At 33.6% G+C, this 288358-nt stretch overlaps 1 protein-coding gene across 2 annotated transcripts; it reads right to left on the reverse strand.

Annotated features, from left to right (window-relative positions):
* Window positions 1–18796: 18796 nt before the first annotated feature.
* On the reverse strand, window positions 18797–183780 carry LOC118196543 (importin subunit alpha-3-like). Of its 2 annotated transcripts, XM_035368004.2 has the most exons (14): window positions 183547–183780; window positions 135223–135434; window positions 127509–127604; window positions 124117–124202; window positions 123926–124012; window positions 112691–112905; window positions 107328–107390; window positions 98658–98726; window positions 98392–98520; window positions 78023–78076; window positions 64601–64705; window positions 56998–57232; window positions 45090–45181; window positions 18797–35667 (listed from the first exon to the last, which is right to left on the reverse strand). In XM_035368004.2, exons 1-14 carry the CDS (start codon window positions 183610–183612, stop codon window positions 35569–35571), a joined length of 1608 nt encoding a protein of 535 aa, XP_035223895.1. In that variant the 5' UTR covers window positions 183613–183780; the 3' UTR covers window positions 18797–35568. The 2 variants fall into 2 exon arrangements, with proteins under 2 accessions (XP_035223895.1, XP_035223896.1); XM_035368005.2 differs by lacking the exon at window positions 78023–78076 and having other exon boundaries at window positions 183547–183778.
* Between the last annotated feature and the right edge of the window lie 104578 nt (window positions 183781–288358).

Consider the following 288358-nt stretch of genomic DNA (forward strand, 5'->3'; position numbering starts at 1 on the left):
TTTAAAAGATTTTTAATCAGCTTTAATTTTTTTTAAATCTTGGCGTCCTAATACTGTATAAATTCATCTCGTAAAATTAGTCTTATATAACCAATATTTTTACTTCAGACTTTACTTTTAAAACTTACATTATTGTAATTACGTAAAACTGAAATTAAATATGCAAGTACAGTAGAAGTCCATTAGTCTGGCATCGCTCCGGAAAATTGTAAAAATTTTGGTTTTCTACAAAAGTGTGTCTTTAAAGCAAATAAAACCGCTCGAGAGCTATTCGGAAGTTTTCGGGGTAGTTCGAGATCATCCGGAAGCGCTAGGTATTGTTCGGAAACAATTAGCGGCCGGCTAGCCTCAGCTGTCACAACAAATTCAGGTGCAGTGCAGCTCCGTTAATCAATCACGAAGCGCCTTCGCCATTTTTTTGTGCGTTGTTGTTTTGTGTCCTTTCACATCGCAGTAAACGTAACTTTTGAAACTGTTTATAAAAAAAGTGATTTTCTTTCTAACTGTACAGTGACCATGTTTTCAAAACCTAAGCCTTCGAGTTCAAAAGAAGAGAAACGAAAACACGTAACACTGTCTCTCAATCAGAAACTAGAAATCATCAAACGGCTAGAAAAAGGCGAGAATAGAAATGTTTTAATGAATGAATTTAATATTGGCTCATCAAATATTTATGACATTAAAAAACAAAAAGATGAACTAATGAAGTTTGCTTCTCAATCGGTAACAACTGAAAAATTGGCTTCTAGACAAACATTAAAAAAACCAAAACTGGAACAGCTAGATAGTGTATTGTTCAAATGGTTTAGTGCAGTACGTTCTGAAGGAAAGCCGGTAACAGAGCCAATGATTGTTGAAAAGGCAAAGAAATTCGGCCAAGATTAAGAGTTGCTGAAAGTGAATGTAATTATTCTGATGGTTGGCTCAGAAACTTTAAGTTTCGGCATGGAATTCGAAGACTTGATGTAACTGGAGAAAACCAAAACCTTTCAGCAAACCAAAACTCTGCAGAAAAATACAAAGACGAGTTTGAGAAAATCGTGGCTGATAATGATTTAACACCTGAACAGATTTACAATGCTGATGAAACAGGGCTATTGTGGCGATGTTTACCAACATCTACACTAGCTGGGGGAGAAGAAAAAGCAGCCAAGGGCTTTCAAAAAAACAAAGACAGATTAACCGTTTTGCTATGTGCTAATGCGTCTGGAAACCACCGAGTGACCCCTTTTGTGATAGGTAAATCTGCAAAACCCAGGGCTTTTAAGAATGTTACACACTTGCCTGTCCAATACGATGCTCAATCAAATGCGTGGATAACTGCCGCCCTCTTTAAAGACTGGTTTTTTCACCACTTTGTGCCTGAGGTCAAGGAATCCTTCAAAAGCCTTGGTCTACCAGAAGATACTAAAGTCATCCTTCTTTTAGACAATTGCAAAGCCCATCCGCCAGTAGATGAGTTAGTTTCTGGAAATATTGTTGCTACTCTGCTCCCACCTAACATAACATCTTTGATTCAACCCATGGACCAAGCGGTTATTCAAAATTTTAAATGCTTTTATAGAAGGTCTTTTATTCAAGGCCTGTTAAATGCCGACTGTGACGTGACTGATTTTCAAAAAAAAGTTTACAGTAAAAGATGCTGTCTATGCTATTGCACAGTCTTGGAACCAGGTAAAAAATACAACACTCCAAAAATGCTGGAGAAAACTTTGGCCAGCTGCAAACCCTGCATCTGACCTAACTCTACAGACTGATGAGGAAGAAAACCATCAAGACGCTCTGACCAAAGTTTTGGATGTCGTTAGAAGTACTGACAATCCCTTGAAAAACCTGCCTGAAGATGAGGTAGAGGAGTGGCTTTTAATCGACGAGAATGAGCCTGTTGGACAAGAACTAACCGATGAGGACATTATCAACATTGTAGTAAACCCTCAGCCTACTCAAAATTTTGAAGAAAATGACTCATATGCCGAAACGGAAGAAAAGGAAAAAATCAGCTGGGCAGAAGCTGCAGAATCACTAAATAAGTTTATCTCTTTTGCCGAGGCTAGTACTAGCTACAGTGCTTCAGAAATTATTGATTTCCATATCATTAGAAATGAATTTTATACTAAACTCCAAAAGTCAAGAAAACAAAAAGACATTCGTGACTTTTTTAAATCTAAGTGAAATATGTTTTACAGTACGTGTACATACATTATATGAAATGTAAAATAAACTTTGTTGTATGTATTTGCATACTGTATTTTTAGTTTAATTATTAACCTAATTGTTCTTATAATTACCGCCCGATAGACCGGAATTTTCGGTAGTCCGGCACCGAGCCGGTCCCGAACGTGCCGGATTATCGGACTTCTACTGTAAATGAAATAAAAATCTTCAAGTACTGTAATTTTTCTCACTGCCACTTAATTCTTTTTGAATAACAGGCGATAAGTTTCCATTCTCTATTTTCAAACTGTTGGAGGACTGCATTAACAGCCCAATCAGATACATTTGTGCACAGTGACAAAGGCAAATCTGAAATGGGATAGCTTAAAACAGCAACATTTGACAAATCCTGTTTACATTTTTCAAAGCTTAATATAGCTTCATCGGTCCATTTAATTTTTCTTCTATCTTTTTTTCTGAGCACCCTTTAGATATTCATGAAGGAGTTCTTGTGTCCTAGCAGCACCTATCAGAAACAGTCGGCAAAAATTAGGCATCCCTAGGGAAGCTCGCAGGTTATGGATTAGCCTCTAGTAATTTATAGTTCAATATTGCTTCGACGTTTTCAGGTAGAGGCCGAGATCCTTCCGGTGTTATAGAATATCTTGAAAATTCCAATTTATCATCACATATGATTGACTTAGAAATGTTGATTCTGAAACCGTATTTCTCTTAATCTATCAAAAATAAGTTAGTTGATGGTTGGTGTTTTTCTTCTGAAGAAGACGCAATTAATATGTCATCTAAATATGGAAAAATAAAGTCCAAACCTTGAAATAGTACTTCCTGTATAAATCTTTGAAAAGTAACTGGTGCATTTCGCAATCAAATATTCATTACATTAAATTCATAAAGACCAAATAGTCTTAATATGACGGTTTTCTATTCAGCCTCCTTCGGTTACAGGAATTTGTAAATATGCTTTAAAAAGTTCAGTTTTGGAAAATATATATTTTTTCCTTTTAAAATACGGTTAAAATCATTAGTTCTAGGAATGGGGTAACTGTCAGGAATAGTGATAGCACTAAATCTGGTACAGTCTCCATAGGAACGAAAGGATACACCCCTTTAAGAGACTATTTAGAGAGGACTAGCTCCCGCAGATGTAGAATGTCTTATTATATTATCTTGAAATAGATACTGAAATTCTTGTTTTACGATCTGTAATATCTCAATGTCTTGTCAGGCATACGCTTGTTGACTTTCAGTTAAAATGTGGCGCTAAACATTATGTTTGACATTTGTTATCAAAAGATTAGATTTTATAATATTCGGATTTTCATGATATTTTATGATCATCATGATATTTTAATTTATTATATATTGTTTCGTACGTACAGGTTCGTAACAGATTCAATGCACACACAATTGATGATAGCTTGATAAAATTTATTTTACCAAAAGAAACAATTCACAGTTCTGGAAATTTCCACAAGAAATGTCGTACAACTCTTCACAGTATAACAGAGTACAACAAGTAGTTACATTTCAAATGACTAAGAACATTAAACACAACGCAATGCAAAGTGCATCTAACGAGCGAAGCTAACTCGAAGATATCTCAGTACTCCGAACTCATGCTGAACTAACAACTGAGAAACTGATGCTCTGTCCGGTCTTATATTATTTTCACCCAGCCTCCGAGATATTTCTAGCATTTTCTGTTTCTCGAAGTTACTGGAAAACATATGAGGGCTGAATACAGTTACAGTTACACAGCATCAATTACAGTTATTCAGTTACAATATCCATTACACGTACACAGGGATCGGATCAAAATATCGCCGAATGGTCGTCAAGTTTCACGATTTTTTGCCATTTCTTGCCAAATTTTGCGACAAAATTTAGTTGCCCTAACCGTTGCCAGCTTGGCGATATCTTGCCAAATTAGCGAGAGAGCCATTTATTGAAAGTTAAATAGATTTGCCTCTATATTCGTATTTTTCCAGCAGAGCATCATTTACTTGAGTTTTTCATGGTACGTTATACAGAAAATAAAACAGTTTAACATATAATTTTACTAAAATTATCTATGTACAGAATTCGTAACATTACCGCCTTCCCGAAGACTGTACGTCCCGGGCACAGCAATCTCTGAACAGGAAGCCATACTTACAAATATGGAAAATTAATGCACTATTAAAACACATGCAACAAATCAAATACTAAAGCAATTAATAAATGCATAAATATATAAATTTAAAAACAAATAGGACCATGCTCTTAACACACTATGTACATTATATACACTATGGGGGTGCTACAGTACTATGGCCATAGTAAGGGGTTAGACTGTCGTAATGAACGACTTAGAATTTGATTACCTACGGATCCAAACTACCACGTCGTTCAGCATGTTTAGGACTGTGTAAGGACCGTCCCAAGGCAACTGTAGTTTAGAATAAAATTATGAAATTTTCCGATGCCGAGTAGTTTGCAGATTTCTTTAGTTCCGGTGGGTGAAATTTCTTTCTTGATCGGAATGCAACTGAAGAGACACTGTCTTTATTATTCCAAAGTGAGCTCCTGTCGGGCTGCCATGCAGTTTTTTACGGATGTTCGGAATACGGTATCTTGAAAGTATCAGCTGCATCGGAATGCCGCAACCACTCCACCTTTCCTGATTTTCGCTTTATCACTTACGTTGGCTACTCTCACCGGGATGATAAACCTCGAGAGGTCGACGAATGCAGAGACTACTAGTACTCCTTTCTGGCTTTTGCAGTTCTTAGGATATTCCATTATGCCGTACCAGAAATTACCGTTTTCAGCCACGGATCCAGGTAGTAAAAATTCTGTTCTTGGTGGTACTAAAATATTATCTTCAGCTATGATTGGTTGGAAATATTCGACTCCTTCATCGTTAATTCCAAACACGCTTATGTCTTCATAGGCAGAATGCAGTTCATTATTTTTAAAAAGTAGTTCAAGGAAAACCTGTATTTCCGAGACCATTCCTCTGTATTTCCATTCCCTTGGCTGTTTCAGTTCTTGAGGTATTCCATGATACCGTACAGAAAATTTCTGTTTTCGGCTATCATTAACCATCATCATTTCGGTTTGGCTATCATCATCCAGGAAGTAAAAATTCTGTTCTTGCTGATACTGTGATATCATCTTTAGCTATTATTTGGTGGACATAATTTAACTCTTTCATCATTAATTCCGAATAGAGTTACGTCCTCAGAGACAGAATGCAACTCGTTATTTTTCAAGTCCAAGGAAAAGTTATATTTCCTTAGAAAGTCCAATCCAAGTACGCAAGGCTTTGTAATATCTGCCACATATACCATGGGATGGTAAGTGGAACTTCCAAACAAAATGTTAACATTTAATTTTCCCTCGATGTTGATCTTCTCGCCGGATACAGTCTGGAGGGTAACGCAGGGCGGCGTCCAGAGGAAATCAGGCCACTTTGTAAAGTAATCAATGACAAGAATGTATTTGTTACCATAAGCAGTTCGTGGCAGGCATCCCAGGATGTTGAAGGTGATTCCTTCAAAAGGCGCTCCTACATCATACAGTTGCAGCTTCCCTCAGCTGCGTTCCTTCAGTCCATTCCGCCCCCCCAAGCATCGCAAGATTGTAATAACATCTGTATGTCAGCTCCAGCAGTAGAAGCGCTCTTGAACTCTATGCACAGTCTTCATTATTCCGAACTGCCCTCTAGTCGTACTGCTATATAGTTCTTTAAGGATATTCTGGATCCAGGATCTTCCAAGCATGAGCTGCCATCAGAATGCCTCGCCACCATCTGATCGAACTTACAGTAAAAGATGGCGTTTCAAATATGGAGTGAATACCATAGAGCACCAGACTGTTTTGTTATAGGACTGTAGAATAAAATGTCCTGCCAAGTATGTTTCCTGTCTGAAGATTCCATCATGTCAATTATTGGTTTAATGTCGCTCTTTTGCAACTGGTGTTTCTTGACTTCTTCATCACTCCGTGCGTCTTGATCGGCTCATGTTGAAGCTGTCACTTCTTGTGCAACCAGATAAAGCAGATCGTATTTCGCTTTGACGCTGGAACAGTATTAGCAGCTTTCTGGGCAGGGTTTTCTAGACATAGCTTTGGCGTTTACATGTGATGATCCCTTCTAATGATGTATAGTGGTGTAATATTCTTGGAGTCTCTGTATCAATTGTGCTATTTGTTCTTGAAATTTAAGATCGCAGTCAATAATGCATGATCAGTGCTAAGCAAGAATTTTTTGCTGTAGAGACAATAATAGAAATGCTCTACAAAGAAATGCTATACCCAGCGCCGCTTTCAAGGTGAGCACTTCTTTCCTCTCCTCTTTAGATAGACTCTTGCTCCAGTACGTCACAACACGTTCTTGACTGTTTATTTCTTGGGACAAAACTGCATCTATACTCTCATTACTTGTATCTCTCTTGAAAAAAAAATCTGTTGAGCTGAGGATACACAAGGTCTGTAGCAGATGTTAAAGCCTCCATCAGTTTGTTAAATGCATCCTCACATTCTGTTGCCCACAAAGAACTTTTGCTTGCTCGTTGTCAGCTTGTGAAAGGTTTTCCCAATCCAAGAAAAATCCTTCATAAATCTCCTATAGTAGGTACAAAGACCCAGGAACCTTCTCAGCTAATAGACATTTTTAGAGCGTCTCCAGGCTTTAACTGCTGACACTTTTCCTCGATCTGTACATACACATTCGTCAGAGATGACATGGCCAAGCTCACTTCCTGTCCGAAGAATTAACATTTGGCAGGATTTAACTTTAGATTGGCTTCCTTCAATTTCTGAAGCACTGTCCAAATATTTTTCAAATGTTCTTCAAAAGATTCCTCGATGATGATGATGTCGTCCAGGTGTATCAGACAGGCTTCGTAGGAGACATCTCTTAACACAATCTACATGAGGCGTTCGAATGTGCCGGTGCATTACAGAATCCAAATGGTATCACTTTGTACTACCAAAATGTTTGTCCGGTAGTAAATGTCTTTTCTCGGTAATCAGGGTGTATCTCTACCTGCCGATACACACTCTTTAAATCCAGTGTTGAAAACCACTTGCTTCCAGAAAGTATAACCAGATTGTAGCCAATTGTAAGAAGAAGGTAGCTATTGAGCCGACGGTACTCAATAGAAAATGTAGTTGAGCCGTCTTTCTTTCTGACCAGGATGATGGGAGAGGCCCAAGGACTTGACGGAGGCTCGATAACGTCACTTTCTTGCATATTCTTTAGAAGTTTTATTACCACTTCCCGTTTACCAATCGGTACATGTCTTGAATATTGCTTGTTTCGTGGATGATCTCCGGTGTGAATTTAATGCTGAGCTAAACAGGTTTGACCTAGCAACCCTTCCCGGGATGACAGTCCTAGATACATCACGTCTACTAGTAGTCCTTACTGGCTGTTGCAGTTTTTAGGGTGTTCTATTATGCGGTATCAGAAATTTCTGTTTTCAGTCACGGATCCAGGTAGTAAAAATTCTGTTTTTGCTGGTACTAAAATATTGTCTTGAGCTATGATTTTGTGGACGGATTCAACTGTTTCATCTTTAATTCCAAACAGGTTTATGTCTTCAGAGACAGAATGCATTTCGTTATTGTTAGTCCAAGGAAAAATTATATTTCTTTAGAAAGCTTAATAAGAGTATGTAAGGGTCTGTAATATTTGCTAAGTGTGCCGTGTGATGATAGGCGGCACTTCCAATCTTCATGTTAACGTTTAATTTTCGATCCATGTCGATTTTATCCCTGGAGACAGTCTGGATGGTAACGCAGGGCCGCGTCCAGATGAGTTTACTTATCAACTGGTGAGCCGAATCTTTCCGAATGATGGGAACTTTGGCTCCAGTATGGATGGTTATTTTGGGAGGAGTTCCAATGCTATGTCTCGTGATAAAAAGTCCATTACTGTCGTCAGCCATTGCAGAAAGTTCTTTAAAATGGCGCTTCTCAAGATCTGACAACCTCTGCTCCGCGAGATGGCCACTAACTTGTTTCCTGAGTCCTTTCAGGGAAGCGTCTCGAAATTACCGGAAGGCATATGAAGTCCGGAAACGGCTACAGTTGCATATGAAATCATTTAGAATTATTCAATTACAATAGATATTAAGTTGAAAAAGTGACCGGGCCAAAATGTCGCCAAGTTTGCTACTTTTCTCCAAATTTCGCCACAAATATTAGTCGCTAAAACAGTTGCCAACTTGGCGATATCACGCGAAATAGCCATTTACTTATTGTTAAACAGACTTGTACGTGCATTTAATTTTTCATTACACGTGCATTTAAAATTTTAAAACGTGCATTTAAAATTTTAAAACAGCTTAAGTCAACAATTTTACTAGTCTAGGCTTCATTTGCCACTGATTTGCAATTTTGCCACTGATTCATAAAATATACTAGATTCTTCTCATAAATATGTACTTTTGTGGTGATGGCGATAAGGAGCGCGCCTTGGGCCCTCCGATAAGTGTGGCAACCCTAGAGGAGAAGTTTCTTACGAGTAGCGAGCAGAGCGAAATAGACCGGCTGTCGGGGAGTGTGCGCGAAGTTCCGAAATAAAAGCTTAATTTTTATTGTGCACTATGTCTTATTAATATTTATATTAATGCAGTAAGAACATAATCTGTGATATGGAATGCGAGGATTGGCGGTAACAATATGATAGTGAATCACCATAATGGTAACCCGGACTGTGTTAAATCAGGCCGTATAAACAGTTCTCAAGCACTTTCGGTTTTGACTACAAGCCATCACTCAAGATCTCCAAACCAAAAGTAATGGATTACATCGGTTTTCATCCTCCGAATCACAGATGAGTAGTAATTATAGATCATTTTATAATTCTGTTTTCTACTTATCATTTAATTTCATTTTCTTTAATTACATTTTTGCTTTTATTTTGGCTTAAAAACCTTACACAATGTCTGACGTTCATGCCGTCCAAATTCCAGTTTATAACCGATCAGACCCACCTTTATGGTTTATTATGCGTGAAAGTACCTTTGCTCTTGCCGCCCTCAAACCTATCACAGAATCCATTACTAAATATAATTATGTAGTTGCTCATCTTCCTCCAGATATTGCATCAATTGTACGGGATTTACTTATGAAACCAGACCCTATTGATCCATATACAAACCTCAAAACTGAGTTAATAAATCGTTCAGGAGAATCTTCTCAGCAAGAAATTCGCCAATTATTATCTGGAGAAGAATTAAGTTCTCGAAAACCTCCCGATTTGCTTAGAAATATGAAACTTCGAGCAGAATCTTTAAATGTTCCTGATAACTTAATGTTAGAATTATTCCTTCAACGTTTGCCTTTGACTGTTCAGTCTATTTTGGCAGCGGTTTCCAATTTAACTGTCGTTAAAGCTGCAGAAATTGCCGACAGAATTTTAGAAGTAAATCCAACCCCAGGGACTTGTGCCGTTTCTCGCACAGTCGATCAGTCTTTTGAGGATAAATTATTTAAACAAATAGAAAAAATTAAACAAACGTATTGATCGCATTTCTCTTTCTCGTGGTCGCTCGCCAAATCGCGGAGATCGCAATAAGGAAAGAAGCAATTCCAAAAGGAGAGATTATTCTGTTTGCTGGTATCATAGACGTTTTGGGAAAAAGTGTAGAGAAGACAAATGTACAAAACCTTGTTTATGGCAGGGAAAAGAAACCAGCAAAGAATAGAGGCGACTTATTCTTTGCCTCAAGTTTCACGTCGCCTGTTCGTTCGTGACCGTAGAACAAACCTTTCATTCTTGGTCGATACCGGCTCTGACGTGTCCTTACTTCCAGCAAATAATTCTCAAAAACGGAATTCTTCCCAATAAACACGTTTCGCTGCTAATTTTTCCACTATTCATGTTTATGGTCAAAAAACACTTTCTTTGGATTTCAAATTAAGACGACAGTTTACATGGACTTTTCTTATAGCAAATGTTAGTACACCCATTCTTGGAGCAGATTTTCTCCATTTCTTTGAATTGGTGCCTGATCTCAGAAACAAATGTCTCAAAGATTTAAAAACGCAGTTTAAAACCGTCGGCTGAGTGAAAAATGCAAGCATTTATTCAGTAAAAACTGTATTTAGTGATACACCATATCACAAAATTTTAAAAGAATTTCCTTCAATTACTAGATTACCAGATCCTAACCAACCTGTTAAACACAACACCGTTCATTATATCATAACTAAAGGTCCACCTGTGGTTGTAAAACCTCGTCGGTTAGCTCCAGATCGCTTAAAAATAGCAAAACAAGAATTTCAAACTATGATGCAATTGGGGCATTTGAGACCTTCGAGCAGCAATTATGCATCCCCACTTCCCATGGTTCCGAAAACGGGAAGTCTGGAATGAAGACCTATAGGAGATTATCGAGCATTAAACGTTCAAACAATAAAATACAAATACCCTAGTCCATGCTTAGCCGATTTTACAGCTGCATTGCACGGTGCTAAAATTTTTAGTCATGTTGACCTGATTAAGGCATACCATCAAATACCAATTAACCCAGCCGACATCCACAAAACCGCCATATGCACACCATTCGATTTATTCGAAAGTACCCGTATGCAATTCGGCTTATGCAATGCATCCGAGACTTTTCAACGTTTTACAGATGAAGTCACGCGGGATTTAGAAGGTGTTTACGCCTTCGTCGATGACTTGCTCATAGCCTCTAAAGATTCTGAGGAACATTGCAGGCATTTGAAAGCTTTATTTTCCAAACTTCAGGAATATGGACTTTGCATAAATGTTTCAAAATGCACCTTTGGTCAAACGTCTATTGATTTCTTAGGTTTTCAACTTAGTGAAAACGGAATTGAACCTCTTCCTGACAAAGTCAAATGTATTTTAGATTTTCCTCAACCTACCACTCTCACTCAGCTTCGCCGATTTTTAGGCATGTTTAACTTTTACAGATGTTTCATACCTAAAGCAGCACATATTCTTTCTCCTTTAATAAAATTGTTAGAAGGCTATATTAATAAAAAGAAATCTCGTTCTCGTGTTCAGGATTCATCCCCACAATTAAATTGGAACGAGAATGCTGAACAAGCCTTTATTGCTGCCAAAAATGCCATTGCTCAGGCTACCCTTTTGAGACACCCTATTCCCGGAGCCCAGCTAAGCATCTGGGTAGATGCCTCAGACGTCGCAATAGGCGGCACACTTATGCAGTTGTCTCAACAAACATGGGAACCTATAGCATTTTTCTCTATGAAACTCAATAAAAGTCAACAGAAATGGTCCGCGTACGATAGGGAATTATTTTCAATTTATTCTGCAATTAAGAAATTCCGACACATGTTAGAGGGTAGAAATTTTATAATTTATACGGATCAAAAACCGTTAATATACGCTTTTAAGCAGAACCCTCATAAATGTTCACCTCGACAATTGCGCCATTTAGACTTTATTTCTCAGTACTCTACTGATATTAGGCATGTGCAATGTTCAAAAAAACGTCGTTGCTGACGCTCTTTCAAGAATTGAAATTGATTCCATAACAAAATCTCCATTTTTGGATTTTAAAAAATTTTCGGAAGCTCAACGGCATGATCCGGAGGTACAAGACCTTCTCAAAAACAACATATCATCTTTGAAACTTGAATTTAAACCGTGCCAGTATTCTGATGGTAATATTCTTTGTGACATATCAACGGACATTCCTCGTCCATTTGTTCCGAATTCCTTTCGCAGACTCATCTTTAATCATCTGCATAATCTGTCACATCGAGGAATTGCAGCTACTACGAAGCTTATTTGTTCTCGTTACGTATGGCCCGATATGAAACGTCATATCAAAAATTGGGTGAAATCCTGTGAATCTTGCCAAAAATCGAAAATTACTAGGCATACTAAAGCACCACTGGGCACATTCTCTCTTCCTGATGCACGTTTTCCAGAAATCCATATGGATATCGTTGGACCGTTACCTCCATCAGAAGGCAAGGTGTACTTTTTGACTCTAATAGATAAATTCTCCAGATGGCCTGAAGCCATTCCCATCCCGGATATGAAAACGGAAACCATTTGCAGAGCCATTTTCAACTTTTGGATATCTCGTTTTGGCTCCCCATCGATCATAACAACAGACCAAGGTCCTCAAATGAGATCCGCACTTTTTACAGAATTTACGCGCATTTTAGGTACGAACAGAATCACAACAACAGCCTATCATCCAATGTCCAACGGCATTGTTGAATGATTTCATCGACATTTAAAATCTTCTCTCAAGGCTCACGAGACCAATAACTGGACTGAAACACTACCAGTTGTTATGCTTGGTATTCGGACAGCCGTAAAGGAGAATCTACAGTCATCTTGTGCTGAACTGGTGTACGGCACAAATCTCAAGCTGCCTAGTGATATGATAACGTCATCTAAGATATCTCCGTATGATACTCAATTTATAACGAATCTTCGGCATAGAATGCAACAATCAAATCCAATAGCAACCTCTACACATTGCCAAGAAAAGTGTTACGTAAGTGCTACCTTAAAGTCGTGTACGCATGTATACTTACGTGTCAATCGAGTAAAGCCACCTCTGTGCCAACCATATACAGGTCCGCATAAAGTCCTTTCTAGAACGAACAAAACTTTAATATTAACGGTCTGAAATCTACTGTGTCTATTATAAAGACCGTGTGAAACCAGCCTATTCGCTTTCGGACTCTAATTTGCCTGAACTGAAAACAAATAAAGACTTAAAGACAGTTCAGCAGAATAAATCTGCAAACGAACTCTCTAAGACACAAACTGTCACCAGATCGGGAAGACATGTTCACTTCCCTAAGAAGCTTGCTTCTTACATAACAATTTAAAACCTTTTTTTAAAAAAAATTCATATCCATATTCATATTTTTTTGTTATTTCATGCTTATTATATGTGTTACCTTGTTATTATATTGAACTGCATTTTGATCTTTTCTAATTTTATAATCATGAAAAAAATACCCGACAGTACGGATCCTCTGAGATAATTTCATAACCTGATGTCGTTCCTTTGAATAGCCATCAAAGGAACGGGGGGGGGGGAACTCTGTGGTGATGGTGACAAGAAGCGCGCCTTGCGCCCTCCGATAAGTGTGGCAACTCTAGAGGAGAAGTTTCTTATGAGTAGCGAGCAGAGCGAAACAGACCGGCTGTCGGGAGTGTGCGCGAAGTTCCTATTCGGTGATCGCGCCCTGAAACCACCATTTTCAAATTTTTTTTTCTCCTCTTTTTTCCGAAATTTTTGAGTGAAAATGAATTGATTACTGATCTTTTACATCTAAATAACACAAAATGACTGTAGAATCATATATGTTTTAAGTATTAATACTTCAGATCGGATGCCTTTTAAAATTCGTTTTCGATGAGACAAAATAACTTCCTTTTATTAATATAAACAACTTTAAATTTCAAAAGTTGGTCATCGCACATCATGATTTCTATCATAACCAATAAAAAATTGCAGTAATTAAACTGCATATATAAAAAAAAACTTCTACATGTATGGCATTTGCTATGTGGTTTCATGGCGCGACCACTGCGCCACTAGAACATTGTGTCACAATGCTTACAATCCTCTAGAGGCTCGGTGGTCGCGCCATGAAACCACTGGCGTTTGCTTCTCAATGGCGTTCGCTTGCTTTTCAAATAGGGATGTTTATTTTTACCTGGATATAGATAAAGGGCTTTGAAACCACAGAGTTATTTTATTACTAAACAATACATGCACCTGCCCAGTAAAAAGGTCTTTCTTTTCCAAATACTTTTCTATGACATCAACACACTTGTTCCCCAAGCTAGTATTGTGATTTTATAAATTATTTCCCGTGGTTTAAATTTAATGTAAATATACTTTGCTATAATTAAAAATAGAAATTGCGTAAAAGTTTTATTTAAATTAAAAATATTTCCTGAATATTTTGGGGCGAAATACGAATAAGTATGAATGGGAAACGAACGATCCGTACAAAGCCAAGACCAAGCCCCCGCCATTAACATAAAAAACCACAAATTTCATGTGCCAGATGAAAATAAACTAAATAACGCTGCACATATACCAGTGAAATTTAAATACAGGCAGTGTACATTTTGTAGCACAAGGAAGAAACCTCATAGAACAAGATGTATGTGCGAAACGTGCAATGTGGTCTATGCATGTACCAAAGAAACAAAACATGCTTTGAACAGTGTAACAAAGAATGTTTTTCTTTGAAATAAAAAAAAAAAAAAAAAAAAAAAAACCACTGAGTTCTTCTTTATCCTTATTTTATTGAGTTTTTTAATCCATTTATCCAAATGTCCTTATTATGTAGGTACTTATATTTTCACTGCTATAGAAAAATTATATAAATGGTTTTTTAAAATTTTTTCTGATGATTTACTTTGTAAAATAATGTAAAAAATATATATATAATGCAATTCTTCTATACATTTTTTTAAAAAATCCGTAAATTTCGTCATTTATTGGAAACGCGCGCGGAAAATGTAAGTTTTTTTTCCCTACTACATCAGTAAGTTTCAAAGTCCTAGACGCGCGGTGGTTTCACAGTGCGACCACCACCCACAGAACAATGGGCAAGAGATTTTTTTTAATTCATATATTTTTTGTCTCTAGGATCATAATATTCAATTTCTACAGTTTTTAGTTAAAAAAATTATAAAAATAATATCGCGCGCGTCAAAGGGTTAATGCGTTAAATTTGAAGTTAGTTCCAGCAAATGCAAAACATTATTCTATAATTTTATCTTTGCCCTCAATGCTTAAAAGACTATTGTCACTTATACTAAGAATTAAGGAACCACCAGCCCTCACTGAACAGAGGTTTATCTTTAAACAAAATTAATAAACCAGTCTACGTGAGATGTCATATGCTGATACATTCCCGAGTTCATAAGTCATGGCTCATTATTAGCTACACTAATATTTGATTCTGCAGCCAGAATTCATGCCTCTCTTAATTTTACATTATAATACCCAGCTGATTTTAAAGTTTTAGTACCTCTGTGAATACAATTTGGGCTTTATGCACTCATTTACCACTAATGCTGCATTTATATTTAAACCGAGAATAGCTGGTAAAGCACTTTCCTTCAGTTCGGCCAATTTTGCACCATTTTCTCACCAAGGAGATTTGTAGTCATTTCTTGCACTTTTTCAAACCAACGAAATGTGCTGACAAATTTGTCCATATACTTGAAGGAACAGCTTGATTAGGGCATATCGGTTGTATTGTTCTCATCCTAATTCTAGCGAATCTCAACTTTTGAACACATTAATAAACTTGCCGTACAATTTTCAAATTTCATAGAAAACTTCTTTTGATTCAGTGGTATGAATCTGCTAGGATTATTTCTTTCCACCAACGGTGGAGCAATTTTAATATCAGCCAAATGGCCCCCTAACGGAACTAAATTTGCTTCAAAATTTCCTGCATTGCAGTCTCTCCAGGGCTATGTCTGATGAAGAGTACGTATACTAATGTGTTTCAGTTCTTTTTATAAGTCCAGGGGCAGCATGATAAGCGAATGGTTCAGTGATGGATAAAGTATGCATTGCGGGTAAGAACAAATTTCAGTTTCCCCCACATGTAAAAAGCTAGATTGATAAATGCAACTTTTAATGGGCTTCCACAACATAATGCATTTCGCTGTATGACTTAAAAATTTCTTCGACCACAATACTTATAATGGCTGATCTTGGATGCCGATCCTTAATGGCATCTCTGTTTTCTAGGATGAATATATTCCTGTCTTGAAGGTGATATCTAACAACAAATGTTCACTCCCTATAGCTTACTTGTCCCCACAGTTAGCCAGAATATCATTTAGTGTCACACTAGAGGCAGACGTAATAATTTCTGTGAAGTGCGATTACCGATAAAGGCTTAGGATGAGACAAAATATAAAAGCAATTTTCAATTTATCTTGTCCTTAAAAACTGTTAGAAAATTATTGGGAGAGTTCGGCTTATAGCTAATTCAGTTTTAATTACGTAAGTTCTAGCCGAAGCAGAAAGAGTAATTAATTTAAATTATGACGCTAAACAACAGTGTACATCTAGCAAGCAAGCCAAAACAGTAAAAACAAAGAGGTTACACTTCACCACTTCTTCAACTTAATAACTGCCATTATTTCTGAATATGTCAAAATTGCTATATCTTCACGCCTCAATTGCTTACTGAATTACTATTTTCCACGGTACGGAAATCGGCATAAAATACTGGTACCTCAGCTGATTGTGTGCATGCGCGAACGTAGGTGGTGTGAATAGCCTCTTAGCTATTCGCACCCTAGGTGCGATTAGCCACTGCAGTTATATGGTGGGTGTGGTAAGATCCCACACATGGGGTCGTGCATTATCTTTCTTGCACCGGAAATCAGTTTGATTTTTTCCTTGACCGCAGCGTCAACACGGACTAGAATTTTGCTGTACACCTTACTGTCGAAGGTTTTACCTTTTGGCAGACGCACTGCTCTATTCGATCAGATTAGTGCAGGCCCAAACACGTGACTGAACTTGTACGTCAAGTTTATGCGATGCGTAGTGCAACTAATGGGCATGGCACTAACGTCTAACTCTTTAGCAAGCTCCCAAGTGGTTGAATACCGATCTTCTTCCACAAGTTCTCACAGGCGTGCTCAGTGGCTTAACTAGGGTGGGGCAAAAGGGGACATACGTTCCCGGGCACTGCGTCCAGGGTTGCCAAATTGATGTTGCGATTTTTTAGAATGAAATTGTTTTCATTCTTGGTACATACAAGGGGTGATCAAATGAAAAGGTACGAAACGACGTAAAAATGTAACAGTTAAATATTTGTATATTCCGCCATTGGAGAGCGTAGCGAGACATCTTGGGATGCGATTGGAGTGTCGACTGGGATCGGAGCATGCGCTGGCGCCCGCATGTGCAGGAGAGAGCAGAGGCTCTTATCAAAAGCGGTGTCCAAATGATGCAGCAGTTCATATAAGGAGAGAATGGCGTTCGCGTTGCAAAATCCGACGACTGAGGAGCAGCGAGGTGTTATCCGATTTCTGACAGTGGAAGGTGAGAAACCGGTAGCTGTTCATCGCCGGATGGTGACAGTTTAAGGGGAGAAATGCGTCTCTGACAAGTCTGTCAGAAAATGGAGTGCCCGTTTTCGTGCAGGCCGTGAGAGTGTGGGTGATGACCCGAAACCAGGCTAGGCAATCACTGTCATCAAGAGCGATCTCATCGACAAGGTGGACGACCTAGTGAGAAGTGATCGGCGTGTCACATTGCGAATGTTGGCAGTGAAGGTGGATGTCAGCTATAGAACCGTGTGGACAATTGTTCACGACAGGTTGCGATATCGGAAGGTGTGTGCCGCTTGGGTTCCGAAGCAGCTCACCGACCAGCAAAAGGAAATGCGTATGGGCTAAGTATGGGCTGTTTCGGTATCAGGAAGACCCCACTTTCATGGAGCGGATCGTCACAAGTGATGAGACCTGGTGCCATCACTACGAGCCAGAGACAAAGCGGGACAGCATGCAGTGGAAGCATGCGTCGTCACCTCTTCATAAAAAGTTCAAAGCCATGCCGTCAGCAGTCAAGGTGTTGCACACCGTCGTTTTCGACGTTCAAGGTCCGCTACTTGTGGAATTCCTCGAGCACATAAAAACTATTAACTCCGATGTGTACTGTGAGACACTTCGACGCCTACGCAGATCCATCAAAAACAAAAGACTTGGGCTGCTCACAGAGGGTGTGGTTCTGCTCCATAACGCACGTCTACACGTCTCCACAGTCACACACATGGAACTGGCCAAGTTCAAGTGGGAGACGTTGGACCATCCGCCCTACAGCCCTGACATGTCACCCTGCAATTTCCATGTGTTTGGTCCACTGAAGAAACACCTGAAAGGAAAGCGCTTCAACTCGGACGACGTACTCAAGGACGCTGTGAAGGACTGGGTCTCAACACGGCCACAGGAATTCTGGGAACAAGGGATCCTGCGGCTTGTTCATCACTGGGATCGTTGTGCTCAGGCCTATGGTGTATATTTTGAATAAAGTCTACATTTGTACATACCGTGTCGTTTCGTACCTTTTCATTTGATCACCCTTCGTAGAAAGGGGTGCTGAAAACCCTAGCTACACCTCTGGGTGTGCCTCATCAACACTAGTTTTGCGGCCAGAGAGCTTTGCTTCTTGAATGTCATAGTACTTGTTTTCGAACTTCTGGTACCAAAGCTTCACAGTGTCACTACATTAGTATATAAAGCCATACACATGATTTGGTGACATTTTGTAGTTGAGTTTTTGAACAGAACTGGAAGTAAATGATGTTTCTAATTTGGTAACATGATAGTTCCATTCTAGATACTTCGTACTTAATGATAACGATATTTTTTTCCACAAATTTCACAAAAGAATGTTCTAAAGCAACTGTCTTTCTTTTAAATGTCCAAAACCTAAAAAATATGATTAAACACGCCAATGCGAACTATTTGAGCACACGAAATTTGCAGTGGCGGGAAACTTTCATTAAAACCCGATATTATACTGACACTTGCTTTGAATTTTCTTAATCTTATTGGGGAGGGGCCTATATGTAACAATTACATAAAAACAGATAAAACAAAGACTATTATATAAAGTTACTTTATTAATGTTGCTTAAAATGCAGGAAGAAGGAAAATGTAACAGAATCATATAGCTCTTACAAGCATGAATACTTTTATCACAGTACAATATAAAGAGGGGAAATGTCCAATTGAGCCCTAATTGACATCAGGCCTTATGAAAGTTTTCTTCTGTAATATTTAAGCAAAATCCACACAGCAAACAATTTTTTTTTAATCAAAAGTAACAAACTAATAAAAATGAGAACAACTCAAAAACATGTTTAACAGGAAAAGTATAAAAGGGGTAAATGAAAACATTTAGGCAATAATTTTAAATCAACAAATGGTTCTTTAAGAATTATCTACTACATTACAACTAAAATTGGCATTATAATGAATTTCATTAATAAAGCATCAATCTTTCGTTATATGGGGGAAAAAATTATTCACTTTCTAATACTTTTAGAAACTGTAATACTGTTATCTAACAGTTATTTACAAATATAAGAATAAATAAAATACCTTATGCTTTTAAAAAAGGCATTTTCAAGTTAGAATTCAAATTACAAGAAATGTGCATGAACTTCTACACAATTTCTTTTTTTTTGTTCACACCAAGAGGAAACTTACTAAATGGTACAGAAGTTAACTCTGGTAATGCTAGATATATCATAAAAAATTACAAAACAGAATATGTAAGTTAGAATTTAAGTTTACTGCTTGTTAACATTTTCATAAAAATGCCTTTACATTTTTATTTACCCTTTTTAAAATTTGTTTAACAAATGACGAAATACTTCAGTGCCCATATTATGCTCCTATGAAACAAACATTCTGCAATGACTCAGTAAGAATTGAGAACAGAAATTTCTTGTTAATATTTGAGGATAATTATTTATCAGAAATCTTATTAAATTTTTTTAAATGCATTGACAGACAATCCTTGTTCATTTTGACATTTCAAAGTACATAAAGGTGCACAAATATTGACAGGTTTTATTCATTTTAAGTGATACAGACAAAGAAATTGATTATTTTGACATTTCTTATGCTTAATAAGATTTTTCAAATGATCAACAAGAATGATTTAATACGAAACAAAACATCAGAGCCATAAAAATTTTATAAAAAGTCAGGAAATATGTGTACATAACTTTCAAAAACAGAATTTTAAAAAAATCCTTCACACTGTCTCAGTTTGTCACATATACAACTAAAATGGTATCAATATTAAATGGAGAGTTTAGCTGTTATGAAAAAAATTATTAAGCATAAACAAATTTTTTAGCACATACAACATATTAAGTTATAAAGAACAAATAAACAAAAACTTAGTTTTGATGATTCAGAAATTAAACACATAGATATGAATATACTGATGAAAAGAAAAATATATATATATATATTCTCCTTTCGTGTCTCTTTTTTGGGCATAGCTTTCGCAAAATCTAAATTTCCTTGGTTTTATTTTTAGCTTACATATTCATATCAATTCACATAATTTTTTATTTTCAACCTTTCTGAATGATACGACTGTTAACTAGATGTTGCATATTTTATGGCTTATATAAGGGAAAAGAAATACAAGATTATCAGATTCCATTTACCAGATGTTCTCTATAAAAATCAAAACTTACGCAAATAGTCCTTGAGTGCTCTGCCACATCCAATCTTTAGAATTACACTTTTTGTTCTATCCACAGTAACTGAGCAAGTTGGCTGCATGAGGTTTTCCTCATATGTAATCTAAATTCATTTTTTTCTTTGAAAATTCCTACCACGAATGCATTCTTCCCTGCAGGTAATTAAGATTCTAAGGGCTGTTATTATTCCATTTAAAACTACATTTACAAATATACATTTATCTGACACTGTTCAAATGTTGATTTTCTTATACAAGCTAAGACACATACCTATGTCTACATCCGTATTTGTTACATGGCATGCCTTTCCTCTATGCAAATTAAATTTGCAAGTCGGTCTCCTTTCCCATTTTTGTCAAGAAATTTATTTCTTAGTTTGAGAAAGTTTCTCTGGACATTTATCACAAGTTTGAAAATTTCAAGATAATTCGACAGTATGTTTTCTGTTTTGCATTTAACTCCTGTTTATACACTAGATTCCATGTGACACAGGCTCCTTTTAGTGTTATCCAATTAGCTTAATACCAAAAGTAATGCAACAATGAGCCTTACAATTGTTAATAACTGACACAGACTTTTATGTTACTGGAGTGAGTTGTCTTCTATACAAATCTGTAATAATTATTTAGCAACTGAGCACAAACATAAAAAAATTGAGTTTGTGACTAAAAAATGCAGTATGTCCTAAATCTACAGACAGCTAGGGGGGTGTACAAGGAAATGAAATCATAGACAAGAGTAATAGGTACAGATAAGCAAAGACGTTAAAGAGGGGACAATTGAAATGAACATAAAATCATGTATTGAAACTATATCGAGTAGTACCTCTTTACACAGCATGCATATCATAATTGAAGCTTATGAATTGCATCTGGCTCTCTAGTCCCTCAATGCTACTTACAATCTCCACTTCGGTAGATTTTGGGTTCACTGGTCTTTTTTTTTTTTTTTTTTGAGGAGGGGGGGGGAATCATTCTTTGCATTGGAGTAGCCATAGAAAATCATTTTCACTAGCACTTTTAATGAGGACAAACATTAAAAAATGAATTTTTGAATTTTTTTTAAAAAAAATTTTTCCGAAAATTTAAGAATGTGGAGCTGGGGCCCTTTTTGCTGCATGCCTTTCAATTTTATTTTTTTAATATAATTCCAACTTATGACAGAAATCATGCTATGACTTTTTTTTAACAATCAATAATTTTAAACAACTTCAAGCCCTGAAACTAACTACCATGGCATTACTAATTTTTGCACAGGTAGTACGCATTATCAGAACAGCAGACTACACAAATACGTAACACACTGCACTGATGATGCATGCACCTGAAATCTCACTGAATGGCACAATAAATATTAGCTTGCACTGATAAAATTAAAGTGTATCTAATAATCTAGCTCCCATTTAATGAATTAATTAAATAATTTAGGGTTAGCTTTTATCCTTAAATGTTTTTCTTAAGTCATTTGCAGAGGAAAACTAAGCTATTAATTTCTTATGCAAAAAGCCACTTAAGTTTATACCTTATTTTAAAGGATTTTACAAATTAACAGCTCTCATAAAGAATACTCACTCCTATTTCAGTTAGTTTAAAAGGGGTATCAGAAACCCCTATACCGACAATGTTAAATTGGCCATTTTCGATGTACCTTTTCTCAAAATCTGCTGGAGATACAAGCTTGAAATTTTTATGTAATTAAAGTACACCTATCTGATTATACTGAAATGAGCTTTTGAAACATTTTGAATTTAGAGTAATTTACAGAATATTTTGTTAGGCATAGTAAAATTTAGCACTTTTCTCACACAAAAAAATTAAAAAAAATTTTTTTTCTTAGTTTGTCACAAGAAGCTCATTTTAATAAATATTAGGAAACCTAATAAATAAGCCATAAAAATTTTAGATACCTGTGAGCAGTAGTTCCTGAGAAAAAGTAACATTGAGGATAAAAAGTCACATTTGGAGAAAAACTCGTTTTTATGTAAAAAAATCCTCATTTATCAAAGCATTCGATGACAAATTAAAACTATATTTTTTACAGTTCTAGTTTTCATAGATTAAAGAATAGTATTTTCAGAAAGATAAAAGTGTAGAGAATTTGAAAGTGCAAAAATCCAAAATGGCCATTTTTTTGAAGATTTTTGGGTTCCAACACCCCTTAAAGAAACATCTTTAGTTCCTTTCCTTTTAATAAATCACTGTATTATTCTTCATTTAGATGAAGTTTTTACATTACCATAATGAATATATTTTTCTCACATTATTTGTTTGAAAATCAAACAATTACAAACTGGGAAAAATATTGAAAAACCAAAGGAAAGGGTTGGCTTAATTGTCTAGAAAAAATTCTCAGTGCATGACATATAAGATTAAAATTTCTCAGATGTACAAATATTTTCCCAAATACAGTGCAATAGCAATACAAATTATTTATTTATAACCATGCTAACTATAAAATGCGATATTATTGGTTAAAAATTACCTAAAGCATCTTTTTCTATTTAAAAATTGTGTTACTGCTTTTAAAATGATTAAAATATCTAGTTTATAGTTGCCAATCTTATAGCATTCTATTAATTTTTTTACTGATACTTTTATAATTTTATGAGGCTTTTCCTGAATTATCTTATTTCCCTCACGTTTCCTTGCCAGGACATAAATGATGTAGAGTGAACGAAGTGTTGTAATGAAAATGTTACAGAGTGTGATTTCGCTATTGTGAGCACGTTAGTTTCTACCAGCTGTTAACCTTAATATTGGCTACGGATTTTTGCCACTAAGTTATTATTTTGCAGGTGTATGTTTCTGAGTCAACCTGTTAGCTCAAATTGAACTGCGTAGTCTCAAACTATTTTTTACCTTTAAACGTAGTGTTACATTATCATTTCAGTTCTTACCAGAACTGGTTGGTGTCTTGTCAGCACATAAGTTTTAAGTCTGTGCCAACTGTTAAATAGTTTGTGTTTAATAAAAGAATTTTTGACTCCCTTCTCTGGTTGTGTTCAGCTACAACAGGGTTCGTACACATTTCTGCACATGGAAATTAAGTACTTTTAAGGACCATTAATGAAAAAAATTAAGAACCTATGAGCAAATGGGAGCTGAATAAATTCAATTAAAAATATTATTCTATGCTTGAATTTCACTTTTGTAATACTATCCTAAAAATAAAATAGATCCCTAAGTAGTATGCATTATTACTAAACATGAATTAATTAATATAATTATTACTAAGTTTGAGAATGAAATAAACTTCATGCAGTTTATCAAGAAGCAATAAATATTTTACACTTATAATAGGTTGGACATATTTGAAAGAAGATAAGTGACATTTAAATTTTACTAATTAGTTAGCTTTATGTTGATTTTTGTATGTCTCATTTTTTCACATATTTGGTCAGTCTAGAGCAGAGGTTCTCAACCGGTGGTACACATACCACTGGTGGTATGCAAGAAATAAACATGTGCTACACAAAGACTACTTTAACTACTTAGACAAAGTAATTTTAACTATTTATTTTAAAAATTAAAACCCCAACATCCTGATTGAGTTTTTTCTCTAACACTTGTAAATTTATGCGATCTGAGCTTTGTTCAAGAGTGGTGCTGGTAACAGTACTTTGCAGTGGTGGTACTAAAGGTTTTCATAGTCCAAAGGGTTGAGAACCACTGGTCTAGAGGTTTAGTAAATAGCAGGTAGATTTTATGTCAAACAGCATAGGTTAAAATGAGAAGTAAGATCATAATCAGCATGATTCATAACAAAAGACTGAATGCTATCACCGCTGCTGCTTGTCCAGAGAAACATGCTGATTCAAACAAACCTGAAAGGCCAGATGTAGGCATGGTTAAGCAAGTGTTGAAAGTTAGTCAGGCTCTGTTTGATGCAGTTAGTGTCATAGCTTTTGTAGAGTTCTAGGGGTTGTAACCCAGTTAATATACTTTCAGGTTCCAATAAGCCATTAAAGCACCAGAGGCAATAAGTTGTTTTGTATTATTTTAAGTCTCCCTAGATGCAAAGAATAAGTTTTACTTGAATTTCTACATCTTTGTGTTTTATCTTGTGACCACAGTGAGTATTAATGAAAGGCAATAACTCGCTTAAATACGCAGAGATAATTTTTAAGGGTAAGCAGTTAGTTATAAATAATTAAATTAGGTAAATAGATAACCTTAGTCATTATGGATTTACATGGCCACTATTAAATTTTATTTTTTAACGATATTTGTTAAAAAAGCCCTATTAAAATCTAATAAAATTTCAGTTTAAAATACATGTAATTTATGACACTGATTCTTAAACGATATTAGAATAATTACACATTAAAAGCTACAAAACATTTATGTTTTGTAACAACAAAACTCAACAAAATATTTATCCGTCATTTTAATTTGAAGCCTTCCCAAACATTTTGGCTAGTTTACATCGATTTCCTTCTCTTTAAGCATCTTTTCTAACAATAATTAGCGATTTGTCTCAATATGCAAACCAGTGCTCTCGCTAGTTTCTGCGTGCTTTATCTCCTTATTTGTCAACCTCTCCACAATGTAGCTATGAGGGTTTACTTGATCTGGTAAAAGTTAAATAGTCCCAAAACCCCAATAGATGTGAAGCAAATTATCGCTATGTCTGAAACTAACTACAATATCATACAAAAGTTTAAATAAGCCTCTTATTTAAAAAGAACTTAGAACAAACATAAAGGCATATTCTGATGCTAACAAAGTCAATTACATCTCATGGTGACATTATTATACAAGAACAGTTAAATTCAAACTAAAAGTGTGGACTAGGGGTCAAAGATTATACAATTTAATTTTAATTTAATCTGGCTCAGTAACTCTATCATATGAGGAAATAGAAATGGAAAATTATAGTAAAGGCTGAAATCATTAATTTACATAATAACTGCATATATCTTTGAAGAATAATTTTCTTTATGTATTCAATTTCTTTCTTCAGCATGTTCCTTTTCATTTTAGAATTTTTGGATTTAATTAAAGATTTATAATTTTCTAAAAAAACACTAAATGCATTTAGAATGTATAGAAAAAGTGACTAATTTAATTTCTTTAGTAATATGAAATTCAGAAGAAATATGAAATATATATGGTTAAGGCCGGTTACAGAGCTGGTGTGGCAGAATTTTTAGAATTTAGTGACACACCAAACAACAAAATCTAGAAATGGCAAAACTTTTAGAATTTAGAGCAGGCATTGGAAGGAGAATTTAGAAAGGATTCTCCCCTGTGTAATTCTAAGTTACAGTGAAAAGTGAAGAATCTTAAGAACTAGTAAGCGAATAATCGCTTGAGTTCATGAGACAGTGAATAAACTTGGATAGGGTTAAAAGACCCTTTATTATTCAAATAAGATTTAACAGAAATCCGTCTTGGGAGTTGTACAATAAGGCTGACACTCGGATTCAAACTTAAGAGACTAAAAATTAAACTAAACTAAACTAAACTAAAAAAGATATAGCTGAAGCTATCAAAAATCTAACAGAGTTGGCCCCTTAACGCTAATTGGTTGTGAAGCTATCAAGGGTCTAAGGTACAGCCGAGCGTAATAATAGCTTATGAGAGAGTAGCCGAAAAAGGCAGACAGGTGCTAGCCAGAATATCTGGTATCTCTCTCACTAAGACAGTAGAACTTCGCAGTTAAATAACGCTCTTCCTCATTACCATTCAGACGTGATTCTGAAACTACGTTCTGGCTGGAAGTGGTAAGTTGAAATTAAGAAGCGATAGGAAAGGGACTCAAAATGTAACTGTTAATAAAATTAATATAATCCTTATAAGGCACTATGCAGTCGAATTTAGGATCCACAGAGATTTTTCATCAGATGGGAAAATGCCTAGTGTATGATGCATTAAGACATATTAGATGGATCTTTTAAATTTAAGTTTTCAATTTCTTTATTAATAAAAAATCCCTTTCTATAATGCCTACCCAAGTGATAAGATTAGAAGCATTTTTGGTATTTTCCATGCTTGTGTCTAGTGAAAAGTAGAGAAAATATAGGGAAGATAAACATGTTAAGAAAAAGATTCTAGTATCAGGAATAAAAACATTCAAATATTATGTCTTCATTGTTCTTCCAGACATTCTCCAAAAAGTAAGAAATTCATCACAAACTTTCTATAAAATATATCCATTACGCACTGATACCATGGAGACATTTTTCATTTTGTCACATATTTCTCGAATCTTCTAGAATCTGGGGTCTATAAATCTTGCCTTCAAATCCTTCTAAACTTTCCAAGCTGCAATGTCAAAAATACTAAAGAAAAATTATCCCAACCAATTCTGTAATAGCAAAAAGCCAGAAATATTTTGAAAAAAAAGAAAGGAGGGAAAAAGTGTAAAATTAATTTTATAGAGAAAACTGATGCATATTCTGTGAATTTTTAATATTTTGAGACAATTACATGGAAAAAATGCTTACTATGAAAAAATTAAAAAGAAGACTTTTTAATTAATTACATAGCTAATTTTGCTTTTGCTAAGAGCTGTTTCGTAAATTATGCTTTATAGCATACAACCTTGTTTATTTTTCAGATTCAAAATATTGTATAATAAAAGTTGCCAAAATGAAACTTTATAATATTACAGCAAAAAATAAAAATGTTTTATTTTAATGTTATTTTTTAAATACAATTCCAATATATTACCATTATTTTAATGAAATTTATCAATGTTATGATATTTAAAAAAAAATCGTCGAAAAATTCTCATATTTCGGAATTAAAAATTTTCTATAGGAACTGACCTTAAAATCGCGAAATTTAAGTTTAATAAAAGAATTCACATCCCCAAAAGCGAAAATTGTTTAAGACTCTTTATTACAAAAAATTAATTTCGAAATGCTTATGTTTCACTTCTTGCTTAGAAACTCGAGTATCCCATCATTTATATTAGAAATAGAAACAAATTATAACCCATGAAACCATTCAAAAGATAACACATACGTCAGTGAATCGCCAAAAATATTCCTCCAAAATGCTAATTCACACTCAAAATGGCAGTCGTAAAAACAGACAGAAATTTCAGATGATTAAAATTAAGGACCTTCTGCTGATTTGGGCTAAAATTAAGGGCTTTTAAGGACCAAAAATCGATTCCAAAAAACTTAAGGTTTTTTAAGGACCGTACGAGCCCTGTACAAGTCTGTGCGAGAATTTGCAAGGATCACACTTTGGATCTAGTCACATTTGATAGCTACAAAAAATAGATCTTAAAACCTTAAAGAATGAAAAACTGGGTCATTTTCACCTGACTGGTTTGCACCTGAAAGCCGCAACCGGGAGGCTTTCATGCAGTGTGATGATGCAATTTCAAGAGACTTTGAGAGAGATTGACTTTTAGTTTCATGTTTTGTCTTACAAGGATTCACTGAACTCTCAATTCTTCTGAAACGAATATATATATATGAATCAGTTCATCAAAAATTAACATTAAGAATCAAATCCATTTTTTAAAAATTATTTTCAGAATCATAACAGGACTTCATTTCCATTTTACTGTAAATGTTTTGTGGAAGTTAGTAGACCATGAGACATTCATTAGTACATATTAGATATTCATTAGTATATATTAATTCGTATTTTACTATTATGATACTTTCAGTCTCTCGCAGAATTTCTTGCATGTGATTTGATTAGATAAACGTAACTACTTTAAACATCACCATTATCAAATTAGAATGCAGGACACATAAAATTTTAAATACATACTCAACTAGTCTACTGAAGAGACTGTCATCATTCTAATCGCTAAATTTGTTTATTCCATCCAGCAATTTAATAGTATCATTTATATTAAATCTTATAAAATGTAAATGATCTACTAGAATTCAGTTTAAGCAAGCACAAAAACATTTAAATAAAATATACATTCTTATATCCAAAAATTTAAATCCTACATAAAATTAGGCAAAGCAACAACCCTGTGTTTAGCTAAGATTTTAATTAGAACTATTGATTTTAATGGCAAACAGGTAGAGATTCCTCTTTATTGCAAGCAAAGAAGGGAACTCTAATGAAGAGGGAGCTTTACCTGTTTGCCCTAAAAATCACAATTTACAATTCATGATTTGGAAAAGTGTTTAAAGCCTGCCAAATTTTTCCACATAGAATTATACTGACAGGGAATCATCAGTAACACTTTTTATGTACCTACACAAATCCATTTAAATTTTAACATGGCCAAGCTCTTTTGCCTAAAAATTACTTTCCACATTCCTGGTAACTTATTGCTGATAGCCCATCAAACTCCCTCTAGTGATTCTCTCCCCCAATACCCTTTCACCTAAATCACTTTTAACTCTCAAACTTTGTCAAGTCATTGCTCCAAGAGCACACCTTCCAGTTCACGACTTCTCTGCATGGTTCTGGAGTTTCAGATTTCTACAAGACCTTTGAATAAAATATTATACATCACCGGTTCTCAAACTGTGATACATGTACAACTGGTGGTACATTACAATATTTTTAGTGATACAAATTTGACGGCAAAAAATTAAATGAATGTAAAATTGTGGCACTTTTAACATTTTGATTTAATCTTTATTATTCAGAAACACATATAACTTTAACATATATATATTTGACTTTTACAGCTCTAACTTTACTGTTGAAATGATGACTTTTCCTATAGCTTTGAACAATTTCCCAATGTTATGATTCCAAGAATTGTAGCGGCACTCCAGTTTGGTATCTTTTGCTTCGCTAGCTAAATGTAGTTCAGACTAGCATTGCATTGTTGTGTTATTAATTAAAAATAAATCTAGGACACAGTTGCATCTTGAACTTGACTTGGGCTTGAAATTAATAAAGATGAAGCCCAGCATATCTAAATTGGTTTCAATAAAACAGGCTCATTCGTCGTATTAATCCTCATCATTAATTAATCTTACAGTGCTACAAAGCAAACATAATACCTCACATTTTTTTGAACTAATGGCAGTGATAATTTGGTATACAGTACATGTTTTTGACATTTAGTTTGTCTATTTGACAGTGGTTTTATATGATTAAATTTCCACCTTTTTTTTAACGTTTAGGATTCGGTTGTATACACTTGTTAATAATACAAGTAGTGCTATAGTTAAATAACACTGTTAAAGTGTGCTATAGCATTTTATATTCTTGGCTTATTTTAATAATTTATTTTACAACACAACTACAAAACTTGGTAAGTACATTTAATCACGTGCCTCAATTAAATGAAAACTAATTTCACAACATTCACAATTTTTTGAAACCTTGCAGTATCTAAATTGTCAGAACGACAAAATGTATATATATATATTTTAAAAGTATCTTGTCAGTGGCTCTGTGACTTGGGTGTCTTTTTTTGCTTTGTACGACTATATTATGTGCTTAATATATGTATTATTACTCACTATTTACCACAATTGTTATATATACTTATTTATATTTTATTGTAAAAGTTTCATTTACGAGTATAATTATATAGTATAAATTTAAAGAGTTTCATTCTTTGATTATTAACTCTCCACTTAGGATGCATTGATTTTTAATGGCAAAATGCTTTCATGGTGGTACATATATTTTTGTTTCATATTTATGTGGTACAAAATTTTAAAAGTTCGAGAAACCCTGTTCTACATAATGATAGTGCATAACTAACAGAATTCTACATCAGATTATGTATTTATGATTACTAATAAAGATGTGTAATAGTCTAAAATTTTAAGTCATTTGGTAACTACCTATTTAAAGCATTTGTACAGCTTTATGAAATTAATTAGGATTACATGATTGCTTATTTAAGTCACTTATTCACAATATATGCATTATATTTTAATGATGAGTACTTTGAAAATAAAAATATTTTATTGAGGCAAAAATTCCAAGATTTTGCAATTTAAGCGATATTTTTAGAATCAAGACACTTTAAACTTCCGTTTCTGATGAGTTTTCTATGATAAATTTGAATAGTTTTCAATTCTGGATAATTTCTAATACAGCTGAATTCATCACAAGTTATGATTTGAATTTAATATATAACCATTATTATTAAAAACCATTAATTCATTATAATGAATTTAATATTAGCTTAAAACGAAAATACTTCACTATCAAAAATGCTGTAGTAACCTACTGGTAACTCCAATTAACTTAGCTTGAAAAGACTACAGTTTTACACAACTTACTTCAGGGATACAGAATGATAATGATTGAAAAGATAAATGCAAATTAGATTTAAGATTTGATTTAAAACTAAATTTTAATTGAAGTATATTTTTTATTGGTCTATCTGCTTTTAACAAAGATTGGGTTTTAATAAATGGCAAGCCCACAAAAACTATAAACTTGGAAGGCCATCTTCATGAAATGTTCTTTATTGACAACTGACTCATCTTCTCATCATATGTGCGAAAAATGATACATCCATTACTATTCTTTTCATCATACATGTAGAGAGATGGAAAATCCTAAACAGTGAGCCTTTTGGTTAACAAGCTAATTTACATGAAAATATACAAAATTTTCCAAAGCAAGGACTTTTTAAAGATATTACTGCTTTAAAATACAGGTTTATGAAAATAAATTTTCAGAATTGTAATTAGTTATTCAGAGTTTTAAACAAAACCACAGTATTCATACAATATTTAAAGAAGGAAAAAAAAAAAAAAAAAAAAAAAAAGGGTCAGTGAGTGACTAAACTGTACTATTCAAAAAATGTTACAGGTGCACTAATCAAATAGTTCATTTCTCTCTCTCTCAACAACAATGTAAAATAATCATTCCCGAAGTGTTACTTTGCACTAATTGCATTTGACATTAAAGATTTGAATGAAAAATAGACAAGTGTCCTGCTACTGCATAAAATTAAGCCTTTTTTTTTAAACATCTAGGAGTTGATTCATGAAGATATTATCACTTACTGAACCATAAGGGGTAGATACTTTTTGTTATCATTTATAACCTAAAATTGCTTATAACATGTAAATACACAAATATCGAAAGATTAAAATAGTGCATACACAATAAATAAAAGTGGGAAACTTTAACTAATAATTACAGATATCAATATAAGCTATAAATGTAAACATAGAGGTAGGCGTTAAAGAATTAAAAAGTGAAAGAATGAAGGAGTAGACACAGAAACTTATAATCAAATTATAATTAACGCATCTGACATCTAGGGCCAAGATCAGGAGCACAGCGGGGAAACTGAGTAAAAGACACTCCTCACTAGGTCACAAAGGGAAAGGAAATGCCATTTTGGATGAAAGGACTACATGACTAAATTTCTTTCCATTAACTTTGTTAACTTTTTCTAGCAATCTCTGTATTCTTCTTAATGACACTTTAACTATTTTACCTTTTTTAATTGGTGTGCTAGAGAAAGAATGGTATCTGTTTTTGACATCTTTAGAAAAAATAGTGTACAGTACTGTATATTCAGGGCTTAAATTCAGACAGAGGCTGGCTGAGTTAATTCTTAGTTCTTATGAAATTGGAATTCCAGCTGCAACCCTAGGATTAATAACTTATTAAATTTTTATTCATTGAATTTCAATAGTTTTTTTTTTTTTTTAACTTTTATTATGACTGCCTTCTATAAGGTTTTGGCACTACTGATTTTAGGAATTCAGCCCAGCATAGAGACCAATAATGGTGAAACAAAATTTTGAATTATTAAATCACATATTTCATCACTTAAAAACCACTTTATGTCATGGCATATTCTTCCAGCTAAAGTATTTTTCTTGCAGCAATAATTTTAATAATAATGAAATATTTATCATAGTATAAAAATAGTTATTACTGTGCACTATAAAATGATATATATAGCAAAATTAAGCTTTGACATCAATTGCTTCTTCAGCAATACACAAATAAATGTACACAATAAAGAATAGTTAATTACAAATGATGACATGCATGAGGGTCAGATAAGACTTGTTGAAGGAGCTTGCTTTTGCCTGGTCATACTGGATGTGAGAATCCATCAAACCTTGAGAGCAATCAGAATTGCACATCTGTCTATGCTCATATTCGCACCTGCCATAGTTGAACAATACATCATGGTATATTAACCTTTTTCTGAACATTTACTGGGATTTAGAATTTAATTCTACCTCATCCTGTTCTTTCTGTATGTATATAATCAAGTGTATTTTGTCCCTTTAATGAATATGAAAGTCTTTCCTTACTAGTCATGGAATAAAGTTAAATTTAAAATTAAATACTTTAAATTATATATTATCAGCATATGTTCTTGAACACATTTTACATCACACACATTAATTCAACTGAGAATGCACTAAATAAACAAATGACCATTAAATTAACATTAAATCTATTAATTTAATGTGTTTTGAATTCATTTAATAGCTTCAGCAAAAATCCCAACTCTGTAATCAGAGTGAACATAAATTTATGCCATAGCCTTCATTTAAGAATTTAAAAACGCTTCTGTTTAATCACAATTCTAACAGAATATATTTTACAAAATTCTTTCACTACACTCACACAATTGTGTACTATCCTATACACAGATAAAGATTCATTTCATGAACTGCAAATTAAATAACTAAACATATTATTCCTACTTAATATGAAGTCATAAGTAATCGAAACACTTAAGGCAAAAAGAAATTCCATGTTTTGATTTCCACACTGCTATTCATGAAAGTCTGAATAAAAATAACAATACATAATTAATGTGTAGTTCCATTTTAATATATAATAATAACTAACACATTGACTTCAATTTAAGAAAATTAATAAATTACATTTAAAATAAGCAATAACAATAAAATAAAATCACAGTGTCAATAGCCTCACGTGATTCCATTTAAATAGTTTGTTTAAATAAAAAGTAATGATTAATTCAGTTTAAGATAATTTATTAAGCATTTAAACAATCAAAGAACCAAACATGATTAACAAAAAATATATCTGAATAAAAACTTTCACAAATTTATTTTAAAGTAAAAGCATACTTTGTTTAAACATGCATAAATAATAAGCTCGTATGTTAACTGGAATGTAAAAATCTAATTCAATTATAAATTCACCGATTTAAAGAGAAAAATGTTAAAATTCACTTCTGAAACCCACCAACCACATGAATTCTCTCCTGAAAATAAGTTTGATTTATTAACACTTTATAGATGCATTAATTTTTTTGTCACTTTAAATCTTTGGGCTATCTAATAAAAGTATATATCAACACATCATATGAGTTAAATGATCAAACACACACACACACACACACAAAAAAGAACCACTCTCTTTCAAGATATACTGCTTACCATACACAGTACAAGCCCTATAGCATAACTTACTTTGTTGCATTACAATAAACTAATATAAAACATATTAAAGAGCAAGTTTGCACTTTCTAGATAACAGCAGTAAGATGAGCTACCTTTATTTCAGTGAAGACTTCAGCATGACATCTTTAATGTGTTTTTATAAGGTATAGAGTTATAGCCGCTGAGATTAAGTTATCTGAATATAGCAAATCACATTAGGGCTATCTGCCTAATAATGAGGGAGCCTCCACGCAGCCAGCTCACTTGCCTGGAATCAAACCAAGGTTAAACATTCCATATGAATGACCTTAACTACTCGGCCACTGGTGGAGTTAAATTACTAACAATAATATTCGTTAACCACTATATGGACCACTGTACTTTTGAAATAAGGAGAGGGAATTAACATTTCTTCTAATATTGCACATTCAGAATATGCTCCTCCATACATTAAATTAGACAGTTAATTTAACACTTGATCAACTAAGAATTTTAACAATATGGATTACAGAAAGTGGTATAAACATTCAGCAATTATTTAGAAAAATTACTGTGTTTGCACTGGTTTTCCCACAGGGATATTAAAATTACTTGCTCAAGCTCTAAAAGTCCTTTCACTGCCTATTTAAGTGCAGTATGATGCTCCAGTAAAAATTACTTATATACATTGCAAATTTGGGCAATTTCTTGGATTTTACTATTGTGTTTAAACAAAGATAAAAGAGATCCTTCATAAATACTTGACATACAAAAATGATGCTATCTCCAATTTTAATCAAATACCTGAGTTCGTTAAGTAAAAATACATAACATTAACTCCAGTCTGGTTTTAATTAATCTATTACAACTTAATACGCAACTATAAATAAAAATAAAATATTAATGTACATAGTCTTACCAACAATTAAGAAATAATTCATTAAGAATGCAATACACAAAAATTTATCAAGTAAAAATCTACTGTTTATCATTTAAATATACTAAAATTGACAAATACTATATATTCTCACATTTAAAGAACTCTTGCAGAAAACAACTTACAGATAATAAAATTCCGGCAGAAACTGTTCTCCATGAATTATACAAACTTATTACAGAAATACATTATTACATTTTTACTGAACACTGGATTGTTGAAGGATTACCTTGATCAGGAATAATAGATTGCTTTAAGATTTACACAGTTAAAAAAAACAGAATTCTTTTTATATTACAGACTTTCAGAAGGCATTATGATACCTGATTGCAGCAAAATATGTGCATATAAATTGTAAATGTTTAAGTAATGCATAAATTCCATTTGAATAACAAATGAAATGAATTTTATTAAAAATATTTGATTCTGATTTACTGATCAAAAGAATCACTACACATGACAAAAGTTTCACAAGAGCATTTTGGCACAGATTTTTTACAAGACATTAAATAAAAACTGAAACCACGAAATTTTTAAAAATAATTAAATGAAAAAGTTATCAACTAAGAAAGTTACCGAAAACATCAATTTTTAACATTTGTTGTGAAAAATTTACCTATAGTAAGAAACCAACACTTTGAGAAAAAATATGACTAATGGATGTTTGTAAGATACAATGAAGATGGAGTTTTACAATGTGGTTCTATCATGATAGTAGGCTTCAAGTTACAGAAAATAGTGCAACAGTAGCATGATGTATAAATATTTCATGTGCATTTTTGTTGTAACTATATAATGCACTTGCCACCATTAATATATTTTATAGTCCTCAATTATAAAACCACAAAACATATGTTTCTCATTTGAATCACTGATGACAGCGATGAAATGCAGCACAACTTTGCTGCATTGCAATATGATTAACAGACATTCGTAATTAAAATTTAAAACCATCAGTTGGTATAGCTGCATTTGGATCAAACTGGTAGCCTTGTTCTGATGACTGAGGCATTAATGTTGGATCTTCGTCCCCCTGCTAAAATGGAATAATACACAAAACAATTAAAATTTCAATATAGCCATAATTTTCTTTTTGAACGTTTACCATATAAAAACTTAAAGACTTACTTAGATAAACTTAAAGCTTTACGCAGATACAAAAATGCATATAATTTATATCATACAAAAAAGAAATAATTCAAAAACTAGATTTTTTTAAGAGAACATTCATTGTTATTTTGCATCACTACACATTTTACACTTGGAAAAGCTCAATGGGAAGGAAAGCTTTTATTTATGACTGTACCTTTAAATATGATAAAAATAATGATTAGAGTATATACTTACCTGTGTGCATAAATTTAGTAATGTACACTGCACAAAGAAAAGGGCGCACAGTTCTATATCTCCCGTTCTACTGGGCTGATTGACGAAATTCAACTTGTGTTTTTCATGTCTCAAAAGCGTTACTTAGGATATGTATTAGATTTACATATAGCAATTGTTTTAATATAGGTACTTTGACACAAAATCTGACTTTTTCTGAAATGACATGCCAATTTTTTTCCACATTTCGATTCTATGACTTAAATTCTGCCAAACTGCCAAGTTTTGTAAAAATCGCATGAGTAGTTTTTAAAAAATTAACTCTTAAAATTTTAGCTCCTAAATGTTAACTGAATTTGGTATATATTTGTCAATCTCTCTCTCTCTCTCTCTTTTTTTTTTAATTAAACTTACTTGATTGCTTCTTCCAAAATTCAAAGTTTAGGTTCATTCCAAATATAATTTGCCTATTTCTATGATTTATTTTTAAAATTTGTATTTTGAAATATTTTTTATAAATTTATTATAAACTTATAAATTTTTTAACAGCACATTAAAGTATATATATTTCCAGGCACACCAGCAAAAAATTAGAGTATTTTATTCAAAATTTTCTAAGCTACACATGAATTTATATATTGGATTGTTTTGAAATTTAGCATCTTTTTTCCGAACGATAATAATGCCAAATGTGGTTTTACTCACTTTGTTAAAATTATTTTAAAGCATAAACAATGACTTTTCCCCAACTCGTCTAAAAAAAAAAAAAAAAAAAAAAAAGGAAAATTGGTTGCTATAAATTAAGTTCGCCAATTGAATTATTCTTGACAAAAACTGGGTAAGGGAAAGCCAATATAAATTGTTGAATTTCTCCATAAATTTCGCACCGAATTTTACAAAATTGAAAATTTAGGCATAATTTGAGTCGTACAATTGATATATGAAATAAATTGGTATGTTATTTCAGAAAAAGTCCGATTTTATGTCAAAATATCTATGCTAGAATGATGTTATATAAACTGGTGTGCAAAACTTAAGCAGCAATGTAAAAATTTAGCAGATAACGATGAAATTGCACAAAAGGAGGTCTGGAGATCAGTACAATGAACACGTAAGTCATTAGAAACGTCATGCGTATGCAAATATCAGGAACGAAACGTCAGAAGTGACGTAAGCGTACACAAAACGCGTGATGTCGGCGAGTGCAGTTCAACAGTAGAATAAAAGGAAGGACGGAGACGTAATTCAGCATATTCGCTGCAAGTGCCAGTAAGTCAGTTCGTGAAATATGGCTAGAAGAAATCACCTGAACGACTTCACACGTGGAAGAATGATCGGAAAGCTGGAGGAGAGGCGTACTGTCTCCAGTGTAGCTGCAGAGTTCGGACTCAACAAGTGTCGTTTCGTGCGCTTGGAAAGTGTTCCAAACCTCAGGCACAGCTGTTAGAAAGGTTGGTGGTGGCCGCCCGAGGACAACAACTGCAGGGGATGACCGATATATCGTCCTGCAGGAGACAGCAGTCAGCAAGCGCCATTGCTCAGCAACTCTGTACAGCAACAGGGTGACAAGTGTCGTGGTTTACTGTGGCCAGACGCCTTCACAAAGGGGGCCTTTTCGCCCGCCGTCCTGAACACTGCCTCCTGTTGAAAGTTGGCCACCGATGCCACCGTTTATAGTGGTACAGAGAGCACAAAAACTGGACAACTGATCAATGGAGTTGTGCCATCTTTAGGGATGAGAGTCGGTTCAGTACCAGAAGCGATTCTCAATGCGTTTTGATTTGGAGAGAGGTCGGGACCCGGTTTTATCCCAGTAACATCAAGGAAAGACACAGCAACGGTGGTCCTGGAGTTGTCTGGGGAGACATTATGCTGAATGGACGAACTGAGCTCCAAGTTTTCGACAGATGGTCTGTAACCGGGGATCGCTATTGTGAGGAGTTACTCCTTCCCCATGTGCGTCTGTTCCGAGGCGCCATTGGCCCAGACTTAATTTTTATGGATGACAATGCACACCCACGTCAGACTCTTGCTGTTGAGGAGTTACTGGAAAGTGAAGATATCACTTGAATGGATTTGCCAGCGTACATCCCATCGAACATGCGTGGGATACTTTAGGGACACGCATTGCAGCCCGCTTACATCCTCCAGAGAACACCCAATAACTCAAACAGATGCTGATTGAGGAATGGGCACTCCTGCAAAAATGCCTCCAACATGAAACCTTACGTTAACGACGAAACCATTTAGAGATGCAAAGTTAAAAATTGGAGAAAGAAGAATCCTACTGCAAGAAATGTTACACCAGCTGGTTCTGAGTATGCGGAGACGGCGTGACGCAACCAATGCAGTGAGGGGAGGGCATATCCCATATTAGAGTACATCTGCTTGTTGTTCTTCTCTTGGATAGACAATCATGAGTCACGATACTATGCGTTCATTAAAGCTTGTTTTTGTTTGATTCCATACCGTATGCATTGTATTCCTTTTTCAGCTCCAATGCTTTCGTCATCGTTTACGTACTTCTGTATTTCATGTCTCTCAGTTGATTTTTCGTGGAGTTATTGCAAAAACCCTGCTGTTGCTTAAGTTTTGCATACCAGTGTATATTCTAAGTTGCACTTTCAAGACATGAAAAACACAATTTGAATTTCATCAATTGGCCCAGTAGAATAGGAGATATAGAACTGTTCCCCCTTTTTTTTTGCGCAGTGTACCATGTATTCATGTAAAACAAAATTAAATATAGTTATTAAATAATTTAACAATGGTTCAAATTTTAAAGTACCATAGTCCAAAAGTGTCACCGAGATGTAGAAGGCATGCATGCTGTGAATTCTGTATCTGACAATACATCCATATTAGAACTGCTGTAACTACTACTTTCCAATTATTTAGAAATACCATCGTCATTAGTATTAGAAAATGACTCATTCGTCATATATGGCCCACTGTACAAAACACACGTGATTGTACAAAACCTAGAGACTCTCCGCCTACTTGTGCGAACTGTGAACTGGATCATGTTGTGAGTTACAGATCCTGCAGTTCCTTTCCAAAAACTAACCCTCAGGGCAAGAAATTATACTCTGAACGAGTTATAACAAACAGTTCCTGCAAGTCAAGTTCCAGAAATAATGAAATCTTGGAAGTGACTCAAAAACTAATTAAGGCAAAAGATGTTATTGCAAAACTTTTGGCAACTCTAAATATGCAACCAGCTAACTTAATTGGAAATACAACCAAAGCCCCAAAATCAGCATGATGAATAATTATCAGCGCAACTCGCACAAGCAGATTAAAATCTTATTATGGAATGCACAAAACTTAACCAAAATGCAAGAATTTCAAGATTTTGTTTGAAGGGAAGATGTGGACTTGTGTTTAGTAACCGAAACTCGTGCAACTCCAAGAAAAAACACCAGCATGGCAAATTTTTGTTCCTTCTACTGAGATAGATGGTGCCACAGAGGCGGCGGTGCAGTCATTTACATGATGCGAACTTACGAGGCATGTTGTTTACTAGCACGGACAATTCTAGAGCATACGAATATATTCAAGTCTAAGTAAAATTACCCAAGCTGGCCAAATTAACTTTTGTTCCACTTACAACCCACTGGATAATCCCTTAACAGAAAACATTCTAAGCAAACTTCTGACCAGCCAAGAACCTTGCATCATAGGACAAGACTGGAACTCCAACCATGTACACTGGGGCTGCCACAACACAAACAAAAACAGTAGAATTATACACAATTATTTGGATAGTCATCCAATATCTCTTTGTTCCGGAGGAAGCCACGTATTACCCTAGCACTCGTGGAAGATGACTCAACATGCTAGACTTCTTTCTCACTATCGTTAACAACCCAATGTCCATGGAGGTAGTCACAGATTGGATCACGTACAGTGATTGCAAGATTAGGAGGTGCCCTCCTGGGCTGCCCACCCTAAAAGAAAGTTGTGGACTGGAATCTTTTCCATAATTTAGCACTCACCACTCCTCTCATCGATGGTTCATTAAAAACAGAATCAGATATTGATGATGCAGTGCTTGACCTCCAATTAACCTGACTTCCAAATTACAGGATTTTCTGCCTAATGCTACCTTAACCACCAATATCAAATACTCAGATGGCACTCTACCCATGTTTACCAGAGAAATCGTTACCCAATGCAACAAGCTACATAAGACGTACAGCAGAGATTGGAATCCTGAAACAAAAACGGAAATCAATAGGCTTACGAGAAAGATCAAAGCTCTTCCCCTGGAAGAGATAATATCACGGACAGACTGCTGAAGAATTTACCTCACTGTGTCATCACCAAGCCTTACTGGAATCTACAATGCTTGTCTCTCATGCTCTTAACCTCACTCACCTTGGAAGCAGGCCAGTATATTCACGATACAAAAGCCAGGGAAGCCTCTTGACAAACCAGCGAGTTATAGACCAATAAGTCTCGTATCAATGATGGGAAATAAAAACAGCACAGCTATCTTTATGCTAGATGTGGATAATGTATATGTCACATGCCTGTCCCAAAATGGTTAAAAGAAATATGATCTTGTTTAGTGACCACACTTATTGAAACAGCATAGTTTTTAAAACTAACTACTTCTGATGAAATATCAGAAGAATTAAAATTATTTGCACATTTACATTAAAAAGCTACTCCTTTATAAATATTTAAATGCAATAAAATTAATTCTTCACAAGTTAGAAACTAAAAATTCTCTCATTTCGACTATGAAAAAAATCATTTTCTGATAAGGTTCTTCTATAAAGTAATTCTTCATATAATCTTGTTGTTCAGAGGCTCATATTCAGAGTAAAAAATCTGGTTTAGGACAACACATTTTATTTAAACAAATAATGTATGAAAAAGTGCACACAGTAAATCATATTGACCACCACACAGCATACTATATCACTATCTCTGTACGCTCGAATGATGATGTGTTGGGAGAAGCGCCCACTGTGCCACTACAATTAACACGCATGCATATAAGAAAAAAAAAGTTTGCTCGCCTCCACCCAACACACCTCTCCTGCGAGCAAAATTTTTTCAATACGAAAATGAAATACAAACAATATATACCACATTACATTAAGAAATTAAAGAAATGATTTTTATTGTATACATTAACTTTTCTTCACTGATACTCTTAGTAAGAAAATCTGCAATCATATTATCAGAATATTCCAATTTAATGACACTGTCTGCTAAGTCCTTCATAAAATGGAAACCTAAGTTCATGTGTCTGGATTTTGTAGATCTGGCACAGTTGACCCACTGGATAGCAGCTTGACTGTGTCTAACACCACTGCACAATTCAAAAATTGCTTACATTTTAATTTTGATAATAAATTTACAGTTCAAATAATATCCTTACAAAAGTACTAAATTAATTGCTTCTGCCCAGAACTTTACCAGAAGCTCACTTTCATATAGTAATAATATCCTAGCTCTTTCCAAAAGTTGCACATTTTTTTCACTCAGTTTGCATATTCAGCCCTCCCATTACTTTCACTAGTATATGGAATTGTTTTTTCATGAAAAATACCAGAATTAGCAAGATAATTTATCTAACTGTTCATTTACAAATTCTAAACCATTCTCTGTTTTCAAACATTTAACTCTTTTATCAGTTAAATTTTCATATTTAGCTTTAAATTTAGAAAATGCATCAAATACTTCATTTTTACTTTTAAGAAAATAAGTAAATTACATTAAAAAAAATCATCCACTAAGATCATAATATTTAGACCCACCAATTATTCAGTTTGAACAGGACCACACAGATCCCAATGAATTAATTCTAAAATTTCTGAACTCTGATTAATGTCAATATTTGGGTGACCTTTTTCTAGTTATTTTATTTACATCACAAGTTTCACACTTAAATTCACCTACATTACTAATATCAATGTATTCTTTCATTTTAAGCATATATTTTGGATTAAATGGCACAATCTATTATGGCAAAGTTCATATTTATTACCAGTACAATCATTAGCAAATGCAATATCCAGAATTATAATATGTTTCTAAATTAACTTCAAGCTTGCCATTATTCTTAAATGCTTTAAAAAGTAATTGATTACACCTACTAAAAACTAATACAGAATTATTCTTCGATTCAATTTTACATCTTTTATCCATTAAGGGCAGTGTGTGAGAGTAAATTATTCCTTAAATCAGGAACAGGAGCTAACATTACTAATAGTTAAATTAACAGAACTAGAATTCTTTGTACTTACAGTTTTTTGCTTTAACAGTACCGATACCCTCTGACAATATTTTTGAATGTTTGCCTCTTAAATCTCCCTTGCCTCTGATGCACTATTCTGAAACTAAAACTACTCTTTTGCCATGTGTTTAGTTGCACCACTATCCACCAACCATAGATTGTCATACTCATAATGTTTTCCATGCGCAAGTTGAAAATATCTTTCTCTTTCACCAGAATTCTAATCATTAGCCGACTCATGCAACTTCATTTCTAAATTTTTTAACTCATTACTGGCATCTATTTTTTTTTATCTTCGGCTCGCCCCACAAATGTTGATTTTTCTCCCAAAGTATTTTTGCGTTCTCTTCTGCAGCAAACTGAAGCACCTGTTGATCCGATAGTGAAACTTTTATATATTGTCACATTTTTCTCCTTACGTTAAGGGTTTATGGATTTGGAGTGAATAACAAATGCACTTGATGAAGTATCAAAACACAATTCATTAGCCAGTATTACTCAGGATAGCTCAAAAATATCGTTTACAGTCATCGAAGAACTACTATAAACACATTGAAACAATCAGACACAGAAGAATTCAGGCTATAATAAAGAAGACAGCTTCACGGCAAAGCACCAGAGTACAGCTCCTAACTCTGCTCGGTCGATCTCAGAACTCTACGTACCCCCCCGAGACTCTCCATGCTACAACTCGCAATGCACTCAACGAAACACTAGAGTAAAACTCCCGACTCTGTTCGGCTGTTCTCGGAGTTCAACAGACTCTATGATAAAACTTGATGATGCACTAACTTGCGATACACTGAGACTTTCTCGATGCACTCGACGACCAACTCGGCACTAGACTATGAAACATTCACTTACTGACTCGCGATCAACTTGCTAGACGATCCACTGATTGACTCTCCGCATACCAGCACAGTTTATATAGTTTTATGCTTGTGTTCCACGAACATTCTGGGCTAAACTAGTAAGAATTCGTTCCAGAAGGTTCTCAATCTGTCTACGGCATAATGTCAATTTTGTTCTCCCAAATGGGGGATTTCTCACCAAACATGGCAACCTTGCCTTCCCTTGCCATTTTCTGGCAACTCTAAACCTGCTTTGCGGGGAAGCTATGTTACTGCGCCTGGACATTTCGTAACAGTATGCTACGGCATCAGCATTTTTCTCATTCCACATTTCTTTCATTTTTCTCGTCTAAGTTTTCTCATTTTATATTTGAAATTACTGAGTCGAGTCTTTTCAATGATAAGGCAGGTTTATTCGATGCCCATATAAAATAGTTGTGCCCAGTTAATTCTGGAACATTCTATTACTCCATCTCTGGCTTTCAGGAAGTCAATTTCGATTTCTATTTTACTTCCAAGTCTTCTTGATATTAGCATGGACCTGCTACCATTTGTTGTTCAGGGATTCATAGACAGAGTAGAGAACCCATCGATTTCGAACAACACACTATTTAAACAAATACTGAATGAAAAAGAGCATAGAGCAAATCATTTTACATCCAAGTCTTCTTGATATAACCATGGACCTGCTACCATATGTTGTTCAGAGGTTCACAGACAGAGTAGAGAATCCATCGATTTAGGACAACACTATTTAAACAAATAATGAATGAAAAAGAGCACATTGATATCACACAGAATATTATCTCACCATCTCCATATGCTCGAATGACAGATTTGTTGGGAAGAAGCAACTGCTGCGCCAACATTATTAATATGCATGCAGGTAAGAAACAAAAGTTCACTCGCCTCCACATAACAAATTTGATTTATTTACCTTCCTTTTTCAGTTCCTTTCATACTCTGTCTATGTTAAAAATTTATTTACCTTAAAAAAAAAAAAAAAAAAAAAAAAAAAAAAACTTTAAATCATTAAATTATTTACCTTTAAATCTTTAAATATTTTCACATTTTTTAAAAATATTTTCACTCAAATTCCATGAAGAAAGAAATATTCCTTCTATTATGTTTGCTCATTTAATTCAGTTTGCAAAACACATAAAGACTATTTTTCTAAGGAAACTTTTGGGGAGGACAATCTAGAGAAAGCCGGTTACTTTACACATAGAAAAAAACCACGAAAACACACATACAGCTAAGCCATTTGCCAGGATTTAATATTAGGTTATACTTTCTGTTAACGGTGTTAATTTGCTTACATAGCAGAGTATTTTTTTTTTGTATGCTCAACTCTTCAGGTTTCAGTTATTTCTTTTTCTCGCGATATTAAATTCCCTGATGAAGTACGTAAAATTTTAATATTCGATGTTATTAAATTAACCCATCATGATTTTTCATTTGGTTCCTTACACACATTTGAATTTTGAATAAGGTAATTAAAAGGAGCTGAAAATTACATAAAATACATTAGTAAAATACTTACATTAAAACACTAAATCATAAACAGTTAAGTTTTTTTGGTTTCAGCTGATTAAGGGAAAGCACACAAATGTTTGAACAAGCGCTTTTTAATGCCTTAAATGTGCTACTTTAAAACAGTGCTTCTTAATATATTTCTGAAATGAAAGTTAGTGATCATAATTGAATTTTTAAATGGATTTCTAAAGTTTCACATCTAATATAGCACCTCTCTTTGCCATTCATCAGAGGCAACTACCTCACCCTTGTCACAGCTTTGCTTTAATGCTATCTATCACAGTAGAAATTTATCCTAATTAGAAGAAATAATACCTTTCCAAAAACCATGTGAATTTTTCTAACATTAAGAAACTGACAAAACAGTATCGCAAAAAAAGGAGGGGGGAATCACACAACGTACCTCAGCCAATAAAAACTTGAAAGTTACGACAGCATTTTACTGCATATGGTAAAAAGAATAAACAGAAAGTGATATATACAAATACTTACATCATCAGAAAAGTACTGATCTATGATCTCATATGCTAATTTATATATATCTTCATTTTCATGATTTTGTAATGCTTCAATTTTATCTAAACCTTTGAAAGAAAGAATTTCTCTATATAGATAGATGGATATACACATGCATACATATGCATTTAGATATACATTACTTATGAAATCATAAATGCACATAATCACAAAAATTGGGTAATTAAAAACATGCAATAAACACAAAAATAAATGTTATATAAAATACATGTTTATTTAAATTCAATATTTTCACTACAATAGAATCAAGGACAAAAAAATATATGCAAAATTAATTAATAATATTGATTCACAGAAATTTTCACAAAACATCTCGTATCTTAAGTTTACAAAAGTAAATTTTCACTTGAGACTACGTTTCTGATGGAGAGATCACAGACACCTAGAACTGCATCATAACTGATACTGCATTTAGCATGTAAGGAAATTAGAAGTACAAAAATAATACTTTAATATTCTCCATGTAACTGATAACAGGAGGAAGTAATTATTAAATGATCATATTCTAACAAACCAAAGCATTCAAAGGAAAGTAACAAATTCATTTCATTAATTTATATTTTGAAGCTAATAAGATGAAATTAATGTAGCAATAAAAATTTTGTTACTTTTTGATTATTTGCACCCTCAACAAAAAGTTGTGAAAAATTATTCATGAGACAAAGCAGTATGCCAGCAAAACAGTTATGTGGCAACCCACGATATCACTAAAAGTATGTATGTGCCAGTGAAGGTATATACCATGTGTGTTTCAATCAATGTGCAATACCAATGACGAACAATTCGCTAAAGTTTTCTGAAGAGAAAACAGATCACCGTGTAAATGTGGAGAACAGCAGTGGGGGGGGGGGAAGGATTTCTAGAAAAAGGTATTTTTATTATGATTATTTCTTGCTTTTTAAATTTTAGTGATTGATTGGAGTTCTAAATGTGCTGCCTTTTTGAAGATGGTTGTTGTCTTTCGTGTTTAGCATGCCGAAAAATTAGTCGCCCCACTTTTTAGTAGCCGCCACTAACGACTTCCCTTTTTTCTAGGTTTGGAGATGTGTGGATAATTATTAAATACCAAAATTTAAAATACGCTTCAAAAAGTGGACAAATACTGTCGCATGCATGTTTTTGCTTACGTCAAAAGGGCGAACTTGGAGTCATTTAATAACAGTTAAATGTGTGCTTCATTTACAACACCCAAAAGTAAAGAATTCAGGAAGAAAGAGGTGGAATAAATTATTTTATAATAAAAAAAACTTATGGGCAGTGTGAAATAACAGATCTTACAGTGTATTACACAGTAACACATACACACACACATAAACAGGACATATCAAATCACTAGACATTAAAAAAGTGTGTAAAAATAAATGAATTACTGTATACGGATCTTTTGAATATGTCCAATAAAGCAGTGCTCAAAATAATGTTCTACCGAAGCAGAGAATTAGCAGTTTGTTTTATCACAGTTTCATATGGAGACACAGATAAAAACATGCATAGCCTAAATGTAAGTGACACAGCCAACAATTCTCATGCAATATTCTGAAGAGTTTGGTTATCTGAGGTTGCAGTGGCAGATTGTTGCTGGCTGAATTCCAAGTAAGTCATGTGGCACCACAGCTACCAAGTAGTGTTCATGAAACTGCAAAAACAGCAGGTCTACTAAATTCATCAGTATTGTAGATCTTGGCATGGTATATTGTATAGCATCTCTACAAGTTTTATGAAATCCCATGTGTATACCAGTGTAGCATAATCCTCACCTGGATCAGAAAATGTTATCTACTGCTTCGATGGATCTAGATATGCCCACTGCATTGATTGGATTAATCATGTTTGTTAAACTTTAGTTTCTGCAACATATTACGCACTTAATAGTATAAGTAACAGTTACAGCATTTTAGAAGGCTTTATTCAATTAAATATGAACACAAAATAGTTTCAACTAAGAAGTCCTCCACAAAGGAATCCTTTATCAAGGCAGATAGCAATCGTGTGCTTTGCCAGATAATCAAACTTAATATCTTACACTGAATGTCATTCACAAGGTAGTCAGACAATAGAGCACTATCTGTTAATGAAATTTTTCAGTTTGTTTATTTTTTTTTTAAAAAAAAGTCTGATTCATGATATAAATTTTGGGGCAAACAATTCAATTTCTAAGAGATTGTAAAAACGTAATGATTTTGACCCAGACTGTAAAAATGCAATAAAAATAAAAGTAATTAAGGATGTATAAAAATTCTACCTTGAATGAAAGAAAATACAAGAATTCTACAGAAATGCCTGTATCAGATCATCAATACATACAACAATAAAAGGGTAAGAATGGAATGCCATGGAATTCATGGTAAGAATAAATGCCATTGCAAACTTAATAGTTATTGAATGGTAGACTTCAGTAACTGCAAAAGCATCTTTTCCAGAATTTCACTTTCTGCACAGTACAACAGAAAGCTAGTTTCTACCATATTAATATTAATGAGTTTCACATTAAAAATGGCATATGTGAGTGATAGCAGTCAAAAGAATGTTTTCAATTCCCGACAAACCACTTCAGTTTCCAATACATAATTTAGATAGGGGAAGGTCATCTAACTGAATTAGTTTCTGGTTCTGGTGATAGTATTCTCGAGTGCTAGTTCTAGAGCTGTGAAAGGAATTAGTGATCAGGGTTTCAAAAATATAATTTTTTCTCCTAAAACATAATGATGAGTTCTAGCAACATAGTGCTTTCACAGAAAACAATATTAGTCGAATTCTGAGTGCCTCTTATGCAGCATTGGTTAATAAAGCTGAATAACTTAACACACAAATCTCATGGACTACCATTTTGTTCAGACGAGGGCTTTGTGATCATAAGAGATATAAGCAAGCTTTTTTGCTAAGAAACCAGACTTTGCTCTGTCCAGAAACTGGTTTAAAGTTTTAACCTACAAGTTCCAACTTTCCCATGGCAACTTTGAATAAGAAGGAACCAACCATAGCAATTCAAACACGAACTAACGTTCAGTCAATGGTTTCAGCAAGTCACCTGCACATTTGTGCAATTTTAGCTTTCCTAATTGATTAATGTTTAAACCGTCTTATACATGTATGAATAGACACAAATAACTTTTATGCCTCAAGCCACAAAGCCCTCATCTAGACAAAGCCTAACTTTAACAGATCAAAAGGAAACCATTGTTATGTTACTTCAAAAGAAAGAAAATAATTTGAATGCCCTAAAAACCTGATGTACTTAGAAAAAAATTGCTCTTCCATGTCTGCTAATGCAGTGGGTGTTTCATTTGAAACACTGAAAGCAACAGCTTGTAAGGATTTATAAATTTATTTTTAACTAATATTTAATTTTAGACAGTATTCTGGCTAGTTGAAGACACATTGTTACTGTGACTTAATAGCGATTTGATTCTGTGGTATTGAGTGCTTCTAGCCATTAGGCTTTTCTCGTCGGTTTTCTACAAATAAAAGGGTCTTGTACACCCTTCTTCTGAATTCTGTTATCATAAGACAAGAAGATAATTAATTCTTCTATAGCCCGTTTAAAGTCCAGAAAAATCCTTCCTAGGAATACTAGACTTTATACACTGACTACCAATAAGTGTTTGGACACCTATGCAAATGACGATATCTGCGGTCCTAAGGTATGTCACGGACTCCAACGGTATATATCGTGTAGGAAACAGCATCGGCTTTAGTCGCATGCATGATGCCTCATAGTTCGGAGCTCTATGATTTCGAGAAAGGTATAATTATCGGGTATCACAAATGTGGCCGATCCTTAAGGGACATATCTAGTGATCTGAAGTACCCAAAATTGACAGTGGCCTATGTGATTAAGAAGTGGAAGGTGAGCGATGATTGTCAGAATGTGCCCCGAGTCGGCAGACCAACGAAACTGGGAGATAGAGACCGACGAGTGCTGTCCAGAGAAATTCGGAAGAACCGCCCCCAACTGATGGCCCTCATATGCGAGGAGTTTCAACAGGCATCCGGGAGTATTGTTTCAATGAATACCATCCATAAGGAAGCACATCTGCTTGGTTTTCATGATCGTGCTGCTGCCCATACGCTATGATCACAAAGTTCAACCGCGCTGCTCGGTTAATGTGGTGCAAAGAACATCCAAATTGGACCGTAGATCAGTGGAAACGGGTTCTTTGGAGTGACAAATCAAGGTTCAGCCTTTACTGTTCGGATGGCAGGGTCTGGGTCTGGCATTTACCTGGAGAACGTCTCCTGCCAGAATGCATTGTGCCAACAGTCAAGTTCGGAGGAGGTGGAATTATGGTCTGGGGTGTTTCTCCTGGTATAGGCTGGGAGCCTTAATCTCCATTCATGGTAGGCTCAACTCCGATGCCTACTGCACTATTTTGGATGACAATGTGCTTCCTACGTTGTGGCAGTTTTACAGGTTGGACCCCTGTTACTTTCAGGACAACAATGCCAGTTGTCATGTTTCGACGTTAACCAAGGCTTGGTATGGTGCCAATGGAGTTCATCGAATGGACTGTCCTGTCCAGAGTCCAGACCTGAACCCTATCGAGAACCTCTGGGACAAGTTGCATTGCCGAATTCAGGGGTGCACTACCCGTTCAAAATTGGTGAAGGAACTTTTATGTCTTCTCCAAGCCAAGGGGAAGAAAATATGACTAGCTGTCATACAAAGACTTGTGGAAAGTATGCCCCGGAGGGTCCACACCGTAATTACCTCTCGTGGAGGCTCTACCAACTATTGATTTTGAATAAAGTTAGTTTTTCTTTTCTATCACAGGTGTTCAAATACTTACTGGTAGTCAGTGTATAAGCTTACAAGCAAACATACATTCATATAGGAGAAGAACTAATTTAATAACGACAAAAATTTGGTGATAGTAGTAGAAGCTAAACTGCTACTACTTAGGCTGCCCCAATAAAAAATAAAGTACAACTGATGGAATAACTATAAACACCAAACCAGCAGAAGACTGCTTTTTGTTTTATAATAAAGCAAAAGAAATTGATGCAAGTATTGGCGAGTTTGAACTCAATTCATGTATATGTGAATGATTTTTCTCACCAGCTAGAGGCAAAGAGATGGCTACTATATATAACAAATAATAATAATAATAATAATAATAATAATAATAAACATATACTACAGCAGCAGTGTAAGTGGAAAATTAAACTATGTATGCATTTCATGAAGCGTCAAGACAAGTGTAGAGTCTCTTGAAACATGCAAAGTTGATCTATATAAAAACCAATTTCAATCTATGGTTGAACTTTGCCTACTACTTTGGAATCAACATGTGGTACTTCCATACATACTGTAATGGCAGTAGAATGTTCAATGACATTTTACTGCCAAATTACTTCAACTGATAAAATAACACAGCATACTAAATAATGTACACTAAAGGCTCGTTTACATTACTGCGTACGAATGCATTGCATCAATTGAAAACACGCCTACGGCATCCGCATAAACGTTTCCACTGCCGCATATCTGTAGATTATTTTCATTTTCCGCCGCTAGGTGTCACTGTAATATTTTGGTGCCAAACAACCAGTTCACAAGTTACGACGCTGAACATCTGAAATTTTCCCGCTCAAGCGAGTATTGTTTGTTTTGGATTTTATATGGATCCAGACGTAAAACGCAGAAAAGTTTTGTTTACTAAATTGCATGTTACGGGAAATATTTATTTCTGCTTATGAACTGTGCTAGCAATTTTTATCTTACTTATCTAAAACCTCTTATTATCTATCTTTTTAACCTTACTTATCTAGAAATTGTTAGCAAAAGTACGCTAGCAATTTTTAGATAAGCAAGGTTATAAAGCATATTATGAACATCACTGATTGCTTAGAAGCTGAAGTAAGTTTTAAAAATTTTTTGCGTTTCTAGAGCTTTAAATATTAATGAAATAATATATATATATTATTAAAACTAAAATATACTGTTACTAAAACAAAAACAAATGAAATAGTTAAACGAATTAAAAAATAGTTGGTACTTTAAAAATACAAAGCAACTGTAAAGAAAGGTTCACAATATTTAAACAAAATTTGCTATGCTTTTATACCGCTGACTTCAGGGTCATAGCTGGATAATTTATTAAAAATCTGGTTTAAAATGAATTATGGGCAGTTATATTTTATGCAAAATCCATAGAATATTATTTTTAATTTAAACATTTTTAATTCATATCTCTTTTTATCGAAGAAGTTATAAAAATAAGCTTTTCTCTTTACATACATATATATATATATATACACACATTAGGTAAAGAAAATGGAAATATTTAATTAATTCCTGCTCTTCTGCTGGAGAGGACTGAACTTAAAAGCAATTATTATAGTAATTATTTGTTAAAAAATGTTTAGGGCATTAATACCGTCTCATGTTAATTGGTAATGAAAGTTTAGAGCGGTAAACATTCAAAAGTGATTCCGGATTATAGATCATCAGTTTAACACATTCGCTGCCACTGACGCGCTGGCGCGTCAGCATGGCGCTACCTCCCATGCCGGTGACGCTCTGGGGCGACAATCGAGTATGATAAGTAAACTGTTTCAGTTTTAGTTCGGATTTGGAGGTTGAACGATGAGGTTTTTGTGGTACGTTAGTGAAGCATTATTTTTATATTTTCAGTGCGTGGTTTTTAAATTTTGTGTTTAAATTTTTTTTGTGCATTTTTAAAAATGGCGGACAGTACAAGTATTGCAGGACCTTCACAGCCTAAGAAAAGGGAAGTAAGTAAAAAACTGACTGATGTCGAAATATTAGAATTACTAGAAAAGGGTGATCTTTCTGATTATGACAGCGTAGATGATGAAGATTACGGTTGGGATTCTACTAGCGAATCGGAAGGAGATAGTGATGTCGCTGTGGATAACTTAGAAATGTTGGATTCTGACACAGAAGATCAACAATTACTGGTAATCCGACAGGTTGACTGGAAAACAGATTCAAGTTGCATGGTAAGTCATACATTTACAAAATCTGAGTCCTTGCTAATACAGCCAACTGAAAGTACTCCTATCGGATATTTTCGCCTTTTCCTCACTGAAGTATTTCTGGAAAAAATAGTCGAAGAAACAAATCGTTACGCATTAGAAATACAAAATAGCGATAAAACGAAAGAAAAGTCACGAATAACGCTTTGAAAAGATTTAAAAGTGGATGAATTTTTAGTTTTTTTGGGAGCATTCTTGCAAATGGGGACAGTAAGAATGAATAGACTTCAGGACTACTGGAAGAAGGACCCATTATTTCATAATGCAGGCATTGCAAATAGCATTAGCCGAAATTGGTTTTTATCAATTTTACGTGCATTACATTTTGCAAAAAATAGTGAACCTGGAGAACCTCAACCTACAGACAGGTTATATAAAATACGCCCTGTTATCGATTTTTTTAACGAAAGAATGTGCGAGATATATTATCCTAATAGAGAACTTTCTTTGGATGAATCTATGGTTCTCTGGCGAGGTAGATTATTGTTTCGCCAATACATAAAGAATAAAAGACATAAGTACGGTATAAAACTTTATATTTTGAGCACATCAAGTGGAATAGTGCAAAAGATTGCCATGTATACTGGTTTATTAGATGACTATGGAGGGCAAAACCATACACAAAAAATTGTTTTGCATTTACTGAATGAAAAATTAAATGTCGGTCACCATGTTTTCATGGACAATTATTATAATAGCTTTGACTTGGCCAAGTTACTGTTAGATAAAAAGACACACTGCACAGGCACATTGAGAACCACTCGAAAAAACACTCCAAAGAATGTTCAAACTACTAAATTGCGAAAAGGCGATACTATTGAAAGGTATTGTCAGGGAGTAATGATCGGAAAATGGAAAGATAAGCGTGAAGTGTCTTATATTTCTACGGAATACAAAAATGAAATGGTTGACATTTTAAATAAACGAAATGAAATAAAGCAGAAGCCTCTGCCAATCATCAAATATAATGCGTTGTAGATCGGCAAGATCAAATGCTGTCATATTATCTCTCGGAGAGAAAATCACTACGCTGGTATAAAAATTGTTCTTTCATACTATTGAAGTAATGCTAATGAATTCACATGCTCTTTATAATAAATATTCCGGAAAAAAAATATCACTTTACGAGTACCGACTGAACGTTGTAAAATCACTTTTGCCATCAACAGACGAACAAAAGCCGACTCCCAAGAATCTCAGACATACTCTTCAGAAAAGAGAACTTGCACCTGGTAAAACCAAAATACAAAGAAAAAGGTGTACATCTTGTTCCTCTCAAGGCAAACGCACGGACACTACGTATGAGTGCCGTGACTGTCCCGACAAGCCAGGATATTGCTGTGAAATATACCATAAGTGATAATATATTTATGCAGTACTGTTCTACACTGACATTTTGTTTGTAATAAGTTTAATTTTTTTTTCATTTTCTATTATGTTGTTTATGTATATTATACAATATTTGTTACATTTTATAATCTTACATTTACATTTATACATATTTATGTTTTACTGTTACATTTTATAATTTTTCATAAATTTCACTTCTCTTTATCCAATTAAACGTTTTATTTCTTTTAAACTGTGACTTTATATAATGTGTCAATAATTTCGCAGAAAAATGATGAGACGCGCCAGACCATCAGTGGCATACAGATAATAAGTTGAACGTGAGGTGCCACTGACGCTCTAGAGCGTCCGAAATTTTTTTACACTAAACACGAAAATAAAAGGTTTTTCTTTTTTTCTGGCTTTACTAATAAAATATTAGGAACGTTTTTAATCATTAAAACACTTTTTTTAAATTCGGCTTCTGAGGATGGATATATAAATTTTGGTGGCAGCGAATGTGTTAAACCTGGTAAGATGGCATGCAGAAATTATAAAATTAAAAATATGAAACCGTAATTTATGAAATAAAGAGCAGTTATGATCTAAAGGGTATCAAAATTTATATATATATATAAAAAAGCTCAATATTTATTTGTTTACTTTATTAAACATTTCTTTCAACGTGCGCATGCATAAAGCATACATTACACATAGGCAAAATTTGAAAATTTCAACCAGAAAACTATTTGATGTGTATTCGTGATATTTATACTTACGAGAAATTTCATTTAAATCATATCAAAGACGGAGTACATCGAGGTGAAATAGAATTACACAAATTTGCTTTTTATGAATAGAGAATGTTTATTAAATTCAAATATATGTGTACAGGGTATGCTTTAAATTCGTGTTATATAATTTTCAAAATTTTTTGCAACGAAAATTTAAATAAATAGATAAAAATATTTTAAATAATATTTTTTAAAATAAACAGATAATATAAATTTTAATAAAACATTATATTTAATACATATAATAATAGAAATAAATTATAAAACATGAATATAGATCAAATTGGAACAAAAAGCTAACAAGGTCGCAGACAGGGTGGAAAAAGCATATGGGATTCGAATTTACGATCCCAAAAGTCAAAACTTCTTACTGCAGCCTTACCATTAAGTTGAAACAAAAAAGCACGAAATGTTTAGCATCACACAGGAATGGTATGCATATTTTGGCTTATATATATCATACATCATTAAGTAAATCAATTCTTAAAACTAAATTTTGTCTTATTTCAGTGTGCTATCGTCTAAAAAGTTATCCAGAGTTTGTTCTTCAGCTTCTAGTACATTTCTTACAAAAAACAATATATTTTAAAGGTTGAGTTCTGATTGAACTTAAACAGGCTGCTAAAAATATATTTCACGTGCTTACAAATATAGCCAAAAAGGTATATTTATAAATATAGAAATACAGATTTAACATAATCTTTAATGAAGTGGAATATTTAAAAGGCTATCAAATTTAATTTATAATTAATGTTTTTAGTTTTTACCTGTTTAGAAAAAAATCTTTTAATGCCATATCTGGTTTGCTATAGCAGTTTGATACAGACATTCATTTTCATTACAGGTAAATCTGTATGCAGAACTAGGAAATAATTGTCAGGAAAAATTTTGCTATTTCATCAACTTGGAACTGCAACTCGTCGGCCAAGCATGTCCCACACGTGCTCTACTGGATTCAAGTCCGGTGAGAACGCTGGCAAGTCCATACAGGTGATATCCTTCAATTGAAGGCATTCGCTTACGATGTTTGCACGGTGAGGACGGGCGTTGTCATCCGTAAACACAAATTGTGCACCCATGGCGCCCCGAAACAAACATACATGTTGTTCCAGAACGACGTCCCGATAGATTTGGCTTGTCATGGTTCCAATTTGAACATGCAGGTCAGTTCTGGAACCCAGAATAATTCCACCCCAAACGAGCACTCCTGCACCACTGTAACGGTGTCGTTCAATGATGTTTTCTTGGTGATAACGGGTACCTGGAGCTCTCCATATGAAAGTCCGGCGAGAATCAGAATGCAAGCTAAAGCTGGAGTCGTCGGAAAACACCACACAAGCCCAATGTTGCGGTGTCCACAATGCATGCTCTCTACTCCAGGCTAACCGCAGGCGACAGTGAGTTGCAGTAAGTGGAACGCATCTGACAGGTCTACGAGCATATAGACCAATCTGCCCTAAGCGTCTGTACACGGTCTGCCTTGAAATTGTCATACCAGTGGCTGAAGAGAGCTGATGAGACAGGTCTGATGCTGTGTTCCGCCTGTTTCTTTTCGCAGTAACTGCTAAATACCGGTCCTCATTCGGGGTTGTAAATCTGGGGCGACCTGTGCTGTAATGTCTACTCACATTACCATCATCTTGGAATCGTTGCCAAAGCCTGGAGATGACACTCTGGGCAATTCCAAGTTCGTCTGATACTTCCAGTTGAGTACGCCCACATTCCAGACGGCCGATAATTCTGCCACGTAAAAAAATCATCCAAATGCGTCCTTTGTGTCATAACTATTCGGTTATTGCACTGAAATTCTTATAAAGCGCCTGTGAACAATTTTACTTCTTTGCCTGTATTCCTTATACATCACTCTCTTACACTCTCGTCATTGTGACGTACCATCGGTGTCATCTGGTTACTTCCTGAAATTTGCATATGATTCTTGAAGATGTGTGTAGTGATTTTACAGGTGATATATTTATTTTAGAGTTAGATTTCCGCGTGACTCCGAATTATTCTTAATTTATGGACATGAGTGTAGACCATGAAAACAAATGTACACAACTTTCAGAAGTTTTTTTTTTACTCATACACTCACAAAAATGCATTTTATGCCTGCAAGTCAACTAAAGCAATTTTTCAGAAAAAATAACAATTCCTTTGTTACAACTCGCTCAAATCTACAATCATGATTATCAGCTTTGAAGACAAATTTTAGCTGCCATATTTTATATACTCAATACCAAAGGTTTAAAAAATTTCATTAATTCACCAACTTCAGGAATTTCTGTTTACTCTTTGGCATTTTTGGTGTTTGACTAGAAAAAAAGATACATATAACTTATATTAAAAAAGAGAGGAAGTGTAATTTTTGTTCATAATTCAGAAAGCAATTTATTACTAGTTTTACAGGGTACTTTGTAATAGTTCATAAAAACATGATTCCATTCTTTTTTATTTTTTTTTTAATTATGACCAGTCTGAATGCATAGAACAAGAGAGATACACGAGCTATATACTTTTCAAATCGCAATGAAAAAAATTCGTTTATGAAAGATTTCTGAATATTACTTTTAAATGTAACAAGAGAAAATGCACAATAATATGTGAAACAATTTTTGAACGCACAGAAATCAAGATGTTGAATTCCCTATAATTACACAATTAAATCTGGGAGGATGTCATTTAACCTGTCAAATCCAAAACTTCAATTCAAAAATAAAAGTATCTTACTAAATTCAACCTACCTCCACATTCTTCAATTTGGCTTGCTATAGAATAAAACTGAGAACCTGCTAATTTTAGAATATTGTTAATACCATCCAAAACGACCTGTACTACTTGAGGATCCCGGACAGTAAGAAGGTTACAAAGGGGTGGAATAACTCTCTGACAGACTAAATAAGCTACTTGTGCTTTAGTACCACTGATGGTTAGATTACTAATAGCCCATGCTGCTTCTTTCTGTGTCTGAAATTCTCCCTAAAAAAGAATTTATCAATTATACCAGGGTTCATAGCCACATTTTAGTTAAAAAAATAAGCACCTATAAGCACTTTTCAAGCACATTTTAAGGAAAAAATAAGCACCTGTCTAATTACATTATACACAACTGCATAACCTTAAAAGAAAAATTAGACTTGTAATTTAAAATATGAGCAATGCAATATTTATTACGAGTATGAGCATTACCTCAACAATGGAAAACAACTTTTTTTTTTAAATTTTACATGACAGTTCAATCTACAGAATTAGTTTACAATGAGTGAAAAAAACTATGCAGAACTAAACTATATTACAAAATTTAATGATGATATTTCAGTTGAAAATATAGAAAATAAATAATAATAAGCCATATTAACTGTATTCGTTTGCCACCTAATAATGAATACAATTTATTTTTCCACTCATATTAATATTTAAATAATTTAACTTAAATCAAAATTCTGAACATTTTCTAAATTTTCATTCCATAACAGTTTTCCCTTAACATATATCCCAAACAAAGTAATTTAAGTAAAAAAGAAGCACATTTCTAAAATCAGAAGACGGGAAATTGCTTCATGCAGTCATCCTTTAACAGTAAAAGCTTAACTAACTCACATACTCGGAAATTCCTGAACATTCCGGATAGTAACTGGAAAAAGAGGAGTGGTGGAGACTGTAGCCGTTCTTTAGATTTAAATTTAGGCTAAATAAATGATTTTGACATTTCGATATGTGCATCATATAAAAACCAACGGAACTGAGAAATATTCTGCTTAGAAAGCACAGTAAAACTCTTTTAAGTGTTCATAAACAAATCTCAGATTGAACATCAAAATTAATTATCAATGCAAAATACTGCAAATGTTATTGTGCAATACGTGCGGCGTAATTCTTCCATATGTGATATTACGCAATCGGAATCAACACCTGCCGGCATTCGGAGAATAAAGAACTAAATAAAGGAAAAGAAAGAGACTTACTAATCTGGGGTGTTCCTGATTCTAATTTTCAACAGACTGTATTAAATTTCCGGAACAGAATCAATCTTCGGTTGGGTTGGGTAGACCGCAAAACTTTTAGTCCTATTCAATCCAGATTGGACAGTGACAAAAAAAAGTCCGCTGCTTCAATATTAGAGATTTTGCAGAGAAACTCCCAACCTCCATACTGTATAATGTATTGGCAAAGAAAATGAAATTATTTTGACTATTCGATTACTTTCCTTTTATTTAAGCCATTCCGAATATTATTCCTTAGAAAGCTAATCTGTGTAAAAACACACCCATTTTTGGAAGTTTATCTATACTTCAGCAGTTACTTCAACTATATTATTATAAATATTCATACATATGCTCATAATATAAGCATAACGATCACAATAAACACGAATATGAACTGACCACGCGGAACGAGAATGCAAATTATTAAAATCTTGATAGAAATTCAAACGTGTGTAATATTTGGGTAGGAGGAAAAGAATACCAAATGTACCGGAATTTTCTACTTTCGCAATTCTTTGGCCAATAGAACAACGTGCACCTGTCTGTACTCTCGCGCGGACCATAGGTTACGTTAATGCAGAGGAAGGGGGGGGAAAGCAATTTCCGGAAGTATGATTCACCATCTGACGTTGCATATAAGGAAGAAAAGTTGTTTATTTAGTTTCGACTTTGGTACGGGGGAAAAATGCGCGTTCATTAAAAACAAAGAATTAAAAAAAAAGCACTAAAAGGAAAAAATAAGCACTAAAAACAAAAAAATAAGGGCTTTAAAGGAAAAGTAAGCACCTATAAGGGCCTTTATATTTTATTTTCAAATATAAGGACTTATAAGCACTTGTAAGGACTGCTACGAACCCTGTATACACTGTTCCACGTTTATAAATATATACACACACACACAGTGTCTACAAAGGTCCTTATTTGGCCTTGTCAACCATTGGCCATAGTTATGCAAATATTCATGTTGTTTAATTTTTTTAATTAAAAAAAAGTTTCATAAAAACTATGAAATCAAATTTTACATGTTGCCCATATATTGGAAGGAAAAAAAGATAAATGTACAATCTATATATATAAAGAAGAAAGCCTGTGTGTTTGTTTGCTAATAACTCAGTCACTACTCTATAACAATATGCAAGTTTTCAAGGACTAAAAATACATTATTAATATTCTAATGACATATTATTCCTTTAGAATTGTGATCTGGTAGCCATAAAAAAAATTCACGGAACTATGATTTTTTTTTCTTCCTTTTATGTTGTTGTTGTTGTCTTGTCAAAGATGTCAGTGCAGAGGAGTCAAATAGGGCCAAAAGTATTCAGAACAGCTGCAGCAACATCAATAATTTTCGAAGAATAGAGGAGTTGGTGGGAGGGAGATATATCAATGCTGAAGAGCTTGGCCAAAATAGCAGGATAGTCGAAGAGATGGTTTGGAGAAAGTTTGATATCAATACAGGCAGGACAGGCTTTTATAATTCCGTTGACCATCAGACGATACCTTCATTCCTTTCAAGTGTTTTCTCCTCAGTCTGGCTATGGTAGTGGAAATGACATGGTTACAATTTAGAGCAGGGATGGGATTCTTGATTGATTGGGAGGTAAGTCTTTGGCTGGCTACAGCATCAGCATCGGTAAGAGTTAAGCTGTTGGAAAGTTGAGAACTATTTCGGGTGTCTTTGGTAAGGCCATCAAACTGCTTATTTCCGTAAATATCAAGATGTGCTGGTATCCACTTTAGTGTGCAGGTTCTTTGGGCTGCAGTAGTTTTGTTCATGAACATGATAATGTCCTGGGTAAGTTGAGTGTTGGCCCTCTGGATGGCTTGGCCACACAGATTTAGAATCGCAGAATAATAAGAGGCTACTGGAGTTCTGGATTGCCTTGGAATGGTAGATATCTAAAGCCTTTTTAAAACCACAAGCTCACAGATGTAATTTGAGACAATTTTAGCTACAAGTATTTTATGGGATTCAGATTCATCATTAGCATGAATGAAATAGCTGTCAACGCCACCCTTGTCGAGATCTGAGTCGCCCTGTAGGGGTTACAGGCTCCCCTGAGTGTTTTTCTTTTATAATTAATGCAAATAATTTTGTTAGCTATGCGCCAATTCTGAAGTATCCATCTCTCTTAACATCATGAACATTTTCCTAAACCGATAATTATTTATAATTATGTAAATTTTGCTCTTCAATTTTTGTATGAACCTTAAATATGAACAACTTCAATATCAAATATCTTGGATAAATTTAGTCATATCGCAGGCATGCTTGCGTTTTATTTTTTATAATGATCACAAAGTTTTTCAATATAAGTACAGATGGATGTATACAAAGTTAGATTTTGTAATTTCCACAAAACTGATTTCTTTAACTTAAATGTGAAAACATGAATATTTGCATCATATAAAAGACTTCTGTTACTGGAAGTATACATCTACCACCACCAGTTGTGAAAATAAAAGCCAGGTAAGAACTTTTGGATGTACAACACACTCACACACACGAAAGCATAACTGCACAACGCTGAAACAGAGAACAATAAAAAAATTTTAACACAATATAATAAAAGTAACCAATTTCAGCTTTAAGCTACACCAATATTCAACTAACTCACTTTCTGAAAAAATGACCTTATTAATTTTTAAAAATCTTCAATGTACATAATACATATATGTGGCGAATAATTTAATTTCTATCTAATTATACTATGATATTTTGCAAAGCATTTTTCATTTTGTAAAGCCTAATGATATTCTTGAAGAATGTGTAGCATTATATGAAATCAATCAATCAACATCTTGTTTTGTAATGTAGCTGTTGTGTTAAAGATAAAATTCACACTCTACTTTAAATTGAGACAAAGATTTTAAACAAAAGTGTCAAAATCCAAACCATATCTATTTACTGGTTGAGGGAAAGCATTCCATGGCTACCGTAGATTAATCAAAATTTGGCAAAAAGTATACAAGAGATTCTGATATGCGCTACATTTTAAGACAATGTGACAAAAGAACTCTTTCATAGAAGATAACAGAAATGATAAAATAATGATTAAATACAATAATCTACAAACTAAACTACCTTCTGAAGAAAAAACATAGAGGAACTTCTGTTGTCACGATTAAGACAAATTTTAGCCCCACAAGAGCACAGATACAAAAAATACTTCTGCCTATCAAATTGAGTATTATGATCAGTAAGGACTCAAAGTTTTAGAACAATTTCACAAAATTTATAATAAAATTCTAGGATGTATTGTTCTAGGATGTATTGGATGTATTCTAGGATGTATTGTGCATTAAGTAGTCTATTACTATTTCTGTAGCAAGTTAGCGGAAACGAAATTTACATATTGCGTACCTTCAGATAGTTTTATGATGATAATGGAATTTGCAAACAGAGAATTGATGGATTCATATTAATAAGAATCAGTTACTTTGATCCTAAAATGAGCTCATGTAGAGTTTCAAAGAATCTGATGCATAACTATTTGTATTAACACGTTGACTGCCACAAGCATTTTACATGGTTTACCCATGGCACCAACATGAATTTTTTATTATGCGATATGCATTATGTTGAAATATTATCTATTGAAATCATTTAATATTTATTTGTTTACTTTATTAAACATTTCTTTCAATGTAAGTTGCTTAAGTTGCTTCGTTTTTTTATGTAATAATACATTCTCTTTAATTCTATAAACAGACATAATTTCTTGTTCAGTTAAAAAGTTCCGCTGTTCAAGTCCGCAAGTAATTGCTGTGTCGAGAATACCGACTAATTTGTCAATCGAAATTTTTTCGTTTTCAATAACCTCTGTCACTTTCTTTGCTATCGGAAGCGAATTACAATGATGAGGCATTTGATTTAAATCATATCAAAGACAGAGTACATCAAGATGAAATACTACATTGAGTAAGCAATTATAAGCCAAATAAAATAAAACATCTGCCCTTAAGATAAGGATAGTGCTGACAGATCAACTTCCAATTCATTGCAGGCCGCCGTGGCGTTAAAGATAAACAAAGTTTAGATAAACAAACGTTAAAGTTTAAATCAGCAAAGGATATGCCTTTATCCATTTTTTGCAGCAATTCCACTTTTTGTTAAATGGACTCAGAAAGATACTTTCGCTTTGTATATCCTTTACATATTAGTAAATATATATCGGAAATTCTATTTGACATAATCGAAAGTTCAAGCTTACTTTTATAAAATTGCTCTAACAGTCTGCAAAAAATAATAATCCGGATCCAATTCGAAGATTAAAGAACAAAGCATAGCTTAGCTTATCCCGTCCGTTATACATTAAACGCGCATTCGTAAACGTATCTTGCGCACGCACACACGCAAATTCGCAGCGGTAAAGGTCTTACGCGCAAGCGTCAACGCAACGCATGCGCAGAAAGTTTTTAGCTTTGAGGTCCGGATTATGGGTGTCCGAATTAACGACTTTTGACTGTAGTAACAATGGAATTATTCAAAAACTTATCAGCATCGATATTTACTCTAAATATGCATTTTTATTGTTGGTCACATCTCTGGTCACCAGTGGCCCCCATGGTGATGTGGCCTTTTCTTTTACATTCAGACAAATTATTCAAACTAAAATCTCATGAAAAAAACTAAAAATAATATTTAAAAATAAATGCTACTTCTTGTTACTTGTTTAATCACAAATCCTACTAACTCAAAATTGAAAATGTGGCTTACTTGCTGAGTTTACAATTTGCATTATTTAAGACAGCCCCCCCCCAAGTTACTGACAGCTTTCCAAAGTTGATCATTCTTTTTTACAATCTTTACTTCTAACACAATATGGATGGCCTCAGAATACTGATTTATTTTGTTACTATTCTTCATGCTATAACCAATAAATTCTCATTTTTACAATGGAGTTTGTGAAATTTTATACCTGCTTGGAAGACTAAAAGCTTGAATTTTAGAAATAATTTTCTAGAATACAGAAGAAATGTTACTTATTCGTCATTTTTCTTTCATTTTCACATCACAGCAGATCAGCACTTACTACTGACACACAGCTGCTACAGGCTTTTAGCACAGTACTGAAGGTATGATCACTCAATCAAATTTTTGTGTCACTGTACAAGTAAGACTCAGCGGAACTTTTTAACTGAACAAGAAATTATGTCTGTTTATAGAATTAAAGAGAATGTATTATTACATAAAAAACGAAGCAACTTAAACAACTTACATTGAAAGAAATGTTTAATAAAGTAAACAAATAAATATATATAGATTTTATATATAGAGTATGCCGATTTTAGAAATGCACTCAATTTTTTTGTCAGATGGTTTTTAACTGACACTATTTGTTAAAATGATCTATTTGGTTGCTTACTAAAAATGTGTGGGAACAATGAAGATTATATGACTAAGTTTATTACTATTTAAGTTAATACTGATTTTTATATTTGTATTTTGTTTTCAAACTTCTGACTTTATACACCACTTAACGGTTTCAAGTAATTATAACTTCGAATCATGCTGCAGTACTTAATAATGCAAGCGAAATATCATCAGAACCTGCATCCTGTCGTCCAGTGTTAAAATAATATATGAATAATTAAAACTCTTTCTGGAAAAGATCCTGTATGAGAAACAAAGAACAGATTGGTAATTTTTAAATTGCTATTGTCTTTGGGTTTAAACTGGACTAAGCAAAATATTGCTGTTTGCTTTTCAGGTAGCACAGCAAAGAAAAATCAAATTCTTTAAAAATACTAATCAAATTTAGCACCAGTATAACTCAGAATATATTTACTGTCATCGAATTTACCGGCACTTATGCCTAGAAGAGAGCAGAACAAAAGGACAAGGAAATGGCTCAACACCACCTTGGGTCAAAAACCGTAGAAATCAAATTCAAGTATAACACTGGCAACAATAAATGTGTGTGATGTATAATTTGCAACAATTACTGTGGCCACAAAAGTTATTAAAGATGAAATTACAGGCATGTTAATACATTCTGTTTTTGTAAATAAACTCGAGCACAATAAACTGTTGTCACAATTTGATTGTTGGCATAAACGAAAAAAAAATTCCTGCACAGAGTCTTTAGCATTATTAAATTAAACTAAATACAAATTTAGTACAGCATAAATTCATAAAATAATAAATATAACAAAGAAAAACTACTATCAATGATAATGAATACTGATATGGATTCATATATTTTAAATGTTATCCGAGTCATTAAGAAGCTAGAAACAAAACAGTCTGCCATTTAAAAACACATAAAATTAACAAATTATGGCTGGCACTTGACATAAATATATATCATTAAAAATTATAGTGACAAATGTGTTAGGTTTAAAAGAAAAGTCTTACTTTACTTAAATGATGAATGATCATAGGAATTAAACCAGCATCAATAACAGCCTGAACTTGCTGCTGGTTACCAGCAGTTATATTAGATAGAAACCAAACAGCTTCCTTAAAAAAAAAAAAAAAAAAAAAAAAAAGCATTAATATACATACAAACTGAAAAAAACTACACATGCAGCAATGTCTACACGCTTGTTGACACCTGTTCTAAACTATTAGTTAACATTAGTGAGCCATCTTGCCTCTGCATACATATCATACATATCTGCTCTGCTGCAATCCGGCACTAATTACATAGCTTGGCATAGTCTGGATTTACTAGCACAATTTTAAATTCTATCATTGGCATGTTTTTCTTACAATCAGATCTTCATATCTGAATCATTCATTTAGTAAAGAAATAAGACATGAAAAATATTTCTTCTACTACATGAAAGATGTAAATATTTTAAATGTTACACATGGATACATCAATTTCATTCACTTTATAATTTGCTTTCACAAATGTATAAATAGCACACTGAAGCCAGATGCTTTTGAACCTGCTAGGTCTGATTTCATTAAATATTTCTGTACTCTGGTCGAACCAGGAAGCTTAAGTTAAAAAACTTCTTTCACATTATAGTCTCTTTTCCTTGGAAGCTAATTAAAATTGTGAAAATGTTAAAAAATATCCAAGTAATTTTCACTACATTAAAACTGTCCAAAATACTTTGACATCTTTTCTTTTACCTATTTAGAATTACTTCAGTAAGAAGAATTTTCACTTGTCAATTGTTTCACTAGTCAAAAACCTCAGTAGTTGTAAAGGTGCATTTCACATTTTTTCAGACACCAGAAAATTTGAACAAAAGTCCTGACACAACTGTCTTTACAAACGAAACAAACAAACACTTTAATAATTAAAAGAATTCAAAAATGCAATTAGATGTTTTAAAAATATTTTTAGGAGCAATGCAGGTAAACAGCTTCATACCTACACAGATAGAATGCTTTCCTATTTAATAAATATGAAAATTAGCTATTCGAACAGTAAGTACCTTTTGAGTTTTGTAAACTGACCCTTTACATAGGCTTGAATGTGGATACCCCTCCAAGAAGATATTGGATTATTATTAGAATTTGAAGAAATTAGCAGATAAAATATTTACCTTACAAATATTTTCAAGAAACTTGATATGAATGCATACAATTCATAGACCATTTTATTATTTATTAACATAAAATGGTAATCGTTAAAAAAGAGGGGGGCAACATATATGCACACTTACACTGCAATGCTTTTTTAACAATTCCACATCTCTACATAGCATTATGAGGAAATAGGTGTTAGTGAATATGATCATTAGTTATATTTGGTACTCATTTCCTCTGCCCAAAGAATCATTAATCTAATAAAATGAACCATTGCAGTCAGATTCATTTGATGTGATTCTCAGTTACTTTACTATCGTATTCAGGTATTATAAGTAATAGAATAACAAACCCAAAATGCTTGTATTTACAATCAGGCGAAAAAACATAATACAAAACTGAACTGCAAAGCACTTAATTTTGTAATGTAACAAAATTTCCTGGCCTGTATTATAAATATGACTGCTGTGCTTTTGCTTTTATGACAACAGCAATGATTAATCACTATATTAGGCTACACCACTTGAAAAAAATCTAGCTATTATATTACTCATAAAACAATTATGTTGCCTCGGCTGTGTCATCAACACATAAATATTTTTACTTAAATTAAAATGTAGTTTATTGCAAGAAAAACAGCCCTTGGCTAATGCTATTGCCAACGCTTTTGGACAAGTAATCCATTAACAGTAGTCTCAGGTATGGCAAAAATTGCATGCAGATTTTAAACTGGGAAGTATGCTTGCACTTCTTACACCCTGTGTAAGGATCAGCTGTATACTCTTTAGACTCTCTCACAGTGTTTCTACTGTAGATACCTTTCTTAAATTGCAATGGCTCATGGAAGAAAAACCATATTAAAAAAAAAAAAAAAAGAGGTTAAAGTGAACATTTAAAAGCTACTGTAAAATCAAATTTGTGAACTAACAAGAATGAGAAGGAAAAAAAAAAAAAAAAAAAAAAAAAAATCTTGGAATTGGCAATGCGGCATAGAGGAAGATTCAGATAATTTTGCCAGTGTGATTAATAAGACTTACATTTAATAATTACAATTAATGCAGAAGCTTTTTAATGAGGTGACTGTCATAAGGTCTCCAAAAGCACTGAATTCTATCACATTTGCTATAAAGGCAACATCAGCAGGCAAAGCCAACCATATGCTGCAGGCCTGCAAACACCTGCAGTCAAACAAATAGTCAAGTTGTATTGGACAGTCAAACAAAAAACAAAGTGTACTTATCTGGACAGAACAAATGGCTTGTTTGGAGACTGACCCGATATGAGACAAATATGAACTTTGAATCAAAATGTCAATTCACTGAAAGTTTAGTAATGGTACTAAGAAGCCTTGACTATAAGTCCGAAGATCTTTAGTACATGAGAAACTGAATGCTGAGAAATATCAACATATGCTTGGAGAACAGAAAAAAATACATATTAGGTGAACAAGTTTTGATTTCAAACTTTGTATCTCATCTTACAAACTGGTTTCAATCTCAAAATGTTCATGTGATGACATAGCCACCACATCTACTTGATCTGAATTCTGTAGAGGAAGGGGGAAAAAAGACTGCAGGAATGATGGCTTAAATGAATATGCTTAAGCTAAGCAACACCTTTCCATAAAAATTTAATAAACTAAATACCGTAATTTCCGGAAGAAACACCGCGGCGTTTACGTTTTTAAAACTTAAATTTTTCAGCGGGTGTGGCGTTTAGGTGCACTAAAAATAAAATATTTCCTATGATGGTCATTGCACATAGTTAGGATGGCCTTGTCATTGTGCATAGACTGGTGCTGTTTCCACACAAAAGACCATTCAGTTGCTTTTTGCAAACGTTATTTTGTTTACATTCTTTCCCTTGAACGGACCTACATGCCTTATTCACCCTAAACGAGATCTCAGAACTATAACATTCTCCCCCCTTTCAAATCAACATTTTCATCAGTTTGAATACCGTAATTTCCAGAAGAAACGCCGCATCAGCGTAAACGCCGCACTCGAGAAAAATGGCGGGAAAAAAATTTAAATTACACAGAAACGCCGCAATAGATTCAATCGCGCGTGACATCGTCGTGGGCCGTATAGATGCAAAAACTCAACCTAAGTCCTGATATAACCAGTTAAGAAAAATGCATGAAATCAAACCATAACTAAAAAATAAATTAAAGGTAAAAAATGTATAGCTTCTGTGCCGTTTAGAGACATTTTCAAAAATTTTCCGCTCCCTAATTAAAAACTATCCAACAAGTACTTGTACTCAAACTGATGGGATCTGTATTTGGCAGAATGCCAAGAAAAATCCATTCATGCTGAAGGGGAAATATGTCAGAGTTCGTTATTGCGAGGCAGGTGGAGTCGTGTCCGCCTTTGAAAAAAATTGCAGAGAAGGCAGGGGTGGGGAGAGGATGGGTCCTGGAAGATTCATCGAATGGCAGAGGAGAGAGACTATTCAAACCGATGAGAATGTTGATTTGAAAGGGGGAAGAATGTTATTGTTCTGAGATCTCGTTTAGGGTGAATAAGGCATGTAGGTCCGTTCAAGGGAAAGAATGTAAACAAAATAACGTTCGCAAAAAGCAACTGAATGGTCTTTTGTGTGGAAACAGCACCAGTCTACGCACAATGAAGGCCATCCTAACTATGTACAATGACCATCATAGGAAATATTTTATTTTTAGTGCACCTAAACGCCACACCCGGTGAAAATTTAAGTTTTAAACACGTAAACGCCGCGGCGTTTCTTACGGAAATTACGGTAGTCTCTCTCCTCTGCCATTTGATGAATCTTCCAGGACCCATCCTCTCCCCACTCCTGCCTTTTCTGCAATTTTTTTCAAAGGAGGACACGACTCCACCTGCCTCGCAATAACAAACTCTGACATATTTCCCTTTCAGCATGAAAGGATTTTTCTTGGCGTTCTGCCAGATACAGATCCCATTAATTTGAGTACAAGTATTTGTTGGATAGTTTTTAAGTAAGAAGGCAGCGGAAAAATTTTTGAAAATGGCACCTAAACGGCAGAGAAGCTATACTGCTGGTTTTAAGCTTAATGTAATTTCACGTGCTGAACAAATTCAAAATCGAGCAGCAGCTCGAGAGTTTGAAGTGGGCGAGAGATGTATTCGACGTTGGAGAACTGAAAAAGAACTTCTTAAAAATATGCTACAACAGAAACGAGCCAAAAGAAGTGGTACTGTAAGGTGGCCGAATCTAGAGGACGACCTTGCAAACTGGATAAAGGAGCAACGAGGAAAGAGAATGGCAATTTCGACTGTAAAAATTCGCTTACAAGCAAAATTTATAGCAAAACAAATGAACATAAATGATTTCAAAGGAGATGTAGCAGATTTATGAAAAAAAAAAAAAAAAAAAAAAAAAAAAAAAAATATTTCTGTGCGTACTAGAACAGTTGGGCAACAATTACCAATGGACTGGCAGGATAAAAAGGCATCTTTTCTAAAGTATGTGACAGATATTATTGACAAAAAAAAAAAAAAAAAAAAAAATAAATTCTTCGGTCACACGTAATAAATATGGATGAAACGCCGTGAGCTTTCGACTCTCCTGCAAACAGAACTGTTGATGAAACTGGTGCAAAAACTGTATCTGTGCTTACGACGGGGCATGAAAAAACCTCATTTACATGTGTGTTAGCTTGTGCCGCAAACAGTAACAAGCTAATGCAATTGATCATTTTTAAACGAAAGACAGTTCTGAAGGGAGATTTTTCTAATGACGTAATTATTTGTGCAAACGAGAATGGCTGGATGTGCGAAACAATCATGCATGAGTGGCTACAAAAAGTTTGGCAGTGTCGTATAGGATCTTTTTCCAACCAAAAGGGTTATTGATAATGGATTCCATGCGTGCTCATTTGCTTGAGTCAGTGAAAACCAGATGTCAAAAATTGTCTACGACTAAAGCAATAATTCCTGGTGGTTTGATATAAATCTTACAACCGTTAGATTTGTCAGGTAATAAATCCTTCAAAGCTGAAATCCGAAAGCGGTGGGAGTGTTGGATGAGTGGAGGATTGCATACGTATACCAAAAGCGGTAAAATGCGTAGAACATCTTATAAAGAAGTTGCAAAGTGGGTAGGAAGTGCGTGGAAAACGGTAAAAAAGACATCGTCAATAATAGCAGGGTTCAAAGAAGCTGAAATTATATTCTTAGATAAAGAGACTGTAAACCAAGAGGATGAATGATCTGGAAGACTTGGACTTAGATCAGGATTTACTAAATCTTTTTAATTCAGATAGTGAAGAATCAGGTTTTGATGGCTTCATAGGATGTATAGTTTGCTGTAATTCCTTTTGTAAGTAAAATTTAAAATTTCCTTTTGTCATCCAAATTTAACATTTCGTTGTTGCAGCATTTTTTATAATATAGTCCGAGTATTACAAATATGGACTTCTTTAGTGGGTAATTATAAGTACAGTCAAAAGTCGTTAATTCGGACTCGTCGGAACTTCGGCGATTCCGGATTATAGATCATCAGTTTAAATCTGGTAAGATGGCATGCAGAAATTACAAAATTAAAAATATGAAACCGAACCGTAATTTATGAAATAAAGAACAATTATGATCTAAAGGGTATCAAAATTTACAAAAAGAAAAAGCTTAATATTTATTTGTTTACTTTATTAAACATTTCCTTCAATGTAAGTTGCTTCGTTTCATGTGATAATACTTTCTCTTTAATTCTATTAAACAGACATAATTTCTTGTTTAGTTACAAAGTTCCGCTGTTCAAGTCCTATAATTGCTGTGTTGAGAATACCGACTAATTTGTCAATCGAAATGTTTTCGTTTTCAATAACCTCTGGGTCACTTTCTTCACTATCGGAAGCGAATTATAATGACGAGGAACTTGATTTAAATCATATCAAAGACGGAGTATATCGAGATGAAATACTACACTTAGTACGGAATTATAAACCAAATAAAATAAAAACATCTGCTTTGAAGATAAGGATAGTGCTGACAGATCAACTTCCAATCCGCAGCGTGAAATTGATAAACAGATTTCGGATTTCAAAACATACTTTCGCTTTGTAGATACAAATTACATATTAGTAAATATATATCGAAAATTATATTTGACATAATCTTTCTAATCTATCATAATCTAATAATGACGTTTCTGCCCCCCCCCTCTGCCGCAGAGCAGCGTGAAATTGATAAACAGATTTCGGATTTCAAAACATACTTTCGCTTTGTAGTAAATATATATCGGAAATTCTATTTGACATAATCGAAAGTTCAAGCTTACTTTTATAAAATTGCTCTAACAGTCTGCAAAAAATAATAAGCCGGATCCAATTCGAAGATTAAGGAACAACGCAATCTGCAACATTAACTGAATTAGATAACTTTAGCTTAGCGTATAACTCCGTTGCACATTAAACGCTCATGCGCACAAACATATTCGCAGCTGTAAGGGTCTTATGCGCTCTCGTAAACGCCTGTGCGCATGCGTGAACGCGACGCATGCGCAGAAAGTTTGTAGCTTTGAGGTCCGGATTATAGATCATTCCGGATTATGGGTGTCCGAATTAACGACTTTTGACTGTATATACGTGAAGGTAAATATATTTTCCACATTTCTTACCTTTAATTTATTTTTGAGTTACGGTTTCATTTCATGCACTTTTCTTAACTGGTATGTCATATATCAGGACTTAGGTTGAGATTTTGCATCTATGCGGCCCACGACGATGTCATGTGCAATATAATCTATTGCGGCATTTCTGTGTAATTTTAATTTTTTTCCCGCCATTTTTCTCGAGTGCGGCGTTTACACTGATGCGGCCTTCCGGAAATTACGGTAATTGATATTAATCATCTGATTAGGGAATTTCAAAGCTGATGAACTGAAATTAAGTACATAACAAATTAGTACAATTAAAAAAAGGGAAAGATTACCGACTTTGTATATTGTATTTCTTTCTATATTGTTTATATACCAGCAGCTATATTTATGTAAAAGTAGTTATCTATGTAAATAAAATACCTAAAGTGTCCAAGAAAATGTGAAATACAACTTTTTAAGCAAGGTCTTTCAACGTGGAACTTTAAATGGTTTCAAGAGCTATTTAGGTTTAAAAAACTGCTTCTATACATTCAAAATGATAATCTCTACAGACAATCCAGAAAAAAATACAAACTATGTGTTATCACAAAAAACCACCAAACTTCCTAACAAAATCTCGCAGCATTTGATATTCTGTTAAGTCTAAAAACAACACTATATTGAGAAGTACAGTAAACAATGTTCACCATTTTTCACAGCCATTTTAAACAGATCTAGCAATTTTTTTTTAAACATTTAAGTAGCTCTAAAGAAGATGAATTATTTGCTACTTTTGTATAGGGCTTCATTTCTAAAATTTGTATTGTTTTACTCAAAACACACTGTCACTGTCTGTTTCAATAATCTACAAAGCACATTTTAAGCAAAGCTATCAAACTGCGTTACACCAGTACTTATACATTTTAGGAATACCACCCACCTCTGCACAACTGCAGTTTATGATGAGCCCCATGAAAAAGCAGCTCTGAAGAAAAAATAAGACACTTCTATTGATTGAATGTAATTATAAAATATGTAATTACCAACAATTAATTCACAATTACACATAACTACAAGGTGCTTCAAAAAATTATTTCTTAGACATTAAAAATGTGAGTTATAACAGCACCTGATATGGAAGTCCACCTTCCATAAATCTTTATACATCAAAGCAATACTCAAATTCCTCAGGTGTTTTTACAGTAATGGAATTCAGTACTGCATTCACCTTGCATAATTTGAGTATTGCTTTGATGTATATAGATCTATGCTTCATTACTGTAAATTTGATTGAATATTGAATTGAATTGAATATTAAATTTTGAATTAATACATACATATTTAATTGAATTTTTGTCATGTGGTATGGGTGACATGTACATCTAATTTTTCTTAAATGAATCGCCAAAGTAAAATACATAAAAGAATCAAGTCTACAGAACTGCGAATCCAACAGGCCCACAAATGTTCATCTTTTGATATAATAACTGTTCTTCAAAGTACAGCATACAGCTCAAATTGAAAGGTGGCTTTAAATATCATTAAAGCTTCCACAAGGAAATATAATAAAATACAGAATCATGATATGCAACAATTTAATCGATGGAAACCTGGAATTCAAGCTAATTTTCTGATGAAGGAAAAAACGTTTTTTAATTAAATTCCAGAAAATTTAGCATGATTTTATGTGATACGAATGTTTACCTTGGTTTCTATATACAAATTTTTTTAAAAAAATCATACTATATTTTTGTTAAGGATGACAATTTACTTTATTAACACCATCTCCTGCATGCATGTTTGAAGACCAAACATAAAATATGAACAGAAATATTTTTGGTTTCAGATAATTCTCTATTTTTTGGTACATACTTCACTTTTAAATTATTGATATAATTACTTCATAAATAGCTTGTCCAGAAATTTTTATACCTCGAGATAAAAACTTCAGTTAATAAAGTTAAAAGTATAATTAGCCTGTTAAGATTCTGCACGATGACTGAACATGCTTACATTGACCACAAACAGGGACAGATATCTAAAATTAGAACTTGCACAGATTTTCCAGCTTGAACATATTAAACAACAGAGCAGCTAAAGAATATAGAAAGTTTCTTTTAATGAACTCAAAATTTTAATCCTAGCAATTTAATTGCTAGAAGTGCTATTAATCCAACTGCATATGCATAGTACTAACACAGGGTTTCATTTTCAGAAAATCAATAGAGTCGATATATTTCAAGCAAAGCATTCAGATGTAAGAATTTATATATTTTTTATTTAACCATTTATTTTATATTAATTATCTTTACTTTCTCCCTGCTATGTTTTCCTGCTAGACTGCAAATTTTTAGTTCACATGTATTCAAATGAGGTAGAGAGATAATATTTAAAGGAAGGTTTTAGATGGTTTAATCACAGCGTGTTCTCCCTGCTCAAGGCCAAGTTACTAGCCGATTCTCTTCCACTGCTTTCTGTGCTGCTACGTCATTAGGCTTCTCGAGCTGGTATTAGGTCTGAGCCAACTTGCTCATTATTCATTCTATGTAGCCTTTGGTTAATTTGTGATTGAAATTAGCTACTATATTTTAAATTTGTTACTCTTTTGAGTTATGCCATAAATGCTGGCTGGTTTTGAATGCCTCCTGTTAGACAGCTGAGTTTTAATAAAAGGGTCTTTTACACTCTGTGTCCAATTATGGGACAACAGAGAATAGCTGCTTGGGATCGGATTTAGTCTCATTTTAGTTTATGCTTCCAAAGAAGGTGAGACTTTACACTGGTGCCTGAACATCCGTAAGAACCATGTCTCTACATTTAGTCTGCCTCCCCCTCAGTCAGAAGTTCCAACGGCACTAGTTAGTCCCATGGAGGGATTTTGATTTATTGTGAATACTAAGCAGGCTGCCATGAAACCTGCAGCAATTTTCAATGGCAAAACTTCAGTAACCAACTTCCTTGAACAGGTAACTTTGTATTTTATATTGTATACACTGCCAGAAGCACAAAAAATTATAACTGCAACTGCCACCCTTAGAGGACAGGCTCTCAGCTGGTATAGATGCATTGTCAAATTTGTTTTGGGTGAGTCAGGGAGAGATACCTACTCATTTGAAGGCTTTAAGACTACACTCATTAACCCCTTCAGGACAGGTGTATAATATATGCATCAGCAGTTAATAATCCTATGAGACGGCATGCCGCTTAACGCAACTCACCTTGGAGACGGTGTGCTGTTGTAGTAGCATGATCTTGCAAGAGAGGCTATTTCGCACCACTAAGCCTGACTTAAATATTTTTAATGAATTTTTTAAGCATTTTTTTATATTTTTTCCTGTAATGGTATCCAACAATAATATATCACAAATAGAGAATATCAAAAGGTTCTGAAAAAATTTTAATTAATTTTTTTGGGGTATGGGGATTAGCACATTTTTATATGAACATCTTCCAATGCATTGGATCAGTTGAATTAGAGATGCCAATGCGGTGTTCTGGTTTTGACCACCTAGATCTCTGTGAATTCATTTTAGGGGTCATGTGAAAGATTTGTATGTGCTTTGTCAAAAACAACTGAAGGGCTTGCAGCAAGAAGCGCCCAGCTCCACTTTGGTAAATTTTGTGTTCATGGGTCTTTTTTGTTTTAAAAAAAAAGTTTGTTGTATTGGAGTAAAAAGTCATTGGAGTAGCCATAAAAAATCATTTTTGCTAGCACGTTTAATGAGGATAAACATTTAGAACATAAATTAAAAAATGAATTTTTGAAATTGTTCTTTTTAATTTTCCGAAAATTTGAAAAATGTAGAGCTGGGCCCCACTTGCTGCAAGCCCTTCAATCCCAGAACTCAAAATGCACATTTCTAATGTGCTTGTGATTCCAGATATGCTTCAGAATGTATGGAATGAAATGGAGGCAGGATTTCAGCCAACTTTCATGATGAATGGGAAAATATGTACGTATAAAAAATGTAGTTAAATCATTGTCAAAAAGACTGAACCATGCTTTTATAGCTAATTGTAATCCAATAAAACATTAGAAATATTTTAAGAAACTTTTTTTAACTAATCGGAACATTCAATCACTCATGACATGACTTTTACTGCTATTTTATCAGAGAAAATGTTAGATTAAGCACACACGCTCCTCTCCTAAAAATAACTCATATTTTATAATTTCTATTTAATACATTAAATGAAGCTAATTTTTGGGAAACTAAAATCATGTGAAGAGAAACGAACAGAATTTTAAATTTTTTTGTAAAAGATAAAGATCCATAAGAGGATTTCATGGAAGATTCGACTCACTGCCGAGTCTTACACGATGGGAGGTACTGAATTTACATTTGATTCTTAAACTGGTATTTCTATTAATTCAATAAATGATGTTGCTTTAAAATATTGCTTTGATTATTTCTTTATTGTACTTCATTTCTAGTACACATGTAACTATAATTGGCATACAATAGATGCCGATCGTGAAAGACTCATACTACACAGCACTGCCATTTCAAACGCATCTTTGAGGTTACTGAATTATTTATAACAATTCTGATGCAAAATATATTACTACTTAATTAAATACATTAATTAAGTAGTAATTTGAAAATTAGAATCTTAATTAGATATTCATGTTTTTTGGTTGATTTCACCTTGTAAGTTTCATACATTTTTATAATGAGAAAATCTTTTATTTGTGCAAGTACTTTAAAAATACGAGGAAATTAATAATTAATGTACCCATTATTATGTGGATAAATACAGTAATGTATTATTCATTGATGTAAAACAAAATTAAATAATTTTAACTGACTGTATTTGCTTTGCTAACTATTTCTAGAAGCTTCTGAAAGCTTCTAGAAATTTAAAGTTTTAAATAATTAAGCTGATAATCAATAGGAGTGAGGGAATAAAAATGCCCACAATTTTTAAATTTCAGTAATTTATTACATTTTATTTATTGCTGGGAAAGATTTTTTTAGTAAAGGTTAAAAATTTGAAACTGGGAGATTCTGCAAGTTACTGAGAGTTGGCAGCTATGGCATACTGAGTGCCACATGAAATACACATTATTTACACAATAAAAATAACTGCAGTATGAGATTTATCTACAATAAGATGATTTTAGTAATTTCCTAAATTTTGTCTGCATTTTTCAAATACTTTTTTTTAATTCATACTGACGAAACAAATATATATCTTCCTGCAAGAACTGTTGTAAAAGAGCACACACTGACCAAAGATAAATATGCTAGTAACTTTAGTAATAAATATAATATACATGAATAAAAACCCATAAATGATGATGCCAGCTGATCTACAAATGCCTATTCAATTTATTTTACATTTTGAGAATTATCATATGGGAAACATTTTAAAAGTTGTTTAAAGTCTAAAATGGCAATGAGTTGCAAAATATTTGTCAACAAATTTACACTTTTTAAAACATTTTAGCCATTATTCAAAACTATTATGCATTCTCCAATGACTAGTTTCATATAGTTTTTTTTTTTTTTCCTTCCTTTCTAAGAAATATTAAGAGTACAAATTTGAAAGACCTTGCTGGTACTGATAAGAACCAATGCAGACAGTAATAAAGCCTTAAATATTGCACCTTAGTAATTACAGAAACAGCTCCAAAACATATTTCAAATATACATTATTAAAATTCCAGTAATTTCCCTCATATTGAAAGCTTATAAGAAAAGTAATTAACTGCCCTTACATAATCCCTCGCTCTTTTATTCTAAAAATTCCAGTAATTTCCCTCATTTTGAAAGCTTATAAGAAAGGTAATTAACTGCCCTTACACAATCCCTCGCTCTTTTATTCTAATGTCAATCCACGGTTGCAACCATGCATTAATTAATTGCGCTGTTTACAACTTAACAATTCCAGATTAGCACCAGAAAGCCATTTGAATAAAATTAAGAATAGCAAAGTTCCAAGACACCTTTAAAAGCAGACTTAAAGCAGACTTTTAGCCTCGTCTTTAATTGCAATTAAAAGCTCAAAATTATGACAGCATGGCACCTAATAATTGCACTAAAATTTAGAGCTGAATGTATCTAGGTTGTTGCAATGACATAATTGTTAAAAAGTGATTTAATCTACAATCAGATCGTCTATTTTTTGCCAAGCACAATTTCAATGAATGGAATCTCATTTAAATGAGAAATATTCATTTAATATGCCACAGTTGCATTATACTTTAAAACAATGGTTCAAGGGTAGCCACAAAATTTCAGTCTGACACCTCATAAAAAATAATTTTAATATGGAGGTTACAGAAAGAAAGCTATGTGCAGCAAGCTAAAATATATTTCAGAACTACTGCTCAAGAGCATGAAATTTCATTTTTATGAAAAGTGGCATTTTTCACTACATATTGTGTAATATCAAATCCATTCTTTCAAAGAGCAGAAATCTCATACCATCTCCAGTATGACTTCCATGAGCATACATAGACTAAGGAAGGAATTTCATAGCAGTTACCATATTTTAAAATACTTTAACACATCATAATAAAAAAACTGTAACAAGTGTAAAAATTAAAACAACAGAACAAAAATTTAAAAGCAGTATTTAAGAATTAAAATGCAGATGACAATGTTAGGAAAGCAGGAAAATTAGGAGAAAAGCTAAAGAAGTCTCGGAAACATACTTTTTTTTTTCCTTTTTTTCTTTTTTTTTAAAATTCCGAAAGATACATACCTTGATGCGTCTCTGCCTGAACCTGTACCTTCTAACATAATATATATAGTTTGCCTGTTGGAGGTTAGGTAAACTATTTTAAATAATGTTTCAAAAATATTCTCAAATTTTCAGATTTTTCCAAAGTACCTGAATGTTGATTAAAAATCGCATTTATTATCATCATTAAAAATTCAACAGTGATGAAAAACTCTCAAATACTTGCTTAGATGTTAAAGAAACTTAGTTGCTTTAACATCCAATGGAGATAGTACAAACAGCGACACTATAAGAAACTTTTCCAAGACACGCGTTTCTGGTAGTACTTTTTTGAATGTGGATGCTTCTAGTGAAAACACTTGCACTCAACAATCAGCTAGGTGCACATTCCTCAAACATTATTTTACAAAGCTGGGAAAAATGTTTTGCCTGCAGCTCTCTCACATAGTCAAATATCTGTACATAAAGGTTCTCGGAAATGTTTCTTTCAAAATGCAGTTGAGGGAAGCTAGTAAGTCTGATAGTGGTTTAAGCAACATTCCATTCTACAATTAATTTTAACTGATACATTTTTAATATGCATCTAAGAAAATTAAATCATCATATTTGCTTAGACGACTATTAAACAAAATGTGATATTGGCTAAAATTAATTTTTTAAATGCTTTTTCTAGATTAATTTTAATTCTGACTAGCTTACAGAATTAGCTTAGATTATCTGAAATTAAGATATTTACAATATCATAAAATAAATTATGAATACTCGAAAAATCATGTAAAAACATTCAATCTAAATACCTTTAAAAGTTTCAGAACCCTTTTATTTTATTTAAATACAAAATAATTAAAAATAATTCTAAATAGATAGCATTTTATATGACTAAAAATAAAATTTTAAATTATTATCCCATAGAATTAATAATTAGTTCAATCTCTCACTTCTACAAAGATCTGAATAACAGAAAAGACAAAAAGCTCATATTCACTGCCATCGTCTCATCCGCCAAAAAACATACCTCTCTGTTACGTACAAAATGCGTAAAATTTTCCACACATAAATGCATGTGCAATCAGTGCTATACTTATCTCTTAATAGTAATACTTTTTGTGTTCAAAGTATTAAAAATAAAACGTTTAAATTTTATCATTCTACACCATTCTTTTGTTTCCTGAAGTATCGGAATTATGAAGTATTTTTCTCATGCTTAGGAAAAAAGTACCAATTCAACATCAGCTGATGATGATACCATGTTTTCTCACTGCAAGTCTTTGGTTGATGCAGAAGAAAATTGTTTGTCACGTATTTCATACAAAAAGCATTTAAACATCAAATATATTTCTTAATTTGTGAAATTCTTTGGGTAATTTGTAATGTTTAGATTTATTATCTTCAGAGTGCGTGTGAATTTTGATGCTTTAATACAGTGATTTTCAAATCATTTAGCACACCTCTGGCTTTCACAACTTCATGAAAAAAAAAATAGAATTAGCAATTACACTGTTAATGCTGAAACCTGGAAATCTAACAATCTGCAAAAAGAAAACTTAAGATATAATTTTACTCAAGCAGTTCAACAGTGTAATGTAATAAACATTACTATATTTAACTGCATATGTAAAATCATATCACATATTCTATTACAGGGCAAAATTACTTTAAAAAAGAAACTACAAAAGTAATTTTGCCCATTAACACACTGAAAAATAAATTAGAGTATTTAAATACAGTTATTTTAACAGTCAAAATTCATATATACACAGATGTTGCTTTTATATGAGAAAAAATAATTATTCATTTTTGAGGGAGGTTGGTGCATGATCACTCTTTTTCAGCAACCATACATATTCTCTGCTATAAGGCAGGAATACATAATTTAAATAGGTAAATGACACTTCTTCCCAAAACTGAAGGGCACTAAAATAAAATTAAAATCCTACCTAATAAAACATAATTGAACACAACTTATATAAATGTGTTACTTAATATAAATCACCAAATCTGCCAACTGATTAATCTCACAATAATGAAATTTAAAAATAATAGAAAACTGATCCTGTTTTGTCACACATTTAAAATATGCATACGGTCACTTCCGACAAAAAAGCAACTCACATCTTGCTTTCATAGAATTTACTCAAATCAACACAAAATCTCAGATATCAGCACCCCAAATAGGCCTTACATGAGATTGCAAGACCTCATCCACATTTCTGTAACCAGTTACAGAGCCTGCATACAAGATACAAAAAGAGCCACACTGAACATGATGGCCCCACCATCCTTAACAGATCCATTTGGAAGATGTAGTGAATGGGACGAACCATTGAATTTCAACAAAGACCAACTTTGAGAAGCCTGCATTCACCAGTAAAATAGCTGATTCAAATTTCCACAGCAGCTTAAAAGTTTGAAATTAACTCTCTAGTATTCGCTTCACGATTACTTTGAGCTGACGATGATAGAATGCAGTTGTTACTCTTGGCTGTTCTTGGTTAGGCTATGATCTAACTGATTCACTGCTTAAAAAGTGATTCTAAGTTCTTGATATGACACTATGAAAAATACTCAAGTCGTGGCCATTTATGATTCCCTCCGCCACTTTTGCCCTTTACATGCCTAATTTGCATATTTCACGAGGTAAAATTAATTAAAAAAATGTATAGAAGTCAAATTTTGCATTTAGTTTCAGGAAATAATATAAATAAATAAAGATGCACAAGCTTTTTAGCATTTTCAGCTTTGATTGCTGGTATAGTCATGCATATATATGCACATCTAAATTATAACAATAGATGTGCCCACATGCTGATTTCAATAGTTTGTGCACAAAATAGGGTAGGAAAGAAAAATGTCACTGCACAAAATGTCATTGCTCCTTAAGCAAGTAAATGGGCCAGATTTGGCTTGTAAAGCGGCACTATTTTCCATTTGCTTTCATACTGCATGGACATTTTTTGCTACAGAATGCAATTATGCCATTGGACTTTATTTGAATTGACTATTCAGAAAACCAGAAATCAAGGGAAATAAAAATTTTGTGATTAGGCTTTTAAACGTTTTAGGTTCGTTTCAGATGTTATGGCATTTATATAAGTCTGATAGCACACATAAATGAGCTTGAATCCCACAGAAGCGCGGTTGCACATGACTAAAATATTTGCAGAACAGGGACATTTAAAACCTTTCAAATGAACAGTGTTCCCAGGAAGCTGGTGATAGGGAAAAAGATGCACGAGACATGCGATATCATAACCCTGGAATGCTCTTGATTAAAACTGTAAGAAATCAGTAGAGAACCTTCATGTGCCTTATGTAGGTCAAACAATTAAATCCTAGAACCTTTGGAACACTGCACTGGAATTTAAATCAATCATAGTTGACTAATTTTTGGTGCTTTTAACACCTTTCATGAAAATCTGGCCCATTTTAGAGGAATTACAGTGGAAAGAAGAAAGAGATAATGACGATTAGCTATGGAAGACTGACAAGAATTCTACTATTTAGGATAAAATTTTACGTCATTTCAGTCAGGATGACGCATTTGAAACCAAACTGATATGAAATATTTTCTCCAAAAAGTAAAATCCAAAATATGGTCTTTGTCAATATGAGAGAAAATATCCTGGAAATTAAACTTCTGAAAAAATACAAGCAAGTTTACAATTAATAGAAGGATGAATAAAAAGATTATCAGGAATGTGTATCACTGGAGAAGTGCTTATTATATACTAGGAAAAAAAAGACTTCTAAAAGCTGTAATAATAACAAAAGGATTAATAACTTCTGTTATTAACAAAAGCTTTCTGAGCAAGAAAAGGCTTGAGAAAGAAAATTAACCCTTTCAGACAATGCATCTTTTTTTAACATATTCCCTCGGGATGGATGGGAGATGAAAGGAATTGTCTCATAGGATAGGGGTTTCGTGTCACTAAGCTTAACTTTAAGAAGGGAAAATAAAAAAAAGTCCAAACTTCATAATTTTTGAACCATTTTAGATTATTACTTAAACTATCATACACAAAAATTAGCGTTTAATAATCTTTTTCCTTATATGAAAACATAAATCGTTTACTTTGAGAAATAAGTTTAAGAAGCGCTATTCAAATTACTCCAAAGTTTTAATTGGCAAAATACATTAATCAGGTTTAAAGTAAATTAATAATAACAAAATAGAAATAAGATTATTTACAAGAAGCAACAAATGTAAGTGAAAGGCAGGCACCGCGTGATTTCAGTCTCTGACAAAATGTCCGCATCAAAATCACTATAAATACCATTGTCTAACTCTTTAGAAAATGAATCATCACTCTCATTCAAGTCACTAACTGGCTCATTTACCATGCGAGTATATCCTTCTGATAAATAATGCTTGCTCGCCATAATAAACTGAAGTCAAGGCTTTCCGAAATAAAAAGGGACACATAAGCAATAAAAGCAATGCAAAGCATAATATCGACAACATATAGTAACCCTAAAAGACACAACAAAGTAACAAAATAAATAAAGGATTCAAAGGGATATCAGAAACACAAATGTTTATATCACGTGGCAAGTTAAAGAGGAGCAGCGATAATCACAAATCTGATACAATGCTCCAGAAATCTTCAAATGGGAGCATAACATGGCTGCAGAGCTTAAAACTCAAGATCAAGGCTGGAAAAGACTACTGTCTATGTCTTTTCAACAGATAAGAAGCATAAAGATCTGATAAATTTAAAATTATGCACTGAAGGCAAATGCATAGTGAAGACATCATACACGAAATACTTTGGAATCACCTTAGATGCAGAACTGTCAAAACCTTTTGAACATGTTTTTGAGCATGTCAAAAACCTGTGCTGCATCACTAAAAGCCTTTGCAGAACAAAGTGGGGAGCTTTAACATACACCTCACTAATAACAGCAATTATGGCATATGCGTCTCCCATTTGGGCTCAAGCTTCCAAGACTGTCTTGGAGAAATTCTAAAATATCTAAGGAAAGAATGCAAAAATCATTACCAGTGCAGTATCTTCAACCAATAATTTTAAACTAATTCAGGAATGTAGCCTCGAAAGCCTCAGAAATAGAACACAGTGTAGAGTAATAAAATTTAGAAACAAGAAGCCATGTACAAGAAAACACTGCTAGGAAAATCTCTGAAAATGGCAGCACTACGCTGAAATGGTCATCTATATGATTTGAAAAAGAGAGATATTCTTGGCCTCGATCACAACAAATATTCCATCTTCCAAGAACCAATATTTCCTGCCAGGTTTCCTATGAACTCTAAATAGAACTAGAGCCATGTGACAAAAAAGAATTGATTGATTTCATTAAAGCAAAAGGGATCAGGACCATTGAATATCTCAAAGGGCATTTTGTACACGCTCATGCAAATGATTCATCTGATGAGACAATCACTAATGGAGGTTAAGAGTATTTCTGACCACCACAGGTATACCACTAATTAACGCAAAAATCGGTTCTAGAGCCATAGTCTCAAATTTTGTTTGTGAGCTTCTGGCAGCAGTGCAGGCACTTAACCTTTTCGCGACGGCGCGCCTTTGTTTACGACACTTATGCGGGACGGAAGGCAGTCACCGTACAGGACGGAGGTTTTGTATCGCTAAGCCTAATTTTATAAAAAAAAAAATCAGTAAAAAAAGTTACGCTTCTAGCATCGTAATTTTTGGTATAATTTTAGATTATTACTTGAGCTCTTACATATGTTAAAATTAGCACCTAATAACTTTTTTTGTTTATTTTACATGAAAATATACTTAAAAAATTTCTTGTAAAATAATTTTTGGAAGCAATATTCAAATTATTCCAAAGTTATAATTGATAAAATCCATCAATAAAGTTTGAAATTAATAAAACAACACAACAAAGACTATTTACAGTAAGAAGTAACAAAATTTAAAATGAAGACTGAGTGTGGTAGAGCTGGAAGCACAGAGAAGTATCACTTTCTAACTCTTTAGAAAATTAATCATTACTATCATTTGCGTTAGTAAATGGCTCACTAACCATACGAGGGTATTCTTCCTCTGATAAATAGCACCTTCCCGCTATAATAGACTGGAGGTGAGGCTTTCCTAAATAAAAAGAGAAGAAACGCAGATATATCTGAAGGCAATGCAAAACGTAAAAGAACTCCGCACAGTAACCCTAAAAGACTGTACATAGTAGAGGAAAAAATAAAATAAAAAAGGGAACTGAATATAAATCAGACACGAGAATGTTTTCATTAGCATGCAGAAATTTAAAAAGCCCACTTCTGTTTATGCTTTCCCCCCCTACCCTCGCAACAGCTGATGAGTAAAATACCAAAGTAAAGCAGAATATATCAAACTCAAGGTCAGGAACTTAAAACTGTGTTAATTTCAAAAGTAATGGACATAGGATGCCATCTAGTGGCCTTCAGAAAAACGTTCCACCATAAAATATGTATACACATCACCCGCCCTCTGAATAAAATCTCTAGTAATATGTTAATGGGATGCCCGGCTGTAAATGATGTTCTAAGGGAATGCGTATATGGGATGCCCGTCCTGAAAGGGTTAAGTGTAGATTGACCCCTAAACAAGCAAGAGGACTCGTCTTTTGTGACTCAAAGGCAATCCTGGATGGAAGCTCTCTGATCACCAAAAAGGATCCTTTTGCTTAAACGTGATTGAAAAGTTGGATAAGGTCTGCGCTGTTCAACAGTTGCCAATGCATGCCAACATCACAGGTAATGAGAATGCAGATAAATTGGCAAAAGAGGCTCCAAATCTCAACAGTAACCTAACTGTCATTATCTCAGATGCAAATGCCATGGCCAAATACAGATTCAAAGACCTTTCAGTTCCAATAAGGCAGCAGCTCATAACATCAATGGAGATCGACTTATGACTAAAACAACAGCCAGATTTGGGCATCAGAGAGGACTGAAATATGACAGAAAGGTTAGGAAAACCTATAGAAACTGTGATAACAGCTCAGACACAGAAATGACAACTGCATAAATTTTTGATTGTCTGGCCATCCTTACTAAAATGTTAAAAATTGGGATTTTAAGAGACCGAACCTCTATGATGACAATACTTTGCAGATTGCGAGGGCTGCCATCTTTGGCCATGGTACAATTTGAACAGGATTTATCATAGATACAACAACAATGCCATGCTGTTTGTTTACATTGCACTTTCCCTCCTCCCCTGCAACAGGTGACATAACAGGCAGAATGTGACCAAACTGAGGGCCAGGATTTTAAAACTATGCCATCTAATGGTCTTTAAAAAATGATGCGAGATGTTCAATGGGAGTGCATATGAAATGCCTCTCCAAAAAGTGTTAAGGGCATAAAAACATGAAAGTGTACAAGTTGCATGTATATATATGTATCTGTGGTTGTGTGTAGTATGGCAGAAGACATGGGAAAATAGGTAGACAAAGATCCAGATACACAGCAATACTAATAAGTATTATCATAATTATAATAATACTAATAAGTATTATCATAATTGTCAAAAAAAGGATTAGATAATCTTGAAATTTCACATTTTAGTACAGCATGTACATTACAAAAAAGTTACATATAAATAAACATTACAACTTAATTCCTGGAAGTGAGAGTTTAAAATTCATTGATAAATCCAAATGAACTGTTTTTTTCTTATATCAATTATTAATGGAATAAATCTGATAACTGAATATCTGGTCAAAAGGTATGAGGTAGTTCTAAATCTGAAGATAAAAGGATAAAACTGTGTGCTGTGGCTAACTGCATTTAAATACTCTTAACTTTATTTTTTACAGTTTGCATAAAACTCTATATAGTTACATAAAATAGTTTCTCTGGTCATATAATATATAATTATTGCAATAAACATTACCCTTTCCTGCCTCTCTGCCCACAAACTAATTAAATTCTGTGTTAAGTGCCCTATAAATTTGGGAATGTTTTAAAAAATCACATAAAATAAACAAATTCATATATCAGATTGTTGTTTGCACCTAAAAGGCATCAAAGAGGAATTAAAATATATGCATATGTTACGGTGAAACACCGAAATCTGGAGAATGTCGACTTTCACCGGTGAATATCAACATTCACATGGTCTCTTGGTGTATGTCCGAAATATTTTCCAAATACTCTTATTTATGACTTACACCAGTCAATGTCGACATTCACCCTGTACTAATGGTGAATGTTGAACATATAACAATATTATATTTTCTTCTCCGTAATGCAGTCGCGAATAAACACACTTGAGACTTGAAATAAGAACTTAAGAACATGAAAACCTAAAACACACCATACATTCAAAATGAGAAAGTTAAAAACTTACTTAATTATACACTACGTTCTAAATGAGAAAATAAAATAACAGTAATAAAAAACTTACTAAATTATGTGATTCAAATCTTATTTATTGCAACAACTTAAACTATTATAGCACTTTATGACCTCTCTTTTCAACTTTCACCAGAGCATATCTGTGATTGTCGACATACACCAGTGAGGGTCCGAATATACAAGAATGTAGTGAAATATTCGATCTTTCTCCGACGTATTTGATGAATGTTGATACTCTCCGGTGAAAGACGACATTCTCCAATTTCGGTCTTTCACGGTAACATATATAAATTAGATTCTAATTTTAATTTCAACAAATGGCCTGGTAAAGCTAATATCACAAAAATAAGTTCATTTCAATTCTTTAACAGAAAACTGTACCTGAAAGGAAATGGTGGCCAGCTACACAATTACATAGACTCCAATCTACAACAAAACTTGTCAGTAGTCAATGCGAGAATGTTACTTTTACAATTTTGAAAATGTTCATACATAACGCATATTATTAACTAACTGTACATTACAATTAACTTAAAATCCGAAAATATAAACAAACTAAATAATTAAAAATTAAATGTAATTAATAATAATACTTCCTGTAAATTATATGGTATTTAATAAGCAATTTCCATTTTATGACTCAAAAAAATATTGTTGAATCTACTGTCATTGAAGAAAATATTTTAAATCACAAATAATCATAGAGGAAATCAGAATCTATAAACCATATATCTTTGAGGATTTGGGGTTCCGATTTCTAAACTGATTGGGGGGATTGATTCTATTTATTTATTAATTACAAATGTGAAAATTTATAATTAGTATGCTTAAGGTTTGAATCAGATAATCTTTTTATAACAGCGTTTTTTATTTCCATGCAAGTTTACTTTTTCAATAAGAATGGCTTTCATACTTAAATTCAGTCGAAATACAGTCACCCACCCCTTTTTTAAAACAATACAAAAAAATTATTTCACAGGCTGTATTTGAATGAGGGGCTTTCTTTGCTATGGCAAAATCCAGAAACACCACACTTAAAAGCTGCTTCAAATTACGCAAAATTGAAATTGAACAGTTGTTTCCAATAAAAATTTGAATTAAATAGTATTTGATAGGACTAATTTTTTAATGCCTTTGAGAAAACATACATTTTTTCAGTAACCTTTAATACTACGTGTAAGTGAGAAGTCTTTGTTGTAAGGATAAAGTGTATAATTTGGAGAAACTTTAGATACTTTAATACATTGAAATTCAGTAGAATATACGTCTAAATTTTTGGATCATTAATTTTAACCTCTTGCTCTGAGGCAGCATAATTCAAGTACTTCAAAAACTTCCAGTGTAATCATAACTTGCAAGAAAAGCATGCAATGTTTTACCACTGTAATATAAATGAACAAAACCAACAAGTAAATAAGCCATGCAGGGTGCCTGAATGGAAATACAACGGTCTGAATAAGCTAAATTATGATTGGTTAGCCTCACATGATATATGATGCCATTAGCACTTTGGCAATCATTGGAGGAATAAGTTGGTTCTGTTTTGCATACAATTTCTCTTCCCTCCCATTAGTAAAGATAAATTTTTTGTTAAGTTTTTAAGGAATTTCTTTAGAAACTGTGTAGAATCTGTAGTAGTTGGAGTCTATGCAATTATTATTACTGTAATACTTGCAAATAAATGTCACATAACCTTCATTCTTCTCATCATATGTTCACAGTATATTAACTGCATCATTTCTAAGTGAAAAAACTGAAATAAAATGCATCTTACAAAAAAAAAAAAAAAAAAAAAAAAAAAAAAGCATTTGTGGTAGGACTCCAGGAATAAACTACAATCTTGATATACCATCTGGTTAATATTACACAATTTTTTAAGTGTGTTCAAATATATGGGACACTGTGTACTGCTACAATAGACCACTGTACCAAAACCAAAGACTTCAGTTACACAGACTAATAAATCATCCAAATTTACCCTCGTCTCTTCACTAAACATATATTTCTCATTTAACACTTTACTTTGCATCCATCATAATTCTAAGAATGTAAACATCAAAAGTGTGTAAAAATCAAATGAGATTTTCAAGTGAAGTACAGTAACCCGATTTACGCAAGTTCAGTTACATTAGCACATTAACTTTCAAACTAAAAGCTACCAATTATAAATAAGTACTCACTGCACTTCTTACATTCAAATAATATCCACATAGATAATTTAGTTATTAGCTTATCATTGTTAGAGTTCATTGTTAATTTACATTTAAAATGGATTTGAAATGCAAAACAATGTGCTAGTAATAAATCTAAAATACAAAAGTCTGCAATTACTTCATAAGATGAATTCAAAATAATTAGTGCACACAAAGAGGGAAAAATTATATCAACAGTTTGGGATATAAATCAACTTATTTCAACAGTGAAGCATAAAGTTTGATGATGAAAGCATGAAAGGTGTGATAAATTTAAGGGCAAAATAATTACCAAGAGGCTATATAATAATATATGTATTTACAAATTTGATCTCTCTAAAATTCAATTTGAATAAAAGTATGGAGAATGCATTGCTTATGTAACTGACGGGTTACTGTACAGAATAATTTCTCAAAAATGCATGAATTATCCATAATGATAATTATACAATAACACATATTTTATTATTACTGTTATTATAATATTAAACTTGCGGGTCATCCATTATGCATCATCATGAAGAACATAAGGGTTTAAAAGACATAATTACTGGACATCAATTAAAGGGACTGATTAAAATTACAGCCAAGTTCGAATCATGGAACATGAAGAAGTCAGTATTTCGCACAGCTGGCAAACAGCAATAATTACTTCAATACATTTCGACACTGACAAAAAGGAGGATGCTAGTTCTTGTTTTCTCAAGTTGACAAAGTTCATCTGGCATTGCAGCAGGTTATGTATGCTGCATCTTTTGTGTTCAGTCACCGACTAGATAAGTGACTGAGATACCATAGTAGTGAGGGGTCTAGGATTTTTTGCCACTACCATTTCACCATGGCTGTCTCGCTGCCGGGATGTTTGCATCGTCAGGGCATATTTTTCTTTACATCACTGTATTACATCTTGCAATATTATTCTCATGTTAAATCTATTTAGTTTAATAATTCTGTTTACCTTTTGTATACTTTATAAAGGTTGCTTGTAATATATATATTTGCTTACAAGCATGAGATATAAAGAAATTATGCATAGTTGGAAAACTATGCATAATTTCTTTATACAACAGAAGTTATATTATCAATTTTAACAGAAGTTATATTATCAATTTTAAAATTGTGTGGGTACAATATTCACGTGATTCATCAAAATTTCTTGAAATTTTAATCGGCTAGTTCAGAGAACACTCATACAAGCAGGAATTCACATTTTTATGAAATCTGAATGGAAAACTGAATTACTTTGGAATCTTGTCAGCAGATTTCGCTTTTAAAATTAATATGTCATGTGTATGAATTTGTATAAAATTGTACACAAAAATATTTTATATCAAATGTTTATTAAATTATTAAACTAAATCAACTTAATATAATACAGTTGTGTAAAGAAAAATGTCTTTCCCAGCAAATAGTCCCATTCCCTAGTACTGGCAAGCCAAGGCAGCAGTATACGAGAATTCTTTAAGTAGCAGCCAGATCCAAGAGATGGTGCTACCAACCTTCTCTCTTTTGCCTTGCAGGGGGGAAAGTGACTGAGATACCATAATACTGGCAGGCCAAGGCAGCAGTAAAAACTGGTAGATAATGCAGAATATGAGAATTCTTTAAGTAGCAGCCAGATTCAAGAGATGGTGTTACCAACTTTCTCCCTCTTAGCAAGGGGGAAAGTTTGAACATTACCCTTATATTATTATGAGGGTACACTTTTAGCTTTTAGAAACTATTTATTTACAATCTTAGAATGTATAATCAGAGAGAACAGCAATACCAGCATAGTTCTATTTTCATATCTGTATCCAAAGTGTTGCCAATTACAAGTTACTAAATATTAAATGTTACATTTACAAATTATTAAATATTACATCTTCCGTTTTTTTTAAAGAGTTCAAAAGTTTTAACAGTCTAAAATCAATCCAAATACTTGGCCGGCTTTCTAATCACTCTCCCACTTCTAGTTCTTAGTTCACCATTCCTTGTTTCTGAGTTAGCAGAGTTTGGTAGTTGATCTTCTAAACTTTGCCCTTGAGAATATCTGGAATCATATTCTTTTACATCTGTTTTCTGTGTATTAACTCCTTGTTCTGTTCCTCTGATATTCTCTTGAACAGCTGAACTGTTTTCTCTAATATCATTCTATTTCTTCTCAATACTGATCCACCTGATCTAAGTATATATGATCCAGGCGTCTTATGCACTTCTTCTACAACTGCTGGTTTCCAGCGATTATCTTGATATACCCGACCACATTCTCCTTTATTTAGCGATGGTAATGATTTTGTATGACGATCATAATATGACTTCTGTTTAGTTCTTTCTTGGTCGATTTTTTTCTTTTACATTTTTCACAACTTGAGGTTTAAGTAATTCTTCAGATGTAGGAAGAATCGTTCTTGTTCTTCTACTCATAAGTCGTTGAGCTGGTGATCCTAGCATCTCATTAGTTGGAGTGTTCCTATGAGCTAACAATGCTAAATAAGGATCAGCATGACCTGCTTGAGCTTTCTTTAACAATTTCTTCGCTGTTTGTACTGAACGCTTTGCTAATCCGTTCGACTGTGGATGGTATGGACTGCTTGTTATATGTTTAAATTGGTATTTCTTTGCAAATTCTTTACTTGCAAACTGAGGTCTATTATCAGATATCACTATCAATGGTATACTGTATCTTGCAAAATGAGATTTCATGTAACTGATCACTGTCTGACTTCGAGTATCCAGTAGTTTGGAGATTTCAAAAAAGTTGGAATAGTAATCTACAATTAATAAATATACATCTTTGTTAATCTCAAATAAATCTGTCGCAACTTTATACCAAGGTAAATTGGGAATTTCATGTGGTATCATAGGCTCTCTTATGTTCTTGTTCTGGTATTCATTACATATAGAACATTTTGAAATTTTGTCTTTTATCTGCTTGTTCATAAGTGGCCAAAACAAAACATCTCTAGCTCTTTTCTTACATTTTTTTCTATACCAAAATGACCCTCATGAATTAAATTTAACATTTCCTTTTGCATAGATAAAGGAATAATACCCTTCCTCTGAAAAATAAGTCATTTTCCATTATCAGCTCATCTCTGTAGTCCCAAAATACTTTGACTTGAGGTTCTACCTGATGTTTCCTTTCTGGCCAGCCTCTCATAACACATTTCTTTAAGCACTGTAGTGTAGCATCACATTCACTTTCTTTTTTCAATTCATAAATTTTGTCATCAGATGCTGGAATCAGTGTACAAATTTCTGTATCTTCATCATTATCTTCTTTTGTTGTATTCAAATATGCTCTACTCAAAGTGTCTGCTATTAATAAGTCTTTTCCCTTTTTGTATCGTACATCTAGATCATATTTTTGTAAATTTAACAGCATTCTTTGCAATTGCTGTGGTGCTTTAAAAAGAGGTTTCTCAGTTATGCTTTCTAATGGTTGGTGATCAGTTTCAACTGTAATACGTTTGCCATATATATATTGATGAAATTTAGAACATCCAAAAGTAATAGCTAAAAGCTCTTTTTCTATCTGAGCATAATTTTTCTGACTTTTTGTTAGAGATCTGGAAGCCTAAGCAATTGGTTGGTTTTCTTGTAGTAAAACAGCACCTAATCCTTCAGAACTTGCATCTACTGAAAGAGTTACATCCTTATTAACATCATAGAATTTTAATACAAGTGCTTTTGCAATCAATTCTTTAAATGTTTCGAGAGCTTTTTGATGCTTTTCAGTCCAGTGTCAGAGAACATTTTTCTCAAGTAACTGTCTTAATGGTGCAGTAATAGTAGTTAAGTTAGGAATAAATTTGGCTAAATAATTAATCATTCCCAAAAATCTTTGTAGCGAAGGCACATCTGTAGGTTCTGGCATTTTAACAATTGCTTTCACTTTAGAAAAATCAGGTTTTATTCCATTTTCACTTAACTCGTGCCCTATATAATTCACACGATTAACTTTTATTTTACATTTAGCCTTACTGAACTTCAAATTATTTTCTCGTGCTCTCTGGAGTACTTTTTAAAGTCGCAGCTTATGTTCCTTTTCATTAGATCCCCATATTAAGATATCATCTATAATACATTCAACGCCTTCTAGAACTTCTATTATTTGGCTTAATTTTCTTTGGCAAATTTCTGGAGCTGAACATATGCCAAAAGGTAATCTTTTAAATTTGTATCTGCCAAAAGGTGTATTGAATGTACACAAACTACTACTTTCTTCATCAAGCTGGATTTGCCAAAAAGCACTATTAGCATCTAAAACAAAAAATATTTTTCCGTTAGGCATTCTAGTGACAACTTCGTCAATGGCTAACATTAGATAATGTTCTCGTTTTATAGCTTTATTTAAATCTCTAGGATCTAAACATATTCTTATTTTGTTCGATTTGACAACTGTGACCATTGAATTTACCCATTCAGTTGGTTCTCTTACTTTCTCAATAACATTTACATTTTCCATTCTTTGTAATTTTTTCTTAACTTTATCATGTATAGCTATGGGTATTTTCCTTGGAGGATGAATGACTGGTGTTACATCTTGTTTTAACTGGATTTTATATTCTCCATTCAAATAACCTAAGGCTTCAAATACATCTTTGTATTCCTCCAGTAAGTCTTCAGTGTAAACAGACATTACTTTCTGAATCAAACCTAGTTGCAAACATGATTTTAATCCTAATATAGAACGTACTTCTTTGTCAATAACTTGGAATTCCACAACATAATTATTTTTTCAATATTGGCAGTTAAGTACTACTTTTCCTAAAGTATCCATTTTATTCCCAGAGAATGTAACTAATCTTTTAATTTCAGACTTCTGTATTGGAAAATTTAGCAATTTCACTTTGCTTTTAGAAATAACATTGCACATTATTTACATTAATGTCAACAGTCCAATTCTCTTCCTTGTTATCTGAATTAAGGTTTAATGTGCCAACATAAAATTCCAAATCTTCCTCAGAGTCTCTCTTTTTTGTATACCTTGACTGCTTCATTTTTTATTATATAGCTTTTACACTGATTCGTGAAATGATTTGCCTTTTTACATTTATGACAGATTTTTCCATACACTGGACACATACGATACTCATGAGATGTTCCACATTTAGAACAAAATTTTGTCTTTTGTTTATCGGTATTGTCCTCTTTGTAGGTATTCTTATTATGTTTACTTAGTTTCTTTTTCACTAAGTTTACAGCAGTTTCCTCATCTTTTATGATTTTTCATTTGATGTGCACTTATTTCAGCAGATCTGCATATATCAAGAGCTTTTTCTAATGTTAATTCTGTTTCATGTAACAATCTTGCTCTCACTACATCATCTTTAATATCACAAACAATTTTATCCTTTATTAAACTATCTGTTAATTGTGCAAACTTGCATGTTCTAGCTTTATTTCAAAGGTCAGTTACGTATTCATCTATGGTTTCTGACGCGGTTTGATTTCTAGTAAAGAATAAATGACTTTCATATGTAATATTTTTCTTAGGAATACAATACTTTCCATTTTAAAAGCAAAATTTTCCTGACACCATATATTATTATGAGGGTACACTTTTAGCTTTTAGAAACTATTTATTTACAATCTTAGAATGTATAATCACAGAGAACTGCAATACCAGCATAGTTCTATTTTCATATCTGTATCCAAAGTGTTGGCAATTACAAGTTACTAAATATTAAATGTTACGATTTACAAATTATTAAATATTACAACCTTGACAGTTCATCTCTTGCAGTCATAGATGAAGCATCAAATTCACCTCACTCCCAGCATTCAACAGTTGCTGGTTTTCCTATGAACTAGCAAGTGTATTACTAATGAGGTTACCAACCTGTAATTACGTTGATTACATCAAGCAACTCACATCTAATATTTTTGTTATGTGTATATACACTTAACTAATATATGTTTTAAAACTAATTAAAATAGTGGATGTAAAATGTTTATATCATCTTCATCCTTGCATTAATACATCAAGATGATATTATAATGTCTCTACTATGGTTAAGCAGTGCTAAACATATATAGTTAAGCATTCCCCTGCTGAAACTTGGCCTGACAAGGTAAGGGAGAGCAACAAGCTTAAAAATTTCAATGACATAGTGGATAGCTATGGAGTGTAGAGACATTAGGATTTTTTGGAAGCAAGAGAGATGAAAAATTAGCAATTGCCTTCGCCGGGAATCGAAACACGGACCTCTGGGATACCGGCCTAGCATGCAGAAACACTACACCCCGAAGGCTTGCGAAGAAAGTGGAAGAAATACATTACATACTCCCCCTTTTAAAGGGTGACTGGGGTTTTCAGGGGACCCAATCGTCAAATCCTGGGTGAGGAGAAATCAACATCCACCACCCCTTTAGTTCGGGTGCCACTGTAGAGACATTAGGTTAATTGGAAAAGCCGGAGAGATGAAAAATTAGCAACCACCTTCGCCAGGAATCGAACCACGGATCTCTGGAATACCGGCCCAGCGTGCAGAATCACTACACCACGAAGGCAGACTAGGAAGGCAGGAGAACTACCTTACAGGAATATGCTCGCAATGTGCATTAAATAGGTGCACAAGTTAAATAAAAAAAAAAAGTCAAAACCAGAACTCTAGGCAACTAATCAGTATAGTAGTGCATACTATAAGGATAATGTCTTATCACAATGCTGCTAGACTTGGATAAACCTTTGTGGCAGGATAACCTCAATCAATATTCATTTGAAAAACTACTATTTTATCCATAAGCTGACATTGAGTGCATCATTGTAGCTGTATTCACCTGTAGCTTAGAGTCAATGGTACAGACTCTTCTTGTATTAGGGGTCTTAACGTTACTATATGATCTGCCACTGCCAAGTGGCACAACGTGCCTGTCACTCATTTGTGCAATCATTTCTGTTGATAAGTCCATTCATTCCACGTCCACCAATTTCATCTAAGATGAACGAGTACTTAGAATACTATTAAAAAGATTACTGGTGCACATTGCACATTATTAGCATGTCCCATCAAGGTCACATGATGGTGTGAACTTTAAATCTATTGGATGCTTCTTTATGATGTTGCATTTTGGATGGATTCATAATATATATATATTATTACACAGAATTTGAGACCTTGTATGAGGAGCAATATAAACATAAAACTGCAATTATTCAGATTCACTTTGAAATACGTGAAATTAAGTCCAAATTCATATGCTCTCACTAATGAAAATAAATATACATAAATGACATTCAATATGGCTACATTTATCCTACTGACAGTAAAACAAAATCAAAATTTACTTATATCTATGATATATACACAAAGTGGCTAAAATATTAGACAAACCTATTTTTTTTAAATAGACCAATATGCCAGTGACTCACAGCGATAAAAAAAAAAAATCAAAATCACTTTCCATAAGGCGTTTCTTGTCTTCAGAAGAAATAGTAACTATTAAAGTTCATGTAAATAGGTAAAAAGGCAAATTTGAATGACTTCACACAAGGCATGACTATGGGTGCAAGACTGCTGCAACATCTTTGAAACAAGTAATGTTTTGGGCTTTTCATATGGTACAGTATCTCGGGTGTTCTGAAAATGCCAGTTGAGCAGCCAAAAACAAAGGGCACTAACAAAAATTTCAGGCTGGAAAATGCTTGTGAAAGTTGGTTGACACAAACCATCCACAGTAATGGAATGGAAGAGAAGGGATTTAATAGCAGAAAAGCATCAAAGATGCCTATGGTATCTTTCATAAACAGGATATTAGTGTTACTGTAGGCCCAAAAGCACTGAAACTCGACCTCTGACAAATGAAAATAAAGTTGCCTGGTCCAATGAACTTCATTTACTGCTCCAGAATGCAAATGATTCAAACTTCTCTTCCCTAATAAAACTTTCCATGCAAAAAAGTTACGAAACTATGGACTGGGGAATATTTATGAAGTGCAGTGGGTACCTCAATATACCAGGAAACAGCTCCGCACAACATATTTTAATATCTTTGCACTAAGTCATTTTCAACAGAATAATGTTCCTGTAACCATGCATGATTGATCTCAAATTAGCTTGATAAACATGCTTTGGAGTTAAGATTACTTCTATAAGCTCAGCCTTATTCAGCATTTTAGGACAAATGGAAATATCAATTCAAAGCTTGGAAATGTCATAATACAATTGGAATGAAATTACAGCTACCATTATATTAGCATGGGGTTATATTCTTTAGGAATGATAAGCATGTGTTGTGTACATGACTAGAAGAATATCATGTAATCAAAGCTAAAGGTGGAGCAATGTGTTATCAGGCAGGATGTCTAATATTTTGGCCTTCCTTATCACTATCATATTACTAACTTAAAAGAATACAATACTAACTTAAATTACATACACACTGCCCAACATAGAAAATGCACCATAAAAGATTGAGTAGAATGTGATGTCAATTGACATGCAGACAGAGCATGCATATGTAAATAAATGATGTTATTTATAGAAATATAAATTTATACAGTGGTGAAATTTACATGGAATCAGCAAGATGTATGACTATCTCTCGCAGCGATCCAAGCTGCAACCCTACGATGTACAGATTCAATTAATTTATGGACAATGCTCTGAGAGATGGAAGCCCATATGCTCTGAACTCTCTTCCAAAGTTCGGAAGGATAATAATGGTTGGGGCAGAGAAGACAAGCAACAACCAATCGCATCCCAAATATGCTCGATCAGCAAAAGGTTAGGGGACATTGCAGGCGAAGGAAGCAATGGAAAATGCTGTAAGGCTTTTGAATAACAAATGACATGTATGCTGTTGCACTGTCCTGCCGCAAAATACCATTTTACAACCTCTGAAGGTAAAGTAGCATGACCAGTTGTAGTACCTTATCAACGCCTCATCATGCCTTCAAAGGTTACTGCTATAATGACTCATGGCACCCCAAACCATTATGCCATGTTTACAAGTGGTGTGGTGTTTAGTAATAGTAATTGGATATGCTCCTTATCCCCAATGTCTTCAGACTCTTAACCAGTTTCTATTATCAAACAATACCAAGACTTGTCATTGAATACAACAAAGTGCCATTCAAATGTCCAAATGTATCGTCGAGGACACCATTGCAGTCTTTTGCATTAATGATTTGATGTTAATGGTAGCATTCGCAAAGGACTGCTTGTGTGCAAGGGGCTTTCACCCCAAAGTCTGGAAACTATTCTCCCAGACACTGAGACATCCAAAGCTCCCAGCATATTTTCCAAAATGACCTAGTAGTCGATTGTGGGGGCCACCACAGCTTCTCTTAATATGTGTCAATCTGTGTGCTCTGTAGTATGATTAGATGAACCTGGTCTTTTGCGACTATTTACATTTCCTTCACTGATCCATCTTGAACAAATTCTACGCACAGTGGACACATATACTTGCATTTTAGCAGCTACACAACAGTAAGAACTACCAGCTGTTTGTAAGCCTACAATTAGACCCCTTGTAAAATTGTCCATTTGATGGAACTGCCTACAGTGTCAGCGACTTTGTTCATAAATCTCTTCTGGAACACTGAATATCTTTTGAATTTTTTCACACTTCTGGAACACTGAACAAATTCTGGATTTCCCAAGCAGCAGAGTAGTGACTGTTGGTTTGTCCGGCATTTCCTTCCTTTCATCTTGCGCTATAATCACGTGACCAACTTGCATCTTACATCATCTGCATGACTTGTTCTGCTATGTACTCCTGAAATTTGGATATTTATGTCATGGAATATTTATGGTGTTGCATTTCCCATGTCAAGTAGTGTATTAAAAAGATGTTCATCTACATGATAAAACTATAAAATTTAAAATATGTAATATAAGCCTATAATAAATATATTTTTCCAGCTAAATAATACTTACTTTATTTATTTTTTCTTTAGAATGGTTAAGCAATGCAGGGAAGTGAGATAATGCATCACAGTTCAAAACTACTTGTGTCTGCTCATCAGTACCAGTGACAATATTCCCAACTGCACGAAGTGCAGCAGTCTAAAAACATCAGAATATTATAAGCAATCAGGGAAAGGAGAAAAGTACAAAAACTTTATTATAACATGAGAAAAACTAAGCGAAAATAAAAAATAAAAAAATAAAATAAAATAAATAAATAAATAAAAACAACAAACCTGAACTTTAACTTCCTTGTGACTTAATAAAGGAACTAGCTGAGGCACAACCAGGGAGTCTATCACCATCTGAATAACAATGACAAAAATAAATATAAAATAATTTTTTTTACACAAAAAAGTTGCTATAATTTTAAAATTACACAAACAAGGAGGGGATTAGAGCTGGAAAGTATGTGGTCAAATTGCAACACAACAGCACTGGCATTGAACACATACTTGTAGCACGTTGTTGTTATGTTCTTAGCCTGCTCATGCACACTGGTAATATCATATAGTAGTGTAAATGAATAAGTTAAAAACCAATGTTGAGATCAAATGTAGGGCAATTAGTAAATTGGAGGCACACTACAAAGAGCTTGATACAATGTTGTGTTCAAGTTCTGGAAACAGTCTGAGAAGCTTGGATTCATATCTGCAATGCCCGAGCCATAACACCCAATGAAAATCAATATTTATCATTTTCAACCAGAGGTCCAAAGACAGCTATGCCACAAAGTTCTCTCATGAGAGCTCTCTTCTACAAATGAAACCTCAGCTTCAGGGATTATTGTGTTAGGCTTCATTGTGGATCATTTTGGTTTGTGTTATCATGGTCTGAGACAGCATCATACTACTCAGTGTGTTTGAAAGATTCTACTCGATTTTTCAGAGGTAGACAAGATCCTAAAAGAGTTCTTTGCATGACTTTCCTGAAACAGTTAGCTCAAAGATTTTTTTTACGGATGAAATTGCTCATCTAATTAAGGCTCAAATAATGGACAAATAATTTAGGTTAAAATAACACACTGAACGAATATTAATTTGGAAGTCAAACAACAAAAATCAACATTATATTTAGAAATTTCAAATATAATGCTGATATTTGTTGTTCGACTTTTAAATTAATGGACAAATATTTCAAATGCGAAGATATTTGGCAGATAGATAAGCAACACAAAACTCCAAATCTAAACACAAATGAACTTTGGAATGCATTTGGAAGTGAGCAATTGCCTACTGCTTCTGACTACCATAAAAAACTAACACTTGTTTTAATTCCTTATTAAATGTAATATTTCATCTCGATGTACTCTGTCTTTGATATGATTTAAATCAAATTCTTCGTCATTATAAATATCACGAATACAAATCAAATAGTTTTCTGGTTGCAATTTTCTAATTTCGGCTATGTGTAATGTATGCTTTACGCATGCGCGCGTTGAAAGAAATGTTTAATAAAGTAAACAAATAAATATTAAGCTTTTTTTTGGGTAAATTTTGATACCCTTTAGATCATAATTGCTCTTTATTTCATAAATTATGGTTTCATATTTTTAATTTTATAATTTCTGCAAGCCATCTTACCAGGTTTAAACCGATGATCTATAATCCAGAATCGCCGAAGTCCCGACGACTCCAGATTAAAGACTTTTGATTGTATGAATTTATCCAATTTTCATGAAAGATTTCGGATTGGTCTTACAGAACATCAGTTAAGGTGAAAATAATAAAATTACTAAATTTAGGCATTAAAACCTTACCAAATCTGTTATACAAATAAATAACGTTCCTGCTTTCACAGTAAATTATGCTTTATAGCTATTCTGCAAGCTGGGCCTAATACACCGTCTGATTCATAGAGGCAAGAATAAAAAGAGACGCCATTCCCCCACTTCGCTTGACACAATGCTGAGCTTTGGACTCCAGAAAGCAGGTATGTTTTCTTTACATCAAGAGAACGTTGGCAGTGGTTTGGTAGTACTTCCACCCATGACAGTTATACACAAATCAAAAGCAGGGACACATATACATAAAAAAGTTCATTGTTGGATGGGTAATAGGAATCTGTATAGTTCAGCGGCATTGAAAGCCGACCCTTGAGTGTGTTTAAAAATAATGCATAGACTCCAACCTTCAGCAAACCTTGTCAGTAGTCAACGCGCGAACGACATTTTTACAACTTTGAAAATGTGCGCGTAGCGTATGTTGTAATTAACCATTCATTAATTTTAAATTAATAATTAATTGTAATCAATTTTATTACATTTAAAATCCATATACATATAAAACTGAATAATTAAAAATATACCTTGTAAATTAAATGCACATTTAATTAGAAATTTTCTTTTAACTCCTCAAGCATTCACTAATAAAAAGTACTTCAAATCACTACTAATCATAGAAAAAATCAAAGCTATAAATCATATCTTTATTCTGGATATGATTTCTACAGGGAAATAAAATTTAAATAACCAAGAATGATACATATAAGTATTAAACAAAATACGCATAATTTATGAATGCAAAGATTTATATGTAGCATGCTTAGCAAGCTTAAGTTCTGATTTTGAGAACTTTTTTTATAACACAGTTCTTCATTTGCCTGCATATTTATTTTTTCAATCAAAACTGCTTCAAGAGTTTTAAGACCTAAATTTGGTCGAAATTCCGTCTGATTTTTTTTTAACAATAGAAAAAATTCTTTCGCAAGCTGCATTTGAATGAGGTATTATTAAGACAGCAAGCATTATAGAAGGCAATACTTTGTATTTAATACACCCATTCATATTTTTTAATTTGGCAATTTCTCCCCATGCTATATCAATACGCAAATCTACAATTTCTTTCAAATCATCTACTTGATACATGGAAAATTCAATTTCTACTTGATTAAGACATTTTTCATCAATAATGGATGGAAAAGTATTCATCAAGTAAAGAACAGATGAAAATGAGACTTCAGTTCTCAAGTTGATGTCAGCAACTTCAGCATGTTTTAGAAATGGATCTCTCAGTGGAAATTTATCAATTATATATGAACATGCAGTTACAAAAAAAGAATTGAAAAATGATTTCACTTCACTTTCATTCAACTTGGCATTTTTTAAATATAGTCTTGTTTCCGCACCAATCATTAAATTTTCATTTTCTTTTTGTTTACTATACTTCTGAAATGGAATAGACGTTAGAGTAACATCTTCATTTTCTTTAGAAATTACTGATGGTTTTACGAATCTAACAAATAAATACATTAAAAGTTCAAAAAGTTCTCAATTTATGTATATAAGGAGCTTGTTGTTGCAAATTAATATTTACTGTTATAAACAAAGGCAAAGTATTTTTCAAAAATAACAAGTACAATTTGGTGGTCGGTGACTGTAAAACTTTTTTAATGTTTTGCAATCTCTTTCCTTCATTCTCACTGTTATCTGGTTTATCTCCAAAAAAATTTATCACAGCATCCCACTGTTCCAAAATCCTTGTTATAGATTCTAAAAGAGACAACCATCTCGTACTGCAATATTTCAAAATTTTATGAGATTTTGCATTCTGTCCCAAAATTTGTTGAGCAACTTTGAAGCTATGCTTCCGTTTTGAACTTTTCTCCAAGTAAAAATATATATCTATTATCAACATTTCAATTTCTGAGCCAATTAATTTTTCAGTAGCTTTTTTTGCAGCTATATGCAAAAGGTGGCACGGACAACCTCGGGTGATTATACTTGGTTGATGCATTTTGATAAATGATGCTACACCTTTAAACTTTCCAATCATATTACTAGCCATTATCTGAAGAAAATGATAAGCAATTTTTCCATTCTAAACCTTTGTTTTTAAAGTTTTCATTTATACAATTAAAAATACCTTCTCCTGTATTATTCGTGCATTCTAAAATAGAAATCAATGAAGTAATTATCACTCCCTTTTCTTTACTGTAGTATGTTATAACCAATGGGTACAGTTTGTTATCATTACTTCCATCAGTACTTAGAGAAAATGATGTACTGCACACTGATTTTATAATATCAGCAACAGTATTTTCTGCAAGCGTTTTCACAATAGCAGCAGTTTTGGTACGACCGCAGCTAAATTTTTTTGCTATGGCAGAATGCGGAAACATTGCTTTGAAAAGCTCTTTGGAATGATCCGAAACAGAAAGCGGTAGATTATGTTCAATTAAAAAACGAACAAAATATCATTCGGCTTTTATAGGATCTGTTTCATCATCTTTTATTAACAAATTTGTTATTTCTTTAGATTTTACGGTGCCAAGTTCTATATGCTTTTGAGAAAACATATGCCGTTTACAGTCATCTTTTCTGCCATGAGCAATTGAGAAGTCTTTGTTGCATACACTGCAGTGTGCGTGATTCACAGAAATTTCGGACGCTTTAATGCATGGAAATTCTGAAGAATATGAATCTTTAAACTTCTGCTTTGATAATTTTGGCTTCTTCGTTCGAGGCAGCATTATGATTAAAAATCTTTCACCTGATTCACAGTTCACAAGACACACGCTAAGCTCTCGCCGTAAACTACACAATGCAGCCGAATGCAGCCTAAACACGCATCAGCGAGGAACCTGGGAGACAGACAATTGGGTGGAACTATTGATAAGTCGTTAACGGTTGGAATTACTGATCTACGATTGGCTAATTCTTCAAAACTAGGAACGCACTCAACACGTGATATATGATAACACGAGTATTCAGCCAATCATCGGATGAATTAGTTGGTTCCGTTTTGCGTACTGGTTCTCCTGCTCGTTTCTGTAAAATCCGTAGTTTCTTCCATACTTTTCGTAGCTCGTAGTTTTTCATGAATTTCCGTAGAAACTACGGAGAATCCGTAGTAGTTGGAGTCTATGATAATGCATGTAATTCTTCATTCAATTTATATTTATACATATTTCTTATGTATAATATACGTATATTACTGATATGTTTATATCACACGAGTAATTCAAATTAAACTGTGCTCTGCTTTGAGATGTCATAGATTTAAGTTTTAATTCTCAGAAGTAATTACTTTTAACGATTTTTCATTTGCTGACAGATTACGACAATTCTTCACTCACTGGCAGAGATGCATATCAAAGCACCAAAATGAGTTTAATTTCAACATATGTTGTCATTTCTATTTACAACCAATATCTCAAAAGTAATTTCACATTGACAAATTTTAGGTATCCAAGTCTTCAAATACAACAAAATTATAAACATTCATACCTTATTTAGGAATTTCTACCAGAGAAATAGCATGAATTTAATTATCAAAATTCCATTCAAATGATACTAATAAAGAGTGGATAATAATAATAACAAATACTATTCATTAAATTAGAATCCATCTTATGAATTATATGGGCTATTCAGTTTCATTAAAAGTAAATTCCTTTCATGGAGAATGTAATTAAAAAACAGAGATAACCAGGAGACAAAACTGTCTAGACTGTTGACTGTTTTTTTAAGGATATTTCATCACATTTTTTTCTTCTTGGACTTCATAAGAGCATTTTCTCAAAAGATTATTTTTTTATTACTTATACAAAGCTTACAGCATTCAATTGACTATTGTCACTATTCTTAAATAAGTGTAAATAATTTTTTCTTTTTTTTTAAAGTAATATTTTTACTGTTCCCCCCCTAAAAAAAAACAGCAGACTTTTGATATTCATTTGATGTTTTAGTAAAAATATTTCATCAAGTTTGTTTGGAAAGAAAATCAGCATTTGAAGCAAACAGCAATACAATATTTCCAGCTTTTTCAATAAATTTATTCTTAAATACAAAAATAAATAACAGGAAGAAAATGATAGTAATAATTTATACAAAAATAATAAACAGAAAGAAAGTAATAATAATAATTTACACAGAAAAAATAAAATTTTTGCAAGTATGCATTTTTTGAAGAATTTTTCATAATAAAATGAAAAATAATGGATGAGATCAATCATATACAGGATCATACACTGTGTGCATGATCCTGAGCTTAATTTTCGCTTTACGAGTTTCATCCACATTTTTCAATTTATTGTGCAAACTCGTTAGAAAATGCATGTCATCATCGCAGATATCTTGAGAGATCAACTCATTATTTCGTTCGCGTACAATTACAACTCATTCGAATAAGATGTGCTCCATATTAAAAAAAAAGTCGCCTTTTATGTAACAGTGAAATCGTCTGCAGAAAGCCACTTCATTTTAGCTTCGCTCTGATTGGTCAGCATTTATCCCAAACTCGTCGTAAAGTTGAAAACTTAGAACCTTACGCCGCGAGCCCTAAACAAGTTTTTGTGATGTAGCACACAGACTGGTTGCCTTGGCAATGGAGCTCGGCTTTAACCACTTATGCCCTTTATGCCCCCGTCTGAATGCAACCTGTGGTGGCTATGTGCTACTAGATGAGATAGCTTACAATGCCACCTAGTGAAAAAAGGCAGAGTTAGCGTCTGTATCTTGAAAACTATACGAGATAGGAACAAAATGTGAATTACAAAGCTGTAGAGCATTATTGATTTAGTATGAAGACACACCTTGCAGACATGAACGAATGTTTTAAATGTGCATTTGTTTGCTCACGATTTCATACGCTGTGAAGTCATGAAACGATCTTAGAAAGAAAAAAACAACTTGTTATCACAAGCTACTTTTATTTTTGATGTTCAAACTTCTCTCTGCCAGTTGAAATGCACATCTGGACCCCCGACAGAACTTCATTTTGCACGTGAGTGAGTGACAAGTTTGCACATGCATCTCTCATATGTCGCTAAAGGTCCTGCAATGTATGTAAAAGGGTTGCATATACCTGTTGTTTGAGGTATCCCCACAGAAAAAAGGTCAAGTGAACTTGAAGGCACCACTTTTCAGACCCACCATACCCGATTATTCATTCTCTGAATTCCTCCATCAGGTACTGGCTTTACATGTGACATCTTGTGTGCAGATGCACCATCATGTTTTTTTAATTACCCATTCTCAACAAAAAGTTCTCAACAAAAACGGGTGTTATATCTTGCAGAAGTTCTAAATATTGTGCGGCCTTTAATGTACCATGATAAAATATTGTCCGACTAGCCCATTATAAATTCTACACCAAACATTAATTAAAAACTATGTTTGATGTCGAATGTCGGCAGAACATGATGGATTTTCCAGTGCCCAGTTATCGTGTTCTGCCTATTCCGCATTTCATTCCACAAAAAGCATGCCTTATCTGTCCAAATTATATCTGGTAAGAATGTTGGCTAGACCTCTATCTGGTTCAGGACGAAGTTCACTTGTAATTCAGTCCTCCTGACTGAATTACAAGTGATACGACTGTGATGCCACTGGGCTTGTTTTCCATCCTAAGAATAATTTTTTCTCCTTTCATTCAAGTTTCATGACGCCACAGTTTCAGAAACTGCGAAGACACAAATGTGCATTTTCAGTGTTCTGTTTTTAGTGTTCATATCCGTAAGGTGTCTTTTCATCAACTGTAGAGAATTGTCATACTAAATTGACAATTCTCTACAACTTTGTAATTTACTTTTTCTTCCTATCTTGTATCGTTTTCAAGATAGGGATACTAACTCCATCGTTTTTCACCAGGTGACATTGTATGCTATCTCATCTAGTAGACCATAGTTACTTTACTATACATAGACACCACTTTTATGACTACAGCTGCAGTCGTTTGGTAGTTAAACGGGTGGTACTGGACTTTAGTGGACACCCTGTATAACAATTTTCACATTTAATTGTAAACATAAATAGAAATTCTGTTGATTAGATACAGGATATTTATAAAACTGTTTATGCAAGATTTTTTTGTACTGGAAAACAATCCATTAAAAGGGTATTGTAAAGCCCAGTCTATGATATATGTACTTAAGGAAGTATTAAAGTAGAATTTTTGGAGTATTTATTGTTGAAATTAAGGGGAAAATAATTTTACTACATATTAAAAGAATTATTCCTTTACATTTTATAACTCAGTTACAAGTTCTAAATATTAAAAATAAAAAAGCACCTTCTTTTTATTAATCTCTTTGAGAAATATTCATAGAAAATACAAGGAAATCAGCAGTAATATTTAACATATTTCACTATTAAAATTAAAGGTACTCTACTTTGACATGAACTGAACAGAACATTAACTATAAAGTGACTCTAGTTTTTCATTTAAAAGATTGCTCAGAAGCTAAAATAAACAAGGTAAATAATGCAATAAACTCTGATTTTAATTTCTATAATTGTTAACCGAATGAAATCGAATTACCTTAAAATTTCTTTTTAATATAACTAACAATAACTTGCAAAAACATTTCATTCAAAGTAAAACTCTTCTGGGAAAAGTACAGCATTTAATTCGGTTCAGAGTGAATTTTTTTTTTTTAAATATTCTTTCATATACTTAGAACTTATATATTGTAGAAAAAGAAAATATACACATTTATACATATATTTACGATGTAACTGCAAAATGTTTATCTCCAATCAGATGATTACAATGATCTGAATGGCAAGTGAGTGAAATCTTTAGTCTCCACAAGGAGTCCACCACTGTTTCAAGCTAGTGCATGGGAAAAACTAGTTCAGGCTTTTCCTCTTACTTCCTACCTCCAAAGTCTGAATAAAACTTATTTTGCATGCTAGTATTCATGACACTTCTCAATTCTGATGAAAATCTAGTTCTTAAAAACTGTTACGTGCACTTTCTATGCTTTGATCCTTGAAATATTCTTAGGATAATTTGATTAATACAACAAATACATTTACACATATATTAGATATAAAACTGTAGAAAGTATATCAAAATTCCATAATTAACTTCTAAACGTTAAAAGAACATTTTATTTTAAAATGTATGCAACATAAAATTTACGAAGAAAAGAGTGGAAGAGATAGGAAAGATTTTAAGTACCTGAATTTGGTCATTCCCACCATCTGTTAAATATGATAAAGCCCACACAGTATCAACTAGAATCTAAAGGGGGTGAAAAATACATTATATTAGTGACTCTCAAATTTCTGAACTAAAACTTCTATAAAATTAGAAAGCTAGGTATATTTTACATGTACAATACTCATGTAAGAGTACATATTCATGATACTTTCTATTCAGTTGTCTCAAATGCAAATTTGTTTCTTCACACTATAAAGAAAGTACTTCTCACTGATATAATAATTAATTAAGCAAATTAATTCCAACTGCTTAGTTAATGAACTTGAATTTTTTGCAAGATCTAAAATATGAACATACTTTTCATGTATTTAAAAAAAAAAAAAAAACTATCCCTTAAATTAACAAGTGCAGTGGAAACTTAATCATTCATACCTGTTTAACTGCCAGTTTCTATTATCTGTCGGCCACTCAAACAGACCCAGGAGGCATTATTAATGAATTAAATAAATAAAAATATATAAAAATATGACATAAGTGAACACAAAAATCATGATTTAAAACACAGCATTTGTGAAAAAGAACATTATTGATTTACAACCATATTTGGAAAAGGTTAAATTACTATTTTAAAAAGTATACAGTTATTTCCAGTGTACATACACTTACAGCCCCCCCAACCAAAAATATCCTTCAAATTTGATTACCCATAAAATTTGGTACCAGTAAAATACACATAATATAGGGATGCGGTTTAATTATGTAGTACATGAAGAAACAAAAGAATTCTCTTATGTTCGACTGTGCAATGCATTTTATTATACTCGGTCACCCTGAAAGTTCTGTGGTTTTTGATGGTATGTACAAATGAACCAGTACAGAAATGAGAAAATTCCATTGAATGACATAAACACCATTTTGTTTTATGACTTCTCCATCTCCCTAGCAGCTAGAAAAATGCCTTTTTTAAGAGATTAGTACATTTATTTATAAAGTTATCGAAGTACTATTCAGCAATCTCCATAGAAGTCAACTTCAGGCCATTCACATATTTCTGAGGTGACTTGATGAAAGTCTAAGGAAGTAAATAGGAAGTGACACAAAACATCCCAACTATACTCAATAAGCATTTAAATCATCGAAAATGTACGGTTAATCATTGTCATGATGGAAGACAATATCCCGAAACTTGCTCAGTTCTGGGCACTTTGCTTTGATTTCTGCTTCTAAAACTGATATTCAAGTGAACAGTATTTTTCTGAATTTACTGCCTGATTTGATAGCAACAATTCACAGTATTCAGCTCTACCATACACAAAGCAATACTTCTTTGTGATGCTACCTCCCTCAAAGTTACGAAAAAGCGATTACTTCGGCTTACACCACAACACTTTTCTGATTTTTCATGAAATTATACTGCAACATATGCTAGAATTAAGCAACATGCACAAAAATGACCATATTTAAACATGTGCTTCAAATGAAGGTCATTTCTTATAACCTGTAGTAAAATAATTAGAAGAAAGTGTGTGTCGATTTGAGAAACTGTAATCTTTCCAGATGACCCAATACATAACTTTCTCCTACTATAATATGTAAAAAGTACATCACCACACTATTTAAAATTAAGCTGAAAATGAAAGAACTCAAAATACTTGACGCATCAATTTGTTACTGTCCAATGGAATAAATTAAGCTCAAAATTTATTGTTAATTGCCTATTTTTGGTGGTAATGGGATGAAAGGAATTTCTATCATTAGTCAATTGTTCTCATCTATTACAACAATGATAAAATAATGCTACTTGTCTAAGGTAAGGGATGTTACCAAGGAGAAAAAGCTGCTCATAAACTCACTCAACACATGGCAAACCAAGAAGATGCTGCTGGAACCATCTTGTTTTCTAGGATTTGAACTTGCATCAAACAACCACTCTTTAGCAGTCTTATCACTTAGCCACTGATGGGCTATTACGATGGAGAAATGTGATAAAATTCTTTAAAATTTTTTTGGAATGTATTATGATCTTTTATTGGTTCGAATCATGCCTCCATTTTTTTTTTCAGACAGCATATTTAAGTTTCCATTTAAAAAAAGCATGTAAATACAATTAGATTTTGGTATTAATAATATTATTTTAACACAGATCTTGAAATAACATTTCTGTTCTATGATCGAGCACAAGAATTACCTTATTTGCCGGCATATAAGAACTTTTTTCTTTGAAAATAGATCTGTAAACCAGGGTGCATCTTTTATGTCGATAGTGCTTCTTATACGTCAATATTCATTTTTGATTACATTACTTTCTGGAAATTTCCTCTGTTCGCAGTTACGTGATTTTTTCTTGTTTCCTTGCTTAATAAGGAAGTATTACAGATACATAAAAGTAAGCAAGTATTACAGATGCATAAAGTTCAGTGAATGTGTTGCCATCGACAATCACAGCTGTGTTCGTTTAAACTTTCTAAATTTTGCGAATGACTTTTAAGCGTGTGAAATTTCTACTGTTCAGTTTTCTTACATTTGCTGGCAAGTTATGGCTCAAAAACAACATTGGCATTGCTATAATATAGCATACAAGTTACATGTGATTGCATATGCTAAAGAACGTGGAAATGGGCAGCAGAGAGGCATTTCGGGCCACACCCAACGGAGAAAGTGATAAGAACTTGGCTGATCCAGGATGAGGATCTAAAAAAAGCAACTCACAGTAAACTTATCCTATGAAGTGGAACTGCAAACTTGAGTGAGAGTTGAATACTTGAATTTTAGACCACAGAAAAGAGGGACTTTCAGCCTCTACAAAAATGATTATTCATCAAGCGAAAGCTATAGTGACTGATACAGAGATTGCCAATTTTAATGGATCAGCATCATGGTGTTTAAGATTCATGAAAGAAAACCAGCTAGTATGAGGACTAAAATAGAAATATTGCAGAAGATATCAGGCAAATATGAACAAAAAATTATTGAATTTCATCAATTCATCCTTGATGAACAAAAAGCAGAAAAATTTTCAACACGCACAAACAGGAAACATGGATGAGGTTCCTCCGTCTTTTGATGTGCTCTCGAACAAAACTGTAATTTCCAAAGGTACAAAAAGTGTTACTGTTAAAACTTCAGGTCATGAAAAAAATCAGTGCACAGTTGTTTTATCCTGCTGAGCTGAAGGGACAAAATTGCCCTCACTACTGATTTTTAAAAGGAAAACACTCCCAAAGAAAAATTACCTAAAGGAGTGTTTATACATGTTCACGCAAAAGGCTGGATAGATGGAGGAGGAATAAAGTTACAGATAGATAAAATTTGGTTAAGGTGCCCTGGCAGACTGCTGGAGAAACCTGCCCTACTAGTGTGGGATCAGTTTCGATCTTGCAGATATTAAAAATAAACTCAAAGAATTGAAAACTCAGTTAGCTGCAATTCCAGAAGGCCTAACTAGTCAGCTTCAACCTTTAGATGCCTGCATTAATAAACCATTTATGAAGAATAAGTGGAACAGCTGGATGCAGTCTTCAAATTTTGAGGTTACACCATCAAGATGAAGGAAGAGGCCTAGAGCATTTTGCAAGTTTGTGAATGGGTCAAAACTTCATGGGATACTGTGAAAACAGAGAGAGTGGTTAAATTATTTAAGAAGTGTTGCATTATTAATGCACTGGATGGTACAGAGGGCAATTTGTTGTATGAGAACTCAGATGCTGATTTAGAAGACAAGTGACAATTGATTTAGCTAGGGAGATGAGTGTCTCAGTTTTGATGAAGATTAAAAGTGTTCTTTCCCAGATAGATTGGGTATTTGCAGAAAGAATTACTTTGCATTTGTATTACTCGATATTTAAAATACTGCAAATTCATTATAATGATCAGTAAATAAAGTTTTATACTTCAAAATGTCTATAAGAAAGGGGGTGTGTCTTATATGCCGGCAAATAAGATATATCTGAAAATAAATTTCGTTTAGTCATCCTTCTTTTCCCTTTTAAAATTTCTTTACTTCAAAAAAATATTTTTACTATGCAGGAAAATGTAACAAGCATGTCTAATCATAGACCCATGACTAAATATTTCTCTTTATACCAGTTAAATTTTACTTTTATATTAAAGCTATTAACTCTAAAATTCTTCATGTTTGTAAAACTAAAATTTTAGCCTTAGCATCGCAGAAAGATTTATGAAAAAAAAAAAAAAAAAAACCGCTAAGTAAAATGCTTATATATTTACTATAATCTATTCATGATATATTTACTATACTCTATCTTATGAATTCTTGAACAATACATCATTTGAAAAGGTAATATTTTATAATCAATATATGAAGATGTAAATTTGAAGCATATTAAAAAGTTCGACTTTTATAAACAAAAAAAGCAAATTATGTGTCATATATAAAGTTCTAAGATTAGTTATCAGTCTAAAAAAGAGAAATGCCTTTGCATGCAGTTCTCTATTTGAAATTCTCTTGCATTCAAATTATAAGTCAATTACTCAATCACAGAAGACCCAAATTGGGAATGAACTTTTACTGTTGCTGCTTCAGCAATTCACACACTTGCCAGACACCTGAGGAGCCAAAACCTGTTTTGCAGCATTATAGTGTTGGACAGTGACAAATGACAGATGCTCATGAAGAAAAAGCTTACAGGAAAAAGATAAATAAACTGAACTTCACAAAATTTGTATTTGGTGATCACATTTTCTAGCACGGTATTTTCTTTCAAACTGTGCTACACTTTTAATTCTGAAACCTTCTGGAGTCTGACTGTTTTTGCAGTCACATTTCATTAGTTCTCAGTAACATCAGGTGAAACTTAATATACTGAACATCAGAAGAACAATCAAGTAAAATTAAAAAAGGGGGGATTTCTCAAAGCTGCCTTATTTCATAAACTGGAAAAATTTTAGCCCAATGAAGTTACCATCATACCAATACAAGATATTGAGACAAGAGAAATTTCTTGAGAAACTGATAAGGCAAACAATTTCATGCAGAAAAGTGTAGCTATAATGGCTTAATCTACTCTTTGAGCTTATTTTTGAGTGAGATATTGACTGAAAATTGGGAATCAAATAATTTGCAATAATCAAGTTTATTTAAAAAATTTCGATCATCAGGATATTTTTAAACAGCTTTAAATGAAACTTTCCCCTCAAGTATTGAAAATAATGTCAACACTTTTCATTACAATGGGAAAATAATTCTTAGGATTACTTTTCCCAAAAATTCCTCATTCAAATACTGATCCTTTTCATATTAAAAACTGGATATTAAAAGAAATGTTTATAAAATATTTGAATAAATAACACATAAAATGATTCAAGAAAAGCACTGCAGTCAAAATTTAATCAGAATACCAGAAACAAAAATTAATTCTTACATTTACGTCAGTATGATGTATCAACATACAAAGAGCTGGGAGCAATTCTTTTATAGTTTCAACTGGAGGAGGTGGATCTTTACTTCGACAAAGATTCACAATAACCCAGGTAACGTTTCTTAAAAATGGTAAAGGAATTTCTGGTTTGATAAATGATAGTAGCGGTTGAACAACTCCTAACCTTATTACATAGTCTCTAAAATCCGGACCATCACCTGAAAGAAAAATTACCCAGCATTCAGTTATGAAATTAAATGCTAAAATGACTTAATATGAAATCAGCTTATGGGATTAAAAAATTCTTATTGAACTACCCTTCTCACAGAAACATCTAATCATTTACATTGGTTTTCACTAAGATGTTAATGTGTCCCCTTGACGTGAGGACAGAGAGGTGCCCGTTTATGCTGGGCAGGAGAACACATCTGCTGAACCAGTTAACAATAGGTGTCTGTTCTCTTTACAGACGAGTCCAACTTCACATTTGAGAGTGTTTCAGGTTGTCAGCTGACCTGAATGCACCAGATACACCCAATCCCAAATTGTAGAAAGACAGTTAGAGGTAGTGGAATAATGGTTTGGTCTGGGATCTCTCTCACTGGTCACACTGACCTGCATGTATTCCATGGAGCAACTTTGATGAGTGTGAGATATCGAGGAGATGCTTGATAATATGTCTGCCCTTATGCTGCTGCTACTGGTGGTGAATTTCTTCTGATGGACGACAATGTGCGACTGCACCGAGCTTGGGTTGCTGAAGAATATCTTGAGGATCACAGTATACAGCAGATGGAATGGTGAGCTCAATCCCCATAGCTGAATCCAACAGAGCATCTTTGGGACTACCTTGGGAGACAGGTTGCAGCTTTAAGTCCTTCTCCAAGGTTGTTAGATGAGCTTGAACAAGAATTGCTCTATGTCTCATCATTGTTTCTCATTTCACTGACAGACAACTTAATTGACAGCATGAAATGTTGCTGCTGCCAACATATTGCAGCTAAGGTTGGTTACATTCCTTATTAGAACCTATTTTTTGTAATGTTACCACCACATTTTCCCCCAGATAACTGCGACATACTGTTTCTCCAAGACGATTTCTCTGCGAAGAGTGCAATTTTTTGTTGTAATTCATGTTTGTGTTGAACATTAGAAACATTCTGTAACACATTCATTACAGAACTGTTTAATGAACATGTCCTGTAAATTTCTTGTTTCTGTTGCTTCATTCTCAAATTAAGACTAAAAAACATGTTCATTACCTTTTGGGGGGTAGTGTACTTAGCTGTAAGAATTTGGTTATGTCACGTAATGAAAATCCTGCTCATGACATTGCAGTTGAGAGTACAGCGGCTACACCTGTGTTGCATGTTTTGGTCAAATTATTGCCTTCTTGGAAAACAAAACCTGCCTTATGGTTTGCAGATTGGAATCTCAGTTTCCCAATTCCAATATAATTTTGGATTTAACAAAATTTAACCATGGTGTTGCTGCTGTAGACTCTGGTATACTAAATTCGGTTGGTGATATCATTTTAAAACCTCCTGCTACTGGAAAATACAATGCCCTAAAACAGATTGATTTCAGTGCATTCCGAGAGGAAAGCTTCGAAAATTTGTACTCTAGTTCGCAAGGTTTAGACCTAGCGAAACGTCCAAAATTCATTCTCTGTTGCAATGTCTTGAGCTTGGTGACCAGCACCACTTTCAGTTATTACGCACACTTTGGCACTCAGTTATATGCACACTTTGGCAGGTGATATCCTAGGTGAACATTTGCTATTGTCTTTGTGGCTTGCAAGGCGTCCTAATTGTACACTCTATTTTAGTTGCTCTTGTTGAAGCTTTTTTCATTAAATTGGCTACAGTTGCTAATAAGATTAATGAGCTTGCATCTCATTCTTATGTGAATATGGCTATTGTGACCCGAGTCAAGTGAATCTGTTATTGCTGGTTTGAAACTCCAGGTAGCAGAGCTGACTAAACAAGTTAGTGGTTTAACCTTTAACTTCGGACGGAATTCTCGCAGTCTTAAGCATAATTTTTGGATTTGTACTAGCGCAACATGTCACGTGAGCTTATTAACCATTATAGAGTTAAGAAACGAGCTTTGCTTATCATGTAAATTTTGGGCAAGGAAATGTCAATCTCCGTATTCCTTTTGCGAAATTAGCAACCACTACATGAATCGTATACTCTTGGCTGATCCCTCTTCAAAAATATAATATTTAACTGATACTAGAACAGATGTGTTGGTATTACCAAAAAAAATATGCTCCGTGTTCTAGGCCTTCTCATGATTTGGTTTTATTTGCCTTCAATACAATTGCCAAGGCATACTATCAAATTCCTGTTAAGCCACAGAATGTGCCCAAAACAGCTGTGACCAACCCATTTGGATTATTTGAGCTTCTTAAAATGCCATTTGGTTTACGAAATGCAGGTCAAAGATTTATTCATCAGGTACCTTCTGGTTTAGATATTTGTATTCCCTACTTTGATGATCCATTTATGGCTTCAGCAGATGAAAATGAGCATGAAAACCACATTCGCTTAATTTTTGAAAGACTGATGAAATCTTGGTTAAAACTAAATCCTGCTAAATGTGTTTTTGGAAAGTCATTGGAATTATTTCTTGGTTGTTTAATAGCCTCTTCTGGTATTCGGCCCATTCCTGAAAAACTGCAATAATTTCTAACTTCCCTATACCTGTAACAATGTCCGAACTAAAGAGATTTTTGGCAATGCTGAATTTATTTTTTCGATTTTTGCCTAAGCCAGCCAACTACCCAAGCACAGATTCATTCACTTTTTTTTAGATAGTGGAAACAATTACGGCCTTTGAAAAATGCACAACTGATGTAGATAATAAGCAACACCAGGTTACCATGCCACTGGTTAGCGGTTGCCATTAATGGTTGATGCCTCATATGTGGCTATTGGAGCTGTTTTGCACTAACTATATGATAGACATCTTCAACCACTAGCTTTTTTTCTTCGAAAAATAACTCCAGCTGAAACTAAGTACAGCACATAAGATAGAGAATTACTTGTTATCTATTGCACTGTAAAGCATTTTCAACATAATCTTGAAGAGCAAGATTTTACAATGTACACAGATAGCTGTCCTCTAATATTTTTATTTAGAAAAAAAATTCAGATTTTACATCCCCTAGGCAGATGAGACACGAATTACATTGCCCAACTCAGTACTGATACAGAATACATTCCTCGACCAGAAAATACCATGCAATCAGTGAGCTGGATATAACAAGCTTTGCACAGATTTCCGAGTCTCAATAGAATGATTCCAAACTGAGTCAATTACTGTCTACAGAAAGTAGCTCGCTAAAACTTCAAAAGATGAAGCTTTCCTCAGATTTAAACACATACTGCGATGTTAGTGACGACAAGATCCTCCTTTTGTTCCCAATCAATTGTGAAAGGTAGTGTTTGTCTCCATGGACGTTCACATCCAGGTATACGATCAACAAAAAGACTCATTCTCTCTCATTTTGTGTGACCTTCTGTGTCAAGGGATTGTGTTGCTTGGATTATGATGCTTGCATCGTCTGCCAGAGGTCCAAAGTCATACAGCATGCTCATAGCTCGTTGCAGTCCTTCACTATACGAAGTTAACATTTTGAACATGTGCATTATGATATAATCGGTCCCGTACCACCAAAATAATATTCACTGCATGCAGTTTACCAAATGCATCATCTGCGGTTATGTTACAAATGGTAGTCAATATAAAATTGTTAATCTCGCCAGCAATTAACTAAGTTTGTCTGAATCGTTATCTGAGCATTAGAATTTTAATGTGTATATAAAACATGCATTAAAATCTTATACACCTACAGCAGGTAAGAAAACTGGAGCAAAACTGAAAGTTTCAAAATACATAGCTCAGGAAAAAACAAGAAAAATAAATAATGAGAAATTTGTAAGAACTGCTTTTAGGTAAACAGAAATTTTAAATGCTATACAGTTTCCTATCTTTTTAAATAAAAATAAAGCTCCCAAGTACCACATTTTGTGCTTTCATTTGGGGGTGAGAATTTTGGGAGTCAGAATTTGACCACAATCAGGACAGAATTCAATGTCTGCAAGCGTGCCCGCATGTGTGTCTATATTGGGAGCAGGATTTCTAAAGTGAAAATGACAGCTAACACAATTTATTTTGTGGTTTTTAACACAAAAACAAACTTTTTTTTTTTTTAACAAAAAGCAATGTTAGTGGTGACAAGATCCTCCTTTTGTTCCTAATCAATTGTGAAAGGTAGTGTTTGTCTCCATGGACATTCTCATCCAAGTATACTTTCAACAAAAAGACTCATTCTCTCTCGTTTTGTGTGACCTTCTGTGTCAAGGGATTGTGTTGCTTGGACTTGTGCTTGCATCGTCTGCCAAAAGTCCATGCAATCAGTGAGTCATACAGCATGCTCATAGCAGTCTTTCACTGTACGAAGTTAACATTTTCAACATATGCATTTTCAAATGCATATGTTGAAAAGGCATATCCAAATGCATTTTCAACATATGCATTTGGATATAATCAGACCCACTCCAGATTGTGGAAGAAACAAAAAGTTTATTATAATATCATTATAAGCAAGAGGTGTGGCTCTTTCAATTGCTAAGACAACTAAGGACGAAAGCCTTTTTTCTCCCATTGTACTTCGAAGATGAGTTTTCAATCTTCTGTGACATGAAAAGTATCGTTCATAGCTAAGCTGAAGTCACTGGCACAGTCAAAAAAAAAAAAAAAAATAATGTTATTAGAGAAAATGTATTTTGTAGATGTTTCTCCCTAAAAAATTCAAACTGTTTTTAAAACTGCAATTTTTCATGTTTTCAGACTTTATGATTGAATAAAACATCCATAGCCCACACAGCAGACCTTTCAGCAAGTTATGGAAATTACATATAGTTGAAACATTCTGCTCATCTTGGTGTACAGGCAGACAACACAGAATTAATGGCAATCGAAAGATATAGGTCATTCTCTTTCAATCTTGTTAGATACCGAATGTATAATTTCAATTATAATTGTAATTCTGTAATATGATTTAGCATCATCGCGTGATTTTTTTTCACCGCCACACAATTTGCTCAGAATTTTATTTCGCCTCTTTAGTTTTGGTCCAGGATAAGAATTTTTTTCACAAAATTCAATCACATAACTCTACACTTTATTAAAAAAACACATCACTGCAGAAAGAATCAACAGTTTCAATAGCAGCTTCAGAAAAAATTTTTACATCATCAAAACTAAGATCAGACGAATGAAGGTGCTTTGAAAGACTACAGCACTGTTCAAGAACTTTGCATAAAACAAAATGAATAAAAATTCAAATGATGTCATACATTCCCACCATTAAGAGCACCACTTCCAGATATTTCTTCAAGGTTCAAAATAACAGCTTCAAAATTATCAAACAGAGCCTTCACAGCTTCCACTCTGTCACTCCATCTAGTATCACTTAGTGATTTTAAAGCTGACGAGCCTCCATAGAACATATTTGTGGAAAGGTGTATTTTTTAAAAAAATGACACTTTTTGATGACGCTTCTATGAAAGTGTGCAGTGCGGTAAGCTGCTTAAATGCATTTCTCACTGCAAGAATAGACGGATATGCACTAACTAAACACAAACTTAAGATATGTGAAGAATAATGAACCAAAATTGCCACTGGATTTTCCTGCAGTATTCGTGCGGCTAACATCACTGAAACTGTCCAGCTACACTGTCGTCTCATATTGGCCGTACTGTCATAACATTGGGCTAGTAAATCTCAAAGTTTTAGCCCAAACGAAGAGATTACTTCTTTCAGCAAATTATACAAGGATTCTCCATCAAGCCTGTAAAATCCAGCAGCAAAAGATTTGCGTATTTCCAAGTTGTTATCTATGTAACAGAAAACTACAGCCGCTTGCTCATGATTGGAAATGTCTTAAGTTTCATCAACCATTACAAAAAAATAGCACAACTCTTTATTTTATTTTTAATATAGTTACAGATTTGCAATTTGCATAACTTAAGAATACCATTTTGATGATCTTTGTGTACAGAAGAATAGGATTTCTCTTTATTTAAAAAATTTTTCAATTAATAGGCAGTCTTTAGCTCTCAAATCCATTCCAAAAAAACTGTCTAAATTAAACTTATTTTTTCATCGTGTCCCCTCGAAGCAATTCCTTGACGTGCACAAAAAGCTACAGTTTCACAGACTTTTTTTTTAAATATTTGCGGTTTTTATTAATTTCTTTTGAATACTGCTAATCAAGCTTGGCACAGATGGAACACGATGATAAACTATCAGTAAAATTTAACAAACTTTCTGAGTTTTTATGAGAGCCGCAGGACTCGTGAGATTTAAATTTTTGAACTGCCTTCGACCAATTACTAAATCCGTTAATGCAAATTCAGTATATCTTTTATTAAGATCTGAAAATGCTCTGCACCAAAAACAAAACACTTTATTTGCTGAAGGACTATATTCTAACCATCTGTATGCATTATACCCCTCTTTTCTAAACTTGCAATTTATTTTATTGAGTGGGAAAACATAACGTTTAGGTTGATAAGGACTTACATTTCCTTTGACACTCTGAGGACCATTAGCAGGGTCTCTTTCATAAATTACAGGCAAAATTATAGAACTTGCTTGAGAATCTTGGGATGACACAATTTTAAATCCATTATCATCCATCCTCTCTTGAGAGAATTCCTTGTGGATTTAACACATTAGCAAAGGCACATTCACATTTTCTACTATATTAGGGGATTTCGCGAAAAAACTAATTGTCAAACTACGCTTTTCACAGCTGATGACTGATGAAGTTGACGGGGGTGAAAAACTTTTTAACATGAATGGATCATTGCAGCCACGTTACAATAGGCAGCAGCTTTTCTTAGCAATGGGGAAAGGAAATCGTTCCCAGCCAATAGGCCTTAAGAGCCGATTCGTGACCCTTCTGTACTAGTAGCTTTGTGACGTCGAGCACTGTTTTGTCACTTCTAATAATGAAAGAAAACTTCTCTTCACGATGCAATCGTCAGACACGATGTACATTCCTGGACTGATCAAGAAAAGCCTAATTAGCCAGAAAGAATAGCTATTGTGGCTGATGGAAAGGTGCCAGTGGAATCCTCCCTAGGCCGTTGTGGTGTTCTAGCAAATACGTCATATTCAGTCGTTACACTATTGAAAAGGATGGCTGAATGCTTTTGACATTTCTTATTCAAATATACAACCGTCCTTTCAAAATGGAAATGGAAAATTAGGAGAAGTTGAAATGTCAAAATCATTTTTTCATCACTCATTTCAAATCAACCCTTTCTTCATTTTAATCACCCCCACATGCACCCCAGAAAGCTCCCACTATAAAACTGCTTATGTGCAAAGTAGAAAATCACCAAGACAAAGTATTATTAACAAGAAAGAAATGTTTCAGAAGGGAATAAGTATTATTAAATAATTTTTTCATATTATCGATTAACAACTTATTCTACACAATATACACTTTAAGGATACTAGATTGCTCTGTTTAAATGAAAATGTAACAAATTTCCTTAAAGTATTCTTTTTAATAATATCAGATTCTTTTTCCAAACAACTTAAAATACTCAAATATATACTAAGCATTAACTAACATAATTTTTTTATTAAATGCTATAAGTTAATATATTTCTAATAAAAAATTTAACATAATTTTTCATGCTAACTCCCTGCATTTATTAAACATATTCTATTTCAGTTTAAAATGATTGGAAAAAATGCTAATTTGCTGCATTTAATAAAGGTATACTATTTGTTACTTCTTGTTACATAATTTTGAAGGTGGTGGTGTGGTGTATTTAAATATGGCAAAGCACACTAGGGCTATCTGCCTAAGGGGCGCGGAGGACTTTTATGGGAAATTGGCTTGTATACACGTTACACATGGGGAAAACCACGAAAACGACCATGCAGCCAGCCCGTTCGTGGGATTTGAACCTTGGACCGAACTACTAGTGTTCAGCGACTTTACCGCTCAGCCACTGCATAATTTGAAGGAAAAGGTTACACGGCGCTGTTGCTCGCATAGTTGTGAGAGAATAAAGTTTGCTTATGTTGAAGGCGGCGGCCTAAGAATACGCTCCGTCTATAGTGAATTAAAATATTGTTAAAAATGTTAGTGTCAAAACTACTGAACCACCATTCACTTGATTTAGAAATGTAAATTATTATACTTCTGTTAAAGCTTTCAGAACAAATTTTAATCGTAATTACTTGAGTATTTCACTTCAAATCATCAACCTGAAAAGTTAAAATAAATACAAAGATATTACAGTTCGACAGCATCAAATGCATGCTTAACTGGCATTCTGCAAAAACATGATTGCCCAAAAGGAGTGTTAATTATGTACTGTTGGGTGAGACAGTCACGAGAGGTTTTACAAGGAATTTCTCCTGTCTTCTCGGCATGCCTTCATGGTGTAATGCTCTGCACACTAGGGGCGTATTCGAGAGATCTGTGGTTCAAGTCCTGGAAAGGCCACTGCTCATTTTTCATTTCTCCTGCTTTCAAAAATATCTAATGTCTCTACAGGTTGCCCTTCTCTGGAAAGAGAGAATTTACTATCGAAGCAGGGAGAGTCCCTCTGATATGAAGTGATCCTGTCATCAGTTGTCTTTTGCACCTTTATTTTATAGTCTCAGAAATAAATCCAAAGATTCACACTGATGTGCTAAACTGTAGAAACCAAAAATGTTGAAATTTGTTTTATTATTACATGAATTCTAAGTGAACAAACAGTGCGTATTTCAATGCCTACTTTTAAGAATAAAGCAACTATGCTTTTTAGTAGAAATATTCCTTCAGTTGCAAAATAAACAATTACAGTCAACAGGTATCTACACCATTTGAACAGGGTCTTCCATGAACATAAATGATTCAATGTGACCATTCGGCAATACAATACAAAGTCTTTAATCCGGACTCGTCGGGACTTCGGCGATTTTGGATTAGAGGTTTTTCCGGATTATAGATCATCAATTTAAATCTGGTAAGCTGGCATGCAGAAATTATAAAATTAAAAATATGAAACCGTAATTTATGAAATAAAGAGCAATTATAACCTAAAGGGTATCAAAAGTTACAAAAAAAAAAAAAAAAAAAGCTTAATATTTATTTGTTTACTTTATTAAACATTTCTTTCAAAGTAAGTCGTTTAAGTTGCTTCGTTTTATGTGCTAATACTTTCTCTTTAATTCTATAAACAGACATAATTTCTTGTTCAGTTACAAAGTTCCGCTGTTCAAGTCCTGTAATTGCTGTGCCGAGAATTTCGACTAACTTGTCAATTGAAATGTTTTCATTTTCACTAACCTCTCTGTCCCTTTCTTCATGCCTTTATCCATTTTCTGCAGCAATTCCACTTTTTATTTGATGGACATCGAAACATGCTTTTGCTTTGTAGATCCTTTGGCAGCTCAATCTGAAACTCTTTTTGACAAAATCAAAAATTCAAGCTTACTTTTTATAAAATTGCTCTAACAGTCTGCAAAAAATAACAAGCCAGATCCAATTAGAAGGTTAAGGAACAACACAATCTGCAACATTAACTGAAATAGATAATTAGATAATTTTAGCCTAGCTTCTACTGTCCGTTATACATTTAACGTGCATGCGTCAAAGCATATGCACATGGGTAAAGGTATTATGCGCATGCGTAAACGCTATGCATGTGCAGAAAGGTTGTAGCTTTCAGGTTTGGATTATAGATCATTCCGGATTATGGACTTTGTACTGTACTGTGATCTTTATGCCAGAATTATTTCCATTCTTTTTCTATAAAATAAATTTGTTTCCCCACCATTTCAACTATGTATAATAATGCATACAGATTTTAACTAAAAAAAACAAAAAGAAAATTATACATTACGATTATTAATGTTTAATTAATAAAAGTTATAAATAAGATTTTTTCAGTGTATATTAATGCACATAAATTTTAGTTCTGAGATAAAGACATAATAATAATTAAAATAATTATTATAAAATAATAGTTATTTATAAAATTTTCATAAAATTATGCACATATATAATAAAATGAAGCTTTGTAAACACTCATGTTTTTACCAGTATATATATATTTATGAATAGAGAATGTTTTTTAAATTCAAATATATATATTGTTACGAAATGTACAGGCGCGGTGAGATGGCTTCCCCGCAATGTAGTTTTAAGGTTGTCATAAAATGGCAAGGAAGTGCAGGGTTGCCACATTTGGAGAGAAATTGCCCATTTGGTGACAAAATTGGCAATATACCAAGGATGGTTGGAGAACCTTTTGGAATCAATTCTTACCGGTTTAGCCCAGAATGTTCCTGAACACAAGCCGAAAGCTATATAAACCTTGCTGGTCCGCAGTCAGTTAGTGAGTGCATCTCAGAGAGTGTGCCTCGTCTAGCGAGCCATGCGGAATCGATTCAGTTAACAGCTGGGCAACGAGTGCCAAGTGGGTCGTCGAGTGCATCACGAGTTGTAGCATGGAGAGCCTCGAGAATACGTGGAGTTCAGAGAATGATTAAGCAGAGTCGGGTGCTTTGCAGGAAGCTGTCTCCACAGTGATAGCCTGAAGGCTGTGTCGCTGATCGTGTCAGCGTGTTTATGGTAGTTCATCGACGAATGTAAAACGTGTTTTGGAGCTGTCCTGACAATACTAGTTAATAAAGTGTGTTTCGATACTTCATCAAGTAGTATTGTCATTATTCACTTCAAATCTTTACGAACCCTGTACGAACGTGAAGGAAGAAAATAACGTAACAATATATATATATAAATGCATAAACATAATATAATCAAACAATTAATTACAAATGATAATCCGCACATTATTTTAGATTACTTTAAAAAAGTTCTGCCCTCTTAAATCTGTGCTCTACGAATAGTTAAAGTAAAAAGAGAAAAAAATCAGAACAAAAAAAATCCCTACATGATTCATATTCCATTCACCCTATCCAATAAATTGGCACATGCATGTTTTGTGCATAAAGTTGCAGGCAGCATGGTTGAACTACACCAAATGCTCAAAATTAACATGTATAAAAATAGAAAAGATTATAAAAGGATTACAAGTGTAATTTATTTATATGCTTATCAAGTATAAATTTTAGTAGTCAGAATTGATATGCAAAAATATACATTTTCAAACACTGCAAATAAAAACAAACTTGCTTATGACTTACCAATTATGTTACCTAAAGCCCAAACTGCCTGTTCACATACATTTTGATGAGGTGATTTAAGTAATTCCAGAAATAAAGGGACTGCACCTAAAAAATTCATAAAAATGTGAGAGAATAAAATAGTTTCTGTAATTAAAATATTCAGACTTTAAATATTTTATGCATAATTTCAGCTAGCATTAAAAAAATACCTGTATTTACAACTGCTGTCGTTTGCACTGAAGTTCCCGATGCAATATTTGTCAGTGCCCAGGCTGCTTCAAACTGGAGAGAGGGGCTATGAAAGAAAGAAATTTCCATGGAAATTTAACACTTTTATGAAAGCAGTTTCTAACTTTAAGTAATAAAAAAATTTTCTTATATAATTCTTATGAAGAAAATCAGACATATCAAGAGTTAATTTAAGACCTCTTCATGAGATCTTTTTCCGTAATAAGTTAGCTCTTCCATAATAAATTTGAACATTTTTTTAAAGTTTAGAAACTAATAAATACATGCACTTTTGCATGCCCATTTAACCTTTTAACTGTCATGCACGAGATCAGCACTGGCCTTCGAAAATGTCACACTAGAGTATTACTCGGGGTAATTTTCTTTTGAGTGCATCGTATTGTTATACCCGAATATACAATGGATGGACAAAAATATGGAAACACCTTGTGAAATGCATGTTTGAAAAGAAAGTGATTTTAATGAAATATGTAGGTGGCACTGGCATTTTTGACTACTGACGTCACCTATACAACTTCGTAAATGTGCTAAACAGTTCAGTTGTTGTCGGAGTACTGTTATGTGAGGTTGTCATTGCATTATGTCAGAGTTAACAAACTTCGAAAGTGGGCAAATTGTTGGAGCACGTATGGTAGGTGCTTCCGTAAGCAAGGTAGCCGAGGTGTTTAGTGTTTCAAGAGGTACTGTATCGAAGATTTATTCCGCATATTTGAAAAGCGGAAAAGCATCATCTGCTAAATCACAGCGCGGACGAAAGTGTGTCCTGAGTGATCGTGACAGACTATCATTAAGGGCAATTGTGACGAAAAATAAGAAGACCACAGCTGCAAAAGTTACTGCTGAAATGAATGTTGTGTTACTGAACCCTGTGAGTACCAAAACAATTAGAAGGGAGCTTCATAAACAGGGAATTGCTGGCCGTGCTGCAATTGAGAAGCCACTCATCAGTGATGCTAATGCCCGTAACAGGAAAAGGTGGTGTTTAAGTCATAAAGCCTGGACTATAGAGCAGTGGAAGCGAGTAATATGGTCTGACGAGTCTTCTTTCACATTGTTTCCCACTTCTGGTCGAGTTTACGTCTGAAGAACGCCATGTCAAGCCTATAATACAGACTGCTTGTTGCCAAGAGTGAAACATGGCGGGGGTTCTGTTATGGTTTGGGCAGCCATATCGTGGTTCTCTGCTAGCCCCAAGATAACTGTGTCAGGGCACGACTGCCAAGACTTATGTGAAAATTTTGGCTGATCAAGTTCATCCCATAGTACAAACTTTGTTCCCCGATGGTGATGGTGTCTTCCAAGACGACAAAGCCCCTGTTCACACAGCTCACATTGTCCAGGACTGGTTTTCTGAGCACGAGGATGAGTTGTCCCATCTCTCCTGGTCACCACACCTGAATATTATCGAACCTTTGTGGTCTACATTGGAACAGAAAGTGCGTTCTCATTATCCACCGCCAACATCTTTATCTGAACTTGCCACCGTTTTGCAGGAAGAATGGTATAATATTCCCTTGGCAAACATACAGGAACTGTATTTATCCATTTCGAGAAGACTGCAAGCTGTTTTGGATGCCAATGGGTTTCCTACACCATATTAAGCAAAGAAACATGTTTTTTTAAAGGTGTTTCCATATTTTTGTCCAACCCCTGTATACCGGGAGACATTTATTTCAGTTTCATCGGTTTGTCAAACCCGACTGTATCTCGGGAAAAGTTAATGTGCGCTCAATTCAATAGATGACAGCACTTTACTGAAGATTTCAAAGGTTATAAGTTCTTTGGTTCAAAGTGCACGGGATCTTTTTGTTGTAAAATGGTGTCCAGTTCTTTGAAACATTATATAGATGATTTAGATTCTTCAACCGAAGATGAAGATTCACACTTTTGCATTTTCTTATCCTGATAATCTTGAGACATTTTAATTTCTAATTCAAATTTTTCTTTGCTTAATATTTTTTAGCATTATTATTCAACTCAATGAGTTAATCATTTTTAACTCTCAGTTTTTTTTAGAAGTTTACCTAAAAATTCGGAAATCAACAGAACTTCAGTTACATAATTTTCAATTTTTTTCTTAAACAGTTCAGTTATTAAAGATGGTATTGCTATTTTTTCCAACACAAACTAATCTACTCATTATTACGAGCAAGCAGATAAAATAATTTAAATAAAAAGTAACTTACCAAGTTCTGATGAAACAGAAACAGGAAGTGCAAATGCATATCCAATAACTGCTTATGAAGTTGTAATACAAGCGAATAACATGAAATGTGTCAAGTGTGAAATGTGTGTCAGGCATCATTTTCAGAAACTTAACACAAGTCTAAGGTAAGAAGCTAAGCATTGAATCAAAAGTACAACTTCCCAGCCTGATGCACAATGTACAAATTCTATAGTAATTCTAATGAAACTGAGAGCATGTAATTTCTACATCTAAATGATTCAGTGGTAAATGATTCAGATCTAAATGATTCAGTGCTAAAATTAACCCTTGATCTAGTTTTTAAATAAAGCCACATCAAAATATCACAAATGAATTAATCTAGTCAAGCTACATCAAAACACAAATCAAGAGCAATTTTTTTTTTTTTTTTTTACTCTAACACCACTCAGTAGCAGAGAAAAATATAAATTACCTAGTCAGGCAGAAAACTAGGTTTTGTTCTTTGTTTTAATTTACATAAAAATGATAAATGGTCTAAATATAAACTGAAAAATTAATTAAAAAGATCAATATAGTTCTTGATCATCTGTAACCTCTTAAAATATCAAAAAAAAAAAATATTCATGAAGTAAAGCAGCATGTCACTAAAATAGCTATGCAGCATTTCACATCACCAAAAGTATTTATGTACCAACCCACAGAAGTTCCAAAGTATGCTATCTATGCATGTAAACATAAGCATACTACATGTCAGTAAATCGCAAGATATTGTATGCATGTAGCACATTTGTTTTGTCACTGTGCAATGCCAAAGTTATATGAATACCAAGTTTATGCAATTTTCTTTTTTTTTTCTCAGTGAAAACAGATTGTTTTATACATAGGGAGAAACACAATGAAAAAAGGTATATGGTTAACTACTGATGTTTCTTACTTTTTAAATTTTATTGACTTCTCTCATAAGAAATTCTTATTGTACCAACATTCTGAACATGCCTGCTGCCTTTCAGGCATTAATTTAAGAAAATATTATTAGGCACCGAGTTTATGACTTTAGCAAAGATGCAGAAAGTACTAAAATTAAATAATTTTAAAATACATTTAAATAACAAATGAGTTTAGTGTGTTTCTATGTGTGTGCATTATTAAAAGAAATTATCTTTTTTGTGAAAGCATTTTACTTACTTATCATGCCGACTTAAGCAATGAACAAGTATGGGCAAAATCCCGGAATTTATTAAATCATCAATTGGAGGGTTGCGGTCACTAGAGAGTAATTTTCTGCAATACAAAATTTAAATATTAAAAAATTAATTTTATATACAGACACAATTCAGTTCAATTTTTAGGAAACAAAATCCCAATAGTGACGGAAGAAGTTAATGTAGTAATAACAATATACATTTATATTTTACATCAGGAAATCTTTCAGAAAACACAGAATGAAAAAAGAAAACATTTTTCAAACCGTGCAATTCTAAAAATATGTAGGTAAATAAATCAATTTTATTTCTATGCACATTAAATATTTAGAATGAAAGTTTTCTGAAACGCTTATAATAGTAATAAACCAGTAGAATGCCTTTACTCCACACACACTGAGACCAACGGTTATATGGTTCAGTGATTTTTGCAAACTCAGCATGTCTTGCCGAGTTTGCTTTGCACTTTCCTTTTTTTTAAATTTTTACACTACACTTGGATTATGTGCACACAAACAGCTAAAAAAACAACAAAACATTGATAACATTGATTGATAACACAACAACAAAAAGTATGACTCAAACATACGACCAACGACTTCAACAAGAAAAACTGAACTAAAAATTATTAAATGAAAAGCAAAAATTTAAAGCTTAAATTAAGATATTTAAAAAATGTTAGCTTATGCAACTCTGTTAAAAGCTTCTTCATTTGAGTGTCATCTTTTATGTTGAGTAGTTTTCTTAACCTTTTAAAGTTTTGCCTGGGAAACAGCTTTCATGAAGATATCTGCTAACTGTTCTTCATATTTCATGTGCAAGGTGTCCATAATTAAACTTGAAATTTGTGAGCAGATTGTAGCAAAAACTATGCAGCAGAACTACATGAAAAACTAGGTAATGGCAGAATGAAATGATGGGAATTTTATCAAGGGGGAAAGAACAATGAATTTCAAAAAACACCACTAGATGGCATTGTGCAATGTAAACTATTGGCATATGGAAATGTCGTAACCACAGTAATCTTGTAAGAGCACAACAACACTATAAAGTTGCAAGAGGTGAACCGCAATCATACCCATTTCCTATGACGTCTATGAAGATGACGTTGACTCTGCAGGAACATGCTTTACTGGTGAAATTGTTTTAGCAAAACGGAGACTCTGCTACCGAAGCTTTGCGGAAATTTCGGTCTTTGGGAAGCAGTTTCAAAAAGGTCCACTAACTAGTCTAAGAACTAACAAACATGATTAGGAAATTAACAGCAACAGAAACATTGGGGATTCAGGACAGGAAGGGGACAAAAGTGTGTTGTAGCACAGGTAGTGGAGGATGTAAAGACGCAACTGTAGGAAGACAGATCGCAAACCATCGGCAGCCACTAGTTTTCGGCATATTGCAGCATCTGTTGACCAACCTTGTTCCATGGTTCCTAAAATTCTTCAAAAGGTATTATGCTATTATCCCTATAAATTGTCGATAGTGCAGCAGCTCTTACCATCTGATCTGGATAGTCGGCAAACTTTTGCATTGCGGTTTCTTCTGCGAGCTGAGCTCCAGGATGAATGGACATGGAACATTTTGTGGACCGACAAGACCAACTTTCATATGGAAGGTGCGGTTAACATGCACAATTGGCATATTTATGCTGCTACAAGCCCACATCAATTCCTACAAATTCCATTACACTCTTCGCATGTAATGGTTTGGTGCAGCTTTACTGCAACCTTCATTGTGGGTCCTTATTTTTTCGAAGAGCACAGCATCGCAGAACCTATGACAAGAACTGTCACCGGTCAACAATATGGTTCATTATTAGAGCAATCCATTATTCCAGGTGTTCAGGCAAGGCTATGTGATACAACCACAGTTTTTATGCAGAATGGTGCCCCTCTACACATCACCTGTTGTGCGAAACAAGTACTCCGCCGCCATTCTGGTGACGACAGAATCATCAGCTGGCAATTTCCTACAGCTTGGCCTCCTACATTCCCCAATTTGAATCCTTGCAACTTTTGGCCATGGGGATACCTCAAGGCTATACCATGATACTACCACATCTCTGTCCGACCTTAAAGAAAGCATGGAACGCCATGTGCGTAACATTCCCCAGTTCATGCTGCTTTCAAAAGTCGAACATGTGATTTCACCCTTCCAGATAGTAGCAGACAATGGTGGACATCATATCGAGATGTTTTGTAAGCTTTTGGAGATTATTTATATGTTCTCAATAAAGCCATGATATGCCACCTAGGGATGGTTTTCGAAATTCATTGTTTTTCCCCTCTTTAAAATTCTCATCATTTCATTCTGCCATTATCAAATTTTCATGCAATTCCGCTGCATAGTTTTTGTTATAGACTGCTCTCAAATTTCAAATTTAATTATGGGCACCCTGTACTTTATAATGACAGATTTATCTTCATATTTTTCATGAGTAAAATGGTAATGCACATCAGCACAGATTTTTGATCAACTTAACAAGACAAAGTTAACAATACCGTCTTTACACATATCATTTTCATGCAAATCTTGCAGAAAATGACACAACCACAATACTTCCATCACTGCAATGAAGCTGCAACATATTCAGCCTCAGTGGTAGAAATAGAAGCAGTTGATGGATTACTGGACTATTGCTATGTTTAAACACATAACTGACATAAACATATGGTTAAACATATAACTGAAAGTTGATTTTCTTATGTCCACATCATAAGCAAAATCAGCATCTGAGTATCCAACAAGATGGCAAGTAGCATTAGCTATTGGAAAATATGGTACAGTGCTGTAGCTTCAAGTACTTGAAAATGCATTTTACACCATTCCAATGCCAGGACTGACTTTGAAAGCTACTAACTTTACCTACAGCAAAAGCTACATTTGAGCATGTAGGTAAGTAACATTAATGATCCAGCAGCTTTCCTGAAGGGTGGAAATAAAAATTACTCTTGTTTCTGGTAATGTATTAGATTCGAATGACAGGATTGTACAAAGATCTGCAAGTACAATGTTAAGACTTGCACCTAAGTGAAATCATTTCAGAATACACTTTATATAGCTTTCTGATCGTATGAAAATCAAAGCCTCTGCTTTATAATCAATTTGCATTCCAATAAAATATCCTGCTTCAAAAAATATTGCTCCCAATTTCTTCCTCAAGTCACCCACAATTTCAATTATTAACTCCCATTCTTCACAAAACAATAAAGCACCAGGGATATATAAAATTAAAAATACTTTCTTATGCTCAAAGATACCACTGAAGACAAATGATTCAGGAGTGCTTCACTTGAAAACAAAGCTAGTTACTAGTTAAGAATTCAGAAAATGTCTTGTTCCTGTACCTAGATGCTTATTTCAGTCCATACTGAGTTCTTGATCTGGCACACCAAATTTTTTTTATTGTTTAAGCCTGGATAATGTTCCATGAATATTGTTCCTTCAAAATCACCTTACAGAAATACAGCTTTTATAAGTCATTTTACACAGCTTTCAATTTTTTCTGTGCAGCTATAGCTGTACTGATGTTGGCAGAAAGGTTTCATTGAAGTCCACCCCCTCCACTTGAGAAAATCCTTTAGTACAGCCTTGCTTTGTATCTGTCAATCTTTCCATTAGAAAGAATTTGAATATTCATGTCACTTGTCTCTGGTGGACGGACAAGATCCCATGTCTTATTTTTATCGAGAGAATTAAACTTTCCATTTACGGCTTCATTTGAATTGTTTGCATGAAGGAGTTCACTGCCTCTTTATATCTCAGGTGTCACACAATCTCCTGCATTAACTTCATAACGAGCAGAGAGTTTGAGTGTTCTTCGGATGATGGTTATAATACACTGGTTATCATAAATTAAAGAAAAATCACAAAAATCACGATTACTGAAAAAGTTACATGTAGGATTTTATGAAACTTACCCACAATATACAACACATAGTAAGATATCAAATAACATAAAAAGAAATTACCAGACAAATATGGTAGTATAGAAATTAGCACATGTATAAAATGAACAAATCGAAGGTGTCAGTTTGCTATAGGAGAAGTACCTTCAATATGGAATATGATCGCCACTAGAAGCAATACAGCACATACAGCGATGTGTGATGCTTTCAATTATGCTTTTTCAGTATGCGTCAATGCGATGCATGCGCAGAAAGTTTGTAGCTTTGAGGTCCGGATTATAGATCATTTCGGATTATGGGTGTCCAAATTAACGACTTTTGACTGTATTTGAATTTTGTGAATCAGCTTAATAAAACGGGAGATATAGAACTGTCCCCTTTTTTGTGCAGTGTACATACACTTAAAAACTTAAGGTTTTCTGGAGGACCCCCCGCCAACAGAGTGGGCATTTAGGTTAGTGACTGATTAAGTTTGCACTTGTTGACCCAATCAAGTAGGTAGTCAGCGCAGTAGCTCGAGATTGCATTTTACGTAAATTGCAAAATTTTCTTGTTAACCCTTTGTGGCGCACTATACGTTAACGTCGGAACTTCAACAAAAAAGTTGTATGCAGTCTATTAGGAGTATACAGGTAAAATTTTGTAAAAATTTCACTTACCGTTTTAATTCTGTGAGTGTTCCATGAGGTGGAACACGCGCCGCAAGAGCTTTTAAAAGAGCGACTAAGCGAGCATTGCAGTGAAGCACGAAAATGAGTAGAAGCGTTTGTATAAGAATGAAAAAATTCTGTATTATGGCTGTATACATGGTTTTCTGGATATACACAATATTCTTAAATATATATGGATAAATGAGATAAATAGCTATATACACAAGTCCTATATACAAAAATATTTACAAAGTTTCCTATTTCTTAGCTTCGTGAAATTGTATAAAAGTCACACCTTTTTGATGGAAGCACAAACCAACTATGATTAAAATAATTAACTACGATTAATATTAACAATAAAGAAAAATAAGCCTATAATATATACATACACGAAAAATATCTACACAATTATTGAAAATAAACGGCAATGAGACAAAAAAGCGACAGCAAAAAATTCACGCAGGTCTAATTTTTTTTTTTTTTTTTTTCCAAATTTAGAAAGACAACAGTTCCTAATCGAGAAAGTAAAGCAATTCTGCAGAAGCCGGAAAAACAATTACGAAAAGCTCCCAATCTGTCTCTTAGAACTAAAAAAAAGCAAAAATGGATATGTGATCCACAACCTGAACAACATGTTCAGTGTCAATGTTACTATAACCCATGAAGACATCTGATACAGTGTTTTAGGTGTCGGGAGTGGGGATACTCTCAGCGCCTATGCACTAATCAAGAAAGATTCCGTAAGTGCGGGAAAGAGCATAGAAGCAATGTTTGTCCTTTGAAAAAGGAAGAAAAGCCAATCTGTATATTCTGCATAGAAAATCATGTCTGCAGCTATCGAGGATGTGCACAGTATAGAAAAAAGTTCGAGAAGCCAGCCCAACAGAAACTAAAAGAATTTGTGAAAAAGATGAAGATACAACTCACAAATGCAGCAAACGAAGAAGTAAAGAAAGCTCCCAAGTCTCTATTCAGTGAGAAAGTAAAAAGAAAAATAGCCACCATTCCGAACGAAGTAAATGAAGCCATGTCTTGGCTAAAAGATGAGAAGATTAAAGATTTCATAAGCAACATTATTGAGCCCATTGAGAAAATTAGAAGTGCAAAAACCACAGCAGAAAAACTATCAGTAGGATTTAGAGCCACAATGGATCTAATGAAAGTTGCAGAGGAGAAGGATTAATTCTGCTATTCCCAAAATTAACTGATGAAATTTAAGGATTCTTATCTCATTTTTTCAAGATTTCTCATTTTCCTTCACAGGGTTCCTGTTTTCGAGCAGTATGTCTCTTGGGGTACTCTTGGAAAGGTGACCTCCCACGTCACTGGCTCCGACGATTCAGCGTTAACTATTGAAAGCACAGTAAGCTTCTACTGATAGAGATGTTTTTCAAGCTCAACCTCATGGCTTTGCCGCCTCAAAAACTTTTTTGCCTTCGATATGTCGTGCTCATGCATCTTTTAGCTAAATTAAAAAAATTAACATGATTGCCTACGGGCAAAAGAATTACTCGCTAATACTCTTAGTAGTAGTAACAAGAAGTGAAATCGATGATTCCAGATTACAGGAACCTTCCCCGGGGTAGCCCAAACCTCTCCTCTCAACATGCCTGATTGTCTCACCAACTGTAAAACCTGAGTATCTGATACTCATTCAACATATTAGTCTCATTTTAGGAACCATCTTGGTTTGTCATTTTTAACAGTCATGCTTTTATGAAGATATTACTCGATCATTAGAGGATACTTTCACTGCTGCATCATATAAATTGCTGTCTTCTTTTACTCTCTGCCTTGTCCCATTTCACAAAATTCAGTTTGGATTTTTTTGTAAAATTTGATAAAAAAATACATTTACTGTGTGTGTATTTTGAACATATGCATGCATTCTTATGCTTGAAAAGGCTTCTGCAAAGAATTTACAGGTCGCATTTTGCACTGCACAAAACTGAACTTCAACGCTGTAATTTCCACAGCACTGTAACAAATACTCTTTTCACAATGTACATTGTTGAATAAAGACAAACAATGGCTACTACCAAATTCCTTTATGCGTACTTTCTGAAGAAGGTCCTTCCTCTACATTTTGGGGGGATTCATAGTACTCTATTTTCCTTACATATGTGTCAATATTTTTATTAATCATAATAAATTAATTCTATTTATGTAAATTGTAGCACCATATATGCTCCCCAAAACTCAGACAAATGTTTAAAAACTTTTACCCTATCTGAAAAATTGTAGTCATTGAGTGGCACACTGTATAAAACTAAATTCTCACTTATGTTTGCAACTTTTTATTATAAAAATCATTTACATTTTATAGTTATATTAATACTTACGATCTGTTCTACTCGCATATTAAATTGCATTCAGCATTATCCAAAATCTTGAGGCAAATCTGGACCTCATTGAATGGCACATTGTATAAAACTAAATTCTCACTTATGTTTGCAACTTTTTATTATAAAAATCATTTACATTTTATAGTTATATTAATACTTACGATCTGTTCTACTCGCATATTAAATTGCATTCAGCATTATCCAAAATCTTGAGGCAAATCTGGACCTCATTGAATGGCACATTGTATAAAACTAAATTCTCACTTATGTTTGCAACTTTTTATTATAAAAATCATTTACATTTTATAGTTATATTAATACTTACGATTTGTTCTACTCGCATATTAAATTGCATTCAGCATTATCCAAAATCTTGAGGCAAATCTATGGACCTCACTACACTGTTTGAAAATCACAAATGTAAGAATACTATGTAATGTAAATGTAAGAAATACAGAATTAGGAATGGAGGAAGTATCAAGATGCTTCACCCACTGTTAGCAGTAATTTTGACAAAATGGTAATTGTTTACTATATACAGATATATTCCTTAATTCTGAAGGGGGAAAAGCTTCAGCGTGTAGATACTACACACACTAAGAACAAGAGCCAACAACTGAATTTTCAGTGAGCATCAAGATGCATTGAACAAAATAAGACAAAAATAGATTATGCAGTTTATCTAAACCCATAATTTCAACAGAAAAATTTGAAATTTAACCATAATACATGAAGCAAATAAAAATAAGACATGCTTAAAAAATAAATTCAGAATGCTAATGGAGTAATTTTACCTAGCACCTTGAACAGCAGATAGCTGAACTTCTGGCTCGCTGCTATTTGCATTTGTAACTATAAGTTCTAAACTAGTATGGCTCATAGATCTGTCAACATCATCTTCATCTGTAGCTTCTGCTTGTGGTACGTTGCGTCGTTTAAGTAAAGATTCATCTCTTTTATTTTTCCTTAATTCAAACGTAACTTCATTACGCCGCCTTCTCATTTCCTAAAATTACAATAAAAAGAATTAAAATTTGGACCTACAATTATATGCAAATAACAGACACATAAAATAACTCAAAAAAAATTTCAGCTTATAAAATGAAAATTCGCATTCCAAAATCATCCATTTAGAGTGCTTCAAAAAACACAAACATGCAGAAAAACGGGAAGGAGTAAAATAACAGTTTATTTCCTACAACAGGGATCAGCAGTGCAGCATCTGCAGGCAAAAAGTGCATGTGAAGCAATTTTAATGTACAACTGCTCAAACATCTAATTTCTACATACAAACACTTGTAAATGTGTATCTTTGCCATTTTAAAAACTGTACAATTAAACTTCTGACAAAAACTGAATCTTAATGATATCTAGATTACTACATGACTAGAGGAATCAATTTTTGACTACCAGAAATATTCTATTCCTTATACGGTGAACTATTCTCTACTCCATTATCCTGAATAAAACTCTGACCAATCATGCCATGATGTCAAATATCCATACTCTCTTGTTCATCATGTCCTGAACTTGTATTTTGAGTTGGAAGCACAGTACCATTCTTCTTTTCAAATTAAAAGATAATGAAAAAGTAGAGACAACATTGCTTTTGCAATGGTTGGTAGTAAGAAAATAATTTCATTTCAGCTGATTGTTGCGAGTCAACAACTTATTTCCGTAGCACAACAGTAGTCTGCAGTTTTCTTGCTTGGCTAACAACATTTTTCCATAAATGTTTTCATAATAATGAAACACATTATTAGAACATTACAACTTTTGTAATCTACATAAATTAACTCTATTTTGGTACACTTATGTAGTTGTTTTTATTTAATACTTAATTTTTTTTATTATTGTAGCTGCCAAAAAATATACAGCCTAAAGACATTTCACTGCTACTACAATGCTCACCAATCGATTAGTATGATGTCCATGGAACTCATGCATTTCTGAAATATGCCCTGCTAGTAAAAAAAGGCTTATGACCCTTGTCCTATTCAATGCATTTTAATATTAGAAAACTATATTGCAAAGTCTAAAAACTTTTGGGCTATTATATCCCACCACATGTTAGTCACTAAGCATTTATTTTTTACTGTAGTAGTATGAAATGGATTTAAAATGTTTAAAAAAAAGGATAAATTTTAGAAAATGTCAAAGATTACACTTTATAAGCACTAATGTTCTTCTACTACAAGTTCTCATTATCCAATAAGTCTCCTTTCATTGCAACACATTAATGCAGTCTCTTCATTCCACCTCTTTGAAATTTTGCTTTAAGATGAAATTTATAAACCTGGATGCATTTAAATGTTCTTAAAGTTTCGACATGATAAAAAATTCAGAACTTTGATAAGCGATATTTATCCTCCTCCTCTCTGAATTAGCAGTGTTTAAGGGAAGGAAATGTCATTACTTATTTCTGGGAATTCATTTGCATGAGAATTACAGAATATATTCCTCCTTAGCTAACATTTCCTGCATTTTTTCAGTGTAATAAAAGAGCATCTAATTTTAAATAACAATAAAAATTTCCCTGTAAATTATAAATCATTAATAGTGAGGGAAATAAGTAGAAGATGAGTAACTATATGATTAAAGGAATGGGTGAATGACAAAGTTGAGCCACAAAGCAACAGGTCTTCAGCTGTAAAGTCGCACACTTACCCTCAGGTCTCTAAGAGTCTACATCAGGGGCTCTTAACCAGTGGTATGCAAAGAGGCAAAGTACTTTTATAACTATTAAATTCAAAAATTAAAACCACAACATCCTGATTGAATTTTTTCTCTAACACTCGTAAATTTATGCAATCTGAGCTTTGTTCACGAGTGGTGGTGATAGTAGTACTTTGTAGTGGTGGTATTAAAGGTTTTCAATTTTTGTTTAGATGGTATGCGTTAGTCAAAGGGTTGAGAACCGCTGGTCTAGATGGTAGTTTGTTCAACCGCTGGTCTAAATGGTAGTTCAACTTGTTTTGCCATAAGCATGTAGAGTCATTAGGTTAATTGGAAGCAGAAAAGATGAAAAATATGCAACCGCCTTTGCCGAGAATCAAACCACGGAACTCTGGAATACTGGTCCAGCGTGCTACCGTTACACCATGAAGGCACGCTAGGGAAGTGGGAGAAATACCTTATATACTCCCCTTTTTAAAGGGCAACTAGGGTTTTAGGGGACCTAGTCGCCAAATCCTGGGAGCGGAGAATCATCATCCACAACCCTTTTAGTTCGGGCGCCACTTGTAGAGAAATTAGGTATATTTTTGGATGGAGGAAAGATGAAAAATAACAACCGCATTCGCCGGGAATCGAACCACGGACCTCTGGAATACAGGCCCAGCATGCAGAACCACTACACCACGAAGGACGCTAGGGAAGTGGGAGAAATACCTTATAAGCAACCCTTTCAGCATTGCTGTAAGTTCATTACCCCTTTCCAAAATTTAAAAAGAAAAAATACATTTACCTTTATTTAGATTTATATTACCCCTGAAGATATGAGGATTCCTAACAGGAGGGAAAAACCCCTAGGTTGTCTAAAAGGTTGATTGGTTCAGGCCTGGGGAATAAGTTGTTCAATCCATTTCAGCGGTATCTTCTATTTCGAAGTATTCTCACAACACAGATGAATATCACCACCCATTAGCAAAGAGTCTGGGCCATGAGGTTTACATGGGGCTCTAGAAACCTTGTCCACAAAATCTGCAGCCAGTTACAGATCTTGCATTAAAGATATGCAGCTTAGTGTGGTCATTTTTAATAACTCCATACTAAGGACATCACAATGAGCTACTTTCATTGGAAAGAGAATTTTTCATGAACAAGGGAAGGCAAGCTACATTATAACAATATATTATGTTAATTTAACTAACTATTTTATGTTTTGGATATTTAATGTCACTTCTACCTTCTGGTTTCTCACCAGAATGTAAATTAACTTGCATACATTTAAGCTGAGGTTTTTAAATTATGAGACAGCATGTTCTGCCTTTTGAGGCCACATTACCAAGTTGTTGCTAGCTTAGATAAGATTTGTGGTCTTCAGCTTTGCATTATATTTGGCAATATTAGGAATATCTACACTGGTTAGGTTTGTAAAGCAGCTTCGTGTTAAAATTATTTGTGTAGCTGTTATTAGTTTATTTGAATTTAATTTTTACATTTGATTGTTATTTTAAGTTAAATCACAATGAGTGCTGGCTGAGTTGGAAGCACCAGGTGTGCCTTCTGTTCTGCTTTAGTTTTCATAAAACTCTTTTACACCCTTTTCAAGTCTCAGTTGTTATTTTAGTTTTGGCGATAATTCACTGTCAGTTTATTTAAATTTTGGTTGCAATTTATGATACCTAAAAGGACTAAACTTTATAACATATTCCTCTCTCCTGATCACAGCACGTCTAGAATGACCACTCATGGTATAACTAAACTCGCCAGTAAACAGTATGTGGTCCTGATTCCCTTAGCCCAAAAAAAACATGACAATGGCAAAAATGTTTTGACTCAAATGTCCAACTTTGTTCAATATCTGATTCATTTTTACTTCAAAAGCAGAGAGAGATTAATGAGACTATTTACCTGTAAAGTTTAACATAATTATCAAATAATTTGTACATCTTAATCATGAATAACATTCAATACTTTGTACCATAAATTAAATGTTGCGTAGCTTAGAACTGCACCAATTTTTTCCTTATCACATCATTACAAACATAACTGGGTTGCTAGACTCACATATCAAATAAAGTGCAAAACAAATGATTAGATAATACCAAAATGGAAATCCTAAACTTAATGAGTAGCAAGAACTATCTTAAACAGGTTCCACTGAAAGATGAAGTGACTGAGACACAAACCACAGGTTTCCTTGCATTAAGTCTAACCTCACGAAGTCTTTGAACAGCAGTAAATGGCTGATTCGAGTTCTTGTGAAAGGCTGAAGAACTAACATCAGTTTCCTTACAATCATTTCCCAGGTTTGTCGAGCCAAAAATGACAGGATGTGGTTCACAACTTAACCCTGGATGGGCACCCCGTACATGGATTCCCCACAAACATCTCTCACAGCCGGGTGTCTCACCCATGTATCACTAGAGAACAAGTGTAAGTGGCGGGTTATGCATATGTGCATTTTAAGTTGAAACATTTTTTTAAAGACCATTAGATGGCAACCTTGAAATGAATATAGTTTTAGGATTCTTAGATTCAGTTTGATCACATTCTGCATAACGTTGGTGTCAGCTGTTGCAGGGAAGGAACGAAACCATAATGTAAACACAGCTTTTCAACTTGCACATGATATAAATATTCACATTTCTGACATCCTTTCAAATCCAACTTTTATTCTTTTTTCACTACTATGTAGTGTCTTTTAAGGTTACTTAGAGGGGCTCTGTTACACTTTGCATTGCTTGTATCTCTTACACATCACGTACCTCCGTTTTATTTCGGAGAGGCTGTGTTCAGCTTATTATATAAGATGGATATACTCACATGGTAAATAAGCCAATCAGTGAAATGGATGAGAGTGATGGAAGCATTTTCTAAGGAGTTCAACAACAATATTTCTAGTGATTCTGATATGGGTATTTTGTCAGAGACTGAGCTCACCAAATGCCTGCCTTCCAGTTCTAGTGAAAGATTTTGTTACTTCTTCTTGTAAACAGCCTTTGTATTTTTCATTAATTTTTAAGTTTTTAATGTACTTTCTCAATTAAAACTTTGGAATAATTTGAATAGCGCTCTCAAAAATTATTTCACAAAGTAAGCATTTTTTTAATATATATACATGTTCAGATTAAGGAAAGAGATTATTAAATGCTAATTTCAACATTAGTAATAATCTAAAATAAAACTAAAAATTATGATGTTAAAATTTAAACCATTTTTTGGTGTGGGTTATTTCTCTTAAGTTAGGCACAGTGATGCAAACCCCCTGCCCTGGGGAAAGATTCCTTTCGACTTCCATCCATCCAGAGGGAATGTCTTAAACAAAGGCACACCATCTCAAAAGGATTAAAAATGGTTTTAAGTTCTTGATATGACACTTTGATAGATACTCAGATCTTTTGGCAACAACCATTATACTACTTTTGATGGGGCAACCTTTCCAATTCATGGGAAAGGCACTGTTAATATGAAATTTGGGGATGAAATTATTTTGTTTAAGGATGTTTTATATTCACCTGAACCAAGACGAAATTTAATATCTGGACCTAAGCTAGATATCAATGGAGCAAGATTTTATGATAAAAATGGGCAAATTGAAATTACTGATGATGAAAACGAAACTATTTTTAAGGCTAAGTTGATAAGAGGTAATTATCATGTATTCCTGAAAATAATGAAAAAGGGGGGCAAATCTGTGAAATTTGAAGCATCCATAGTTCAACATAACAATAGTGAATTATGGCATGGTCGGTTTGGTCATATAAATTATAGTGCTATTGTCAGGACTAGTAAAGAGACATTCAGTTCCAGATCTTCCTGTTTCAAAGCACTTACCTAATCCTTTTTGCGAACATTGCCAAATCAATAAGCAAAGACGAAGTTCCTACAGACCTTTAGAAGGTATTCAAAGTGAAGAAACTGCTTGAAAGGGTTTTTTCTGACGTATGGGGACCTATTAACATTCCAGGTAGGAATAGTGAACGTTATTTTGTTTCCTTTATTGACGAATTATTCTCGTTATGTGGTAGTGTACCCCATTGTAGAGAAAAATCACGTATTTGAAGTCTTTGAAAGGCATATAGCACGTGCTGAAAGATCTCTGAACCTTAAATTGAAATATTTTAAAACTGACAATGTACGAGAATATGACAATGAACAATTCAGGAGATACTGTAATAAAAGTGGAGTACGGCATGAATTTACAGATACATATACTCCAGAACAAAATGGAGTTTGTGAGAGATTTAATCAGACAGCTTTCAACAATGTACCTGCTATTTTACATGATAGTGGTACAAGTCCTGAATCAGTCAGATACAGTAATGTATTTTACATATTCATTTAACAGAATTTGTCATAAAGGTAAAGATAAAACCCCATTCGAATCGTATACTAAGCGGAAACCATCAGTGCGTCCCCTTAAGGCATTCGGAACAGTTGCCTATGTGGGAATTCCAAAAGCTAAAAGAAACTCTAAGATTGATCCAAAGGCAACGAAGGTCCGATTAATAGGACACAGTGTAAAAACAAAAGAGTACAAAATTTGGTTGGAAAATGAACAAAAAGTAGTAGAAACCCTAAATGCTACTTTTAAAGAATCAGTTGGAATGCAGAGAAGTTGCAGTGGAGCTGCACTGAGCACCCTTCCTGATTTGGAATCTGAAGAGAGGGTCGAGTTCCAATATATTGATACGCTAGTTGGCTACTTCCCTGAAACAGAGGAAAGAATTGATACCAGTGTATCCACTTCTGTACCTAGCACTGAAAATCTACATTGAGACAGGTAACTTGGCTTCGTAAACCTGTTCCAACTCGTACAGATGTGTACTATTTTGAGAAGAAGGCTAATCAAAGACTACAATCACCAAACGATGTGGAAAAGTATTGCAATGAGAATAATATTTAACATGAATCCAACTTTGTTGGATTTCAAGGGAAACAATACTTATAGTGGTGAAATCAACCCAACCAGCACTCCTTCAACGTCATATACCCAAGACAGCTGACTAGAGGTTTCAATTCCGAGCACTTATAATCAAGCAATGAAATCCACAGAAAAGGATAAATGGATAGAGGCGATGGAAGAGGAAATGGCCAACATAAGGTATGGCATCTTGTTCCCCTTCCTGGAGACAAGACTCCACAAGGTTGCAAGTGGATCTTCAACATTAAACATGACGAATTTGGAAACATTGTTCGTTTTAAAACCCGTTTGATGGCTCAGGGTCATTGGCAAATTAAATACGATACCTATGATGAAACCTACTTGCCTGTAGTCAACTTTTCAGTAATAAGGCTCTTTTTCTCTCTCCTAGTTGCACACCATGAATGGGCAACATACAGTGCGACGCAAAAAGTGCTTATCTCTATGCTCCTTTATCTGAGGAAATTTACATGTCCCAACCTCAGGGTTTTGTAGAGCAAGATAAAGAAACTTTTGTGTGTCGTTTAGATAGGGCCTTGTATGGTCTGCATCAGAGGGGGCGATTATGGTACTACGAGTTAGAACACTATGTAACCTAGGGTTTACCAAGTTTGATTAGTGTAATTGTGTCTATAGATTTAAAGATTTTGTCATTCTGTTGGTTTATGTTGATGACATTGTTGTGTTCGGAAAAGTGAAGTTCAGGCTAAAAGAATATTAAAAGTTCTAAGTTCACATTTTGATTTGAAAGTTTTGGGTAAAACAAGAAAACTCTTAGGTGTAGAATTTGAACACGAGAACAATAGTGTCCTAATTCATCATCATTTATATATAGAAGACATAGTTAACTGGTTCAAGTTTTTAAAATACAAATTACCTCCCTCCAATAGTTAAAGGTGTGAAATACTCAGAGTCCCAGTACACAGGCAGAAATGACTGAGATGATGAATTATCCTTATAGAAATGTTTTAGGATGCCTCTCGTTTCTTTGCAATCGTACTCGTTTGGTTATAGCCTATGCTGTTAATTTATTTTCTCAGTTTCAAAGCAATCCTGGTAAATTTCACTGGGAAGGATTACTTAAACTTTTAGGATACGTTTCAAATACCAGACACTACAAACTTAAACTGATGCAAGGAACTGAAGCTCAATATATATTCAGACTCGGACTTTATGGTGTCTATTGGCAGACAAATAGCTTTTTTGGGAGAATCATGTGTATCTTGGCGTACATTTAAAGAAAGGGGAGTGAGTTTGTCTACTATGGAGGTTGAATTTATTTCCATGACTAAATCAGCTAAAGAATTGGTTTGGTTTAAAAACATTTTGGATGAATGCATGCAGTTATGTTTCAAAACCTGTATTTTTTGCAGATAATATGGCTGCTATAAGTTTTACAAAATCACCCATTGAAAACTCAAGGACAAAACATATAGATAACATAAAGCTATTCTTTATTTGTGATCAACTGAGTAGAAAAATTTTTTATCTAAAATATGTTCCAAGCAAAGATAATCTGGCTGATCCCATGACAAAACCGCTGACTAAACATAACTTAAGATTTTGTGGAGCAATTTTCTTATAAAATTTCTTTTTGTATTTAACTTTAAATTAAGAGTTTTGTTTAGATGTTTCAATTTTTGACTCTTTTGGATTCTACCATTCCAAAAAAAATATAGATATAATATGTTGTAAGTCATATTATGATGAGTATTAGATAATGTAAAATTGTATAGTAAAATGTGATTGACCAGGGCCCTGGGTAAATGTATTGTACGTATGATCATACATGTCTTTGTATTATGATGGACTTTTGTATTATGGTAGAGCTTTGAAAAATGAGATAAGATGTGCACATCGTCCCCAAAATTTCTTGAAAAAAAAATTGAATTGAATGGACTTGTGTATTGTTACATTTATATTTATTTAGAATTTTATAAAAATACCGGCATTCAGTTTTTTGTTGTTGTTGTTGTTTCAGGTGATGATGCGGGGGGGGGGGGGGTGGCTTTTGTTGAAAGTATGACTTATTGTAACCCCTTTTCTGCATCATCTCTCCTCCTTGAAATAATTCTAACTTTTACATGAGGTTTACTTTTTATTTTAAAGGGCTATAGCAATTATTTCTACTTCGTTTTACACTGCCACTGTTTGTATTAAGAATGGACTGTTCCAGCCTAATTAAGATGCAAAAACAAAACTCGAAGTTACGTAATCTGGAAAGCCGAGTTGTGCTGACAGCTGATTGGTTGCCATGAGATGATGTTATGTCTACTTCATGCATAAATATCTCGCATCTCTCTGGCTTAGCCCTCCTTGTTCCTGTTTCCATTGCTCCTGGTGTGCTGTTCCAGCTTTCATTCGGAGATGTTCTTGCGATGTGTGTCATCAGCGTTAAGTGCAGTGGTTCCGTGCCATGTTGGTTTTTTTCAAGGTTAAGCGACATTAAATCGCAAGTTGTGGTCCCGGTGAGCAACTGCAGTGAGCGGCATCCTGTTTCCATGGATAAGCGGTGATAAATCTCAAGTTGTGGTTCCCGGTGAGCAACTGCCGTGGGCGGCATCCTGTCCCAAGATTAAGCGGCAATAAATCTCAAATTGTGGTTTACAGTGAGCAAATGCTGAAGGCAGCATCATCAACACAAGTGCGTTTTCAAGTCTAGCAGCGATGTTTTTCCAAGCTGCGTTCTCCTATGAGCAACTGCAGATAGTAATATTTACCAATTCAAGTACATTCAAGGTTTAATTTTTCAGGTGCCTTCTTGGCCAAAAGCATAGACCTATTTAGTTAAGTGATTCAAATTAATCATGTAGTTTTGTTTCGTAATATGTTTTTCACGTATCGAAGGCCAGTATTCATAGAACAGGTAATACATTTATTGCTTCATTAATAGTGTATTCTCTAAAGGAAAAACCCTTGGGGTTTAATGAATGGTTAACTAAGTGTGATTTTTGACAATGATTATGTTACACTCTTAACTTTAAGTTTCTGGTATTGATCAAATTTATTTTTTGTATTTTTATATATATATATTGCTAGTAAATTGGTTAAGTTTAAAACTTTTGTCATCTATGTCTGCACATTACACAATCTTAGGGTGTTTCTATTGCGATAATTATTTCTGCTAAATGTTTTCTATAACTTTAAACTTTGCTTTTGCATCATACTTAAACAACACTACACACCCAAATTCTGAGGTGCATCCATTGTGCAATATGCAGTTTTTAGTCACTTAATTTACATTTCTCATATGCTAGCCTATATGCGGAAAGTCCAGCTTGAATTTAATTGTAGATTAATTAATAAAATAATTATGCCATTAACCACAGGCTGAAAACTTTAACAATTTAATATTTTCTCAGATTATTCTTCGATTTTAAAGAGCAGAGTGCATTTTGTTTTCTTTTTATATTAACAGTTATTTTTAACATGCATCATACTAGAAAATGCTATTGATATTTGAGGCAAAACATTTGCATGTCTGAGTATTCTCATGTTATTAATGTCTTCATGTATTTAAAAATACAGGGATAGGTATCTAAATGATGACGAAATGGAAATTACACTTGAAACAAAATTGTGAAGCATTTCGAGGAACAATCATAGTTTACAGGAAGAAACTTAAACTTTTATCACATACAATATTTGTTGCCGGAACAAAACGTTTGCTGGAAGAGTTCTGAGAAACACCCTCTGGCGAAATAGGGTTACCATCTTCACTTAATAAACAGGCTGAAAGCCAAACAAGAATCAGTTATCGCTCAGAAAGTGACGTTTCCTTTCAAGTGACATTCGCTTCTTTGTGTTGTTTCGTATCGCTCACACTCTTTTCATTTTAAACTTTATTCTTAGTAATAGAAAGGTGATTGCTATCAAGTTAATCACTTTGATCTCCACTCTGGCACTTCAAGTAACAGATAAACACACTTTTGGTTATAGTAATCAATTACATCAGTAATAGCTAAATTCTGTATACACTAAAAATAGTTTAAAACGTGTGCTGGATAAGTGTATTTATCAGACATTACTTATGTGTATTTTCTGTTGTCTGCATTCCAATGAAAATTTGATGGCTCGCTGGAAAATGTGTGACCTGGTAACCACCTTCTGACCTTGACTAACTTTATGGCTCATAATTACTGTTCTGTCTATTCAAACAAACAAACACACACACAACTCTTTATGACAAAAGTCTATATGGCTGATATTTACATCCTCACAGCCAGCAGATACTATTCAGCAAAATGAAGATCAAATAAAGCATATGAATACATGAGCAATCAAACATGTGCGAGTTGTTTACTGTCCCATAGAACACTCGGTAATACACCTAAAACACATTAATTATTCCAACTCTAGAAATTAGGTGGTGCACATCATGAGTTTGTTTTATGTGACTACGGCACAGACTCGAGAGATCCCTTTGTAGAAGATTTTTTAAAACTGGCTCCTATAACAGTTACAAATGGGGAAAACCAAGGAAACATCATGTAGCCAGCCCGTTCGCGGCATTCTAACCTGAGACAGAACTACCAGTGTTCAATGACACTTCGGCCACTAGTAGGCCCATGCACTTAACAGGAAAGTACAATTCATTATGTAAACAGACTGAAGGTGATAATCAGTTGTGCACTGTTTTAAGTAATCAAATGTTATAAATGCACAGCTGTTACATTTCTTATTATTTATTAGTCATGTTTTCATTACGTAGATCATACATATGATATTATTATGAATTAACCCAATAACAAAATGTGTCCACTCTTTAGTACTCAAATACTCATAAATTATTTTTCAACTGATTATTACATACCCATAATAATTTGCAAAGAACTGATGACTATAGTTGCTGCCAATTACATGATCGTTATCTGAATTAAAAGTAACTTCAAATAAACTTCTTGGCTATATTCATTTTTGTATTCATTCATACATACATATATATATACATCTAATAAGTCATATATTTACATACAGATAGAGAAATGCGATGGTTTAGAAATTGTTAATATATATTTATTAGTATTAATGTAATGAAAAAGATTTATATTAATGAATGTATATACAAATGTTTTTCATCATTCATAATAATAAATCCATAAATTTCCAATGTTTCAATATGTAGCATTTACAATAAAAGTAGTTTCTAATGTATTTATAATTCAAAAAGTATTTCATTAATAACATGAAAATAATAGACAAATTTAATGAGTATTCTCATTATTACATAAGGTATGCTTTTCTTTTTTTATGCATCTTTTATGCTGTTTAAAAGGTGTCACTGATTACACAATTAACAATTTAAAAGATAAGTAATTAGGAGAAAAGCCGCACATATACAAACGGATTTAAAAAAATTATTCAACTTAAATTTAAGAAATAAAATTCTATTACATAACAGTGATAATACACGATCAGCCCGAAATACGACAAATTTGGCGAACTTTTGGCGATGAACAATTTGTAAACAAATCCGAACAGCAAGAACGTCGTAAAATACTGTCAACTCTGAAATTTCCACGATTATATATTTAATGAATATATAAACATTTTAAAAATGACTCAGGCAGTTGTATTACAACAAAACAGCAATAATTAAATCGGCCTCTATTTCCACCGTCCATGACTTCACAGTGAGAGCCATCACCATATTGAAAGTTACCAGTCATCCTTCAGAAGCAGAACTTTCTTCTGATTGGTTGAACATTCGAGGAACACATCTCCAGCCGGAACATTTTCGGACAAGTTTTAAAATGTTGCTCATAGCCAGGACATGTTCCTCCTAGCTAGACGAAATATTTCTCGGAAGATTCCCACTTAAAGCAGTGCTACTAGAATCTCGTTTCTCAGAATTGTCCCGGGTAAGCGCGCGCATCCCTAGAAGTTATAGCCTCTTTAGTGGAATACAAATACCCATTTAAATGGGAGAGATTCTACAGAAGGGAATTTTTCTCTCTCTTCCCCCCCCAAATACTTTAATTGTAAGATGCACACATGCATACAAACCATGTAATGCCAACGCAAATTTTATGCATATTTATATCTATCATCATTTCATAAAAATTATGGGTCTACAATTATAATGCAGCAACAGCCAAAAAATAACTTTTACTTTTTCGTTCTTTTGATATATTTTTTAAATGTTTCAGCAAGGTATTTATCACAAATGGATTATACCTAAGGGGAAAAAAAAAAAAAAAAAAAAACAGTAATTAATGAAAGAAAAACCAAAATAAAATGCCACATTGTTTTATTACTACACTATTTAGTTTGCTATATGTTGTAATTATTCATTTTATGATAACTATAATAGAAAAGTAAGGGAAATAATAATGATTTTCATGCATGGCAACATATTAAAATACAACTTGTAAGTCCTAATTTTACCACATCAAAATTATATTAGAGCAGGTTTCATGTATTTGTAACTCATTAAAATCATGTGCATATTTATATTCTATAAAACAATGTATTAAAAAAGTTTACGTGATATTTGATAAAGTTTCATAGAGCTGTACCTCATAAAATAATAAGCCCAGTTTATATAAAATAATGCCTGAAAAGTCTACATTACTTCATAAAATATAGTTGGAATACTTTACCTTCTCAGATTCCATGAAAGGAGAATATTATATTAAAATATATATATATATATGTACTTTGTGTCACTCTGTATTCTGATACTGTAAGTAAAAAACACTGCCTTTTCCATTTATTTTCTATATGATTCAATGAACTTCAAAATAACTATTCCTACTTTTTTTTTTAATTTACAACGTAATTTTTAAGTTACTCCTGATCATACTTTCTTTCAGTAAATAAACATTTGCAGAAAATGATATCTGAACCATGAGTAAACTTTCATGTGGCCTTTTTAGAACTCAGCTTGACATTCCTTTTTCAGAATAAATCTTTCTTTGTAAAAGAAACCAATTATCATTCAATATTTATTAACTATTACTAAGTGAAAAATCTCAGAAGAACATTTATATATAGAATCCTATTTAATGTTTTAAGTACTTTTGTGAAAATTTCACAGGCAGACATTCAAGCTTAATTATATAGCAAGTACAGCTACAATAAAATTATGATAGAAGAAAAATTAATTGGTAATGCTTCACCTATGTATTTGCATTAATTTTTAAGGCTATGGAAATATTTCTTTCCCCTGGATAAACTAAAATTGACAAAAAATGGAAATGACCTTAGTACCTCACAGCTACCTTTACTTCTATTCTCTATTTCCTTTCTTGTTAATGTAACAGTTTAATTTTATATATGTATGTGTTTAACATGCTGACCGGCTGCACGAATATTTATTGTTCATGTGACGACGCTTTAATTTGGTCCGTTTCGTGGTCCGTACATAAAAACGTAAGAAAGTTTTACGAGAAAGTAATAACAACAAAAAAGAAAAAACATTTTTTAAATTTGTATGAAGAATCCACGAGGAAGACGAGAAAACAATGCAAAGAATGCTTTAAACACTTAGCAAGCCTTATGGCCCGTCTACACGAAGCGATTTTCTCAGCCAACTTTCTTGTAGAGGAACAATTTTATGGATCTGCACATGCGCCAAAAATCGGTCACATTCTCTGCTGCAATTTCAGAAATGGTGTTCACTGCTCACTAGCGTACGATAAAATCAGAGTCTCTAGCCAATAAGATTGCTATCACTGATCATGTGCTTTTCTCCTCATTTGGAATAATAAACATGGCTGTATTTCGTTAAAGCGAAAATAAAATTTTTCAACTAATAGATTATTATAGAAAACATATTGTGGGACACGAGAAATGTAAATTTTAAAAATAAAAAATTAAAGGATTCTCTAATTTTGGCAATCTTTGTCTTCCCCATTATTTTATATACTCAAATATTTTCGATTTAGGGTGAAAATTATTTTAACTCCCACAAGAAAAGTTCCAAAAACTAATAATGATGCCAATTCATGGGTACTAGATGAAAATATTCTGAAACTACCTGAAACTGTGGTCGCACTTATTGAAAAAATTCAGAAAGCAATATCTCTAGTTGAGAAATCACGGGCCGGATTTAAAGTAGTGCAGACTCGTTGATTTCGCCAATAATGGGAGTTAATCATGTGATGAAGTACATAGCTTTTCCGACACCTCCTACACGAGCGATCGTAGCCTAGTGGTAAAGAGCAGGATTTCTCCATACATTGAGTTCGTGGGTTCGATCGCCTTCCTTAATTTTGCACTTTCTGCGCCTGCAAGGACTTTTTAACTCTTTCCGGCACGCTACTCCTTAAAGTTGGAATGTTACAAAAAAAAAAAAAAAAAAAAAATTGTAAGCAGTCTATTTAGGCCTAGGAGAGTATGCAGGTATAATTTTACAATGATTGCATCAACCGTTTCCATTTTGTGGGTATGTCCGAAGCAAACACACCGAGCCGCACGAGCTGCGATAGGTTAGCATTGCTGTGAAGCACATATTAAATTAAAATACTTTGTCTATGATTTAAAAACAGCAGAATCTGATCTCTGTAGCAGATTTACCATAACTCAAGGTGCACCCGGGGGAGGCCTACTACTCTACACCCCCCAAAAAAAACCAGGAAAAAAAAAGGAAAGAAAAATCTTGATTACAATGGGCTTTTTTAATATAGTCTACAGATAAAATACGGCTAAATATATATACAGTTAGCTACATTTACATTATGTACATTGTATTTTTTCCCCCTTGTGGTACTTTTCGGAGCATGTAGTACCACCTTTCTGGAAAAAGCATAACCCCACATTACAAGTTTTGCACATGTACCGCGACAAGTGGGGTTTTTGTTTAGTACTACATTAAGTGCGTCTTCTTCTGTTTGCCTTTACTGGCATGTGTTCCACATTTGAATGCCGTTTCGCCTCAGAAACACGCACTTTATAATGGGAAGCATCTTGGGGTCTTGAGGAGATCTGTCGCTTCAAAGAGGTTTTGAATTTCCCCATTGCACAGAGAGAATAGATCAATGCTAAATGGAATTTTTTAGCAGTATCTATTTCTCAGTCTGTTATCAATTTGTGCAGTATGCAGCTGTTTATCTCAACTGCATGCAAGAAATGAAACAAAATGCAGTGCCACCACTTCTTACTTTTTCTAACTCGTAGAGTGATTTTAGTTTGTCAAATTTATCTACAAACCCCATATTTTTGTTGTAGGTGGAGATGGCTTTTGGACAATTTATTTTGTTTTTGTGTCATCCTTTTCTTTCATCTCAACTTCAACAGGATCAACTGCATCTGGATGAGATGTTAGAATGGACACACGTCGCTTGTTCTTCCACTTATGGCAAATTAGGCCGTCATTACTTACGGCCCAATCAAACTCTCCTCTTTTCAGATTTTTATCTTTGGCAAGCAGCGTCCAGGGCAAATTTCTTCTGTTTAGTATTACAGTGCCGGAGGAATAAATATTTTTGGTTTCTAAGAACCGAAAGAGCTCGTATGACGTGAAAAAATTGTCCATGAATATGCAATGTTTTTTTCCATGGAGACATTCCGTCAATCTTTTCACATTTTCTCCAAGGTTCCTCTCTCTGCGGCGTCTTTTTCCCCTGAATATATTTCAAATTGGGATGCATAGCCATTTTCATTGCACCGCATCCACACTTTATAACCGCATTTAATAGGTTTCTTGGGCATGTAATGCTTCATGGAACTCCTGCCTTTGAATTTAATCATCGAATCATCAATTGATTGATTTTCACTTGGATAAGCCCATTCATAAAACTCTCAGACAGGAAGTTAAGAAATGGGCGCACTTTGTACAGCCTATCAAAATTTTCCTCTCCTCTCTTGGGCTCAAAAACATTATTATCGAGATGTAAATTGCCTAGTATCCAAGAAAATCTTCTTTAGGACATGTGAGTACTAATAAATTCGTCACAAAGCACTTCCTCATTCGCCCAATAGTCATGGTAACTAGGTATTTTCTTTATTGCCATCAGAAGATTTATACCTAAAAATATATACAGTTCCTCTACAGTGAAGGGAGAAAAAGCCTTTCCACTCTGAGTAGCATATAAATTACTTAAAAAAATTATATGCTCCATAAGAATATCTCTAAACAGTGTTTGAAATACTGCTATGACGTTTTCTCCGTTTAATCCCAAAGTTCATCGCTTGGCCTGCTTTGGGATGTAAAATCAGGAAGAGTCTTTTTCAAACTCCATATCGGGATTTGGGGTCGCGTAGATGGGCCTGGTTGTGAAGGATCGTCCATCTCTTCATCATAATCATCATCAGGGACATCTGCATCCTCAGTCTGTTCAGGAATGTATCTTCTGTATCACTGCTCTCAGTACATTCCAATTTATCATCTGAAGGTAATTCTTCTAGCACTCTCATTGCTTCGGCAATGCTGAGGCCTCTCCGAGCCATTTACACAATTTAAAAATTTAGAAGAAAAATAATTAAAATACTATAATATTTACAATTAATTGACTACAAAAAACTTAATTATTAAATATATGTACAAATAAAAATTACAGAAATCAAAACTAAGCAAACTATGCACGATGTAAGCAAGAGGAAAAAAAGGGTCTGCTCTCACTGAAAATCAAATAGCTAAGTGAAAACAAAGAACTGGGGTCTTCAAAACCAAAAACAGAAAAGGACAGAAACAAATATAAATAAATCTGCACTCTCAGCTTCCCCCATGTTTGAAGCATGAGAGCAGATTCTGTGATTCACTCCCACGTGACAGGCGCTCCCAGTACAGTGTGTTCAGTCCGAACAAACCATACACTGAAGGCTTCACTATACGCAATATTTCAAAGATAAAAATTAAAAGTAATACAGAATAGGCAGATTAGCATACGAACAACAAAATTATATAAAGATTTTTTTCATTGATATTCTTTATATTTAAAAAAAAAAAAAAATCTGAAACATTTCTTTGAAAAATCAGTGTCTTTAAAAACAGAATATATCTCAATGTTAATGATTTGCTTGTGTGGCGCTGCCATCTATTATTCATAAAAGAGATTAATAGTAACCATTAGTGTAGTTTTCATGATATTTATCAATTATTTTCAGCATCTAAAGAGGGAATATTTTTGATATTTCACACCAAACACACTGTGCCGTAAAGGGTTAATTTCGTTTCTCCATCACTAAATTCAAACTGCATAACTTAAAAATAACTTTTTATTTTTTCACCTACAGGTGTGGCGTTTAATGCCTTTTTTATTTTTCGAATGGCCTATGGCACGTGTTTTAGATCTACTGGTGAAAACTTAAGTAGTTGCGTACCAGTTCAAAAGGAAGTCACTAACTCAGTTTTGTGTTGAGATTTTGCGAAAAGAAATTACAGCCCAATTTAATACAATATTGCTAAATTTTATTGGCTAATTAACTGATAGAGTCACATGATCATAGTTTTCAGACTGTATTAGTTATTTAATTATGCTGGTATTAGTTTTTTAATGTTCAATAAATATACTATCAGGGTTCGTACACATTTCCTTACATGAAAATTAAGGACTTTTAAGGACCATCAAAGAAAAAATTAAGGACCTATCAGCCAAAAAAAAAAAAAACAGAATAAAGCAACTATCTATACAACCGACTTCATGCTTGTAATTTCACTTTAAGAAACTAACAGAAGTGTGTATTATGTACTATTATTAAATTCAACTTAATACTTACCATAAAACAATTTTGAAAATTAAACTAACTCCCTACAAGTTATGAAGTAGATAACATTAAATTAGAATTCTTGAAAAACATGTATAAGTGTATTTTACACTAATAACGGTCACTATTTTAGAGATTTACATGATTATTATTTAACTTATTTGATATTTATTGAAACACAGTCAACTACTATTATAATCACAATGTAAGAATATTTTGCATATTAAAATAACTGATTTTCCTTGGGTTTTTTGAAAGATACTAGAATAATAAACTGTACAATAAAAGATACAAAACATTTGTGCTTTTTTTTTTTTTTTAATCTGAAATCTTTTCAGCTATTTTAACATCTAATTTATGTCTATTTCCTTTTCTTTAACTATTCTTCTAAGTTCATTTGCTTTGATAACCAAATCAATGTTCCTGCTGGTCTCAGCTTCATCTGCTAAAGCATCTACTTCTTCATTAATACCTTTAATGTCCCTTTGCAGAAATTTTTTCTTCTGCTTCATATAATCAATTTCTTCCTCAATAATATTTCTTTTCCTCTTTGAATTTTCAAATTTAGTTAAAGATTTTTGTTCTTCTAAATACTGCATACATTTAGACCTTGCAGAAGCTGCTGCTGATCTCATTTCTTTATTAATTTCGATATTAAGAACACCTCCAGAAAATTTTATGTAATCAAATACTGTGCGTTGAAAAATGTATGATGTGTCACTTAAATTTTCAATTTCAATTGCTTTATTTACAGAGAAGCCCCTTTCCACAGAGGTTTGTCCATGTGACCAGATAAGAAAAAGTCCGAGATCCGGACATCCAATATCTGGAATGATCTAAAATCCGGACCTCAAAGTCACCACCAATTTTTTAGGGCTCTTTTGGAGGGAAGGGGTATGCTTTACGCATGCGCATTAGATTTTTTCCCTCATCATAAAAAAACATGCCGGAAATCCGGATTCTTAATCTCAGTTTGGCGCTAAATAAAATATCCCATTATTGAAGAAATAATTATTTTAGCATAAGTTTGTGTGATTAGTAACTTGACTCCATAGCTCCGTATCTGCTTGGCATAATCTCAAACTGAAACATTTGTTAATTTTACACCAACTTATATTTTATATCCTTGATGCCGAAATCGCGAATCATTATTTATTGTATTTTGCTTTTATCACCGCATTATCAACGGATGACAACTTGAGTGATGACTCATGCAGCGACGCCAAATAATAGAGTATTATCCGATTACAGATTTAAGTTTAATGCGCTAAAATGTTGACAAGGGGAGATTTAAGAGAAATTTCTTTCCTTATGCTAAAAATAGATTTTGTTAATGATACTCTTAGGACAAATGATTATATTTAGTGCTATTTGAATTAAGAATAACTGATTTGTTATTCACATAAAGTTAGAACCAGCGCCAGAGCTCGCATGGCCGCACCAGGCGGCAGAATTTAGGGAAGTTAAACAGAAGTTTTTCATTGCGATGACAATGCCCCAATCATCAATCGACGGAGGGCGAAATCTGTAGTATAGTTCTAAATCCAGAAAATACAGCTACCGATAGTGAAGAAAGTAACAGAGAGGTTACTGAACGAGAAAAATTTTGATTGACAAGTTATTCGGAATTCTCGACACAGCAATTACAGGATTTGAACAATGGAACTTAATAACTGAACAAGAAATTACATGTCTATAGTATTAGTCTAAAGTATTAGCAGAGAAAACAAATCAAACAACTCATATTGAAAGAAATGTTTAATAAAGTAAACATATAAATATTAAGCTCTTTTCTTTTGTAAATTTTGATATCCTTTAAATCATAAATGCTTCATTATGCAACATTTTGTATATAATACGGAATGTATATTTTCAGTTAAACTTCTACCCAATAACTTTAGTAATTCATGAAAGTTAATTTTGCATCTAGTTTATTCAGGAAAATTAGTTTCAATTAGTTGTTTTCAGCTTTAAAAATGTTAAAAATTTTTTAATTAGTTAGTTGTTTTCAACTAATAATTGTATCGCCATTAGCAAAAATAATGCATTGCTATCAACAGCATAGGATTAAACCAAATACTTAATTGTCTACTGAAGCTTCAAAATGTATTTCCGAACTTCACTTTTTCTCGGCTAGCATTACCGAATTTGCCCTTGGCGACCTAAAATCGAAATGGAGCCAACACATTTCCCATGAAATCGATAACAGACCCTCTGCAGAAATAAACTCATAATCCCGATATCCCATACATATAGTATGTGCAAAAGAGAATAAACTCCGTAGAAGGTGATAAAAAATTAATTTATGGCTTAATTGAAACAAACGCAGAAATTAAGCTAAGCAAAACCGTGTAAAAACAAATTGAAATGATAAAACGAAACTTAATTTTCATGTGAATTTTCAGCGCTGAAATCTAGAAATTTCAATTTGTTTCAGACAAAGACTACATTTAGCTTTATAAGGATTGTCATCCATCAATATCCAGTCTTTGTAGTCAGCTTGATGAAGCCACAGTTTATTGAAAATGCACTTCCAGGCATCTCGTTCCTATTGGCGTCGGAAGGGTTGTGGCCTTCCAGGTTGGAATTGCTCTAATTTTGGCAAATATTTTCAGAATCCCCCCCCCTTTTTTTTCTCGAGCACCTTCATCATCACTTTCGCCTCTTAAAGAACTTCCGGCTTCCCGCTTTCGTAACAATCTGCCTAAATTTATGGATAACACCTGTTTCGAAAGATTGGGTGAATAGCCAATCAGACACCGATACTTTCATTCGGGTAGCTGTTTTTTTTTTTTTTTTTAATCGCTTGCAATGCAAATCTGCCAACAGATTGGTTAAGAGCCATGTAATTTTAATTCCATATTCATGAGAAATCGCAATTCACACTTAGAATGGCAATCATTAGAAATGATAAGAAATGTCAAATGAGCAAAATTAAGGACCGTTTATTCATTTTGGCCAAAATTAAGGACTTTTAAGGACCAAAAATCATTTTTGAAAAAATTAAGGACTTTTAAGGACCGTACAAACCCTGACCATTAAGACTTTGCACCTTTATGATATTTCTCATTTAAAATTTTTGCACTGAAATTATAAATTATTGCTTTGTAATGTAGTAATCTTTATTTTTTATTACTACCTTTTACTCATACTGGCTTGATTTTCATAACTTTATAGTTAATATATATATTAATATTATTAATTAAATAACACATTTATTAATAAAGGTTTTAATTTAAAGCACAGTAGTTATTTATTTTTTCTGAAACATGGTTATTTTATTATTTCAAGATTTAAGTACACAAATAGGAGTGCCAGAAAATGAAATTAAACAAAAAAGGGGAGTAATCTGCGAACTCAGTACACAAAGGAAAAGCATAATTTTAAAAAATTTTGCTGCAAACTAAATGTGAAGACACGGTGGAAAAAAAAAATTTAGCAAAAAATCAAAATCACGTGGCATCATCCGTAAATACTTTGCGAATTCCACCATGTCTTCAATATGCAACTGCCAGAGCACGGTATAACATGCACCATGAATTTCTCGTCGTTTGACCCAATTTCTGGTCCAAATGCATTTTCTTTTTTCCCCCCTTCTGTAGCATTAGCTAGATTTAAAATTGTAGCTGTAGCTAGAGTAGCAATTTAAAATACAATAGTCATCCATTATTTTGACTATTTCACAACACTGTAAGCTTTGTTTACAAATCGTAGACAGAGTGACACTGTAGCGGGCAGGAGCACTTCCTTTCAGTGATTGGCCAAGTAAATTCCTGTACTAACGAGAAAATCGTTCGGTGTGGACAGGCGAGCTATCTCAGATATTGTCTGCCAGCTAAGTTGGCCGAGGAAATTGCTACGTGTAGACAGGTCTTAACAGGTACTCAGTGTGTTACGAATAGAGCAAGGAAAGTAATAACATATTACGATAATTGTAAGGGCAAGCCAGCACTTTGTTTAGCCTGCTTTAAAAAATTGCACAGAAAAAATTATATTTTTAACGACAGATAATATAAAGCCTGAAAATTGTGCGATGTCACTTTCAGTTTCAATAAAGGATTTTAGCAGCCAAAAAGTTTATTGTCATTGATAAACCAATGGATTCAGGAACATAACACAGTCAAAAGTCTTTAATCCGGAATGATCTATAATACGAACCTCAAAGCTACAACCTTTCTGCGCATAATATGTTTACGGATGCACGTTTAATGTATAACGGACGTTATAAGCTAAACTAAAATTATATAATTATCTATTTCAGTTAATGTTGCAGATTGTGTTGTTCCTTAATCTTCGAATTGGAACCGGCTTATTATTTTTTGCAGACTGTTAGAGCAATTTTATAAAAGTAAGCTTGAACTTTCGATTACATCAAAAAGAATTTCCGATTCTGGAGCTGCCAAAGAATCTACAAAGCGAAAGCATGTTTCGATGTCCATCAAACAAAAAGTGGAATTGCTGCAAAAATAGATAAAGGCATATCCTTTGTTTCTCTAACCATTCCGAAATCTGTTTATCAATTTCATGCTGCTCTGGGGGGGGCAACGCAATGAACTGGAAGTTGATCTGTCAGCACTATCCTTATCTTCAGGGCAGATGTTTTTATTTTATTCGGCTTATACTTCCTCACTAAACGTAGTATTTTATCTCGATGTACTCCGTCTTTGATATAATTTAAATCAAATTCCTCGTCATTATAAATATCACGAATACACATCAAATAGTTTTCTGGTTGCAATTTTCTAATTTTGACTATGCGTAATGTATGTTTTACACATGCGCGCGTTGAAAGAAATGTCTAATAAAGTAAACAAATAAATATTAAGCTTTTTTTGTAAATTTTTATACCCTTTAGATCATAATTGCTCTTTATTTTATAAATTATGGTTTCACATTTTTAATTTTATAATTTCTGCATGCCATCTTACCAGATTTAAACTGATGATCTATATAATCTGGAAAAACTGAAAATCCGGAATCAACGAAGTCCTGACGAGTCCGGATTAAAGACCGACTGTATTTCAATTTTAACAAGAAATGTTAGAGAAACAATAAAAAAAACATGTGCTCAAAGTACATGCATGACTGCAACATCAGTTTTCAAGCCTACCTTTCTTGGTGCATTGTCGGCAATAAATGCTAAGCAATTATTCTAAAGAAATGGCACTTTCTTTTAAAGCTTTAATGATTAGCTGTGCTACATATTAAAGCCTGACAAATCTCCTTCTAAGGTGGGGACAGAAAGTAAACTACACTAAATTTCTAAAGACTCTGGATCAAATTTAAAAAAATTTGCATACAGTTTTGCATCGGTATTATTGTTTCCATCTGTACAGAAGCAGAATGAAAATGTTTTAATGTAATCAATAAATAAAGATTAATTTTTCATACCAATTTCTTGAAACCATTTCTTCTATAACTGCAGCCATTTTTGTTCTAGCACTTGAGTATTATTTCTTAGCGATCCTACTACTGCGAAACATTTTACTAAAAAGGCTGCAGCATAATCCATTGCATTTAGTGGCATGATGTACTCCAGTAAAAAGGCAGAGAAGAGGCATTCTGCACTAATAACTCTTTGGGTCCATTGTTTCCACAGAAAAATATTTTCCAATACAACTCATGTTGCCCTTGTGTATGCACATGTTTAAGAACACTAGGTCCTTCCACCAAGTGAAATCAAAATATTTCAATGACAAACAGTTCGTATTGCAATATTACATTTCTTTGATGAAATAATAGCAGGAAAATCATGTGTACGACTTTTTAATGTACATGGGTATTGTATATTTTTCACAGACATAGCTAAAAGATCGCAATCTCTCAAACTGTTTCTGGGAAGCATGTGAAATTTCTGCTGCTCACTGGTAAGATGAACAAAATAAACAACTTTGATCTTACTTTGTGCTCATTGGCTAATATATGCCAGATAATTTACAGTGAGACGCGATTCTCATTGAAGAACTGGAACACCTTTTTGGACATAAGTTTCTGACTCGCACGCAATGCAGAAACGCATCGTATCTCACTAATGAAACAACCTTGGAGGAAAAAATAAGCACTTTCCGCCGCCAAAAATCACTTTTGGGCACAAATAAGAAAGTATTAAGCCAAACTACATAAAAATCATGAGAAATTTTAAAAACATGAGAAAGTCGGGAGAAATATACTGCAAATCTGGTTAGCAGGAGTATGGTCGTAAATCGGGAGAACTAGCAACTCTGAGAACAATTTGGATCTGGGAGCCCCACCCACACAGTCCAACACAGGGATGCAGATTCCTGAACTGGGTTAATTGGGTCTCCATGCAATATGAAGCCCTACAGTCAGCTTTCCCGAAACCTTACCCCCAAGCCACTGAATCTAAATGAAAGTGACCAACCGACTGACACTAGTATGGGATAGCTACGCACCTCCCATTTCTATCTGAAGCAAAGGCCAAAGCAGTGTATTGGGCTCTTGCATACCTTATCTTGCCTCTTACATACCAAGACCCTCCTTTCCAGACTTGGAGGTCATGCACAGGTTTTTTGCTCCAAGAGAAACTAGAAACAAAGAGATGTAACAGAATCTCACTTTGAGTCTAAACCTCCAAAAAGGAAAACTACACAGATGGAAGAAATGGAAACAGAACACATACGGAAGGATGAAAAGACTACTAGGCCCCATGATCATGTCCCCAATCTCAACAAGCGAGATCCTTTAAGCGGATAAGGTACCTTCATATCACCCCGCCCACACTCATAGAGCAAGATCCTGAGGGGGAGGAATGACCATCTAGCAATGGTGAAGAGATGCATGAGGCAAAAAAAGTTGGGAACCCCTGCTCTATAGCAATGGAAATGAGATTCACTCATTTACAAATCAGAAGGGTTCTCAGCATCTCTTCACGCAGCCAAATGACTTTTCCTTCTTAAAAAGCGAGATCAGGTTTCCTCTCATGGTGGATGAAGTATATGCAATTAATTCCATCAAAAATATAACTTCCACTGTTTCAAAATTAAGCTAAAGTGAGGTATCATGTGCATGCCATTTTTGGTAATTTTTTTGTCAGATTTTATTCAGCTAACCTGACTTTAATTGCCCATGATCACAGCTGATGTGGAATGCCAAATTTGTTCAATTCTCTGAATTTTTTAATGAAAACAGATCACTGTGGACATGGGGAGAACAAGGTAAAAAAAAATTACAGAAGTACTTCTCAAGAGAGGTAAGTGCGAGTTTGAGGGGTTCTGCGATGTCTTTCTAGCGCAAAAAGATTGCTGAACTTGTTTGGAAAATAGTGGCAGTTAATTTTTTCAGTTTAAAGGGGTTAGTAGCCACATTTTAGTTTTAAAAAAATAAGTACCCATAAGCACTTTTCAAGCACATTTTAAGAGGGAAAAAAAACAAGGTTCTGCACAACCATAAAAGAAAAATGAGACTTGACTGTAATTTAAAATATGAGAAAATCAGTATTTATTAAGAGATAATCAGCATTACTCAACAAAAGAAAACAGTTCAATTTTCAGAACTAGTTTACAATGAGGGGAAACCCCTATGCAAAACTAAACTATATTATAAGATTTAATGATGAAATTTCAGTTAAAAATAAAGAAAGTAAATAACAATAAACTGTATTTATTTTATTCATACAAAGTATTTACAGCATAAAAAAAAGAAACAAAAACATTTATGCTTATCAATGAATATTTTTATTTTGTCTCTTTTGATTAATGTCTGAATCCAGTTCTTTTAACAGAGTTTGTCTTTCACAAATAGTTTTAAACATTTCATTAGATTTATTTAAGCGATTAAAGTCTTTTGTAACTTCAGTGTTTTCAGCAAGTTCATTTGCTTTATTTTCAAGGACTTGATCTTTCTGAGTTTTCTTTCCTTTATCAGAAATCAATTCACTGATGATCTTGAATATTTTTTTTTTCCCTGCTCCAAATATAACCAATACTGTGAATGAGCTGATGAAGCTGTCGCTCTCATCTCTTTTGTAATATCTATTAATCCCACCAGCATTGTGTATTCTACCAGCATGTTTCACATAATCACAAAGTATGTGCTAGACAATGAATGAACTTTAACCCAGATTTTCAGTTTCTATATTTTTATTGATACTATAAATCCTCGTTCAACAGAGGCTTGCCCATGGGAAAGAATAAAGTTCATTTTAAATGTTTCCCATAACTTGAAGTAATTTTAATTAATGAATATGTGCAAGAAAGTATCTAATCTCATTTTCTTCACACATCACAGGTTTTAAATTCTGTAAGGTATGGCTAGACAACATTTTCGATAAAATCAGAATATTCCAAAAGAATATTATCTCATTCTTCATCTGCAGTGTAACCTTTTTGGGGAAAGTGCTTCACTATACTTTTTATTTTCTCGTACGTTTTAGTACTGTTTTGCACCATTTATTTTGGATTCATAGGAGAACAGCATTTTGATTTAGTGAATAATTAACTGGATATTTTTTCATCAACTTTTCAAGTAACTGAAAAATTAAAGTTGTGAGTCACATTTAAGAGAAGGGTAACATTTATCCATTATTTCGTTTTTAGAACATACATCTTCCAACAGCTTATCAGCCCTAATTTCTAAACTAATTCTGCTTATTTCATTAATACCTTTCTCAGAAAAAAGTTACATACATGTTTCAGCAATGAACTATTTTTTAACATGTACTTTTCTTTTATAATTTTTAAATGCTGCAAAAGTTGCTTTACTAATTTGTCTAATCAAAAGCCAAAAAAAAAGAGGAATCAGTGGTTAATCCCGTTGGTACAGCTTTAAAAAAGGTTTGACCAATTCAGCCACACAAATGAAAAAAAATGAATTTTACAGGCATTAATCTGTCTTTAATTGCATCTCCAATTATTTCATATATTTGCAAGTTATTTCTTCATATTTTCCATTTTCAATTAGCTTGACATAACCTTTTATATCTTCCCAAATTTCAAAAGTACACAACATACTGTTACACTGTCAAGCCACCTATGGTTACAAAATTTCAGTGGCAAAACCTTATGCACACTCACTGTTAAAAAAAACTTCTCGACTACTGAAGAATCTTTGAATAGGTGGCACAGTGCTCCTAAAATAGAAAGTATATCCCAGCTTGTAGTGGATGCTCCTTTACGGAAAGCATTGTTCAAAATATGCAAGTCACAACTACCAACAGATAATTCAATGACCTATTCCTTTTTTAATTCATATTGGAGGGTTTCTTAAAATTTCCAATTTACAGCTGGCCCATCCATACTTATTTGTAACAGCTTTCCTATATCTAGTTTTTTAATTGCCATTTGGAAACTTTCAAAAATATTAGCAGCTGTTGCATGTCCCATGAAAACAGAGGTCAAAAATTCAGCTGCAACTTTATTTTGGTTGGACTTTCAATATCTAATATGCAAATCTAATTGCTTTTTTAGATTTCTTTTATTCAGTCTCATCAAATAACATGGTAAAGTAGGATAGCTTCTTAATTTTGTCATACTCGAGACTGAAAATAAGGTGCTAATCTAAAGTGGCAGAGATAACCAAGCTTTCTCTGACTACAACAAAACAGTTCTGTTATAATACAGGGAATGAAAAAGGTTTGCCCATGTCACTGCTAGATCTATAAGAGTAGTGACTTGTCACCACTTTCAAACACAAAATTTCAGCACCCAAAACATCTTTTCAAGCTCCTAAAAGCATCATCTAAAGTATCTGAATTTTCCAAAGCACAAATAACACTTGGAGAAACTGGAAGGTGCAACAGGATATGAATAACAGGACAACAGGTGGATGACAAACAGAATTTGATTTGGGGAAAAGGCTGGTTATTCCATCAATCGCTGTATTTTTCCCTTTCATATATTTTTTATGCTTGGCACCTAAAAATAAAGAATTTATTATACATTTATTTATTTTTCCACTCACATTAATATTTAAATAATTTAACTCAGAATTCTGAACACTTTCTAAATTTTCATAATATAGTTTTCCCTTAAAAGATATTGCGAAGTAATCCAAGTAAAAATGAGTTAAAAAAAAAAGAGGAATATTTCTGAAATCAGTAGAGGGAAATTGCTTCAGGCAGTCATCTTTTATACTGTAAAAGCTTAACTAACCAGCATGCTTGGAAATTGCTGATTGCTGGAGTCGAGCACAACTGGGAAAAGACCAGGGTAGATTGTGGCCTCTTTTTTAGGTTTTTTGGCTAAATACTGCTTTTGACATATTAACACGTGCATTAAATATAATTTTAACGAATATTTATGTACCTTTTGTAACACTGCAACATTTAGAATATAAAATATTATGAAGATATTAATTTAACACTCGGTAGATAACAAACGTTGCTCCTGATTTTAAAAAACTATAATCTGTAGCCCAATTATCATCGTAAACATACAGATTGTAAAAATATATTTATAAACATATAAAACAGCCCAACAAAATTGAAAAATATTCTGCTCAGCAGCACAGTAAAACTCTTTTTAAGTGCTCATAAACAAATCCCAGATTGAATACCAAAACTAATTATCTTTGCAGAAGATAGCAAATGGTATACAGAGCACCATATGTACCCTAACTCTTTTCCATGTAATATAACACGATTGGAATCAACAGCTGCCGGCATTCAGAGAATAAAAATTTAAATAAACGAAAAGAAACAAGTTTACAGATCTGGAGTGCTTTTCATTCTAATTCTGAACAGACTGCATTTAATTTTCAGAATAGATTCCCGATTTGCTTGGGTTGGTTGACTGCAGAACTTTTAGCCTTATTCAATCCAGACTGGAAAGTGACCAAAAAAATAGTCAGTTGCATTTGCTGCAAACTGTAACAGTTTGAATATTCAAGATTTTTGGAGAAAGGTGAGGAAACAGAATCTTATTTTTGAAAGCAGAAAATGAAAATTTAAAAAATAAATAAATCAGCAGTCCACAGGTGATTTTAAATTTCACAGATTAGAATTAATAATAATTAAATTGGAAAAAACTTACGATCCATGTGACACTTTAAAGCAGACTCTTCCGTGTTTGCTAAGTTGATTTCAATTTGATACCAGGAACACATGGCCCTGCGACTGCTTTCACAAACTTCAAGCCATTCAAAATATTCTTCCTCAGAAAGCCATCTGTGTTAAAAACACACTTACCCATTTTTAAGTTTATCTATATTTCAGCATTTACTGCAAATATTATAATTTAAAATATAATTACTATAATTTAATACACATGCTTATAATTTAAGCATAACGATCATAATAACTGCACATATGAACTGATGACATGGAATGAGAATGTAAATTTTTAAAATCTTAATATAAATTCAAATGTCTTTAGTCTGTGCGTGGGAAGAAAAGAATGTAGAATGTACATGAATTTTCTACCCTTTTCAAAATTCTTTGACCAACATAATTACAAGCACCTATCTCTACTAGCATTAATCAAAGGTTACATTAATGCGAAGAAAGGGGAGAAAAGATATTTTCGGAAGTATGGTATTTAAATAAGAAAGAAAAGTTCTTTATTTAGTTTCAGCTTTGATATTGGGGATGGCCATTCATTTAAAAAAAATTACTAAAAATAGAAGTGCTTTTGAGAAAACGTAAGCACCTATAAGTGCCTTTAAATTTTCAAATAAGGCCTTTAAGCACTTGTAAGGACCACTACATACCCTGTTTAATAAATAAAGCTGGCATTTTAAATTGTTAAAATTAATTTTTTATATGTTGATAACATCTTCCAATTTGTGATAAATATGAATAATTTAAAATCTTTTTTTAAAAGGCTGTCACAATCACCAACCTGCAGTACTCGGTAACTAACTTTTACCCAAAATTACTTATTAAAAATATATACCAAAATAATTTTATCTGTGAATGAGCACAGTAGCTTTTCAAGCAACACATATTTTAAAAGCTTTCAGTACCTAATGAGCATTATATAGGAAAATTACCCTAAGGTCAGCAGATGTGACAGCTCTCTTTCCAAGTTATAATTATTGACCCCTCACTATGCAGTCTGCCTCTTTAACGATTGTTATTTTCCAACTACTAATTAAGGAGATTCATTCAGAGACCTAGTGCATAAAGGTGACTATGCCCCTCGCTCCGTGATGTAGGAGGCCTTGACTCCTTTTTGCTCATTCTCACTCAGCCTCGTTATGAACAGACAACCACCTGATAAAGCTTCTCTCTTCTCATGGTATGATGGTGAATCTGATCTTGATTTTAACATGGAAACTGACTGAAATTAATGTTGATTCCCAGACCTTAGAAGCTCTCAGAATACTGTCTACGGCAACACGTGAAATGTTGGCAAGAAAAACACGCAATGGTTTCGACCACATAAAAAGCTGCAAAAGATAGCCATGCTGAATTTCCTACCCCGGAAATCTCATTGCAAAATAAATTTGACTAGCTTCCAGTAGATGAAAAACAGCCAGATAATCAGAAAAATTTGGAAAATCAAGAGAATAAAGATGAAAATATCCCACCAATAGTTTTTTCACAGGACGAAGTGGACTGGATCACAGTTGTTGCTATTATTTCTGCACTATGCTGTACCCACGAAGCCTAGATGAGGAAAAACTACATGTACATGCAGGTGCAGACCTAACCTAAAAGACAAGATCACTTTTCACTCTTACCAACTCTCAGCTGAAAGAAATGTAAAAGCTGTAATCAAGCATCTACCCAACTTAGTACCTGAAGATGCAATTAAAGAAGATCTTTCCAAGTTAATTTCCTATTCTGAAGGTCCGACAATTTAGGAGACCTAGTAAAAATAACTATGTTAAGCTTCTTTATTTTACAGAAATTGAAACAACCCCAGCTGGTGAAGCAATTTTCAATCTGAATAACAAGTTTAGTGATAACATCCTGATTGAGAAATATGTGCCAAGAAAACAGCCAACTCAGTGCTATAGATGTCAGGAGTATAGAAATTCTCAAGATTTCTTTTACAAATAAGATGATGCAAATGTGGAATTAACCATTGAAGCGTACTTTGCCTTAAAAAACCTGATGAAAAACCGACCTGCCTATTTTGCGGTGAAGGACATGTCAGTAGTTACAGAGAATGCCATTATTATCGAAAGAATTGTATTAAGAAAACTGAAAACCCAAAGAACAACCAAAGAAACAAGCTTCTAACAAGTGATGATTTTCCGTTTCTGTTTAAAATGCTGCTGAAATGCCCTCCACTTCATCACACCACCACCTATGTGAAGAAAGTTAAAAGAAACATGACTGTGAAGCCCTGCCCTCGACTGAATGATGCTGCTGATTGGATTAATAATGAGAAAAATGTAGACATTTTAAGTAACATAATGATCTCTATCATAAATATTAGAAATGCTAAAAGTACAGTACAAAGCCCGAAATCCGGCTAAAATTCTGACCTCAAAACCACTAACAACACTTCCTTGTAGGCTTTAAGCATGCACATTTGATTCCCTCCTCCGCGCATAATAAAACATCTGGAGAGTCCAGATTCTTAATTTCACTTCGACAATAAATAAAATACCTTGCTATTGAAGAAACAATCCTTTTAGCATAAATTTGTATGATCAGTAATTTGGCTCTGTTGCTGCGTATCTGCATGGCATACATCTCAAACCAAAACATTCCACATACATACATTGTTGATTTGACGCCAACCTGGCGAATCATTATTTATTATACTTTCCTTTCATCACCGCATGTTTATCAAAACATAACAACTTCAGTAATGACTCATGTAGCAATGGATGAAGAATTTTTTTTATGTTAGTAATTGAATAATAAAAGAGTATGGTAACCTTTCATTACGCTTGGCAATGACTACAGATTTAAGTTAAATGCACTAAAAAATGCTGATGAGGAAAAATTTACCAAAAATTTCTTTCCGCATGCTAAAAATAGATTTTGTTGATGATAATCATAGACCCAAAGATTACATTCTTTGGCTCATATGGCCGCACCAACAAACGATGGCACCGGGTCGCAGAATTTAGGACCCACAAAGACTGCATCAGGCGGCAAGATATCTAGTGCCGGCTCTCAATAAGGCTTAAGTATATGTGGGAATTTATTTATTCTGAACTCTGATAAGCCTTAAGCATGTGCAAGAAATAGATATAAGTATAATAAATAACTAAACTAATACAATTCAGGCTTAATTGTCTCAGTGCACGATTGGAAGCAAGACAAAATTTAACAGAACAACTTGTCGTTAGTCGCCAAGCTCATGATGCATAGCCAAATATGTATAGTGAAGGATTGCTAAATTTGATCATGATAGCCACTAATTTTAAAGGTTTTCGGATATCGCAAAACAAGGTGAAATTTTGCAATTAACAGATTTTGTAAAGAAATGTGGAAAAGCAGTAATAAATGAAGATAATATAAAAAGTTTTTCATTGTGATGACAATGCTTCTCAATAAATTAATAAATGGCGAAATCTGTAGTACGGTTCTAGCTCCAGAAAATACTGCTACCGATAGTGAAGAAAGTGACAAAGAAGTTACTGAAAATGAGAAAATTTCGATTGACAAGTTAGTCAAAATTCTCGAAACAGCAGTTACAGGACTTCAACAATGTAACTAAACAAGACATTAAGTCTATCTACAGAATTAAAGAAAAAGTATTAGCACAAAAACGAAGCAACTTAAACAACTTACATTGAAAGAAATGTTCAATAAGGAAAACAAATAAATCTTAAGTTTTTTTTTTTTTTTTTTTTAAATTTTGATACCCTTTAGATCAGTGTTTTCCAACCTTTTTTGTGCTATGCCCCACCTAATCCTCTCTAAAATTTTTAAGCTCCCCCTAGCATATACATAATTTTTAATATTTAAAAATTGACATTTTCACGAAAGAAACTTCAATGATAGCTTTTAGGAAGAAATGACTACGAAATTTTGTGAGCAAACACAGTAAGTGAACTTTCAAAACAAGAACTGAAATTCAAGAAAAAACTCATTTTAGTTAAAAGTTTTTTATTTAAAGTATTAGAAATTTTTATTATTTAAATTTAGCAAGTTCCTTGCGCTTGATACTTGCTGCAAAGAAATTTTATGTCAGATTCTAATTTAGATAACTTGAGTCTCAAGTCTCCCAGTTTCATTATATCCAACATTTTTTTTTTTAGCAGCAAATTATTTACGGCACTAAATCCGCATTCAGCAAAATATGAAGATGGAAACGGTAACAATACTTCTCTTGCAAATTTTGTTGCATTTGGATATTTGATTCTGGTTTTCTCACAAAGCTATGTCATCGTTCCTTTTATATAAAATAAAGTTTTAATTGACTCATCATTTTGCATTTCTGTGAGTTTGTTTTACTGCATATTTGAAATATCAGCCAAATCCACTAGCATTGGCTGTATCATCCAAGTTGGAAAATCTTTTTAATCAGCCGATAAAATTTTCAGATGATCGACAATAACAAGTATAGCGGTAGTCACGTCACATTTTTAGAGCCAATGAGACGTTTCAAAATTTTTGTGGTAAATAGTATATGACTGGCATAATTCAACAAAGATAATGAAACCAAATATCTTCCTTTTGCATCATAAGTTTTATTTGCTCTTGAAATCGTTTATTTAATATATTTAATTTTTCGAAGATATCGGCTAAATAACTCAAAATTGCCTTGTTATCATCCGTCAATGGATTTTTCATTTCAGGTTTGTCGCTTAAAAAATAACTAAGAGTATCAAATAGTTTCATAAATCTTTCCAAGCAGTTTCCTTTCGACAGCCTTCTTACTTCAGTGTGAAGTACAAGTCTCATATAGTCTTCATTTTGTTCTTCATAAAATAACTTGAAAAGATGCTCACATTTGGCCCTAGCTTTAATAGCACTGATACACTTTATAACTGAATTTAGTACTTCATTTAGAACAGGTGAATTGTTTTTACCTACCAGGTTTTCTCTATGAATAACACAATGCACAAGAAACATTTCTGGATTCTCATCTTTTATCAATTTTAAGCAACCCTTTTTCTTATTCCGTGCTTTTTCAACCATCATATTAAGAGCACCATCTGCAGTACAAGATGTATTATATTTTTTATTGGTATATTTTTTATATCTACGTAATTTTTTAGCTTACTATAAATATCTTTGGAGGTAGTGGTGCCTTCTAATGATTTACAGAACATTTCTTCGGCAAAATCCCCTTTATGAATATATCTTACACAAGTTACAAATACGGCTTCACTGTCTCTCAAAGTTGGTTCATCCATTTGCACTGAAAATTTTCTTGTTTTCAGCTTTTCAACAAGTTGTATTTCAATATCCTCATTTAACCTTTCTTCTGCAAACAGTATTGTTATTTAGTGGCATAGCTTTAGCGTCTTTGTCATTTTTTTTCCTAGAACAGTTATAAATGCTGATATTGATGGTTTGATTAAATTCTCCCCTATAGTACGGCTTTTCCCAGATTAAGCGATGAGTAATGAAATTTGATAAATAGCCTCAAGAGCACGATTAACAGTTGTATTATGAGCAGTAAATAGACACTTTAATATTACTCTTTTTTCAAAAATTTTCCTTAAAGTGTGAAAATAATTCAAATCTGAATTAATACCAGCATTATGTTTCTCCTTCAAATGTACCTCAAGATGACCTAGTTTCATTGATTTGTTGGTCAGGCATTATTGGCATAAAAGGACAAAAGTTCACCGTTTATGGACCGGCTATGAAATCAAATTTTAAATATGGCTCTGAATACCGATGAACATTTTTTCTTGCTTGCACCCCTCATTTCACTAAGGGCTGAAAGAAATAAATATAAGATCAATATAAACAAAGCTGAAAGCAGCTACTGTTGCCATTCAAGGAAAGAATAATACACCGGTTGCCATTCCTACAGTAAAAAATAAAATGAATTTGTTGGCCGAAATGTGCGAGAAACGTCTGGAAAGCATAATGTGTCAGTTATTTAAACGCCTTTAAAAGCATTTAAATGTCCATGTCTACAGCGAGAATTCTTTATAAAATATTTAAAATACACCGCAATTTAAAAACTTTTTCACATATATATAACTTACATTTTTTCTTTATTTTGAGGATTAAAAAATGAAATTTAAAAAAATTTTGACTTCATGAAACATATTTAGAACGTCCTTTGTCCCCTTAAACTCTGGACGAGTCCATTTTTGCATTGCCCCCCTTAACAGTCGCATTGCCCTTTTGTGGGGCGTGGGCCCCACGTTGGGAAACACCGCTTTAGATCATAAATCACAATTTCATATTTTTAATTTTATAATTTCTACATGCCATCTAAGCAGATTTAACACAAGAATTACGGAAGGGGTCATTTTGACACCTAGCAAACTTTTATCTCTGACAGCTCTCTCTCTCTCTTTTTTTTTTCAAATATCTTAAATCTTTTCTCGACTTTTCCTAAATCATTGTGATTTACGAAATAATAAAAATTTCAAGAAAATCGTATTTTTATTTTAAGCCCTAACTATTTTTATTTGCACCTGCTAAACAAAATACAAACAAAGGAAAAGAATATGGTGGGTCTGCGTAGTTTCACATCTGCCAGTCACATGATTTGAAATATGTGCAATACTTTTCTTTGTGGAAAGAAAACAGAGAAAAGAGATTATTACGATCTGAACGTTTGTAGATTTTTCGTAGATATTTTGTTTATTATTCAAGACAAGTTTTAGCGGAAAATTTTATTCTATTTACATGAATTTATTATTTTGATGTACTAATGGTGCGTAGAAAAGAATGAAGAAATCGTGAAACTGATGCCGATTCCGGTTCTGAAATCGAAAATAATTCTACAGATAAAGATGGAGATGAAACATCTTGTGATTCTGAATTTATTATAGAGAGTAATCAGCCAATTCATTCTCTAGCTCAAGTGAAAGTATAAATGGATTTGTTTCTATGAGTTCAAATTCTGCCATACCTAAGAATGCCAAAGCGGGAACTAGTAGACGCTTAAAAGGGAATATGAAATTCAACGTAATTCAGACTAACACTTGTAAAGAAATTACTAGTGATGAAACTGTATGGAAAGTAGAAAATACTTCAGGTCGGCGACCCTTGCAAAATATCTTGCGAGAAAATGCAAGACCGACATCCTATGCTAAACATCACATTTGTTCTGGTAAAGCTCTTAGTGTGTGGAAGTTAATAATAAATGAAAAAATTTTACGCATCATAAAGGAGTGTACTGATGCTGAAGCCAAGCGTAATAATGACTCTTTCACTATTTTATTAGCAGAACTGGAAGCATTCATAGCGTTGTACGTAAGGGGGGCATTAGCCGCCAAGGGCTTACCAATTCTTAGTTTGTGGTCCAAGACTTGGGAACCAAAGTTTTTTCATGAAACTATGAGTAAAGATAGGTTTCTGGAAATTATGAAATTTCTTTGTTTTGATAATAAACTAACAAGGTCTTCACATTTGCAGTGTGATAAATTTGCACTAATAGACGAGGTATGGAATACTTTTATAAAAAACTGTAAGCTTTGCTACAAACCAAATGAAAACCTTATGATTGATGAGCAGTTATTCCCTACAAAAACAAGATGCCGTTTCTTGCAGTATATGCCTAACAAGCCCGATAAATTCGGAACAAAATTTTGGCTAGCAGTAGACGTTAGGACAAAATACTTTTAAACGGATTTCCATATTTAGGAAAAGATGAAATGAGACCAAGTGATCAAAGTTTAGGAGAGAACATAGTAAATCGTTTAGTTGATCCTTACAAAAATACTGGCTGAAATATAACTACAGACAGTTCCTTTACATCAGTAAAACTTGCAAAATCCCTAAAAATCAAAAGGATTGAGTCATGTTGGAACAGTAAATCCCGCAAAAAGAGAAATTCCCTCTAGTTTCAAAAATGTAAGAAACAAACTTTTTTCTTCAGTTGTGATGAAACACGACTATATACTTACATCATATCAAGGTAAAAGGAACAAAAACGTAATTTTGTTAAGTACACTCCCTTCATCAGTTGAATTTGAATCTAATGAAAAGAAGGTTCCTGATGTAATACAGTTTTAGAATTCTACTAAGTTTGGAGTAGATGTTTTGGATCAAATGGCAAGAAAGTACTCCGTGAAAGCACCATCACGCCGTTGGCCAGTACATGTATTCTACTATATTTTGGACTTAGCAGGCATACATGCGAGGATTCTGTATAAGGAAGTTACAAAAGAAAATATCAGCAGAAGGGATTTTCTATTGCGTTTGGCAGAAGAACTAGAGAATATATATATCTAGTAAGAATAAGAGAATATATATATCTAGTAAAAACAAATTTGTTCTCTCTTCAAGTATCTTTGTGGATGGACCACAAATCATCAGATTCTGGTGAATGGACCTTTTGAATAGAATAAAAAAAAAAAAAAAAGGAAGAAATTTCAAGTAAGGAAATCAAAGGTAACAAAACTTCTAATACTTGCCACAACTGTAACAAATATGTAAGCGGATATTGTACACAAAAAATCAGAAAGATAAGCGTGTGCGCTAATTGCTGCACTGACTAATATATTATCTGTAAATAAAAAATTTCTATTTCTGTGTACTCTTTATAGCAAAAAGTTTGTTTTCAAATACTTTAATATTTGGATTAAAACAACTTTTTTGGAAAAATTTGCATAAATATTTATACATTTTATTTGCTGTGTTTTTGAAATGTAAGCTATCGAAAATGAAAAAAAAAAAAAAATTACATTTTCCGATGGAAATATCTAAATGCTTGTTCATTATTTGACTACGTACCTGCAAAGTCTCTATATTCTTTAAAATAAACTGTAGTTGTCATAATTCACGTTATTTTAATTTCTTTTTCACAAATATATTACATCATAGAGATAAATATGCAGATATCTTATCAAGGGGTCAAAATGACACCCGCCGTAATTCTAGGTGTATGAAGACCACCGTAATTGTAGTGTTAAACAGATGATCTAATATCCGGAAAAATCCGGAATCGCTGAAGTCCCGAATTTCAGACTTTGTACTGTATATGTTTTTGTTGTTAGACTAAGTTGAATGGTAAATATAAAAATGCAACAAAGCAAAAACTGCACATGAATTCACAGCTCCCATAAGAGATTTAATTTCATTTCAGATATTAATTCAATCAATATTTGTAACACGCAGATATGCAATACTTCAACTATTTAATATTTCAGGCTAGCTTCTAAAATTTTTCCAAGAAACCTTATAAAACAAAAGCTTTTAAACTGCATTAGAGCAACATTTATGGATTAAACTTAGTCGTACTTTTTTATATTTTATATATAAATGAGTAGAAAAAATAAGCAGAAAAATAACACTAAGTATAGCAGTTAATAAAATTTTAAATTAATATGGTTAACTAATAAAGGGCATTAATTACATATTCTCTTTTATGACGTTTTATTGGTATTTTCATTGCAAAATATAGTCTAAAAAAGATTGGGGGGAAGGAAGATGAATAACTGCATGTAGTTAACTCTACTAAAATTGTTTAACTAATTTCAAATACTAAAATGCTGTCAACTGCTATAAGTAGCATTAGTTTTCTAGTCATTTTCAGTTTCTAAATGCTTTCCTTCTTAACTTCTCAGCAAAAATTTATTAGTTAATTAAAAAATATTCCCCTTTCCTTCTTCATATCATAAATTATTTTGCAATTATGCATTTACAACTTTTAAAGACTGAAAAACACATTTTAGGGATGATTTGTAGGTGTTTTATTTTTTACTATGATACTTACAATGACAATGTTTTTAAACTGCAAAGTTTTTTTTATTAGCTTTATTTTCGATAATGATGTTTTAGAATTGCAATATTTTCTCCTTACTTTGTTTTTTCTCACAATGTTTCGTATGATGTAGTTTTATCCATGATGATTTCTCCTGTAACCCTTTTTTCTAGGAGGATATATTTTTTCTTTCGTGTTTCATAGTGCCAAACTGCTTGTCAGATTTAATAAAATAAAAATAAATTTGATAATTATAGCGTCAAAATTTCTATTAATTTACACGAAAATAATTACACATTAATGCAGTGTTTTCAAATCAGTGGCTTCCAAAGCAATTTTACACGGTGAGGCAAAGCATTTCAATCAAGTATTTTTGGCAAATATGGGACTCGTATTTTTTAGAGACATCCGGATATGGACTGAGCTTATGTGCTCGACTGCTGATGAAAAGAAAAGAGACAGTTCCCATGTCAATATATTAGTAAATAAAGTTGGCCAGCCAACAGTTGTTGGTGCAATACGAACTATATTCCAGCATTTCTGATTTTTTCTATAGTTTTGGTACTTCTGATACTTATACTTTTCTTGAGTAAATCACTAGTTAATCAGCTGGCTTCACAGTTCATACTGCTATGTAGACACAGAAAAACTAATTTATGACTTATAAATCTTGTTTATTTATGGTTTCTATTAGGTCTACTAGTACTTATGTATTATTCTGTCGACCATGAAAGTTGGCTACTGTTGAACCAGGCAAACTGGCAGAGATCCTGATAATGCTGCTTCTATCAATAAAGCAGAATTTTGATGGAACTGTCTATCTGATAAACAATTAGTATTCAATACGCTTTATAAAAAGTTTTTGTCAGTTCCCACTACGATCTTACTTCAAGCTCTGTTTACAGTACTATGATTACAAACTCCATGGAAGTAATTTTGCTGTCCTGCAGATAATGTTTTGTTGGCCATATTCAGCTAACCATATCGTGCCCATTACCATAAAAGATGATTATAATTACAGCTGCAATTTCAAAACCCTCTAAATTTAAAACTACCAGTCAGAATGACTTGATATTTAACAGAACAATCCTGAGGCAATGGAATTTTGTTTAGTAAAGAAAAAAAATTGTTCCAAAATGTGCTGATAGATGGCCCTGTCAGGTTCACACTGCTGTTGTGGAGGTACACAAATTACTAAGAAGTGGCATGCGCACCGCAGACACAGCTGTGGCAAAACTGCAGAGCACTGATGCACAGACTTTGAGAAAGAGCACTACAGAGCACAGACTTTGAGAAAGATGGATCACACTCTCCTCGTGAAGCTTTTTCATCAGTATGACTGTGCACTGACAGCTATCAGGAAGTTCAGGGCATTAAAAGGTATAATATCTGGCCCAATAATCACTTATGGCCTGCAAAAAATGATAAATAAATTCAAAGAGGCTGGTTTATTTGACAGAAAACGAGGTACAGGACAAACACCAGTTTTGGCAATGGCAGCGGAAGATGTGACCATAACATTACAAGAATAGCTGAACAGCGATGCAGGAATCAGCAGTGCTTGGGGAATTGGACGAATGTTGGATATGCCTATCACCATGACGAGTTAAGTCCTACAGAACATCTTGCGCTGTTATCTGTATAAGATACTTCATGTGCAGCATTGCCACTTGCTAACCTGGAAATATATGAATCGTTTACACTAAGATTTCTTGCTCGGATGGAAGTGGACGATAGACGGCATCAGAGCAAAGCCCATTTCCATTTGCAAGGTTTCGTGAATACACACAACTGCAGGATACGGGTAACCGAGAATCAGTGCCTACTACCGCCATTACCTCTTCACTCTAAAACAATCACTGTCTGATGCAGAATAACAGCAGCATTTGTCATCGAACCATTCTTCGAGGAGATCCCACCTGCATGTTCCGCTACTTGCACCAACAGGCAAGCGATATAAAGCACTTGTGCCTAACCATATTTTTCCTGCACAGTGAATGAATCGCACAATATTCATGCAAGATGGCACTTCTCCGCAATTGTTACTCGTGTGAAGCAGCTGCTGATCGCTCATTTCAGAGATGATAGAATAATAAGCTGCCATTTTCCAACAGCCTGGCCACCGCGTTCCTCCGACTTAAACCTGAGAGATTTTTGGCTTGAATAATGTTTTTTATAGTGGACAGACTGCGAATATAGCAGACTTCAAAGCAAGCATCACACACCACATCAGCACAAATACACTCCAATCTGTTGTGGAAAATACCATTTTGCACTTCCAACTAATAGCAGAACAAGGTGGAGAGCACATCGAACTTAATCATCTGTCCAGGGTTTGTTTCATGAAGCTCCTCTTTTTCTCGTCACTGTCACTGTTTTAGCTGTAAACATATATTCTTTTCTTGTTGCTAATAAATTCGTCATAAAACCTAGCAGTCTATTGTTTTCTTTCTAGCTGATAACATTCCTGTGTTTAACAAATCCATTTAAACCTTACCACTGTTAGCGGCTCACTGTTAATGGCTCATTTTTAGAACTATTTTTGGCTAATCTTTGGAATATGGTAACAGGTAATTTGGCGACATTTTGGTAGGCAATAAAAGTTACTACCTAGGACTTTGGGAATAATGTGAGAAGTACTCAGTTCCGATTACGCATTATTTTGTGCGAGAGAAATGAGAGATCATGAGATATGTCATGTGACATTAATGGATGCATTACAGTTCTTTAATCGGAAAAAGGGGGGAAATCTGAAAAAATATCTGCAGTACTTTATAGCATTTTGTATTTAGCTTCATTCTGTGTTGTGTGAAACAGTGTTGGTTAATTTTTGGATCCCATGGCCCTATCTAAAGTGAATTCGAAATGAGTATTTAGTGGGATTGAAAGGGGTAGTAATAAGTGTTTTGTTAAGGTTCTGCAAGATAGAAGTAAAGATTGCTTATTAAGTTTTATTAAGCAGTATATTCTACCTGGTACAATAATAATATCTGATTGCTGGAAGTCATATGTCTGTTTGGAGGATGAAGGTTTTCAACATCTTGCTGTGAACCATAAGTATGATTTTAAAGATCCTGAAACAGGCGCACATACAAATACAATAGAGGGCACGTGGAGTGCTATAAAAAGCGCCATTCCGAAGCATTATGATAGAGAATTTTGCTTTTTATTTAGCGGAGGAAATAAGAAAAGTTTATCCGCCACGTAATCAAGATTCTGAAGAAGATTAGGTAAGTTAGTATTTTTAATTATTTGAGGATATTATTTTTATGCATTGTTCTAAATGTAAGGAGTAAATAAATTAATATGGTATTATTGAAAAATTGTTATTAGCAATGATTTAGTTTAAAGTAATTAGGATTGCAAGCTAATTTTTATTAATTTAATGTATGTGCTTATTTATATTTTAAGTAGTGTTTTTTAATTTAATTATATTTTAATTAAATGATAGTTATTTTGTGAATTATATGTTTGTAGCAATTTGGTATACGTTTCAGTGGAAGTAAACGTGCATGGAAATAATTTCAATATTTGACACTAAGTATTTGCTACCATTTTTAATGTTTGCGTTATAAATTCGTTGGTGACGTTTATAATTGATAATTTAGAGGTAAAAGTTTTTGGATATTTTATTTACTTTATACTTGCAAATGTTCATCCTTGGAAAGTGTATATACTTTTTCGCGATCAGGTAATTTCATATATGTCCTTTTTACCGAATTTAAAGATTCACAAAATTTTCATGCATTTTCGTGAAATTTTTCTAATTTATGAGAAAAAAGCAGTGTACATGGATATAGTGAAGAGTGTGCGCAATGCCAGTTTTGTGCAATTCTGGGATGTTTTCTTAAGTAAAAATAAGTCGACGTGTAAATGGTTTAATTATATTTTAATTAAATGATAGTTATTTTGTGAATTTTATGTTTGTAGCAATTTGGTATACGTTTCAGTTGAAGTAAAGGTGCATGGAAATAATTTAAATATTTGACACTAAGTATTTGTAACCATTTTTAATGTTTGCGGTATAAATTCGTTGGTGACGTTTATAATATAATAGATAATTTAGAGGTAAAAGTTTTTGGATATTTTATTTATTTTATACGTGGAAATGTTCATCTTGGAAAGGGTATATACTTTTTCGCGATCAGGTAATTTCATATATGTGCTTTTTACCGAGTTTAAAGATTCACAAAATTTTCCTGCATTTTCGTGGAAATTTTTGTAATTTATGAGAAAATAGCAGTGTAGATGGATAAAGTCAAGAGTGTGCGCAATGCCATTTTTGTGCAATTCTGGGATGTTTTTTTAAGTAAAAATAAGTTGACGTGTACATGGTTACTGTGTATGTGCGATTCTGAAAAACGTGGCAAGGAGTTTGCGATTCTGCACTTTTTCCCAATTTTGCAGTTAATATTTGTCATGATCAAGCAGTTTTGTTCTATAAAATTTCTAGCATAAGTGTAATTCGGCTAGCAGATTGATGGAAAAAGTGTTGAGTAAATAAAAAGAAAAGAAACATGTCTTTACTTCATGAAGACAAAATGGCGGCGAAAAAAATAGAGGGTTGCTGTAGCAGAGTTTGTCGCCAAATATTCATTAAGTTACCATAATCCAAAGATTAACCCTATTTTTTTCCTTTGCCAGGTAAAATTCCACTGCCCCATGACTGTTTTGATCAAATATCAAGTCATTCTGACTGGCAGTTTTAAGGTTACAGCATTTTGAAATTGCAACTTTAATTATAAACCCTCATATACTTTTTTAATGGTAAGATTACTTTGGAAATAATCCACTACTTGCTGTTCTGTACATGGCAGAGCTCAAATTTTAATCACTTTTTTGAAAACGCAAGAAGAAAACACAGTAATAATAGTTAATTTATAGCCTTGTTCATAAAAACAAAGTGTAGCGTATAGCAAATCAGTTGGGCTTAAAGTGCAGATTTTATGAGTGTGTTGTTACGTCATACATATCCATTATTGGTGCTAAATCATGCTGCTTGGCAGTCGACAGGATAACATGTTAAGCACCAATCTACCTTATATTAATACCATTAATACCTATGAATGGAACTGAGCATAACTTTTGAATGTTGCATTTTAACATATTCAAACGGTTAGAATAGATTGAAGGGTGCCCCTTGTATTATCGCGAAGTTGTTGTTTCATTTATCGCCACGTTGTTGTTTCATAACCTGAGTAGTTGAATGTTATAGAAACCCTATTATGACATAATCGATTGCGTGTTGCCATAAATTTTGAATGATGGGAAAAATATTTGTAAGGGCTTGTGGTGTGTGTTGGTTAGGAAGTACATAGCTTGTCTTGTGGTTTAGACAGTAAAATGGCTGAATGTTGCAAGACTAATTTGGAATTTCTGTACAATTTGGAACGAAAGGGGAAAAGTGCATTAATTGACTGGTGTGTAAACGAAGGTTTACTTAGTAGCCATTATAAATGCCCTGTTTGTATGAAGGAAATGCGTATGATAGAACGTCGGAGGATATTTTTTACTCATATTTTTGTGAATTTATACAGCGACGCCGATATACGGATTCTAGTCCAGATAATTTTAGAAAATTTTTAGATGCCGTTAAGGAATTTTGTGTGCCACAATTTGAAGGACTAGGAAATTTCTAAATAAGGTAAGTAGATATTTGCTTTGCGTAATGCTTAGATGCATAAGATGAATTTCCTTTTTCATGTTATTTTATTATTTGATTTAAAATGTAGTTTACTGAGATTTGTGTACGTTTTGTTTGGCTCTACTGTAGAATTGGGTGCTCCTTTGAAATGAACACAGATCGATGTGTATATGGACAAAGTCAAGGGAGTACACAATGGCAAGTTTGTACAAGTCTTCGATGTCTTTTTAAGTGAAAATAGGTCGATATGTACATGGATACTGAGTTTGTGCCAAAAATCGCCGCTACACGAAGACAAAAAAACAAGTCAAAGAACCGCACAAACTCGGTATCCATGTACCGCCAATTTGTGCCAACGGGCACCCATAAATATGTTTTTACCTATTGAAACTATAGCCAACAAATTTCTCTTAGGTACCAATCAACTACAGAATTCTACTGAAAATAACATATCCAGTTTTCAAAACATTGGACCATAATTCTATAGAACTTTAAAGAAGTTCCCTTGCTCTAATTTTCAAGAAAAAATCCTACAGAACCTTTTAAGTGTTAAAAAGCATTATCAAATCTACAATGTTTTCTTTTGATTAAAAAAAAAAAAAAAAAAAAAGTTAAATTTCAATTTTGAATGGAGTTTTTAAACCCTGTCTAAATTCTGAAATTATCTCTGACACAGAGAGGGTGAGAATAAAAATTTTCAGAAGAGATGTAATTTTTTGGATAGTAAATAATTATTAATTTCTTTTTATTTTAATAGTTCACGCTTTGCGGCACTGTATATCCGGTCTGGACATACCTAAAAATTTCCTTTTATATGCACAGAAAAATTGAATGAAAAAGTATTTATAGGTTACTCTGAACTTTCTTTATTTACAGTAGATGGCAGATCAACACAAACCAGTCCATATATTTTAGCCATGTTGAGTTTTTAAAGACCCTCATTTTTCAAAGAAATCTTCCAGATTTTTTTCAGGGTATAAAAGGAATTGTTTGAAAAGAAATTTCTATGTTACTTGTTTAGCTGTATGCTAATCTCCTTATTCAATATTAGTTTTAAATTTTTACCCTGAAATCTTGCTTAAAATCAAACGGTGAACCCTAGGTGTGCCTAGACCGGGCTCACCGATAATCTAGGACAACTGAGAGTCTGTATTCTTTGTTTCTCCGCATCTCATCATTGGTCAGTTCATTGACAATAATGCTCGTTTCAGCACTCTTTTCGAAGCTCTATTCTATTCAAAGTGTGCCACTTTGGGCACACCCACTGAATGAAAACGATATGTGCTATCTTCACAAAATTTTACTTGTGTACTCCTCTAGGCCTAATTAAGACTGCCTACCTTTTTTTTTAAAAAAAAAAACTCCGACTTTAAAAGGTAGCGTGCCGAAAAGGGTTAAAATAATCATATTTTAAATAAAAAAACAGTTCTTTTATCAAGGGTCTACACACAATAATTAAAAGCATTTATTTCAGGAATTAAAATTATATAATTAACAGCAAAAATTTTAGGGTTTAAATTGATTTTACACTTTTGCAAGATCCAATTTTTTATCATATAAGAAACACTGCATAAACTGTTATATAATTTGAGAAGTTAAAAAAAATTAAGCAATAAAAATTTACACTGAAAAGCAATTCAACACTTAAGAATAAAAAGGGTTTATTTTTTAAGAATAAAAACAGTTTATTATTGCTATTCTGTATCCCATACAAGTAGATCATAAACAAAAAATTTCCCTTATAAAAATGCCTTATAGAATTCTGTAAAAAAAAAAAAAAACTTTAGAAATTTTTAGAATTATGGCCCAATTTTCTATAAACTAAGTCAAAGATCTCTTATAGAATAAAAAAAAAAAAAAATAGATACAGTTTCTACAGAGTTTGATAAAAAGCTTCTACACAGATTTATAGAGAGATTCTAGGAAAAGTTTGTTTTTAAAGGTTTCACATACAAGAAACTTACATAATGTGTATAGAATCAACTAATAAAATACTATGGAAAATATCAGATGCAGTTGCTAGAAAACTGGGCTATAATTCTAAACAAGTTTCCCCAACTTAAAAATTTTCTATAAAAGATCCTATAGAAGCTTTGGAGAATAAGCACTACAAAATCAACAATTTTTTATAATTAAAAATGAATAAATCAATTTTCCTTTATTTTACAGAATTTTTTAATATAAATTTTGAAATGAACTATTATGGAGGGAGACCAAAAACTTTCTGAACAGGTGCGATTTTTTCCCTGATAAAAAATTTAAATGTCAAATTGATTTTACAAAATTTTTAAATAGAGACATATATTTTAAATAACATTAAGCTTACTTATTATTATTAATAAAACCATTTGTCTTGTCAGGCATAAATTTATAATACATATTATTAATTTCAGGAATTAAATTTTTTTAATTAACTGCATAAATTTAATCTTTTAACTAACTTCATGACAAATTGATGATTTAACGCTTTTACTGAACTCCATTTTTGCATTATATAAACAATACTGTGGAAAAAATTGCACAAAATATTACATTAATTTCAAAGCTAAAGGAGGAAAAAAAAAATTTTTTTTTTTTCATTTTAAAATGACCCTATATTTACGAATTAAACAGCACTAATCTTTGTTCTTCCATGTAGTACATCAAAAAAAAAAAAAATGCTTTGATTACAGTTTGAAAAACTTTGCAGATTTCTACAGTGTATCTTACTTTTTATTGATTTTGGAAAGCAACAATTTTACAGAATCCAGTTTTGTAAAAGTTTTATAAAATTTCTATACAATTTTTATAGAGAAGCATTTCTACAGAGGATTACCTACATAAAGCTCTATACGAATTTCTATAAGGTTCCACCTGTTTCTAAGGAAAAAAAATTCATAAAAACTGCTTTGGAAGCTTTGCAAATTTTTCACAGAATAAAACCTATAAAGGCTTATTGACATTTCTGTATGATTTTACAAAGAAAGTACTCTGTAGCTTTCTGTTCTGCAAAAGCTTTTTAAAATTTATACAGAATTTTATACAATAATATCTATGAAGTTCTATAGTAATATCTACACAGCTCTATCAGCTTAATTTTCTAAGAGGTAGCACAAGTCACAAGACCCTCTTCATTCTGCATATACTTTTATGTCTTTATTTTCAAAAAACGTCTAATACACTATTTTTCTCATTAAAATGCAATTCCGTATAGAATGTTCCTGTCGCAGAAATACATGTCCAAGTCAATGAGATTTTTACGCATTTTTAATCCAGGTATAAATACTATTCATGTCAGTCACATAAATCTTAATGCCACGCTTGATTTAAAATTTCTCTAGTGTTTACACGATCAGGTATTCATTTAACTGGAAAGTAAGACAATGAGTTGAATCATGCTTGAAATAACAGGAACAGTGAACATTTCACAGTATAACAGGCACGATGAGAACTTTAAACACCGGGTATTTGTAGCACTGTAAAATGAAAACGTTAGGCCTAAGTAGCGAAAAATAGGCGGGAGAAATAGAAATTTGATGAAATTACTTACATCTTGATCTTTCCCCTTATTTTTAAAACTCTGTAATCTCGATTTATTTACACTGTCTGTAGACATTTTGAAAAGTTATTGTAACACACAACAGAGCACGTTGCAAACAACGCAGCTGAATACCACGAACAACCGCGCTATTATTCTTCTAGAACGGATCAGAAAACAACACTACTGATTTTCCTTACTCCGTCACGGTCTTTCCCTCATTTGCGCGAGACGTGATACATCGTAAAATACAAAGACAGCTGATCAGCGGGGCCTTGTTTCGTTTGCGCACGCTTCATATTCTAATGAATTTTATTTCCGTATAATAATTATGTTTGAGACAAACGGAAGAAAAATTAACTAATCATAAATAAACTTTCCTTGGAAATAAGGCAAAAAATTTGGAAAAGAAACAATTTTTTTTGTCATCCATGCATACATCATTCCTTTTCAGGCTATTCGATATTATTAAATCCGACTTTTATGCGTATCTGGTGTATAACAGCTCAGAAATTTGTATTTTGAATTCCCTAAACTCTATTAAATCCGTATAATACTATATATTTCATGCACAGAATACTACAAAGACCTAAGAAGATCATGCTGTGTGAGAGGGGGGTGTATCCCACAAAACAGGAGGTATGCCATGTGAAAGTTCATATAAGCATCCCGCATGCACATTAAAGAACTATTCAATAAAAAAAAACAATAAGTTTTTTATTTTATCCAAAACAGCATCAGATTTTCGAGTGTCCCATGTATATCCTTAAAATAAGCTTACAGAACATTACAGAAACATTATTATAACATGCACTAGCCATTTTAGGCTTTGGCCACTACTAAGACCAGGAGCCGTGGTCATTTTATCATAGAGACACCTAAAAGTCGGCCACCATTTTCTCCTATGAGTTATCACGTTTATCTTTTAGTATTTTTCATTACATGTTAGTTAATCTTCTTATATTTATTTACGTTTCTGGCGGCATTGGCTCTGGTCATCCTTTTCATTGGACTATGGGCTCTATTCACGACAAGGAGCGTAAATAATGATCTTTTCTTAACGGACGACCGCTAAATTTTACGACTCCAGTAACCATAAGGACTGTTGGTTAAGGCCGATGCTATTCGCACCACCGGTGCTTTTAGCGGCCCATGCTATTCGTACCACTGGTGCGATTAGCCGCTTCAGCTATTCGCACCAACATTAATGCTAATGCGCACCAACATTAATGCTATGTGCACCAACATTCATGCTAATGCGCTCCAACATTAATGCTATGCGCACCAACCTTAATGCTTCAGCTATTCGCACCAACACGCATGCGCATTGATTTGCCGGATCTGTCATTTGAACCCAATCGAAAAGAACGAATTCTACGTACGCGAACTGCCTAAAGTGTTGTAGTGAATACTTTTTTTTTTAAAGGCGGGTTACTACCTTGTCGTAGAAAATATTGTTTACATTTTTTTGTAGTTCTTAGAATACATTTAGCTTCAAAGATGTGTTTTGCGCAATCAAGATTTTAATTCATTCCTCTTTGAAAATTATCGTCCGAGAAAGATAATAAAAATTAGACAGAGGATTTCTGTGTAGAAATTTAGACATGAAATAAGTTAAAAGCGATTAAATCAACTATTAAATGAATAATTAATCATTTAATACTGGTTATTAACAATTCTGTATGCCTGTTTGTTTATTTATTTATTTTTGGAAATACTTGGCATTTTCAGGACACAAAAAGTACTTCAAAGAACTTTGAAATATTAGTACAAACACATTAATAAATTAAATTGAAATAAATAATGGGATGTAATTTAAAAGACAGAAATAATTTAATGTAAGAGATTTAGATTTAAAACTTTGCACACACAAATGATTTACAAGATTTTATAAGGTTTTATTTCATAAATAACTTTGATTTTGAAATATGGCATTTGAACCTATAAACATGTGTGAATACTGAAAAAGTGATGAATATATAAGAATATTATAATTTTCAGTAAGTTTTCTTATTGAATAATAAATTCTGATAGTCCTATGTTATAAGACTAGGGTCTAAGTTTCATAAAAATTCCTCTGTTAAATAAAAGAATTTAAGTAATCTCTGTAGCCTTTTTTTCAATACATTAAAGATTTTTCAACTAATTACACGTCCTCGTTTGCAATTATAACCATCATTAAATCCCTATTTCATCTAATCATTTTCTGAACATTATGATGTATATAGATTGACCTCCTCTTTGTAACTGATAATTATTACTCGTACTTGCAAATTATTCTCTTGCTGAACTATTAACAACGCTTTCTATTGCTGAGTTAGAAATAACAACCTTCGCTCTCTCTACCGCCTGCCTTACGGAAATCGGCGCAAAATGCTGGAATCTGGGCTGATTGGGTGCATGCGCGAACGTAGGTGGTGTGAATAGTCTCTTAGCTATTCGCACCGTCGGTGTGATTAGCTACTGCGGCTGTATCTCTTGGCAGAGATATTAGTATCGCTTTACGCGTCGGTGCGATTAGCTACCTCGCTGTATCTCTTGGCAGAGATATAAATATCGCTTTACGCAGAGCGAGCGAAAGTTTGCTCGTGGCCGAGCTGGAAAAAAAACGAGAGAATGTTTCTCTCTCTACTTACTGCAACTAACTCTCACTTTTTCTCTCCCTCTGGAACTACGTTCCATGATTTTTTCAAATTGTCCTGGGCGTTTCGGAAAAACTACCAGGATTCTTATTTGTCCGTAATTTTTAGAAGCGCCTCTTAATTGGCGACAGCACTTTTATTAACAACTGGATATGATGAAGACAGCCTGGGAAAAAGTCCGTGGGAACTTTTCGATTCCAACTGGGGTCTCCAATCGGGTGGTCTGAGACACTGAACCTATAAACTGATGAAAGGAAACTGAACAATGTCTCCTTTCGAACAACTATAAGAGGAACAAAAAAAGCTGAGATTGTTTTGTGACTGCTGGTCACTTCCTCTTTCCGAGAATTCGCTATGAAATACTCTGTCCTTAGGAACTTTCCAGGTGGTCATTCCTTTTCTGAGAACTTCGTGAGGGTCGATAAAATAGCTTAAGACGTTACAGTAGTCTTTTTGTCAAGCCACTAAAGATTTTTTAACTAATTACTCGTCCTCGCTTGCAATTAGAACCCTCATTAAATCCCTATTTTATCTAATCATTTCCTGAACATTATCATGTATATAGATTGACCTCGTCTTTGTAACATAATTATTACTTGCAAATTATTCTCTTGCTGGGGAACTATAAACAACCCCTTCAAATGCTGAGTTAGGGTTAACAACCTTCGCTCTCACTACGCCTGCCTTACGGAAATCGGCGTAAAATGCTGGTACCTGGGTTAATTATACGCATGCGCGAATGTAGGTGGTGTGAACAGCCTGTTAGCTATTCGCACCGTCGGTGCGATTAGCCACTGTGGTTGGTTAAATTGGCATTCGTGACAACGACCGTCGGAGGGATCCTTGCGGTAAGTAACCTTCGTTCGAGAGTTGGGGAAGTTCATTAAAATAAGCCAATCATATTACAGCTACTAGAGATACAGGCTGCTCGTCATCCATGTTCTAGCGTAGGCCTCGTGCTGTAGCCACGCTTTAGGGTTGTTATTGAGGTTTGGGGTGCTATCTTTGGGCCCTATTCACGACAAGGAGCGTAAATAACGATCATTTTTTAACGGAAGACCGCTAAATTTTAGGACTCCAGTAACCGTAAGGACTGTTGGTTAAATTGGTATTCGTGAGAACGACCGTCGGAGGGATCCTTGCGGTAAGTAACCTTCGTTCGAGAGTTGGGGAAGTTCATTAAAATAAGCCAATCATATTACAGCTACTAGAGATACAGGCTGCTCGTCATCCATGTTCTAGCGTAGGCCTCGTGTTGTAGCCACGCTTTAGGGCTGTAATTCAGGTTTGGGGTGCTATCTTTGGGCCCTATTCACGACAAGGAGCGTAAATAACGATCATTTCTTAACGGAAGACCGCTAAATTTTAGGACTCCAGGAACCGTAAGGACTGTTGGTTAAATTGGCATTCGTGACAACGACCGTCGGAGGGATCCTTACGGTAAGTAACCTTCATTTGAGAGTTGGGGAAGTTCATTAAAATAAGCAAATCATATTACAGCTACTAGAGATACAGGCTGCTCGTCATCCATGTTCTAGTGTAGGCCTCGTGTTGTAGGGTCAGCGCTAAATCCCCGAACGCGCAGGGAGGTCACGTGATCGTCACTTCATGTGTAAGCCGACGTCACAACGAAGCTCCGGCCAGCATCAACAACAACTTTGGTCGATGTAAACATAGTTCGCAACTTTGATTCGGAAATCTGGAATAAGTCTTTGTGGATATCTGTGAATATGTATGTTTGAACGATTTCGAGCATTCTGAATGGCTTGGTTATGTTTCTCCGTATAAGAAAGCGAAAGAATAAATAGTATTAATGTTTTAAATTGGTCTTGTATAGAAAATATAGTGCACGTAAAAAAATCTTCAGTAAGTTTCTAGTATTAGATATTTTTATATGATACGATTGCTTTGTCAAGTTCACTGATTAAGCCAAACTTAGTCTACAAATTTCTCCTCCAAAGAATATTCAGAATAAAACTGGGATTATGGTAACCTCACAATAAGATAATAATTTAATTCACAATGGACTGTGAATAAAAAAAATATAAATAAACAGTATTATCTGTTACTTTGTAATCAGACCTTAAAAATAGATTATAAGTTTTTGAAAATGCCAATCAACTGCATTTCCGTACATTATTTGCTATTTTTTCTCGTGTCATATCATTCATCATCATGGGCAAACTTGTGAATAAAATTTATATAATTGCTACTAAAACATCTGTGTGTTTTATTGGATTTATGATGCTTGCATAATAACAGATATTTGTTATGCCACCATTCATACTTGTGGATAAATATCTCTCATATAACAGTTTATAATGATATCAACACAATTAGAAACTGAATTTGTTTTCGCCAGGCAAACTGGAATTTGTGTTTGCTCACTTTCAAAATGAATTTAGTTTTATCCAAAATCTAGGCTCCTATTTTTTTTTACCTAATTTTAAATAGTTTCCTTGCCAGTTCAATAAAGTTAAAAAAAAAAAAAAAAAAAAAGGTAGACAGTTTCTATTCTCCGATTTCGCAAATCAACAGTTACATAAATCAGAAATTACAGAAAAAAATGAGTTTTTTTATTGCTATCTAAAATTAGGTGCATTTGAGTAAAAATTTTATTATATGATGCAATTAAAATATAAAATGAGCAAAATTTCAGGCACACATCTTGCAAATACTATTTGCATCATTATCATATTTTTCAAACAAGAAGTTCACATATGCTAAAAAAAATCATGCACAATGTTCCTATTAAAAATTTTATGCTCATTTTTTCTCTAATTAGTATGTTTTTAATATGTTTGTGTACTTTTATCATGCATTTTAATAATACAAATGAAACTGAAAAAAAATTGAAATAGCAGATTTTATATGTGGCACTCAACAAACTTTTGTTCTGCAATGTTGCCTCTGCGATAATTTTATGGAACACTGCATTTCTGAATATTAAAAAAAAATGGATATATATTGTATAGGCTGCATCTTTGTGAAAGACAAATTAAATGCAGATTCTGCCAAACTGGGAAATAATAGGTAGCAGTACCAGGAATGTGTTTTTTTTTTTTTCTACATATATCAACAATTAAACTTACTTTCTGTGTTTTCAGCATTTATCTTTACCACCTGTATTTCTGTCACTAAACTTGATTTAGTATTAAACTATTATTTTAATTCTAAGGTATGCATAGATGGAATTAGTTTCATTAGTTAAAAAGATTATGAGTAAGTAAGATGCTTGCTTGCAATGGCATATTGCTAAAGATATATAAGTACGCAGGAAAAGAATTGTTTTAAAGGACATAAATTATATCTTAATAGAAAAATCAACCAAACCCAATCAATAATATAATTTGCTATTTCAGAATTTTCATTTTCAGCAACAATACATTTTCTTTTCTTTCTTTCTTTCTTTCTTTTTTTTTTTTTTTTTTTTTCTTTTTAATTTTTCAAAGCTACAAAACAGAAAATAAATCCATGCTGTTTCAAAATTTAAATACTCAAAGAAAGTGTAGAGAACAAAATATAATCTTAATATTGAATATTTATAAGAACTGTTCAAATAAACTATCACTAACAGCAACACATACATCACAACCACAATGAGGTAATTGGCATATACTTCTACAGCAATGGTGCTAATTTGGTGCCAAGGTCAGACTAGGGTTTCAAAAATTTATAGTTAACTATCACAAATTCTGCAAAAACGTGCCTTGTAGTATATAAAAATTTCTTTAAATTTTGTACATGCCAAACAGGTATTATATCTCATTTTGTGATCGAGTTTAGGCTAGCCTATATCAACTAATATAACAAAACAGTTTATATCATACAGGCAATCAGTTTCTTCAAAATTTGTTGCACTATGCATGAACTAGCTTCTCTGTAAATACTTCTGTTTGATAGTTCATAACTTAGAGTAAACTTGGAAAGATTTGTTATGCACTGCTAAGCAACTTTTGCTGTATTTAATATTACTATTACATTAGTGTTTATAGAGTATAAACTCTGAAAGGAAATATGATACCTCGTGTTTTAAAGAAATTATTCTGTACTTTGCTATTAACGCAATTCGTACAGTCTATAAACAAATTATTCTTTTTTCTAAAATTGCAATTTTAAGTTTTTAAATTATTGAATATAGTTCTGTTTAGATCATAATTATACTTACGAATTAACACCGCATTATTTAGATTATAACAAAGGACTGAACACTTATTTGGCTAAGAGGAAGAATGCCTTTTTGGAATACTTTTTATAAGAAAAGTTACTCGCTTCCATGTTACACATGGAAAAAACCACAAAAACTCTCCCACAGTCAATCCATTTGCTGGGATTTGAAACTGCGTTGAAATAACAACACTCCTCAGTTTTATCAATTGCCTACTGTGAGCCATTTCTGTCGCCGGAAAATATTGTTAATGCACATTAAATATGGGTCCCACCAGTCGTTGGGAAGTTATGACCCCTGAACACTGGTAGTTCAAACCAGGTTTGAAAGCACTCAAATGGGCTAGCTGCATGGTTGTTTTTCTCCATATGTAACACGAATATGAGCTAGCTTCCCTTAGGAAGTTCTCCACAAAGGTATCCCTATCCTTAGGCATGTAGCCCTTATGTACTTGTGCCATATTAAAATAACCTAACCTAACTTTAAATTTGAATGCAGTCACAGTTAATAGTATATCACATATTTTAAGGTATTTTTAAAAAATTTCTTTAACTATAGAGAAAATTACTCATTATCTGTAATATGTGTTATTGATCGTTTCGCATTCCTAGACATCCATAACCCTGTATGGTCATTAAACCTTTAACTGTAATAACTCATTTGCATCATTGGAAAGAAACATTATATCTATTGCAACGATTCATCTACTGCCACTTGTTTTTCTATAATCTCTTTTTTCTATATAACACACATATAAGTCTAAGTTTTTGTGCTTTTGTTCTCACTATATGCATAGTCATCTATTTTCAGGTAAGGAAACATCTGAGAATATTATAAACTTGCTATTAAAATTCCAAAATCAGAATAAAGAAAGAGGCGCATGATGTCTTTAAAGCAAGCCACATTACAGTCTATGCATGCAGAAGGCTAAATATGAGATTTTGCCAAAAACAATCAAAACTGCACTATGCTGTCCACCACTAGGCTAAAACATTAAAATTCTCATTGGAGGGATCATAATCTGTAATCATGCTACTGAAAAATCATCTGTGAGAATGCTATACATATGCCTGGGTTGAACAATAAATATTTTTTAGTGACATCATGTGTTGCCACGTAAATGCTTTTTGGCGACATGGTGTCTTGCTTCATCAATATATTCTCATGGCTTATCGGTGGAGATGTACCAAAAAAAAAAAATAAATAAATAAATAAAATAAACTGGCAAAATATTAGGTGCTCTTCTATTTTATCGGGACCAGATTGGCAAATGTATGCATTGTTAGGCATGTATATACATATATGTGTATGTGCATAAACATACATTCGTACTTACAATATATGAACACATACATCCATATATACATGCATGCATATCTACATTTCTGAATTAGGTCCTGATAAAAGAACAGTGTCAAATATTATACGCAAATAGATAAATTATCCATTTAATAGACAATACAGTGGCTTTTAAATAAAGCTCTCACCAACCAGTTAAAAATCCTTTACCTTCTTCAACACAGCCTCTTTCTACTCAGATATTTTTAGATTTAAAAATTTCCTGTGAGGAGACTTCAGTATATTTTAAAGTCCTTGCTACATAATGTAGAGTTTTATGAAATTAACTAAAACATATGTAATACAGAGTAATGACATATTTCTATATTTTAAAAAGAAATTAAAAGACATTCATAATTGGAGGACGTCAAAATCATAACATACTGATATGGCAACGAAATATCAACAGAACCTTAGTTTTAAAAAATGTTGCGATACTTCATTTGTATTGCAGCTTTCATTTTTTAAAAATCAAGCTGGCATCAGAAATTATTGCCAAGTTCATGTCTCATGTACACTTTGTTGCTGCCCTACTTCCTCAATTGCTTTTAATATGGCATAAGAAGCATTCTAAGGTCTCAAAGATTTTTGCTATATTAACTCTGCAAAGTAAGATACGTGATGATAGTGAAATGTCCCTCTTCAATTTTTATTCCACCACTTAGCGGAGCTCCACAGTGTTTCTATATTTTATATATGAGCAGCTGTTGTTTGATCAAGAAAGTGAAATTTATATTCCACAGAAAAATGTCTCTTAAGCTGGTATTTACAAGTTCCTGTCTTTTATATTCTCACCCAGAAGTTTAAATAAATTGTCACTCCCTCTTGTAGATGGTCGACATAGTGTGGATGGCTCTCTATTTAGAAACTGAACGAGAAAGAATTTTTCAGTTTTTTGGCATAACTTTTCATATATACAGTACTGTAGAAGAATCATGCCAATTTTGGTTTTTTGTTGTATGAACAGATTTTCCGCTATGTTCAAAATTTTTTCAGGGCCACATATTCACATAGTATTTGGTTGGTGGGTCATGTGCAGAGAATACATCTCTCTCGTAAAAATGTTTCAGTGAAGAGTCACATTTTTGTAGTGTTTCTTTCATTTTATGCTGTTACCAATAATATTCTGAAACCACAAAACCAGCTGTTAAAACATATACTTTTCTTTCATTTGGAAATTTTCAAGCTGCACTTCTAAATGCTTTCACTGATGTGAAATTACTTCCCTACTTCTCAGGAAATTAAGAATTTTAAGATTAAAACATAAATAAAATTCTTTAACATGTAAAATAGTGAGAGCTCTTCTTGTGATGAGAGAATTCTGAGTGATTATAAATTATTAGCATTTGCATGGTAAGAAATATGCTAACATGGTTTCCTCGAGGGTCTTCTCATTATAAGCAAACTGTAAATCATCATTGTTGGGGCTGCCAGATGTTTCAGAATAGTTTACATTGGCAATTTATCAAAAATCTTGACACCTTTAAAAAATCCTAACTAGCACAAGAACGTTCAGAGCAAGTGCTTCACAAACGTGTCGGGAACGTTCAAGCAGAACGTTCAAAATGCCGTCTACATGTTACAGTTCTAAGACGGGCAATAACACGTCAAATACTTGTGTTTGTAACACTTTCATGCAACGTGTCATTAACGTTCTAGTACAACGTTTTTGGCACGTTTTACCTGAACGTTCTGAACCACGTCTACGCATTGCAGTTCAATAACGGACAGTAGTACGTCAAAAGTGGTACTACTATCACTTTTTTATAACGTTCTATGAATGTTCTTCTAACGTTCTAACAGAACGTTCCTTTAACGTTCAGGCAGAGCGTGGTGAATCAGGTCAGTATGTTACAGTTCAATAACGGGTAGTAGAACGTCAAAAAATGGTGGTACTAACAATTTTATAAAACGTCATTTGAACGTCATATGGAAGCTCCGTTACCTTCTAACAGAACGTTCCTTCAACGTTCTAGCAGAACGTTTCTTTAACGTTCAGGCAAAACGTTCTGAATTACGTCTGTAAAATGTAGTTCATTAATGGACAATAGAACGTCAAAATGTGGTACTAGTAATAATTTTATATAACGTTCCTAGAACGTTTTTTGAAAGTTTCTATAACGTGCTAGCAGAACGTTCTCTTAACGTTTGGGCAGACGTTCTGAATGTCGTCTATAGATTAAAGGTTTATGACGAGCAATACCACGTCAAATACTTGTACTGTTAACACTTCTGTATAACATGCAAAGAACGTTCCGAATCACGTTTAACTAGAACGTTTTGAGTTACGTCTAACTAGAACGTTCTGAATCCGGTCTATATGACTCTGAGGCCCCGTTCAGACGAGGGCGTAAAGGACATAAGTGGTTAAAGCCGAGCTCGGTTGCCAAGGCAACCAGTCACTGCTACGTCACAGAATCTGGTTTAGGGCTCGTGGCACAAGGTTCCAAGGTTTCAACTTTACGCCGAGTTTGGGATAAGCGTCGACCAATCAGAGGGAAGCTAAAACGAAGCGGCTTTCTTAAGACGATTTCGCAGTCACATCGAAGGCGACGTTTTTTTTAATATGGAACACATCGTACCCGAATGAGTTGTAATCGTATCCGAACAAAATAATGAGTTGATCTCGCAAGAAATCTACGATGATGACATGCATTTTTTAATGAGTTTTTCAATTTATATTGAAAAATATGGATGAAACTCGTAAAGCGAAAGTTAAGCTCAGGATTATGCACGCTGTGTATGATCCTGTAGATGATTGATCCCTTCCAATATTTTTCATTTTTTTATGAAAATTCTTTAAAAAAAGCATGCTTGCAAAAATTTTATTTTTTCTGTGTAAATTATTATTATTACTTTCTTTCTGTCTATAATTTTTTTTTTAAAATTATTACTGTAATTTTTTTCCTGTTTAATTATTTTTGTATTTAAGAATAAATTTATTAAAAAAGCTGGAAATATTGTATTGGTATTTGCTTCAAATGCTGATTTTCTTTCCAAACAAACTTCATGAATTAATTTTACTAAAACATCAAATCAATATCAAGAATTTGCTGTGTTTTTTTAACAGTAAAAATATTACTTAAAAAAAATATATTTTCACTTATTTAAGAATAGTCACAATAGTCAATTCAATGGTGTAAGCTTTGTATAAGTAATAAAAGATTAATCTTTTGAGAAAAATGCTCTTATGAATTCCAAGAAAGAAAAAATGTAGTGAAATATCCTTAAAACAGCAGTCAACAGTTTTGTCTCCTGTTAAAGTCCAGTTTTGTCTGTTCTGTTTTTTAATTACGTTCTCCATGTAAGGAATTTACTTTTAATGAAACTAAATAGCACACATAATTCATAACATGGACTATAATTTAATGAATAGTATTTGATATTATTATCCACTCTTTATTACTATCATTTGAACGGAGTTTTGATCATTAAATTCATGCTATTTCTCTGGTAGAAATTCCTGGATAAGGTATGAATGTTTATAATTTTGATGTACTTGAAGACCTTGGGTACCTAAAATTTGTCAATGTGAAATTACTTTTGAGATTTGGTCGTAAATAGAAATGACAGCATATCTTGAAATTAAATTCAGTGGTGCGGCTTATACATGCAAATTATTAAAAATAGATGTATACAAACAGCTGGCAAGACAGCAAAATGTATTTAATGATTGAGCATAAAATACATTGTTGGGTGAACGTTTCCTAGTATTGTACTAGTTGTGTTTGCTGGTCATTGTGACCAGTTGTGGGATACTAGTACTAGTGATAATTGATACTGGTAGTGCAGCAAACTACTATAGTGATCGACAGGGACAGTGAATAAGAAATGCTGAGCATTTGATTGAAAATAATAATAATAATAATAATAACAACAATAATAATAATAATGTATGGTAAGTACTGTTTTTAGCTTAACTGCTTTCACACCTGAAAAATAGAAAAATATTATATACAGGCTATCTGTTAGTTATCCTCAAGATTTTTTTTTTAAATTAGGCATATTTAGAATATCGTATTTCTCCTAAGAGAAATTATATATAAAAATTGAAGAAGGTTTTATGTAGTATATAAATATGCATGTGCATGTTTATAGTATAGAGAGTACTACAGTACAATGCAGAAATATTCCATACTGCTTTGTACAGAAAGATATGTGCCAACCAAGTATTGATCTTTCAAAAAAATATCTCTAGACCATTTTGTTATTTTTCTTTTTTTACCTTCATCCTCTTGGCTAATGAGAAGGGCAGATAAAAGTCTGTTGAGACAGTAAAACTTTGTGGCGAGCTGAAAAAGCCATGACACAACTAAAAAAACAAGCAGAACGAACGCGGGAAATCAATCGAGCGGGAGAACAGCGCGGGAAAGTTGTAGACATTCCACGCAAGCGCAAATTTAGTTTCTCTCATTGGCCATGGCTTACACCTCGTTTTCGCAGGTGTGAACGGGTCTCCCGTATTTTATGCCCTTATGACTATGCCTCTATGTGCTTTACGCCCACGTCCGAACGCACCTTGAAGGACAACAGTACATGAAATATTTGTGTTTGTAATACTTGCGTCTAATGCGAAACTTAGTTTCCAAATAGTGAATTCATATAATAATTTACATTTCTTTAACGGAAGAGAACACTGCAATTTTCTGGAAAAGATATTATCTGTTTGAGGAGTTGAGCCTGAAATGTTACATTTACAAATATATGTTATGCTTTATATGTGCATCAAAATTCAAATTCTATTTTTTTTTCTATTCTCTTAGTTCATTACATACATGCCATTTATTAATTAAACTTTACACTTTTTCTCTACATTTACATGCAATTCCTCAAATGCAATATTATCTAGACCTTATATTCCCATAGAAGTTTTACACACCATTCTTATTAACTACATATAAAAACAAGATTTGTTACAGTTCTAATGATAGAAATGTATTTTAAGTTTAATAAATTAACCAAGAAATTAAGTTATTGTTCTCACTGGAAGGAAAAGGAATCAGACTGCAAATCACGATTTTTAATATATGGCCAGAATCATTGCAATTTTCAAAATTCTGAAACCTTATTGATGTGATCATATACACCAAACTATTTTAATGGGAGACTGTATTATATTCTGGACGAAATAATTATTTCTTATTAAATATAATCCTCGGTACTTTTTTGCAGTAAATTAAAAACAAATTGTTTTCTTTCAACACTAATAAGCTCTGATATGCCAGTTTAATAACTGTACTTAAACTTTATATGAGACTACTGCTGTCTAGAGTTTTTGTCATTGCAGTAGACTCAGGATGATGGATCAGGATGATGGGAATTTAAAGTGAATGCTTGGATATTTCTTGTCATTAAAATAAATTTAAAAGTTTGCATTTAAATGTATGCAAATTTTAAAAATAATAAATATTTTTTCTTGTGTTCTGTTTACAAGCAATTTAACTGTACTAAACAGTTCTCTGTTAAAATTACTTCTGTCCATGTAATTTTTTTATAAAGTTAGAAGGTGTATTTTGAAAGTTAATAAACAAATAAAATGACATATATCTTTCACAAATTCATTATTTTGCCATAAATTTGATTTATAAAATTAGTTCAGTGGATGGTCCAGTCAATGGATAAGGTTCTTAACAAGCAATTTTCAGTTAAAATATAATTATTGTCATAATTTAAAATTTGAAGCATTTATTGCAAAAGGTTTTAATTTAATTCAGCTACTAGGAATGCATTAAATTCCCAAAATCTATAAACTGATAGTTTTATATTATTTCATAAAATTTTAAAGCAAAATTAAAAGTGTTAAAGGAAATGTAATGAAATTAATTTCCATATTGCATATTCATGTAATAAATTTCTCTTCTAGAATCAAACATTCAAATTCAATGAACTAATTATTTTCATATTCAGTAATACAATGTATAAGATACAATATTTGCTTAAGCTAAGTATCCTCTACCAATCCAAGTCTTCATGAAAGTTAGGAAACAAACTGAACAATTAATAAATTTAATTACAGTATTTTCGTACAAGCTAATACACAACTTTTTTATTCCATTATCAGGTTCAATGTTCCGTCTTACTTTCTTTGGGAACATGCAAGGACCTGACTCGGAACAGGGAGCTTACTAAAGCTATGTTCAATAACTGTGGGAAGTAGACAAGATACACAGGAAGGGTATACAAAACCCTTTATTTTTCACTCTTTACAATAATTTCCGTACTTCGGAATACAGAGACCAACTACTTGTGGTCTGAACGTAAGAATATACAAATATAACTAAACTCTAACTTAAATTTGGAATAATAAACGTGGAAGATTGGCCTTATATTAACAGGAAGCCGTATGTAGTACAGAGAACTGTTAACACTACAATACGTTTAAAATTTATCAAGAGGATTAAACCTCTGGCCTGGAAGGCAACCAGCAACCGAGTAAAACTTCTAAGGCAAGCGGCCTGCTTCGACTAACTCCTTCCTCTCTCTCTCGCTTGGCAAAAAGCCACAACTTAAGTACTTGGCGTTCGCCAGACAAATTTTGCATAAATAAGTTAACGCTTTTAATTCTGGCCGGAAGTAGAAAATAAGAAGTGATAGTAAAGATTTAAAATAAAATAAACGTTAGTAAAACTTAAGATCCTTACATACTTCCCGCCAGAGTTAATTAGTTTGAAACTGAGGTCTAAAACGACCTTGTTGAAAACTTTTAGCTCTAGAATCTAACGCGAGGCCAATCTTTTACAAACATTTCTTACTAGAAACTAGAAATTAAAAAAAAAAAAAAATTGTTTTTACAATTGCAGCTTCATGGACACGCCATTTTTTCATCTGTACTGCATCTAAACAGGAGCTTTTATTCAAATCTGGTTCCTTCCAGAGATCTGGAAGGAAAACTAGTTTAATGAAATGGCAAGTAACATGCATATTTATATTTCTCTTAACATTCTTATTTCATTCATGACTATTTTAATTATCTCTCCCCGTGCTCTCTGACATGTGTTGTAAAAGAACACCAAACACGAACGTGTTTATGTATACGTGTTCAACACTGCCTCCTACAATCCTACATTCATTCAACCTTTAACACATATTCACCACAATTTGGTCTTTTTACAGTCACACGAATAAGTTTAAAATTTTTGGCATTACTTTCACTTTTACCATATCACACTATTTCTTAACGCTTAAAATAACAGTTCACATTGTATATAAGAACATATTAACATGCCGTTAATTTTACGCAATTTAAAACATACATTAGTAGTACATTGTTAACTTCTATTCTTTTCCAAGCAAGTGCCAATTCTTTTACATTGAAATACTACATTTCAAAAGTCTTTCAGACTAAAACTTCTTTCTTGCCAGAATGTTTTAAATAAAATTTATACAATAACTTTTACAATATTCAAGTATTTACACATTCCTATTATACATCAACTTTAATTTTACTCGCGAGTAATTGAAAAACATAATACCAAAATAGGTAACAACTCATTTCTCGCCTTTTTGGCGATAAAGATAGACCTCACATGAGGTAAAACGTCTTGAAATCTGCCACTTGCAGTAAGAATGAAAGATTAACTTAAGTTTGCAAAGTAACATAAAATTTTACTTATCTTAGTGATATTCGGACATTCTTTTCTCTGCCCAGTCCTGGAAGGTAGCGAAGATTCTTGTTTGATTTATCCTCCTTCTTGTGCGGGCTCGCCCTTCAGTGCCTTCCTCTAGGAGCTTTCTTTTCCCTCCAGTCCGGTCACCCTTGAATACCTTCTTTTTCGCCTCTGCCTGTGGTCTTGGCCATTTGATGGCCGCTGGTCTTGGCGGAACCGGGACACTTCTCTCTCGTTCCTGCTTGGATCTCGTTGCTGGCCGTTCAAATTTTCCTTGTATCTTTCCCTCCGCCGCTGGTGTTCCTTCCGCAATTCGGCGACATTTGCTGCGTAGAGTCCTGTCCGATGAGTAGATCTTCCGTTTGGGAGCCGGGTTATAGTTGCCGTTATTTCTCCTGGCTCTCTTTGCATTCGTCGTACTTCTCCCTTCTTCATTCTGGGGGTGGTCGTGCGCTCTCTTTTCTGGTCGGTGGAACGGCTTCTTTTTCTTGTTACCTTCAATTTTCCAACGGGGAAACTTTATTTTCAATTGCTCCTGCCTCCTAATGGCTTGCCCTTGTGCTTGTCGTTGTTCCACCTCTGGAGCTTGTGCCTGCAGTGCCTGCCGTGCCGGATCCTGCAAAAGATCTTTAAATATTTGCATTTTATTACGGTCATAGTATGGTTTTATCTGGTCAATGTTTGCGGAGCATGTTTCACCATTCCTGGCTTTTAACACCACTACAGCGTGAGTTATTTTTTCTATGACATATGGTCCTTCAAATCGTGGAAAATTTTGGCGGTTTTATCTTCTGGTGCTGAAGAAAGTGAATGCTTAATTTTTAATACTTCATCTCCTACTTTATAAGTTAATCCCCGTCGTTTCATAACATAATAGAGCTTCTGTTTTCTTTGTGCTATTTCAGTGTTCTTTTTTGCTTTTTTAATTAATTTTTCTATATCACCCATTTTAAATTCTGGGGCTCTTTGTTGAACATAAAATAATTTATCTAACGGCGTTATAATCTTTCTGCCTAAAAATAACTCAGCAGGAGTTTTGCCCGTTGTATCATGTTTTGCGGTCCTAAGGGCGAAAGCAAATTCATTGACATAGTTATCCCAGCTTTTATGAAAATTTTTAACATAACTACGGATAATTTTCACTGTATTTCTGTTGACCCGTTCCGCTATATTTGATTGCGGCCGATACGGGACCATTTTTAAATGACGTATGCCCAGTTTTTGGCACATGTCTTCAAATATATTACTTACAAATTGAGGACCATTATCCGATATAACTTTTAGGGGCGCCCCGTATTTTAAAATATATTTATTTAAAATAGAATCAGTAACTAATTTCGCGGAGGCTCGTTTTAAGGGAACAATTTCGGTCCACTTACTAAAATGATCAACCATAACAAGGAGATAGCGACTTTTAATTAACTGACTTTTTGGGAAAGGGCCCAATAAATCGATGCCAATTATTTCATTTGTAAAATCGGATTTAATACTATTTAGAAACCCGGCCGGGCGGAAATTAATATAATTAACTGCTTGACATGTTGGGCAGGACTGGACATACGCCCTTGTTAACTTTTGCAGTTCAGGAAAATACACTGCCTCGCGTACGCGTTGGATAGTTTTTCGAATACCAGCATGAGAAGCTAATGGGCTGTCGTGTAAATCCTGCAGGATATTTAATCTAAGACTAGCTGGGATAACAGGTCGAAATTCGTTGTTGGAATTTGTAGTTTTTGTATAAAATAATAGACCATCTATTAGTTCGTAATGGGCCGCCCTATTTCTTATCGCCACAATATCTTGGTGGCTAAAATTTTCAGGATCCTTTAAATACTCATAAATGTTCCTAAATTCAGGATCCTTACCCAGTTCGGTTATTACAGTTTCTCGGAAATTTATTGCACATGCTGTGAGCATTGCCACCTTTACAGTATTACCTTCTTCATCTATTTTTATTCTGGATAGGGCATCTGCTACGATATTTTCCTTTCCGGGGGTATGCTTGATTACGAGATTATATTCTTGTAGCTTGAGTGCCCATCTTATTAACCTTGGGGATAAGTTTTTCCCTGAGTACAATCTAGTTACCGCCGCATGATCAGAATACACTGTTATTGGCGCCCTTCCAAAATAGACTCGGAACTTTTGCACTGCTAACAGAACTGCAAGTGCCTCTCTCTCAGTCGCGGAATAATTTCTTTGTGTTTGATTTAAAGTTCGACTAAAAAATGCCACGGGCTGCTGATTTTGTGAAAGTACCGCTCCTACCGCATAATCCGAAGCATCCGCTGAAATTTCTATATTCTCATCCTTTTCAGGAAATTTCAACACAGGGGCTTGCGTTAATGCTTGCTTTAATTTTTCGAACGCACTATTGGCTTCGGCCGTCCACGAGAATCTTGCCTTTTTCCTTTTTAATTTTAACAATGGTTCAGCAATAGCTGCAAAATCTTTTATAAAGGACCTATAATATGAACAAAGTCCTAGAAAAGAAGAGAGCTTCTTCGCCGTGTTTGGAGTCGGATACTTTTGTACAGCAATTATTTTTGATTCATCTGTCTCGATTCGTTTCTGAGATATTTTGTAACCTAAATATTTTAATTCAGGGGCTGCAAATTTGCACTTTTCGACATTAACTTTTAGACCGGCCTCATTTAATAAAGAAAACACCTGTCTTAAATCCTGTACATGTTGGTCGAGATTATCACTAGTAATAATGATATCATCTAAATAGATAAATGTGGACTTTCCAAGAACAGGCCTTAACACAATGTCCATACATCGCTGAAATGTTGCCGGTGCCCCTGAAAGGCCAAACGGCATACGCAGAAATGCATAAGTGCCAGACTTGGTTATAAAAGCAGTCTTAGGCACGTCCTCAGGCCTAACCCCTATTTGAAAATAACCAGTCGTTAAGTCTAAAGTCGTCACATATTTGGTCGATGTTATGTTCCTTAGAATTTCTTCAATAATTGGTAACGGATATACCGGATATTTAGTTATGGAGTTTAATTTACGGTAGTCAATCGCGAATCTCCACCTTTTTGGATGTGTCAATGGATAGTCATTATTTTTCTTACATAAAACCACCGGGCTAGCATAACTACTTGAGATGGGCGTTATGATCTTTTTACGTAGCATATCGGTGATATGCCATTCTATAATTTTTTCCTTATTCTTATCATACCGGTATGCTTTGTGGCGAACTGGTATTGAATCTCCGGTGTCAATACTATGGTTAGTAACCTGAGTAAATCCTGGAATATCACTAAATAACGAAGCAAATTCACTTACCACTTGTCGGATTCTTCATTGCTCTTCATTAGGCAGGTGGTCAAGATTTAACATCGGCGGTTCAGCCTTTTCTTCTCGAACTGGTTTCATCGTCAGCTTAAGGGACGCTTCATTAAAATCCAGCGTTGCTTGTGCCTCTGAAAGAAAATCTATTCCTAAGATAATATGTGCTTGCAGATTCTTTTCTATAAAAAACATAACCTTTACTTGTTCGTCCTTGATACGGATGTATAGTGGTAATTTACCTATGCACTTACATCTTTCTCCTTGCGCAGCTAACACTGTCGTATTATCCGAATTATATATGCGGTATTTCCGAAAATACTTCCTAAAAAAATCTTCTGCCACACAGGGACACTGCGCGCCTGTATCCAGGAGTGCGGTGGCTGGGATATTATTCACCAACACTTCAATCTTCGGAAGAGTCAAATTTTTCACCATTACTGTATTTAACTTGTAGGAAGAGGGGTTTTCTTGGCCTTCGGATTTCCGCACCCTCCCGTCAGCAGAAATCCGTTTTAGTTTAAATCCTTTTTTGTTTCCATGCTTTCCTTCTTTTTCCACTGGCCTTGAGACTTTTTTCCTGGGTTGCTATTGAACTGTCGAAGTTCGCCGGCTGTTTTTGAATGCTCGGGTTTCCTTGCCCACTGATTCGCTTTCCTTCCGTAGCCGTGTGCTTGACTTTGCTGTGGTCTTGGCGCACCAAATTGGTTTCGTTGTTGATATTGGCGTCTTCTTTCAATGTCCGCCGTTCTTCTACTTTCAAACTGGATTGCTAGCTCAAATAATTTTTCCAGTGTAGTCGGATTCCTTAATTCAATAAAGTCTTGCACTTGGGGAAGTAACCTCGGCAAAATCACTTGAATTATCTCAGGATCCGGACGGTTTCCATACAAGAGTTTGAAGACGTGAATTTTTCTTAAAATAAAGCTTGAGAGATTTTCGATTCTTTGCTGATATATGCTGAAAAGTTCCGTTTCTAATTTCGCACGATCCCTTACGACAGGGAAGGCTTTTACTAGGTCAGTCTTGAAATTCTCGTAAGTATAGGTGGGACTTCCTGCTTGACCCAAGAGATTTCTGCCTATACATTTGAACCAGTTAAGCGCTTGGCCCCTCAAAGCGCTGGTAGCAAAGGTAACTTTTTGAAACTCGTGCACGGGGTAGAGCATGAAGTGGTCATCCAATTTTTCCAAAAAACTGGTTACCGGTGAGTTTCCATTAAATGTTGCTTCTGGTTTCATCGAAGCGCGCATGGTCTGGACGATGTAACCAAATCCTTCCAGGGCGGCAGCTGGCATTTCTGGATTCTGAGCCGCTTCTGCAGGCAGCACAGGTTCTTCTTGAAACTCGGCCATGGTTATTCTTCTTCGTTGGGCGCCACTATCAGGTTCAATGTTCCGTCTTACTTTCTTTGGGAACATGCAAGGACCTGACTCGGAACAGGGAGCTTACTAAAGCTATGTTCAATAACTGTGGGAAGTAGACAAGATACACAGGAAGAGTATACAAAACCCTTTATTTTTCACTCTTTACAATAATTTCCGTACTTCGGAATACAGAGACCAACTACTTGTGCTCTGAACGTAAGAATATACAAATATAACTAAACTCTAACTTAAATTTGGAATAATAAACGTGGAAGATTGGCCTTATATTAACAGGAAGCCGTATGTAGTACAGAGAACTGTTAACACTACAATACGTTTAAAATTTATCAAGAGGATTAAACCTCTGGCCTGGAAGGCAACCAGCAACCGAGTAAAACTTCTAAGGCAAGCGGCCTGCTTCGACTAACTCCTTCCTCTCTCTCTCGCTTGGCAAAAAGCCACAACTTAAGTACTTGGCGTTCGCCAGACAAATTTTGCATAAATAAGTTAACGCTTTTAATTCTGGCCGGAAGTAGAAAATAAGAAGTGATAGTAAAGATTTAAAATAAAATAAACGTTAGTAAAACTTAAGATCCTTACACCATTGTTTACAAACTTCCTTCTGTTGTACATTTTCCTTTTTGTTTATGATACTTTTCTCTAAATGAAACACTTTTCAACCAGTCTTTTATAATATTTTCAATAATATTGCAAGGTACCTCTCTGGTGGCCCGATTTTCTTTGAAAGCACCTAAAAGAATAAAAAAAAATATATTTTTAAAACTAAATAATCAAGAAATAATAAATTTTCTCAAACTTTAATAAAAGCGATGCTGTTTCATCCTATGTGGTCGGTTTAATGTAAAATTATGTTATCTTGAAATAGTACTATTGAATAACGCTTCAATTTGAGATTTCGCCGTTAGAGTTGATTTTAAAAAAATCAAAATTTTTTAGATAAATTTCAATTTTTCAAAAATTAGATAATTGCAAATTGAACTGTTATTTAGAAAACGGGAACTAAAAATGTAATGGAATTAAGAAAAAGGATTTTTTAACAGATATATTTTGTTAAAGATTTTGAGGTTTGCAATACAAATACCTCATTTTTTGGCATTCTCAGATAGCATTATAAACAATAAAAAAATGAAATTTGTTTCCTTGCCAGAAAAGAAACGAAAATGATTATTTAAATCATGAAATGCTGGTCTAGTTAAAATATTTGAAAAGAATGAAATGGTCATAAAATTATGAAATATTACAAACAAAAAATGTCGAATTGTGTTTCTTTCAAGTAGCTATTTCCCCATTTAGTTTCTCTAGTGAACAAGGGTAACATGTGCTGCAAAAGATTTTCGATTCTGGAGATTCGTTTTTCCTATTTTCCTTTTATTTCGGCACCGCACTTAAAGGTTCATATGAGTTACAGTCATGGAGTAAAAAAATTATTTCAGTGAAGGGATGGCAACATATATGTTACGAACGAAAATAAAAAGGATGGAAACTGTCACATTGAAATGCTTATATTATTATAACAGAATACAGTGCAACTATGATAAAAAATTTAACTACATGTGCATATGCATGTAAAGATAAATGTTTTACATATATATATATATATATATATATATATATACTCTTTTAAAATAATTCTACTTTAATTAAACTTAGGAGATAATATAATCAATTAATCAATATTGTTTAGGAAATAAATTATATATATATATATATGTGTGTGTATATATGTACACACTATATATGTATTTTAATACGAATGTTAAGGAAATTAAATAGAACTTTGAATCACAAGCAAAAATATCTTACAATGACTCCCTAAATATTTTTAAATTTATTATACATATAATAAGTATAAATATAAAATTGAGAAATTTGATTTGAAATGTTATTTGCTATTTACATTTTGCATATATGAATACATTTCAGTAATCAGAATAACTTTTTATCCTAGTGTTTCATTCAAATTAAAATTTAATTTAATATGAGAGATTTACAATTAATTTAAAATCAAATTACAATGTAAATTCAATTTAATATTAGAGATTAGTGCATTGATTAGTTAGAATTGTGTCATTATATGTTGTTAAATATGCTTTATTTGTATTAAATTTGCGCAGGTATCTAATTAAACGTGAAATAATCTTAACAAAAAGTGAAGTAGTATTTAGTCATGAAAATTTGTCAACGTAAATGGAGAAATGTGTAAGTGAGAAAAACGTTTAATATGCAATTCTATTCATTCCTACAAATATGTATTTAGGAATTTTGCCACCCTTGTTTTAAATTGAATAAAGCATTTTACTATAGACTTTTCTTTTTTTAGAGCAATAGACTTCAGGAAAGCCGAGTAGCCAAATTTTGGGGCAACAATTACATCTATTAATATAACAGTAGTGCTAAAGCTATTTCATGATTCATTTAATGAGTGCTTATGATTTTAAACCTGTGATGGAGAACAACTACAAGAAGCGCAACATAATACTTACTCATTAGATTCTACTAAAATAGATCTGATAAATTTTAACCACAAAAAACTTTTAATAAGCAATGCCATATATATTAATATATATATATATATATATATATATATATATATATATTGAAATAGAAATTGAAAAGCTAACAAGTAATTTGACGTAAGACCTATTTGGTCTTAAAATTTTTTTGGGGCAAAATGCTGCAAAAATATGAAATAATAGGAAGTGAAGGAATTCTAGTGATAGGAATTCTAGTGAGCTTGCTAAAAAGTTACCAGGAGCTGTGGCTCCATAAAATAGTTCAACGCAGTATTTTTTAAAATATTAACATGGAAGTAATTTTTAAAAATATATTAACATGGAAAGGTAAAAAAACAGCCTACACGCGAAATAAAACTATTAGAATCAATGTTGGAAAACATGTGAATGAACTAAAAACTAATCTTATCGATGTGATATGTGAAAAGTTAACACATATAAAAAAACAGATCGACGGATATATATAAATCTATACATATATATATAATTAATAAATATAAAGTAAAAAATCAATATGGGGTATCCTAGAAATGACTGACGGTTTTTCAAAGTTTAAAAGTGAAATAGCAAACAAATTATAACACTTACTAAAATTAATTTTGTAGAAGATTATTGGTCAAGAATAGTTTTTAGCACCAAACGTCGCCAACAAATTGCGTTTCAATTTCATATATCGTCAGTTATGTCAAAATGCTCTCGAAATGATCGCCGTTTAAAGCAATCATTTTCGAGATTGAAAAACAAAATTAACACGCTCTGTAATGTCACTATTTGAATTTAGTTAAATTCACTTGAAGAAAAATATACAATCCTTGAAAAAAATCATTGAAATTTTTTTGAATATGATTAGAATATGTTTAGAATATGATTTTTATGTATTTTGAAATCGCGATTTAGTCTCAAAGATCATGTTAAGTGAAATATTGGAAGTGAGGGTATTTTTTGATTTTAAAATTTTAATTTCCAAATGTACTTTTAAGCAATCGCTTTTGAACTTTCCTCTTCCTTGCATATATATATACATACAGAGAGACATGTGAATTCAAACAAATGGAGTTAATATAAACCTAAAATGATGAACTCTGTAACAATAAGTCACAAATCAAAAGAATGAATCAAAAACATGGAAAACAAAATTGGAGCAAAATTAAATCAATACATAAATAAAACAAAGTTCGCATGAAATTTAAAGAATTAAAAAATATCTTCAATCTTTGTCAAAGAGCAACCGAAAGAAAATAGAATTATAAACAGAGAAATCAAATTATATCTGGATGAATTGTACAAGTAATCAAAGAGTCCTTTGAATTAAAAGACCAAAACCTTAATTCAAAATTAAAATTTTTTCAAAAAATTTAAAACTGTTTAAAAATTATTTAATGATTATTTAAGGATACTCGAATATAACGAAGTGTACAAGTGATATCTGCCTAAGGGAGGGAATGAATTCGTGGAGGAATTTCTAAGGAAAACTGGCTCGTATTCATGCTACTCATGGGAAAACCACGAAAACCAACTACGCAACAAAACCGTTCGTCTGGAATAGAAGCCAAGACGAACTCCCAGTCTTCGCTAGTGTTATACATTTAGCAACCGATGAGGCAAATTAAAATAATGATAAAAATTGCAAGTATCTGAAATCAGTATTTATCACGATATCACTTGCTCCGACGTGACTCAAAATCGAATACATAAATGACAAAATAGACCAGACTCACCTTTTGAAGTATTTTTTAACGCGCCTTCTTTAGAAGATTTTGAGAATAAGTGAAAGCATATTTATTAATTTTAAGTTAAAAAGTTTTTAAAAATTAATAACTTGGAAAATAGGAATGACATAATGTACATGAAAAAAAAAAAAAAAAAAAAAAAAAAAAAAAAAAAAAAAAGACACATGCGGAATTCAAAACCACAGAGAAGGCAAAGCTGGCCAAATTTTGAAAATATGGACTTAGTAAACTTATGAAATTCAAAAAAAGATTCATTAATTTAGATCGTGAAAAAATAGCTAATAAGCAAAGTTAATGCTGAGGAATTAAACATAGCGCTAAGTGTCTCTGAAATGAACATTCTTGAAAAATAAAAGTAAATGACTAAATAGCTAGTTAATTTTTGACGTGATTCAAAATTAGTTACCCAATATATAAAAATATGAAAAAGTCAACACTTTTTTGAAAAGAGCAAATTTTGTTAATTTGAAAGTTAGAAACTTTTTATATAAAATGTACTATAAAAGTACTACTAAAGTAGAAACTTTTTGTAAAAAGAACTTGAAAAAGTACAGTGACATAAAGCACAAGCCACCAAGAAAAAGAAAAATGTAGAATTCAAAAATCTTATAATAGACAAACGTTCATAATGTGAAATTGTTAAAATGCAAAATTTCAAAATAAAATTTAACTTTGATAAAGGAAAAAATAATCAGCAAGCAAAATTATTATAATGGAATTAAGCATATAATTTCGATTTAATTATAAAAAAAATAAAAACTGAAATAAATAATTAAAAACATCTTCTACTACTGTAATTAATATAACTAAGTAAAGAAGCTTAAAAAAGTGTAGTAAAATTTAATTTACTACCGCATGAGGAAAAATTAAAAGGGATTTCTTTTTATTTAGCTATAATTTAATTTAGTAGGAGGTAATTCTGTTTTGTTTCTTTTTGTATTTAATTTATCATCCGAAGAATTAACATTCTGATACATGTATATACATGTATCAGAATGTTAATGGCCTCTTTCGCTTCTGTTTTGGTGTTTCAAAGTCTGAACCTGAATCTAAAATTCAATGTCTTTAAAGCCGTTTTTGGACTTAAATTCAACTGTAGCAAAATTAGCTACAAAAATGCATACATTTTTCATTAGATACAGTCTCATCTTTCAACTCAACAGCATATTTTTTGTTTAGAATCGTTAATCACTTTAACATTTCTTATAAAAAACTCAAATCTTATTATTGAAAATTATATTTTTATTCAGATTTGTAAATAAAATATATAGATAGGCGTTTTTTAATTAAATTTAAACACAGTGTTAACATTCTGGAGCCTGATTCACGACTTCACTCAATGGAATTGAATTTGACATTTATATGGATCCGCAGGCTAAAATCTCTCGTTCAGTCTTCCTTTGAGCATCCATTATTTTATATATGGGTAAGTTTTTAAAGAGGTTGTATTAAAATTCACGAACTAGCAAAGTATATTGAATATTGGAGTCTTACTATGAACCGTAATTAAGAATGTAGATATGATTTATTTCGGAGCGAAACTATTAAAACATAAGCTGATATAATATGAGCACAATTAATTAGAGAGAATAAGGACAAATAACATTTGTTTAGAAAAGTTAAAGTATGCTTAATACATTTTCCTACGCATCAAAACATTTTTTTAAAATTTCAATGTTTCATTTCAGAAAACAAATTATTTCAATTTTATGCTCTCGAAAAACTTCCTACCAATTAAATTAATATGGGAAAACAGACGTAAAAATCATTTGTAGAATACTTACAATATTCTCCCAGGATAACAATATAAAAATTCTCTCAGGATGTATCTGGTTCTCTGTGTTCCAGAATTGCTCTTTTCATGTGACTTCTTTCTTTATACAAAGGCCAGTTACATGTCCCTTTTTATCATCTGACACTCATTTGCTTGGACGACAGCCACTTCATCAGTCATTAGCAAATGTACAACGATAAATGCCATTTTCTGTGAATGTAATGAAATAAATGTTCTGAGACTGAATTGAAGCAATCTTACTTTATATGTAGTTAATTATCAACATTAAAAAGCTTGCCTTATACGAACTCAACCTTCCTGACATTCTGGGAAAATTCCTCCCTGACTTTCTGAATATATTTTGTATTTTCCATGGCAGTCTAAAATTTTCTAGGTGAGGGAAACTCTGTTAGTACACCTGATTAAAAACATAATGGATAACAAAAATAATAATCCCTATATGCCACTAGCATATATATACAGTTAACAGATTCCACTGATGTAGATTCTAAATTTATTGATAGTTCTGAAATTATAATGACACCTAAATTTAGAGAACTGAAAGGATGACTAAAATTCTTTTTGTTTATTAAATCTGTAAAAAAACAATTTCTTTTTCCGATAAATTTTCTAACATATATTTGATTATTAGAACTGATTTGTCTATAAATAAACAACAATTATCACCAGTGTCAGCAGATATCTTAAATTATGAGAGTTGAAACGATATATTTTGCTAATTTCACTTATTGATTCCTTTTCTTCGTCAAAACGTGTTTGTTAAGCATATCTGCGTGCAAGCTGCTGCGAAGGTTTTGAAAGAGCACAAAGCATATTTTTCAGTTCTCCCAAAAAGTTCAAATGTTTTCAACAAAAAGTGTCAAGAGGCCCAAATATTTGAACATCATTTATTAAGTGAATCAAAGATAGAACATTATACATTATTAAATAAATATTTTCCCATGTAATCGAATACTGTGTTTAACAAAAGCTCTTAAATCATTTTCTGCAAATGCATCATTAGAGAAAGCAATATCTGAAGGCTTTATTAAAATAAAAATTTCCACATGTAGTAAAAGAAAGTTGTTGTACATAGCAGATGGTAAAATTGAATTCATAACAACAGGCCTAGTGTATAAAAGAAATAAATGAAACTTTGTTGCCTTCCAACGCTGTATTTCTTAAAGCATTCTAGGTTTACGACTAAATTCGCTTGGTACGTAATGTCTTAGACCAATGTGAAATGAAGATATTTCATTTACATCGCTCCAGTGCAGTTCCAGTGATTTATTGAAAGTTCAAATTTTTACTTACTTATTTGTTTATTTATTTATTGCCGCTTTAGCTGGAGAACTTAAACTGCTCTAAAATAGTTATCAAAAAGTTAAAAAAACTAGCCAAAATTTCAGTTTTTAACTCTAAATAATAAAAAATGTCTATTTCATTGCTTGTGTAAATATAAGATATCTAATTCTCTTAGTGTTTTAATTTTTCTTTACAATTTAATGAAAACAGTACGTGCATAAAATACCAGTACTACATTTGAATAGTATAAAAATTGTATTTCTAAAGCCATAAACACAATCGTATATGCATACAGATCATAGTTTCCAGCCTTGGAAAATCTTAAAAGACGGGAGATTTTCTTTAAAGACGGGTTTGCTCTAGAAAAATGAAAGATTTTTCACTCTGCGAGGTTATACCATTTCAAAGAAATTCCAAACTCGCTTTGATTCAGTTTATGATGCATGATGGTTCAGGTTACTATAGTACTTGTAATTCAATTTTGATGTAAGATGCATTAGCATTTTATTAGATAGTCTAAAATTTATGCTCTTTAGTAATTTCATTTTTTTTTTATTTCCTCGCTTTTTTATGCTGAGGAAATCTTCAGTAGTGAAGCAAAGCTTTTATTTATCAAAGTATTTTTAAATATTCGATGCATGTGAAATTAATAATTAACATACATAATAACACTAGATAAAATTAGTAATATGCTAGGTACTAAAGTAAACAAAAATTAAACACGAAAATTAACTAATTAAACATTGCCTAAATCTTCACATAAAAATCTACTGATGTCTACAGCAGATTAAAACAACTCAGATTAAACGAAATCCGATAAGAAAAATTTATTAAGGTCAATAAAATTAATAAAAAATACAGTTTTGTGAAATAAAGTTTAACAAGAAAAATTATTATGAAAATCATTACAGGTGGACGAATACAATTCGCCTAATTAAAAATTTCATTATTTTGATAAATTTCGTTTTTTTGCTGGGAAAAATTTTCTTTAGTAAAGATTTAAATTTCGAGACTTTAAAATCTCTAGATTCGGTAATTTACTTTGAGATGTGATGAAAAACTGGGACTGAGTTGAAAACTTGAGTTGGCAGCTATGATAAGTTTGAGATCAACATGATTATAGCATTTGGAAGATTTTAGACATATACAAAACAATATTAGCAAACTTTCATTATTAAAAATACGATTAAAAATGTGAAAATATGCATACTTACACTTTTAGTAGAGCGGATAAAACAAAGACATCAATACTTCCCTTCGATCTGGAATAATTTTAGCGGTGTTCTTGATGACCTCAAACCCCGGTCTTTCGAATCGTTCTTCTTTAAGAATGACTGAGGTCAGAGTCAACCGGACGTCAGTAATTTCAGGATTTGATTGGTTACATACGTTTTTTGGACCGCAGGGCATACTTTGAGGGAAAAAAAGTGATTTCGTCCTTGAAAGAAATAGTGCTGTGGACAACATATGGAGAAGCGGAAAGAGCTCCAGCCTAAAGTCTACTGTGTGCAGATCCATTAGTCAAGTGAGATGATAAAAAATGAAACGTACAAAAAACATTTTGTTTTGATTAATCCATCGACCAAAAATTAAAAATGTTTTACTAGGCACTTTACAATTTACAACACATTCACTGCAGAGACTTTTTGGCTTTTATAGTGTTTTTATACGGTAATAGTTTAATAGTTAATCAAAAATGGGGGTGTTAATTTTAAAATTTTTCATTAAGTCGAGAATTTAACTAGCAGCTTTCCTTGCAAGTTCCACACATTGCAAAAGTTACTTTAATTTCAAAATTTAAAGATAATTATGGCAGAAAACCAACATATTTTCGTATTCTCATCGACATCAACAAATGTTTTTATAATTTTAGAAAAATTATCATAGAAAAATCAACGTACCATAGCACGACTATGATGAAATATTTTATATCTGATAGTAAACAAAAGTTGGTTGAAATTTAAATCCATTAACACAGAAATATTAGAGTGTCCTTTTCCGAGTTTAATTTAATTTATTTATTTATTGGGTATGTTCGTGTGTGTTTTTGAATTCTGCATCTGAATGCTTCACGAGAAAGCATCCTTTTTCTTAGCTTTCTTTTTAAATGCATTGTGAAGTATTAAAAAGCATACATCTTTATTTATTACATCATAATGATATTTAAAGTAACATTAATATTTCAAAGAATCCATAAATGCACATACGTATTTGATTTATATATATTAAACTATTCTTAAGAGACATTTATGAATATCATACTTAAACATATAAAAAAAGATACCTTTCATGAACATACACTGTCCATGTGACACGTTTTAATGTGCTCTACTACGTAAACTTTTATACTTTGTTGTTGTTGTCGTGTCCATATTACATGTCACAATGGTTGCCAGAGCTTATTCCGAAGAGAGGTTGGACTTCTATTTTTCACCCCAAATTTTGAGAGAGAGCATCCTGGGGATATCCCACTCCTCTCCCCTTCCACCTATCCCCACGAAATGACTTTCGGGTCGCCGCATATTTAGAGTGCCGCCATGCCGCACCGACACTATACATTTACAAACGTTCATGTCTTCTCCGAGATTCGAACCCGGGACCTTCGGTATCGTAGTAGGCTTCCCTAACCACTATACCGTCTATGAGACACTTTTATACTGTCTTTACATGTAATGGAAACTGTTAATACCGGTAATTGATGTGCGATTATACGGATAAAAGGTGTAACAGATAGGCATAATTCAGAACGTTCTTGTAAAACGTTACTGACACCACCGTGAATAACGCCTGCTTAACATTTTCGGAACATGATCCTGTTATTTGTGTCATTGGTTACTATTTTTGAGTCGATTATATAAGTAACAGAATAGCAGGATCAGTTACGGTATCGTAGCATCATTAGGTTAAATCGATCCAGGAAACATGAAACACGTGAGGAAAAGAAGTCTTATATACTTTCTCTTTTAAGGGTGACTAGGTATGAGGTGGCTCAGTCGAAAAATCCTGGTAGTGACGAATTGTTGTCTACCATCTTTTATTTCGGGCGCCCCTTGTAAAGCTTTTTAGAACTCACGAAACAAGAAATCCGCAGTACTCTCACCAGGATTCGAATTCCGAATCCTCCGAATACGTATTAGCGTGCTTGCAATTACACTACGATGGTATGCAGAAAGAAGGGCGAAAAAATCTTATAATGTAAACAGAATAGCAGGAAAAACTGTTCTCCACAATTAGGTAAAACATATCGTATCGTTAGGGTCGGTTTAAGTAATTTTGGTAGTTCTCGCAAGCTGGATCATAGGGCCCCTTAACGGGGTTTCTCTTTTAAATTGCAATTTCTATAGTATGTTTAGATTATCACCTAATTTATTACCCTTCACCCTATTATTCTGAAATTAAAAATTGAAGTTACTTATGAAATATATTTTGTGCATCAACAATTTTCAAAATTACTTTGTTTTCCATAGCCCAATAGAATAGAAGCATAGTAAAAGAACTCTTCAAATGCGGCACTTTCTTCCTGTAAATTGCGATTTCTAATTGCAAACCTTTCTGCTGAATTATTTTATTAACTTTATTGCAATGAAAATAAGTATTAGACCAGATCGTAAGAGATAAATAAAATCTAAACACTGCAATTTATTTAACTAGATGTCTTACAGAAACATATGGAATTTCTTTTAAATTTTTCTTTAAAATATTTTAAAATATATATTATATTTTTAAGTTCTTACTTACCAGTTCTAAAGAAGCATTTATAAGACTGACGAGTCGGAAGTCTTCTCGAGTGTTTTGCTGGCTAGGAAAGAGAGGTGAGAGTCCCTCGGAGTGTTCTCCATCATAACTGCGACGAAACGTTTCCCTTTCTCACGGCAGAAGATCGGTCGCACTCACAGCAAAGTTCTCGGTGATGGAATAGCTAAATAACTGATGAAGACTGGCCATTCCTAAGAATGTATTAAGTTACGAATGCTCGGAATTTGAGACTACAGCTTTCAGTTCTCATTTCTCAACTAGTTTCGCAGATTGTTTTCAGCGTGAATTGTACATGACTATCAGAATTTTTCGCGGTACATAGATGCAGAAAATAAAATTAAAAATCCCTGCCTTTTACGAATAAATAAATAGTGCAATTCATTCCTGCTATGAGCATAACAAGATACAACGAGTTTCTGTGTTTTCCTGAAAAATTCATGCATGTGTCCGACTATGTTTTACCTTCCATGTTTTCCATCATCATATATGACTCTACACGGCAATCTGCAAGGTATCCAAAGACCAGGTAATAAACAAAATTGTAATTCAGCGAACATTTTTCCATGATACGTTACAGTTTCAAAATATCGAAATAATGCTAACTAAAGTAGAACGCACATCATCACTCTTAAAATCACATTCAAATTTTTTTGACGTTAATTACGTCTATCGTGCAATATAGAACAAACGAATAATATTTTGTAAACATTATTTCCATAACATTGTGTAATTTTTATTTTGAATTTTATTTTCAATTGAATTATTTGGTTTACATTTCATATACCGTTGATACTCAAAGACATTTTCTAAGGATGCGAAATGACGTTATAACGATCATTAGCTTCATATAAATATGAAAATAATAAATTTCCCTGTTAATAAAAAGTTTTTATGCTTATACACATCATTTAAATGCACCGTATGTCATTTAAGTTAAAATTTTTATGGCGATGTATAATTTAAATGGTACAGAATGCCTTCAGTTTAAACTCATATTAGCTATTAAGTTGGATATTGCAGGATCAGATTGCAATTTTTATGAAAATCTCATAATTTTTTATTACAAAAGAAGATATACAAATGTTTAACAGGTTTCGAATGCTGTTATATGCATGCAGACGTATTGTATGCAACAATTTAAAATACTGCAGTCGCAAAAGGATTTTTTGAGTGTATTTGAAATTTTATATGTGCACGTTTATTAAAAATATAAAGTCTTTATAGATTTTATTACACTGCACCATTTAAGTTAAGTTTTTCTTCTCTTTTCTTTCTTTCTTTTTTTTGGGGGAAGAGCGATAATTTTATGTGGATATTTTAACAATAAATATTCTTAAAATATTTTATGGTAAATTTTAATTAATTCTATGTGAACATTTATATAATAGTAATCAAATATTTGAACATATAGGTTTGGTTTCTAAACAATAATCAGCGTTATTTTAGCCAGTTTATTAGAGAAAAATCTTCTTTTTAACCACCATGTTGCCAGAAAGCTATTTTTCTTTTGCTGAAGAAACACATAGTAACTCGCTTTGTGTTGCTTCATTTGAAACTCGCTTCATTTGAAATTTTCATCGCTAAGTAGAGCAGTATGCACATATTTAAAATAAAATTATTCTTGAATAAGAGCATATTCTGTTTCATAATTAACGTTTGGATTAGCGCATGTAGAAAATATTTATTTACTTTGTTGAACTAATTACGGATACGAAACAAGTATTTTATAACTCCAAATATTCAGAGTTCTAAAGTACTTGGTACTAGATATTAAATTCTGAATTGAAAAATCTGGGTAGTTCTTTAAATCTTTTATTTGTAGGCTAAATGTGATTATTGCTCTACAAGTGAATAAATTTTGTATATACCAAGTTTTGTTTCATCAGAGATAACAGAGCTAAGTGAAAAGTAAAACATTTTCTGTTCCTTATAAACAGTATACAAAAAACGGTTCTTTGATGATGATAATAATAATAAGAGTAATATTTGTAGGCTAAATGTGATTATTGCTCTACAAGTGGATAAATTTTGTATATACCAAGTTTTGTTTCATCAGAGATAACAGAGCTAAGTGAAAAGTAAAACATTTTCTGTTCCTTATAAACAGTATACAAAAAACGGTTCTTTGATGATGATAATAATAATAAGAGTAAGTACTGAAAGGATATAGTTATAAAGGGAAATAAAATGCACTTTTAGATTTAATTGAAAAGTTGTAGAAATCAGGAATTGATGAACTTCACAGTGTTATAACGAAAACCTAAAGTTCTTAATCATCGAATATCTTGAAACGATCCAATTGCTGTTTTATATTGGCATTTTGGGAATGGACATAAACATTATTGTATCCCGGGAAAAGGAAATAAAGCGGTCGGTAACCAGAAAGATCAGTTTTATTGTTAACAGACGTGGCCACAAGCGAGGCACTTGGCGCCCCACGATGTCTTGAAAGCTAGTTTGAGAATGGTCAAAAGCAGCGGGAACCTGAGGCCTTTCATCCAAGTTCCGTGTAAAACTTTGAATCCTCGAGAATGAGTCATAGTCACAGGGTAAAAATTTTAAGGAAATCAAAAACATTTGCTCATAGACTTCTGCGAAAAAACTTTTGGAAGTAAAGTAAAATATTATTCTCCATGTTTACCGAATGTGCATAAGCTTTGCATGCACGATTGTTCAAGAAGTTAAGCGTTTTCAAGAATACTTTGTTTACATGTTATTGTCAATAGATGAGCAATGCAAATAAAATTTGCTTTTCATTAAAACAACGAATATTTCGCTAAATATCAGAAATAATATGTAAATAGATTCTAGTTAATTGGACGACATGATTTTCATACAGGAAATCAAATTCTGAGTTAAAAGTTGATATGAATGAAGGACAAATTTATATAAAAGGAACTATATAAATTCATTTGAAAATCTACAGCTTAATAATATTCGTAACAGTTTCGATGCAGATATACATAAATTTCTCGCATGTGATTAAAAACCATTGATAAATTTCAGCTTCATATATGTGATCTTCCGAATAATGATTAAATTATTTAAATTTGCGAAAAATAACAGGATTAAATTTTGCCAATTCGCAGAGTTTTTAAACAGGGAAAAAATTAAAGGAACAAATATATAGAGTATGAAATTAAAATGCTGTTGAAAAAACTATTTTTTTCATACTCTTCTTTTTTCATGTCTACGAAAATGGATAACAAGTGTAAAATATCAAGATATTTTGAATTCCTAAATTTCTTATGCTGCCTAATTTTCAATTTTTAATTTTTTTGTAAAAACGTAATAGTGGACAAATGAATCATTTGGTGAATACTCAGAAGGGATTCCATTTGTGGCGTATTTAGGTATTCGAATCTTGCAATAATCCCAAGGCCTTTTCATTTCTTCCAAAGAAAAGCAATTAAGCATTAACGTTAGATAAGATTATTGGCATTTACTAATGCTTGTTATCTAGTGGTCTTCTACTGATGTCATGCACTTTTCAATTCTCACTATAACTGATATTCGGTAACCCGCATATCAATTACTTAGGGTCCTCGAGGCCCCTTAAGTAATTAATTAAAGAGTTCGGGTCCATGTGTTGTTAATTATTTTACATGCGCTCGAAAATAAGTTTGATTTTCCATTGACTCATTTTTATCCTAAATTTTCTATAGTATCACTCTGCTTTATTGTAAATCTTGTACAATATCATAGATTGTTGCAATATGTGAAGGTTGGGGGTTCGCGAGAGATTTTGGTCTGTGTGCCTGACAAATATCCTCTTTATGATGCCTGTTTTAGGCGGTGAGAAACATGGAAAATGTTCAAGCAAAAAAGCGGATTATGTCGCCCCAAATTTGTATCCTTTATTATTATTATTATTGTATCCGTGTTTACATGTTTGTAAAATTAATAAAATTTATAAAACAATTTTCTTAAATAAAAATCATTAAGTGACTTTTCTCTTCTTTCACTTGAAAGAAACAGTTCATCACCAACGACATTTAACACCTACAATACGAATAATTCGTGCATTTTAGGGGAAAAAATTAGCACGCTCGCAAACGTGTCCTAACATCATCATAATTCTGTCGCTATTCTAAATATGTACAATCGCACTTGTAACGCGAATAACATGTAGTTTTTTTACCCCATGTCCAAATGTTATGGAAGATACCAATATTGTACATAGAAAGCTACATACTATTCACATGGTTGTTCTAGTAGAAAGTTTATGACACGTTTCATGAATGTACTGCAAACACAAATGATTAATGCGAAATGGAAAAAAAAAAAAAAAAAAAAAAAAAAAAAAATCGACATAATTTCATCTGAAAAAATATGCAGGAACTTTTAAATATTTTTTTGAAATTCTAAATAACTTACATTTAATAAGCAGAATACAGTTTTTAAGTAACATTATTTTATCTATTTTTGAAATACAAGCCTTACGAACTGTCTTTACAGTACATATTTAATGAAAATGTTTTCTATAACTAATACTGCGGCAAAATAAAAGATATTGAAGTATTTATGGAAAATTAATAATTTGACGGTTGCCTGAAACCTGGGTAATTAGTATAATTGTAATGTGAGTAGCATGTACTTTATAGCACACGCTCCAAATGTTTTAACGAAGAACATGGTACAACACGGCAGTTTTATATATTAAAATGTACAGAAAAATACAGGTGTAACAAGCACGTCATGTAGAATGCGCTTGATAGCATGCAGTGAGCCATCCGAAAATTACCAATGGATGCTCTGAAAAGAACATCCGAAAAAACATGGTGTAATTAGCTTTAACGTGTCATGTATAAAGTAATTTATACCACATTTTTTTTATTAACGTGCTTCGCTCTTAGGCACTACACGGAAGGGAGATGCCTTCCTGTAGGGCTTCTTAAGGGAAATTGGCTCGTATAACGTGTATACGAGCCAATTTCCCTTAAGAAGCACATGGGAAAAACCACGAAAGCGCCCATGCAGCCAGCCCGTTCGAGGGAATCGAACCTCGGACCGAACTACCAGTATCCAGCGAGTTTACCGTTCGGCCGCTGGGGGCCTATAGCACATGCTGAGAACGTTTTGAAAAATACCAGTATTGTATTTTTAAATGTACGTTATAAGAATATAGTTGTAACACACACTTCTTCAGCACATCATGCAGAACGTACTTTATAGTATGTCTAGGAACGTTTCGAAAAAAACCAGTGCTGTACTTTAAAATGCATGTCCGAAGAACACGGTTATAATACGCACAGCTTTACCACGTCCTTTAGAACGTGCTTTAGCACATGATCAAAATGTTCCGAAAAGTATAAGTGTTGTACGTTGAAATATGTGTTCTGAGAACACTGTTATAATACGCACCTCTTTAGCACGTCGTTTAGAACGTTTTTCATAGCACATGTTGAGAACGTTTCGAAAAGTACCAGAATGTACGTTGAAATATACGTCCTAAAAACACGGTTATAATACGCACCGTTTTAGCACGTAATTTAGAACGTTTTTCCCAGTACATGTTGAGAACGTTTCGAAATGTACCAGGATTGTACGTTGAAATGTGCGTTTTAAGAACACGGTTATCATACGCACCGTTTTAGCACGTCGTTTAGAACGTATTTTCTAGCACATGTTGAGAACGTTTCGAAAAGTACCAGTGTTGTACGTTGAAATATAACGTCCTAAGAACACGGTTATAATACGCACCGTTTTAGCACGTAATTTAGAACGTTTTTCCCAGTACATGTTGAGAACGTTTCGAAATGTACCAGGATTGTACGTTGAAATGTGCATTTTAAGAACACGGTTATAATACGCACCGCTTTAGCACGTCGTTTAGAACGTATTTTCTAGCACATGTTGAGAACGTTTCGAAAAGTACCAGTGTTGTACGTTGAAATATACGTCCTAAGAACACGGTTCTAACATAAACAACTTTAGCACGTTATGTCGAACGTATTTTATAACTCAATCTGGGAACGATTCAAAAAACACGATTGTTGTACGTCGAAATGTACGTATTAAATACACGGTTGTTACACGCACCACTTTAGCACGTTATGTAGAACGTTCTAAATACACCTAACACCGTTATAGAACGGTATGACACGGACTCTGAACGTTTTCGGAACGTTCCGGTGCTGCTTGGGAACAGGGTCCATAATAACAAGAAAGAAACAATATCACATCCTTACCAAGCTTGATTTAATTTATTTGATTATAGCTCGTAAGGGCTATCAACCTAAAACGACGGATGTCTTTGTGAAGGACTTTCTGGAGAAAACTGGCTCGTATCTACACTAGAAAAGCCTGGAATCCATTTTTGAAGTCATTTTTAAGCTTTAAATTGATATTAGTTTTTTTGTGAAAATACCTTGGCAGCTCCACAAGGGCTCATTCATATTAAAATTTGAGTGTATTTCACAGGATAAAAATTTGTTATTTAAATTTAGTGTGGGTGCAATATACTTTTTAAAACTATTCAGAACAAATTTATACACATACTAAAAATTCTGAACATGCAAAAACTATAAAAAATATTCCAGTAGATCTTTAGTTTAAATATACTGCATGATAGTTTTTCTATCCAAAGATTATGTAAATAATTTATATTTAAACAGATTCCTTTCAGATATAGAATAAAATAATACAAGTTTTCACATTTATTACAAAATGTTCGTAATTTTAGATTCATTAACTATCCATTTGAATAATGTATAGAGAAACAAATAATAATATTTTTTCTAATACAGGCAAAAGTCTTTAATCCGAACTCGTCGGGACTTCGGCGATTTCAGATTATCGATTTTCCGGATTATAGATCATCAGCTTAAATCTTGTAAGATGTATGCAGAAATTACAAAATTAAAAATATGAAACCGTAATTTATGAAATAAAGAACAATTATGATAATTTTTGTATAAAGGGTATCAGAATTTACAAAAAAAGCTTAATATTTATTTGTTTACTTTATTAAACATTTCTTTCAATGTAAGTTGTTTAAGTTGCTTCGTTTTTCATGTGATAATACTTTCTCTTTAATTCCATAAACAGACATAATTTATTGTTCAGTTACAAAGTTCAGCTGTTCAAGTCCTATAATTGCTGTGTCGAGAATACTGACTAATTTGTCAATCGAAATTTTTTCGTTTTCAATAATCTCTGTGTCACTTTCTTCACTATCGGAAGCGAATTATAATGACGAGGAATTTGATTTAAATCATATCAAAGCCGGAGTACTTCCAGATGAAATACAACATTTAGTAAGGATGCAATGTTGCGCTGCCCCAACCTGCACGCAACAATAGTGGTGACTGCTAAGAACTGGAAAGTACACAAAGTCTTGAGAAGGGTTTAAATCCCTTTTTATTCAACTTTAGAAATTACAGATGCGTGCTCTTGACGCTCACAAACTACGCCGACCCGGCGGTAAAATAAAAATAAGAAACTAAAAATGAATAATAACAAGTGACTACCTACGAGGCTCTCTAAACGTAACTAACCTAACCGCGTTCTAAGATACCGCTGATAATTCAGCAAACTTCTGAATATTACGTTGAAAGATTTAACTATCTGCCGAGGCAAGCACACAGGCCGAAACGCGTGGTTCTTCAATTTCTACCTAGCCACTTCCACGCTCGTGAAGCAAGAAAGCACACTTTCGAACTCGTTTCCCTTCTATTTAACTCAGAATACTTCCGCTGACTATTTTGAATACTTTGCGCGTTCTACTAAAATTTACATACTCTGGCATTGGCAATTCCAGGGCAAAGTAAGGCTTGACAGGAAAGATAGTTTAAACTTAAAATAAATGTTAGTTAAAATAAATATAAACCCTACATTTGCCGCTGCCAGAATTTGGTAAACTTGGAAGCAGGTTCTAGAAACGACCTGTTGAAGAGTTTCCATAATTCTGAACTAAAATTTAAGAGCCTCGTTTACATAAAAAAAACTGTTTTCTCACAAAAGTTAGAATAAATTTCTGTAGACAATTATTTTACCCTCCCTTCTTACAGCAACCTTTCCTGGACTTCAGCAATCAATCTGTTCTCTTCCTTCCAGCATCTGGAAGGAATAAGTATCAGTATCTTTCTAAATACATTATAATTTACACTTTCTTGACACTGAATAAAGTTTTTGTTTTTTATCGATTTATTTTCCTTAATTACTGCTTAATTCACATTCATTCAAGTATTCAAACATGAATTTAAATTTACCCTGGTTCTCCACCATGTGTGGTGTCAAACGGGAATATTCGTGTTTTAGTATTGCAACACTTCCCCTAACCACAATGATTTATTAGAATTCAACGACCAAATAGACACACCTTACTCGACATTCTAAAACTCGATGAGCTATTTTAACATTCTTAAAATTCAAGTGTAGGTGGAGAACCCTACAAAACACATTCATTCTAAACTCCCCCTCATTCATCTTTAGACATGCAGGCTTTCGCTATAAAGCATGATTTTATCTACAGTTTAATACTTAAATTTGAATTCATTTCTTTTGAGCATTTACTTTTAGCATCTAAAATTTTATGCTTCTAGACTAAATTCTACTTTTACATAACGTTCAAGTATTTACGTATATTTACAAAATTCTAATCCATATGATTTTTACAATTTACCATAAAATGACTAAGATAAAAATAAATTTTTACTTCACGCATTCTTCGCCAAGCTGGCGGCACTGAAACTAAATTTCTTATTAATACAAGAATACGAAGTTATTTTTATCTTCGGCCAAATTTTGGCTTTAACATAACAGAATTAGTCTTTCGACCAACAGAAACTGCTTGTTCTTAGATTTTATACTTAAAGAAAATAATACTTTTGCCTTAGCTAAATAAAGTAAAACAAAACTAAGTCTCAACCGACACAAATTGACTTCCGTCAAAACATAGAACTTCGTATTTACGCATAACATTTCGGAACAAAAGAAAAAAAAAATTATAGAAGATTTTAACTTATCTTTGAGGTTTCGATGATTGGAACTCCGACATCCTCTTCTGGCAGAACTGCTCCCACGATATGGAATTCATCGACTTCAGTCGTCTCCTTTGTGTCCTTCGAGTTTCGTACATGTTGTTTTTTCTTTTTCGCCCTCTGCATGCTGGTTTCTTGGAGTGGTAGTCGACGGGTTGCTGTCTTTTCCGTTTTGCCCCTGGACGGCTGGTCTTGGCGTCCTCCGGTCTGGAATCGTGCCTGAATTTCTTCTGTTGGTGGTGGTCTTTTCGTTCCTCCTGCTGTCTTTTCGTTCTCGGGAACGGCGGCCTTGTTTGCACCTGACTCTCTGGCCCTGGAAGCGTTTTCCTCGATGCAGAATTTCTACTGCGATACGTTGTAACTGGTCTTTTCCTCTTTACCAAAGCTTCTTTACGCGGCGGCGTTGCTTTCTTGTATTTCTTAAATGCTGGAGTCTGAACGTTTTCATTTCTTCTTTTCGGTACCGTTGCATGACATGTAGCAGGGCTAGGTTTCTCTTCAGTTCTCTACTTCTTGGGTGGTGGAGCGGGTGACGTTACTTCTTGACCTTCCACTTCTTTTACGCTTGAGTCCTGCAAGAAACTTTTAAGGATTTCAAAATCATTTTGATTATAATATTTTTTCACATGGTCGGGACTTGCTTTACAGATTTCCCCTCTCTCGTTCTTAAGGTACAATACGACTCCCTTTATTTCCTGAATTACATAGGGGCCTTCAAATTTTGGAGCTAACTTTGCAGTAAAATTGTCTGGGGCACTTAATAAGGAAAATTTCCGCTTCAACACTTTATCCCCTACTTTAAAATCTGCTTCACGGCGTTTTCTATCATAGTATAATTTTTGTCTTTTTCTTGCCGTATCCGAGCTTTTAACCGCCTGGTCAATGAGTTTTGCACATCTTTTTGTTTAAATTCTTTCTCTCTTTGTTGCACCAAGAATAATTTATCTAATGGCGTAATTAACTTCCGTCCTAAAAATAATTCTGCTGGAGTTTTTCCAGTAGTATCGTGATTTGCTGTTCTTAAAGCATAAGCTAACTCATTTATGTAGCCCTCCCAGCGCTTGTGATGTGTGCTAACATAAATTCGAATTATTTTTACAATATTTTTATTAACTCTTTCTGCGATGTGTTGCCTGTTGTCTATACGGAACCATTTTGATATGGCGTATGCGAAGTCCAATGCAAATGTTTTCAAATATTTGGCTAACGAATTGTTTACCGTTATCGCTAATGACTTTTATCCGTGCACCGTATTTTAAAATGTATGTGTGTAAGAATGCATCTGCGACTGTTTTGGCTGACACGCGTTTAAGTGGAACAATTTCTGTCCATTTTGAAAAATGATCTACTATTACTAAAAGAAAACGATTTTTATTTAACTCACTCTGGGGGAAAGGGCCAAGAAGATCTATGCCTAAAATTTCATTCGGAAATGTAGCGCGAATGCTATTTAAGTACCCGGCCGGGCTGTAATTAATATCATTTATTAACTGACATTGATTGCAGGACCTGACATACGCAGTTACTATTTTGTATAATTGCGGGAAATATACCTCCTCGCGTACCCTTTTTAAAGTCTTTCTGACCCCTAAATGACTCGCTGTTTTCGCGTCGTGTAATTCCTTCAAAATGCTTAATCGAAGCGAGGCTGGGGTGACTGGTTTGTACTCGAGGTTTTCGTTTGTTGTTTTCGTATAAAATAATAAATTATCTATTATTTCATAGTTTTCTGCTCTATTTCTTATCGCATCGATATGTGTGTGCTCAAAGCTTTCGGGGGTCTTTCAAATATGCATAGATACTTCCAAATTCAGGATCAGCTTTCAATTCAGCAATAATTGTTTCTCTAGAATCTAAAATTTTTGAAGTCAACACAGCGCATTTGAGTTCATTTCCTTCATCGTCCAGTTTTATACGAGAAAGTGCGTCAGCTACATTGTTTTCCTTACCCGGTTTATATTTAATTATGAGATTATATTCTTGAAGTTTTAAAGCCCATCTTATTAACCTGGGCGTTAGGTTTTTCCCCGAGTAAAGTCTACCAACAGCCGCATGATCCGAAAAGACTGTTATTAGCGCTTTGCCGAAATAAACTCGAAATTTGTGTACAGCCATTAATACGGCTAATGCTTCTCTCTCTGTAGCTGTATAATTCCTTTTTGTAGGGTTCAACGTTTTACTAAAAAATGCCAAAGGATGGCCATTTTGCATGAGAACAGCACCTACAGCATAGTCCGACGCATCTGCTTAAATTTCCAGGTTTTCTTCCCCCTCCGGGTATTTCAAAACAGGGGCATTGATGAGCGCTTCTTTTAACCTTTCAAATGCGGTATTTGCTTTTGCTGTCCACGTGAATTTACTTTTCTTTCTTTTAATTACTAACAAGGGTTCAACAATATTAGCAAAATCTTTTATGAATGACGGATAATAAGAACATAACCCAAGGAAAGAAGAAAGTTTCTTGGCGGTGTTGGGAGGTGGGAAATTCTTGATGGCTTTTATTTTTGAATCTTGAGTTTCTATACCCTTTTACGAAATTTTATAACCCAGATATTTAAGTTCTTTAGTTGCGAACTTGCATTTTGAGGCGTTGATTATAAGACCGTCCTCTTTTAATAATTTAAAAACTTCTTCTAGGTCTTTAATATGTTGTTCCAACGTGCTACTTGTTATAATTATAACATCTAGATAGATTAAAGTCGATTTTCCTAGGACAGGCTTTAGAACAATGTTCATAGCTCTCTGGAATGTTGACGGGGCCCCACACAACCCAAAGGGCATGCGTAAAAATGCATAAGTGCCCGATTTTGTTATAAACGCGGTTTTATGTATGTCTTCGGGTCTCACAGCTATTTGATAGTAGCCAGACGTTGAGTCCAACGTAGTCATGTATCTCGTAGACTTAATCTTTCTAATAATTTCCTCTATAACCGGCAAAGGGTAAACTGGGAATTTAGTAACACTATTAAGTTTCCTGTAATCGATAGCAAACCTCCATGCCCTTTTATCCGAAGGAGGAAACTCCTTCTTTTTCCTACATAGTACGACTGGACTCGCGTACTCACGATTTATGGCCGTTATTATCTGGTTCTTTAACATTTCCTGAATATGTTCTTCGATGATTTGTTCTTTCTGTTTATCATAGCGGTAAGGTTTAGTCCTACAGGGTTTGTCGGCAATTAACTGAATATCATTCGTAATAATTTGACAACTACCAGGCCGTTCTGAATACAAGTTTGAAAAAGTACTCACCTCTTGCTGGATGGTTTGGCTTTCATGGTCATTCAAATGGCTAAGGTCGACTTGCGGTTGTTCCACTGGTTCCACCACCCTCCGATCCATCTCCAGCACAATAGAACTTTCCTGAAAATTCAGTTTGGCCTTCGCGGCTTTTAAAAACTCCATACCTAAAATAAGTGGAATTTGCAAGTTTTTTACTACAAAAATTAATACTTTAAGGCTTTCGTTTTGAACCTGTATTTTTAAAGATAATTTTCCAATACATTGACAAGTTTGTCCTTGCGCTGCTATGATTTCTGTGTTTTTATTTTTAAATAATCGTAACCTATTAAAATTCTTCTTAAAAAAATATCACTCATAAAATTACCTTTTGCTTCTGTATCGATGAGGGCTTCTACTGGTACATCGCCAACCAAGACTTGTATAATTGGTAATTCTGAGTTTTTTACAATGACCGTATTTAAGTACCTTCTTGAGGGTTTTTTCAAAACTTCCGGGGTCTGGACCCCCGCTTTTACAGGTCCCTCTATTCTTTTAAAGCTTTCCTTTCAACTTCTGCCTTCTGGGTAGGCGGACGGTTGTTTTCAAATTTCCTTTTTGGGCCTTGACCTTCGAGCCTCGATGAGTTAGCTTGTAAGCTCTTTCCCCCATAAGAGCGATATGCGTTTCTGGTCTGCTCATTTGAAGATTGCCTTCGGATACTTTGAGAATACGATGCCCCTCTAGCTTTTTCCGCTATTCTGCGATTTTGGAACTTAACCGCCAATTCGAAGAGCTCCTGCAATGTGCTTGGCTTTCTAATTTCGAAGTAATCTTGAACAGCAGGTAGCAATCTTGGTAAGATTATTTCAATAATCTCCGCGTCGGGTTTCTTCCCATACAGCATATCCGTCAGCTTAATTTTTCGCAGAATAAAGTCCGTCAACGCTTCTATATTCCGTTGATAAAAACTATACAGTTCGGCTTCTAGCTTTGCTCGATCTTTCACTATGGGGAAGGCCTTTAATAACGATTTTTTGAAATTTTCAAATGTATATGTCTGGCCTCCGAATTCCCCTAATAAAAATTTGCCTATATTCTTCCACCATAGCGAGGCCTGTCCTCTTAGTGCAGATGTGGCGATGGCAACTTTTTGTCTTTCAGGCACAGGGTAGAGCTGGAAGTGATTTTCTAGGCCTTCTAGAAATATCGCAATCGAATTTTTTCCGTCGAAATTGACGTTTGGCTTGATTGACGCTCTCATCGTCTGGACCAGGTATCCAAATCCTTCCAATTGGCTTGCCATTTCTTGTTGTTGTCCAGCAGCTTCCATCCAGTTTTCGGCCATTTCAGTTCGACAAGTGTTCGGGCGCCAATGTAATGTTGCGCGGCCCCAACCTGCACGCAACAATAGTGGTGACTGCTAAGAACTGGAAAGTACACAAAGTCTTGAGAAGGGTTTAAATCCCTTTTTATTCAACTTTAGAAATTACAGATGCGTGCTCTTGACGCTCACAAACTACGCCGACCCGGCGGTAAAATAAAAATAAGATACTAAAAATGAATAATAACAAGTGACTACCTACGAGGCTCTCTAAACGTAACTAACCTAACCGCGTTCTAAGATACCGCTGATAATTCAGCAAACTTCTGAATATTACGTTGAAAGATTTAACTATCTGCCGAGGTAAGCACACAGGCCGAAACGCGTGGTTCTTCAATTTCTACCTAGCCACCTCCACGCTCGTGAAGCAAGAAAGCACACTTTCGAACTCGTTTCCCTTCTATTTAACTCAGAATACTTCCGCTGACTATTTTGAATACTTTGCGCGTTCTACTAAAATTTACATACTCTGGCATTGGCAATTCTAGGGGAAAGTAAGGCTTGACAGGAAAGATAGTTTAAACTTAAAATAAATGTTAGTTAAAATAAATATAAACCCTACAAGGAATTATAATCCAAATAAAATAAAAACATCTGCCCTGAAGATAAGGATAGTGCTGACAGATCAACTTCCAATTCATTGCGTGCCGCGACGTTTCACCCCTTCCCCGCAGAGCAGCGTGAAATTGATAAACAGATTTCGGAATGGTTAAAGAAACAAAGGATATACCTTTATCCATTTTTTGCAGCAATTCTGCTTTTTGTTTGATTGACATCGAAACATACTTTCGCTTTGTAGATCCTTTGGCAGCTCCAGCATCGGAAATTCTATTTGATTATAACGGAAAGTTCAAACTTACTTTTATAAAATTGCTCTAACAGTCTGCAAAAAATGATAAGCCGGATCCAATTCGAAGATTAAGGAACAACGCAATCTACAACATTAACTGAAATAGATAACTAGATAATTTTAGCTTAGCTTATACCCTCTGTTATACTTTAAACGCGCATGCGTAAACGTATTATGCGCATGCGCACACGTATATGCGCACGTGTAAAAGTATTACGCGTATGCGTAAACGTCTGTGGGCATGCGTGAACGCATAATGGGTTGACGCATGCACAGAAAGTTTGTAGCTTTGAGGTCCGGATTAAAGATCATTCCGGATTATGGGTGTCCGGATTAACGACTTTTGACTGTACAATGATGAAATTAAAGCACAAAACATTAATTATTATATAAAATGTATTGCAAATATTTAATTAACTTAAAATTGAAATCTCATAGATTTCTCAGTGATTTAAAATAAACACACGAATATATTGGAAAGTTATACATGCTAAGATGTTAATATTTGTGCTCTGTTTGTATGATAATTCTTAATTTCTCAGCTATGGCATTTCAGTACTGATGGCATATTACTTTTATTTACATTACATGTTAAAATATTTAGAGGCCATTAAAGCTGTGGGTACAAATTGGTATGAATACAACTTCAGTAATTTTTAAGTTTTTAAAGCTTTCCTGAATCAACAGATAATTTTCTAAAATTGTAAATAAATTTTTACATGATAACTACATAAGTGCATGCTGGCGCTTTAATATATCTAGCAAGTTTACAATTTAAACTTCTGAAAAAATTTAATAGCATGTCTGCATATAAAGCATGTTTTTTATTTTAAATATGCTATTTTGAAGTTTGCTCATATGGAATCTAACATCTATTATTGTAGCAAACTGGTTAAAATTGTTATTTTGCATGTGTTTCCAGAAAAGGCAGCTAAAGGCTTTATGATAATGCTTTTAGATTGAAGTGCAGAATGCTGTAAAAATACTTCAGTTCTGTGATGGCAAAAAAAAAAAAAAAAAAAAAAAAATTATTTAGATTTAGTAGAGTTAAAATTTCACATCAAAAACATTTTTTCACCTTTATTTAGGTAACACGAAATTAAAAAATAATACTACATACATAAATAAAAATAATACTTTTACATACGGAATTTTCAGATATTATTTACTAATCAATTATTTGTTATTGATAGCTACTTTTTATAATACATAGAAAAATACTGATAAATTTATAAGAATTTACATGCATTAAATGATGAAAAAAACACACATATGCTGTTAATAGTACACTTATCTGAATATTTAATGATAATTTCCATAACCTATATATGATTCAATCCATACCACTGCAAGGACAATGCTTAAATCACAGTTCTTATTAATTAATTTCCATATGTAAAAACATAAAAATATAATTTAGCTACAGATTTATAGATTAAGGCCTCTTGTAACAAGCATATGCAAAACACATATAGTGAAAATAATGTAAAAATAGAAATTTTTGCACCCTTTTTCCTAATGTAGTGCAATTCATTCCATTGTATTAAAATCTTATTAAAATACAGCAGTAATTTGATATTTTTCTATTATAAATCACCATCTTTATATAGAATGATCTTACTTTACTGGATTCTTATTTAAATGAATGTATATGGAAATATCAAAATTAATGAAAAAAAAAAAAGGTCTGAATAAATCTTAGCCAACACTGCTAAGATAATATTCTTATTTTCAATAAAATGTTTCAAGGTATATCATTTTAGTTTAGTCCTTTTTCTATTAAAGCAGCTAACCTAAAACATATATCTCATTAATTTGTTAAAAATATAGCTTAAGTAAGTTTTATGTGCATACTGAGAAGGCAGAAAAAAATAGCCTTGATTTAAAACCTGTTTTAAAGCAACAAGTAAATAAAATACACTGGTTCTATTAGCATGTTAAAAGAAAATACTGTTATGTACTCTAAAAACAAATCCCAAGTATCACACTATGATATATTCCACTCTTACAAAAAAGAAATATCAGATTAGGAATATACTCTTTTATGTATTTGATAACAAAGAAGAGTAAAACATATGCAACATCACGTTATGAAAAATCCTGCAATAAGGTAAAAATCAGTTGACCATTCTTTCACAGTAGCACTAAGTTTTCTAATCAAAATTATGAATACGCCAAAACAGATTCACTATCGGTGCCTCAAATTTAGGTCACACAAAAGTAAATTTGATAAAGCTGAACATGAAATCTTCCAAGACAAATTTATGAGCATTGACAAATTTAAGATCAAATAGATTTTCTTTAAAATGTACTTGCAAATTTAACAAAAGCATGCATGAAATTTAACATTAAAATCTAAAGCACTAGTATTTAAAAACAGTTACATGTATTAAAAGAATTTAATCACACTTTTAAGAATGCAATTTTTTTGATAAATTTTAATTTTTGTACAAAAATAGAATTAATTTTGTAAAGCTACTTAAAACATATTTCCTGTTCACAGATTTAAATAAATTTAAAGTATACTTAAAAATACAACATGAAAATTTACTACTAGACAAAGCATGATAATGGGCGCAAAACAATTTGTCGAATATTTAAATTAATATTTAACTTCTTCAAAATTCCTAAAAAATACAGAATATATTTATCTTACTATAAAGAAAAAACAAAATTATTTATAATTTAGATCACACTATCAAGTTTTTAACACTGGCGCCAATTGGCAGATTTGGCGACAATATATTAGAATCAAAATGGAATACTACTTTAAATTACAAGTCGTATAGTAAAATTAAATAAAAATAAAGCACATCACATTTTTAACCTTTGTGATAAACCAGCACACAGTTTACATGAAATGTAGGATACAATTTTACAAACAGTATAAACTATTTGCGATAATAAAAGAAACATCACAAACAGTATTGGCGATATTTTTACTGCACAAACACATGCCGCAATTGATTTTGTATTTATAAAATCAGTTGATCGTTAATAAGTGACACTGAAATAAAAATACACATTTTGAAGAAATACGAAGAGTAATTTTTCTAACATTCTATGGAAAAATACGAAGCTGAATTTACCTCACCAACGACACTCTCCTAGCCCCGGAATTCATTAATCTTGACAATAATTTATTATCCATTGTCTATATTGTATGTAAATCGAACGCATTGCTTCGATCACGGAAAATTCGCTGCCGACGCAGAAAAATTTGACTGATTTCATCCAAATACGCTTCAGCTAAAACTGACGCAAAAACTTCCGCCATGTTTATTGCCAGAATTATAACCATCTGTTTATCTAACACGAAGGGTCAGACCTGTCCTTACTTTAACAGCCGTCTCGTCAATTTAACGGTCAAATTTAACGCTAGCTTTGATGAGAATACCAATACTTGCGATTTAACTACTTGTGACGTCAAGTTACTACGTGATTCCGCAAATCTCACTTAACTCTGTGGTTAAAAATGTCATGAATAGGGCCCTATGGCACTTCAAATCTAAGGCTCGAATGCTTGCCTGTATTCATTCAATGGACATCTCTTTAGCAGGAAAATTCTCAGACCTTTTTTTTTTATCTGCAGCGCTATGGGTCAATGTAATATTATCCGAAAAATACATGCACAATGGAAAACTCTTAATAGCCACTTAAAGATATAGGTAAAAAATTAACAATTGAAATATTTTAGATGGTACGTTTTATTAATTTGCTTTCTCTTAAATATACGTAACATGCAATTAGGCAAAGCAAGTCCCTTGTTTTTGGCATAGATTTTAGTCAAGACTCTGCCGATTTCGAAGGCATATAGGTACAAGTCTCTCTTAACCAGGAGCCCGGAAAAAAAAAAAAAAAAAAAAAAAAAAAAAAAAAAAAAAAAACAGAAATGTTTCAGATTTTAAATTACGTTCTTCGCACTTAAACCATAAAATTCAGTTCAACAGCAATATCGAAAAATAGTTTTAGAATGAGCATACTTTTAGAATTTCCGATACAGAGACCCACGCGCTGAAGATAAAAATGTTTTCTTCTGTACAACGTTGCCATTGCTCGCTTTGAAATACTTGAGTTAGTTAATCAAAAATTCGTTAAAGTTTTACAAAATAGGAAACGGATAATAAAACAAATTCCAAATTTGGTCTTCCACATGCCCATATTCATAGAAGGATTAAGTCATTTAAAATTCGATGGCTTTATGTACCATTTTTTATCACAATGCGAGAAATATGCATGCATTTATGCAGATTTTTTCATTATTTAATTTCTTTAAATATAACACAGGGCGATCATACTTTGTGGCAACAGTTTGAAAAGTGATTCGCCGTTTGTAGTGAATCGACGCAAAATCGCAAAACGAAAACAATAATCTTTCAGGGACAAATCCCCTTTGGACTAAAAAGAAATTTGCAACGAAGACACGAGGAGAAATGGTGTAACACCAGGGTGCCTGGGTTAAAGAACCCTACCCTTTGTAGAACAGCTAAGTGATTACGAATTATGCCAAAAAATAACCTAAGTATAATTCGAACAGATGTGAGAAACAAATTCAGAAATCTCACTTCCGAATTAACCAGTGATTGTCGTGTCCATAATCATACTAATCCATGATAATGAAGCCTACTAAGTACAGAAATAATTCACAGCGTCATATCTAAGCAGCTACAAGTTTAATCCTTATCTACTATTTTCAGCATCGCTAAAGCTGTCTGGAATCCAGCTGTAGTCTTGGCTGCCCTAATCTTCTCAATATGTGCAACGACTGTGCTAAGGAAGCTCCAAATTTTTGGGTCCTGCAACCAGTTGATTGCAGCAGTCATCTCTTCAGCAGTCTTCTCTGCAACCAGTTGATTGCAGGTGGCGGCTGTAAACTCCTTTTAGCTCTGGAGCTATAGGTCGATCTTGCTTCAGTCACTTTAACATCAGGCTTTACAAGTTGCGGGAAGTCTTCAGGGGTGGGAATTGTGTGTGTGTGTGTGAGATTATGGCAAAGCCTCGAGGGCTATCTGCCTAAGGGGAGGGATGCCTTCGTGGAGGACTTTCTAGGGGAAACTGGCTCGTATACACGTTACACTAGGGGAAAACCACGAAAACGCCCATGCAGCCAGCTCGTTCGCGGGATTCGAACCTCGGACCGAACTACCAGTGTTCAGCGACTTTACCGCTCGGCCGCTGTTGGGCCCGCTTCAGGGGTGGGAAGTTTCATGTGCTGCTTCTGCGGGTTATGCTTCCGAGTGGGCTGTTTTTTTCTCAAATCTTTTCCTGTACTCAGGGCAACCACGATCAGGGCTCCCATGTGATTCCCTACAAAACAGACAGGTAGGCTTATCTTCTTCTTTCAGCGTACACTGATTACTACGGTGATTACCATCACATTTACAGCAATTCGCTGGATTGGTACATAAGTGTTGGGAATGTCCAAACTGCTGACGTCGAAAACATTGAATCGGGCGCTTATTGGGAGAGAACTTATCAACTTTGCTGTTCACGCTGAACATATTATCAAGCTGGTGAATGGCGTACCCTGTGGCATTTTTCTTCAGATCTACTATGAAAAACGGCAGTTTCTCAAAGTTGTTCGCTTTACCCTTATTGATCTGCTTAACTTTCAGCACGGGAAACTTACGTCTTTCCAAATCGTTCTTTACAGCTTCTAGGTCATTGTATTGGGCAGGTTCTTCATTACCACGCGCAGCGGCTTCTCACTCGCTAACTGAAAAGAGTGATGTGGTATTCCTTTCTTTTGCAGGGCAGCAGTTGCTCTTCTGTAATCAGAAACATTCTTCATATTAACGTAGATAGATCTGAACTTCATATCAGTTTCGAATTCATCTTCACAATTTTCAATCAGCAGCTCATGCACTTTCAACCAATCAACTGCATGTTGCTGGAATACTATGGGCGGGGGCACCTCCTCCGTTTCGCTGGCTCCTCCTACGTCTTGCTTCTCGTCAGGATTAAGAGCTTTAAATCTGTTTTCTTTTGAAACTTCTATCAGCTCATCTTTTCGGGTAGGTTTCGCCGTCTTTTTCGGCGAAATCCACTTGCCTTCCGTATTGTTAGCAAATTTCCGCTCGTTTTCTTCTTGTTCCTTCCTTTCCTTCTCCTGTTCTTCTAATATCTCAATAGCTTCCTTCAGCATTGCTTGTTGTATAGCAGTCGTCGACCGTTTTGCCATTCCTTCACTTCCGTACTTATTAATATGCTCAACCAGGGTAGGTAACCATACCTGCATTGTCATCCGGAACAACGCGATATTTCCTCACGTTGGAGGTCTCCATCCAATGTCTATATCCAAAGCCTCCAAATCTGACTTAGTCCGCTTCTTCCTATTCCTTTTTTCCTTAGGTGAACGTAAGAAATCTTCTTTACGTAGGGGGTAAGTCCTATTCGTTTGATGTGAGCTAACTGAACTCATTTCGCTGAGCTCACCATCGTCCGTCTCGTCTCCATCTGCCCTGAAAAAGAACATTTCGTCTTACCCAAAGGTAACTGATTTATCGAAGGTAAAATCACCGACCGCCTACGGGACTGGGTCAGTATCAGAAAATTTCAAGAGCTACCACCGCACTACCTACTAGTTCAGAGTCGCAGCTCAGAATCCGAATCCGAATCAATCAATGCGAATCAGAATCAAACAAAGAGAAAGCCGCGGTTCTACTTATAGCCAAAAGGAGTAAGGCGAATAAGAAGGTAGCAACATCTGTTGGCAGAAATCGTAATGTAAACTGAAAAATTAAATTAATGGAATTTTAAAAGTGTCAGGAATGACTGAATTGGAATTAAAGCAATTAGATAAACTAGACAAATATCTGCGACAGTGGAAAGCTTCAAGAAAATCCAATACACTAATGAAAAAAGATTTTGGATAATCTTTGCAGACCAAAAGTCAAAATTTTTATCAAACTTCCAGTTGTGATAAGCTATTAAAGACTTGTTCATTTCGTCTTCTCGAATTAGAAGATTCGTGCAGATGCGAAATTTTAACGCCCTTTTAGTCTGGCTGATAAATCGCATACCACATTACAAGATGTGCTATCAATTCCCGAAGAATTAAAGTCAGAAATGGAATCTAAGAATTGAACCAATGATTTTATTTATTCATAGGTAAGAAAATAACTTAAGAATTGAACTTTTGGAGTGATAAAATTAGGAAACTTACGTACGGCAAGGTTATAATGCTACGAGTATTTCTAGCCGCGAATGTCTCTTTCAAGGCCAAGACGAAAGGTTTTTAAAGACTTTTGTTAATGAAAACTGGGGATAGTCCTCTTTCAATATCAACTTATCTCAAACAATTGAGTTCATTCGCGAGCGCAGAATCTAAGGGATAAAACTCTGAGAGCAGGATACAATCACAAGCAGCACCGGAACGTTCCGAAAACGTTCAGAGACCGTGTCATACCGTTCTATAACGGTGTTAGATGTATTTAGAACGTTCTACGTAACGTGCTAAAGTGGTGTGTGTAACAACCGTGTATTTAGTACGGACATTTCGACGTACAACAATCGTGGTTTTCGAAACGTTCCCAGATTGTATTATAAAATACGTTCTACATAACGTGCTAAAATGGTGCGTGTAACAACCGTGTATTTAATACGTACATTTCGACGTACAACAATCGTGTTTTTCGAAACGTTCCAAGATTGTGTTATAAAATACGTTCGACATAACGTGCTAAAGTTGTGCGTTTTATAACCGTGTTCTTAGGACGTATATTTCAACGTACAACACTGGTACTTCTCGAAACGTTATCAACATGTGCTAGAAAATACGTTCTAAACGACGTGCAAAAGCGCTGCGTATTATAACTGTGTTCTTAAAACATACATTTCAACGTACAATCCTGGTACATTTCGAAACGTTCTCAACATGTACTGTGAAAAACGTTCTAAACTACGTGTTAAAGCGGTGCGTTTTATAACCGTGTTCTTATGACGTACATTTCAACGTACAACACTGGTACTTCTCGAAATGTTCTCAACATGTGCTAGAAAATATGTTCTAAACGACGTACAAAAACGGTGCGTATTATAACCGTGTTCTTAAAATGTACATTTCAACGTACAATCCTGGTACATTTCGAAACGTTCCCAACATGTACTATGAAAAACGTTCTAAACTACGTGCTAAAGCGGTGCGTTTTATAACCGTGTTCTTAGGACGTATATTTCAACGTACAACACCGGTAGTTCTCGAAACGTTCTCAACATGTGCTAGAAAATACGTTCTAAACGACGTGAAAAAGCGGTGCGTATTATAACCGTGTTCTTAAAACATACATTTCAACGTACAATCCTGGTACATTTCGAAACGTTCTTAACATGTACTGTGAAAAACGTTCTAAACTACGTGTTAAAGCGGTGCGTTTTATAACCGTGTTCTTATGACGTACATTTCAACGTACAACACTGGTACTTCTCGAAATGTTCTCAACATCTGCTAGAAAATACGTTCTAAACGACGTGCAAAAACGGTGCGTATTATAACCGTGTTCTTAAAATGTACATTTCAACGTACAATCCTGGTACATTTCGAAACGTTCCCAATATGTACTATGAAAAACGTTCTAAACTACGTGCTAAAGCGGTGCGTTTTATAACCGTGTTCTTAGGACGTATATTTCAACGTACAACACCGGTAGTTCTCGAAACGTTCTCAACATGTGCTAGAAAATACGTTCTAAACGACGTGAAAAAGCGGTGCGTATTATAACCGTGTTCTTCGGACATACATTATAAAGTACAACACTGGTATTTTTCGAAACGTTCCCAGATGTTTCTGCTGAAAGTACGTTCTGCATGATGTGCTAAAGAGGTGTATGTTACAACTGTGTTCTTATAACGTACATTTAGACATACAATACTGTTATTTTTCAAAATGTGCTCGGGGTGTGCTATAGGGCCTCCAGCGGCCGAACGGTAAACTCGCTGGATACTGGTAGTTCTCCCGCGAACGGGCTGGCTGCGTGGGCGCTTTTGTGGTTTTTCCCCATGTGTAACGTGTATACGAGAAAATTTCCCTTAGAAAGCCCTCCACGAAGGCATCCCCCTTCCGTGTAGTGCCTAAGAGCGAAGCACGTAAATAAATAAAAAAAAAAAATGTGTTATAAATTACATTAAACATGACGCGCTAAAGCTAATTACACCGTGTTTCTTACGATGTTCTTTTCAGACCACCCACTGCATGCTATCAAGCGCATTCTACATGACGTGCTTGTTACACTTGTGTTTTTATGTACATTTTAATATATAACACTGCCGTGTTGTACCATGTTCTTCGTTAAAGCATTTGGTGCATGTGCTATAAAGTACATGCTACAAACATTACAATTATAGTAATAACCTAGCTTTCAGGCAACCGTCAAATTGTTCATTTTCCATAAATACTTTAATATCTTTTATTTTGTCGCAGTATTAGTTATAGAAAACAGTTTCATTAAATGTGTACTGTAAAGACAGTTCGTAAAGCTTAAATTCCAAAAAATAGATAAAATAATGTTACTTAAAAACAGTATTCTGCTTATTCAATGTAAGTTATTTAGAATGTCAAAAAAATATATAAAAGTTTCTACATAGTTTTCAAATGAAATGATGTCGATTTTTTTTTCCATTTCGCATTAATCGTATAAAGAGTACCAGCTTTTAAGAGTAACATTTGAAATTACTTCATTAAGAAGTAATTGAAGCAAAAATATTCAGAATACTGAAAAAATTTAGAAGCCTAACTATTTAACGAATTAAATTAAAAAGTTGGTGATGTAACTATTTCGCATAAATAGAAGAGCATATTTGAAAATAAAGGACGAAAATACGTTTAATGCCTTACACTGTTATTATTAAAGGACATGCGATAATTTCGAAGCAAAAGAAAGTCTCTGTGACAACCATCCAGTTCGAATGAGAAGAATCTTTGGTCTTTTGTAGTGGTGCTCTCTTTAAAGAGAAACCGTTTAACTCCAATATTTATTTTTAGTCTAAAAAATGTTGCTTACTTTCAAAAGTAATTTCCTTAATTGATCACTCTGAGAGTATTTATTCACTTTAGTCACATTGGCATCGCTCCACATTTTAATAAAAATAAATTTATTACTACTAAGTATTAACTTTAGTATGTTAATTTATCCATAAGGTATAGAAAATACGACAAAATAAGAATTTTGTATTATGGAATAATGTAGAAACTCCTGTAGAAATATATAGTCTTTCGCGGCATTTTGATACTAGCTAATCACTTGTTATTGAAATAACTATTATATTCTATCACCGAATGTAAAGCCATTTCGAAGTCCACTTAGCGAATTAATGTTTAGTTATTTTGGTATAGATAAACTGTTCCGAAGTAACAACGGAACGTTCTCGAAATGTTCAAAGGGCGTGCCATTCGTTCTATTACAGTTACCAATTACCACAAGAAAGTTCAGAGGACGTTTAAAACAAGTGTTTCACGAACTTCTTCAGAACGTTGAAGCAGAACGTTCTAAATTACTTGTATATGTTACAGTTCTAATATGGACAATAACACGTCAAATACTTGTGTTTGTAGTACATTCATGAAACGTGTCATGAACTTTCTAATAGAACAATCATGTGAGTAGTATGTAGCTTTCTATGTGCAATGTATTGGTATCTTCCATAACATTTGGACATGGGGTAAAAAAAAAAAAAAACTACATATTATTCGCGTTACAAATGCGATTGTACATATTTAGAATAGCAACAGAATTATGATGATGTTAGGACATGGAAAATGTTCTACACTGCGTTTCGATAAGTGTTTGCTACAGCGTGTTGTTGCTGTACTTAGGCACGATACTGATACGTTTGCAAGCGTGCTAATTTTTTTCCCCTAAAATGCACGAATTATTCGCATTGTAGGTGTTAAATATCGTTGGTGATGAACTGTTTCTTTCAAGTGGAAGAAGAAAAAAATCACTTAATGATTTTTATTTAAGAAAATTGTTTTACAAATTTTATTAATTTTACAAACATGTAAACACTGATACAATAATAATAATAAAGGATACAAATTTTGGGCGACATAATCCACTTTTTGGCTTGAATATTTTCCACGTTTTTCACCGCCTAAAACAAGCGTCATAAAGAGCATATTTGTCAGGCACACACACCAAAATCTCTCGCGAACTCCCACCTTCACATATTGCAACAATCTGTGATATTGTACAAGATTTACAATAAAGCAGAGTGATGCTATACACAATTTAGAATAAAAAATGAGTCAATTGAAAATAAAACTTATTTTCGAGCGTATGTAAAATAATTAACAACACATGGACCCGAACTCCTTAATTAATTACTTATCAAGGGGCCTCGAGGGCCATAAGTAATTGATCTGCGCGTCACCGAATATCAGTTATAGTGAGAACTGAAAAGTGAATGACATCAGTAGAAGACCATTAGATAACAAGCATTAGCAAATGCCAACAATCTTATCTAGTAATGCGCTAATGCTTAATTGCTTTTCTTTGGAAGAAATGAAAAGGGCTTGGGATTATTGCGAGATTCGGATCCCTAAATACGCCACAAATGGAATCTCTTCCGAGTGATCACCAAATGATTCACTTGTCCACCATTACGTTTTTACAGAAAAATTTAAAATTGAAAATTAGGCAGCATAAGCAATTTATGAATTCAGAATATCTTGCTATTTTACACTTGTTATCTATTTTCATAGACAAAAAGAAGAGTATGCAAAAAATAGTTTTTGAACAGCATTTTAATTTCACACTGTATATATTTGTTGCTTTAAATTTTTCACTGTTTAAAAACTCTGCGAAAAGCAAAATTTAATCCTGTTATTTTCGCAAATTTAAATAATTTAATTCATATCAACTTTTAACTCAGAATTTGATTTCCTGTATGAAAATCCTGTCATCCAATTAACTAGAAGCTATTTACATATTATTTCTGAGCAAAATATTCGTTAATTTAATGAAAAGCAAATTTCATTTCCATTGCTCATCTATTGACAATAACATGTAAACAAAATATTCTTGAAAACGCAGTTTCTTGAACAATCGTGCAAAGCTTATGCACATTCGGTAAACATGGAAAATAATATTTTATTTTATTTCCGAAAGTTTTTTCGCAGAAATCTATGAGCAAGTGTTTTGCATTTCCTTAAAGTTTTCCGCTGTGACTATGACTCATTCTCGAGGATTCCAAGTTTTACACCGAACTTGGGTGAAAGGCCTCAGGTTCCCGCTGCTTTGGATCATTCTCAAACTAGCTTTCAAGAAATTGTGGGGCGCCAAGTGCCTCGCCTGTGGCCACGTCTGTTAACAATAAAGCTGATCTTTCCGGTTACCGACCGCATTATTTTCCTTACACGGTATACAATAATGTTTACGTCCATTGCCAATATGCCAATATAAAATAGCAACTAGATCGTTTCAAGATATTCGATTATTAAGAACTTTAGATTTTCGTTATAACAATGTGAAGTTCATCAATTCCAGATTTCTACAACTTTTCAATTAAATCTAAAAGTGCATTTTATTTCTTTTTATAACTATATCCCTTTCAGTACTTATTCTTATTATTATTATCATCATCAAAGACCCGTGTTTTGTATACTGTTTATAAGGAACAGAAAATGTTTTACTCTTCTCTTAGCTCTGTTATCTCTGATGAAACAAAACTTGGTATAATTAAGACACAATAACACGCCGAATAAATACTAATTCAGAAGTCAAACAACAAAAATCAGCGTTATATCTACAAAATTTTCACAGGACTAGTTTCGATGGTTTTACCGAACCATCATCTTCAGCTGCAAAACCGCAAATGAACAAGATAGGAAATAATGATTAGATAAGATAAGAAAGCCTGGACAAGAATAAGCAAGTGGCGCCATCTGTTGGCGAAACCAGAACTAAAACATAATTTCTCTAAAAGCCGAAGGCAAATTTGGATTGGAATTAGGATCGTTAACTAGAACAGAAAGATTTTTATGAATGTGAAATGCCTCTAGAAAATCCAGTTCTCCAATAGAAGATGTTTTTTGAATAATTTTGGCAGCAGAAAAATTGAAAGTGTGATTTTCGGACTAACAATGTTGAGCAACAGAAGACTTCTGTGTTTCCTTTTTTCTAACATATGCCTCATGTTCTTTGACGCGAAATTTTAAGGCTCTCTTAGTTTGGCCAATGTAAATTAAACCACACTGGCAAGGAATCCTATAAATACCCCAGGAATTCATATCCGAAATGGGGTCCTTGAGTATGGAACTCGGAATTTTATTGATGGGAGAATAAACAACCCGAAAGTTAAATTTCTGCAAAATATGTACAACTTTATAGCTAATTGATGGAAAGAAGGGAATGACAACAGAATTTTTATAATCTCCTAAAACAAGAGTGTGCCTTTTAGTGTGTTGAGATGAGAATTTTTTAACTGCTTGATTAATAATGTTGGGTGGAAAGCCCCTGTCAATAGCTATTGCTTTTAAATAATTTAGTTCTTCATCAAGGGCTAGTTTGGAGGAGCAAACTTGAAGAGCACGGAAAACATAGGAATAAAATGAAGCTAACTTTTGTTTAGTCGGATGACATGATTTAAAGTGTGGTGGAAGGCAAACCGATGAAGGTTTACGGTAAACCGTAGTACTGAAGTTGGATGTGTTACGTGTGACCAGAATGTCGAGAAACGGAAGAGAATTGCAAGTCTCAAGTTCAAAAGTGAACTGAATAGCAGGATGAATAGAATTCATTGTTGAAAGAACTTTATTTAAATCATCTTTATTACCTTCAAACAGAGTAAAAGTATCGTCTACGTAGCGGAACCATGCCGGGAAGTTTAAAGTTTCAAACAATTTTGATTCATAATAATGCATGTAGATATCAGCCAGGATGGGACTGAGGGGGCTTCCCATGGCTAATCCCTCAGTTTGCTTGTAATATTTATTTTGGAAAACAAAATGTGTTTGTTTCAAACAGAGTTGAGTGAGAGAAATTAGCTCATCAATTTCGATGCAAGAGAAATGAAATTCGCGAAGTCTGGTTTCTAGACATCTTAATGCACCCTCCACTGGGACATTGGTGAATAATGATTTTACATCAAAAGAAACCATGAGTAAATTACTAGGAGAAATGTTTTTAACCTTTTTTACAAACTCTATTGAATTTTTTATGGTGTAAATGTTATTGTCTAATAGAGTGGAAAATCTAGAAACTAAATATTTAGCTAAAGGATACGAGGCAGTACCTAAATTTGATACAATAGGGCGGAAAGGAATACCACTTTTATGAATTTTGGGAAGAGCATATAATCTGGCACAATTCGCAACAGATGGGATAAGCGAATGTTTTAAGTTGCTTGAAATGATTTGCGAAGATTTGATCGCAGTTTTTATTTTGGATAAGTCCGAAGATGAAGGATCTTTAGGGATCGGATTATATGGTCCTTCGTTTAAGAGTTTAGTGACACCATCGATGTAAGTGTTCTTATCCATGACGACTATCTGGCCACCTTGTTTAAGTTCTCTAGCTAAAGCGGCAATAAATAAATAAGTAAAAATTTGAATTTTCAATAAATCACTGGAACTTCACTGGAGCGATGTAAATGAAATATCTTCATCTCACATTGGTCTAAGACATTACATACCAAGCGAATTTAGTCGTAAACCTAGAATGCTTTAAGAAATACACAGTTGGAAGGTAACAAAGTTTCGTTTATTTCTATTATACACTAGGCCTGTTCTTATGAATTCAGTTTTGCAGAAAATGATTTAAGAGCTTTTGTTAAACACAGTATTCGGTTACATGGGAAAAGATTTATTTCCTATAATGTTCTATCTTTGATTCATTTAATAAACGATATTAAAATATTTGGGCCTCTTGACACTTTTTGTTGAAAACATTTGAACTTTTTGGGGAAACTGAAAAATATGCTTTGTGCTCTTTCAAAATCTTAGCAGCAGCTTGCACGCAGATATGCTGAACAAAGACGTTTTGACGAAGAAAAGGAATCAATAAATGAAATTAGCAAAATATATCGTTTCAACTCTCAAAATTTAAGATACCTGCTGACATTGGTGATAATTGTTGTTTATTTAAGGACAAATCAGTTGTAATAACCAAATATCTCTTAGAAAATTCATTGGAAAAAGAAATTACTTTTTTTTTTACAGATTTAATAAACAAAATTTCAGTCATCCTTTCAGTTCTCTAAATTTAGGTGTCAGTATAATTTTAGAACTATCAATGAATTTAGAATCTACATCAGTGGAATCTGTTAACTGTATAAATATACTAGTGGCATATAGGGATTATTATGTTTGTTATTCATTATATTTTTAATCAGGTGTACTAACAGAGTTTCCCTCACCTAGAAAATTCTAGACTGCTATGGAAGATACAAAATATATTCATAAAGTCAGGGAGGAATTTTCCCAGAATGTCAGGAAGGTTGATTTCGTATCACACAAGCTTTTTAATGTTGATAATTAACTACATATAAGGTAAGATTGCTTCAATTCAGTCTCAGAACATTTACGGATTTATTTCATTACATTCACAGAAAATGGCATTTAGAGTTGTATATTTCCTAACGACCAATGACGTGGCTGTCGTCTAAGCAAATGAGTGTCAGATGATAAAAAGGCCATGTACCTGACCTTCGTATAAAGAAAGAAGTCACATGAAAAGAGCAAGACTGGAACACAGAGAACCAGATACAGCCTGGGAGAATTTTGAAATTGTTGTCCTGGGAGAATATTGTAAGTATTCTACAAATGATTTTTACTTCTGTTTTCCCATATTATTTTAATTGGTAGGAAGGTTTTCGAGAGCATAAAATTGAAGTAATTTATTTTCTGAATTGAAACATTGAAATTTTTAAAAAATGTTTTGATGCGTAGGAAAATGTATTAAGTATACTTTAATTTTTCCAAAAAATTATTATTTATTCTTATTCTCTCTAATTAATTGTGCTCATATTGCATCAGTTTATGTTTTAATAGTTTTGCTCCGAAATAAATCATATCTACATTCTTAATTACAGTTCATTGTAACGCTCTAATATTCAATAAACTTTGTTAGTTTGTGAATTTTAATACAACCCCTTTAAAAACTTACCCAGATATAAAATAATGGATGCTCAAAGGAAGACTGAACGACAGATTTTAGCCTGCGGACCATTATAAATGTCAAATTCAATTCCATTGAATGAAGTCATGAATCAGGCTCCAGAATGTTAACAGTGTGTTTAAATTTAATTAAAAAAACGCCTATATATTTCATTTAAAAATCTGAATAAAAATATAATTTTCAATAATAAGATTTGAGTTTTCTATAAGAAATGTTAAAGTGATTAACGATTCTAAACAATAAATATGCTATTGAGTTGAAAGATGAGACTGTATCTTATGAAAAATGTATGCATTTTTGTAGCTAATTATGCTACAGTTGAAACTAAGTCCAAAAATGGCTCTAAAGACATCGAATTTTAGATTCAGGTTCACACTTTGAAACACCGAAACAGAAGCGAAAGAGACCTAATATATACATGTATCAGAATGTTAATTCTTCGGATGATAAATTAAATACAAAAAGAAAAAAAAAACAGAATTATCTCCTACTAAATTAAATTAGAGCTAAATTAAAAAAAAATCCCTTTTAATTTTTTCTGATTGAGGTAGTGAATTAAATTTTCCTACACTTTTTTAAGCTTCTTTACTTATTTATATTAATTACAGTAGTAAAAGATATTTTTAATCATTTATTTCAGTTTTTATTTTTTATAATTAAATCGAATTTATATGTTTCATTCCATTATAATAATTTTACTTGCTGATGATTTTTTTCCTTTATCAAAGTTAAATTTTATTTTGAAATTTTGTATTTTAACAATTTCCCATTATGAACGTTTGAACAATTTTGTCTATTTTAAGATTTTTGAATTCTACATTTTCCTTTTCCTTGGTGGCTTGTGCTTTATGTCACTGCACTTTTTCAAGTTCTTTTTATAAAATGTTTGAACTTTAGTAGTACTTTTACAGTACTTTTTATATAAAAAGTTTCTAACTTTCAAATTAACAAAATTTGCTCTTTTCAAAAAAGTCTTGACATTTTCATATTTTTATATATTGCGTAACTAATAATGAATCATTTCAAAAATTAATTAGCTGTTTAGTCATTTACTTTTATTTTTCAAGAATATTCATTTCAGAGACACTTAGCGCTATGTTTAATTCCTCAGCATTAACTTTGCTTATCAGCTATTTTTCGGTCGATTTAAATTAATTAGTTTACTAAGTCCATATTTGCAAAATTTGGCCAGTTTTGCTTCTCCGTGGTTTCGAATTCTGCATTTTTTTCCCGCCTTTGCATGAATATTTTGTCATTCCTATTTTCCAAGTTATTGATTTTTACAAACTTTTTAATTTAAAATTAATAAATATGCTTTCTCTTATTCTTCAAAATCTTCTGAAGAAGGCACGTTTAAAAAAACACTTCAAAAGCGAGTCTAGTCTATTTTGTCATTTATGTATTCAATTTTGAGTCACATCGGAGCAAGTGATATCGTGATAAATACTGATTTCATATACTTGCAGTTTTTACCATTATTTTAATTTGTCTCATCTATGGCTAAATGTATAACATCAGCGAAGACTGGGAGTTCGTCCTGGCTTCTATTCCAGTTGGTTTTTGTTGTTTTCCCATGAATAGCATGAATACGAGCCAGTTTTCCTGTTTTTTTCTCCACGAATCCAGTTCCAGTTTTCCTCCACGAATTCAAGCCCACCAGCGGCTGAGCGGTAACACCAGCGGCACAGCGATCTCGTGTACCTTGTTTAGAGAGTAAGGCCCTGATAAGTTCAAATGCAGTAGTGCTTATAAAGTTCTGCGGTAAATGGTGGAATCATATTAAGAATCAGAGTGACGTATTCACATGAAGGAAAATCAAGGTTCAGTGTATGTTTGGTGATTTAAGTAGGATGTGTGCAAGAAAATTCAAGATATTTCAAAGAGTTAGCAAAATTTGTGTTAGTAGTATAAATGAATCTTACTGAATAAAAGGGAGTGTTCTGAATATATACATATAAATGTCTGTAGAGTAAAATAATGAAAAATGAAGTACTATTGATATATATCTAAACTAAACTGGGTAGAAATGACACATGCATTGGCTTGAGTGAACTTTATGCCATGAAAATTTATTACTCCTTATAAGATTTGTTCAAAGTCAGTAAGTCTTACAATAAAGAAACCTGTGTAAGTCTGTATTTATTTTGGGGTAAACGCAATCAGAAATAGAGCATAAATATGTTTAAAAGCAGGATAAAGTACAATATAAGGAGAAATGCATAAATAGGAAGTGTAAAATTTACATTTCTTTGACACAGTTTGATGAATTTTTTGAATACGAGGCGTATTGGAAACTAAGTACCGTTTTGAAAAAAAAAAAAAAAAAAAAAAAAAAAAAAAAAAAAATAGTAAAACGATTTTTTCGAATCCAATTTTATTTTTACATGAAAATACATGTCTTAAACTATTTTTCAACATAGTTTCCGCCAATGATCAAACACTTGTCATAGCGGGTGACCAGTTTTTGTATACCATCGTCAAAGAAACTTCCTGCCAGTTTCGATAACCACGACTCCACAGCATTTTTTGTGTCATCGTCAGATCCAAAGCGCTTGCCACCAAGCTCGCGCTTCATGTGCAGGAACAAGTGATAGTCGGACGGCGCCAAGTCCGGGCTGTACGGCGGGTGATCGAACTGCTCCCAATGAAACTGTCGAATTAACGATTGAGTGACACCAGCAGTATGGGGCCGATCATTGTCATGGAGCAACACAATTCCTTTACTGAGCATTCCTCTTCGTTTGTTTTGAATGGCACGCCTTAGTTTTGTTAAAGTCTCACAATATCGTGCCGCATTAATGGTTTCACCTCTGGGAAGAAATTCAGTAAGCAAAACGCCTTTCCTATCCCAGAAGACAGTGCACATGATTTTTTGTGCTGACATTGTCGCTTTGAACTTTTGTTTTTTCGGAGAATGAGTGTGTCTTGTTTCGATTCCCAAGTTTCATCACCTGTCACAATTTGGTTTAAAAAGTTTTCTCCCTCATCACTGTACCGCGTGAGAAATGTCAGGGCACTACCAAGTCGCTTTGTTTTGTGAACATCAGTGAGCATTTTGGAACCCATCGGGAACACAGTTTGCGATAATTCAAGCGGTCAGACACAATTTCAAACAAAACAGTACGTGAAATTTGTAGAAATGCCTCTGAAAGAGTTGTCATTGTGAAGCGCCTGTTCTCATGAATTGCTTCATCAACTTTCCTTACCAAATCATCGGTGACAACAGAAGGCCGACCACTCCGAGCCTCGGCGTGGACATTTGTTCGACCTGCATTAAACATTCTTACCTACTTTCTCACCATTCCATCAATTATCGCGTATTCACCGTAAACTTCTGTCACTTGACGATAATTTTCGGCCAGTTTAACATTCCTCGCGTTCAAAAATTTAGTCACGGCACGAATCTCACAGTCAGCGGGAGAACTAATTGTCTTAAACATTTTGAATGTGCACAGCAAACTGGAAACACAACATAGAGCAACCAAATGGCGACAATTGAAAGTCAGTGAACAAGAAAGACTAGTGCGCATGCGCGGGACGCCTACCACAGCGCTGCGACGGCGCTAGAATGAAACGGTACTTAGTTTCCGAATACGCTACGTATGTAAAATGTGTGAAAGAGAATTCGTATTGTTTTGCATAGTATTTCATAAAGTTAGTATAATCATTAGTAATTAACACAATACATTAGAAGAGTTACTTTTTAGTAAGATATATAGTATTCCAGTTAAACTATTGTAAAATTTACATTTGTCAGACATAGTTTGGTGAATCCTTTGAATAAAATTAAGACGTGTAAAAGAAAATCCGAGAAGTTTTGTATAGTTGGCCTAAAAGTTAATACACTCATTAATAGTTAGTACAATACATTAGAAGAGAAAGTTCTGAGCATCTCCAACTTAGTAGTATAAAAAGTAAGAAATGTAGTATTCCAGTTAAACTATATAGAATGAACAATGTGCGTATTGGTTTAAAGTTACAGAATATATTATCCGTTCACAGTGAAATTATATGCATGTAAATTCCAGATTAAAATTTCGTAGATAGAGAAATGTAAGTTTACTTTTGGAGTAATGGAGATGTGATATCAAGTTGTATTTAAAACAAGAGGAAAAAAAAATTTAAGGGTAAAATAAAAATGTAACAAAAAAAATTTTTAAAGGAAAGAAAAAAAATAAAATTTACTTTTGGAGTAAAATGCATAAGGGAAAAAACAAAAACTGCATTGTGTAAACAAAAACAAAAAAACAAAAAAAAAAACTGAAAAAAAAAATTAAACTTATGAAACTAAATATTACTTTTGTAAAAAAATAAAGTTAAAAATGTAATTAAAAAAAGTTAAAAACCTTTTTTTAAAATAAAAAGCGAAAAGGAAAAAAAAAATTTGCAAAAATAAATATTACACTTGTAAAACCAAAAAAAGTTAAATGTATAAATTTGAAAAAAAAAAAAAAAAAAAAAAAAACTTTTGCAAAATGAAATGTGATAAGGAAAAATTCAATTCGTAAAAATAAATATTATTTTTGTAAAACCAAAAAGAAAGTTAAATAAAAAAATAAAGTAAAAATACAAAAAGGAACAAATTTGAGGAAAAAAAACTTTTTTGCAAAGTAAAAAGAAAATGTAAATTCACTTTTGTAGAAATAAACGTCAATTTGCGAAAGTTCAAAATAAAATTTATGTTTGGAAAAGGAAAAAGTGGAATGAAAAATTAATAAATTAACTTTATTAAGAATGAGAAGAAAAAAGAAAACAATTAAAAAATATCCCAATAAAATAAAAAAGAGAAATTTAAAATGTAGGAAAATCTTACATTTTAAACAGCAATGAATAATGTAATGATTTAGAAGCCAAAAGAAATCCTAGTCCGTTTCAAGAAACAAACATTCGTGGTTACAAAAAAGGATATTATTAGCAAGAATCTGATTGGCCATCAAGATTGCATTCGTTCGCCGTCGTAAAAAAACAAATGTGTGACGCGGTTTTCATGTCAAGGCAGGTTGACGCATGCGCAATCCTTCAGCCTCGTGACATCAATGGTGCAAATAAGACAAAAGCTCAAAGAGGGTTTCAAATAAGAGGATTTAGAAGATAAAGCATAGCCTTGTGGATAAATCTCGGTCTCCTATGCAAGAGATAGCGGGTTCGAATCCCATCCGTGAGGGTTATTTTTAAAAATTCAGGAAAAATAATATTAAATTCAATACAATTGAATGAAAGGTATTAATTAAAATAATGACGTACTAAATAATTAAAATTAATGGCGTATTAAATAATTAAAAAGAGTAAATAATTGAAATAATAAAAGTGATGTTATTCCAAATACGTGACTCAAGAGCTCGTTGCCATAAACATAAAAAATATTGTCGTTGCCAGAAAAATAAAAACTTCAAAAATAGGGTCGTTGCCACAAAATAAAAACGAAACTTTGATGACGTCATTCCAATGCATCACTTCCAGAGAAATCCCAGTGGCCGAGCGGTAAAGACGCTAAACACTGGTAGTTCGGTCCGAGGTTCGAATCCCGCGAACGGGCTGGCTTAGTGATGCGTTGGTACTACCGAACCGGGTATTTTGTAACGGGTACTTACTTGTAACGGGTACTGAAAATCGGTACATCCAAGTACCCGTTACTTCAGTACCGAAATCGGTACTTTTCGGTATTCGTTACTTCTGCCGAAATGGGTGCTTTTCGGTATTCGCTACTCTGTAACGAAAATATGCGTCTCTTCTCGGTATTTCGGTATTCGTTACTGGAAAATCGATGAGGGTTCAGCTCACTTCGGTTTTGGTACGAGGACAGTAGTATCTGGTTGTATTTGCGAAATGGTGATATGCGCTCCTTGTGTCCATGAATGACCTTGAAATAGGGCATGGAATGGCAAAGGTGAAAGGGGGAATCTTCCGTTCCGTTCGTCACGGAGACTAGAGATTGAGATAGTATAATTAATTGCCTTTGTGTGGGCGGGAGGACGAGTGTGAAATAGTGGATATTTTTCGAAAGGCCGTTCGTTGTGTGTGTGTGTGTGGGGGGAATAGTAGCAGTTCGAGTCACTGTCGCCGGCATTGCTCGCTTGTGATTGGAGTCGGTATAGTCAGGAGAGAGCGCTAGAAGATTTGCAATCCGAATTGTGCATGTTTTAATTTTTCATCGTTTGTAGGAGAAAAACTGCGTGGATCTGAAATTATTGATTTAGTAAGTTGCTGTTGTTGGATTGGTGAATAGAATTAACTACCAACTAGATTACTTCCTTTTCCTCAACATATTTTTAGCATAAATTATGAAAAATATTTTTCGTTTGCTTGTTTAATAGGGCAACGTAAATCTTATGATCCTTTTTGAATAAATATGATCCTTTTTTTATCCCGCTGTACCTGCTTCAGAACATGTCACAGCATCTAGTGGATCACTAAGCCAATCAACATAAAATACAGACGCTATTTTAAACTTTTCTAATGAAAGAACAAAGATAACTGACCAACTTATGATAATTCTTCCCCCTTCTAAAGACAGATTTTCATCTCGCCAAAAACTAAACCCAGGTCACGTGTCTAACGCAGGATTGTCAACGCCTGCTTTATCCCCCAGGACGTGACGACGCTCCTCCGACAGGAAGAGAGGTGAAGGGGGGAAGAACTATCGAATGGAACACCGGAAATTATCCGGACATGTTTATGCAAACATACATGTCCCTCCCTTTTTTCCTTTGTATTTTTTGCTCTTTCATGCCTGATTAATAGAATTATTACACGATATTGCACTTACCCTTTTCACAGCGTAGTGCTGATTTTAGAATTTGCAGCTGGAGTGAACAGCGGAAGTCGTTAATAGAATTTTTTTTAATGCTTATCTGACGATGCTGATGACCATCTCCCAACTTCTTCACTTTTCCCATAAGATTCATTCTTGTCTCGTACTGGTGAGTATCGGTACGTTATAGAATTGCTTAGTCTCTATCAGTTTCTTACGCCTCAGGAAAAAAAATCGAATTACAAAATGTCTAGTAAGAAAAGGAAATTCAGCTTGGTTTGGCAGCATTTTTCCTATACTAATGAAGAGGAAAAAGTTATGTGTGACATTTGTAAAGACCTTTTATCCATCAAAGGTGGATCAACAGGAATTTAAAAAAAAAAACATTTGCAAAGGAAGCATCCTTGTGTAAATGTGCACGAGAAACGCGCTTTGCCGAATCAAGATGTTGATGATGTTGATGCCGCTCCAGCCCGTTATGTCGTCACTAGCCCTGCAGATGGTGGGCAACCATGCACATCCCAGCAGACTACACAACTTACGGTAGACAACAGTGCTTGTGATATTGTTGGTGTATTTTCACAAAAATCCCACTCCAGCATAATGCAGTTTGTCCAGAGAAATACGATGGATGTACATAAAAAAACGTAATCGATCTCGCACTGATCAAAATGGTATATAAGGATTTACAACCAATAAGTATCGTAGAAAATGAGGGATTCCGAGAATACTCAAAGGCTTTGAATCCAACCTATTCTTTACCTTCACGGAAAACGGTTTCTAAATCCTTGCTTCCTGCTGCTTATGAAGAAAAAAAAAGAATAGTTTAAAAAACGTTCTTAGTGCTGTACAAAATATCTGTTTGACTGTAGACTGTTGGAGCAACCAAAAGGCTGAAAGTTACATGGCCGTGACAGGCCATTTTATTGACGAACACTTGCAAAGGAAATAGGTACTGATTGACTGCTCAATTTTTGATGAACGTTATTCAGCCAAAAATATTGCAGAAAATATCATACACATTTGCCAACCATATTTTCCAATGGAAAAAGTGTCTTTAATAGTGACTGATAATGCCAAAAATATGATTAACGCGGTTGACAGCGAACTAAAGTTAAAACATTTAGGATGCATTGCACACTCTCTCAATTTGGCTGTCACAAATTCTCTAAACGAGGTTAACGACCTTCTAACGAAAATTAGGGATATTGTGATAGTTTACAGGAGAAGTAATATCGCTTCAAAAAAAATTGCGAAAACATCTGTGCTCTAGCGAGGAGAGAACAGACTTAAAAGTCATCTTAGATGTGAAGACTCGTTGGAACAGCACGTTTTATATGGTAAAACGTTTCCTTGAACTGAAAGACGCTATTTGTTCTACAATGGGTTTGATGAACGACCCCCCAGAGGCTCTTGATGTGCCAGAATAGGAAAGTGTCCATCTTTGTGACGTTTTGAAACCTTTTGAAAAGGTGACATGCGAGTTGAGTTCGGAAAAATACTTGTCAGCATCTATGGCGCCTGTATTAATCGGCGGACTTTAAAAAAATCTGTGAAAATCTGCTTAGTAAAAGTGTTAATGAACAAGTACAAAATGTGGTACTAGTACTACAACGTGACTTGGGAAATAGATTTACAACTACCGATTCAAGAGAAGACATTGCTCAAGCCGCTTTCCTTGACCCCCGAATAAAAAAATTGGGGCTCAAATGTGATGTCGCCAAAAAATTGAAAGTGATATTATCTGTGAGTTATCGGCAGTTGCACAAACTACCCATAATCTTGTTGAGGATGTGGAAGAGGATGATGAAGAGATAGACGAATCATCGGTTTGGATCGAGTTTGAGAGTAAAGTTAAAGACTCTCGAACTTTATCAGCTCCTGCAGCAGACGCATCGATCGACAAAGCTGCGGCAGAAGTGAAAAGATACCTGCAAGAGCCCATTCCTTCCAGGAAATCTGATCCACTGGAGTGGTGGGAAGAGAATAAAAATGTATTTCCTAATTTGTATGAATTATCACGGAAAGAATTAGGCCTTGTGGCTACTTCAGTGCCATGCGAAAGGGTGTTCTCTAAAGCTGGATTAATACTGAATGATCGGCGAAACCGTTTGAGTGGACAAAAGTTGAAACAACTAATTTTCTTACATTACAATTATAATACTTAATCATTTGTTGACCTTCATAAAATTCCAACCTTAGTTCAGCTTAAAATGCTTATTTTCGCTGCATTATTTTCAAAACTGTTTCTGGGAGTCAATTTTTTATGCTTAATTTTTCGTTACATATTTTAAGTGGTCTTATGTTTTAATGACATCTGTAAATATAACAATAATAATGATTCGTGCACTTATTTTGTATGAAATAAGAGAAAAGTTTACAGCAAAAACATAATTAATATACAATAGCAATAAAATTCGAATTTCTGCCGCTACCCTATTCTCAAAACCTACTCTGAATGCTTTTTTTTGGGGGAAAGAAAGGAATGTAAGTAAAAAAAAAAAATCACATGAAAGTTGCTTTCGCCCCAATTAAGGAAATACCTTCAAATTTTGGTAATTTTAAACTAACTTCAAAATTCAATCTGCTGATTTTAAACATTTTTATTTTAATTAAAATATGATTCCCCCGTCTTGTCACAAACTGTCACAATTTCACTAAACCCCCCTCCAAGTGTGACATCATTTATGGACGACCTCTTTCACGCAATTGATAGAGCACCCATCGATTTTGCTGCACCTGCACACAAGACACAACCGAAAGCGAAAATGTTTCCATCCATCCACTTCCCGCGCCAATCCTCCCAACCCCTACTGGCCATCAAAGACAATCTACACAAACCCAACACCAGAAACAACCCACCGCGCTCTCCTGCTCCTCAGACACTTCCGTAGTTGACATGTTTTCTGATATTCAAAATCTTACTCCGTACAGATAAAATCAAACACGTGGCAGAGTTCCTTCAGTGCGCAAAATCGCTAGCTGCGATGGTATTTCGGTACTCCAAATCGTTACTAGGGCACTTTGGTACTCCAAATCGTTACAAGGGTACTTCGGTACTCCAAATCGTTACACACCTTCTCAGAACATAATACTTTTGTACTGGTCAACAACCTAACATGCACAGTATGAAATCATCGAATCACACCTACCAAAACACTATCTTTTTAGTTAATTTTATACCAAAACAATTTACCTAACCTTAAATTCAATTCTTAAATTAAATTAGAGAATTAATATTCTGCAGTAACCAGTAAGCACACATAATTCAAATCAAAACCTTAATTAGTCCTCACACATAAAATTTAACACCTTCTTAAAACAGTAAATTATACGAAATAAATAAATTCAAAAAAATGAGTTACTGATTCGATCCTTCACTAAGCAGAGGTCACGGCACCAATGTTATATATCTTTACTTCACGGCACCATTGTTAAATAAGAAACTACTTGCCGTGAGAGGTTTCTACTTCCTCTTAGGGAGGAAACTAAACTCTTAAGAATTTTTGCTAATTACCAAACTTTTAGTGATCGTATAGGTAAAACGGTAATGCATTTGCGTTGTGAAAAATGCATCCCGAGACCGCGCCGTGAGAGGATCGTAAACATAAGAAAACGTACACAAGATATATAGGAAAAACATATTAAATATATAAAGAAACATACTGTAATAGGTTTCCAGATTAAATATCAGTTTATTCGAATTCATCACCAATAAAATAAAATCTTATCCTCATCAGAGAGTCTAAGGGGAATTCTTCAATTGGTCATTTACTTTTTTTTTTACATTTAAATTCATATAAAAACCTTAAGGTTTGTCTTGGTAATTTAGAAGGGGAAAGGGAAACAATTGAAAGCCTGAGAATTAAATTAAGATTCGACGTTGTTATTTTACATTCCAAGGAAATCGTTGAAACCTTACTTAAAGTTCAAACACAAAAAATAGACTTATCTGGTCAGGACGTCTCGAAGTGGAGGACTCGTATCCTAATAAGCGTCGACGTCGGCGGGGCTCATCTTTACGGTCACAAATGGATGTTTCAGAAGACATCGTTCTGTCCTGGCACTATTGGCGAAACACACACGCAGGTAACTCGTTTTCATAACGACGGAGCTATTTTAACTCTGGAAAACAGAAACAGAAGCACTACTGCCCAGCACGGCTATCCGCCTGGTCTTGAAAGTCTTAAGTCACTCGTCCGGTTCAATTTCGCCTTTTAACCAGAACGCGGCAGGAGAACATCTCTCTTCTTAAATTACATCTTTTTCAAGCAAGTTTCAAGAGTAACCTCCAAAAGTAAGTTCAGCAAGCCAGTCTGTCTCGTCTCTTAACCAAAACGCGGCCGAGGAGCATATTTCCCGCTCCCCGCCGGGAAACATCTCTCTTCGTAAATTACATCTTTTCTATCGCTTTCAAGCAAGTTCCAAGAGTAACGTCCTAAAGTAAGTTCAGCCAGCCAGTAAGTGATCCAACTCAAATTTTCTTCGTCTCCTTCACAAACGCGGGCTCCCACTATGGCTTCAATTATCGTCCCCTTAATTTTGGCAAAATTTGCGTTTCCAACCCCTGAATGCGGAAATAAGGGTGATCGCGCATGCGCGCCCTTCTTCACTTAGCCAACAACCGGACCCTCAATCGCCAAAAACCTGAATGACTTACATCGAAAGTCAAGTAGCAACCTTTGACCTTTCTGTCACGTACTTCCTCTCTTAAGGTCAACTACACAATGAAATTCCTTCTAGAACATTCTAAAGGACAAAGCGCGCGAAATCATGACTTAGCAAAAATTGCTTCCCTTTCCCTGCTTCTTTTCACAATGAATCAAAGCTTGTACAAAATTTGCAAATAAAAGAAAATAAATAATATTCTTTTAAACTAAATAATATTCCCAGAAGCATCTGTTTTTCCCCAAAATTAAGGCCTTAAAATAAATAATTCAGAATCAAATAAAATTAAGATTTCCATAAATCAGAAAATCATTCACCTAGTTTTTATAACGCTATCAGACAAATTCTCTACACAACAGGAAACAGCATCCTATCGGGTTGCTACACAGTTAGTTATAGTTAATTTTCTATTTTAAATTTATTGCGACATTTTTACTCATAGTATAAAGTTGCATCAAAATTTCTATTTTCCGATTTTTTTCCTTTGTTTCCCTCCAACAACACAACACAACACAGCCTAAAAAATCATACTGTACTCTCCCTTCCTTCAATATCATACAAAGAAAATCTTCCGACGTTTTTCAAGTACGCAACTATGCTCATTTGGAGCTGTCCATAAATGATGTCACACTTTTCTGCAACACTTTGGACCCCCTCCCCCTCTTTGTCACAAAGTGTCACACTTCAACATACCCCCTCCCCCTTGTCACATGTCACGCAATATTACGTAAACTTATACTTGCAGTTCAAAAACGTAGCCCTACGTTATAGATCATATTTCAGACTTTATTTTTAAATTTAAACTATATGTTTTAATGACATCTGTAAATATAACAATAATAATGATTCGTGCACTTATTTTGTATGAAATAAGAGAAAAGTTTACAGCAAAAACATAATTAATATACAATAGCAATAAAATTCGAATTTCTGCCGCTACCCTATTCTCAAAACCTACTCTGAATGCTTTTTTTGTGGGGAAAGAAAGGAATGTAAGTAAAAAAAAAAATCACATGAAAGTTGCTTTCGCCCCAATTAAGGAAATACCTTCAAATTTTGGTAATTTTAAACTAACTTCAAAATTCAATCTGCTGATTTTAAACATTTTTATTTTAATTAAAATATGATTCCCCCGTCTTGTCACAAACTGTCACAATTTCACTAAACCCCCCTCCAAGTGTGACATCATTTATGGACGACCTCTTTCACGCAATTGATAGAGCACCCATCGATTTTGCTGCACCTGCACACAAGACACAACCGAAAGCGAAAATGTTTCCATCCATCCACTTCCCGCGCCAATCCTCCCAACCCCTACTAGCCATCAAAGACAATCTACACAAACCCCACACCAGAAACAACCCACTGCGCTCTCCTGCTCCTCAGACACTTCCGTAGTTGACATGTTTTCTGATATTCAAAATCTTACTCCGTACAGATAAAATCAAACACGTGGCAGAGTTCCTTCAGTGCGCAAAATCGCTAGCTGCGTATTTCGGTACTCCAAATCGTTACTAGGGCACTTCGGTACTCCAAATCGTTACAAGGGTACTTCGGTACTCCAAATCGTTACTAGGGTACTTCGGTACTCGAAATCGTTACTAAGGTACTCCGATACAGCAAACCGTTACTAGGGTACTCCGGTACAGCAAACCGTTACTAGGTTACTCCGGTACAGCAAACCGTTACTCCGTTACTCCGGTATTTCGTTACTTCGGTACTCCAAATCGTTACTTGGGTACTCGGTACTTGAAATCGGTTTTCGGTACTTTTCAAAGTAACGGTTACTTGAGTAACGGGTATTTTGTACCGGATACTTGTCTGTACCCGTTACTCTCGTACCGGGTACAAGAAAGTACCGAAGTTGCCCATCACTAGGCTGGCTGCATGGGCGTTTTCGAGGTTTTCTCCATGTGTGATGTGTATACGAGCCAGTTTCCCTTAGAAAGTCCTCCACGAAGGCATCCCTCCCCTTAGGCAGATAGCCCTGAGGCTTTGCCATAATTAAACAATCCAATCCAGAGAAATCCCAAGATGGCGCTGTTGTCGTCACTTCCGGTTCCAGGCCCCTCTGGGTACTGGCCACGCCCCTTTTCCTTAACGTCACTTCCACCTACCGAGTACCTGGGGTTACTACTCACATGTTAGCAATTACTTCACTACTGAAATATAACTTTATTTATTATTTTTGAAGTAAGGACTAATTTATTTGAATTAATATGGTGACAGAACGGAAAAAGACAAGGAAATATTAACACTTTTCATGAAAAACAAGAAAATTAATGGATTTGATAAGTTACTAATAAATGTTGGCATAAAAATTAGAGAAACTGTACATTGCTCTTCAACCGATGACATTCCATGTACATTATTTACTTTACTGGATGCTTATATAAGCGAACGTCTCGAGGTTTTGAGCGCTTTGGCTAGCTGCCAAATTCGAAGTTCAAGTCCGAAGAATTTAATTGCGCAGATACTTGAAAGATAGACTTTCTAGCTGAGTGTCAAACAGCGGTAAACGGAACGGACAGATTCCAGCAGTTCTTTCAAGTAATTTGGTAAAGGTGCAATCTGTAAGGCATTTGAAAACACTGACTTCATGTGTGAAATTGAATCAAGCAATGACTGATATAAATAATATTGCTTATATTAAAAGTAAATATCAATATCACTGTCAATCAAAGAACGCACTACGAATCTTCTCATTGTTCTGTCCCTATCTACTTACTTCGACTGCCTTCAGCAATTGAATTTGCATTGCTGTGAGCTCCTGTTTGGAAGCTCTGAATTGAGGAAAAATCATCGAGAGAATGTGGAATGTTTGCTTATTTTGATTGTGAAAATGTGCTCTACAAGAAGACACCAAAATTTTGGATACATCATTTAAAAAATATTGAGTGCAACGAGCTACAATGCTAATCGTAAATACAATGTTCGTGAAATTGTGTTCTATTTTGGTGTTCTATGTGTCGCGGGAAATTAAAAAGTTATATGTTGGTTTGTGCCTCGGTTATAACGTCCTAAGTGCTATATCGTATATCATGCATATTAATGGATTATTGTGTTCATATTGAAAGGTTTGTTCTCAGAATTAATTCATATAAAACCAAAAAAAAAAAAAACATACAACGGTAAGGCACTGTCTGGGTTTGCTGCGTATTATCGAAAAAAAATGTTAAAGAAACATTAGCATTTCTATAAAATATTGTAATCTATAATTATGTGATATTTAATTGTGTAGTATTAAAAAAAGACTAAATATTTTTTATTGGTTGCAAATTGCAGTTTTATTACTTTTCGTTTGGTATCTATTCTTCCAAACACTGTGCAATTAGCCTTTTTTTAAATATCGCGGTTATTGTATGTTTATTAGATTATTTCAATAAATGAATGTTGGAAATTAGGTTTTATTTTTTATTAAATTTAAGTATATTTTTTTTCTATTAAATTTAAGTATATTCTATTTTCTTTCCTTACATTTTATGTGCTTGTGATAAAAGAGAATTTCATAATAATAGAAACAAAAAGTTTCATCGTGTGCTATTTAACGTACTTAGCTTACTAACGTATACTATTTTATTTAAATTATTTCTGTACAGTAACAAAAAGAAAGTTATTGATTATTAAAAGTGCATGAAATAATCATTGTAATCTACCACTATTCTAAAATGTAGAAACTAAATATAAGTAAATACATTAACATATGTTTGAAAGAAATTGTGTTAAGAATCATCAGCATTACTAGTAAATACTACAATCCATAATTATTGCACTTTTAATTGCTTACTATTTAAAAAACACAAATATTTCTTTATTAATTGGAAATTTTAGTTATGTTTCCTTCCTTCTGCTATTTATACTTTCAAACACTACTAGCTCACGTTTTTTCTTAAAGAGTGCTGTCATGTGTGCTGTTTGTTAGGTTATTATTTCATTTTAGATATGAATATGGGAAGTTATTAGATTTAGGTATATTTTTATCACATTTATTAACTACTTTATACTGTCTTTCATTTGCATATCTTGGAGATATGGTAATAATTAATATAAATATGGTAATGGTAATATTTTTTACTGTGAAACGCGAATAAATATATTTATACTTGAGTTCAGGTAAAATACTAATTATGTTACTTTAAGAACCGCTTCCTAATTTATCATGACAGGGGAAATTTTTAATGTCTCTGAGATTTAACAGAAATAAATGTGATAATGCTGTTATCAGAAACGCTCTTTTTTTTTACCCGCATATTTATCTTTACTTTTATTTATGTCTAATTGAGTTTTATTTACTTAAAACCTACTATTAATGTTATATATTTATAATAACCATTTTCATAATTATTCTCACTTACATACTAAAGGATAAAGGGGAAAAAATGATGAAATCTTAAATCATCGTGACTTGGAATTTAAATTATTTAAAAAATATAGTTTAAAGTACTGAAGATAATAAAGGCTATTATTAACTATGCATATTTAGTCTAAAGAGAAATTTAAAAACTATAGTTTAAAGTACTGAATATAATTAAAGCTATTATTAATTATGCATATTTAGTCTAAAGAAAAAAAAAACTGTATAATTTTCTGGTTTTCAGGAAATGATAAAATATTTAAACTTCAGAAAAATACAAGGAATACAAATTTAAAAAAAAGAAGAAAAATACATTAATTATTAAACTTATTTTTCTGCATAAATCAATATGTAACACAAGGACATAATAACGACATTTTTACAACTGTTGCAAAAAGGTCGAATTTTGCGAACATTTAGGCGTCGTTAAGAAGTCCTGATATGATGCTTTCACAACTAAAATATCACCTACAAAAGACGCAATAACGACGTCTATGCAACAAAAATCTCATCTGCAAAAGACGTAATAAAGACATTTTTGCAACGGTTGCAAAACAGTGGAGTTTCGCGGATATTTGGGCGTCTTAAAGATGACATATTGCAACGTTTTTGCAGCATGACTCGCGACCAGTTTGCAACGTCGTAACGACGTAGCTGGGCTACTTGGGTTCTTGAAGCTTTTCATACTCATAAAAATTTATCTTCTGCAGTTAATGATGTTACCTAAATGCAGCTGTTGTAACTCCAAAGGGAAAATAACACATAGTCGTAAACTACATATATTATTTCGTACTAAGACATTTTTTACTAACTTAGAAGCCTTACACAAGTTACTCCCAAAACCATTTTCTCTAGATTATAGAACGTCTCGTTGCCATGGATATGCCCAAAATAAAACTGAATTCTAAATCCGATAACAATGAATATCGATATGCAACATCATCGCACCTTTCGTCTTTTACATCTAGATATTACACGACAAAACTGATGTACAGTCGGTCACAAAAGTATTCGAACATCGGTACCCATTCATAAAATACACATTCCAGGAAAAAGAATAGCAGTCAATCTTGGATAAAACTATTTTTATCTCAACTTAAATGCGTCCCCTTTCTTTAAATGAGTTACGAGAACTTTGAAAATTGCTCTAGTTTAAAATACCTTAATAATGTATATCGTGGGAATCTGGTGTTGAACAAGTTGCTAGAATTGTAAATAACTTTGGATATTAGTGGTTATAGTGGATTCATCAGAAATTCCAATGAAGTGCTTTCAATATTAATCTCCCTCATTATTGAAAACCATTTAGAAAAAATGGATTCAGAGATGTCCAACTTTTCTGATAAACTCTTCAATCTTGTCATCAAAAAACTATTTATTATTATAACATTGGGTAAGACACAGAGTTGTAAAGGAAGGCACATTTTTAGAGTTGGTTGGGAAAATATTTTCAGAGCTTGGAGAAAAATCCATTACGAAGATCAATTATTACTTTTACATTATGGGTAAGCTTTTATTCAAGTTGGAGAACCATGTTGTGTTGCACCTTCAACAGCACGCAGTGATCTGAAGTGAAATTCGTAATGTTTATATAGATAGCGATGATCTCATTCTTAAATAAATGGTAATATCTCATCGTTGGCTGGAAAAAACTCTCAGAGATAAGCTGATTCAGAATAAAAAAAATCTTTTTGTTTAATTAATAATGATATCCACTGATATATTTTTAGAAAGTAAAACATCATTATTAATTAATCAAAAAGTCAGTTTTTTTAAATTCTGAGTCAGATATTCTCAGAGAGATTTTTCCCAGACCTTTTCTTTAAGAATGAGATCAGCTCTATCTATATAATCGTTCCAGATTTCGCATCAAATAACTACGTGCTGTTGAAGAAGATGGCTCCACTACAACACAGTCCTCCAATCTGTATAAAAGCTTCACCATAATAGAAATTCTTCACTAAAGGTATGGAATCTTTTACATTTCAACTGTTTTTTCCCTTTTCAAATCTTTGTTTCAAAGAATTCTTTTTCAACACCATTGATGGTCAGAGTAACTGTCTTTGGCTGATCTGTACAATGTTTCAATGACGATGTGTTATTGTAATGTTAGAACAATTGAATCTGATTTTACATTTTATTACTTCAACTAATTCTCTTCGACACCGTTGATGTTCAGTGCAGCATATTTGGATAGAATGGACTCACGGAAATTTTAATGACGATCGGAATATGTTTGACCAGTAGCCGTGTATGTGAATGTACACTTACCCGGAGTGCAAGGGAGAAATATAGAAAGAATTTTAAGGAAGATTTTAAAACGAACTATTCTAATTTGAAAGATTTTGAAAAGACAATAAAGAAAATTATAAATACGAACAAGATAGAACTGCAGTTCGGCACTGAGACTCAGATTTTAAGCTTCTCTCTTTTTTTTTTTTCTGGTCAGTCCCATTTTTTTATTATACGGCCTGCTTGTGCCGGCTAGGAGGATCGGGGCTGTGCCTTTATAATAATAATGATGTGACCTATAAAAATTTCAATGACGACCAGAAACTTGTTAATAAGTCATGGAATCTGTTTCACTTCAAAGAATTCTTTTTCGACTCCGTTTATGTTCCGAGCAACATCTTTGGATAGAATGGATTCATGGAAATTTCAATGACAACCAAAAATTGTGAACATATTTGACCATGTATAGGATGTCACCTATAAAAAATTTGAATGACGACCAGAAAATTCTTAAAAAGTTTCACTATCAGCAGCAATGGAATCTGTTTTAACGTTTCGTAATGGAGTCATGAAATTTTCAATGACAACCAGAAATTGTGAATATGTTTGACCAGTAGCTGCGTATATAAGATGTGACCTATAAAAAATTTGAATCCAATACCAGAAATGATGAATATTTTTACAATAATATATGAAAAAAAAATCTGCGTAGAGATGGAATTGCCAGCAGAAATTGTGAATACTTTTGGATGTATGGCTATGTAGAAAGAAGTATTGCAGACCACTTACGATGATCCTAGTGTTATTTCAGTACGAGAAGTGTGCCCAATTTCTGTATTGACTTCTTATGTATTGACTTAAGTTGTAACGTTGAAATAGATTCAGAGAGAGCCTTCTGAAGTCTTTTAAGATGACAGTGTCAATTTACCATCAAATCATAAAAAACTGATATATTATAACAATGGGTAACAGATGTTTCTTCTTTCAAAAAGTTGTACTGGAGGGAGTTCATTTTTGGAATGGACTGGGAAAATATTTTCAGTGCTCGGAGAAAATCGCCCATTCAGAAGCTCCCCCCCCAAAAAAAAACAACTTTTCATTAATTTTGTTGTTGAGAGGCCCATATTTAGAAAGAAGCAGACATCGATTTAGGACAACACACTTTATTTACACGAATAATGAATAAAAAGAACACACAGCAAATAAGAATATATTAACTCACCATCTCCATACGCTCGAATGACTGATGTGTCGGGAAAGGAGACAGCTGCGCCACCATAATTAATACGCATGCGCTTAAGAAAAAAAGTTCGCTCGCCTCTACCCAACACACCCCTCCTGATAGCAATATTTTTTCAATACAAAAATGAAATATAAACAATACATAACACATTACATTAAGAAATTAAGGAAATTATTTTCAATGTGTAGGGTTTATATTTATTTTAACTAACATTTATTTTAAGTTTAAGCTATCTTTCCTGTCAAGCCTTTACTTTCCCCTAGAATTGCCAATGCCAGAGTATGTAAATCGTAGTAGAACGTGCAGAGTATTCATATTTTAGCAGAAGTAAATTGAGTTAAATAGAAGGGAAACGAGATTGTAAGTGTGCTTCTTGAATCGCGAGCGTGAAGGTTGCTAGGTAGAAATTTAAGAACCGCGCGTTTCGGCCTGTGTGCCTATTTCGGCAGTTCATTGAATCTTTCAACTTCTTAATCAGTAAGTTTTCTGAAGCTCAGCTGTATCTTAGAACGCGGTTCAGTTAGTTACGATTATAGAGCCTTGTAGGTAGTGACCTCGTTATTTATTCATCCTGTCATTTATTTTTAGTTGTATTTTTCTATTTTGTTACACCGCCGGGTCGGCGTAGTTTGTGAGCGTCAAGTGAACGCATCTGTGACTTCTGAAGTGGAATAAAAAGGGATTCAAACCCTTCTTACGAGTTTGTGTAATTTACAGTTCATAGCAGTCACTACTACTGTTGCTGACAAGTTGGGGCCACGCAACATTATAAATGTATACATTAATTTTTCTTCACTAGCACTCTTAGTAAGAAAATCTTCAATCATATTATCAATTTGTGAATATTCCAAATTAATGACATTGTCCTTTATTAAGTTCTTCATAAAATGGAAATGTAAATTCATGCGTCTGGATTTCGTAGAAGATCTGGCAGAGCTGATCCACTGGATAGCTGCTTGACTGTCTATATTCAAAACCCCTGCACCATTCAAAAGTTGTTTACATTTTAATTCTGATAATAAATTTACAGTTAATATAATATTCTTACAAATTTCAGAAATAGAAAATAATTCTGCTTCACAAGTAGACAGTCTAATAGTTCTTTGTTTACGACATTTCCAAGAAATCAGTGAATCACCTAGTAAAATAATACCCCCAGAAAATGACTTACCATTTTCTGCATTTCCCCAGCTAGCATCAGCTTATGCATTTAAAGCTGCAAAACCATTGCTATAGACAAGTTTTTTTATTTTTTGTACCTTTTAAATACCTTAATACCCTTTTAGCCAAAAGATAATGCCCTTTTTCTGGTACATGATTAATTTGCGACAAATAAGTTGCTACAAATGATATATCAGGATGCGTTCTATTCAATAAATATAAAAGTTTCCCAATTAATTCCTGATACAATGTTGTATCAATCTTTTCATTTGTACACGAAAAACCTTTATTTGCCTCTTTAACGATTGGCGTTTTTACTGCTTTACAATTTTCTAGATTATGTTTAGTCAATAAAGATTCAATATATTCTGTTCAGAGACAAACATATACAATTTTCAAGTTTTTCTATTTGCATTCAGATAAATTTTGAATTAGTATTTTCATGTAACTCAAATACATTTTTAATTTTAAAAACAGTATTTTCAAGCATTTCTTTATTATTACTGAATACAGCTAAATCATCAACATACAAACACAATATAAAAATGTTTTTGGTATTATTATAAATGAATATATACTCTAAATCCCTCAGAGTGGGATTTGCAGAGTGACAGCAGCTTTTGCTCCATTTCGCGTTAAACAACGCAGGTTTACTGTCTTGGTAGCAGAATATGTTTCGCCACCTGCAATTATGACAATGGAGAAGGGAGTGAGTTGAGAGACAGAAGGCCTCCCTGTCGAGACAGAGTCCCCGAACATGTTTTCTATCCCAGCTTTTAGTGCAATATTTAGCAGTTAGATCCATAGGGATTTAATAAATTCTGTTAGAAGAGACATTTTCAAATATTAATTAACTGAAGTTAATTAACCCAAGATATATGCTTTAAAATCTATAGCTCCAAGATTTAAGGGTCAAAACTATGAATTTGCAAAAATCCTAAAATTTAGACCTCGAACAGTGCTACAGAGCAAAACAAGTTTTCAAGATGCAAGAAAATAAGTGATGCACTGCATTATACATTTCACATTCGGATCGACTTAGAGAACTAAATAGATCATGTTATATTGTTATATTCAGAATAAAATCCATTGAGATATTTAAGAACTCACATGTAAACATAAGATTCTTCGTGCTTTACTTGGAACAAGATGCAGAGCAATTAAATTCAATTTACAAACCTTTTAACTTAGGATGGAAAGTTTTAAACTAGGATCTTGCCTTGGTTTAAAGTAAAAGCAGGAAAAACTATGGAATTAAAGGGAAAATGTTGGGAATAGTTTTGTTGCGAAGAACACAGAAAATATATAAATCAAATATATTCAAAACAGTTCATTCAATTGCGGGCTGCCTCTACCCGAGGCTGGGTACATTATGAATAAAGACAAAAAATAAGCCATTCTTTATTTTCATCAAAACAGTCTTACGCTACCGAGATCAGCTTTCGTTCTGTCTACAAGCAAAACATTCGAAATATTCAGCAAGCAGGCTGACGTCACGAACAGCAGCGCCTCGCGCCAGTTATTACTTCAGTTTATTTCACAACATCCTTTCCCCCCCTTGAGATTCAGGTTGAGTCTCAAGCTCATAACAAACATTATTTAAAAGATCAAGTCTTTTTGGAGTTTTTACAAGTCGTCCAGAGGAGGAATATTGTTGCATTGCCATTTTATCAGGTGCAATTCCCCCTTTCATCGTACATCCAAGCACTAGAATTATATTCCTCTACACCCAGTTTCTTATCAGGAATTATGTTTCTGTCATTGGCCTGTATCTCCAGAGGAACAATGCGGTGTATTGGTCGTATAACTGTTCCATGCCGGGTCTTAAGTTTAACCGTGCGAATCTTTCCATCACGTCCAGGGATCAATTCTGTAATTCGGGCTAAGGGCCAAAATAAATGTTTTTTTGTTATCCTCCGTCATCAGTACTATTTCTCCAACTACAGGTTACCGAGATCGTTTTTCATTATGCTTTTGAACCAGTTGACTAAGGTATTCTTTTCTAAAGCGCTGTCGCAGATCATTTAACAATTTAGTTCTATACTTTAATCTCTTATTAAGACTTGACGAATTTAATTCATCAAGATCTTCAACATTGGAATTTCTCTTCTCGATAAGAAACATGGCGGGTGTCAGAGGGACAAATTCCTGCGGATCTTCAGAAACATACGTTAAGGGTCTACAATTCATTATAGTTTCACAATCACAAATAATAGTATAAAGTTCTTCATATGATAACACTGATTTACCTAAAGTACGTTTCCGCAAATCTTTTACTGCACGAAACAACCTCTCCCACCAGCCGCCCCACCAAGCAGCAGTAGGTGGAATAAACTTCCAGAGTATCTTTTCAGTTCCCGCTTCCTTTAATACTGTAGCCCAATTTAGTTTTGATAAATCATTAGATGCACCCCGACAATTTGTCCCGTTATCACTATAGATTATTCTGGAGCGTCCGCGCCTAGCAACAAATCGTCGAAGCGCCAGAAGAAAAGCATCAGTAGAAAGAGGATTTACGAGTTCAAGGTGAATGGCACGGTACACAGCGCACGTGAACAGCGCGATCCACACAGGGGTCCAGCCAAATCAATCCCTATGATTTCAAACGGCGCACAATCCGTAACTCGGTCTGGTGGCAGAGGTGTCGGTTCGCTTGACATAGCCTTAGTTTTAAATCTTTTACAAACGATACAGTTAAAGTGGACATTTTTAATGGACTTTCTAGCTCTGACTATCCAAAATCTTTCTCGTAATATACATTGCATCATCTGAAGACCAGCATGACAGTTCTTATTAGGTAAATTTCTGATTAATAACTTAGCGAAATCACATTTTTCTGATAACAGTATTGGATACAGAAAAGACTCATGGTCATCTCTATTTAGTATTCTCGTTTTAACTCTCAGAATACCATCATCATCAATGAGCGTTTCAATAAAATTATAAGATTTCCTATCAATCAGATAATTTTTAACCAAACGAATTAAAATTTTCTCAGAATTTTCAATTTCATGCTGTGAAAGTTCAATGTTTCTATTCTTTTCATAACCATCTTTACAATTATTTACAAATCTAATATCCATGCAAATATTCTAATCATTTTGCCATAATTGGATACAATGATTCGATGCCAAGGGGGTGCGTCTTTTGGTAGATCATTATTCACTATTTTTACCTTTTTCCTGTTCAATTCTACTTCTTCATGAAACATATAATCTCACCAGTGGGCCAGTTTTCAGAGCCTTCTCGCAACTACAAGGGGCCTTCCCACCATCTAGAACGAAGAATTTGCTTCACAAAACATCCGCGCAATAACAAGTCGGCAATATTCAGTTTCCCTGGGACATGTCTCCATGAATGACCTCGCGTCAACTCTAGAATCTCTTTAACCCTATTTTTGACGAAAACGGAACAATTTCCTTGCTCTGTTATCACTCAAACGGCAGTGGTGGAATCAGACCAGAAGGTAACTTAAGTCGGGCAAACTGAGAGCCTTGATAATAGAATTTGCAAGTCTAGAACCTATACAACAGGTTATTAATTCTAAGCGAGGAATGCTCAAAAGTTTCAAAGGCGATACTCTAGACTTCGCCCGTACGAGATTTATTTTTACCTCAGAATTAAATACTGATCGGACAAAGACGTACGCTGCATACGCCCCCTTGCAAGCATCCACAAATACATGTAGTTCAGACGTGCCATAAATAAACAAGTATCGAGGCAAAGTAACATCTTTCAAAACATTAAGTTCTTTAAACCAGTTCAAAAATGTATTTACATCATTTGGAGACAATTCATCATTCCATGCAATTTTTACTTTCCACAATTTTTGCAACAGCAGTTTTGGAAACAATGTAGTTGGCGTTAATAAACCAATAGGATCAAAAATTGTCTGCACAATTGCCAAAATTGTCCTCTTTGTGATTTTCGTATCACAGGTCAATGTATCTGTATCTGTGCAGCACCTCAGCGTATCATTATGCAAATTCCAAATTACCCACAAAATGGAAGTATCCCCTGAATGATAGTCAACATTTGTACCAGCCACATTGCTTTCATAACCGCGCAAGTTAAAACATCCATTTGACATGATTAATTTGGAATTTTGAATAAAAGTAAACTGTTCATCAATACTAAAACCACTAGATAAACAATTATCCACATAAAATGACAATTTCAATTTTTGAGCAACTTAACTATACTGACGTGGACAGTTTTCTAATAGATGCATTATCGACGCGTTCAACAAGTAGGGGCTCGAAGAAACTCCAAACACAACTTTGCAATGCCTATAAATTAATTGTCCTTCATTGCATGGGAAAAAAAATATAAGAAAATCTCTATCCTTAGATGCGACGGATAACATTAAGAAAGTCTTTTCAATATCAGCTCTAATACCTATAGGATACATCCTAAAACGATCTATAATATGGGGTATTCATTCAATAAGATTCATTCCTTTACACAAACATTCGTTCGAAGAAAGTTTCCCTTTCACGGATACAGAGGCGTCAAAAACAGGACGAATTTTCATAGTTTCACTTCCTAATTTGATTACAGGCCTATGCGGCAAATAATGATATTCATTATTCAGTTCGTTTTCTGGTACGCGTTCAATAATAGTCAACCTTTCCCATTCCTTGAAGACATTTTGATAATCATCGAAAATTTCACGACACCTGAGTTTAGAGATCATTTTTTGATACCTTTTCCAGGATAATTCTTTATTATCGGTTAAATGCGTCGTATCACATGTCCACGGAAGTTCTACTTCATATCTTCCATCTGGAAGAATTTTCATTTTGTTTTCAAATTCAGATAAATTAAAACTTTCTTTCATTTTGACAGTTTCAATTGGAGCGCATATTCCTATTTTTTTCGAGTTCCCATAACTCATTCAAAGGAACTCTCCTGACATGCACTGAAAATGTTTTCAAAATATTATCCTTTTCACCCGAATTTCGTTTTCCAAATACCATCCACCCAAATTTCGTTTCGACAGCCGTTACCCCGGACTGTAATTCAATAGAATTTCCCTTCAATAATTTTCCTATAACATCTACTCCGATTAAAAGGTTAATTTCAGTTTCCTTTCGCAATGGATCAGAAAATTCGATTTCATTTTCTTTTAATTCATTCAAAATCTCTTTATCCTTAACCTTAGGAATAAAACCGCAAATCCTTTTTTCAAAAAGTAGTGCTTCAAAACTACATGCGAACGTTCCTTTTAAATTGCTACCCTCGACCGAAAACACTTCATGTTTAGGTTTCGCCAAACAGTGCATGTATAACTGTGTCCTTCCTAAGTGGAGATGCTTTAAGCTGTCTCATCATACTTTCACTAACGTAGCTACTTTGGCTTCCGCTATCAATTATGCAGCGAATAATTTTCTCGCGACCTTGACACCATTCAAAAATACAGTTTCGCTTCTGCCACAGTTAGAAAGAGAACTCTCTTTTGAAACACGTATCTGATCGCTATTTTTTAGCGTTTGATTACACATTACATCAGTTTGATTACAACTTTTGAAAATAGAACAACTTAACTTACCTTTCAAAGGACAAAATTTACTAATATGAATCACTCTTTTCAGACAAGAGAAACAAGCACCTTTTTTCAATAACAATTGTTAATGTGCAATAACAATTGTTGTTTTTCAGATTAAGTCTTTTTTTTTTTTTTTTTTTTTTTTTTTTTTTTTTTGCGGAGTAACATTTTTCACTAGAATGTTTCTTTTCACAAAAATTACAGTTTGGAATACTCTTACCTGAATTCTCAAGACTTACTAGAGCTGACTCTGTTATGGGTTCATTTTGCTTCACCTGTTCGTGGTGAAAATCTTTCTTTCGATAATTCTGTTGGGAGTCGAAACCAGTTCTTGCGAATAGAACCATCTCTTCGCCCTTGACTTCCTGTTTTAAAAAATTCATTAAATGTTGCAAGGATCGAGTCCCTTTAGTTTCAGTGGAGTCGTGATTCCGGCTTCTTTCCCACGCCATCAGTACTTCTTCTGGTAAGCAACTTTCCACTAAGGGGGTCAAAAATTATCATATTTTTCTTAGGTTCTCCCCAGACTTTCCAACGCTCGCAATTTTCCTTCTAGTTCATCATAAAGGGAGGTAGATCAGTTTTTGCTCTTCCGGTTACAGCGTTCTTCATCACTAGGCTTAACATGTCTCTCATAGATTTGCACAAGTAACTCTTCGCGTCCAAAGCGCTCTCTTAGTTGTTCGATGGCTTTGGGATAATTAGCGCCGTTGCCGGAAAGCTAAGAAATAGGCGTTCTGCCTTCGATTTTGGTTCCATGGCCTGCAACAGATACTACATTTTATCTTCATTAGCGATACTTTTGTCGTCGTGGATTTTCTGGAACTGACTCCAAAAAGTCAGGTAATCTTTAGCGTCACCACTGAACTTTTTAAGCTCAATTTTAGGCAATTTAAATTTCCTCGATTCTGAGTTACGTGGAAGAGTGGAGGCTTTATTTCCGCATCTATTTGAGCACACTGTTCTAGAAACTTATCTCGGTAATCCCCCGCTTCTTCAAAATCATCACTAAATAATTTTTCTCCATCTTCAGTCTGCAAAATCTACTGCGAAATAGCGCTCTGACATACATCAAGTCTCTCGAATTTATCACAAAGTTTACACTTCAAAATCGAAAGTATTTTTAAATATCTTACTTCTTTAGTTAATTCATTTCCAGTTTTCCTTGAGGTTTGAGAGAACGCAATTCTAAGTCATTTTCTTTGCGGCTTTAAAGCGATCAAATCCATCTTAAAAGTGTATTCAAAATCGAAAGTTCAATCGGAAAATACTAATTCATAGCACCCGGTCCCGCCGAGGGTACCACTATGTTACGGAGAACACAGAAAATATATTCAAAACAGTTCATTCATTTGCGTCCTGCCCCTACACGAGACTGGGTGCATTATGAAAAAAGACAAAAAATTCTTAATAAGCCATTCTTTATTTTCATCAAAACAGTCTTACGCTTCCGAGATCAGCTTTCGTTCTTTCTACAAGCAAAAACCATTCGAAACATTCAACACGCAGGCTGACGTCACGAACAGCAGCGCCTCGCACCAGTTATTACTTCAGTTAATTTCACAACAAAGGATGCTTCTAATATTACAGCTGTTGGTACCCTTAATATCTAGAATGGAAAGTATTAAAAATGTAACATTCCGATAGTTATGTGTATTCATTAAAAACGAATTACAACAGATAAAATATTAAAACATATCCCGAGGAAATTAATACAATTTTAGCTGCATAAAATATTCTATGACACTAATTAATATTAATAAGAGAAAATTGGTTTTGTATTTATGTTCTTGCAGATAAACAGATCTTTGACGAATTCGGCTATTCCAGTAATTTAGAACAACTATTCATGAACTATGAGTATACCATTATTACACTTACATTTAAAAGTTTAGAAAACGTTATTCAAGGTCTCGGGAATAGTTTTCAATTAACTGATATACACTTAATATTCTTAATGAAAACATTATTAATACTCGAAAGCATCATGCATAAGAAAAATTTATAAATCTTACCTCGTTTTCTGCAGAAATTTTCACAGATGTTTCATAATTTCGGCTTTCACACAGCTTGTTGTAAGTACCGTGCTATCCGGCATTACTTTGAAACGAATATTGTTCACATAGATTTCCTTGAATAACAAAAGACCCTTCCTGTTGACAGCAAGGAAAGATAAATCATTTCCAAGCGTATTTCTAGAAATAGCCATAAATTTTTAAATTCGAAAAATCAGTTACTTTCAGCGGAATATCTGCTATCGACTTCATTGTAAACACAGCACATGCAGATGTTGTTACTAGAGCACGTGCCACATTCTTCCTCTTCTTCTCTTGCGGAATGTATCCCATTGATTACACCTACTAAAAACTAATACAGAATTATTACTTGATTTAATTTTACATCCTTTATCCATTAATGCAGTGAATGACAATAAGTTATTTCTTAAATCAGGAATCTAACTAACATTAGTAACAGTTAAATTAACAGAACTAGAATTCTTTGTATTTACAGTTTTTTCTCTAAAAGTACCAGTACCTTCTGAAAATATTTTTGAATGTTTACCTGCCTGGTATATCTCCCTCACCTCTGGTGTAATATTCTGAAACCAAAAGAAGTCTTTTGCTATGTGTCCAGTTGCAACACTATCCAGCAACCAAATTTTATCACATTCATCATTTTTTCCACGCGTAAGTTGAAGAGCAAATTCACTTTCTCTTTCATCAGAACGAGATGAAACGTTCGCACTTGTAGGTTGCGACTTCTTTCTTTCTTTTTTACCTTTGGATAACTCACTTTTTGGATTCTTGTTTCTGTAGTAGCAATCCTTCGCGATGTGACCAGGCCGTCGGCAAATGTAACAAATTCTTGGATTATAGTTTTTATTTCTCCTTGATACAAACCCCTCAGCTTTGGTTCCATCAGGTCGTTTTCCGTTCATTGATCTGTGTGTAGACTCTTCCTCACGGAGTATTTCGAGTACTCCCTCAATTGTTTTTTTCACGCTGAGTTTTTACAATTTCCCTACTTCGAGAGAATTTTCCATGAAGTCCACGGACTATGTAAAACACCAAATCCCGAGGAGATACATCTAGCCCTAGTGATTGGCACTTAGTTGATATTCCTCTCGCTCTTGCGATATAATCATTAGCCGACTCATGCAACTTCATTTCTAAATTTTTTAACTCATTACCGGTCTCTATTTTTCGATCTTCGGCTTGTCCCGCAAATGTTGACTTTATTTTCTCCCAAAGAATTTTTGCATTATCTTCTGTGGAGAAATGAAGCTCCTGTTGTTCCGATAGCGAAAGTTTTATATACGCTACAGCGTCAGTGTTTTTCTTCATTCCACAATCTTTCATCTTTCTCGTCTAAGTTTTCTGGTTTTACAGTCGAGATTATCGAGTCAAGTCTTTTCAGTGATAAGGCAGCTTTAATTTTTAATGCCCAGATAAATTAGTTATCTGGGCCAGTTAATTCGGGAACGTTCCACTTCTCCATTTCTGGTTTCCACTAAGACAGTTTCGGTTTCCTATTTTATATCAAATTTTTCTTTATATAACCACGGACCTGCTACCATTTGTTGTTCAGAGGACCATATTTAGAGTAAAGAAGCCATCGATTTAGGACATTACATGAATAATGAATAAAAAGAACACACAGCAAATCATATTTACCATCTTACGGCATATGTTAACTCACCATCTCCGTACGCTCGAATGACGGATGTGTCGGGAGAGGAGACAGCTGCGCCACCATAATTAATACGCATGCGCTTAAGAAAAAAAGTTCGCTCGCCTCTACCCAACGAATTTTATTGATGTCTTTTAAGACATCTATAAAATCAACTCTTTCCTTTTCCATTTCCAAGATTCCATTATGACTCCTGGAATGCTTCTAAGAATAGATTATGAATCTCAAAATCAAAAAGGAGAGATTTACTGTTAATGATGTCTTGAAAGACATCATTAAAAGTAACAAAAAATTTTTATTGTAAATTATGAGTCAAATATTTTCTGACAGATTTTTCTCAGATTATTTCTTAAAAAATGAGATCATCTCTACCTATATAAACATTTCGCTTCAAATCACTACGTGTTGTTGAAAAAGGTGGATTTAGTACAACATGATCCTCGGATCTGGATAAAAGTTTCACCATAACAGAAATCTCTCCATTTCTTCATTCAAGGTGCATAATTGTTTTACAATTCAATAGTTTTCCCTCTTTCAATTCAAAGAATTCCTCAGAAAGATGGTCAGAGTAATAACTTTGGCTTAAATTTTTCTAAGACAATGTTTTAATAGGTAATGTATCAGTAATAATGTCATCTATTACATTTCAAATCTGTACTTGAAAAAAATTCTTTTCTTCACCGTTCATGTTCGGAGGCTGTAATGGACTTTGGCTGATCTTTCAGTTATAATGTGTTAACACGTTTGACTGTAATGTAATCTTTTACATTTCAAGTGTTTTCACTTCAAAGAAGACCGTTGATGTTCAGAAGTTGTAATGGCTGACCTTCCAATGATGATATGTTCACAGTGTGTTGTATCAGTAATAATATAATCTTTTCCATTTCAATTATTTTACTTTTCACTACAAAGAACACCGCTGATGTTCAAAAGTAGACCTATACCCGAATATTGTTAAAAAGGTTAGACTATAAATGTATTAGTAATGCAATCATTTTTAACATTTCCTTTTCACTTCAAGGAATTCTTTTCGACATCGTTGATGTAATATTTTTAGAGCTATAAAATTCTCATTAAGATACCAGAAAATTGCTCATAATATTAATTATAATGTTATAAGTTATTTGTCCCGCATTCTTAGCATGCCTTCGTGGTGTAGTGGTCAGCACATTCGGCGCGTATTCGAGAGGTCCGTGGTTCCAGTCTCATCGAGAGTATTACTTATTTTTCATGATTCCTTCTTCGAAAAACCCAATTTCTCTACAATGTACCAGTAAATATATAATCATTTTTATCATTTCACTTCAAATAATTCTATATCGACACCGCTGATGTTGATTTTAATATCTTTGGCTGAGCTATCAGAATCTCATTAGGATTCCAATGCCAGAAAATCGTTTATAGGTTTTAACTATAAATATATTAGTAACAATGTAATCCTCTTTATATTTTCAATGGTTTCCTTCAAAGAATTCTATGTCAACACCGTTATTGAAGATTCTTCAGGTACGGGGAACTCAGATTTGAGGACCATGTGTGTTGGACAGCAGACAGTGATCTAAAGTGATACTAGGAATGTAGATCGAGATAATCTCATTCTTTAAAAAAGTTTGTAACGATTTTGGGAAAAATCTCTCAGAGAAGATCTGATTTAGAATAAGAAAAAAAAAAACCTTTTGTTCATTTTAATGATGTCAAAAAAAAAAAAGTTTTGTTCATTTTGAGATTCCAAGAACTCATAGACTAAAAGTAAATTCTGAGTCATACAATCTTGGAGAGGAAAGGAAAGTTACTTTTAATCATGTCTTATAAGTCATCATTTAAAGTAACAAAAAGTTTTTTTTATTATTTTATTATATTTTTATTTTAATTCTGAGACAGATATTCTCTGAAAGATTTTTGCCAGAATCGTTACAAATTTTTACAGTGTGTGATTTGCCATTCATGGGAAACAGTTTAGAAAAAAATGGTTTCAGCTCGTCAAACCTTTCTCATGAAGGGGGAATTCTACTTTTTCCTCTACCTTTAGGAAAAAACTACACGTGTAATAATAACATTTGGTAAGACACAAACACATTCGGCTTCTTTCAGAAAGTTATAAAGGAGGGGTTGGCTGTTATAAAGGAGTTATAAAGGAGGGGTTGGCTATTTGGGGTTGGCTGGAAAATATTTTAAAAAATTTGAAAATATATGTTGGTAAGACGCCAATAAATGTGGCTTTCCGAAAGTTTTAAGGAGGGTAGTTCTGGAGTTGGTTGAAAATTTTATTAAAAACTTGAATATATGCATATACATACATACATACATATACATGTGGTATCTGTAAGGGCGACACAACCACCAGAGGGCCTCACCGATGCGCCAGCAGCGAGAGCAAGGTGAAAGATGAGTATGAGACAAGGTTCTTTAATATTAAAGGTTAGACCAGGAACGGAAAAATCGTGCCATTGGTTGCTGGTAATGACGTCACCCGGGTGACAAGACATATGGGTCGCCGCGTCTGCTACATGATTTTGGTAATGGAAAAAATGTAAACTAAAGCAAAATGATCATTTTATATGTGATAGTTATAATAACATACCAGGTATATACTGTACTTGCTTCGGCAGTACATATACTAAAATTGGAACCGGGTATATACTTTCTGATTAAGCATTTTGTTAAAGCAAATGTTTATTTTATGCACAGAATTCTGAAGAATGCTGAAAATAATTGTAAACATTAAATCACTTTCTTAAAGAAAAGCATTAGAAAATGTAAAACGATATTTAAGTTAATTAAGGGAAATAAATATTATAAAACAAGGTATCTTTCAATATTCTTGTAATGTATTATCTGCATTAAATAAATCTTGTTGATCTGTATGTATTTAATTATGGCAAAGCACACTAGGGCTATCTGCCAAAAATCTTGTTGAATAGAACACATGAAGGCATAACTGCTAAAACCATGGTAATAACATAATCAGAAAGTATTTTCCTATTTATTTTCATTGCTCATGCATTTTTTCAATACACATGAACTTTGACATTCCATCAGAAATATATGATCGTGATTTTCAGTTTAAATTACATAAGCAAAAAAATATACAAAAATATTTAAATCAACAAATTCATATTTAATGACCCTAAAATTCTACAAATTTCTTAATATCACATCATACTTTTAAATAGACTTATCACATTCTTTTAGTCACTTACTTATACTGATTCACTTCAGATTTCAGCAGAAGACATTATACGCTGACTACCAATAAGTATTTGGACACATATGCAAATGACGATATGTGCAGTCCCAAAGTACGCCACGGACTCCGCCTGTATATATCGTGTTGGAAACAGCATCGGCTTTAGTCGCATGCAAGATGTCTCGCAGTTTGGAGCTCTCTGATTTCGAGAAAGGTATAATTATCAGGAATCACAAATGTGGTCGATCCTTAAGGGACATATCTAGCGATCTGAAGTACCCAATATCGACAGTGGCCTATGTGATTAAGAAGTGGAAGGTGAGGGGTGATTGTCGGAATGTGCCCCGAGTCGGCAGACCAACGAAACTGGGGGATAGAGACCGACGAGTGCTGTTCAGAGAAATTCGGAAGAACGGCACCCAACCGATGGCCCTCATCCGCGAGGAGTTTCAACAGGCATCCGGGAGTATGGTTTTAATGAATACCATCCGTAAGGAAGCACATCTGCTTGGTTTTCATGGTCGTGCTGCTGCCCATAAGCCTTTGATCACAAAGTCCAACCGTGCTGCTCGATTAATGTGGTGTAAAGCACACCGAAATTGGACCATAGATCAGTGGAAACGGGTTCTTTGGAGTGACGAATCAAGGTTCACCCTTTACCGTTCGGATGGCAGGGTCTGGGTCTGGCGTCTACCTGGAGAACGTCTCCTGCCAGAATGCATTGTGCCAACAGTCAAGTTCGGCGGAGGTGGAATTATGGTCTGGGGGTGTTTCTCCTGGTATGGGCTGGGACCCTTGGTCCCCATTCATGGTAAGCTCAACTCCGATGCCTACTGCACTATTTTGGATGACAATGTGCTTCCTACGTTGTGGCAGTTTTACGGGTTGGACCCCTGTTACTTTCAGGGCGACAATGCCAGTTGCCATTTTTCGACGTTAACCAAGGCTTGGTATGGTGCCAATGGAGTTCATTGAATAGACTGGCCTGCCCAGAGTCCAGACCTGAACCCTATCGAGAACCTCTGCGACGAGTTGCATCCCCGAATTCAGGGATGCACTAACAGTGCAAAATCGGTGAAGGAACTTCTATGTCTTCTCCAAGCCGAGTGGAAGAAAATACCACTAGCTGTCATACAAAGACTTGTGGAAAGTATGCCCTGGAGGGTCCACCCTGTAATTATCTCTCGTGAAGGTTCTACAAACTATTGATTTTGAATAAAGTTAGTTTTTCTTTTATATCACAGGTGTCTAAATACTTATTGGTAGTCAGTGTATATATCATATATATATATATCATATATTTTCAGTATTATCTAAAAACACTCTTATAATCTCTTACACTCCTAAGATTTTTATATAACACTTATCCTGTCATGTTTATTTGCTATAGAAAATAATATTCGATTTTCACTCCCTATTCTTCCCTCCATACATTAAAAATGGAATAATTAAAATACATTTCTTACAATGCACAATAATAAAACTAATAAACTTGTCCTACATCTTAAATTCAATTCAGCCTGTATTCAAATTAAATATTTTTAATTACTAATGTATTTATATCAGGTTGTTTCTTAAAATTCTTTTGTTATACTCAAAATAGTGTTCAGTATTTAATTATTTGTCTTTCTCTTATAATTAAAAACAAATTATATGGAATCAAAATTAAAACATATGCAGCAGTTCAATAACATTAAAGAGAATATCTTACTTAATCTTTCGCTATTTGTATTCCAGCACAACACACAGATTTGTTTTCCTTCAGTGTCAAACATGTGTAAGTTCACTTAGTTATATCAATTAAATTACGTCAGACATATGCATCAGTTAAATAACACTGAAGGAAATATGTCACTCACTCATTCGATGTTTGCATCATAGTGTGGTCGAGAAGTTGTTCTTTCCTCACGGTGAAGCATGTATCAGTTTACTTAGTTCACAATGAGGCCCACCAGCGGCCGAGCGGTAAAGACGCTGAACACTGGTAGTTCGGTCCGAGGTTCGAATCTCGCGAGCGGGCTGGCTGCATGGGATTTTCCCCATGTGTAATGTGTATATGAGCCAGTTTCCCTTAGAAAGTCCTCCACGAAGACATCCCTCCCTTTAGGCAAATACTCCTTGTGTGATTTGTCATATTTGAATAATCAAATCCAATCCAATAGTTCGCAATGCTTAACCCAGACATTTCTTCAATACATAGAATTACGTTTGAGATGTAAAGAAAGTAACCAAAACATGTGAATGAAGTTGGATAAGCGAATTTATCAACTAATAATTCAGATACTCAGTATTGGTAAACATGACACTGAGTTTAAATATCTCACTATGATGTAAGTCTCATTCACAAAATGAAGATTATGATAATTACATCACAGTTATGTATGAAAACTACATAAATTCATTAAAAAATAGTCAGTTATTTTATCCGGTTGCAAAGAGCGTTTTCTGCAGAAAAACGTATTAGCGTGTATAATTCTGACACAACGCTATAGCACAATTTGCCACTTCCGACTAGGTATAATAGCAAATTAACAACACAAATCAAATCAAACTGTTGATGTAACTAATGTAAACAAACGCCAAGAGCTAACGACTGTCACCCACATGACGTCATGCGCATGTGGCGTAATTTTCTCCTTGCACTACGCATCGCTCTTGGGACACCCCTGAGTATGAGAGAGACTTTCTTCTAGTGCTGTAGAAGTAACGAGAAATTGTGTACCCGTATGTATTGGTTACTCGGTGAACCAGTACTCGTTACTATCGTATCGTTACTCGTTACTTTCGGTAAAATCGATCGGTATTCGTATCCTGAGCCTATTTTATCGGTATACGGCCCTAGGATTCGGTATACGGCACTATGCGATAGGAAGTTTTGCGTCGTATTTTTGGATACAAATAATTCACCTCCTTTTGTGGTGTCTCAGAAGTCAGAAGCGCCTACGGAAATAGGAAAAAATAAAATAAAAAATGAATAACGAAATAAAATAAATATTACAAAAATAACATTAATTAGTAATTAAAATAATAAAAAAAAATATTTAAAAACTTAATAATTAAAATAATAAAAAATAGTGATTAAAATAATGAATAATTAAAGTAACATAATAATTAGCAACTGAAATATAAAATTCTTATAAGTAAAATTTAACAAAAATGTAAAGACAAATAAAAATTAAAATAATTCTTATATTTGTGATGAATAGTTAAATTATAAAGTAAAATACCAGACCTTGTCTTATTGGCCTAGTACCTTTTCGTCCTTTTTCATTTCATCCCAGCTCCAAAAAGTGTCATATCGTTCGCTGCCTTCCCCCGCCAATTCCCTCTTTTCCGTTTTATCCGCTATTTGAAAAATAGGTGTTTACTTTACGATAAGACGAATGTCTGTTTACTTCAATTAAAATGGTTTAGAAGAGATGACTGTTTCTACTTAGCTTTTGATTTCTAAATACTATTTATTATTTTATGCAGACGAATTATGCTGAGCAGAAGAATGAATTTCAGACGTGTTCAGAAGGTGTTATATCTGAATATAATATGGTGGTCTTAAAAAGGTGATGTTCACTACCAATGTTTGTTTATGTTCTCAAAAATACAGATCTCTTAGAAAGTGACCTCTTACATATGTCGTAATTAGATAATTTGCTATAATTATTTTCTAATAGATAACGGAATTAATGTCAATAACTACAAGAAGCAATTCAGAAGTCAAACAACAAAAATCAGCGTTATATTTACAAAATTTTCACAGGACTAGTTTCGATGGTTTTACCGAACCACCATCTTCAGCTGCAAAACCGCAAATGAACCAGATAGAAAATAATGATTAGATAAGATAAGAAAGCCTGGACAAGAATAAGCAAGTGGCGCCATCTGTTGGTGAAACCAGAACTAAAACATAATTTCTTTAAAGGCCGAAGGCAAATTTGGATTGGAATTAGGATCGTTAACTAGAACAGAAAGATTTTTATGAATGTGAAATGCCTCTAGAAAATCCAGTTCTCCAATGGAAGATGTTTTTTGAATAATTTTGGCAGCAGAAAAACTGAAAGTGTGGTTTTCGGACCAACAATGTTGAGCAACAGAAGACTTCTGTGTTTCCTTTTTTTCTAACATATGCCTCATGTTCCTTGACGCGAAATTTTAAGGCTCTCTTAGTTTGGCCAATGTAAATTAAACCACACTGGCAAGGAATCCTATAAATACCCCAGGAATTCATATCCGGAATGGGGTCCTTGAGTATGGAACTCGGAATTTTATTGATCGGAGAATAAACAACCCGAAAGTTAAATTTCTGCAAAATATGTGCAACTTTATAGCTAATTGATGGAAAGAAAGGAATGACAACAGAATTTTTATAATCTCCTAAAACAAGAGTGTGCCTTTTAGTGTGTTGAGATGAGAATTTTTTAACTGCTTGATTAATAATGTTGGGTGGAAAGCCCCTGTCAATAGCTATTGCTTTTAAATAATTTAGTTCTTCATCAAGGGCTAGTTTGGAGAAGCAAACTTGAAGAGCACGGAAAACATAGGAATAAAATGAAGCTAACTTTTGTTTAGTCGGATGACATGATTTAAAGTGTGGTGGAAGGCAAACCGATGAAGGTTTACGGTAAACCGTTGTACTGAAGTTGGATGTGTTACGTGTGACCAGAATGTCGAGAAACGGAAGAGAATTGCAAGTCTCAAGTTCAAAAGTGAACTGAATAGCAGGATCAATAGAATTCATTGTTGAAAGAACTTTATTTAAATCATCTTTATTACCTTCAAACAGAGTAAAAGTATCGTCTACGTAGCGGAGCCATGCCGGGAAGTTTAAAGTTTCAAACAATTTTGATTCATAATAATGCATGTAGATATCAGCCAGGATGGGACTGAGGGGGCTTCCCATGGCTAATCCCTCAGTTTGCTTGTAATATTTATTTTGGAAAACAAAATGTGTTTGTTTCAAACAGAGTTGAGTGAGAGAAATTAGCTCATCAATTTCGATGCAAGAGAAATGAAATTCGCGAAGTCTGGTTTCTAGACATCTTAATGCACCCTCCACTGGGACATTGGTGAATAATGATTTTACATCAAAAGAAACCATGAGTAAATTACTAGGAGAAATGTTTTTAACTTTTTTTACAAACTCTATTGAATTTTTTATGGTGTAAATGTTATTGTCTAATAGAGTTGAAAATCTAGAAACTAAATATTTAGCTAATGGATACGAGGCAGTACCTAAATTTGATACAATAGGACGGAAAGGAATACCACTTTTATGAATTTTGGGAAGAGCATATAATCTGGCACAATTCGCAACAGATGGGATAAGAGAATGTTTTAAGTTGCCTGAAATGATTTGCGAAGATTTTATCGCAGTTTTTATTTTCGACAAGTCCGAAGATGAAGGATCTTTAGGGATCAGATTATATGGTCCTTCTTTTAAGAGTTTAGTGACACCATCGATGTAAGTGTTCCTATCCATGACGACTATCTGGCCACCTTTGTCGGCCTTTGAAATAATAATATCCGGGTTAGAATGAATTTCACGCAATGTAGCTCTTTCTCTCGCAGTTAGATTTGGTTTCAAAGGTTTATTATTGAATTTCACATTATGAGCGATAAGATGCCTAATCATTTCTTTCTGTGAATCTGAAACTTTACTGAACTTGAAAGCTTTTTCGATAGGAGCCAAAATCTTTGGAATCGAGGGTTTACAGGTTTGTGAGAAGTTAAAATTATATTTTAGAATTATCTCTTGTTCTTCTGAAAGACTAACATTAGAAATATTAACTATTGGCTTGATGTTTACAATGGGAAAATTTTTTGAACTGCTTGAACTGGAAGATTGTAAAAGAAGTTTTTCGAATTTAACTGCAAGGGTGTTTTTATGACGGTTAACTGCATTCTCCGTTCTAGACCAAGACTTTTGTTCAAGGGCAGTGAATTTTGGATAAGATTTAGCGAGTTCCAGATGAAGCTTATAGAGTTGACGTTCAATTTTGGACAATTGTTGACGTGTATCCCTTATGACGGACCGAAGTAAGGCAAGCTTGCAATTTAACAGAATTCTTGAAACGCGACTCGAAGGTTTTTGATTAGATTTGATTTGAATAAAATTGGGGATCAATTTTTTACATTTACATTTAAGTAAAAAGTGAAGATGATTCAGGAATTTTTGCCGTTTCAGGCGTAATTTAGTGAAACGATTAACGGATGAAGGCATGATAAACAATACAGAAAATCAAACTAAATTAACTAAACAATAATAAAGCACACACAAAACAGCAGAAAAATCCCTCACTGAAATTAATAGAAAACAAAACGTTTGTAAGCAAAATGCATGAAATCAGACAAGCAAAGCAAAATATCCAAATATACAAAATATAAACATAACTTGAAAATTGCAAAAAAAGTACTTACCGAAACTCACGTAATCACAAAATGGCGGCCACACCACGTGCAAAAAAGAAAGCAAAAAATAAGCCTGTTTGGGACTTCTATAATTAGGACACAATAACACGCCGAATAAATACTAATTCAGAAGTCAAACAACAAAAATCAGCGTTATATTTACAAAATTTTCACAGGACTAGTTTCGATGGTTTTACCGAACCACCATCTTCAGCTGCAAAACCGCAAATGAACCAGATAGGAAATAATGATTAGATAAGATAAGAAAGCCTGGACAAGAATAAGCAAGTGGCGCCATCTGTTGGTGAAACCAGAACTAAAACATAATTTCTTTAAAGGCCGAAGGCAAATTTGGATTGGAATTAGGATCATTAACTAGAACAGAAAGATTTTTATGAATGTGAAATGCCTCTAGAAAATCCAGTTCTCCAATGGAAGATGTTTTTTGAATAATTTTGGCAGCAGAAAAACTGAAAGTGTGGTTTTCGGACCAACAATGTTGAGCAACAGAAGACTTCTGTGTTTCCTTTTTTCTAACATATGCCTCATGTTCCTTGACGCGAAATTTTAAGGCTCTCTTAGTTTGGCCAATGTAAATTAAACCACACTGGCAAGGAATCCTATAAATACCCCAGGAATTCATATCCGGAATGGGGTCCTTGAGTATGGAACACGGAATTTTATTGATGGGAGAATAAACAACCCGAAAGTTAAATTTCTGCAAAATATGTGCAACTTTATAGCTAATTGATGGAAAGAAGGGAATGACAACAGAATTTTTATAATCTCCTAAAACAAGAGTGTGCCTTTTAGTGTGTTGAGATGAGAATTTTTTAACTGCTTGATTAATAATGTTGGGTGGAAAGCCCCTGTCAATAGCTATTGCTTTTAAATAATTTAGTTCTTCATCAAGGGCTAGTTTGGAGGAGCAAACTTGAAGAGCACGGAAAACATAGGAATAAAATGAAGCTAACTTTCGTTTAGTCGGCGTGTTATTGTGTCTTAATTATAGAAGTCCCAAACAGGTTTATTTTTTGCTTTCTTTTTTGCACGTGGTGTGGCCGCCATTTTCTGATTACATGAGTTTCGGTAAGTACTTTTTTTGCAATTTTCAAGTTATGTTTATATTTTGTATATTTGGATATTTTGCTTTGCTTGTCTGATTTCATGCATTTTGCTTACAAACGTTTTGTTTTCTATTAATTTCAGTGAGGGATTTTTCTGCTGTTTTGTGTGTGCTTTATTATTGTTTAGTTAATTTAGTTTGATTTTCTGTATTGTTTATCATGCCTTCATCCGTTAATCGTTTCACTAAATTACGCCTGAAACGGCAAAAATTCCTGAATCATCTTGACTTTTTACTTAAATGTAAATGTAAAAAATTGATCCCCAATTTTATTCAAATCAAATCTAATCAAAAACCTTCGAGTCGCGTTTCAAGAATTCTGTTAAATTGCAAGCTTGCCTTACTTCGGTCCGTCATAAGGGATACACGTCAACAATTGTCCAAAATTGAACGTCAACTCTATAAGCTTCATCTGGAACTCGCTAAATCTTATCCAAAATTCACTGCCCTTGAACAAAAGTCTTGGTCTAGAACGGAGAATGCAGTTAACCGTCATAAAAACACCCTTGCAGTTAAATTCGAAAAACTTCTTTTACAATCTTCCAGTTCAAGCAGTTCAAAAAATTTTCCCATTGTAAACATCAAGCCAATAGTTAATATTTCTAATGTTAGTCTTTCAGAAGAACAAGAGATAATTCTAAAATATAATTTTAACTTCTCACAAACCTGTAAACCCTCGATTCCAAAGATTTTGGCTCCTATCGAAAAAGCTTTCAAGTTCAGTAAAGTTTCAGATTCACAGAAAGAAATGATTAGGCATCTTATCGCTCATAATGTGAAATTCAATAATAAACCTTTGAAATCAAATCTAACTGCGAGAGAAAGAGCTACATTGCGTGAAATTCATTCTAACCCGGATATTATAATTTCAAAGGCCGACAAAGGTGGCCAGATAGTCGTCATGGATAGGAACCCTTACATCGATGGTGTCACTAAACTCTTAAACGAAGGACAATATAATCTGATCCCTAAAGATCCTTCACCTTCGGACTTGTCAAAAATAAAAACTGCGATCAAATCTTCGCAAATCATTTCAGGCAACTTAAAACATTCACTTATCCCATCTGTTGCGAATTGTGCCAGATTATATGCTCTTCCCAAAATTCATAAAAGTGGTATTCCTTTCCGTCCTATTATATCAAATTTAGGTACTGCCTCGTATCCATTAGCTAAATATTTAGTTTCTAGATTTTCAACTCTATTAGACAATAACATTTACACCATAAAAAATTCAATAGAGTTTGTAAAAAAAGTTAAAAACATTCTCCTAGTAATTTACTCATGGTTTCTTTTGATGTAAAATCATTATTCACCAATGTCCCAGTGGAGGGTGCATTAAGATGTCTAGAAACCAGACTTCGCGAATTTCATTTCTCTTGCATCGAAATTGATGAGCTAATTTCTCTCACTCAACTCTGTTTGAAACAAACACATTTTGTTTTCCAAAATAAATATTACAAGCAAACTGAGGGATTAGCCATGGGAAGTCCCCTCAGTCCCATCCTGGCTGATATCTACATGCATTATTATGAATCAAAATTGTTTGAAACTTTAAACTTCCCGGCATGGTTCCGCTACGTAGACGATACTTTTACTCTGTTTGAAGGTAATAAAGATGATTTAAATAAAGTTCTTTCAACAATGAATTCTATTGATCCTGCTATTCAGTTCACTTTTGAACTTGAGACTTGCAATTCTCTTCCGTTTCTCGACATTCTGGTCACACGTAACACATCCAACTTCAGTACAACGGTTTACCGTAAACCTTCATCGGTTTGCCTTCCACCACACTTTAAATCATGTCATCCGACTAAACAAAAGTTAGCTTCATTTTATTCCTATGTTTTCCGTGCTCTTCAAGTTTGCTTCTCCAAACTAGCCCTTGATGAAGAACTAAATTATTTAAAAGCAATAACTATTGACAGGGGCTTTCCACCCAACATTATTAATCAAGCAGTTAAAAAATTCTCATCTCAACACACTAAAATGCACACTCTTGTTTTAGGAGATTATAAAAATTCTGTTGTCATTCCCTTCTTTCCATCAATTAGCTATAACGTTGCACATATTTTGCAGAAATTTAACTTTCGGGTTGTTTATTCTCCGATCAATAAAATTCCGAGTTCCATACTCAAGGACCCCATTCCGGATATGAATTCCTGGGGTATTTATAGGATTCCTTGCCAGTGTGGTTTAATTTACATTGGCCAAACTAAGAGAGCCTTAAAATTTCGCGTCAAGGAACATGAGGCATATGTTAGAAAAAAGGAAACACAGAAGTCTTCTGTTGCTCAACATTGTTGGTCCGAAAACCACACTTTCAGTTTTTCTGCTGCCAAAATTATTCAAAAAACATCTTCCATTGGAGAACTGGATTTTCTAGAGGCATTTCACA

This window comes from Stegodyphus dumicola, chromosome X2 (assembly GCF_044657685.1).
Source record: "Stegodyphus dumicola isolate Sdum_Otavi_A_Nest chromosome X2, ASM4465768v1".
NCBI classification, from domain to species: domain Eukaryota; kingdom Metazoa; phylum Arthropoda; class Arachnida; order Araneae; family Eresidae; genus Stegodyphus; species Stegodyphus dumicola.

Bases quoted from the DNA above. Each gene is read 5' to 3' on its own strand.
- LOC118196543 (XM_035368004.2), bottom strand. From the start codon at position 183,612: ATGTCTACAGACAGTGTAAATAAATCGAGATTACAGAGTTTTAAAAAT. The intron at 78,077-98,391 runs GTAAGTATTATT...AACCTCCAACAG, and splicing joins CTAAAGAAAAAATAAATAAA to GCAAACTATATATATTATGT. The intron at 45,182-56,997 runs GTAGGTTGAATT...TTTCTTTCAAAG, and splicing joins CCAAATTGAAGAATGTGGAG to GTTTAGATAAAATTGAAGCA.